The sequence below is a fragment of the Phyllobates terribilis genome, unplaced genomic scaffold, assembly GCF_046119375.1.
Source record: "Phyllobates terribilis strain yellow unplaced genomic scaffold, ASM4611937v1 Scaffold_11__3_contigs__length_659146591, whole genome shotgun sequence".
NCBI classification, from domain to species: domain Eukaryota; kingdom Metazoa; phylum Chordata; class Amphibia; order Anura; family Dendrobatidae; genus Phyllobates; species Phyllobates terribilis.
The window spans coordinates 535,884,585-536,128,377 of NW_027362771.1; the positions used below are offsets into that span (position 1 = coordinate 535,884,585).

Genomic DNA, 243,793 nt, shown 5'->3' on the forward strand with positions numbered 1-243,793 from the left:
TAAAACACTCAAACTGCACTCAAAATGCATGTTCCAAATTATTATGCACAGCAGAGTTTTCAACCTTTTCATTTGAATAAAGAACAAAAAAATGGTCATTTTTGAAATTATAAGCATTAGCAGGTTATTACAAACTGAAATCAAACAGTTTTCAACTCAAAACTTTATTCTAGGTGATGTTACATTTGCACATAGGACCCCTTGTTCGAAAGGAGCTTCTGAACTCTCTCGTCCATTGAATTTGTCAGGTTTTGGATGGTTTCTGCTTCAATTGTTTTGCATGAGGACAGAATACACTCCCAGAGCTGTTGCTTAGATGTGAACTGCCTCCCGCCATCATAGACACTCCTTTTGATGATGCTCCAGAGGTTCTCAATGGGGTTGAGGTCAGGGGAGGATGGCTGCCACACCATAAGTTTGTCCCCTTTTATGCCCATAGCAGCCAGAGATGCAGATGTGTTATGTGCAGCATGAGACGGTGCATTATCATGCATGAAAATGATCTTGCTGCGGAATGCACGGTTCTTCTTCTTGAACCATGGCAGGAAGTGCTGTTTGAGAAACTCAACATACATTATGGAGTTCATCTTTACCCCTTCAGGGATCCTAAAGGGGCCGACAATCTCTCTCCCCATGATTCCAGCCCAAAACATTACTCCACCTCCTCCTTGTTGGCGCCGCAGCTGTGTTTGCATGGGGTGTCCATCAACCAGCCATCCTCCACTCCATCCATCTGGACCATCGAGCATTTTGAAGTCAGTCTTCATGTATTGTTTGGCCCACTGGAGCCGTTTCTGCTTGTGTGCAGTGGATAGAGGAGGTCGACAGGATGGCTTACGCACAGCTGCAAACCTCTGAAGGACCCTGCATCTTGTTGTTCGGGGGACGTTGGAGGCACCAGCAGCTTCAAAAACTTGTCTGCTGCTATGACAAGGCTTTTTTGCCGCAGCTCTTTTAACCTGACGTAATTGCCTGTAGGAAAGAGTCCTCAATTTTCCCTTATCAGCACGCACACGTGTGTACTGTGAATCAGCTACATACTTCTAGATTGTGCGATGATCACGATGAAGTGTCTTGGCAATGTTGATTGTAGTCATGCCTTGATCTAAACACTCCACAATTTGTTGCTTCTCAGCAGCCGACACATCCTTTTTCTTTCCCATTTTGGCAGAAAATGTAGGCTGCTTAATAATGTGGGACAGCCTTCTTAAGTAGTCTTGCCTTTCATTGGACACACCTGCCAAACTATCTAGCACAGGTGTCTGCAATTGCTTACAGTGATATAAAGAGCCCTGACACACATCACCATCAATGAGTTTAACTGACAAACAAAAAAATTCTTACCTTATCACTCCTAAACACTTTTTGCATAATAATTTGGAACACAGTGTATATGGGGGCCAGTATTCTGCATGGAGCGTTATATGGGGGCCATTATTCCTCCATACAGAATAATAGGCCCAACATAGTCCTCCATACAGTATAATGGTCCTCACATAATCCTCTATACAGTATAATGGGCCCCACATAGTCCTCCATACAGAATAATAGGCCCCACATAGTCCTCCATACAGAATAATGGGCCCCACATATTCCTCCATACTGTATAATGGTCCCACATAGTCCTCCATACAGAATAATAGGCCCAACATAGTCCCCCATACAGAATAATAGGCCCTACATAGTCCTCCATACAGTGTAATGGGTACCACATAGTCCTCCATACAGAATAATGGGCCCACATAGTCCTCCATACAGAATAATGACCCCACATAGTCCTCCATACAGAATAATGGGCCCACATAGTCCTCCATACAGAATAATGACCCCACATAGTCCTCCATACAGAATAATGGGCCCCACATAGTCCTCCATACAGTATACTGGGCCACACATAGTCCTCCATATAGAATAATGGGCCCACATAGTCCTCCATACAGAGTAATGGGCCCACATAGTCCTCCATATAGAATAATGGGCCCACATACTCCTCCATACAGAATAATGGCCCCACATAGTCCTCCATACAGTATACTGGACCACACATAGTCCTCCATACAGAATAATGGGACCACATAGTCTTCCATACAGTATAATAGGCCCCACATAGTCCTCCATACAGAATAATGGGCCCACATAGTCCTCCATATAGAATAATGGGCCCCACATAGTTCTCCATACAGTATAATGGTCCTCACATAGTCCTCCATACAGTATAATGGGCCCCACATAGTTCTCCATGCAGTATTATGGGCACCACACAATCCTCCATACAGTATAATGGCCCCATATAGTCCTCCATACAGTATAATGGGCCCCACATAGTCCTCCATACAGTATTATGGGACCACACAGTCTTCCATATAGAATAATGGCCCTGACATAGTCCTCCATACAGAGTAATAGGCCCCACATAGTCCTCCATACAGTATAATGGTCCTCACATAGTCCTCCATAGAGTATAATGGGCCCCACATAGTCTTCCATACAGTATAATAGGCCCACATAGTCCTCCATACAGAATAATGGGCCCACATAGTCCTCCATACAGAATAATGGGCCCCACATAGTCCTCCATATAGAATAATGGGCCCCACATAGTTCTCCATAGAGTATAATGGTCCTCACATAGTCCTCCATACAGTATAATGGGCCCCACATAGTCCTCCATACAGTATTATGGGCACCACACAATCCTCCATACAGTATAATGGGCCCCACATAGTCCTCCATACAGTATTATGGGCACCACACAGTCTTCCATACAGAATAATGGCCCTGACATAGTCCTCCATACAGAATAATAGCCCCCGCATAGTCCTCCATACAGTATAATGGGCCCCACATAGTCCTCCATACAGTATAATCAGCCCCACATAGTCCTCCATACAGTATAATGGCCCCGCACAGTCCTCCATACAGAATAATGGGCCCCACATAGTCCTCCATACAGTATAATGGCCCCGCACAGTCCTCCATACAGTATAATGGGCCCCACATAGTCCTCCATACACTATAATGGCCCCGCACAGTCCTCCATACAGTATAATGGCCCCACATAGTACTCCATACAGTATAATGGGCCCCACATAGTCCTCCATACAGAAAAATGGGTCCCACATAGTCCTCCATACAGAAAAATGGCCCCACATAGTCCTCCATACAGTATGATGGCCCCACATAGTCTTCCATACAGTATAATGGGCCCCACATAGTCCTCCATACAGTATAATGGCCCCACATAGTCTTCCATACAGTATAATGGGCCCACATAGTCCTCCATACAGTATAATGGCTCCACATAGGGGTGGTGGCTCTGGTGTCTCAGGCCAAATATAACCCCCTTGCTGGCCAGATTTAACCCACGGGCCGGAGTTTGACACGTATGCAGTAGACTATTATATAGAAGCAGAGGTAAACTTGTGAATGCGAGTAATGTAATATTTGCATGTAGCTGAACAGTGGGCCCCCTGAGCCAATGTTACTGGTGGGCCACCTAAGCCAATGTTACTGGTGGACCCCCTGAGCCAATGTTACTGGTGGACCCCCTGAGTCAATGTTACTGGTGGGCCCCCTGAACCAATGTTACTGGTGGGCCCCCTGAGCCAATGTTACTGGTGGGCCCCCTGAGCCAATGTTACAGGTGGGCCCCCTGAGCCAATGTTACTGGTGGGGCCCCCTGAGCCAATGTTACTGGTGGGCCCCCTGAGCCAATGTTACTGGTGGGGCCCCCTGAGCCAATGTTACTGGTGGGCCCCCTGAGCCAATGTTACAGGTGGGCCCCCTGAGCCAATGTTACAGGTGGGCCCCCTGAGCCAATGTTACTGGTGGGCCCTTGGTACCCCAGCCTGACACTGGATGTGCTCCATATTAAACTAGGGACACTTGTAGGGTGTGATCACTAAATACTAAGAAGTATTTTTAATTCTCAAAAGTAGTAAAACATAATTAAAATAATAAAATTGATATCGTACTGATCTACAGAAAAGTTAGCATGTCATGTATTCCATAGTGTAAACGCCGGAATATTGCAAAACCCTAAAAAATATTGTGGAATTGCTGCTTATTTTTCTATTCCACCCCCCAAAAAATATTTAACACTTTTTTTCATACATTATATATACTCTAATATGGGGTTCTTAAAGTGTTATTCCCAAAATAGCAAGTAATCCCCTATCCATGATATAGGGGATAATTTGCTGATCACTGGGGGGTCTGACCATTGGGACCCTCGTGCTCTCAAGAACAGGCACTGCAGAGCACTTTCTTGAATAGAGAGGATTGTCTATCGCACTGACGGAAATAGCTCGAGCTCCAGAGCCCAGTTCTATTAATCACTAGGAGTCCTAGTGGTCGGACCCCCAGTGATCAGCTAGTTATCCCCATATCCTATGGGTAGGGGACAACTTGCTGTTTTTGGAATAACCCTTTCAGTCATCGCTCAAAAAACAAGCCCTTACAAAATAAAACACTTATAGCTCTCAAATTGCAGTGATGCGAATATCACTGTGTCTTCATTGTCCAAGTTAGCCAATTGCTCATTCAATTTTATTAAATGTTGATATTTTTTTACTGATTTTTTTTTATTTAATTTTTTTGGTATGCCCCCCAAAAATTCACTCTAAATCATAATTTTTATTTGTTATTTTTCCCTGTACTAAAAGTACCTAAATGTGCCCTATCAGGCACCCTGCCTACATGTGGTATGGACACTGACTATGTCACGTGTTTTGAGTGTGACATAATCAAGTGTAGATTAACCTATATGAAGCGATCGGCATTCATCATGACCCCAAATATCAGATCTCTGATCCCTTTTCTTATTCCTGATATTAAAGATAAGTATTTTGTGAGTCCAAGTTGAAAAAAATGAAGTAGCTCATGAGTTCAAGTGTATTCAATCTTTGCTCGCCCATTCTGACAGCTGCAGCTTGTACTGAGCAGTGTGAGATGTCAGCAGGAAGGAGGGACACTGAGGAGTTGTCAATCAGGCTACGTAGGTGAAATAGAGTTAAAGGGGTTGTCCACAACCCCTTCTCCACTGCTATATTCTCCTCCATGTAAAATAAAAACAGCCCATGCTGAACTCCAGCCACGTCGGGTCTCCCAGGACTCGCATGACATTGTTACGTTATGTGAGCCCTGCTGTCAATGAGCGTCTGTTTCACTCTCACATCCTTTGGACCAAGCTGACATTCAAAAGACGTGAGAACTGCTGCTGATCTTTTGATTTCCTCCGAATGTCCATCATGTCAGAAGTAATTGAGAGTGAAACCTCCTCTGATTGGCTGCTGGGCTCACATTGGCATAACATCGTCAAGCGAGCCCTGCTGGAATGGTGAGTACAGGCTGTTATTATTTTACACGGGGGGGGGGGGATTATAGCTAATGAGAAGGGGTTGTCTGAATAGTGGACAACCCCTTTAAACTTTCAGAAATGATTTTACAACCATTCTGACATGGATTTTAAAAGTAAGTACACCAGCATCACCAAGTCTAATAGATCTGTTTAGTAATGCATGCAGTTTGAAATCTGGCTACAGATCAGCTTTAAATTTTAAAGAGGACAGCAGCTTGAAAAGGTTTTCCTTGAAGGGCAAAACAAACCATGTGATGAGCAGGATACACGATTTCTATTAGGCTAATGCAGTCCCTAATCAGCAGCATTCATGTGAGCTAATTGTCACATTAATAAAAACACAAGCGATCTATTCTGGGTATCGAAAGGGCTGCCTCCAAGTGCCATTCAGTGACATGTGGAAGCGATACCCCGTGTTGGAACGGCATCAGGTGAATACTTTAAAGAGGTATTTGGCTGCAGGAGATGTACATAAGCAGAATTACTGAGGCACCGTGCCACACTCGACACGACATGACTGCTCAGCCTTTACAATATTCTCATCTATTCCATATTTTTCCTATGATTTATAGAAATACGCAGAATATTTTAATATAAAATGCATATTTATTCCTTTGGATGCTGGGAGACAACCTGTATGCCATTACTCCTCCCGCACTACATTGCCATCCAGCTTCCCGACGAATGCCAAATCTGCAACACTACTATGCCAAATTGCAATTCAGGACTGTGAGAAAGCTGGGTGACCATCTATGCATGAGTTGTGATGGTTGCCGGAAGTGTAAGTGTAAGATCCTAGGACCCTAGGCAAAGTCTTTTTGTCTCTTTTAGACACCAGGGACTCGATTCATCAAAGCGATTACTCCAGAATTTTGGCAAAAAATTGATGCGCAACACAAGGTTGTACAAAAAACGTTTGCGTTTTTGCACCAGTTTTACTCACCTATGCCAAAATGGGCAGAACTGGGGTGGGACGAGGTCTTGACGCCGCGGCTCATCAAATCCATAATGAGCTGTGATGTACCTTGCTCCAGAAATATTCCTCCAAGACATCCTCTCATCAAGACTGGAAAGAACATCGCCGGTCATGATGAATCGAGGGACCAGGGTCCCGGTGTAACTACTACCTCTGCACCCCTATTGATCATACTTTGCTTCTAACCTTGACATCCAGAAGGATTCCTAGAAAAAGACTGAGAGCGCTTGGAGTCCTAGAAGAGATGACCACTCTCCCAGGTGGCCTTCAAACCTCCTCAAAAGCAAATACTTCTGGAAGGTTTGATGGCAGGATGGTCTAGATTTGTTAAAAAGAATCAAGATAGATACATGCATACATGGAATCAAGAGATACGGATAAATGATAGATAGATAGATAGATAGATAGATAGATAGATAGATAGATAGATAGATAGATAGAGGGTTAAAAGGAAGTAGCTTCCACCATTGAGAAGTAGAGAAGACACCAGTGTTAAATAAGCCATTGATGGTAACTTTTGGAGTGCTGCCTCTTTTTGGAATTTATATAAGAAGATACAGGGGTAGGTCGAGGGCTTGACGCCACGGCTTGTCAAATTCATAATGAGCTGTGATGTACCTTGCACCAGAAATCTTACTCCAACTTGTCTCCTCATCAAGACCAGCAAGAACAACGCCGGTCTTGATGATTTGGGGGACCAGGGTCCCGGAGTAACTACTACCTCTGCACCCCGATTGATCATAATTTGCATCTAACCATGACATCCAGAAGGATTCCTAGACAAAGAGTGAAAGGCGAATGCTTGGAGTCCTATAAGAGATGTCCACTCTTCCACATGGCCTCCAGACCTCCAGAAAAGCAAACACTTCGGAAAGGTTTGATGGCAGGATGGTCTATCATAGATTTGTTAAAAAGAATCAAGATACGTAGACACATGCATATATGGAATCAAGACATATGCATAAATGATAGACAGATAGATAGATAGATAGATAGATAGATAGAGGGTTAAACGGAAGTAGCTTCCCACCATTGAGAAGTAGAGAAGACACCAGTGTTAAATAAACCATTGATGATAACTTTTGGAGTGCTGCCTCTTTTTGGAATTTATATAAGAAGATAATGGGGTGGCTACCTGGAGACTTGCACCCCTTATATTAGAAATCGGGAACGCTTTATTCTATTTTTTAGCAGATAGATAGTAATTGGTGGTAGAGAAGACAGGGGAGTAGTTGAAGATGTGATTTATGGCGGTGTTGTTGGTATAGGAACCGGAGAACCGATGGAGGGCGGGCGGTGTTGCTGAAGGTGTCGGTATGAGAATAAAATTACAAGCCTGGCAATCTTCTTAATATCATGGTTACTTGTGATATCCTACACAGCTCAGCAGTGTGCTAGTCCTCCAAGATCCCAATGACTCTCTTTGATCAATAGTCCCAAAAGTATTCAGGAATGGCTAGAAGTTAGGGAGAGATATGATACCTGTTTATAATAGTTAAATGGGTTGTCCTTTAAAAAAAAAAAGAAAATAAAATAAAAGCTATAATCCTCATTAGGAATCTCTGAATTACAGAAGAAGCCCTCTTTTTAGGTCATCTCTTGTCCCTAGTGGAGAGCGGATGTACAGAGCATCTCTTGCTTGGGAGGAATCGTCCTGTCCTCCTATACAGAAAATGCATGCATTTGAATAGATGAAGTGTAATGATTCTCTTCATTTGTGGTGGCGCTTTGGGAAACTGAATGCAGAAAGGCCCCGATTCATCAAGATTGGTGTTTTATACGTCAATCTTGGAGTTACAGTGCTTTGAACCTTGTGAGCTTTTCCACATTTCACCCACAAACTTAAATGTATTTTATTGGGATTTTATGTGATATACCAACACAAAATAGCAAGCATTTGTGAAGTGTAAAAGAAATGATACATGGGTTTTCTAAATACTTTAAAAATAAAATTGTGACATGCATTTGTATTCAGCCCCCCTGAGTCAGTACTTTGTAGGACCACCTTTCACTGTAATTACTGCTGTAGTCTTTTGGGGTCTGTCTCTACCATTTTTGCACATTAAGAGGCTGAAATTTTTGCGCATTCTTCTTTGCAGACTCGCTCTCGTTCACACACATGAATATGCTGTGATCTAAACCATCCATTATAGATCTAGCAGTATGTTGTAGTGTCGTTGTCCTGCTGGAAGGTGAACCTACACCACAGTCTCAAGTCTTTTACAGCCTCTAACAGGTTTTCCTCCAGGATTGCTGTGTATTTAGCTTCATCCATCTTCTCATCAACTCTGACCAGCTTCCCTGTCCCTGCTGATGAAAAGCCTCCCCACAGCATGATGCTGTCACCACCATGTTTCACGGTGGGCATAATGTTTTCAGGGTGATGTGCAGTGATAGTTTTTTGTCACGTAGCATTTTGCATTTAGCCCAAAAATTCTCCTTTGGACTCATCTGACCAGAGCACTTTCTTCTACATACTAGCTCTGTCCCCTACATGGCTTTCTGCAAACTGCAAACGGGACTTCTTATGGCTTGCTTTCAAAAATTGCCTTATTTCTTGCCAATAATTGTACTGTGGGCAGATTCTCCCACCTGAGCTGTGGATCTCTGCAGCTTCTCCAGAGTGACCATGGGCCTCTAGGCTGCTTCTATAAGTAGTGATATACTTGCTTGGGATGTCAATTTATTTGGATGCCATTTCTTGGTAGGTTTGTAGTTGTGCCATACGCCTTCCACTTTTGGATGATGGATTGAATAGTGCTCCGTGAGAAGTTCAGAGTTTGGGCTATTTTTTTATAACCTAACCCTGCTTCACTCTTTTCCACAACTTCATCCCTGACCTGTCTGGTGTGTTCATTGGTTTTCATGATGGTGTTTGATTCCTAATGTTTTTTAGGCTGCTTTTCAAATTACTGTTCTCCTTACTTGTGTCAGACTAGGTGGAGAGCCATGTCTTGGTAGGTTTGCAGTTGTGCTATACTCCTCCATTTTTGGATGATGGATTGAACAGTGCTTTGTGAGATGTTCAGAGCTTGAGCTATTTTTTATAACCTAACCCTGTTTTACTCTTCTCCACAACTTTATCCCTCACCTGTCTGGTGTGGTTCTTGGTTTTCATGATGTTGTTTGATCCCTAATATTCTCAAACAAACTTCTGAGGCCTCCACAGAACAGCTGTAGTTATACTGAGAATAAATTACACATAAGTGGACTCAATTTACTTATTATGTGTCTTCTGAAGGCAATTTTTCACTCAGGATTTTATTTAGGGGTGTCAAACTACAGGGGACTGAATTTTCGGATTTATATTTTAAAAATATTTAGAAAACCATGTATCATTTCCTTTACACTTCCCAAATACTTGCTACTTTGTGTTGGTATCACATAAAATCCCAATAAAATACATTTAAGTTTGTGGGTGTAACATGAAGAAATGTAGAAAAGTTTACAGGCTGTGAATACTTTTTCAAGGCACTGTACATGCCCCAAATTTAATGAACTAAGTGCATGTTTCAGCTACCGTGTTCCACAGCAAGAAATGTACATCATGTCAGAGCCTGGTGTACAATTCTGTCATAAAATATGACAATTCTGTGGCGTAAATTATGATTAATTTGATGCTCATGCATACATATGCCCTTCCCACCTGATCTTTGTCCAGTTTTGAAAAAAGTTAGCAAAGCCGGCATAAAACCGCCAAACGTCTCAAAATTTCAAGCAGTTTTACAGTAGAAATCTGATGCTGATGAATTGGCCCCAAAGTCCTTTCCAGTAAGATTCTCATTAGTGTTGAGCGAGCACTAAAATGCTCGGGTGCTTGAAGCTCAGACCGAGCTCATCGTGATACTCGGGTGCTCGACCCGAGCAACGAGCCCAATGTTAGTCTATGGGAGACCCGAGCATTTTTGCGGCGGCACCTGTAGAAAGCCTAAAAAGTGCCCAAAAGGATAGTGACAGTGCTCAAAAGACATGGGGGCAGCACGGGGATCGCCCCAGGAAGCATTTCTGACCCCCAGGTCACTGCTGTCAACAACGTGGTCAGAGGTATTAAGCCACTTTTACGAGCTCACAAGAAAAAGTTCAAAAACGAAACTGAAAGTGCTTTCCTGTGAAATATGTTAAGGAACTTCCTTTCCAGGGTAAAGACTTGTGTATAAGGTAAAATAAATAATCAAAAACAAAAATACTCCTCCACACCTTGGGCTATGTTCACAAGTAGGATTTTTCATGCGTTTTTGCACTTTTGTATTGCTTTCAACCATGACAAATGCATTCACCGGGAAATGTCATTTTAACATTTTACAATCTTATCTGGCCATGTGCTGTGTGACACATGCATACAGTGCTGAAAAGACATGGGAACAGCATGGGGAATACCCTGTAAGCATCTCTGACACCCAGGTCACTGCCTAAAAGTGTGCCCATCAGAAGTGATCCTTGCCGCATCAGAAGATGTAGACTTACAACTATCCCCGTGCAAGTCCTTGTCCCAGGGCAGTGTTCAATTGTACCTCCCCCATTCCTTGCAATGCAAGCGCAAATATGCAGCCAACCACCCACCCACCCGCAGGCTGCAATACCATACTGATAGCTTTCACATGAAAAGGGCCTTTTAGTTTGGAGGAGGCCGAAGCTGGCCACTACCTCATGGCTGTTTCGGCAGCGAGGTATCCATACTCAGTCCCCAGCCGTGCGGCGGCCGGGTGTCCACGCTCGGTCCCCAACCGCCTGGGGGCGGCCGGGTGTCCATAAACGGTCCCCAGCCGCCCCTATTTCTCCTGTCACCTTCCCACACACTTTTCTTAGCCTGGCCTGCTTTAGGGCAGCATTGGATGAGCCCACCAGAGAACCAGACTCCTCCGGTGGGCCCTGGCTTCTCCATCAGGGGAGTTGAGAGTGCCAAGGTGAGGAGCATGATGATGATGATAGAAGTTAGCATCTGCTTTGTTTTCTTGGAATGCAAGCGCATGTATGTAGTAGCGGCTAGGCCTGAGGTGGTCAACATTTTGGCGCATATCCTACCTCCTCCGAGGATTGCTGGATGTTTTCCTGCTACTATCCCAGTTCTATGACTCCCGTTAAAACAAAGCTTCAGGTGATAAATGATGGATGAGGTGGTGGCAAAGGAGAAAGAGCAGGAGGAACAGGGACCATTCACATCAATATCAGGCCAGTCAACCACACATGTCTTGTAGGATATGTTTCTGTACCAAAAGGAGCGGTTCGGCTACATAGTTATAGGGCATACAGTGAGTGCAATGACTACCAAAAATTTAGAGGCACTCCAATGCCTCTTGGAAGTGACATGGAGGTCAGAGGGCCTTAACTAAACCATTTTTTCCATTTATAGCAACTGGGTCTCCTGTGCACTGTTGGCCTAAGCAGTGAATGGAAGGCTTTCCAAAAATTATGAGGAACTGCAATGCCCCTTGAAACAGACGTGGATTACAGTGTACTAAAAACCTTCTACCCATTATTGGGGAGTGGGTCTCCCTTAGTGTTCGCCTATGCATTGAAAAGCAAAAGCTGACTAAAATTAGGAGGAAATGCAATGCCCGTTGGAAGAGTCGTGGAGGTCGCAGTAGCTTAACAAGACGGTTTGAACGCCCTTTGGAAAAGTGGTGGAGGTCACAGTAGCTTAACAAGACGGTTTTAATGCCTCTCGGAAGAGACGTGGAGGTCGCAGTAGCTTAACAAGACGGTTTTAATGCCCCTTGGAAAAGTGGTGGAGGTCGCAGTAGCTTAACAAGACGGTTTTAATGCCCCTCGGAAGAGACGTGGAGGTCGCAGTAGCTTAACAAGACAGTTTAATGCCCCTTGGAAAAGTGGTGGAGGTCCCAGTAGCTTAACAAGATGGTTTGAATGCCCCTTGGAAAAGTGGTGGAGGTCGCAGTAGCTTAACAAGACGGTTTTAATGCCCCTTACAAGAGCCATACAGTACAGCATCTTAAAAACATTATTCCCATTATTGGGGAGTGGGTCTCCCATAGTCTTTGTTTATGCCTTCCAAGCAAAAGCTGACAAAAATTAGGACGGAGAAACTTGCAATGCCCCTTACAAGAGCCATGCAGTACAGCATATTACAAACATTATTCCCATTATTGGGGAGTGGGTCTCCCATAGTCTTTGCTTATGCCTTCCAAGCAAAAGCTGCCAAAAATTAGGACGGAGGAACTTGCAATGCCCCTTACAAGAGCCAACGGTATGCACGTTGGGATGAGATGAGGCTGGGCTGTGAGTAATCGACCGCTATGGCTTCTTGATCCATCTCATCATACACTGGCTGCAATGCCTCCTCTTTAATTCTCTGCAGAGAGCGTTGCAAAAGACAGACAAGTGAAATGCTGACGCTAATGATGGCGTCATCGCCACTCACCATCTTGGTGGACTCCTCAAAGTTTATCAAGATGGTACATATGTCAGACATCCAGGTCCACTCCTGAGGTCTTATGTGTGGAGTCTGACCTGAATATCGACAGCCTTGTTGCAGCTGGTACTCCACAACTGCTCTCTTCTGCTCACAAATCCTTTGCAACATGTGGAGGGTAGAATTCCAATGTGTGGGGACATCACACACCAGTCGGTGTGACGGAAGCTGCAAACGCTGCTGCAACATAGCAAGGGCGGCGGAAGCTGTAGCCGACTTGCGAAAATGAGCTGACAGGCGGCGTACTTTGACGAGCAGATCTGGCAACTCGGGGTGCGATTTAAGAAACCGCTGAACCACGAGGTTAAGCACATGAGCCAGGCATGGTACGTGTTGTGATCTCGCCTCGCCTCAGAGCCGCCACCAGGTTACGGCCATTGTCACACACGACCATGCCTGGATGTAGGTTCAGCGGTCTCAGCCACAGATCTGCCTGCTCTTTCACAGCTGATCACAACTCACAAGCAGTGTTTCTCACCTAAGCTTATGAGTTTCAGCACAGCCTGTTGCCGCTTGGCGGAGGCAGTACTGCAGTGCTTCCAGCTTGTAACTGATGTGGTGATATCTGAGATGGAGGCTGAACATGAGGAGGAGGAGGAGGATGATGCACAGGAGCTGTACACTGTGGGGGCAACTCTGACTGACATAGGGCTCGCAATCCTCGGTGTGGGGAGGATGTGTTCCGTCCCAAGGTCCGACTGGGTCCCGGCTTCCACTATGTTTACCCAGTGTGCCGTCAGGGAGATGTACTGTCCCTGGCCACAAGCACTTGTCCACGTGTCCGTTGTCAGGTGGACTCTCCCAGTAACTGCATTGTTGAGGGCACGGCAGATGTTTTGGGACATGTGCTTGTGTAATGCGGGGATGGCACACCGGGCAAAATAGTGTCGGCTGGGGACCGAGTACCTAGGGACGGCCACCGCCATAAGGTTGCGGAAGGATTCCGTCTCCACCAGCCTAAAAGGCAGCATTTCCAACGCAAGCAGTCTTGAAATGTGCGAATTTAGGACTGTGGCCTGTGGGGCGCTGGCTGCGAATTTCCGCTTTCGTTCAAAAGTCTGGAATATGGACAATTGAACGCTGCGGTGGGACGTGGACGTGGACGTTGATGCTGTTTCTTGAGAAACTGCCATAACAAGTGAAGACTGAGAGGAGGGGGCATCTTTCCACGCAGTATGGACAGGGGATTGCCTTGCACACACAACAGGGGGTTCTATTGCACGCACAACAGTGGAAGAAGCAGTGGTGACACCCGCTGACACTGGTCGTGGACCCTGGGGTTCACCCCACAAAGTCGGGTGCTTTGCTGCCATGTGCCTGATCATGCTTGTGGTGGTCAGGCTGGTAGTTTTGTCACCCCTGCTGATGCTGGCATGGCAGGTGGTACAAATGGCCTTTTAAGGGTTATCAGCAGAGTCTTTAAAAAAATTCCAGACTCTGGAAGACCTACAGGTTGTACTGGCAACGTCCCTCGTGTTGGTGTTACGGAGAACTGTTGCCTGCCTTCTGTGTGCGGCCACCACACTGCTTCTTCCTGCCTGTTGGGGTACTCTGCCTCCCTCACCCTGTGTGCTGCTGGCCTCGCTCTGCATGTCCTCCTGCCACGTTGAGTCAGTTACTAGATCATCCACCTCCTCCTCTTCCACTTGCGCCCCACGATCCTCCTCCTCACTTCCTGGCAATTGTGTCTCGTCATCGTCCACCTCTTGTGACAAATTGCCAGCGTCGACTTCCTGTGGCCGTGGCTGTTCAAATATTTGGGCATCGCTACATGGGATCTCCTCTTCCACCACTTCAAGCGGAGCAGGCGAGGGGCACAAATCTGGAAATGGACCTGTGAACAGCTCTTCAGAGTGTCCAAGTGTGGGATCAGTTGCTGTCTGACGACACTCGGCATGGTGGGAGGAAGGAGCATCAGGGTGAGGAGGAGTATGCGGTCGAGACTCACGGCTACTAAGATTTGACCGTGTGGAAGACAGACCGGAGGTGGTGGTGCCCAGGTAACTGGAAGTATTATCTGCTATCCAATTAATAACCTGTTCACACTGATCAGTTCGCAATACTGGTGTTGTTCTGTGCTTCCCTAGTAATTCGGTCAAGAAGTGGGAGCGAGAAGATGTGGCTGTTGGTTGTGGCACATTTTCACCTTGGCCACGGCCCAGTCCTCGGCACGCACCATCACCAGAATGTCCAGTTCCACGTCCCTTGCCACGCGCCTTGCCCATTGTAAAGGAAGTAAAATAGCTTACACTAGCACTATCAATGGAAAAAGGGTAATAAAAAGTAGATTAGAACCGTGGAAGAGGAAAACCACAGTTCTATTTCTCTGGCCTACACCCGACTCTTTTAAACAATCTGAACAATCAGGGAGAAACTATTACTGTTTTTCTTTACGGAAAAAATACCAAAAGCTGACGGCGAGGAGAAAAGGAGAGTGGAACCAAGGGGGCAGAGGAGCATAGGAAGCTCACCCAGTTATATTACCTACAAGGACTTATTATACCCATTAGGAACAACCGGAATCCCAGGAGGACTACAAGTCCCTGGCAAACCTGAAGCTAGACACACAGGATCAGGAACCACAAAGGCCCCGACGTCCAGGGAAAGTGGTTACCAACCAGAGGTCCTACTTCAGAGCAACAGGTGAAGTAAAAGCAGGACACATAATCTAGGCTCAGTTCCAGGCTGGCCAGGAGCATACACAGAGACAGACACGGATCAGGAGGCCTTATACCCGCTCCCTAGGGAGAAGTCCAAAAGTGCGCCCTTCACCTGGGGTACCCTGGACCGTACTTAACAGCTGTACCAGTAAAGGTAACGAAGCAAAGTCCCTGTCTCTGTCCGTTACTCCTGTGGCGCCATCCTTCCTCCCCCGCACTACAACGCCCAGTGCACCATTTATCAATACTACACTGCCCTGAGGCCCGCTCCACCTGTGGGGAGCCGTACCATCCTTAGCTGCCCTGACATTTGCCTCAGAGGACTGTTGCAGCGCTGGTGATCCTCACCAGACACCACAGGTGGCGTCACAAACTCTTTGAACATTAGCTAATAATCGGTATCCCCTTTTGTGCACTGACCTCCCTGGGCCAGCCACCGTGATAACCCCAGTGATCTGCCACCGGCCCCTGGGGGCGAGTCAATGGCAAAACCACAGTTATTGTTTACTGGGGTATACCAGACAATTTTAAATAGATATATTTGCGGCAAAACAGTGAGCGACACACTCAAACTGTTTTTTTTAGGTAAAAATGACCCAAAAGTGGATAATACAGAGGTTTGAACCGTGGAACTGCAAAACCACACTTCTATTTCTCTGGCCTACACCAGACTATTTTCAACAAATATATTTGTGTCTGAACAATCAGGGAGACACTATTAATTTTTTTTTTTTACGGCAAAAAATGCCAAAAGCAGGATAATAGAGATTTTTTACCGTGGAACAGCAAAACCACAGTTATAATTTACTGGTCTATACCAGACTTTTTGAAATAGATATATTTGCGGCTGAACAGTGAGCGACACATTCAAACTGTTTTTTTTTTAGGTAAAAATGGCCCAAAAGTGGATAATACAGAGGTTTGAACCGTGGAACTGCAAAACCACACTTCTATTTCTCTGGCCTACACCAGACTATTTTCAACAAATATATTTGTGTCTGAACAATCAAGGAGACACTATTACAGTTTTTTTTTACGGCAAAAAAAGCCAAAAACAGGATAATAGAGATTTTTTACCGTGGAACGGCAAAACCACAGTTATAATTTACTGGTGTATACCAGACTTTTTTAAATAGATATATTTGCCGCTGAACAGTGAGCGACACACTGAAGCTGGGTTTTTTTAAGGTAAAAATGGCCCAAAAGTGGATAATACAGAGGTTTGAACCGTGGAACTGCAAAACCACACTTCTATTTCTCTGGCCTACACCAGACTCTTTTACAAAAATATATTTGTGTCTGAACTGTCACAGACACACTTTTTTTTTGTTTTGTTTTTTTTGGGGGGGGACGGGACACACCAAAAGGTTAATAAGATGGGTATTTGTACAGTGTGAAGGAGGAAAAAAAAGAAAAGAGGATTTAGATGAAAAAAAAAGGATTTTTCCTGGCCCCCGAGACCTGGAGCTAAGTCCAGCAATTTCAGCAACAGGAGCACACAGGACTGTACTGCAGTGTTTGCTGGTATAACCACTGTGTCTCCTATACAGCCTGCCTGCCTGCCTGGTATCTGGGATGGATATTAGTCCTGAAAAGGACTGTTTGTTTGTTCTGGCAGCCTTTACAGACCCTACACTAACTATTTCGCAGTATATATCTCTCCCTAAATCAGCAGCGCTGTCCCTACACTGTCTGATCCCAGCCGTCTGTGTCCAAGATGGTGGCGCCCGGTTTTAAATACTCGAGGTGACGCTGTGCGGCCAGCCAATCAATGTAATGCCCACAACCAACATGGCTGCAGCGTTACAGTGACTGGCTGGCAATCCTTGCATGTTCATTGGCTCTGTAAAGAGCGCCAAACATGCAGGGCGGAGACCCGAGCTCCCGCCCGAGTAACCCGGAAATGCTCGGTGCTCGCCGAACATCCCGAGTAGTGAGATGCTCGAGCGAGTACCGAGCAGTGTCGAGCATGCTCGCTCAACACTAATTCTCATCATTCATTGTAATATTATTACAGATTTTTCTATCCACACCAAAGGCATATAAGAATTGAATGGAAACTACGGCACCAACCTCTCCCCATGTGTCCCCCCTTATCTCGCCTAAAGAAAACTTGTAAAAAGTTACCAGAGTGTAAAAAGAATGATCACACTATTTGTTTCATCAAAATCAGTAATTACAAATAAACTATAAATAAATCAGGAAATCACTCAAATAACAATTCCCCAATATACTGATTTTCCCCAAACTGATTACTCATAATTGGGGACAGTAGTAAAGCAGGGACGCTATAAGGTGCAGGTTCTCGTGGCCCCCCGTCAGCTGATACTAGCGGACCTGCTTGTTTTATCGTCGCCTGTAGTCTGTGTTCTAGTGACATCCTATCTCGTGTCCGGTGCAGAGAACATGAAAGGATAGGATTTTTACTGTCCCTTTTTTTTATAGGAAATGGCAAATATTAGGGGGCAGCACTGTGGCTCAGTGGTTAGCACTGCAACCTTGCAGCGCTGGGGTCCTGGGTTCAAATCCCACCAAGGACAACATCTGCAAGGAGTTTGTATGTTCTCCCCGTGTTTGTGTGGGTTTCCTCAGGGTTCTCCAGTTTCCTCCCACACTCCAAAGACATACTGATAGGGAATCTAGATTGTGAGCCCCGATGGGGACAGTAATAATGACTATAAAGTTCTGTGGAATTAATGAAGCTATATAAGGGAGGAAAATAAATAAATTACACAATGGGGCTTGATGTTCAGATTAGGTTATGAAAACGGTGGTATAAGTGATAGCTTCTAGCAGTACTGCCCATATCACCACCTGTAGCTGCTATGCCCCCAGATCAGCTGTGCTATGTGTGAACAGGTGGTGTTATGGATCTGTAAGGTGGACGGTCTGGCATCTTCGTCGCCTGCAAGTTGATATGTTCCTGTCAGGGAGGCCCAGTTTGACTTGCGGCCGGTGCGGACTTAGCATAGCATTAGCAGAAACCGCCCTATAATGACTTTCATTAGCCACAGTTTACACTTTATACTGTTTTTTCCTAATGGTAGCATATGACTCCTGGCAGAGCCATATTTGAGGTTCATGCTGCCCCTACTGGTACATTGAGACTAAAAGTGCTCATACTCTTTAGATCAGGGATCTCCAACCTGTGGCTCGGTAGCCACTTGTGGATCGCGGGACCATGATGTGAAGCTCGCGGCTGTCTGCCAGCTTGATGCATTAGCACCAGATCTAGTAAACAGCTATGGAGATCAGGTCTCCAGATGGTGACTTTTGTGAGAAGAGCATATCTGGACACATACATACTGGCCATGGGGTTGGAGAGATAAATTAAGTAAGTGCTAAGCTGGTCCCAGGATGATACTGCCAGATAGGGGGTGCTTGACGCTGGCTGCGATAGTGTGGTGGGAGTGCTTGATGTAAGAATACCAAATGAAGGTAAGGTAGTAACCCCTAAATGCAAGTATACTACTTTGTTATTGACGCGCCCCCTGGGCCGTAGGGAACTCAGTAGACGGGCCGGTCGGTGCGGGGGATGTCACGGTGGCGGAGACCCGGTCCGTGACCTAGGGTGGTCAATTAAAGGGGAAAAGTAAAAGGGAATAAAGTTTTTATAGAGATAATGTTCGTGACGCTTAGCTCCAGGGCAGTAAGTGGTGATTTTATAAGGTAGATGTTGTTGGTGCGGTGTAATGCAGGTAATGGCGCAGATAATGACCAGTCCACAGTTTAATGGCGGTTTCCTCTTATCTTTACTTGCGGTTTGTTAAGCAGACCGGGGCACGGGTACTAGCTGGTAGTGGAGGTCCGGGCGGCCTGGGAGCAAGTTGGGGATCCACATCGCCAGGTGAAGTTGTAGGCCTTCCCTTTGTGCTAATCTCTTTGGCCCTGCTACTTGAAGCTATGCTGCGTCTCTCGTCCCTGAGTAAAACGTCTTTTTACTCACCCGAATGGCAGGCAGCTCGGGCCTTCCTAGAGAGTCGCTCCCACGTGGCGGTGCTGGGCCCCATGGTGCTGCTGTGTCGCCGGGCGTCTGGTGGGGCCGGGAGACCTGCAGTCTCCTGCCCTCCGGATTCTGTTGCTGGGCCTTCAGTGCCCCACAACCACGGACTCCGGTGTCCGGTTCACTTGCGCTCCCCTCTGGGGCGAGCTTGTACACAGCTCCCTTCCCCAGGTCCTTCCTCGTCATCCTCCTGTCTCCAACTCCTCTCAACTGACAACTCTAACTAACCCCGCCTCCAGATTCCAGTGTAAAGGGGAGAAGCTCCCCTTTCTGGTCTGGAGCCACGAAAGTGTTGTATGCTGGTAAACCTGACTAGGGGACCCCTCCTTGCTTCCAGGCATGACATCACCCCTTGTGAGGCAGGCAATGCCACTGTGGCAACCGGACCCCTGGGGTGCCACATTATGATATCTGGGGGTAAGCTTTGGCTGTCATTAAACTGATAATGGGATATTGGGTGTCAATAGTGTGGGGGGAAGAAGCTGGATGTCACTATTCGGAGTGTGGGGGCTCTGGTTGTGGCTTGTGACCCTCTCTCAGAGATGAATGTGGCTCTTGAGGTAAGAAAGATTGGGCATCACTGCCTTAGATAATGGTTAAGATCCCAATACACATCAATAACGACAGGTTTAGCAGACAGTCTATCATGTATGGGGACCCTGACAGATGATTATTGGGGGTGATAAGCATAACCAGGACTGCAGATCCTTTTATTCCTTAAGAGATAAGCAGCGTCTCTCTCATAGAGAACATAGGAGCACTCAGAAGAGCGAGAGCTCCTGTATATAGGATCATCGGACGAGATTGTCTTAGTCTAACGATCAGCTGAACCATCATTTGACTGACAGCTATATAAAGTGTATGAGAACCTTTAGTAAAAATACGTATTTTGTCTGACATGCATACTTTGCTCAGATGGCTCTATTTCCACTCACTGTTTTGTCCTTGTGTGCAGTGGATAGCACACTGACCCTATGATAATAATCATTGTCAGCTCTAACAAATTAGTGATTACTACATCTACACTACATAAACACAGGATCAGAACCACCATCAGTACACGAATACATGTACTACTGGAACGCTTGGTCCACTCCCTTCTGTTCCGCTATCTCTCACATAACTCTCTTCTTGACCCTTTGCAATCTTGTTTTCACTCTTTACACTCTACAAAAACTGCCCTTACTAGAGTCTCTAATGATATACTCAGGGGCAGACATACCATTGGTGCAACCTGTGCAATCGCATAGGGGTCCAAGGATTAAGGGGGCCCATTTTGACCTCCAAAGCATTTGGAAATGTGCATTTTAATGAGCTATTGGACTGCAAAGGGCCCATTCATTGTTCTTACACAGGGGCCCACTTCTGTCTGTGTCCGCCAGTGGATCTACTAACAGCTAAATCTAATGGTCACTACTCCCGATTCTCCTGGATCTCTCTGCAGCATTTGACACTGTGGATCACCAGCTCATCCTCACTATGCTCAGCTTTATCGGCCTCAGGGACCCCACACCCTCTTGGTTCTCCTCCTATCTCTCTCACTGCTCCATCACTGTATCAATTGTCAGCACTTCTTCCCCTCCCCTGCCCCTTACTGTTCGGTTTCTCTAGGCTCAGTCCTAGGCCCCCTCCTCTTCTCCCTATATACTGCCCCTATTAAACAAACCATCAGCAGATATGGTTTTTAGTTCCATCTCTATGCAGAGGACACCCAATTATAGATATCTTATCCTATCATCACCTTCGCATTGTGGCAAAATACCAGTGACTGTCTGCCCACTATCACTTTCATGATGTCCTCCCTCTGTCTGAAACTGAATCTTTCCAAAACTGAACTCCTTGTGTTTCCTTCTTCTACTGACCTACCTAAACCTGATATTACCATTTACATGTGTAGTTCTACCACAACTTACAAGCAGCACGGTCGCTGTCTTTGGGTTATATTTGACTCCGATCTTTCCTTCACTTCTTACATCCGATCACTCGCTCGCTCATGTCATCTGCACCCGAAATACATCTCCAAAATCTGACCTTTTCTTACCTTTGACTCTGCAAAAACTCTTAATGTTGCTTTGACTCAGTCTTGTCTGGTCTACTGCAACTCTCTGCTAAATGGTCTCCCTATTACGATACTCTCCCCTCTACAGTCTATCCTGATTGCTGCAGCCAAGGTCGCATTTCTGTCCAGCCATTACACCGATGCCTGCACCCTGTGCCAGTCATTGCACTGGTTTCCTTTCCACTACAGAGTACAATATAAACTTATCACTCTCACCTCCAAAGCTCTCCACAATTCTGCACTGCCCTACATCTAATCCCTTACTTCTCCATACCACCCTACCCATGCTCTCCATACCTACGGCCATGGCCCCACTATCAGTATTTGGTCAGTATTTGGTCAATATTTTTTCTCAGAAGTGGGAGCCAAAACCAGGAGTGGGTGATAAATGCAGAATTGGTGCACTTGTTTCTATTATACCTTTTCTCTGATTGTTCCTCACCTGGTTTAGGCTCCCACTCCTGAGAAAAATTACTGACCAAATACTGACCAAATACTGATAGTGGGGCCGTGGCCTAAGAATAGCATTCTCTATAATCTGAAGCTCCTACTCCCATCTCCAAGACTTCTTTCGAGCCATGCCAGTGCCCTGGAATGCATTAACCCAGACAATTCAGTTAATTCCCAGTCTCCACAGTTTTTAATGTGCTTTAAAACACATCACTTCAGACTAGCCTATCACCTCACCTAACTAATGTAACAGTTCCCCGTTCTTCCTTCCTAAATTTTCTTCAGCAAACCGGTTCATTGTATCACCAGTTTCTACACCCACCATGCATTCAATAGCACTTTGTATCTATACTTACACAGATACTGGCTGATGGCCAATTCATGCAGCATTATTTGAATTTTCCCTATTAATTTATTATACTGATGGCTGGACCATACACTTTTTACCTTTTGTGACTCCTATTTCCTGATAGATTGCTAGCTTGCGAGCAGGGTCTTAACCATGCTTGTTGATTGTCGAACTATGTGTTACTCGGTAATGCTTGATGCTGTTAGCACATGTCCCCTCTAAATTATATATATATATATATATATATATATATATATATTTTTTTTATATATATATATATATATATATAAATAAATATATATATATATATATATATATATATATATATATATATATATATATACACAGTACAGACAAAAAGTTTGGACACACCTTCTCATTTAAAGATTTTTCTGTATTTTCATGACTATCAAAATTGTACATTCACACTGAAGGCATCAAAACTATGAATTAACACATGTGGAATTATATACTTGACAAGAAAGTGTGAAACAACTGAAAATATGTCTTATATTCTAGATTCTTCAAAGTAGCCACCTTTTGCTTTGATGACTGCTTTGCACACTCTTAGCATTCTCTTGATGAGCTTCAAGAGGTAGTCACCAGAAATGGTTTTCACTTCACAGGTGTGCCCTGTCAGGTTAAATAAGTGGGATTTCTTGCCTTATAAATGGGGTTGGGACCATCAGTTGTGTTGTGCAGAAGTCTGGTGGATACACAGCTGATAGTCCTACTGAATAGACTATTAGAATTTGCATTATGGCAAGAAAAAAGCAGCTAAGTAAAGAAAAACGAGTGGCCATCATTACTTTAAGAAATGAAGGTCAGTCAGTCCGAAAAATTGGGAAAACTTTGAAAGTGTCCCCAAGTGCAGTTGCAAAAACCATCAAGCGCTACAAAGAAACTGGCTCACATGAGGACCGCCCCAGGAAAGGAAGACCAAGAGTCACCTCTGCTTCTGAGGATAAGTTTATCCGAGTCACCAGCTTCAGAAATCACAGGTTAACAGCAGCTCAGATTAGAGACCAGGTCAATGCCACACAGAGTTCTAGCAGCAGACACATCTCTTCAACAACTGTTAGGAGGAGACTTTGTGCAGCAGGCCTTCATGGTAAAATAGCTGCTAGGAAACCACTGCTAAGGACAGGCAACAAGCCGAAGAGACTTGTTTTGGCTAAAGAACACAAGGAATGGACATTAGACCAGTGGAAATCTGTGCTTTGGTCTGATGAGTCTAAATTTGAGATCTTTGGTTCCAACCACCGTGTCTTTGTGCAAAGCAGAAAAGGTGAACAGATGGACTCTACATGCCTGGTTCCCACCATGAAGCATGGAGGAGGAGGAGTGATGGTGTGGGGGTGCTTTGCTGGTGACACTGTTGGGGATTTATTCAAAATTGAAGGCATATTGAAAAAGCATGGCTACCATAGCATCTTGCAGCGGCATGCTGTTCCATCCGGTTTGCGTTTAGTTGGACCATCATTTATTTTTCAACAGGACAATGACCCCAAACACACCTCCAGGCTGTGTAAGGGCTATTTGACCAAGAAGGAGAGTGATGGGGTGCTACGCCAGATGACCTGGCCTCCACAGTCACCAGACCTGAACCCAATCGAGATGGTTTGGAGTGAGCTGGACCGCAGAGTGAAGGCAAAAGGGCCAACAAGTGCTAAGCACCTCTGGGAACTCCTTCAAGATTGTTGGAAGACCATTTCCCGTGACTACCTCTTGAAGCTCATCAAGAGAATGCCAAGAGTGTGCAAAGCAGTCATCAAAGCAAAAGGTGGCTACTTTGAAGAACCTAGAATATAAGACATATTTTCAGTTGTTTCACACTTTTTTGTTAAGTATATAATTCCACATGTGTTAATTCATAGTTTTGATGCCTTCAGTGTGAATGTACAATTTTCATAGTTCTGAAAATACAGAAAAATCTTTAAATGAGAAGGTGTGTCGAAACTTTTGGTCTGTACTGTATATATAAATATTATTATTATCCCATCACCAGAACTACCATCAGTACATGATTGCAGCACCAGAACCACCATGAGTATATGAATAGAGTATTAGAACCACCATCAGTACACGAAAAGAGCACAAATACAGCACCAGATCTGTCATCCATACATGAATACAACACCAAAACCACATCAGGACATGAAAACATCACCAAGCTTAGTACAGCAATCAATTACAATGTCAGGTCATCATTAGTACATGAATACATAACCAGAACCATCATCAGTACATGAATAGAGAACCAGAACCAACATGAGTACATGAATGCAAAATGAATATAGTAGAAGATCTATAATCAGTACATGAATACCATACCAGAAACACCATCAGTACATGCCTGCAGCACAATAACCATCATCAGTATATGAATGCAGCACCAGAACTGCCATCAGTATAGGAATACAGTACTGGAATCATCATTACATGGATACAATACTAGCAACATCGTCAGTACATAAATACATCACCAGACCCATTGTCAGTATACGAATCAGCACCATGCTTAGTATAGCGATCTTCTGCAGTATCACCTCAGACCTCCTACATATACAGCTGTATCACCTAAACCTGCAATTCCAGGTATGTCATTAACAATAGTAAACTACTATGCCCCTTTAAATACTGTCCCCCCTCTTCACAGTGCCCCATGCTGCCCACTCTCCATATTGTGCCCCCAATTCACACTTTCCTCAGCACACTACACACTCTCCATACTGTGCCCCCTTTTCACAGTCCCCTACATGCTGCCCGCTCTTTATACTATCCCCCCACACCATCTTCACCACACTGTCCCCCTCTCCATATTGCGCCCTCACAAGATCCCTCACTCTGTATACTGACCAACCCCACCACCTTCTATAGTAAAAGTTCCTTGTATCTTTAGCTCTGCGGAGTGCTTACCTTTCCTGGCTCCCTCTTCTTTGTCTTCTGTAGCGTTGCAGCAACACCAGTAGTATGATCAGTTGACCAAGGTCCGACCATCTATTTACTTAACTATAGTTAACGTAAGTCTAACAGACAGGGTGAACTTCCATAAAAAATGCAATTTCATATCTTATGCATTTTCTACTCTGCAAACAGATGACTGTGGATGTCTCATGTAACAAGACCTTCTGTTACAAGCTTCTGAAAATCTCTTTTAATTCTCTCTGCCGCCTCCTGTTTCGGCCAGACTGACACAGCCCCATTTTTTAAATTTGGCACATCACTTTGTGTGGTAAAAATTTTGGAATGCTTTTATCGATCTGGGAGATTCTACAGATTTTTCGCTAGACAATTTTTGCCTTTTTAACAAAATTTACAGAATCTTTTGAAAAATGTTGGATTTTTAAACCTTTATTTTTCTTTTTCCGTTAAAAGGTTATCTCAAAATGTATCATATATATTTTTTTTCAATCTCCCTGTACAGGGCCGGTGTTACCACCCTGCGAACTCGGTCAAGTGCTGGGACCCTGGACAAACAGGCGGTCTACTTGCCATCAGCAGGGGCGTAGCTACCGAATTTGCCACTGCGACCACACGGGCCTGGCAGGTGAGGGGCCCGCTGACGCCAGCAAATTTTTCAGCTGGATGCTGACGTCGGCGTGCACGTGTCCGGCGGCACATGGTGCTGAAGTCAGCTTCCAGCTTCAGAAGAGGAAGCGGTGGGGGAGTGGATGGAAGGTCACTAATTTTTTTAAATCAGGGAGTACACGGTGGCCATACTACTACATGGATGTCTATGGGCTGTGCATTATTTTACATGGATGACTATAGGCTGTGCATTATACTACATGGATGACTATGGGCTGTGCATTATACTATATGGATGACTATGGGCTGTGCATTATACTATATGGATGACTATGAGCTGTGCATTATACTATATGGATGACTATGGGCTGTGCATTATACTACATGGATGACTATGGGCTGTGCATTATACTACAAGGATGACTATGGGCTGTGCATTATACTACAAGGATGACTATGGGCTGTGCATTATACTACATGGATGACTATGGTCTGTGCATTATGCTACATTGATGACTATGGGCTGTGCATTATTCTACATGGATGACTATAGGCTGTGCATTATACTACATGGATGACTATGGGCTGTGCATTATACTATATGGATGACTATGGGCTGTGCATTATACTACATGGATGACTATGGTCTGTGCATTATACAACATGGATGACTATGGGCTGTGCATTATACTACATGGAAGACTATGGGCTGTGCATTATACAACATGGATGACTATGGGCTGTGCATTATACTACATGGATGACTATGGGCTGTTCATTATAGTACATGGATAACTATGGGCTGTGCATTATACTACTTAGATAACTATGGGTTGTGCAGTATACTACATGGATGACTATGGGCTGTGTATTATACTACATGGATGACTATGAGCTGTGTATTATACTACATGGATGACTATGGGCTGTGCATTATATTACATCGATGACTATGGGCTGTGCATTATGATACTTGGATAACTATGGGATATGCATTATACTACATAGATGACTATGGGCTGTGCATTATGATACTTGGATAACTATGGTCTGTGCATTATACTACATGGAAGACTATGGGCTGTGTATTATACTACATGGATAACTATGGGCTGTGTATTATGCTACATGGATGACTATAGGCTGTGCATTATACTACAAGGATGACTATGGGCTGTGCATTATACTACATGGATGACTATGAGCTGTGCATTATACTGTATGGATGACTATGGGCTGTGTATTATACTACATGGATGACTGTGGGCTGTGCATTATACTGTATGGATGACTATGGGCTGTGCATTATACTGTATGGATGACTATGGGCTGTGCATTATAATGTATGGATGACTATGGGCTGTGCATTATACTGTATGGAAGACTATGGGCTGTGCATTATACTACATGGATGACTATGGGCTGTGCGTTATACTACATGGATGATTGACATGTGAACAGCCCTAAAGACTATCATAGGTATGAGTGCTATCCGTGAAACATGGATAGCACTTCTATGAAAAAAACGGATGTCTGAATGAGCCATTACTCACAAAACCTTAGCCACTCCTCTAAAGGTATGTTCACACAGTGCGTTTTTTGTATCACTGCATGAAAAACCCAGCGTTAGCAGGAAAAACACTACGTATATTATGCACATTTTTTTTTTTACGCTTTTATTTGCATTCAATTGTATGGGTAAAAAAAATCATCAAAAGCCCCGAAAGAATTGACATGCAGCAATTTGAAAAAAGAAAAAACGCAACGCAGATACAGTGGTTTGCAAAAGTATTCACCCTGCTCCCTCCCCCTTGGCTTTTTACCTAGTTTGTTACATTGGTCTCCCGAGGTTAGCATGACCTTGTTAGGCTATGTGACCGCTGTAGCCAATCTGGGGCCACTAATGTGCTGCGTCTCTCACACTTCCATCGGACACAATCCAAGCAGGATATAGTATTTTGACCCCGCAGCCCTATCATAGCAATTTGTTACGCAATTTCTCCCTAGCGCAACAATACCCATATGTGGATGTGGTCAAAAACTACTGTTTGGTCACACAGTCGGGTTTGTAAGGAAAGAAGCATACGTACAGCGGAAATACCCCAGAAGTGACCCCGTTTCATAGAATTTATAACAATTTGCCTGTTCTTTTTGAACGCAAATTGGCTGGAATCAAGAGCGGACGCAATGTTGCGTTTGGGGAGCCCCTGATGTGGAAACCCCCCACAAGTGACACCATTTTGGAAAGGATTTTATCAAGGGGTATAGTGAACATTTTGAAGCCAGAAGCACGACACAGAATTTGATAACATTAGGTCATCATATTGAATAAGTCGTCATTAGCCTTGAGCGCAAGTGCTCGCTATTTGAGTTTGAGTATGCACCATGTATTGTGGGTGCTAGAGTGACATGCTCGAGTCCCCGCCCGCATGTTTCACAGTTGTTAGACACCCAAAAAAAACATGCGGGGATCGCTCGTGCATGGCAGGCAATCCCCATGAAAGAGTCACACGAGCAACCATCTCTCCTGTCACTGTGAATGTGACACTGGTGGAATGGAAAGACCTCCCTGTGGAGATGGGCACCTGTCCTAAGGATGGGACCTGCATCTATACGATATTTTTACCATATGTACAGTTAGGTCCAGGGCAAGCCATGTGTTCAGATAGGTCCAGAAATATTTGGATAGTGACCGAGTCTTCGAGATTTCAGCTCTGCAGTCCACTGTTTGTGAAGTGTAGAATTTCAGGTTTAATTAAAGTGGATGAACAAAAGTATCCCGTGAAACGTTTAGTAATTGCAACCATTTTTCTACAAAGCCTCCTCATTTCAGGGGCTCAAAAGTAATTGGACAATTTAACTTTAGCATAAATAAAATGTTATTTAATACTTTGTAGAGAATCCTTTGCAGACAATGACAGCCTAAAGTTAATTAGAAAAAAATGGATATATAGATCCATTAACAATACATAAGGAGTAACCCAATCAAGTCAGAAACATCAACAATTCCTCCCTTTGTTATAATATAGAAATCACATGAAATAGTCATATGGTAATTAATTATATTTGGTACTTTATTCAACACAGCAAGCAGAAAACTTTTTATTAAAAATACATTGTTCTGCCCCTAACCCCCCCCCCCACCCCCCGAGGAAGCAAACATGCGAAACGCGCGTAGGGGTGCTGGGCAGTGTGGGGCTACTACCATGGCAAATGGTTTGTACTTTGACGTTTAATTGTATACTATTCAAACTGATTCAGGCTACACCTGGGATATTTGGTTACTGTATGTATTTATGAACTGTCATACTGATATTAATTTATAACAATCTGTACTTATTATATGTACTTATGAAATGGCATACTGATATCTATTTTGCACGCAATAATGTGTATCTATACAATGGCATCTATAATTACCCATATGTCATAATGTCATATGTAGACCACGCTGCCCATGTTTTTAATTGGGTTTTTAGGGGCAGAACAATGAATTTTTTAAAAAAAAATTCTGCTTGCTGTGTTGAATAAAGTACCAAATATAATTAATTGCCATATGACTATTTCATGTGATTTCTATAATATAACAAAGGGAGGAATTGTTGATGTTAATGACAGCCTAAAGTCTGGAAGCCATGGACATCACCAAACGCTGGGTTTCCTCCTTGGATGCTTTAACAGGCCTTTACTGCAGCTGACTTCACTTGTTGCTTGCTCATGGGTCTTTCTGCATTAAGTTTAGTCTTAAAGAGGTTGTCCACTACTTTTACATTGATGATCTATCCTTAGAATAGGGCATCAATGTCTGATCAGCCGGGGTCCGATACCCGGCACCCCCGCCGATCAACTGTTATTGGAGTCGGCGGCCGCTGGCCCGAAGTGCTCACTTTCCGAGCTGCTCTGTCTACTTGTAGTGGCCGGGACTTGTTACTGCACTTGTTATGTGTATACCCCATGGCAGCCACTACAAGTGGACGGCCAAGCACTGCAAGTGAGCACTTCTGGCCAGCAGCAGCTGACACCAATAACAGCTGATCGATGGGGGTGCAGGGTGTCAGACGCCGGGTGTCGGACCCCGGCTGATCAGACATTGATGCCCTATCCACCGGTGGCGGTTTTAATTGCAGCAGGATCCTACCTACCCATAAATGCAGGCTTTAGCCTAGGAGAGGATTCACATTAGATAGGTTCCCAGCTACTGGACGTCGCCTTGTCGTTGGCTGCTGGGCATGCATGAATTGTACAAATTATGTGCTAAGCATCTCCATTTTTTCTTATTATCTAGAGCAGCAATGATATTTTAGTTTTATATATTTCATGTTTGCATGCAGAGTGCAACTTTACTTGTTTGTTGCGTATAGAGATGGCTACTCTTAGTTCGCACCTGTACACACCAGTTTTCTGATTTCGAAGTGACAGTCAGTCTTTTTGCTATCCTAAGGATAGGGCATCACTATAAAAGTAGTGGACAACCTCTTTAAGCCTGTGAAATGCAGCTCGATGGGGCTGAGATCTGGTGATTGACTCGGCCATTGCAGAATATTCCACTTCTCTGCCTTGTTTGCTTTCGCAGTATGTTTTGGGTCATTGATGTCCATTCTGTCACAAATATTTCTATTTATTGGACATTTTATTTTTAAGAGGGTGAAGCTATATCTACTATAATATTTATTCTCTGCATTTTTTAAAATTTATTCTTCATTTATTTTACACATTGTACAACCCAAAAAGGTCATAAAAAAAACATTTGTGGGAGCAATTCAATATTCAAATTTCATACATATTTTTCTCCTAGCCTCCTGGCTGCATGGCAGAGCGGCCTGGGTCTCCTATGACCCAGCAGCTGTTGCTCCCTTATATACAGTGATACTTGCTATATACAGTGATAAAATGATCGCTGTGTACGGAGGCGGAAACGGCGTTGGTGCTCCCTATTAGTGCGCACACTGCTTGTTTAACGCTATGGATACAGCAATGGAGAAGGCAAAGACGGTAATAAACCATCTCTGCCTTCTCTATGGGGGCTCCAGCTGTGTGACAGCCGAATCCCTGCTCCCGTAGCAAAAGCTGGATGTTTAACCCCTTTACTCCCGAAGGAGGTTTGCACATTAATGACCAGGACAATTTTTACAATTCTGACCAGTCACTTTATGAGGTAATAATTCTGGAACGCTTCAACAGATCCCCCTGATTCTGAGACTGTTTTTTCATGACATATTCTATTTCATGATAGTGGTAAAATTTCTTCGATATCATTTGCGTTTATTTGTGAAAAAATCGGAAATTTGGCAAAAATGTTGAAAATTTCGCAATTTTCAAACTTTGAATTTTCATGCCTTTAAATCAGAGAGATATATCACACAAAATAGTTAATAAATAACATTTCCCACATGTCTACTTTACATCAGCACAATTTTGGAACCAAAATTTTTTTTTTGTTAGAAAGTTATCAAGGTTAAAAGTTAACCATTTTTTTAGGGACCACATCACATTTGAAGTCACTTTGAGGGGCCTTTATAACAGAAAATACCCAAACGTGACACCATTCTAAAAACTTCACCCCTCAAGGTGCTCAAAACCACAGTCAAGAAGTGTATTAACCCTTCAGGTGCTTCACAGGAATTTTTGAAATATGGAAGAAAATAATGAACATTTAACATTTTTTCACAAAAATGTTACTTTAGACCCAATTTTTTTTATTTTTGCAAGGGTAACAGGAAAAAATGGACCCCAAAAGTTGTTGTGCTATTTCTCCTGAGTAAGCCGATACCCCATATGTGGGGCAAAGCCACTGTTTGGATGCACGGCAGGGTTCGGAAGGGAAGAAGCGCCATTTGACTTTTTGAATGTAAAATATGTAAAATATGCTTGAATAATTAGCGGACGCCATGACGCATTTGGGGAGCCCCTGATGTGCCTAAACAGTAGAAACCCCCTACAAGTGATACCATTTTGGAAACTAGACCCCTCAGGGAACTTATCTAGATGTGTGGTGAGCACCGTTAACCCCAAGGTGCTTCACAGAAGTTTATAACATTGAGCTGTAAAAATAAAATTTTCACATTTTTCCCACAAGAATGTTTTACAGCCTCCAATTTTGCATTTTCATAAGGCTATGTGCCCACGATGCAGAAATGAAGCAGAAAATTTCTGCAGCATTTCTGCATCTCCCTGGCAGAAAAAACGCATGCAGATTGTACATGCGTTTTTCCTGCCAAATACATGCGGATTTGAAGCATTATTCACATGCGTTTCTGCATGCGGATTGACAAGCGCTTTCCAGGCGATTTTAGCATCACTTGGAAAGTGCTTGTCAACTAGGTCACACTATATAAATCCATGCAACCGGCATGGATTTATGTACTGTGACCGAAAGAATGTTTAAAAATAAAAAAATAAACCTATACTTACCTTCCGATGGCCCGGCGTGTGTTGCTGCGCTCCTTCCTGGCTGCCAGCTGATCGCGGAACACTGCACTGAAGGGCCTGCGGTCACATGACTGTGACGTCACCACAGGTCCTTCAGTCCTGCCCGCACGCACAGGGAAGGAGACCGGGGGCCGTCGGAAGGTGAATATTATCTTTATTTTTTATTTTATTCTTTTTTTTACAGGTACAATGGTACCCAGGTCTGGATGAGAGTCTTCTCTCCTCCAGACTTGGGTACCATCCGTACATTGAAACACATATAATCCGTGAGTTCAAATGTTATGACACGGATTATGTGCGTCTCAATGCAAGTCAATGGCGGCGATTACGCCGCGCTTCCGCAAAATTAATGGACATGCTGCAGATTTTTGAGCGCAGCATAAACGCTGTGGAAAAATCCGCAGCATAGGCATAGAACTTGCGGAATCCCCTTGGGGACCATGGGGGGCGGATTACCTAGCGTTTAACAAGCGTTTACGCTGCGGAAATTCCGCAGCATATATGCTTGAAAAACGCTACGTGGGCACTTAGCCTTAGGGTAACAGGAGAAATTGCACCATGCAGTTTGTTGTGCAATTTCTTCTGAGTAAGTAGATACCCCATATGTGGGGGAAAAACATTGTTTGGGCGCACTGCAGGGTTCAGAAGGGAAGGAGCGCCATTTGACTTTTTGAATGCTAAATTGGCTGGAATCGAGAGCGGACGCCATGTCGCATTTGGGGAGCCCCTGACGTGGAAACCCCCCACAAGTGACACCATTTTGGAAACTACACCCCTCAAGGATTTTATCAAGGGGTATAGTGAACATTTTGAACTCAGAGGTACGACACAAAATTTGATAACATTATGTCATCATATTGAATAAGTTGTCAGTCTTGAGCGCAAGTGCTCGCTACTTGAGTTTGCATCGGGTACTCAGGTATGCACCAAGTATCGCCGGTGCTCGAGTGACATGCTTGAGTCCCCGCCCCGCATGTTTCACGGTTGTTAGACACCCAAAAAAAACATGCGGGGATTGCTCGTGCATGGCAGGCAATCCCCGCGTGTGTTTTTTTGGCTGTATAACAGCTGCAAAACATGCGGAGCTGGGACTCAAGAACCTGCGATACTCCGTGTATACCCGAGCACACGATGCAAACTCAAGTAGCGAGCACTTGAGCTCAATACTAGTCAGCATATCATAATTTTTTTTTTCTTTACTCTTGAAAAAATTCTAACCCAAACACAGCCCTAATCCTAACCGTAATCCTAACCTTAACACAGCCCTAACCCTATCCCAAGGCATCCATTCACTATAGTGAGGCAGCAGAGTTACTCTGGACTCCGTCTGGCCTCTGTTTGACGATGTCCTTTTTTTTTCAGAGGTTCACAAAACTGTGGCCGACGCCACTTTTATGCACACCTAATAAAAAGAAGGACACTGTGGGATCACAAACCAGATGGCGTCCACGGTGTCTCCATCTGCCTCATTACAGGGAATCTTCTGCTGGGGGTTCTATCTGAATCACGTATTTCAGAGATTTACACGGAAACCCCAGTGTAAGTGCTCAGCGCAGAGCGCAGGATAAATGTGAGCCGAACCATACTGCGATCTTTGGGAGGCAGAATGAACAAATCAGCAGCAGTTGAAGAATTGGTTTTATTTATTTTTTACGCTGTTCATCGTGCGGTATAAGTGATTAGACGACTTTATTCTTTGGGTCGGTGCGATTACAGCGATACCAGATTTATATCGGGTTTTTATGATTGACAGCTGTCACACACTAAAAGACCCTTTTTTTGCAAAGACTAGTGTAGTGCCGGCGTCCCTGCCCTCTGCTAGGCAGGGACGCTGTTCCCCTCACCGCTCTGCTCCGTGCCCGGCGTCCCTCTCCCGCTCTGCTGGCAGCGCGCGCTCCTTCCCAGCCACTGTGCTTAGGGCGCGCGCGCGCGCCCTCCCTCCCTCTTAAAGGGGCCGCGCGCGCCGTCCTAAGGAGTCCCCGGCCAATGGCCGGAGGACTTTACCATATATAAGGCACTCCTCCAAAATGGAGGTGCCCGAGCAATGTTGTTGCACCGTTCTACTCTGCTTCAGCCCTCAGGTCCCTTGCCAGTTACCTGCCAGTTACCTGCCAGATTCCTGCCAGCTTGCTGTCCTAATCCTGCCTGATTTCCTGTTACCTGCCTGCCTGCCTGCCTGAGGTCCGACGGTCTGCCTTACAACTCCGGTCAGTCTGTCTAAGGACCAACTTGCCCGCTCACCTGGGAGCGCACATCAGCTACCTGCCTGCTTGCCTGAGGTCCGACGGTCTGCCTTACAACTCCGGTCAGTCTGTCTATGGACCAGCTTGCCCGCTCACCTGGGAGCGCTTCTCCGCTACCTGCCTGCTTGCCTGCCCGGAGGCTCCGCTGTCACGTGCTGTGACCACCAGCTATTCCAGACTCTTGCCCGCTCACCTGGGAGCGCTTCTCCGCTACCTGCCTGCTTGCCAGCCCGGAGGCTCCGCTGTCACGTGCTGTGACCACCAGCTATTCCAGACTCTTGCCCGCTCACCTGGGAGCGCTTCTCCGCTACCTGCCTGCTTGCCAGCCCGGAGGCTCCGCTGTCACGTGCTGTGACCACCAGCTATTCCAGACTCTTGCCCGCTCACCTGGGAGCGCTTCTCCGCTACCTGCCTGCTTGCCTACCTGGAGGCTCCGCCGTCACGTGCTGTGACCACCTGCTATTCCAGAGACTCTCGCTTGCTCACCTGGGAGCACACATCCTCCATCTGCCTTGCTAGCCTACCTGGAGGTTCTGCCATCACAGGTCGTACCTACCCTTTACCTAGAGACTGCCCCGGTCACTTGCCGTGACCTCCAGCCCGTTCTTCCAGAGACTGCCCTGATCACTTGCCGTGACCTCCTGCCCGTACACCCAGAGACTGTCCCGGTCACCTGCTGTGACTGCCTGCCTGGTCGCCACCCGCTCCCTTACAAGGACCGCTCCCTTGTATAGTAGCCCAGAGGTTCCGCCTCCCAGACCCGTTACAGTTTGCTCGGGCCATGGAACCCGGTGGCACCCAAGCTCCCTCGCTCTCGGACCTGTGTCATGAACTGTCCCGTCAGAGGTCCCAACAGGAGTCCATCCTGGGTCACCTGCGGAATGTCAATACTCGCCTGGACACTCTGACTGCTCCACCAACAACCTCCGCCAGTGCCATGTCTCGCAATCCGGCAGCTCCGCTGTCCACTAACACCATGATATCCTACCCCGGACCTCGGCTTTCTGCACCTCCTCGCTTCGGAGGCGACTCAGCCCAGGCTCGGGGCTTCATAAATCAGTGCACCCTGCACTTTGAACTATTGTCCCACCAGTTTAACTCCGACCGAGCCAAAATTGCATTCATCATGTCCCATCTCACCGGGGAGGCCCTGGCCTGGCTAAATCCTCTATGGGAGAGAGGGGACCCCCTGGTGTCCAACTTGCCTGCTTTTCTCACAGCTTTCCGGAAAGTCTTCGACGAACCCGGACGGAAGACCTCATCCGCATCATCGTTGCTACGCCTCCGTCAGGAAAGTCTCACCGTGGGCCAATATGCCATACGGTTCCGTACCCTTGCCTCGGAGCTGGCCTGGGATAATGACGCTCTGGTTTCCGTCTTCTGGGAGGGTCTGTCCGGCCGTATTAAAGATAAACTTGCCGGTCGGGACATTCCTACCACTCTCGATGACTTAATAACTCTTGCCACCCGGATTGACCTACGGTTCCAGGAGCGTGCCAGAGAGGTCACCCGTAAGAGGAGGTTACCACGTCTAGCTCCTACTTTTCAGAAACCCGTCACTCCTTCTGTCTCTAACCAGGTACACCCTCCTGAGCCTATGCAGGTCGACCAGACCAAGATGGTCAAGACCCGTCAGGACTTACGCCGTGCCGAGGGGACCTGCTTCTACTGTGGCAGTAAGGAGCACCGGATCCGTGCCTGCCCGGAGAGGTCGGGAAACGCCTGTGTCTAGGTTCGCTCAGAGAGGTCCACCTAGACAAGAATAAATCCTCTCCATCCCTGCTGTTGTCAGTTTCAATCGTCTACGGGGAGAACCGTTATTTCGAACTAGCCCAACTGGACTCTGGAGCAGCCGGGAATCTTATTTCACAGTCCCTGGTAGAGAAATACCGCATCCCCACCAAACCTCTGGCTGTACCCTTGTCTGTTGCTGCCGTGGATGGGGGGCTCTTACCACGCCCCATCCAACTCATCACCGAATCCATTACTCTGCAGGTGGGAATGCTGCATTCTGAAAGTATCTCCTTCCATGTTCTGCCTGGACTCTCTCACGCCCTCTTGCTAGGCCTACCTTGGCTCCAGAAACATGCACCCGTTCTTGACTGGCAGACCGGAGAAGTCCTTCGCTGGGGACAGGGCTGCCATAAGACCTGTCTGGTTCCCGTTCATCCCGTCCGTCCTTCTCCTACCCCAGCTAATCTACCTGGACTTCCGATTCCTTATTGGTCTTATGCTGATGTCTTTAATAAAAAGGAGGCAGAGACACTACCCCCTCATAGACCATACGACTGCCCTATCGACCTGTTACCTGGTACTTCTCCCCGTGGGCGTATTTATCCATTATCCGCTGCTGAGACCCGGTCGATGTCCGAATATATTGAGGAGAATCTGGCCAGGGGATTCATCCGGAAATCTACCTCCCCGGTGGGAGCAGGCTTCTTTTTCGTCAAAAAGAAGGACGGCTCTCTCCGTCCCTGTATAGACTATAGAGGCCTTAACCAGATCACGGTGATGAATAAGTACCCCCTTCCGCTCATTCCGGAGTTATTTGATCGTCTGAGGGGGGCTAGAATCTTCACCAAACTGGACCTCCGTGGGGCGTACAACCTGGTTCGTATCCGTCAGGGGGATGAATGGAAGACGGCATTCAACACCCGGGACGGCCACTATGAATATCTGGTAATGCCCTTTGGCCTCTGTAACGCTCCTGCCGTCTTTCAAGAGTTGGTCAATGACATCTTCCGGGACCTTCTCTACTCCTGCGTAGTGGTGTACCTGGACGACATCTTGGTCTTCTCTCCGGATCTCCAGACTCACCGGAGGGATGTTCGTCAGGTCCTGCTCAGGCTCAGGCAGAACCATCTCTACGCTAAATATGAGAAGTGCCTCTTTGAGCAGACCTCGCTTCCGTTTCTGGGCTACATTATCTCTCAGACCGGCCTACAAATGGATCCTGAGAAACTGTCTGCCATCGAGAAATGGCCCCGACCAGAGGGGTTGAAGGCTATTCAACGGTTCCTGGGCTTCGCCAACTATTACCGCCTCTTCATCCCGCACTTCTCTTCCCGGACTGCCCCAATTTCCGCGCTCACCCGTAAGGGTACTAATCCCAAAGAGTGGCCGCCCGAAGCAGAGGAGGCCTTTCTTTCCCTAAAACAGGCCTTCTCTTCCGCCCCGGTGCTGCATCGCCCGGACGGCAACAAGCAGTTCTTCCTGGAAGTTGACGACTCCTCCTCTGGAGCCGGAGCGGTACTTACTCAAAAATCATCTTCCGGGAGAATGGTAACTTGTGGCTTCTTCTCCAAACTCTTCTCCTCTTCTGAGCGCAACTATTCCATAGGAGACCGAGAGTTATTGGCCATCAAGCTGGCGTTGGAGGAGTGGCGTTACCTACTCGAGGGGGCTCTTCATCCGGTAATAATTTACACTGACCACAAGAACTTGGCTTACCTCCAGCATGCCCAGAGACTTAACCCGCGCCAAGCCCGGTGGTCCTTGTTTTTTGCTCGCTTTGATTTTGTTCTTCATTTTCGCCCGGCTGACAAAAACGTCAAAGCAGACGCCTTGTCCCGATCCTTTCTGGTGTCCGATCTCGAGGAAGAACCTAAACATATCATCGATCCCGCCAGAGTAATGCAGGTGGCTCCCGTGAGTCTAAATCGTCTCCCTCCCGGTAAGACGTTTGTTTCAGTACCTGATCGGGAGAAGATCCTACACTGGGGCCATTCGTCTAAACTAGCTGGCCACGCCGGTCAGAAAAAGACCCTCCAGCTTATTGCCCGGCACTATTGGTGGCCTACCCTGCACAAGGACATAATAGACTTTGTTTCTGCCTGTGAGTCCTGCGCCCGCAACAAAGTCCCGAGACATCTGCCAGCCGGACGCCTCCTTCCGCTTCCTGTACCTGCTGCCCCCTGGCAGCATATAGCAATGGACTTTATAACTGATCTCCCCGTCTCTGCCGGTTGTACGGTCATTTGGGTGGTCGCTGACCGCTTTTCCAAGATGGCCACATCTTCCGTCTTCATGGCCTGCCCCTCCACATCGTGTCGGATCGTGGGGTACAGTTCACCTCACGTTTCTGGAGAGCCACTTGTAAACTACTAGACGTCACCCTGGACTTCTCTTCCGCTTACCACCCACAGTCCAATGGTCAAGTGGAGCGGATCAATCAGAACCTGACCAGTTACCTCCGGCACTTCGTTAATGCCCACCATTCTGACTGGGTGGATCTCCTACCATGGGCCGAGTTCTCTTATAATAATCACGAGAGCGAATCCTCCTCCAAATCCCCGTTTTTTGTAGTCTTTGGTCAGCATCCTCGGATTCCTTTTCCTGTCTCCACCTCTGTGGACAACCCGGCTGCGGAATCTCTCGTTAGCAAATTTTCCTCCATATGGGAGAGTACCCGGTCCGCACTCCTTCTGTCATCCGAGCGTATGAAAAGACACGCTGACAAAAAACGCCTGGATCCTCCAAAATTTCGTCCAGGAGATAAAGTCTGGCTCTCATCTAAATATGTTCGACTCAAGATACCTTCTTACAAGTTAGGACCTCGGTTCATCGGTCCTCTGGAGGTCATCAGTCAGATCAACCCGGTGGCCTATAAATTGAAACTCCCGGCCAACTTACGGATCCCTAACTCCTTCCATGTATCTCTCCTCAAACCCGTGGTGCTTAACTCTTTTTCCAAGTCTACAGGTACGCCTCCTGCTCCGGTTTCTGCTGAGGACGAGTTTGAGGTAGAGAACATTCTTGCCACCAAAAGGGTAAGAGGAAAGACCTTTTTTCTGGTAGATTGGAAGGGGTTTGGTCCTGAGGAGAGAACGTGGGAGCCCCGGGAGAACATCCATGCCCCTCTCATCCTAGCTAAATTTCTATCTGGCCTAAAAAAGGGGGGGCCTAAAGGGGGGGGTACTGTAGTGCCGGCGTCCCTGCCCTCTGCTAGGCAGGGACGCTGTTCCCCTCACCGCTCTGCTCCGTGCCCGGCGTCCCTCTCCCGCTCTGCTGGCAGCGCGCGCTCCTTCCCGGCCACTGTGCTTAGGGCGCGCGCGCGCGCCCTCCCTCCCTCTTAAAGGGGCCGCGCGCGCCGTCCTAAGGAGTCCCCGGCCAATGGCCGGAGGACTTTACCATATATAAGGCACCTCCTCCAAAATGGAGGTGCCCGAGCAATGTTGTTGCACCGTTCTACTCTGCTTCAGCCCTCAGGTCCCTTGCCAGTTACCTGCCAGTTACCTGCCAGATTCCTGCCAGCTTGCTGTCCTAATCCTGCCTGATTTCCTGTTACCTGCCTGCCTGCCTGCCTGAGGTCCGACGGTCTGCCTTACAACTCCGGTCAGTCTGTCTAAGGACCAACTTGCCCGCTCACCTGGGAGCGCACATCAGCTACCTGCCTGCTTGCCTGAGGTCCGACGGTCTGCCTTACAACTCCGGTCAGTCTGTCTATGGACCAGCTTGCCCGCTCACCTGGGAGCGCTTCTCCGCTACCTGCCTGCTTGCCTGCCCGGAGGCTCCGCTGTCACGTGCTGTGACCACCAGCTATTCCAGACTCTTGCCCGCTCACCTGGGAGCGCTTCTCCGCTACCTGCCTGCTTGCCTACCTGGAGGCTCCGCTGTCACGTGCTGTGACCACCTGCTATTCCAGAGACTCTCGCTTGCTCACCTGGGAGCACACATCCTCCATCTGCCTTGCTAGCCTACCTGGAGGTTCTGCCATCACAGGTCGTACCTACCCTTTACCTAGAGACTGCCCCGGTCACTTGCCGTGACCTCCAGCCCGTTCTTCCAGAGACTGCCCTGATCACTTGCCGTGACCTCCTGCCCGTACACCCAGAGACTGTCCCGGTCACCTGCTGTGACTGGCTGCCTGGTCGCCACCCGCTCCCTTACAAGGACCGCTCCCTTGTATAGTAGCCCAGAGGTTCCGCCTCCCAGACCCGTTACAACTAGTTTTTGCATCGCCAAATTTTGAGAGCTATAATCTTTCCATATTTCGGCCAACAAAGTCATTTAAGGGTTTGTTTTTTTGCGGGATGAGTTGGTACCATTTTTGGGCAGCTACCTTAGGGTTCACTATGGCATGTGTGGGACGTTTGAGTGGCAACTGAACTGTAATTCTAGACTGTTCATATTGGTAGTCAGCATGCTTTCCCAGAAGATGATATTATGCTATGGCCTTACAATTTACAGCCTTAGGCTGTGTGCCCACTATGCGTTTTTTAAGCGTTTCCGCAGCGCCAATTCCGCTGCAGAAACGCTTAAAAAACGCTTGGTAGAAGGTCTGCCATGTTCCCCAATGATAATCCGCATGTGCTGTGTGTAGCACCCCGAGGACTCGGCTGCTACAGGGGTATTGCACCTCGATCCAGAGGTGTGGTATTCCACTCCCGGGTAAGGATGGAGTGTGGAACTGAGCTCAGTTAGCTGCATGCACTACACTCACCCCATTTCCGGGGGACAGACCAACGGTACTCCCACCAGATAGATGTGCAGGTACGTCAGCTTCTGTCCCCGGCTGGAGTGGGGGGGGGGGGGACATCCCAGTGGTGTAGGAGCAGAGAGGGGAGGGACTCTGGGCATAGGTAGGAGCCCATTGGGTGCTAGTCACCTGGGCTCGGGTGTCAGAAGGGAGTATATAAGGGGGGCACCATCTTGGGTCAGAGAGTCAGTCTAGAGAGGAGCTCAGCCAGAGAGGGCTGACAGGGAGCGGTGGCTCAGTCTGGGCCCAGCTCCAGAGCCAGGCCTGGAGAGGAGGCCTGAGAGAGAGAGAGAGAGAGAGAGAAAGAAGAAGAAGGAGAAACAGGAACACCAAGAAAGGCCCAGAGACGCAAGAAGAGAGGGAACCCTGAGATCCCACGAGTTAACGGGTGAAGGGTTGGCAGAACAGGGTACCGGATCCCGAACTGGTGGAGGCCAATTATCCTTAGCCAGGAACCGGAGGTCGTGGTCAAGTTTTGGCGCGACCCCTCGCCACATCCACCAGGAAGGCAAACCACGTATAGGGTCAGGGAAGCCGGGAAAGGTTTCACCACCAGAAAGCCCGAGGGAGCCGGACAAAGGTGGATCCCTGGTGGGGACGGCCAGTAGGAAGGAGAAGAGGGGAGCTCAGGACCACGCTCTGGAACTGCCTGGGAGTTGGCCGAGTCCCGCACCTGGTGGACGCAGCACGGCTCGGGTGGTCACTCTTGGCCGAAGTGATCTGAACACAAACTGTGAGTAAAGCTTTAAACCTGCACTACAAGTCTCTGCGATTCCTTGTCACACCACCACTACCACTATCATCATTCCCTGCTTCACCAGCTGCCCTGAGGCTATACCCCTCCCGTTGGGGGTTATATCAACATTGCTGCACACCTATACCACCGGCCTCAGCGGTCTGCCCTGCAGCGGCGGTTTCATAACCGCATTCAACGGGTGGCGTAGTCGGACACTAATACCATCATACCAATAACTGCCACTTGGTTTGACCACCCTGGGCACGGACCGGGTCCCCGCCACTCGGAGACTACAACCCCCATCGGATCCAGCTCCGGGTATTCCCCCCCCCGCGCACACGTGCGCCGCACTGCAACATGGCCCAGGGGGCGCGTCACTGTGCACATGCTGTGGAAGTTTCCGCTGTGGATTATTATTGTGGGAAAAAACGCAGCACTACCAATTATTTTGCGGCAGCGCTGCATTTTCGCCGCGATTGACTTGCATTGGAACGCATGGAATCCGCATCACTGCATCTGTACATGCGGATAACATGCATTTCAGTGTGCGGATGGTACCTGGGTGTGGAGGACAGGAGACTCTCCTCCGGACCCGGGTACCATAGAAACTGTGAAAAAAAGAATAAAATAAAAAATAAATATATACTTACCTTCTGATGCCCCCGGTGTCCTTGTCCTGGCTTGCCGGCAGCTCGCGGTACACTGAAGGACATGCACTGACGTCATTTTGTCATGTGACGGGTCACGCGACCACTGACGTTGGCAGGTCCTTCAGTGTACCGCGAGCTGCCGGCAAGCCAGGACAAGGACACCGGGGGCATCAGAAGGTAAGTATATATTTATTTTTTTACCATTCTTTACGGTCACACTATATAAATCCTTGCCGTTTGCATGGATTTATATCGTGTGACCAAGTTGTCAAGCACTTTCCAAGTGATGCTAAAATCGCTTGGAAAGCGCTTGACAGCCTGCATGCGGAAATGCATGTGAAGAACGCTTCACATCCGCATGTCCCTGGCAGGAAAACGCATGTACAATCCGCATGTACAATCCGCATGTACAATCCACATGCGTTTTTTCTGCCAGGGAGATGCAGAAACGCTCAGGAAAAATCCAGAGCATTTCTGCATCATGGGCACATAGCAGTGGCCACTGTCAGTTGCTAGGAGACCACATCTCCCATCAAGGAAAGTCCACTCCACACTGCTTCAGTCTGCCCACACTGCCCAACTTCAAAATGGCGACAAAGCAGTTGCCAAACGTCTCCTCCATTTTCTCCTCTGATTGGTTTAATCTCTGTACGAAGCCTCCTGGACAACCAATCATCTGTGAGAGGCGTGTCACATCGATAGGTCACAATCTGAAGCGTACTCATTGGCTGCGGATAGTTACTTGCCAGGGATTGGTGGAACTTCCTAGTGCAAGCGCTGTGATTGGTCTAACGCTCGTGAAGTTTCTGGAGTGCGGAAGAAAGATCTGGAAGGTTCAGGAGGTGGAGCTGCGCGGGTACAAGAGCCTGGCTGACACGGAGACTGGGCAGAGGAGCCGTTACGGTCGCTCTGAGTCTGTGCAGGTACGTGGTGGTGCGGCGGCGGCTGAGCTGATGGAGAGGTTGTGCATGGGGCTGAGGAGATGTAAGAAGGGGGCTCTCAGGATTAATGGGGGTCTCACAGATCCGAAAATGACTAGCACTAATGGCTACACTGGGCAAACTGTAACGAATCCACCAGTCTCAGTGTCTGTCAGTGTAACACACTCCCTGACAGCGAGCAGAGGTAGTGACAATGGTGGAAGTGTAAGGGGTCACTTGGTGGTGTTTGCCTGGGCTCCGCATAGATGTAACGCGGAGCTGTGTACGGAGAACGGGGCGCAGGCAGCAGAGTGGTGACTGGTGTATGAGCCCCTGTCCGGTACATCGGCGCCTTACAAAGCTAAATGGCGTAATAAGGGTTAATACTCCGCCGCTGTCCCCGAGTGGGCGCCATGGATATTTTTGTTTGTATCTTTTCCCCTTTATAAAAATATATATATATTTACCCTTCCTGCCTTCAAAGATCCATAACTTTTTTTTTTTTTTTTTTTTTTTTTTTTCAGTTGAAAAATGACAGTTGATGTACATGACTGCTATATATATATTTTTATTTATTTTTACATTTTGTTAAATAAACCGTTTGTGTCGCCATTTTTTGAGACTCATTTTTGTTAAAAATAAATACATGTAATCACGAGCTGTGCAGGGGCTTGTGTATTTAGCTGATATTTTTATTGATTGCACCGTATTGATTTTTTTTTTTTTTTTTTTTTTTTGTCAGGGAGGTGCAACCACCAACAAAAACTGCATCCATATACACTGCTCAAAATAATAAAGGGAACACTTAAACAACAGAATATAACTCCAAGTAAATCAAACTTCTGTGAAATCAAACTGTCCACTTAGGAAGCAACACTGATTGACAATCAATTTCACATGCTGTTGTGCAAATGGAATAGACAATAGATGGAAATTATTGGCAATTATCAAGACACCCTCAATAAAGGAGTGGTTCTGCAGGTGGCGACCACAGACCACATCGCAGTACCAATGCTTTCTGGCTGATGTTTTGGTCACTTTTGAATGTTGGTTGTGCTTTCACACTTGTGGTAGCATGAGACGGACTCTACAACCCACAGAAGTTGCTCAGGTAGTGCAGCTCATCCAGGATGGCACATCAATGCGAGCTGTGGCAAGAAGGTTTGCTGTGTCTGTCAGCATAGTGTCCAGAGGCTGGAGGCGCTACCAGGAGACAGGCCAGTACACCAGGAGACTTGGAGGGGGCCGTAGGAGGGCAACAACCCAGCAGCAGGACCGCTACCTCCGCCGTTGTGCAAGGAGGAACAGGAGGATAACTGCCAGAGCCCTGCAAAATGACCTCCAGCAGGCCACAAATGTGCATGTGTCTGCACAAACTATTAGAAACCGACTCCATGATGGTGGTATGAGGGCCCGACGTCTACAAATGGGGGTTGTGCTCACAGCCCAACACCGTGTAGGACGCTTGGCATTTGCCACAGAGCATCAGGATTGGCAAAGTCACCACTGGCGCCCTGTGCTCTTCACAGATGCAAGCAGGTTCACACTGAGCACATGTGACAGAGTCTGGAGACGCCGTGGAGAGCGATCTGCTGCTTGCAACATCCTTCAGCATGACTGGCTTGGCAGTGGGTCTGTAATGGTGTGGGGTGGCATTTCTTTGGAGGGCCGCACAGCCCTCCATGTGCTCACCAGAGGTAGCCTGACTGCCATTAGGTACCGAGATGAGATCCTCAGACCCCTTGTGAGACCATATGCTGGTGTGATTGGCCCTGGGTTCCTCCTAATGCAGGACAATGCCAGACCTCATGTGGCTGGAGTGTGTCAGCAGTTCCTGCAAGATGAAGGCATTGAAGCTATGGACTGGCCCGCCCGTTCCCCAGACCTGAATCCGATTGAGCACATCTGGGACATCATGTCTCGCTCCATCCACCAACGTCACATTGCACCACAGACTGTCCAGGAGTTGGCGGATGCTTTAGTCCAGGTCTGGGAGGAGATCCCACAGGAGACCATCCGCAACCTCATCAGGAGCATGCCCAGGCGTTGTAGGGAGGTCATACAGGCACATGGAGGCCACACACAATACTGAGCCTCATTTTGACTTGTTTTAAGGACATTACATCAAAGGTGGATCAGCCTGTAGTGTGTTTTTCCACTTTAATTTTGGGGGTGACTCCAAATCCAGGCCTCCATTGGTTAATAAATTTGATTTCCATTGATGATTTTTGTGTGATTTTGTTGTCAGCAGATTCAACTTTGTACAGAACAAAGTATTCAATGAGAATATTTCATTCATTCAGATCTAGGATGTGTTATTTGAGTGCTCCCTTAATTTTTTTGAGCAGTGTATATATACATAAAGCAGACAACCCCTGTAATATAAAAAAGAATAATAAAAAGATATAGATATTTACCGTATATATAGATTTTTTTTTTTATTCTTAGTAATAAATATGTGTATCTAATTTTTATCATACTATTATCTAATTTTTATCATGTGTGTGTGTGTATATAATATTTATTTATTATTCAGGGGTTGTCTGCTAAATCAATTCAGGACCCTAATTAACATAAAAACGATATATTTCCCCCTCCCACAGTGGCGATGTTCCCAGTGACCTGACATTGCTGTGTCACATCACTTTCTGGAACGGTGTTGCTGCTGGAGAGGAGGATAGATTATTAATTTAGTTAAAGGGGTTGGCTAGTCTCTGGGCTCATGTCTGCAGTCACTGTATACCACAAGCCTGGACAACCCCTTTAAGGTCCTGAATCGATTAAGCTCGATTAACCCCTTTAAGACTAACTTCTCACGATGAGTATTTTGTGTGTTTTTAATGTAACAGATTTTCTGCACCAACTTGCTGCGTTTTTGCTGTATGTTTTTCAAAGGTTAAAAAAACACCGTATCTTACTGTACAAGCAAAGCGAATGAAACTTCTTGAAGCTCATGCACGCGCTGCTTATTTTTTCCTTGTGGATTTGAACCATCGAAGCGTTTTTTTTGCAAATCTGCTGGTGCGTTGCCTTATTTGAGAGCCCTGGTGCTTATATGAATAGTGTTTCTCCCAGACAGTCCTGTATCCTGCTTATGTCGCCGTATGCTCTGTCCCAGGTTTGGTTGCCCCCATCCTTTGCGCACCTCCTTTTCTGCATGGTATTGTGTGATACTAATGTGCGGTGCTTTCTCCAGGTGGCTGGCTACACCGCTAACTGGAAAGATACCCCAGAAGAATGGGGAAAGATTATTACAAGACCCTTGGGTTGTCCAAGGGGGCGTCGGAGGAAGACATCAAGAAGGCGTACAGGAAACAAGCCCTGAAATATCACCCTGATAAAAACAAGGATCCGGGGGCGGAGGAGCGCTTTAAAGAGATCGCCGAGGCCTACGACGTGCTGAGCGATCCCAAAAAGAGGGAGATATTCGACAAGTATGGAGAGGAGGGTACGTACAGGTCATGTGTAGAGACTAAAAGGTCCCATACAACTGGTGATCCTGACGCAGGGGGGGTGTGATAGGTGTCACGCAGAACTTATACTCCACCAGTCCTGTATAGACGGCGAGGGAGACTTGTGCACTCGGTGGCCTTGGCTTCGTGGTCACCACCTAGTTATGAGCAAGATGACTACATGTTCCTTCAGTCTCATGGAATTCCGAGATCACCTGGCAACTAGTATACGTTCACACCCCACAGGCTCCAAACAACCAGTGTGGGCATGTTGTATTAGCACGCTTACCACATGGCATGCAGTGCCCTTTTTCCTGGCAGATTGAGGGCAGGGCACTTTCTTATTGCTTCTTTATTGAGCTTGGCAGATCCTGTCTATAAAGTCTCAGCTTTTACTGTTTTGTGTCCCTCATGTTAATTTGTACACAATATTCTACCTAATCATCCGGATTTATTGTCACCTTAAAATCCATAGGGTTTGTCAGATGAGCCACCTTATCCCCCCTGCTGACAGCTCATGCTGCTTCTACTGATTATCTGTAGAATGTATGAGGAGCCATGACTGAGCAGATCCTGTCCTGCCAGAGCCTCGGGATTTCTGCAGATCAGGACATGTCTCCTGTTTCCCTTAATGTTATTTAATTTGCTGTGTTATCTGTTTTCTGCTACTTAAAGGGGTTTTCTCAAGATCACTGTTCATACTTGCCAGGGGCGATGCTCTCCTGATGATTGATAGTCTGGACCAACAGCCTAGTATAGCTGCTGTCCAGAACTTCACGCTCTCTGATGCTGCTAGTAGAAGCAGCTTTGCCTCTAGATCAGGGATGTCAAACACACAGAGGGCCAAAATGAAAAACTTGGACAAAGTTGCAGGCCAACCAGTATACAGAATAATGGGCCCCACCTTGCCCTCCATGCAGAATAATGGGCCCCACATAGGGGTGGTGGTTCTGGTGTCGCGGGCCAAATAAACCCACCCTGTGGGCCAGAGTTTGACCAGCAATCTGGCCTGCTTTTTACCTAGGAGACTGGCCACCTCCGATAGACTACAAAAGTGTCCAGTAACCTAGGCAGGGAGCAGTGAAATACAGAATTAAATATTCCACCGTTCTTAAGTATTTATTTTTTCTGAAAAGTTGCTAGTTTTTTTTACAAGCACTTTACAGTCCTAATCCTTTGTCATGTTGAGAAAACCCCTTTTTAAGTGCAATCATAGGCTTTAAATGTCTCCTAGGAGGCCTGGTAAGGTATCGTGCTGATGTATCTTTTTGCAGTAAGGCATCCCTATAAAAGCTTTGTATTGAACCAACGTAACAGCCACTTATAGTGCCAGTCAGAGGGAATAATGTGTCACGTCACGCCTGAGAGCTCACAGAAAGAAAGTACTTTGTTTTCAGTCCACTGTTTTGCATGTTATGAATGCTATTGTTCTTTCATGTGATTAGGACATTTGCTTCCCACCATAAATTAAGATCCTGGCAAGTAATTTCAGGACATTTCACTTTGTGATTGTAAACTAGTGACATTTATTTCTACTTTGTTTGAGCAGGTCTTAAAGGAACGCCAGGTGGAGGAAGCGGTGGTCCCAACGGTCCTTCCTTCAGCTACTCCTTCCATGGAGATCCTCACGCCATGTTTGCAGAGTTCTTTAGAGGTCGTAACCCATTTGATTCCTTTTTTGGAAGAGGAGATGAGGAGATGGAGACGGATGACCCATTCTCGGGGTTTGGCATGGGCGGCATGGGAGGCTTCGGCCATTTAGGCGGCTTCCCCAGGGCTGCCCCTGGACAGCGTGAGGTAATCCCCAAAAAGCAAGACCCACCAGTGATCAGGGAGCTACCAGTTTCTCTAGAAGAAATCAATACCGGCTGCACCAAGAAGATGAAGATTTCTCACAAGCGACTGGGCCCGGATGGAAGGAGCATACACACAGAGGACAAGATCCTCACCATCCAGGTGAAGAAGGGCTGGAAGGAGGGCACCAAGATCACTTTCCCCAAGGAAGGCGACGAGACTCCTAACAACATCCCGGCAGATATTGTGTTTGTGTTGAAGGACAAACCTCATTCAGTGTTCAAGAGAGATTCATCGAATTTGATCTACACATCGAAGATCAGCCTACGGGAGGTGAGGGATCATGTATGAGATCTGAGATCTTGTATATAATAACTACATTGTTGTAATACTAGTGACATCCGCACAGTGGCTGATTCTGTTTCAGTTGCCTGTTCCAGGTTTGTAGGACTGTTGAATAAAGTCCACTAGCCCAATAGCTGATTGCATAGTAAAAAAATAATGGTTGGGTTTAGTATCTCTATGCTTTCTCATATTATATACATTGACTTTTCTTCTCGCAGGCTCTGTGTGGCTACTCCATCACCGTCCCCACCCTCGATGGTCGCAACATTCCACTTGTCAGTAAAGACATAGTCAACCCAGGGACCAAGCGCAAGATTCACGGAGAAGGACTTCCACTTCCCAAAGCTCCTGAACAGCGGGGGGATCTCGTAGTAGAATTTGATATCCGCTTCCCCGAACGTCTGCCTGCATCTTCTCGGGAAACACTAGAACGGGTGCTGCCTGCCTAATGACTGTGCTGCCCCCACCTAAAATAATACCGACCAAAGTGGCACTGATAGGCCCTGCCCCACATACTGTCAGTGCCTAAGAAGCTGGAGAGACACCCGACGGGGAATTGTACTCATGAGCAAGGCGCACAATGAGTCGAAATATATCTATAAGTTGTTTTTGTTTTCATTTATCTCTGTTTGGCTGCACCTATATAACTCAAGAAGTCCTGAACCATTGAATGTCTTAAGGTGATGGCAATTTTTTTAAGTTTGTTACATGAAAATCCTCCATAGTCTCAGCATGGCGGTTGTATGTGCACTCATTACGGTTTTAGTGTTATGTTAGAAAATGAATCTGCTGTCTAGAGAATAAGCGGCCAAATCTCAAGAGTCAACAGATCCCATCATTTACCAATCATCTCATTCTTCTATCTCAGTATGATATCTGTGCTGACTGGTGCAGCACGTTAGCCCTTTACTAGCCTTGTTAACCCATCGCCTTGCCCCTTGTGGCATTGCACATGCCACAAAGTGCCCAGTACTCGGTACAGAGATGAACACGGTTAGCAGTGTCCTAGAAGTGGCCCTTAAGATAAATGGAGAAGACTACTTCAGATTTTTTTAATTTTTAGCTCTGTTTCGAATTTGACTAAAGTGGTGTTTTTGTTGTAAAGCCTTTTCTTTTTAATAGGAGGCCTTCTTTTTGTTTTTTAAAGCCCTTTTTCTTGTATAGTTGCAGGTTTGTTTGTTTTTTTTCTTTTTAACCTAACTGGTGCCATGGAGCTGCAACTTTCATATATTTCAAATGGACTGGCTTACTCAAGTGCTCCCACTATAAATACATTTGTATTTGTGCTGTAAATATTACTGTGTATATATAGCTTTTTATTTTAATCGGATTGTTCTGTGTCTGTGTTTCATACTATATAGACATGACCTGCAGGTGACTGGAGCTGTGTGAGTTTAGGCTGGTGAATGATCGGGGACATATGGTGTTTGGATAGAGATATTTTTGTTGTATTGTTTGTATAAACTGCTGATATTTCCTAGTACTGCCTATGTGTCCAGCGACCGGCCACGGGATGCGTTGTATGATTGGCATGGAGGTCCTGGACGAAGAAACATCTCCAACACTAAATAAAAGTATTTTCAATAAACCTGGTCTGCATTTTTTATTTTTTTGGGTTAATGTTGGAGGATAAACTCCTGTTCCTGAGTGCTCTGGACTTCACTCGTTGGATAAATCAAATTTCATTGGGTAGTCCCCCCTTTAAATTTAGCAAGTCCCTAGTTGATTGAAGGTGGATAGGACACTCTGTTATCCTCGCAGTGCCAATTGAATAAATGCTCCTCAATGTGGAAACTCTACTGGTAATGGAGAAATAACCTTCCCAGTTGGGGCTGGCAGGGGTGAGGAGGGAACTTATTTATTAGCACTCCCTCCCTCTAAAGTCAACCATACATGTAAAATTATTATGAAGTACATTTCTGTGTTTGGTTACGGCACTTCTATGGCCTAAATTATGGTGAATTTGTTAGGTTGCATTTGGCCATGGCTCCACCCACTTGTCATGAAGTGGGTGGAACAGTGGTTAATCCTATGATGATCATCACACATCCGTGTTTTCACCCAGACCTTGTGTCTGTGTCAACCACATGGAGACATGTCCGCTATCTTCCAGCCGCATGGATGACCAGGGCCAATAAAAGTCAATGGATTTGTGTAAATACGTACAGTACACGACATGGATGTCTTCTGTGTGACATGTACCGGAATAAAATGCATTTAAAGAAATTACTGTTTCTATATGTTAAAGATGTGCAAAGATGATAAATAGATATCCGTCAGACCTATAATTGGTGCCTGGCTTATGTTTGTTACTGTACACGTATTTTTAACCTAATGGAAAAAAAAAAAAAAAAAAAAGACGTGGGGTTCCCCCTTCATTTTTGATAACCAACAAAGGTAAAGCAAACAGCTGTGAGCGGATATCCTCAAGCTGGGAAGGTCCATGGTTATTGGGCCCTTCACAGCCTAACCATAACAGCCCACAGCTGCCCCAGAAATGAAGCATCACATGAGATGCTCTAATTCTGGTGCTTCGCCTTGGCTCTTCCCGATTGCCCTTGTGCGTTGGAAATCGGGGTAATGGGGCTTGGGGTTTGTCGGCTGTGAAGTGTCCAAAAACACAGCTGGTATCAAGCCCTGGTGTTAGTAATGGAGAGGATTCTATCATACACCCCCATTACTAACCCAGGAAAGAAAAGAATAACACTCACACACTCCAAAAAAAAAAAATAAAAAATAAAAAAAAAAAAAATACTTGATTGAAATAAACACTCTCTCCTTCACTGTCCCTACTTCACCACTTTATTAAAAAAGATCCCACGCATGTCCGACTTAGTGCAGCGAACCTGCCGTACAAAGCCTATGGGGCCTTGTTCTGGGTCACACCAGCACTGCACGAGACCCAGCGACTCTGTAGAGTGGTGACGTCAGTAATGTTACAGCTCTTAAGTCGCCTGGTCACCCACAGTGCAGTGTGGCCTGGAACGTGTGAACAGCTGTAACGTTATTGACGTCACAGCTCTTCAGAGTTGCCAGGTCTCGTGCAGCGCTACGTGACCTGGAAGTGGTTGTTTGCAAAGCCTATGGAGCTTCAGAACAAGGCAGGTTCGCTGGGCTAATTTGTACCTGTGAGGGATTTTTTTTTTTTTTTTTCTTTTTTTAATAAAGTGTTGAACCATGGAAAGTGTAGAGGAGTGTTTATTTCAATCAAGTATTTTTGTGTTTATTTAGTTTCCTGGTTTAGTAATGGGGTGTCTAATAGACATTGCTCCATTACTAAAACCAGAGTTTTGATGTCAGCTGTGTTTTTGAACAAGTAGCAGCTGATATCAGCACAATTCCCCCGATTGCCTTTGCTCTTCCCGATTGCCCTGGTACGGTGGCAAAATGCCATAATTGGGGCATCTAATGGGATGCTCCATTTCTGGGGTGGCTGCGGGCTTGTATTTTTAGGCTGTGAAGGGTCCAACAACCAGTCTAATAATATAAGCGCTCAGCTGTCTGCTTTACCTTTGCTTGTTACCAAAATGGGGAGGACCTCATGACGTTTTTTCCATTTATTAGGTTAATCCATATACAATAAGCTACACATGCAAGGCACAAAATCTATATCTGATGGATATCTATCTATAGACTATCTATTATCTTTGCACATCTTTAACACACACACAAATTTCTTGAATGCATTTTATTCCGGTACGTGTCACTGATGGTACACACGGATTGCCATCTGAAAGCCAGACTGATAGTAAAAATGGACCGTCTTACGTGTATGGTTTTTATTTTTTTTGTTTGTTTTTTTAATCGGATGTGTGAAGAGGTCCTTATCTGTAGTCACAGATCTCAGCTCTGTGATGATGGTACTGAACCAAAATATTGGTAAAATGTAGAAAATGGCTGGTAAACCTCCCATATATTTACTCATACAATATTTATTTATTTTTTTTTAAATTTATTATTTTTTTTTTAGTTCCTGACTTGAATGGTATAACACATTAAAGTGACAATTTTTGTAAATGGTAGACCTGTGATATCTTTACAAATCATAATACCTTTACCCCCCCCCCCCCCCCCCAATGCCTTTTTTTTCTAACTATATGTCACTTTTTTTTTTTTTTATTTTTTTTTTTTTACTTGATGGCTTGGTACAGTTAAGTTCTGTATATGTTGGTATGCTGGGATCTCTCTAGTTCGCTCCTAGTCTTGCATACCTTTCTACAACCATACTGATGTGTGTAGAATGGCTCCTGAGCCTGCACGGCAGACCAGGAGGAGTTGTATAGTGCTACTGTCCTCCTTCCTTCAAGGTGCTGTTGAGCACCTTCAGGTGAGTGTTGCAACCATGCTGCTGGGCTGAACATCTTAAGGCCACATTCACACATTCAGGATTTTACCTCAGTATTTGTCGGCTAAAACCAGGAGTAGAACAATCAGGAAAAGTATAATAGAAACACATCACCACTTCTGTATTTATCACCCACTCCTGGTTTTTGCTTACAAATACAGAGGGTAAACAACAGATCAAATACTGAATGTGTGAACGTGGCCTTAAGGAGTATTCTCATGTTATTAAATTTCTTTTGGTTAGGCAGTATGAAAAGAAGTTTGCAATTGACTTGCTTTTTCGATTTGCTGTCCTGCTTTTATCTTACACAGTGTACAGCTTGATGCCAATGAAAGAGACCACCAGCGCCTGGCTGAGTGCAGTAGCTGCATTCCAGGCGGAGGAGTTAGCTCCTGAGATCCCAGCCCATTGATTTCTATACAGCAGTTATCTGCACCTCTCCTTCACAGCTCTTCACCTTCAATCCTGCAAAATCACAAGCACCTATTTGTCACCGCAGCTTTCCTAATCACTACTCTCACTTTCCTGGGCCATTTGCTTGTTCAAAAACAATCATTATAAGAAAATGTAGCGATGACCGTATAGATTTCAGAACAAACACACTGATAGCTGAATGTGAACAATAAAACTCAAAACAAGTTTTGCTAATGAACCAGAACAGTCACTCAAGGAGAAGTGTCTCCCACTGTTACCAGCAACAAGGAGGTGAAAGAGACGGGAAAGCTGTGTGCTGCTGAACACACAATTTGATAATAGCCCTTAGTCCGCGGCCCCATTATCAGTATTTGGTCAGTATTTTTTCTCAGGAGTGGGAGCCAAACCCAGGAGTGGATGATAAATGCAGAATTGGTGACTTGTTTCTATTATACCTTTTCTATGATTGTTCCTCACCTGGTTTTGGCTCCCACTCCTGAGAAAAAATACTGACCGAATACTGATAGTGGGGCTGTGGCCTTAAAGTGAATCGCACATTTATTTGCTTTTATAGCGCCATTAATTTCCACATTATCGCTTGCCCTACTGGGGCTCTATCTAAATTCCCTACCCGTATGTCTTTGAAGTGTTGTTGTTGGTGGGATTTGAACCCAGAACTCTGGCGTTGCAAGATTACAGTGCTAACCACTGAGCCACTGTACTGTCGTTTTCATATGTTTATTTAATAAATATGATTATAAAAAACCCCCTCAAATTTCTATATCATATTGGGGTAAGACCTGATGATCCATGTCCAACATGTATATTGAATTCAGCGTTGCTCATTCACACAACGTGGTCCTGTCCGAACCTAGAGAGATTCTGCACACAAGCTGCAGACGTAATTTACAGGATTTAAGGTAGGGAGTTAAATATGTCACTATTAGGGCTCATGCACTGACCAATTTTGTCGTACGAATGTTAGCTGTTTTCACAGATAGCACCCGTACCTATGGGGCTATTCACATTTCTGAGTGATCCGCAGAAAAAAACGGAGACGGGTCCAATTTTGATCCGAATGTCAGATCAAAATTGGCAATGAAAGTCTATGGGTCCATAAAAAAGTCAGATTGTACTCGGATGACATCTGAGTGCAGTCCGATTTTCATAGATTGACAGAATGGAGAAGGTGGAGAAACTTTTTATTCTTTTTTCCTCAATGTCCGAGAAAAATTGATGCCACTCTGATCAAAGTCTGATCAGAATAATTGGACCGTTTTTTTCTCAGCTGTGGAGAAATCAGTCGTGTGAACCTACCCCTAATGTGTGTATTACGCTGTGCTGAACTGGAACGACTGAGCCGGAAAAGATAGCAACTGCTAGAATGCTGTATGTGGCAGTCATGTTGGTAGCGCAGCATTGGATTAATGAAAATACTCCCTTGTACTGGGAATTTGTGGATTAAGTAATTTGTTTGCTAAAACTCAAGAAAGGGGTTTATTAAAAAAAATGGGATAAATTTGATAAAAATTGTCTGGTTTCCTCCGGTTTAGTTTATGGGAAATTAGTGTGGTTCCTTTTATGCCTTTTATAGAAGTCAACACATTAATCATAGATGTCTGGACATCAGACTTCGGTGTCATGCTAGGTATGGAAAGGACCCAGTGTACGAAGAGGGGAAAGGGGGGGTAGCCCAGCAACTAGGGAAAGGGAGAGTGGAGACCCCTAGGTAGATCTTACAACACCCTGACTCCCCTATCGTCCCTAAATAGGTTCCTCACCTATCGCTGAGCAGGGTGCCTAATCTCTGGCTGACCCTAGAGCTAGGTCCTAGGTAGGGTGGGGACGGGGTGAACACTAGTCAGTCCCCACTGTAACTAAAGACAAACAAGGTAAACAGACAAGGGGATACACTTAGCTTTGAGAAGACACCAGAGCAATTACAACTACAATCCACAAAGGAACTCCAAGGAGAATCCAGCCGACTGCTAGAACTCCAGACCTGAACAGAGGAATATACAGGGTGGGCCATTTATATGGATACACCTAAATTAAATGGGAATGGTTGGTGATATCAACTTCCTGTTTGTGGCACATTAGTACATGGGAGGGGGAAAACTTTTCCAGATGGGTGGTGACCATGGTGGCCATTTTTAAGTCAGCCATTTTGGATCCAACTTTATTTTTTTCAATGGGATGAGGGTCATGTGACACATCAAACTTATTGAGAATTTCATAACAAAAACAATGGTGTGCTTGGTTTTAACGTTACTTTATTCTTTCATGAGTTTTTTTTACAAGTTTATGACCACTTATAAAATGTTTTCAAAGTGCTGCCCATTGTGTTGGATTGTTAATGCAACGCTCTTCTCCCACTCTTGATACACTGATAGCAACACCGCAGAAGAAATGCTAGCACAGGCTTCCAGAATCCATTGTTTCAGATGCTGCCCATCTCATATCTTCACAGCATAGACAATTGCCTTCAGATGACCCCAAAGATAAAAGTCTAAGGGGGTCAGATCGGGAGACCTTGGTGGCCATTCAACTGGCCCACGACGACCAATCCACTTTCCAGGAAACTTTATGTAGGAATGCTTGGACCTGACACCCATAATGTGGTGGTGCACCATCTTGTTGGAAAAACTCAGGGAACGTGCCATCTTCAGTGCATAAAGAGGGCAACACATCATCATGTAGCAATTTCAGATATCCAGTGGCATTGAGGTTTCCATTGATGAAGAATGGCCCCACTATCTTTGTACCCCATATACCACACCATACCATCAAGATACGAGATGTGCAGCATCTGAAACAACGGATAGTAGAAGCCTGTGCTAGCATTTCTTCTGCGGTGTTGCGATCAGTGTGTCAAGAGTGGGAGAAGAGGGTTGCATTGACAATCCAACACAATGGGCAGCACTTTGAACACATTTTATAAGTGGTCATAAACTTATAAAAAAACTCATGAAAGAATAAAGTTACATTAAAACCAAGCACACCATTGTTTTTCTTATGAAATTCTCAATAAGTTTGATGTGTCACATGACCCTCTTCCCATTGAAAAAAATAAAGTTGGATCCAAAATGGCCGCCATGGTCACCACCCATCTGGAAAAGTTTTCCCCCTCCCATATACTAATGTGCTACAAACAGGAAGTTGATATCACCAACCATTCCTATTTAATTTAGGTGTATCCATATAAACGGCCCACCCTGTACTTCTATCGCCAGCGATTCTCTGGAGAGACTGGGTGTTATTTAAAGGTCCAGCAAGGGTGTGTTAATTAGCAGCAGAAAGTGGAGCTCACCGCTGGGTCCTAGAGAGGGAGGGATGGTGAAAGGATCAAGAAGGTGTCTGCAAGACCAAGCGCAGCAACCTTCTACAGCCAGATACAGAATTACTGGCACACCCGTGACATTAGGATGGCAAATACTTTTCGTAGGACTCTGATCAATTGACCAGGTCAGTAGTCTATGACTGCTGGATGAGAGGTTTCCGAATTTGCATACCTCCCGGCATTGCCATCTCTTCTTTTGTTTAGCCGGGCTGGAGCGATGTTTTGTGTGTGTCACGCTGCAATGATGACGTCGCGCCAGACCTGCTAATAAAAAGAGAAGCCAGAAATGCTGGGAGGTAAGGAGATTTGCAGGCGTCCTGTTGAGCGGTCACAGGGAACTGACCTGGCTGATGGATTTCGAAAGCATCTCTAGTGCTAATAGCTTGGTGACTTATTGTAATTCCAGTTCTCTGCCCTTTCACCACCTTGAATTAGGGACAAAAAAATCTGCAATATGCTCTATTGTTGCTGAATAAGAAACTCGGTCTCCTGTTGTGTTCTTGGAGTGCTTGCAGTACGGTCAGGAAGCGTTGTCTCCTACACAGATGTGCATCCCATGGAGATGTCCGCTAGATGGTTACATCCATGTATCCTGTAACATGAAATCTGATAAGAGCCATTATATCAGCTCACATCCCATCAAACCTAAGGCCGGTCTACACGGCTACACTCCACAGGAAGGCTCCAGTCGGTGAACTCATTTCCTCCCATCTCCATGAACCAGCAAAACTACATGAAAATAAATTCCCTTCTATCGAGGGAGATGTTTCCATTTATGACGTCTGTGCTGATCTCCTGCCATATGTACATTTTCAAATCTGCTGTGTCTTCAATTGTGATACATGACACAACCCTAGTGTATATGTCAGTGCTACGTCGTTGTGTAAGGAGACAGATCTGTACAGATTACCCGGTGCCACAGTCGTCATGTTACCTTAGACCACTGTGCCTTCCTATTTATACCGTTAAAAAAATTGCAATATCAGGCATTTCTCCTTTAAAAGTATATATGGGCACTCCATTGATCTGGTGGGCCAAGAGCCAAATGGCGCCACCACCTTCTTCTCAGCATCCCAAATACAATTCTGATAGGGGGGGTGCACTAAACTGTGTGGTGGGGTATATGCTGGTAGGCATCATACAGTTACTGGGGGGGGGTACCATGGGGGAAAATTGTGAGAATGCACTGTGGTGCCATTATATTGTTTGTCGGGGGGCATTTTTGGGGCATCATACTGTGTGAGAGGGAATGCAGTGTGGGGCCATCGCACTGTGTTTTGGGGGGCACTTTTTAGGCATAATGTATGGGGGAATGCGCTGTGGGGGATTCATACTGTGTGTTCGGAGAATTTTTTGAACATCATACTGTGTGGAGAGGCTTAAAGGGATGGTCCACTACTAGGACAACCCCTTCTCATACCCCACGCTTGGCCCCGATAAAATAATAAAGCTTAGGCCACTGCCCAGCTATCAGTATTTGGTCAGTATTCGGTCAGTATTTTTTCTCAGGAGTGGTAGTCAAAACCAGGTGAGGAACAATCAGAGAAAAGGAATAATAGAAATAAGTCACCAATTCTATATTTATCACCCACTCCTGGTTTTGGCTCCCACTCCTGAGAAAAAATACTGACCAAACACTGATAGTGGGGCCGTGGCCTTATATTCACCTCCCGTGTTGGCGCCGTTCTCGCGGTGTCGGCACTCACTCTCCCCGGGGCTCTCGTGCGGTTGTTGTGACACGTGAGCCAGACGCCCAATCAGCGCTGGTGTCACTGTCCACGCCTCCTGTCGAATTGAACGTGAAGAGGACGTCCGGGCTGCAGCCGATCTCTGACTTCCTCTTCATGTTCAATTCTTATGAAGGCGAGGACAGTGACACCAGGCTCATTGTCCGCTGGCGTCATGTGTCACAACACCTCACAAGAGCCCCAGGAAGAGTGAGTGCTGATACCACGGGAACGGCGCCGGCACAGGAGGTGAGTATCCGCTTTTTTATACAGTTATATGAAAAAGTTTGGGCACCCCTATTAATCTTAAGCTTAATGTTTTCTTAAAATTGGTATTTTTGCAACAGCTATTTCAGTTTGATATATGTAATAACTGTTGGACACAGTAATGTTTTGTCGGGGTCGTAGCGACATTCCACTCGTCCTCCAGTCACTCCAAATTAAGGCTATGAGCATGGGTCAACCATTCAAAGAATGAGTCAGACAACAAGCTGTTTCAAACTCAGAGCATGCTCAGAAGGCTACTGGCAAGCCACAATCTCAGCAATGTTCTGTCTTTATTTCCGCATGCACAAACTTAAATACACTACGTAATGGGGAGGGGAAAGGGGTTGTTCGGGGCGGGGTAAGCCATAAATGTTGTAGTGCCGGCGTCCCTGCCCTCTGCTAGGCAGGGACGCTGTTCCCCTCACCGCTCTGCTCCGTGCCCGGCGTCCCTCTCCCGCTCTGCTGGCAGCGCGCGCTCCTTCCCGGCCACTGTGCTTAGGGCGCGCGCGCGCGCGCCCTCCCTCCCTCTTAAAGGGGCCGCGCGCGCCGTCCTAAGGAGTCCCCGGCCAATGGCCGGAGGACTTTACCATATATAAGGCACCTCCTCCAAAATGGAGGTGCCCGAGCAATGTTGTTGCACCGTTCTACTCTGCTTCAGCCCTCAGGTCCCGTTGCCAGTTACCTGCCAGTTACCTGCCAGATTCCTGCCAGCTTGCTGTCCTAATCCTGCCTGATTTCCAGCTACCTGCCTGCTTGCCTGAGGTCCGACGGTCTGCCTTACAACTCCGGTCAGTCTGTCTATGGACCAGCTTGCCTGCTCACCTGGGAGCGCTTCTCCGCTACCTGCCTGCTTGCCTGCCCGGAGGCTCCGCTGTCACGTGCTGTGACCACCAGCTATTCCAGACTCTTGCCCGCTCACCTGGGAGCGCTTCTCCGCTACCTGCCTGCTTGCCTGCCCGGAGGCTCCGCTGTCACGTGCTGTGACCACCAGCTATTCCAGACTCTTGCTCGCTCACCTGGGAGCGCTTCTCCGCTACCTGCCTGCTTGCCTGCCCGGGGGTTCCGCTGTCACGTGCTGGGACCACCAGCTATTCCAGAGACTCTTGCCCGCTCACCTGGGAGCGCTTCTCCGCTACCTGCCTGCTTGCCTACCTGGAGGCTCCGCCGTCACGTGCTGTGACCACCTGTTATTCCAGAGACTCTCGCTTGCTCACCTGGGAGCACACATCCTCCATCTGCCTTGCTAGCCTACCTGGAGGTTCAGCCATCACAGGTCGTACCTACCCTTTACCTAGAGACTGCCCCGGTCACTTGCCGTGACCTCCAGCCCGTTCTTCCAGAGACTGCCCCGGTCACTTGCCGTGACCTCCAGCCCGTTCTTCCAGAGACTGCCCTGATCACTTGCCGTGACCTCCTGCCCGTACACCCAGAGACTGTCCCGGTCACCTGCTGTGACTGCCTGCCTGGTCGCCACCCGCTCCCTTACAAGGACCGCTCCCTTGTATAGTAGCCCAGAGGTTCCGCCTCCCAGACCCGTTACAGTTTGCTCGGGCCATGGAACCCGGTGGCACCCAAGCTCCCTCGCTCTCGGACCTGTGTCATGAACTGTCCCGTCAAAGGTCCCAACAGGAGTCCATCCTGGGTCACCTGCGGAATGTCAATACTCGCCTGGACACTCTGACTGTTCCACCAACAACCTCCGCCAGTGCCATGTCTCGCAATCCGACAGCTCCGCTGTCCACTAACACCATGATATCCTACCCCGGACCTCGGCTTTCTGCACCTCCTCGCTTCGGAGGCGACTCAGCCCAGGCTCGGGGCTTCATAAATCAGTGCACCCTGCACTTTGAACTATTGTCCCACCAGTTTAACTCCGACCGAGCCAAAATTGCATTCATCATGTCCCATCTCACCGGGGAGGCCCTGGCCTGGCTAAATCCTCTATGGGAGAGAGGAGACCCCCTGGTGTCCAACTTGCCTGCTTTTCTCACGGCTTTCCGGAAAGTCTTCGACGAACCCGGACGGAAGACCTCATCCGCATCATCGTTGCTACGCCTCCGTCAGGAAAGTCTCACCGTGGGCCAATATGCCATACGGTTCCGTACCCTTGCCTCGGAGCTGGCCTGGGATAACGACGCTCTGGTTTCCGTCTTCTGGGAGGGTCTGTCCGGCCGTATTAAAGATGAACTTGCCGGTCGGGACATTCCTACCACTCTCGATGACTTAATAACTCTTGCCACCCGGATTGACCTACGGTTCCAGGAGCGTGCCAGAGAGGTCACCCGTGAGAGGAGGTTACCACGTCTAGCTCCTACTTTTCAGAAACCCGTCACTCCTTCTGTCTCTAACCAGGTACACCCTCCTGAGCCTATGCAGGTCGACCAGACCAAGATGGTCAAGACCCGTCAGGACTTACGCCGTGCCGAGGGGACCTGCTTCTACTGTGGCAGTAAGGAGCACCGGATCCGTGCCTGCCCGGAGAGGTCGGGAAACGCCTGTGTCTAGGTTCGCTCAGAGAGGTCCACCTAGACAAGAATAAATCCTCTCCATCCCTGCTGTTGTCAGTTTCAATCGTCTACGGGGAGAACCGTTATTTCGAACTAGCCCAACTGTACTCTGGAGCAGCCGGGAATCTTATTTCACAGTCCCTGGTAGAGAAATACCGCATCCCCACCAAACCTCTGGCTGTACCCTTGTCTGTTGCTGCCGTGGATGGGGGGCTCTTACCACGCCCCATCCAACTCATCACCGAATCCATTACTCTGCAGGTGGGAATGCTGCATTCTGAAAGTATCTCCTTCCATGTTCTGCCTGGACTCTCTCACGCCCTCTTGCTAGGCCTACCTTGGCTCCAGAAACATGCACCCGTTCTTGACTGGCAGACCGGAGAAGTCCTTCGCTGGGGACAGGGCTGCCATAAGACCTGTCTGGTTCCCGTTCATCCCGTCCGTCCTTCTCCTACCCCAGCTAATCTACCTGGACTTCCGATTCCTTATTGGTCTTATGCTGATGTCTTTAATAAAAAGGAGGCAGAGACACTACCCCCTCATAGACCATACGACTGCCCTATCGACCTGTTACCTGGTACTTCTCCTCCCCGTGGGCGTATTTATCCATTATCCGCTGCTGAGACCCGGTCGATGTCCGAATATATTGAGGAGAATCTGGCCAGGGGATTCATCCGGAAATCTACCTCCCCGGCGGGAGCAGGCTTCTTTTTCGTCAAAAAGAAGGACGGCTCTCTCCGTCCCTGTATAGACTATAGAGGCCTTAACCAGATCACGGTGAAGAATAAGTACCCCCTTCCGCTCATTCCGGAGTTATTTGATCATCTGAGGGGGGCTAGAATCTTCACCAAACTGGACCTCCGTGGGGCGTACAACCTGGTTCGTATCCGTCAGGGGGATGAATGGAAGACGGCATTCAACACCCGGGACGGCCACTATGAATATCTGGTAATGCCCTTTGGCCTCTGTAACGCTCCTGCCGTCTTTCAAGAGTTGGTCAATGACATCTTCCGGGACCTTCTCTACTCCTGCGTAGTGGTGTACCTGGACGACATCTTGGTCTTCTCTCCGGATCTCCAGACTCACCGGAGGGATGTTCGTCAGGTCCTGCTCAGGCTCAGGCAGAACCATCTCTACGCTAAATATGAGAAGTACCTCTTTGAGCAGACCTCGCTTCCGTTTCTGGGCTACATTATCTCTCAGACCGGCCTACAAATGGATCCTGAGAAACTGTCCGCCATCGAGAAATGGCCCCGACCAGAGGGGTTGAAGGCTATTCAACGGTTCCTGGGCTTCGCCAACTATTACCGCCTCTTCATCCCGCACTTCTCTTCCCGGACTGCCCCAATTTCCGCGCTCACCCGTAAGGGTACTAATCCCAAAGAGTGGCCGCCCGAATCAGAGGAGGCCTTTCTTTCCCTAAAACAGGCCTTCTCTTCCGCCCCGGTGCTGCATCGCCCGGACGGCAACAAGCAGTTCTTCCTGGAAGTTGACGCCTCCTCCTCTGGAGCCGGAGCGGTACTTACTCAAAAATCATCTTCCGGGAGAATGGTAACTTGTGGCTTCTTCTCCAAACTCTTCTCCTCTTCTGAGCGCAACTATTCCATAGGAGACCGAGAGTTATTGGCCATCAAGCTGGCGTTGGAGGAGTGGCGTTACCTACTCGAGGGGGCTCTTCATCCGGTAATAATTTACACTGACCACAAGAACTTGGCTTACCTCCAGCATGCCCAGAGACTTAACCCGCGCCAAGCCCGGTGGTTCTTGTTTTTTGCTCGCTTTGATTTTGTTCTTCATTTTCGCCCGGCTGACAAAAACGTCAAAGCAGACGCCTTGTCCCGATCCTTTCTGGTGTCCGATCTCGAGGAAGAACCTAAACATATCATCGATCCCGCCAGAGTAATGCAGGTGGCTCCCGTGAGTCTAAATCGTCTCCCTCCCGGTAAGACGTTTGTTTCAGTACCTGATCGGGAGAGGATCCTACACTGGGGCCATTCGTCTAAACTAGCTGGCCACGCCGGTCAGAAAAAGACCCTCCAGCTTATTGCCCGGCACTATTGGTGGCCTACCCTGCACAAGGACATAATAGACTTTGTTTCTGCCTGTGTGTCCTGCGCCCGCAACAAAGTCCCGAGACATCTGCCAGCCGGACGCCTCCTTCCGCTTCCTGTACCTGCTGCCCCCTGGCAGCATATAGCAATGGACTTTATAACTGATCTCCCCGTCTCTGCCGGTTGTACGGTCATTTGGGTGGTCGCTGACCGCTTTTCCAAGATGGCTCACTTTATTCCCCTGCCAGGCCTTCCGTCTGCACCCGAGCTGGCTAAAGACTTTATCCGCCACATCTTCCGTCTTCATGGCCTGCCCCTCCACATCGTGTCGGATCGTGGGGTACAGTTCACCTCACGTTTCTGGAGAGCCACTTGTAAACTACTAGACGTCACCCTGGACTTCTCTTCCGCTTACCACCCACAGTCCAATGGTCAAGTGGAGCGGATCAATCAGAACCTGACCAGTTACCTCCGGCACTTCGTTAATGCCCACCATTCTGACTGGGTGGATCTCCTACAATGGGCCGAGTTCTCTTATAATAATCACGAGAGCGAATCCTCCTCCAAATCCCCGTTTTTTGTAGTCTTTGGTCAGCATCCTCGGATTCCTTTTCCTGTCTCCACCTCTGTGGACAACCCGGCTGCGGAATCTCTCGTTAGCAAATTTTCCTCCATATGGGAGAGTACCCGGTCCGCACTCCTTCTGTCATTCGAGTGTATGAAAAGACACGCTGACAAAAAACGCCTGGATCCTCCACAATTTCGTCCAGGAGATAAAGTCTGGCTCTCATCTAAATATGTTCGACTCAAGATACCTTCTTACAAGTTAGGGCCTCGGTTCATCGGTCCTCTGGAGGTCATCAGTCAGATCAACCCGGTAGCCTATAAATTGAAACTCCCGGCCAACTTACGGATCCCTAACTCCTTCCATGTATCTCTCCTCAAACCCGTGGTGCTTAACTCTTTTTCCAAGTCTACAGGTACGCCTCCTGCTCCGGTTTCTGCTGAGGACGAGTTTGAGGTAGAGAACATTCTTGCCACCAAAAGGGTAAGAGGAAAGACCTTTTTTCTGGTAGATTGGAAGGGGTTTGGTCCTGAGGAGAGAACGTCGGAGCCACGGGAGAACATCCATGCCCCTCTCATCCTAGCTAAATTTCTATCTGGCCTAAAAAAGGGGGGGCCTAAAGGGGGGGGTACTGTAGTGCCGGCGTCCCTGCCCTCTGCTAGGCAGGGACGCTGTTCCCCTCACCGCTCTGCTCCGTGCCCGGCGTCCCTCTCCCGCTCTGCTGGCAGCGCGCGCTCCTTCCCGGCCACTGTGCTTAGGGCGCGCGCGCGCGCCCTCCCTCCCTCTTAAAGGGGCCGCGCGCGCCGTCCTAAGGAGTCCCCGGCCAATGGCCGGAGGACTTTACCATATATAAGGCACCTCCTCCAAAATGGAGGTGCCCGAGCAATGTTGTTGCACCGTTCAACTCTGCTTCAGCCCTCAGGTCCCGTTGCCAGTTACCTGCCAGATTCCTGCCAGCTTGCTGTCCTAATCCTGCCTGATTTCCAGCTACCTGCCTGCTTGCCTGAGGTCCGACGGTCTGCCTTACAACTCCGGTCAGTCTGTCTATGGACCAGCTTGCCCGCTCACCTGGGAGCGCTTCTCCGCTACCTGCCTGCTTGCCTGCCCGGAGGCTCCGCTGTCACGTGCTGTGACCACCAGCTATTCCAGACTCTTGCCCGCTCACCTGGGAGCGCTTCTCCGCTACCTGCCTGCTTGCCTGCCCGGAGGCTCCGCTGTCACGTGCTGTGACCACCAGCTATTCCAGACTCTTGCCCACTCACCTGGGAGCGCTTCTCCGCTACCTGCCTGCTTGCCTGCCCGGGGTTTCCGCTGTCACGTGCTGGGACCACCAGCTATTCCAGAGACTCTTGCCCGCTCATCTGGGAGCGCTTCTCCGCTACCTGCCTGCTTGCCTACCTGGAGGCTCCGCCGTCACGTGCTGTGACCACCTGCTATTCCAGAGACTCTCGCTTGCTCACCTGGGAGCACACATCCTCCATCTGCCTTGCTAGCCTACCTGGAGGTTCAGCCATCACAGGTCGTACCTACCCTTTACCTAGAGACTGCCCCGGTCACTTGCCGTGACCTCCAGCCCGTTCTTCCAGAGACTGCCCCGGTCACTTGCCGTGACCTCCAGCCCGTTCTTCCAGAGACTGCCCTGATCACTTGCCGTGACCTCCTGCCCGTACACCCAGAGACTGTCCCGGTCACCTGCTGTGACTGCCTGCCTGGTCGCCACCCGCTCCCTTACAAGGACCGCTACCTTGTATAGTAGCCCAGAGGTTCCGCCTCCCAGACCCGTTACAAATGTCTAGTATCCGGCCACTCCTGATTGGTCCACGTCTCCTTAACTCAGTCTCTGGGCAGACAACAGTCAGTTGATGTTTTGGTTTCATTTCTCTGAAACAGGTGCTTGGCTGATACCGGCGCCATCTTAGCATAAGTTTCGATCTGAGTAACACGTAGCAAGGAAAGCTTATTGTTATAAGACACAAAATGGTGGTTAGTACATAAGCAAAGCGTATAAAAGTGGAAAAATATATATATATATTCTTTTTTTTACCCTGACAGTTTCTGTCTTGAAATGAGGTTTATTGTACTAACAGAAAATGTGCAATCTGCATTCAAACAAAATTTGACAGGTGCATAAGTATGGGCACCCTTATCATTTTCTTGTTTTAAATACTCCTACCTACTTTTTACTGACTTACTAAAGCACTTTTTTTGGTTTTGTAACCTCATTGAGCTTTGAACTTCATAGCCAGGTGTATGCAATCATGAGAAAAGCTACTTAAAGTGGCCACTTGCAAGTTGTTCTCCTGTTTGAATCTCCTCTGAAGAGTGGCATCATGGGCTCCTCAAAACAACTGTCAAATGATCTGAAAACAAAGATTATTCAACATAGTTGTTCAGGGGAAGAATACAAAAAGCTGTCTCAGAGATTTAACCTGTCAGTTTCCACTGTGAGGAACATAGTAAGGAAATGGAAGAACACAGGGACAGTTCTTGTTAAGGCCAGAAGTGGCAGGCCAAGAAAAACATCAGAAAGGCAGAGAAGAATGGTGAGATCAGTCAAGGATAATCCTCAGACCACCTCCAGAGAGCTGCAGCATCAACTTGCTGCAGATGGTGTCACTGTGCATCGGTCAACTATACAACGCACTTTGCACAAGGAGAAGCTGTATTGGAGAGTGATGCGAAAGAAGCCGTTTCTGCAAGCTCGCCACAAACAGAGTCGACTGAGGTATGCAAAAGCACATTTGGAGAAGCCAATTTCTTTTTGGAAGAAGGTCCTGTGGACTGATGAAACCAAGATTGAGTTGTTTGGTCATACAAAAAGGCGTTATGCATGGCGGCAAAAAACACAGCATTCCAAGAAAAACACTTGCTACCCACAGTAAAATTTGGTGGAGGTTCCATCATGCTTTGGGGCTGTGAGGCCAATGCCAGCATCGGGAATCTTGTTAAAGTTGAGGGACGCATGGATTCCACTCAGTATCAGCAGATTCTTGACAATAATGTTCAAGAATCAGTGATAAAGTTGAAGTTACACAGGGGATGGATCTTTCAGCAAGACAATGATCCAAAACACCGCTCCAAATCTACTCAGGCATTCATGCAGAGGAACAATTACAATGTTCTGGAATGGCCATCCCAGTCCCCAGACCTGAATATCATTGAACATCTGTGGGATCATTTGAAGAGGGCTGTCCATGCTCGGCGACCATCAAACTTAACTGAACTGAAATTGTTTTGTAAAGAGGAATGGTCAAAAATACCTTCATCCAGGATCCAGGAACTCATTAAAAGCTACAGGAAGCGACTAGAGGCTGTTATTTTTGCAAAAGGAGGATCTACTAAATATTAATGTCACTTTTCTGGTGAGGTGCCCATACTTATGCACCTGTCAAATTTTTTTGAATGCAGATTGCACATTTTCTGTTAGTACAATAAACCTCATTTCAAGGCAGAAACATTACTGTGTCCAACAGTTATTACATATATCAAACTGAAATAGCTGTTGCAAAAACACCAATTTTTATAAAACATTAAGCTTAAGATTAATAGGGGTGCCCAAACTTTTTCATATAACTGTATTATTGGGGCCAATAATATGATGGCCCCAATAATATAAGAAGGGGATGGGGTTGTCCTAGTAGTGGACAACCCCTTTAAAAGGGATTTCGTAGTACACTAGCGGTAATAGGTCTGGATATGATTTGGTGTGTGACTTCGCATAAAGGAAAGTGCTCTTGTGCCTCAAAAGATGCCCCTCTTTCCTGTCGTTTTGGGCTCATTCAGACGAGCTTATTATATGGATGTGTGTTGTCCTAGTAAAATTCGGGCAGTACACTGACCAATGTAATTCCATAGGGCTGTTCACATGACAGTTTGTCACATAGACCGAGTGTCCCTGTGAAAAAAGTTGCACCATGCACTATTCTCCTTCATTAAAAAAGTCAGATCCCATAATGATTGACCGTGCAGCGTCCAATTTTTATGGATACATTGCCATTATTAATCTAGAAAAAAGTATTTGGTCTTGTACATTTCAAAATGTTCATATATAAATACGGATGTGACACGGATGTAAAATACGGACACATGGATGGCGGAATACGGATGACAGTACGTATGAACATCATCCGAGTCTTCTGGATGAAAATCGGACAATATTCCCTTCTTTGACCCCTGCCTAAAAGTTAGGAGGTACACTCTACTTTGAGGCTATGTGCCCACGCTGCGGAAATGAAGCAGAAATTTTCTGCTTCATTTCTGCATGTCCTCTCCCGGATAAACGCATGCGGAATTCCGCAGCATGGGCTTTGAACTTGCGTAATCACATTGGGGACCATGGGGGGCGGATAACATAGTGTTTCACAAGCGTTTAAGCTGCGGAAATTCCGCAGCATAAACGCTTGAAAAACGATACGTGGGCGCATACACCTTCCTAGGGTAAGTGGACAAGTAGGGCAGTCCTCAGTTCAGGAGCCACCTCTGCAGTTAGGTTCAGAAATATTAGGACAGTGACCAAGTCTTCGTGATTTCAGCTCTGCAGGCCACTATTTTGGATTTAAAATAAACAACTGAGATGCAAATGAAGTGCAGACTTTCAGGTTTAATTAAAGGGATTGAACAAAATTAATCCGTGAAACGTTTAGGAATTGCAATAATTTTTCTACAAAGCCTCCTCATTTCAAGGGCTCAAAAGTAATTGGACAAATTAACTTTACCATAAATAAAATGTTAATTTTTAATGCTTTGTAGAAAATCCTTTGCGGATAATGACTGCCTGAAGTCTGGAAGCCATGGACGTCACCAAACGCTGGATTTCCTCCTTTGTGATGCTTTTCCATACCTTTACTGCAGCTGACTTCAGTTGTTGCTTGTTTCTGGGTCTTTGTGACCTAAGTTTTGTCTTAAGCCTGTGAAATGCAGCTTGATGAGGCTGAGATCTATTGAGTGACTCAAACATTGCAGAATAATCTACTTCTTTTCCTTAAAAAAACTCCTGGGTTACTTTCGCAGTATGTTTTGGGTCAATGTCCATCTGTACTGTGAAGTGCCATCCAATGAACCTTGCTGCATTTGGTTGGGTCTGAGCAGAAAGTATCGCCCTGTAAACCTCAGAATTTATCCTGCTGCTTCTGTCTTCAGTCACGTCATCAATAAACACAAGTGACCCACCGCCATGGGAGGCCATGCTTGCCCGCGCCATCACACTGCCTCCAACATGTGTTACAGAGGATGTGGTGTGCTTTGGATCATGAGCCGTTCCAAGCCTTCTCCATACTTTTTTCTCCCCATCATTCTGGTACATTTAGATCTTAGTTCCATCTGTCCAGAGAATGCTTTTCCTGAACTGGGTGGCTTCAGTAGATGTTTTTTTTTTTTTGCAAAGTCCAATCTGGCCTTTCTATTTTTAAGGCTGATTAATGGTTTGCACCTTGTGGTGAACCCTCTATATTTGCTCTCATGAAGTCTTCTCTTTATGGTGGACTTAGATACTGAAACACCTACTTCCTGGAGAGTGTTCTTCACTGGGGTGTTTGTTATGAAGGGTTTTTCTTTACTATGGAAAGGATTGTGCGATCATCCACTACTGTTGTCTTCCGTGGATATCCTGGAGTTCCCAAGCTCACCGGTGCGCTCTTTTTTTGCAGAATGTACCAAACTGTTGAATTGGCCACTCCTAAACATTTATGCTAACTGTCTGATGGATTTCCTCTTTCTTTCAGCCTAATGATGGTCTGTTTCTCATCCTTTGGAAGCACCTTTGATCGCATGCTGTGGGTTCACAGCTACAGCTTCCAATTGCAAATGACACACCTGGAATCAGCTCCAGACCTTTTGTCACGATTCCTCCATTCAGTGTGGTGAGTGGCAGCTCAGCTGTCGAATCTGGGACAGGGGCCTGAGGCTTGGGCGTGCTGGGTTGTCAGTGTGGTGAGTGACAATCTAGTCGCCCAATCAGGGTTGAGGCATGCTGGGTTTCCCTCAGGAGTCTCCTGTTCAGATTGATTCCCAGGCTATTTAGCTGGCTGTCTGCCTCTGATCTCTGCCAGTTGTAGCTCTGCACAAGTGGTGTGTGTTACTCTGTGCTTTGAGTTCTGGTATTCTCATCTCCCCATAAAATGCAATAAAAAGTTATGCATCCCGAAATGATATCAATAAAAACGACCGCTCACCACGCGAAAAAAAAGCCCCCTCTCCTCAGCTCCATCAACAGAAAAAAATAAATTATTCGTCCGATTTATTTATTTATTTATTTTTATTACTAAAATATAGAAAAGCTATACAAGTTTGGTATCTCTATAATAGCTCATTTTTACCACACAAGGATTTCTGGAAAAATTTAAAAAAAATAAAAAAAAAACAATGTTGCAATTATATTTTTTTCACCTTTTCACTGTAGCTGAATTTTTTTCCCCTGTTTTTCAGACCATTATATGGTAGAACGAATAATGTCATTAAATACTACAACTCGCCCCGCAAAGAATAAGCCCGAATATTGAACGTGTCAAAAGATGGAAGAACGTGTTGATGGAAAAAAGTTATGTCTCTTGAAAGAAGAGGGGAAATAAAATCACAAAAAATGAAAAGCGACTGGAAAGGGGTTAAAGAGCAATTCCTCTTCTTGTAGAGGCGCTGGTAGTTCCCCATAGGGGGCAGTATTCTATATTTTACTGCTATGAGTCACATCTTCAGAAGAGCCTTTGTTAGCCCCCACAGCGCTATTCCTCCATGCAAAACCCATGGACATCTCAGCGGAACCTGACAGACCCTGTTATGAGTCAATGGGGTCTGGAGTAAATCATGCCTCAGGAGGCCACGTTCACATATTCAGTATTTGGTCAGTTTTTTACCTCAGTATTTGTAGCCAAAACCAGAAGTGGGTGATAAATACAGAAGTGGTGACGTGTTTCTATTATACTTTTCCTCTGATTGTTCCACTCCTGGTTTTGGCTTACAAATGCTGAGGTAAAAAACTGACCGAATACTGATGGTGTGAACATGGCCTTAGATTGGTAACACCATTGTGGCGTCCTGTCAGGTCAGTGTATTAACCATGCATAGACGTAGTGGTTCCCATATCATTAATATGTCTTTAGTACATAAGTCATTGACATTTACTGAATCATTAATATCAGCTGTGACTGATTTCACTCCCAGATGCCATTTCTGCCTTATACATTAACCAAACACTAAAATGGCGGCAGCCTCTTATCTCGTTCACAATAACCATGGTAACCAGCTAAAACCACCGTAGTCTAGCCAATGTCTCCTAAACAAGCTTTATTGACAGCCGCCTGTATTACACAGAACGCCTTCGAGCGGTCACGCCCACCTCGGGCTAGTCAGCTTCTGTGATTGGTCGCAGTATTACACCGTTTTCCCATGTAACCACGCCCACTCTGACTAATGTGGGGAGAGTCACCGAAACCGGAAGCGGCACCGGGAAGCGAGAAAGAGAGAGAGAGAGGCGGAAGCGCCGGGGTATCTGCCCGTGATAGGAGGACGGGGGAGAAGAGAGGTATGGAGGGCGCCGCTGTGTGAGCATGTCATGTACGGGACCTGGTGAGGGCGCACATCCTTCTAGAGAGTGGGCTCTATCATAGGCACAGTGGGTGCACAGTGAGCTATGTTAGTGTACGCTGTGTGTATATGCACATATATACATACACATAAATACACAAACATATTATATATGCACACATTCATGTATATTCACGCATATATATATATACACACATACATATATACTTTCGCATATATACACATATTTACATGCACATATATACACGCACACACGGATATATACATATATACACACACACGGATATATACACCTGTATGTGTATATATATATATATATATGTGTGTTTGTGTGTGCATATGTATCTATCTCTCACACTAAAAACCCAACTGTGAACATATCTTCATAGCCTACACACAAACAACCCCACTGTGAACGTATCTTACACACACTATCTATGGATATGTTCACATGGAGATTTTTGCACTGATCGTGCATTATTTAATACATCTTTAAAAAAAAAAAAAAAAAAAAACAGGCGCCTTGTGTCCAACCTCGCCCCCTGATCAAGACAAGCGTGAAGATCACCGGCCTTGATGAATCGTGGCCCAAATGTCTAAGGCTGTGTGCCCACTATGCGTTTTTAAACGTTTCCGCAGAGGCAGAAACGCTTAAAAAACGCTTGGTAGAAGGTCTGCCATGTTCCCCAATGATAATCCGGATATGCTGTGCACATGCTGCGGAAATTTCCGCTGCGGATTATCATTGCGGAAAAAAACGCAGCACTACCAATTATTTTGCGGAAGCGCTGCGTTTTCACCGCCATTGACTTGCATTGGAACACATGGGATCAGCATCACTGGATCTCTACATGCGGAAACCAAGCTTTTCAATGTGCGGATGGTACCCAGGTCTGGAGAAGAGGAGACTCTCCCTTGAACCCGGGTACCATAGAACCTGTAAAAAAAAGAATAAAATAAAAAATAAATATTATATTTACCTTCTGTTGGCCCCCAGTACGCTTGTCTTCGCTTGCCGGCAGCTTGCGGTGGACTGAAGGACCTGCGCTGATGTCATTTAGTCATGTGACAGCATGTCCTTCAGTGTACCGCGAGCTGCCGGCAAGCCAGGACGGATCGAATAAAGACCACGGGGGCCATCAGAAGGTAAGTATAGATTTATTTTTTACCATTCTTTCGGTCACACTATATAAATCCATGCTGGTTGCATGGATTTATATAGTGTGACCAAGTTGTCAAGCACTTTCCAAGTGATGCTAAAATCGCTTGGAAAGTTCTTGTCAACCCGCATGTGGAAATGCATGTGACGAACGCTTCACTTCTGCATGTCCCTGACAGGAAAAACGCATGTACAATCCGCATGCGTTTTTTTCTGCCAGGGAGATCCGGAGCATTTCTGCATTGTGGGCACATAGCCTAAAAGTAGTAACGTGCCCATTCTTCAGGTGTTCTCTCCTAGGATGATGCTCAATACTTACAATACAAGTCAATAAGATTTCCACTGCAAATAAAGCTAGCAGTTTTCTTCATTGCTTAATGGAGTAAAAGAATACTTGTGTAAACGTGCAAAAGCACTCAGTCCTTGGAGCATAATTGGTAGAACAAAATGCCCCATTTGCAAACAAAATTAGTGAACACCCACTGGGACCTACATAGATCGGATTTGCTGTGTAAAATTTCTGCAGGGAAATTGGCACAAGCTCCGATTACCTGCAGATCCACAGCAGTAGGGTGGCAATGTCTGTAGAGCGCTGCAGAATATGTTGGCGTTGTATAGGAAAGCGTAATAAATTGTCAGGAAATTTACTGATCTACAATAAAGTTCATTGTTTTTTCCATATAAAAGCATCAATTGGTCGTGCTGTGGTATCAAGCTATATAATATTTAATTTTTGCCACTGATGGCTTCCAGCCAGTGTGGAAATCCATAATCACAGATCTGACAGGCTGGATGGAGACCACTAAGGTCACCCAGTCTACCCGCACGTCAGAAGTTACGGACCATCATCTTCTGTAATGGGACGGGACCCCAACTATTGTGTCCTGGTGGGCCCCAGCGGCGACGGGAGCCCCTGCGCAACTTCTATATCTGCACTTGCCCCTTGGTGTTTATTCCCCAGCTGTGCCAATCTCTGTTTCTAGTTAAGCAATGTTGCCCACTTTTGCCATTCAAGATTCTAGGACGGTTGAGAGCTGCATGCTGCAGTTTGGAAAAAATTGTATACTTTCCCCCTCTGGTCCTCCTACTACTGCGGATACATTTGCGAAAATGGTGCTGTTAAAGTGGTTGTCCAGTAATTTAATATTGATGGCCTATTCTATATAATTAATACCAGATCGGTGGGGGGGGGGTGAAACCTAATATGCCCGCAGCCCACCAATCAGCTGTTCCCAATGCGATAGGACGTGCTTGGTGGCACAGCACAACTCCAACTGTGTAGTGGCTGCAACGGGGTACTGCAGATCACCCCTATTTATTTGGGAAGAACTGACTGGCAGAGGTGTCCCACCACACAGATCCGGTATTTAGGACCTATCCTAAGGATGGCCATTGATAATAAAGGACTGGACAACCCCTTTAAGCCTGCGTTTATTACCCTTCGCGTTGCAGTTGGTTTATCCGCAGCATAAATTCACATGTTTTGCCTACACATAGGATTTCTAAAAATCTCATGTAGAACGCTGGTGCTATAAAATACTGCAGATATTCTGTAGAGAACATCCATTGCCTTTCCACCCAATGGGAACATACTTTTAAAAAGTCGCACCTTGAGTTAATTTCTGCTCAGATTTTTTCCACCTCATCCTCATTGCTGCTTCTGTATTCTGCCGTGGACTTTATATATGGAGCAGTCCTTAGTTGTGCTGCCAACGAGACTTCTCAAGTAAAGGCCCCCATACACATTAGATATGTGCTGGCTAAACCCAAGTGTTTGGAGGAACACTGACGTGATGTGTGGACGGGATCCCTACTTTTCACCCAACATGAGATGTCAGGGTAAAAAAGGATCAAGCCTTAGGGTTTCGACATCCTCAAACCTTTTTCTTTTTTTTTTCTTGTGTCAGAAGTTTTTGGTAGTGGCTTATTCCCCTCACGTGGCTGCTTGGCTGGTCGAGGGTCATGGGAATTGCTTTCTTCAGACGGCTTTCTAAGACATAGGGTACAATATGATGGTAGTCTGTGATTGGCATTTTGTGGTAACATTTAGGTCGACCCATGAAATGTCCCTAGTAATCAGCGGGTAGGTGTTCAAAGTTTCAGGTGAAGTACAGACACGTGATTGGACTGAGCAACCTCCTCAATCGGCCATCTATTAACATCGTCTTCCACTCTCCTCCCTGCAGCTTATTCCTACGGATTGTGTACAACAGACAAGACTCAATGCCGCTGGGTCTCGGCCGAAGAAAGAAGGCTTCTCCGCTGATGGAGGAAGACGATGTGGGCGAGCGCACCGCTTTGGGAATATCCCATGCTGGCAGTGTCTCTGGCACCTCCATTTCACCGCAGATACCAGGCCTTCCACCCCCTGCCCCTGCACTGAGACCTCGCCTAGTTTTCCATGCCCAGCTGGCTCATGGCAGTCCTACTGGGAGAATCGAGGGGTTCAGCAATGTGAAGGAGTTATACGCTAAGATAGCAGAGGCATTCAATATAACTACAAGTGAGGTGAGTACATGTCAGGTGATATCTAGAGCTGTGTCACTTACAGTGTGGGAAAGAGTAAGTGCAACACAGAGGGTAGCCCAAATGCTAAGGAAAGGGGATGTGTAGACCCCTAGGCTGATCTAATATCACCCTACCTGTCCTACTCTCCCTATATAGGTTCCGCACTTATGGCCGAACAGGAAACCTAATCCCTGTTTATTCCTAGAGCTAGGCCCTAGATAGGGAGGGGTGGGGTGAGCACTAGTCAGTCTCCACTATAAACTAAAGACAACAGGGGGGGGACTTAGCTTGAGCAGACACTAGAGAGATAACACCAAACGTCCTCCAAGGGCACCAGAGAGGAAGGTAGCCGACTGCAGTTGCTCCAAGCCTACACAAGGGAAAATGAGAAGAACACCGGCGACTCCCTGAAGCAGGCTGACAGTTTATAAACACCCAGACCAGGGTTTGTCAATCAGCAGGAGGGAGGTTGCCGCTGGGTCCAAAAGTATGAAAGATTAAGAAGGCGTCTGCAATACCTTCTGCAGCCAGATCCAGAGCGACTGCCTGTTACATCTGGCACACCCGTGACAAGCTGTCAAATAAAGATGAGATGTTACTCATGGTACAAGAGACTCTCCATGACAAACCATCAAGTCATGGAGCAGGTACGGGTGCATGGAGGGGGCTCAGGAGCTGCGCCCACTCCATACAGGGTGAACACCTGCTTCTAGCAGGAGCGATCTGAGCTGGAGGGGCATCTGTTTGAGTGCCCATCAGCCCCTACGTGTCACTTCCATCTTGGTGCTCTTCTGAAGCCTAACCCTAGGTTTGATTTGTACTATGTACTGCAATACTTAGTATTGTAGTATTATAGAACAAGTGATCAATCGATTTCATATCCCCTGGATAGGCTAAAAATAGTGAAAAAAGAGGAAAAATTGTTTTTTGGGTTTCATTTATTTGCTGTTTAGTGTGTGTAAAAAGTGACCCTATGAGCTAAATAATGTGATCTTTTAAAAAATTGGATTTTTAGGGGGGCTGCGAAACACAACATGGTTATTTTTATTTATTTTGTGGATGAGAAAAGGGCAGCTGATTTTAAAATAAAAAGTTGAATCAGCCGCCTAAAAAAATCCAATCTTTTAAAAGATAACACTATCGAACCCATAAGGTCACTTTTTACACACTAAACCCCCATATAAATGAAACAAAAAACAATTTTTCCTCTTTTTTTTTTTTTTTGTCCTCAGTTTCATTTTGCTTGATTTTTTTTTCCTGTATTTCTATCATAAACACAGTAAGTATGTAGGTATGTTTGTATGTATACACAATTAAATGATAGGAAAAAAAATTAAAGATTTTTGGTATCTTTGCATCCATTAGTCTGATTTATTAAAATAGAAAATGTTTTAAAAAGTACCTCAAATGCTGTAAAGAAAATAATGAAAAAAGTAATGAAACACCAAAATTTCCATTTGTTTGGATCCCCACACATAAAAAAATGCATAAAAAAGTAAACAAAACACTTTATGTTCCCCAAAATTGTACCAATAACAAGCTCAGCTCAATACACAAAAAAAACAAGCCCTCACACAGTAAACTAAGTTATGGTACTCATATTATATATATATATATATATATTATAATTTATTTTTTAAAGTTCAGATTTTTTTTTAACCACTGAAAAATTACAATTAATACAAAAATCTGTGTAGTTTTTTTTTTATCGCCATAATCGTACAGCTATTGCCAAGTCGCATGGAATGGCGTGAAAGCGAAAACACAAGAAACAATGGTTAAACTGAAGTTTTTTTTCCTCCATTTTTCAGTACACGATATGATAAAATAAATGGCGTCATTCAACGCTGCAGCTCTGTCCTGCCTCATATATGGCTTTCTGGACGCACAAGTTAAAAAAAAATAAAAAAATAAATTATGACTCTTGGGAAAAAGGAGAAAGAAAACAGAAAACATAAATGAAAAAATTGAATTACTAAGTGGTTAATAGTGGTGGTAGGCGGTTTATCAGGCAGGTTTTATTTTCTACTCCACCTGCTTTGTTACTGCCGCTGTTTGTGCAATAACTTGTGTTTATGGTATAAGCAATCATTCGGCTTTCCTCCAGTATCAGTGCAGCGCCGGGAGTCACACGCTGAGTGCGGTCTATAATTATGGCTTCTCTTTGCTTGTTATAGTCACCAAAAAACATTGCGTTTGTGTAGATGGACATGCTGGTGTAGAGGAGGTGCAGCCGGTGCCTTCCCTGCATTCTCCTATGGCTGATACCATGTTTCTTCCTCTGGTACTTCCAGGTGATGTTCTGCACACTGAACACCCACCGTCTGGACATGGACAAGCTCCTGGGGGGTCAGATAGGCCTGGAGGACTTCATCTTTGCTCACATACGAGGCCAGAAAAAGGAGCTTGAGGTGTATAAATCTGAAGACTCGCTGGGCCTGACCATCACTGATAACGGCTCCGGTTACGCCTTCATCAAGGTAGTATGAAAAGATCCAAGTTGTTTTTATTGTATGATTTAAGGCCCCACATACACAACACAACAGTTTCGGATGGCGGTCTGCGCGTGGAGGCCTGCCGGCGGTCTGCGCGAAGAGAGAGAGACAGCAGCTCTTTCATAGAGATCACTGGATCGCTTGGCAGAATGAGCGCTCTTCTGTGTGAAGGAATCTGAACTGAGTTCTTCCGGCCGAAGGATCATCAGACCCATCATTTCGCCACCAGCTGTCTTTAGTATATTGCGGGCTTAACCTTGGACTTTCTAACCTCTGACCTCTACTGTATCTCCAGCGTATTAAGGAAGGCAGCATCATCCACAGGATGCAACTCATCAGCGTCGGGGACATGATAGAATCCATTAACGGGAAGAATCTGATTGGAAGCCGGCACTTTGAGGTGGCCCGAACTCTGAAGGAACTGCCCCGAGGAAGAGCCTTCACCGTGAAGCTGTGTGAACCCAGAAAAGCTTTTGGTAAACTAATAAGAACATCCCCATCCTTCTCTGTACTCTGCAATCTTCAGCGGTTCTATAGCAGTCGCCGATCCTCTCCGAGAAGCCGTTTCAGGGCCATTTTTTAATACTTTTTGTACGTAATATGGAGTTATTGCATGTACTTTGTTTTACTTGTAAAGCTTATTTTACTCCAGTCACACCCAAAGCTCTATTTTGAGACATATCTCCACATTGCCTCATGCTGGTCTGGTCTCTGCCCTGATTTGATGCTTTATGGCTCACAAGTATTTTCTCCTGGCTTTGTGCAATGTTTGCTGATGTACAGATCTCACCGGGTAATGCACCATTGTGCTGGAGAGCTCAGTGCAGATACTACAGGGTGTGACTATTTGCTCAGTTCTGACTAAGGTTTCACTCAGAATACTGCATTTGGCTCGGGTTACTGGTATTGTGGACATAGCAAGATTTCTGACCTTTCTAGCAATTTTGCCACCGGGCGGTAGGCCTTATGCTAGATTCATACATTCTGTTCTGTACAGATGACTATTCAACAGTCTCATTATCATCCAAGCCAGACAACACCTTTTATATGAGGGTGGGTAAGACAGGATCCACCATTCATAATAGGTGATGTCACAGCTCACCTCCTTCCCCTCCCTTCTATTGCTGCTAATATCCATGTTCCAAACAGAACGTAGGAACATAATATTTTAGGTCTTGTCCACTACCTGGACAACCTCCTTTTTTTGTAATGCTTTGCCCCTTGTAAAATAAAAATACCTTCTACTCTCCTCCTGCACCAGTGCTGTTCCAGTGCTGTTGGCTGCAGGGCTCGCGTGACACTGGCTGGAGGGCTCGCGTAGCATAACAATGTCTCTCTGCCTCACTGGAACTTATTTTACTAGGGGCAATACTTTATTTAAATAGGGGTTGTCCAGGTAGTGGACAACTCCTTTAACCCCTTTCCGACGTGGTCACTGATAGTACGCACCAAGTCGGAAAGGCCGGTTCAGCGGGGGCTTCGGTGCTGAGGGGGAAGAAAAAAAAAAAAAAACGTTTTTAAAAATATAAAAAATATCTAAAAGTTTAAATCACCCCTTTTTTCCCCATTTAAAATAATTAAAAAAATAAACCCCACATACACATATTTGGTATCGCCACGTTGAGAATCTCCCGATCTATCAATATAAAAAAATAATTAATCCGATCAGTAAACTGCGTAACGAGAAAAAAATTCCAAACGCCAGTATTACGTTTTTTTAGTCGATGCAACATTGCAATAACGGGCGATCAAAAAATCGGATTTATCCCCAAATGGTATCAATAAAAACGTCAGCTCGGCACGCAAAAAATAAGCCATCAACCAGCCCCAGATCCCGAAAAAATGGAGACGCTACAGGTCTCGGAAAATGGCGCCTTTTTTTTTTTTTAAAGCAAACTTTGGATTTTTTTTCACCACTTAAATAAAAAAGAACCTGCATTCAGTGAACATGGTAAAAACAACTGCGTAATTGCATTTTTTTGCAATTTCACCGCACTTGGAATTTTTTTTGCCGTTTTCCAGTACAGGATATGGTAAAACCAGTGATGGTGTTTAAAAGTACAACTCGTCCCACAAACGATAAGCCCTCACACGGCCATATTGACCAAAAAATAAGAAAGTTCTGGCTCTGGGAAGAAGGGGAGCTAAAAATGCAAAGACTGAAAATGCGTCGGTCATTCAGGGGTTAAGCGTAGTTGCAAGTGTGAAATTTGCACTTTTTTTGTGAAAAATTGGCCAAATTTTGAAAAACCTCATTTAACATAACCTTATTTACATACTAGATAATTTTCTGATGACATCTTGCATCTAAATGTTGATCATGTGATGTGTATTGAGGCTGGTAGGTAGTGGGTCCATTTGTTGGTGTATTGCAGGGACATGCCAGTGCGTGTCCACAACCCCCATCTCGCTGCTTGATCCTGTTCTAGTAAGGGCGTGTTTACACTTATAAATCCGGTACAAGCATTCCTAGGAAAGCTCTTTTCCCAAGCATTTGCTTTGTCTAAACAGCAGACAATCACCTGGTAAATCAGAAAAATGTGTAAGCAGGAGAGAGACTAGCCCTTGTTAGCCACCTACAGTAAGTGATGCGGGTTTGCTGAGAAGAGGTGTCCAATTTCTCTGTGTAAGCGCCAATATATGTTCATTACTTGTTTCTTCTCAGATATGATTGGTCAGCGCTCCAACTCATCCGCAAACAGTGCTGGGATATCCTCAGGTAGAGGAACGTTACGCCTCCGAGCAAAGGGACCACCGACCGTGGAGGAGCTGGTGAGAGAGGTGGGAATTGTGCACTGAAGTACTTGGTGGAGGGTCTGCTGTTGTGTGGACAGAAACGCTGGAGACAATAGGGATGAGTGTATTACGTTTCTAGTACATGGGGCGACATTTTGGGGGGTGATACTAATTGATCACTCTACCGACTCCAGGTCTCTGTCATTGAGGAGAAAGCTATACAGAAAGTGGACGACCTCCTGGAAAGCTACATGGGCATCCGAGACAGCGATCTGGGTGAGCTCACTAGAAATTGTTGATTTCAGGAGTTTTATGGTCTGTTGTATTTTGTATTGCTAAATTAATAAATTGATGAAGTGACTGCAGAACGTTGGATCTGGAGAAAATTTGAGGTCAACCTTGACACAGCATTTCACGCAAAGGGCTGTCAAAATCAAGTCATTGGCTTACAAATCTATTGAGTGGTGCCAAAATATTACTGGTCTCCTTCAGGCGGAACATTACTTCTGGTCTCCCTTCTTCAGGCGGAGCATTACTACTGGTCTCCTTCTTCAGGCTAAGGCCTTGGCCCCACTATCAGTATTCAGTCAGTATTTTTTCTCAGGAGTGAGAGCCAAAACCAGGTGAAAAACAATCAGAGAAAATATATAATAGAAACAAGTCACCAATTCTGCATGTATCACCCACTCCTGGTCTTGTCTCCCACTACTGAGAAAAAATACTGACCAAATACTGATAGTGGGGCTGTGGCTTTAGTATTACCACTGGCCTCCTTTTTCAGGCTTGACATTACTACTGGCCTCCTTTTTCAGGCTTGGCATTACTACTGGCCTCCTTTTTCAGGCTTGGCATTACTACTGGCCTCCTTTTTCAGGCTTGGCATTACTACTGGCCTCCTTTTTCAGGCTTGGCATTACTACTGGCCTCCTTTTTCAGGCTTGGCATTACTATTGGCCTCCTTTTTCAGGCTTGGCATTACTATTGGCCTCCTTTTTCAGGCTTGGCATTACTATTGGCCTCCTTTTTCAGGCTTGGCATTACTATTGGCCTCCTTTTTCAGGCTTGGCATTACTATTGGCCTCCTTTTTCAGGCTTGGCATTACTATTGGCCTCCTTTTACAGGCTTGCCATTACTATTGGCCTCCTTTTACAGGCTTGCCATTACTATTGGCCTCCTTTTACAGGCTTGCCATTTCTATTGGCCTCCTTGGTCCAGGCTTGCCATTTCTATTGGCCTCCTTGGTCCAGGCTTGGCACTACTACTGGCCTCCTTGGTCCAGGCTTGGCACTACTACTGGCCTCCTTGGTCCAGGCTTGGCACTACTACTGGCCTCCTTGGTCCAGGCTTGGCACTACTACTGGCCTCCTTGGTCCAGGCAGCGCAGTGGGGGAGAGGCTCCTGCTGCAGACATTTCTCTTACAGCCAGAGATGAGGTCAGATCTGAAGTTTGTCAGAAGGAAGAGGGGCAGGAAAATAGCCAATCTCTTAGTTGGGATTTTAGAGAGGGAGAGAGAAAGGGAGAGATATATTTATTTTTTCATTTAGTAAACTTATAAAATCCTACGGTTTACCATTATTTTTGCACAGTTATAGCCTGTGATGTCGCTATATTGGTTTCTAGTAAACCTGAGTAAAAGAAGCTAGATACTTCCTTACTTCTTGTCACCCCCTGGCCTTATTTATAAGTGATTTTTCTCACATGTAAAAAAAAAAAACAGACTTATTTCCATCAGTGTGCTGGATGAGATTTCTTCAGCGACTGGTCAGTTTTTACCATTGATTGCAGTTTCCATTCTGTCCTTTCTACAGAAGTGGGAAATGAAAATGTTTATCTAGATTCTGCTCCAAACTTTGTTGGCCATCATTACCTGATGTATTGAATAGGTCTAACCATACACATCACTTGATACAAGGGGTATGGCTGTATAGGTCCTGCTACAACTATAGAAATTACTCCTATTTTGCAGTAATCAACTTTGCTGGTGCTGAGAAATAAAGCTTTAAAGGAGGCGTCCACTACTCGGACCACCCCTTCTGAATTCCTATGTTTCCCCCAGTAAAAAAAATAACCCTAAACTTCCCTCTGGTGCTGGCGCTGTTCCAGTGGTGCTGCCGCTGTTCCAGTGGTGCTGGCGCTGTTCCAGTGGTGCTGGCGCTGTTCCAGTGGTGCCGGCGCTGTTCCAGTGGTGCCGGCGCTGTTCCAGTGGTGCCGGCGCTGTTCCAGTGGTGCCGGCGCTGTTCCAGTGGTGCCGTTGCTTGCTTACCCGAGGGACTTTATGTCACAATTACTGTCAATCAGCTCCGGCTTCACGCTCCTCTACAGACAAATCAAGACACCCAGAAGAAGTGGGCTCTGCGGCTGCCCTCAGTTACAGCTGTAGAAGAATAAAGCCAGCACTGATTAGCCGCAGGGATCACGTGACATAACAATGTCTCCCAGGAGAGACTGTGCCAACACCACGGGAACGGCACTGATAAGTATAAGTGTTATTATTTTACTAGGGGAAAAGAGATGGGTTCAGAAGGGTTTTTCCGAGTAGTGAACAACCCCTTTAAAGCCATATGCAAATTAGCCTTGAGGTGCATGAATACATTCCCCGTGCATGGACACACCCTTGCTGCACATCCCGGTTATTTTGCATATAGCGTCATAACTTTACTTCAGTAATGGCGTGTCAGATTGCCAGGTATCACTAGTTTCAGCAGTAAAATTGTCTGCACCCGGTAGTCAGTGAGCTGGATGATGAGAGTAGTGATCTAGCAGGGGGAGCGCCATCATGCAGTGATAGTAAGTGCTCCCTGATGGTTAAACTGTCGGCTGCCCAGATCGTCTTGATATCATTACTGCTTCGTGTTTCTTTATTTTTGTTCTCTCTGGTCTATAATTTATTTAATTTTGCTTAATTGGATGAGTGAATGTGAAATCCGCGCCAGATATTCTGCATTCTGACCTTTCCTTGCCCTCGCTTACAGCTGGCACCATGGTGGAGCTCGGCATGGATAAACAGAACCCTGACGACTTCTCCCAGGCCTTGGACCGCACGCTAGGGGACTTCGCTTTCCCAGACGAGTTTGTCTTTGACGTCTGGGGCGCAATAGGCGATGCCAAGGCCGGACGCTACTAAGTTATCTTAGACCCCTGCACCGTGCCCTTGGTCTTTTTTATATAGGGGGTTGGATCCGCTGCTTCCCGTCCACATCTTCTCTCATCCAGCCCCAGGAGGACTGACACACTGGTGACAGGGGATCTGATGAGGGCTAAACCACTGCTGTCAGGACCCTGGTCATTATGGACGGATCCTGGCACTGATTAACCCCCGGGTGACTGATACAAACGGGCATGAACATTGAGAATGCAAACCCAACGCAGGACAGAAGATGGCGGGGACCGTACTGCACACTACAACCTCCACAATAACGCTCCACTACATTCCTCGGAGTGATATCTAGAAAAATGAGATTTAAATAAGCTAATGGAATAGGCGGACCCCTCTTACCCCCCACTAAAGGAGGACATCTCACGCCGGTGACGTGCCCGCCCGTACAGGACACTTTTTTTTTTTTTTTTCTAACGTTAAAGTCTATATCTGCTAAAAGAGTCGTATGTTACAGACCCCTCCGTCTTCAGAAGATGCTGGTTACTTAGCGCCACCCGGTGTCCGGGAGGCAGAATTGCAATAATGTTTATAGTGCTTACTGATCCGGAGGAATCATTGACCTTAGATAATTTATGTCGTCAACTCACAAGTCTATTTTCTGTGTCCCCCATTATGACTGTAAGAGAAACGAAGAACAAGATTTATTAAAAATTTTTATACATGGGCGTTTTCAGTTTCTTCTTGGGAGGGATACAACAGTCGTGGTGTGCAAAAATTAGGATGATATTAAAGGGGTTTTCCAAGGCTAACATATTGATGAGCGTTGGTGGGCTCCAATACCTGGCACCCCTACACCCATCAGGTCCTACCTGAGGGATAGACTGCAGTACTTCGCTGTACCCAATAAATGTCACGCTCCTTATATTGCATACGTCTGGCCGATGCTGGAACAGATATCAGCTGGGCGCCAGACCATCCAATGATCTCATACGGATAACCTTTCCATCAAAATGTTTGTCCTGGACAACCCCTTTAAGACGTCATCCACTGATCCTTATCTGGTCTGGCATTGCCACCTGTAATTGGAGAGACCTCTTCCTGAGTGCTTTCTTGTATATAGCCAGCTCCGTTCCTCCCGTTTCTGGCCTTGTACCCTGAGCGCACGGTTCTTGCATGCCATGTCACCTCCTTAGTGCATAGAAATGGCAGGGCTTGTGAGAACAGACTGGGCATGTATAGGACACACCATTCCCTGTGTGACACTGGTATCATGAATACGATGTCTACGATGAGATGCACCTGAGTTTAGGAAGCGGAAAACCATATTTTCAGCCTACACTGCTACAGAAAGTTTCTGCAACTTGTCTTAATGTGACAATTTTATAGCAAATTTATCCAAAAAAAAAAGCGAACTAAATCAGACGGCTTCCATTGAGTCTTTAAGCGCAAAGTCGGCTGGGATCTGCAGCCAGAAATCCAGCAGGGTTGAATTTTTTTTTTAACTATCACAACATGACCCCAATGACTATCATTAATCGCTTCATATGTATGATACAACCATCATTTAGAGTGGTGGAGGAGACTGCGAGACTGCGGCAGAAGTAGGTGTTGTATGAGAAAAACATGGCTGCCATAATGGTCTATGGGTTGTGTCTTTGAAAGCACCACTCCAGCGTTTTTTCTTTTTTATTGCAGCGCTGGAGTGGTGCTTCTAATCTAAGTCCCCTGCCCCTAGTCTTATTCTTATCAGCTGCCGTCTTTATCTTTTATCGGCCCCGCTCCGGTCATCCTCTGCGGGTTGTGACCTGCCGGATGGCTCCAGTGTTTGCTGGAGCGATCCAGAAGTCACAACTTAATGCAAGTATATGAGAAGCAGAATGAGGATCTCATAGACTTACATTGTTACCTCTGATTTCTGGTCTGTGAGGAAAGGCGGGATAAGATGGTGCAGGACTGGCGCGGCGCTGGGAACAGCTGAAGACAAGCTTAGTTAAGTATAATGCTAGGGTCAGGGAACTTGGATTAGTAGCACCACTTCAGAATGGAAATAAAAAAACAAAACTCTGGAGTGGTGCTTTAATATAACTAATTTTGCTAGACCAGGAGTAAAAAAAAATTGGAAATCTAGACCCCCATCGGGCAACTTTAAGAGTTTGTCGTAGGTTTCTCAGTGCGAAATCTAAAACAAATTAGAAGTGGTTGACAAAATCCACACAGAATTCTGAGCGTGGTGTAAAAAAACTGCAATAAATGCACTTTCATGGCCTTTGGCCCAATTCATCAAGACTGGTGTTTTGTACGTACACTAGAAAGTGAGCGCTGGGAGTAAGATGCGCCATATTCATTGAGGTGTGCGCGTCTTACTGAAACTGGTGCATCTTTCAGCTGCCGTACAACACCCCAAGAAATTTGAAATGTGACATTTTTTTTTTAATGAATTTGCTGGTCATGTCCTATTCCACCTGAGCTCTGTCCATTTAAAAAAAGAAAAACTAAAGTGATGAACTGGAATATAAGTTGTTGTGCATGCAACATGTAGGCGCATGTTCACACTGGCCACTAAACAGACAAAACGTAAGATGGAAACAAAATGAGTAAGTACCCTGCAGTAAATAAATAGCAATAATGCATGAAATTAACACAGTACTTAGTTAACATAATTTTGATTAAAAAAAAATGTGATAGGTGACCCTATTTGGGATAGTCCTCTCTCAACCTCTAATATCGAAACCTTACCATTGTTAAATGATGTGAATAAGGGCCAAGCTGAAGTAAAGTGACAAAATTTTAAGCAGTTTTACACCAGAAAACAGGCAAAAATTGCAAACCATGCACTGACTGGCCGGCGGCTCTCCCGATCCGAATGTGACCACTTCATACACTGCTCAAAAAAATAAAGGGAGCACTCAAATAACACATCCGAGATCTAAATGAATGAAATATTCTCATTGAATACTTTGTTCTGTACAAAGATGAATGTGCTGACAACAAAATCACACAAAAATCATCAATGGGAATCAAATTTATTAACCAATGAAGGCCTGGATTTGGAGTCACCCCCAAAATTAAAGTGGAAAAACACACTACAGGCTGATCCAACTTTGATGTAATGTCCTTAAAACAAGTCAAAATGAGGCACAGTATTGTGTGTGGCCTCCACGTGCCTGTATGACCTCCCTACAACGCCTGGGCATGCTCCTGATGAGGTTGCGGATGGTCTCCTGTGGGATCTCCTCCCAGACCTGGACTAAAGCATCCGCCAACTCCTGGACAGTCTGTGGTGCAACGTGACGTTGGTGGATGGAGCGAGACATGATGTCCCAGATGTGCTCAATCGGATTCAGGTCTGGGGAACGGGCGGGCCAGTCCATAGCTTCAATGCCTTCGTCTTGCAGGAACTGCTGACACACTCCAGCCACATGAGGTCTGGCATTGTCCTGCATTAGGAGGAACCCAGGGCCAACCGCACCAGCATATGGTCTCACAAGGGGTCTGAGGATCTCATCTCGGTACCTAATGGCAGTCAGGCTACCTCTGGCGAGCACATGGAGAGCTGTGCGGCCCTCCAAAGAAATGCCATCCACACCATTACTGACCCACTGCCAAACTGGTCATGCTGAAGGATGTTGCAGGCAGCAAATCACTCTCCACGGCGTCTCCAGACTTTCTAACTGTTTGTGCAGACACATGCACATTTGTGGCCAGCTGGAGGTCATTTTGCAGGGCTCTGGGAGTGCCCCTCCTGTTCCTCCTTGCACAAAGGCGGAGGTAGTGGTCCTGCTGCTGGGTTGTTGCCCTCCTACGGCCCCCTCCACGTCTCCTGGTGTACTGCCTGTCTCCTGGTAGCGCCTCCAGCCTCTGGACACTACACTGACAGACGCAGCAAACCTTGTTGCCACAGCTCGCATTGATGTGCCATCCTGGATGAGCTGCACTACCTGAGCAACTTCTGTGGGTTGTAGAGTCCATCTCATGCTACCACGAGTGTGAAAGCACAACCAACATTCAGTGACCAAAACATCAGCCAGAAAGCATTGGTACTGAGATGTGGTCTGTGGTCCCCACCTGCAGAACCACTCCTTTATTGAGGGTGTCTTGATAATTGGCAATAATTTCCATCTATTGTCTATTCCATTTGCACAACAGCATGTGAAATTGATTGTCAATCAGTGTTGCTTCGTAAGTGGACAGTTTGATTTCACAGAAGTTTGATTTACTTGGAGTTATATTCTGTTGTTTAAGTGTTCCCTTTATTTTTTTGAGCAGTGTATATTTCTATGCAGCTGTCGCGCTCGGGTCGGCAGAGCCACCGGCCAGTCTGAGCATTGCCGTCTGATCTTGCTCAGATTTGTATGGCCGCCTGACTCTGCCCTTATTGTGCACAATGTCAGACTAGACACACCCTATTGACAATCAGTACTTATAGCATCAATTCTATAGATCTAATAGCCATTAACTAACTTAACTTGCTGCTAACTTATTCATACATTTCCAGAGCAGGATAATAGAGGAACAACACCATTCTCAGAAAAGATGCTCCAGAATTGTTTTTTGTAAGTAGAGCGGACAGATTAAGCCTTAGTGTCCCCCTCCTCTTTCATATAGGGAGCACAGTCTGTTTGCAGATCCCTCGCCTTCATTATTAATTCATGTCCCTCCGGAGCAGTAATCACCACAGAGCTATTATCACCCCTGTTTACAGGAAGGAGACGGCCGTGTGATGTACGTTGATGTATGGCCGCCCACACCGCGGTGACTGTAATAGTGTGCTCACTGATGGGTCCGGGCTGCTCTGTGGGGTGATATATATGGAGTATATATAGTAGAGGATGCCAGGATTGATGTGACCTCCGCGTGGATCGGGCCTGGGTTCTGGCTTATGTCTGCGTGTTTCTATATGTATGTGGTGTACGTGTTGTGTTTGGTGTGTGGGAATTTGTCAGCCGCCTCTGTGAGAAGATTAGCAGTTCCCTAAACACTGAGAGCCCTTAATACCCCAGAGACCAGCAGAACCATCGCTCCATTAACCCTTCCCCAGCTGGCGGGCCGGCATTTGCTTTTTAGGAAGGGAAGTAACTTGTAAAGACTTGGGTCACTTCGTGTGTCATTGACATACCGCTCCTGTCAGACGCACAGCGCGTCATAAAGTGAGAGGCCTTGAATCATCAAAGGCTGTTATTGTAACTCCTAATGCTCCCAGCTGCCTTGGCTGTTCCCGCAGTCAACACACATTCATCATGGCCCGACCATTGCTCTATTGTGCCGCGCTGTCCGCCCCGAGGCTGTGTAACGTGTGGAAAAAATGCATTACGAGTCATTCTGTTCTGTCGAGTTGTGGAATGTTCTCTTCTTGGGTCGATTTGACACGTCCGACATTCACAGTACGAGTACAGACTGCGATATCCGGACTGACCCGAGCTCAACAGCCTCATGTATGCCTGTGCCCGGTCTAGGCATCGCAGTCCGTTCTCAGTCCATGAATGCCTGACGCGTGAAACTGGCCTTCGGATGAGTTCAGACATCAATATCACTGTCTGAATTTCCAGACAGACCGCCAGTCTCCTAAACCAAACTCAACTGCCTCATAGGCATACAGTGGGTACGGAAAGTATTCGGACCCCTTTACATTTTTTCACTTTTTGTTTCATTGCAGCCATTTGGTAAATTCTAAAAAGTTCATTTTTTTTCTCATTAAAGTACACTCTGTACCCCATCTTCACTGAAAAAAAACAGAAATGTAGAAACAGAAACAAAGAGTGAAAATGTAAAGGGGTCTGATTACTTTCTGTACCCACTGTATATAAGGCTGTTCAGATCAGTGATCTGAGAGCAGCATGATGTAGGGGCTGAGACCCTGATTCCAGCGATGTATCACTTACTAGGTTGCGTTTTGCTGTTTAAATAAAATCAATGTTTTATCAGCAGGAAATTATTACTACAGGACTAGTTGTCTTGTGCATCCTAGTCTACTGCTCTCTGCAACCCCACCCCCACCAATGATTGGCGGCTTTCTGCTTATGCACAGTAAGCTGAAAATAAGTGGAGTGGGCGAGGTTATTCAGGGCTTCGCATTTAGAGAACGGCAGCAGATAAAATGGGGATTTTATCAAAATGATATCAAGCAGCCCAGTGAGTGATACATCGCTGGAATCAGTGTCTCTGCACCTACCATATTTTTCAGACCATAAGACGCACTTTTTTTTCCCCAAATTTGGACGGAAAATGGGGGGTGCGTCTTATGGTCCAAACCTTACTTTACCGGTGGTGGTGGAGCGGGGATTGCAGGGTCCTCCTGAGGCCATGATCTACAGGAAAATGGCCGCTGGAGCCGGCGCATGCGCTGACCGGGAGCTTCGGCAGCCATTTTCCTGTAGTACATGGTCTCAGGAAGATGGCCGCGGCCACCGGGAGCCGCACACGCTCCTCTGCCTCACCGCCGGACGCCGCTCACAGCCCGGCACAGGCCCAGGCTCCTCTGCTTCACTGCCGAACGCTGCTCACAGCCCGGCACAGGCCCCGGCTCCTCTGTCTCACTGCCAGACACTGCTTACAGCCAGGTGACAGGGCCCCAGCAGATGATAGACCCCAGCAGGAGACAAGGCCCCAGCAGGTGACAGGGCCCCATACTTCTGACAGGCCCCAGCAGGTGATAGACCCCAGCAGGAAACAACGCCCCAGCAGGAGACGGGGCCCCAGACTTCGGACAGGCCCCAGCAGGAGACAGGGCCCAGCTGGAGAGAGGGCCCCAGCAGGTGACAGGGCCCAGCAGGAGACAGGGCCCCAGACTTCTGACAGGCCCCAGCAGGAGACAGGGCCCCAGACTTCTGACAGGCCCCAGCAGGTGACATACCCCAACAGGAGATAGGGCCCCAGACTTCTGACAGGTCCCAGCAGGTGACATACCCCAGCAGGAGACAGGGCCCCAACAGGAGACATGGCCACAGACTTCTGACAGGCCCCAGCAGGAGACAGGGCCCCAACAGGAGACATGGCCACAGACTTCTGACAGGCCCCAGCAGGAGACATTGCCCCAGCAGGAGACATTGCCCCAGCAGGAGACATTGCCCCAGCAGGAGACATTGCCCCAGCAGGAGACAGGGCCCCAGCAGGAGACAGGGCCCCAGCAGGTGACAGTGCCCAGACAGGCCCCAGTCAGACACCGACCCCGCAGCATTTCACCTCTTCTGCTGCCGCCACCGGGTTCTTGAGGTAGGGAATAGAGGGACCTGCGATCCTGCTGCACTACCACCGCAACTCACAGCTGCTGGAGCACCGGCTTCATGTATCCAGGGTCCGCAGCATTCCTCCACTTCCGCCGGGCCGGTTTCCTGAAGGACCCTGCCTCCTGTGACCACGGCTCCACCACCCCCCAGGTAAGATACCGTACCTATTCAGACTATAAGACGGACCCCATCTTATAAAAAATATTTTTTTTCCTATTTTCCACCCCAAAATTTGGGGTGCGTCTTATAGTCTGAAAAATACGGTATATGTTGCTCTCAGATCACATAGCAAAAACCTGCTGACAGATTCCCTTTAAATGTTATTATCTGAAGTGCCTCATCAGGAGGTGGTTACGCAATGCGCATTATGGGACTGCTAGAGATTAAAGAGTATGGCGCAGTCCCATAAAGAAAAAATGAAGCAGGGGTCACCATAGGACACTTCAGAACCATGTAAAAAAAAAAACAGATCCGCAAGATTTCACCTATCTAGGATGTGATAGGACTAACCCTTAAAAGTCTACAATAATTAATAACTATCAACTGGAGGTGATAATTTTTAGATTGTTTGGCGTACAACTTCGAAATCATGGTGGCAGAGCACAACTGCCTTCATCAGTGCCATAGACTTTAAATGGAATGGCAGAGTGTATGTGCGGCTGGCTGCTATATTCAGATAAATACAAGTCCCCTGTTCTGGCAAGAGATACCACACCAACTAAAGAATTATCCCCTATCCAGTGGGTTGGTGACATTATTTTTGGACTGGGAAAACACTTTGAAGAGGACCAGTCGGCTGTTCTGACACGCTTGATTTAAAAAAATAAAATAAATAATAATAATATATTTTTTTGCCTTCATGAAAAACAATCTTGGGCATTTTTTTCTTTGATTTCTCCATTGTGATATTTCTTTTTTAATCCTACTTGAAATTCATAAATAAATTGACAACTGGACCTTATTATTCTCTTTGTCAATATGGTGTTGCCTCCCACACTCTGATGATGCCAAATCAGTACTAACAGAAAAAAAAAAGCTAAAAATCACCTTGTCATATGAATAATGAAGTACATTTCCTATAGAATTTAATAGTAGGAGTTTTCCATAAGTTTTTAAGTGTTTTTTTTTCTCCAAAAATCAACCTCTAAAACTTCATGATAGCATAGTCTTAAAGGGAATCTGTGAGCACGATCAACACCCCCCTCTAAATTGTTTATATGACCATTTTGCTCTCTGACATATGTCATCCACACCTTTACTTATGCAGTCTGTTGCTCCCTAACTGGAAAAATGCTGTTTTCATTAATATGTTAATGAGGCTCTGGGTGTGGTCAAAGCACTTCCTGAAGTCCGCCTCCCCGGCTCTATTCTCCGCCCAGCACCACATTTCTCTGCTTGATTGACAGCTCACAGGCTTGATTACACAGGAAGTGAGCTGTCAGTCAAGTAGAGGAAGGTGGGACTAGGGGGGAATAGAGCCAGGGAGGCAGAGGCTTGGGAAGTGCTTTGAGACTAGCCGAGCACTTAAGTCTCATTTGCATATGAAGTAAAACTGTTTTTTTTCAGTCAGGGAGAAACACATTGCATAAATCAAGATTAGGATGGTATAATCTATCAGAGAGCAGCTAGACAATATAAATAGTTATTTTGTCGTGTTGATAGATTCCCTTTAAAGATCTTTTTCAGGACTATAAGGCTATGTTCACACAGGGAGTTTTTGGTGCGTTTTTTGGTGCAAATTTTCAGCAGCGTTTTACAGTGCCAGCAAAGCCTGTGAGATTTCAGCAATCCCATGCACACAGCTTGTTTTCTCTCCTGTTTTGTCAAAGAGCTGCGTTTTTGCGCAATAGAGCATGTCACTTCTTTCAGCGTTTTTCACCCATTAAAAGCAATGGATAGTTGAAAATACGCTGCAAAAACGCAGGTATCAGATTTTGCTGCTTTTTTTTGTGCCAAAACCTGATGAAGTTGAATTAGGCAATTTTTTTTTTTACTAAACTTTATCAGCCTGCATAAGAGTCAAATGGATAATGACAAAAATGCTGCAAAAATGCAGCAAAAACGCAACAAAAACCAAGCAAATCCTGCTTTTTTGAGGCAGACACTTTGCTGCCAAGAGATCAGGTTTTACTGCAGAAAAAAAAAGCACCAAAAACGCCCTGTGTGAACATTCCCTTAGGTATCTTCGCACAAAGATTTTTTTAATATGGATTTTTGAACAAATCCGCTTGAAAATCAACGCAAAATAAGTTTGTGTGACCTTAGCATAATATTTATGACCTATCTTTATCCTTCATAGTATAGAGGAAAAGAAGCTGCTGCAAGAACGCTGGCGTCTTCCTGAAGCAGCTTCGCGTGGGAAAACTCAGCAGCTGCGTCGGCATCTAAAAGACCCCATGTGCTTATAGCCTAATTTTTCCTTTTCTCTGAATGGTGTAGTAACACAGGCAGGTAGTGTGGAGCACAATCAAAACCTTCGCACGTCGTAATTTAGCTTTCCAATGCAGTTTTCTCCTCAGTTTGTACAAATAAAATGCGTGTTTGTTCAACGCATTTCACCTTTACCAAGCATATACCTGCTTGTATGAATAAACTTTAAGGGCTCGCTCACACTGGCGTATAACACGGCCAAGTGCTATGTGATGTTTTATCGGATTGCACTCGGCCCAATATGTATACCATGGGGCAGCGCAGATCTGCGATTATTTTCTCATGCCGATTCAGCATCAGACTGCACTCCGATATACGCTCACAGAGACAATGGAGAAGATGGAGAAATTAAGTTCTCCATCTTCTCCACACCTGTGATACCATTCTCTCGAGTGTTATTAGTATAATCGGCCCGATTCTCTCGCATGAGAAAATATATGGCAATGTGAGTGAACCCTAGGAATGAAAGGATTTGCTGAAAACTATCAAATGCCACTGGGAATGCAAATTAAAAGGATTAGAAAATGGATCTGCTTTTTTTTTTCTTCAGAAACAGCACCACTCTTGGCGATGACTGTGTCTGGTATTGCCGATAAGTCCCATTCACTTGAATATCCAGTTATCAAATGTATTAGTATTGGATCTTTTCCTTTTTGGTATTTCTAGTGTTTGCCATGTAATATTCCCTTAATTGATAGGACCGAATAGAAGTAGATAAGTATGAGGAGCCATTTTATACCTTCATGGCGCCATCTTTTTGTCACAGGAACACAAAGGCTTCATAGAAATACATGACCTCATCCTTTCCTATTTTTTATATCTTATACGTATAGGGGAATGTCACAGGAACACACATTGGCAGCTCGTTTTTAGTGGTGTGCAGTAATGTGTCTCTAGGGGGGCACAAACGAAAGAACCCAGTAGGCCTCATGTATCAAAACAGTAATACTAGCTCTGTTCTCATAGCAACCAATAAGAGCTTAGCTTTCTTTTTCTCAGAGCAGTTTCACAAATGAAAGCCGGCCTCTGATTGGTTGCTATGGACAGTATAGCCAATCTTAGTGTTAGACAGGTTTGATAAATGAAGGCCATTCAAGGGACTGCGTCCCCCCTTTGTTTTGTTGAACAGTGGGATTCCTGGTGTTGTAAGGCTTAAAGGGATTGTCTCACAAAAGACATTTATGGCATATATTTAGGATATGCCATAAATGCCTGATAGATGCTAGTCCCACTCAGCCGGCGTCCACCAGTGAGTGAGGCAATGGTGGTGCATGCACCAACTCTCTCCATTCATTGCTGTAGGAATTCTGAACTGAACTGTGCCTTCAGAGAGGAAGAGAACTAGAACTCTAGCGCCACCTATAGGAAGCAGCAATTCTAAAAGTCAATATTGAACCTTTACCGAGCCTTGTACATGACTTAGGATAATAGCCAAAACCAAAATCTCAGTTTGCAGACACTGCATTTTGGGGTACTGCCCCCTCGTCAGTGCAAAGTGTGGGATATGTTTTGGCTGGGTGAGAGGCGTCTGACCGGTATCCAAGACGTGTCAACATGACAAGTGACAGCTGTGGACAATCACTGGCTGCAGTGGTCACGTTTCATGTCAGCGTGTCACTGCTGGAAAACAGACCTGAGGGGGACCAGGAGGGGGCTCAGGAGCGGCAAGGAATTGGCATGGTGAGTGTTATTCAGCTGGAAAATCTTAATACAATACTCTGAGGACTCATCTTCTTAGTGTTTCATGTAATATCTATTTTCCTGTAATAGGCCTTTAATGTATATTCCTATTTGTTTATTAGTAAAATCCTCCAGACATCTGTATTCCAGTGATGCTCCTCGCCATAAACAAATAGTTTCCATTAAAGGGGTTGTCTACCTTTGCAGACATTTTTTATTTCTTAAATGCATGTAATTGGCACTGAATATCATTTTTGTAATTGGGTTTCAGTAGAAATGTTGCACCATTTTCCTCCTATAGCTTCTGTGTTGCACTGTATATTGCTGGTTGCATAATGAGTCAACTGAGAACCCATCATCCAACCTGCCTTGATGGTCTGACAGGGAGGTTAGAATTCTTTTATCTGTGGTTTTTTTTTTAGCTCTTGTCAGCTGATTTATGATCACGTGCAACATCAAAACTGAATGTACAGCAAATGAAAAAGCCCGTAAAAGTCAAATGGTGCAAAAATTTTTTATAAAATCCAACTGCAAAAAAGGATTTTTAGCCCCAAATACAAGCATTAAAATAAAAAAAAAGAACAAAAAATTGACAACCCCTTCAAGGCCTCAACAGTTCTCCAGATCTCATGCAAAACCCTCTCCTTTCTATTATATTTTCTGCTTTGTGCTGTCCTATTGTAGGTCGTATCCTAATGACGCAGTCAGACGGCCGTGTAACACGAACGACGATCGCAATGCTTGGACTGGCCGTCGGCTATCCTGACCCGAGCGTGACAGCTGCATAGAAATACAGGCTGTCACGTTCGGGTTAGGAGAACCACCTGCCAGTCCTAGCATTGCGATGTGATCGTCACCCATGTTACACGGCCGTCTGACTGCGACCTAATATTCACACCTCTGTCACTGCCACGGCTTCAGTACGGCTAGGCGTGCAAAGAATGAAGTTTTCCAGGGTCCCGGAATTGGGGAATCTCCAAGGATTTGCTGCCTTATTAGGAGCGGCACCCTCTCCGCAGAACAGAGTGTGTCTGAGGGGTGGGGGTTATATTTGATATCATACAAAGGCCAGAAGTCTTGATAAACATGAATATGTGCCAAGAGAAGACAGAAGCGAGAACTAAGCAGATAGAGACGGAAAACTAAGAGATGAGACTCTGTGATAGACTTATTTACTAGCCACTGGCCATAGGCCGAATACTATGGGCAAGCGGCTGTGGAGAAGCTGGGGAGATACCAGCAGTAGGACCTCAGGTGAACACATAGGATCTTCGTCTCTAAACGACATATAATAATTATGAAGAAGATGACTTTAACCCTTTTATTTCACAGTCAATGCTCATGGAGAAGAGTAGAAGATGTTGGTCTCCACCCCATATGTAGACCTTAACTAAGTTTTGGGTCTCTCATATTTCTCAAGTCTCATAACTTTTTCTGTTTTGCCTTTCTTTGTTCTTCTTGCTGATTTCTGAGCCTTTATTCTCTTCTGGTCCTTTCGGAAAGAGGAGGAGGCACCATCCAGGGGAGGATGAGGGAAGCATTAGACACAGTGCATGTGAGATAGGGAGGTTGAAGTACAGACCGCAGAAGACTGAGCTCTGAGACATCACAGACAGATCAAGTTCATGAAGACACAATAAGAAAAGATGTGTTGATATTAAGAAGACATTGAGCAGAAAGAGACACGACTACAGTCCAGGAGGACATTTCATTACATTATTATATAACTAGACAGTGTGAAGTGAGATAACCAGACATCATGGACTGTGGGCAAACCAGAGACACACCCCGGGATTGTCACACAAGGGACTTCAAGATACCTCGCACAGGGGTGAGTATCAAAGTGCTGAGATTGGGTACACCTGTTGTAAAATTAGAGTAATTGTTCTTTGGAAATGAAGCAGAGCTAATTGTAATTTTCTGTAATTTATTTTGATTACCGGTAGTATCTGCTACATCCGTACATTGTAGGGGTAGAATTTAACTATCAATACTGATACTAACTTTGGTTTTCCTTTTTGTTTTCCTATCCCACCTTCCTTCCCTTATCCACCATCTTTTTCTCATTGTCACACAATTACTACCAACTCTATCATCTTCTTCTACAGTCTCTCAATTATTTATAACATTTTCCATCATCCTAACTAAACCTGTCTTCTCCACCGATGTATCCACCATTACACCCTAACTCTTCCATTTCCACTGTGCTCCCTTCCTTTCCCCCAACTTCTCCCTTCTACTCTACTCCACCATCATCCCGTCCACCTACAGCTACCCCTCTTCTTCCATCCCTCTCCATGGCCATTGGGGCACTATCAAATGCCCTGGGCCTCTGGATCCTGGCACGAGCCTACTCCCACTCCCGAAGACTTCGAAGATCAAGGGCACAGTTTCTACTTTTGGCTTCAGGGCTCCTTTTGACAGACTTGGCTGGACATCTCATAACTGGATCCTTTGTCCTATGGCTCTATTCTAATGGAAAATTACCAATGGCTGGATGTCAATTTCTTGGGGGTTGCATGGTATTTTTTGGACTTTCTCCTCTACTGCTTGGGCTTCTTATGGCATGTGAGCGTTGCATTGGCCTTACAAGACCACTGTGGCATTCAGCTGTTGTAACCCAAACCCGTGCTCGGATTGGCCTTGGTTTAGCTTGGGCTATAGCTCTCCTGGTGTCTACTCTACCGCTGCTTGGTTATGGTACATATGGACTGCAACCTTCAGGGACCTGGTGTTTTCTACAGGATCCTCCTGGATTTTGCCTACTATTCTCTGGTCTTGGTCTTGGATCACTGGTGGCTGCATTAGTGTGCAATTTGATAGTTGGAGTTACCTTGCTTCGGGCTCGAATCTTACGTGCTTTGGGGGAAGATCGCAAAAGGAGGCGTCGAAGTGCCCGTTCCCATGACTTGGAGATGATGGTGCAGCTGTTGGCCATTACCATTGTTTCTTGCGTTTGCTGGAGCCCAATACTGGTGAGGACCTTTATGTTCCTATTCTCTCTGCATGACTATAGTATTTTTGATGTATTATGAATCCTTCTCACATCCCTGACATTATGAATCTCCACTTTAAATTAAGAAAAAGACTTTATAGCGCTGAAAAAGTAATGACCAAATCCGTGTCGGTTTGGGGCTTGACAAATCTTTCTAAGATACCTTCTCCCAGTTCAATTTGGAACCAATTTGGAGCCTCCTTTACGAGAGCAACACCAAACCAAGATCTTAACCCCCAATAGACTTTCAATCACCTCAATGAATTTGATCCATGATCCCCTCTCGTTAGGCTGCCGAGACAGATGAATAACACCACAAACCCTCATCCCACCATCCAGAACTTATTTTATAGGCAGAAGTTTTGGCTGACAGATGGTCCTGGTACCCAGTCTGAATGGCTAGCTACACCTATTAGTCCTACCAGGTGCCAAATATGAGTCCCCATTCCTGATCCCCTTGGCCCAAGATCGATTGTCTGCAGATCATGCTATACCTACTAAAAATATGAACAGGAAAGTTCAGTTGCCAGGATGATTTAGCCCAATAGTTGGAAGATTAGGCACGACCACCACAAGATATATCTAAATGTAGCAGAGCTGAGATCTTCACTTCTTTACAGGTAAGCCTATTACATCAGGGTAACTGGAGTGAGTTACTATAATACACAAAGTTAACAGTTTCCTGACAAACTCAACTCTGCTACATCAGTGTATACACTGCCGGAATGAATTGAGCAATATTCTAAGTGCGACACTTCAGTGCCTTGCCGTAATACCGCAGGACGTCAGTCAAATTTAGATATTATGAGGTCAATAGGTTAATATCTTTGTAGGGGAAAATGGGCATGGGTGATATGGACATTATATTACATAATAACACGAGACAGGCATGGAAATCACAGAGTAGTTTAAAGAGGTTTTATTAACAGGATAAAATATTTATGTCTGATAGAGGTCCCATTTATGCTGCCCCCACAAATGAGGAAAACGCGGTTATTTAGTTTAAGGCAGCTGGTCGATGTATACAGATTGAGATCATATGGAGCACAGCTCTAGTGTGGTCCTGCAAATATTAAAAAGACTGAACGGCACCTCCAAACAGAGCAAGTGTGAACAGGTGCAAGCTGAGACGACCAAGTCGATACAGTCTGGTCATGCAGTCATACTCCTCACCATAAGGCTACATGAGTTTTTGCTGCGTATTTTCGGGGGAAAAAAATGCAAGTAACCTATATTACTTAATGGGTGCAGAAATGGTGCAGAAAATCTGTGACATCAAAAATGTAGACTCCTTATTCCTAACATACCAAATGTGCAATACTGTGCAAAAGTTTTATTCAGGTGTCGAAAAAATGCTGTCAAGTAAGAATGTTTTCAAAAACAGAAGTCTTAATAGTTTATGTTTATCCATTAACAAACTGCAAAGTGAATGAGCAAAAGAGAAATCTAAATGACATCAATATTAGGTGTAATCGCCATTTGCCTTTAAAATGGCATCCATACTTCTAGACAAAGTCAGGGATTTTGTAGGATTATAGTCTGGTGTATGAGTAACCAATTACACAGAACAGGTGATAATGATTGTCATTTTCATATGTAGCTTGGTATTTACTGAAACAGAAACAGCTGGGTAGGAGGCTGTACCTAATTCAATCAGCAAGTTTTGCTATGTAACCTGAGAGCAGCATGATGTAGGGGCAGAGAGACTGATTCCTGCAATGTGTCACTTACAGGGCTGATTTGCGCAGTTTTGATTGATAGAATCACTTTTTTCTCTGCTGTAGATGTAGCAGTGCTCAGAATGCTGAGCTGTGTATAACCCTGCACACACCATTGAGTGGCAGCTTCCCGTATACACTCTACAACTGTACATTGTCGGCAAACTGCCAATCAATGGTGAGGACTTAGCGACATCTAGCACTGCAGTGATAATCTTTTGCTGATATATCACTGATTGTATTGAAACTACAGCAAGCTGCTGAGCAAGTGACTCTCTGTCCCTACATTGCTTCTCTCAAATTAAATAGAAAAACACTGCTGACAGATTCCCCTTAAAGTAGGCTAGTAAACAGAAAAAAAAATTGCTACAAAGGTGAGGTTTCATGTCACAGGTCATACACCATGGCAAGACTAAGGGCAACAACAAGACACAAGGTAATTATACTGCATCAGCAAGGTCTCTCCCAGGCAAGGATTTCACCAAGAAGGGTTATCAAGAAGTGCTGTGCACGCTCTTTTGAAGAAGCACCAAGAAATGGGCAACATTTAGGATCATGGAAGCTGTGGTTGACCAAGGAAATTTAGTGCAGAAGATGAAAGACACATCATGCTTATTTCCCTTCGAAATTTGAAAAGTCCAGCAGTGCCATCAGCTCAGAACGCACAGCAACCAGTGGGATCTGTTACACCAGTCTGAAGAATTCTGGCCAGAAGTGTTCATCATTCAAAAACTGTGGCTAAAAAACACATCTTTAACATGAAAACAAAGCCAAGCGATTCACCTATGCACAAAAACATAGGAACAGAACTGCAGAAAAATGGCAGCAGGTGCTCTCGACTGATGAGTCAAACTGTGAAATATTTGGCTGTAACAGAAGGCAGTTTGTTCAATGAAGTACTGGAGAACGGTACAATAATGAGTATCTAAAGGCAACTGTGAAGCATGGGGGAGGGTCCTTATCCATCTTACAAAACATCAGAGAGGCGTCTAAATGGTCCAAAATTATTCTTCAACAGGACAACAACTCCAAACATACAGCCAGTGTCAAAACTACAGTATCTTCAGAGTAAAGAAGAACACGGAGTCCTGGAAGTGATGTTTTGGCCCTAGAAAGCCCTGATCTCAAAATCTTTGCGTCTGTCTGAGATTACATGAAGAGACAGAAGGTTTTGTGTGGCATGAAGAAGTAGTGCTGTTGCAGAGTGTGACATGCAGAAGTAGTGCTGTTGCAGAGTGTGACATGCAGAAGTAGTGCTGTTGCTTTAAAAGCATTCAGAAACTTTTAGAAGTAACACAAGCACATGAGACAGGAAATGTTGTGCTCCAGAAGCATCCAGCAACTAGAGGGGTTAACACAATCACAGGAGAAGGGGAGTGTTTTAGCAGAGCCCCAGGGGGATTGTGGGGAAGTTGTTTACTGTCTGGCTGGAGCTGAAGAGAAAGGTAGTGTGTGTGTTCTGTATCTCACAGAAGCGCCCCTGCAAGTGAAAAGGATTCAAGTCAGGAGTGAAGCTAAGCACATGTCAGGTAGAGTTCATGAACTAACAGTGCAGAGTATTGTCAGGCAGAAAGATAAGTACTGGAAGAAATGGTGTCACATGGATCATCTCCCTCAGCAACCCCCCCTCCTCCATCTCACTGTGCTGTAAAGAATGATGTGTTCATTAATGTGCCTTTGCATTAGAACTGTACTGTCCTGTACTACTGGGAAGACTGTGAACTGCTGTGCTACTAAGGAAGCTGTACTGTTTGTCACTGGTGCCTGTTGCTCATAAGACTTAACTTGCACTGGCTGTGCAGCTTCTTATTAAATGTTACTGTTCTACCCTTTATGAGGACTCTTGTCAATTGTGTCTGGTCACCAAGTGAAACAACTTATGTGTCCGTGCCTGAGGGTCAATACCCCTATGTGCCTGAGAGAAGCTGCAGCACATGTTCTATGGTCGCCCTGAGTAACAGTTCCCTCAGGATTCCAAAGAATTCATGTAACCTGTCTCGCCCCTATCTGAACCTAGCGGCATGCGTGTAAAATTTGTACAAGCGGCATTCACAGAAGATCTGTGGTTAGTTCTCCAAGATGTTTGGAACAAACTCCCTGCCACTTTCTTTCAAAAACTGTGTACATATGACAAGTGTACCTAGAAGTTAGGTTGTTTTAAAGGCAAAGGGCAGCCACCAAATACTGATATGATTTAGATTTATCTTTTGTTTATTCACTTTGCATTTTGATACTTAATAAAACAAACTATTAACTATTACATTATTAACTATTAATTTCTATATTTAAGCACATTCTTACTTTACAGCATTTTCCCACACCTGACTAAAAGTTTACCCAGTTCATGTGTTAGAGCAAGAAAAGTGGGCAAGATTTGAGCCACTTTGACAAGGTCCAAATTGTGATGGCTACATGGCTAGGTCAGCGAAACTTTAAAATGGCAAGTTTTGTTGGCTGTTCCTGGTATGCATTGGTAAGTACCGACCAAACGTGGCCCAATAAAGTACAACCGATGATAGTTCATTAATGTGTGTGGCCCTAAAGCGATGACTAGTGCCCATTTGGTCCAGTCCCATGAAACTGTACCTGTTGCCCAAATTGTTGAGAAGGTTGAGAAAAATACTATGTATGATAGAAAAGTGTCAGGACATGAAAAATATTGCAGATTTATGCATATGGGGCTGTGTAGCCCTGGGTGATTCATAGTGTCCATGATGACACCTGTCCACTTTTGAAAGCGCCTACTATTGTCACGCACTGTGTAGGAAAGACTAAGTGCAACACATAGGGAAGAGGGGAAGGGAGCCCAGACTCTAGGGAAAGGGGGGAGTGGAGACCTCCTAGGCTGATCTGATATTACCCTGTCTCCCCTACCATCCCTATATTGATTCTTCACCAATTGCCACACAGGAACCTACCCCTGTATTTTCCTAGCGCTTGGCCCTGGATAGGGAAGGGGGGATAAGCACTAGTCGATCCCCACTAACAACTAAAGACCACAAAGGAGACAAACACGGGGAAAAGTAGCTTAGCTTGAGCCATCTTTAGAGAGATAACTCTAAACGTCCTCCTAGCACCAGAGAAGTAGAAAGCATCTGAAATAGATCCAAGCGTTCACAAGGAAGCATGTGAATATCACCGGCACCTTCCTGCTGCAAAGTGAAACTATTTAAACACCCAGGCTAGGGTGTCAATTAGAGCAGGAGGGAGGTAGCCGCTGGGTCCTAGAGTGAAACAGCTAAGAAGGTGTCTGTAATGCCAAACGAAGAGATCTTCTGCAACCAACTGCAGGGCGACTGTTTGTCGCATCTGACACACCCGTGACAACTATTAGCCTGTGAGCATAAAAACAGGACCATGTATCAATTTTTGGAAGATGGTGGCCCTGCCTGATGAATGTTAGTGCCCTCTTTCAGCCGGATAGCCCCCCCCCACCAGCCAAACTGCAAAAATTGTTTAGTAATGAAGGGTACAAAAATGTACAAATTATGGTGCATCACTTGTTTTCACAATATTTTGCTTCTTTTTCTCTTATTTGGGTAGAGCTTAGTAGTAGGAGCTGCAGAGTCACAATTACTTAAAAATCCAGGGTCAACTAGGACTCTGATTAAAATCCTTAGCAAATGAATCTAGAAAGAAGGGGGATATATACACATACTTGGAATTTACATCGTTGGTATCTGGGCAGTTTGGGGATTTAGCAAGCTCTTTGTTATTGTCATGCCCTTTTGTGCCCATTTCCCTTTCATTTTCTGCTAGTTATAAATTCCTGTTCCCCGTCTCCTCAAATGCTGGGGCACGTGAAACCTTTCAGATTCTTTAGATTCCGGGAAGTTCCAGAGAGACCCTTGAGATTTGACTTCTCTTTTGAGAGTCTTGAGGTCTTGCTTTTTTTATTTTGGAAGCCTCACAGAAGTTCAAAGAGACTGGCAATGTTGATGGACTGGAGTATATATAAAGAGACAGGTAATGTTGATAGACTCAGGTATATATAAAGAGACTGCCACCGCTGATGGACTAAGATATGTATATATATATATATATATATATATATATATATACAGTACAGACCAAAAGTTTGAACACACCTCATTTAAAGATTTTTCTTGACTACGAAAATTGTACATTCACACTGAAGGCATCAAAACTATGAATTAACACGAGGAATTATGTACTTAACAAAAACGTGTGAAACAACTGAAAATATGTCTTATATTCTAGGTTCTTCAAAGTAGCCACCTTTTGCTTTGATGACTGCTTTGCACACTCTTGGCATTCTCTTGATGAGCTTCAAGAGGAAGTCACCGAAAATGGTCTTCCAACAATCTTGAAGGAGTTCCCAGAGATCGCTTGAGGACCTGCGGTGACGTCACAGTCATGTGACCGCAGGCCCTTCACCGCTCTGTCTCGCGATATGCCGGCAGCCGGGAACCTGACAGGAACGAGCGCTGCAGCACACACCGGGGCCTCGGGGGTAAGTATAGCTTTATTTGTTTTAATTTTTACTGTTCACACTGTATAAATCCATGCTGTTTGCATGGATTTATACAGTGTGACCTAGTTGTCAAGCACTTTCCAAGTGATGCTATCGCCTGGAAAGCGCTTGTCAATCTGCATGCGGAAACGCATGTATTCTGCAGGAAAAACGCATGCACAATCTGCATGCGTTTTTTCTGCCAGGGAGATGCAGAAATGCTGCAGAAATTTTCTGCTTCATTTCTGCATCGTGGGCACATAGCCTTTCAGGACTTTTCCTCAAGCCTCTGCCTTCCAAGGCCACTAGCATCCACACAGGATCCAGTCTCGACCTTTCAGGTTGCCAGGCTTCACTCGGCCTCACTAGGCCTCACACGGTCGGTGTCCCACACACACGGGAACAGGCCTTACGCCTCTCTCACAGAACACACCTGTCTCCCATCAAGCAGGGTTTATATATGCATCCCGTGCACACACACACACACTGACAGGATCTTGCTGATGTCACAGTCATGTGATCAGACAGACATTCTGTGCGCGCAGGACCTGTGCTATGTCACAGTCATGTGACCAGTCACCTGAGGGGGAAGGTACATGGTCAGGTAAAACACATCCTGGACCATTACCGTAATGCCAGCAAGTCGCTGCATTACAATATATATATATAAAAACTTTACTGGTCTCGGAAAATGGAGACAAAAATTTTTGTCAAAATTCTGAATTTTTTTCATTACTTAAAGTAATTTTTACTGCACAATGAATGCCATAGAAACAAAACCTAAAAAAAAATTTTGAAAGTGCATTTTTTTTCATCATTTTGACACACTTTTTTTTCCCGTTTTTTAGTACATTATATTGTACAATGGATTGCATCACTCAAAACTACAACTCGTCCCGAAAAAAAAACTTGCATACATCTATTTTGAGAAAACAATAAAAAAGTTGTCACTCTTGGAATAAGAGGGAAAAAAAATTGAAAGTGCGAAAAAAAAAAAAATCTCTGGTCATTAAAGGGTTAATACTATAGGGGTGTTGGGTCTTGTCTGTTGTCGGGTGACCTGATGCCACCTTCAATACTTGTTGCCTATTGTTTCGTCTTTTATGTTGTTTCTTTGTCTCTTCATTCTTCCCTCGGAGCTGTGACAGCGTCGCCACCTTCACTCTTCTGGTTTTCTTCACCTTTTTTTCTTACCCCCCATATATGTTCCCCTCTCTCCTGTCTCTGTGCTTTTTCCTACTGAGTTTTCTCATTCCTGCACGAACACATAGTGGAAGAGGTGATAGAGGTTCAAGTTCAGTCATTTATTCTAATAATCCACGTTCTATGTCAATAGGAATGTGGAAGAGGAAAAATCCAATGCTTTACATATTTCCCTCATTAACCCTATATATTGCTTTATTTCCATGCTGGACTAATGCCCTGTTTGGGTAATATTACTATTATTGTAACTATTTATATTTAGGGCAAGGGTGGACATACCATGGGTGCAACCTGGGCAGCCCCACAGGGGCGAGGTAAGGGAGCCACATCCACCTTCAAAACATGTGGAATTGTGCATTATGACGAATTATTGGGCTGTAAAGGGCCCTTATCTTCTTGCATAGGGGCCCTCATCTGTCTGTATCTGCTCCTGGTTTAGGACTTACTCCGCCAATATGCAGGTGCTAATGCAAAAAACATGTCCATCAAACAGGTCCCATCTACTTGTCAGCCATATACTATGGTGCGTAATCTACCTCCAGGTGTAGGTCAATGGTCTTCTAGAATTGAGAAAATTCTGGAAATTGTCACAAAGAACTTCCATCTAATCTGTTCTGGTGCAGACTGGTTGACTGCTTTGCCTGTCGATATGCCAATCATCTGGTAGTGTAAGTATATATGGCTCTTGCCAATATGGTCTTCCAAGGAGCCCAGAGTAAGTAACACTTCCGTGGGTATCGTCTTTGGAGCCATAAGATGCATTTCATCCAAGAACCATAATATGTTGTGTTATTTTCCTATATGAAAATGGTGCAAATTTACACATAGCAGACATAAGTTCTAATTCCTTACTGTTCGACAGGCGAAAATGTGCAAAATTTATTAAAGGTGTGGTCCAATAAGAGTAATAGAAAGAAGGGAGCCAGAAGTTGTAGCTCATGGGTCGCAATGAATCTCCAACAGGGCCTTGAAAACAATCATGGGTCTTTAGTAGTATTTGTCTTCTCCTACAGAAGAAAGTGACCTTTTGGACCCCTCCAAGCTCCAGGACCCCGATGCAACTGCAACCCCTGTGCCACTGTAGTAACCCCTAGGAGCTGCAATGACTACTGGGGCATATGGACAGGGGTTGTTTTTATGAGATCAATCATTCAAGAGGGATGTGCCTGTAAATAAATTTGGTGGAAGTCACGCCAACTACCTCCTTCCTCTGTGGATGACCATACCCAACTTTCGCCACTACCTTTTCACAGTCTTCATACCGACTCTTCCTGATCTCCATTTTTTATCCATTCTGTATAAAATATATTTTGCAGCACTGTTTGCTTTATAAATTTTTCAGCAGTCAGAACCGGGGATCTAAGCTCGTACATGGAGATCCGACAGGACATTACTGTAGTTGACTGTATTTTTTTTATTAATTCTGATCTGAGTCTCTAGTGACCATGAATTGCTGATGGGTTTTAAATGTAAAATACACAAAGAAAAGCCGTAACAGATGGTCTTGTTTGAGTCTCAGAAATTAGGGACAGCCAGGGACAAGAAGACTATAGACTGGTGATGTATGGCGCCATTTTTCTGCCATCTGTGCTTCTTTGGACTCTCATTGTTAGCATAATTTTTCCCATTATTTTCAATCTGGACAAGTAATTTCTTTTTTTTTTTTTTTTCGCTTTTGTAATTTCTGTTTTTTATTCTGTCTGCCAGTATTCGTGAGGGCCTAACAACACTTTATTGCTGTTAATTGAGATATGCGTCTTTTGTACTTTTAGTCATACTCGAGGGAAGGAATGAACACATTCGTAAGTAATCTCCTTCTCCGAGAAACATCACTCCAGAAAATTCAGAAAATATACAACAGAATGTCCCCTACCCATTTATCCTACACATACCCTACATGAACATCATGGAACCATAATCAGTTGTAACCAATCACCATTATTAAACACCTTAGGCGCTGCAGTTGTTTCTGATGAGAGTATCTAAAGGGGTTAAACAACAGGCATCAAAGTTTCCCAGGGAACATAAAGAAAAGCAAAGCTAACAAAAGAGAAAGATCTTGTATAAAATCAATCGTTTATTGGGTATCCATTAAAAACATTGGACTAGATAAAACGTAAATAAGACAAAAACAACCCCACCACTCTTTGAGATGCATATAATGTAAGTATTTAGATCAGGGGTCCTCAAACTACGGCCCGCGGGCCACATGCGGCCCGCGGAGGACTTTTATCCGGCCCGCCGGGCTATGGGCGGAGGAGAGGAGAGCGGTGTCAGCGCCCGCCCTTCTCCCCTGCTTGCTCAGGGCCCCGGCAGGCGGATACTTACCTCTCCCCGTGCCTCTGCAGATCCGCTGTCTTCCTGCTCTGCGCTTCCTGTAATGTCTCAGGTCAGAGGGTGCGGTGACGTCTTTACACCGCGCCCTCCCGAGTGCCGTCACAGGCAGCGCAGAGCGGGACGACGCCGCCGCGACGCTGGAGTCCAGACCAGAGTAGAGCAGCGGCAGCAAGTGAGAAGTGAGGTGAGTATTGGATTTTTTTTTTTTTTTTAATGTATGGAGGCATAGGTCATTATATGAGGGGGGGGGGGGTGTGACATCCTGCAAGGGGTATAATATGGGGGGTGACATCCTGCATGGGGCATGATATGGGGGGTGACATCCTGCATGGGGCATTATATGGAGGGAGTGACATGCTGCATGGGGCATTATATGGGGGGGTGACATGCTGCATGGGGCATTATATGGGGGGGTGACATGCATGGGGCATTATATGGGGGGGTGACATGCTGCATGGGGCATTATATGGGGGGAAAGGGACATCCTGCATGGGGCATAATATGGGGGGGTGACATGCTGCATGGGGCATAATATGGGGGGGTGACATGCTGCATGGGGCATTATATGGGGGGGTGACATGCTGCATGGGGCATTATATGGGGGGTGGCATCCAGCATGGGGCATTATAAGGGGGGAACAGCCTGCATGGGGCATTATAAGGGGTGGAACAGCCTGCATATGGCATTATAAGGGGGAAACAGCCTGCCTATTGGGAACATTTACCTGCCCATTGAGGACCTATGCTGCCTATTGGGGATATTTACCTGCCTATTGGGGATATTTACCTGCCTATTGGGGACATTTACCTGCCTATTGGGGATATTTACCTGCCTATTGGGGACATTTACTTGCCTATTGGGGATATTTACCTGCCTATTGGGGACATTTACCTGCCTATTGGGGATATTTACCTGCCTATTGGGGACATTTACCTGCCTATTGGGGATATTTACCTGCCTATTGGGGACATTTACCTGCCTATTGGGGACCTATGCTGCCTATTGGAAACATTTATCTGCCTATTGGGGACCTATGCTGCCTATTGGAATCATTTACCTGCCTATTTGGGACCTATGCTGCCTATTGGGGACCTATGCTAGCTATTGGGGACATTTACCTGCCTATTGAGGACCTATGCTGCCTATTGGGGACATTTACCTGCCTATTGAGGACCGATGCTGCCTATTGGGGATATTTACCTGCCTATTGAGGACCGATGCTGCCTATTGGAGACCTATGCTGCCTATTGGGTACAGTTACCTACCTATTGAAATACCGGTTGATTTAACTTTACTTGTTCTTCATTTTAAATATTGTATTTGTTCCTGTATTGTTTTTTTTTACTACAAAATAAGATATGTGCAGTGTGCATAGGAATTTGTTCATAGTTTTTTTTTAAAAACTATATTCCGGCCCTCCAATGGTCTGAGGGACCGTGAACTGGCCCCCTGTTTAAAAAGTTTGAGGACCCCTGATTTAGATTAATAAAAATCTATGAAAGAGCTAGGCAAACAAAAATGGCATTAGATTGCTCTAGCTTTTGTCCCTAATGCGTAGCCATGGCACCCTAGTTTCAATCGATAGTGGTGGCCCCACTCCTTGACGGCTGTTCCTATAATGCTCTAAATAACCCTAACAACTTATATAAGTAGATATAGATAGAACTGTCCTCCCACCTCTCCTCCTGCTCCCTCTTTGACCGCTGACAATCTGGCTTCTGACTGCCCCATTCCACTGAAACTGCCCTGACTAAAGTCACCTCTAACCTACTAACTGCCAAATCCAAGCGACACTACTCTGTCCTCCTCCTGGACCTGTCATCTGCCTTTGACACAGTAGACCAGGGGTCCTCAAACTTTTTAAACAGGGGGCCTCCCGCCTCGACTACTTTGCTTTGTGGTCCACCCTCTAACACTTTCGCACCCCTCCAATCTATCCTAAACTTTGCTGCCCGACTAATCCACCTGTCACCCCGCGATTCCACGGCCTCTCCTCTCTCTTAATCCCTTCACTGGCTCCCCATTGCCCAGAGACTCTGGTTCAAGACCCTATCTATGGCATACAAAGCCATCCACAACCTGTCTCCTCCATACATCTGTGACCTAGTCTCCCAGTACTTGCGTACCTGCACGCAACCTCCGATCCTCACAAGATCTCCTTCTCTACTTCCCTCTTATCTCCTCTTCCCACAATCGCATACAAGATTTCTCCCGTGCTTCCCCCCTACTCTGGAACTCTCTACCCCAACACATCAGACTCTCGCCTACCGTGGAAACCTTCAAAAGGAAACTGAAGACCCACCTTTTCCGACAAGTGTACAACCTACAGTAACCCTCGCTTCACCATACTGCTACATGACCAGCTCTGCCCTCACCTACTGTATCCTCACCCATCCCTCGTAGACTGTGAGCTTTCGCAGGCAGGGTCCTCTCTCCTCCTGTACCAGTCGCTGACTTGTATTGTTAAAGACTATTGTAATTGTTTATGCTATGTATACCCCTATCACATGTAATGTGCTGTGGAATAAATGGCACAATAATAATAATAACAGATACCACTATGTGAACTATGGTTCCAAGTGAATCAGGACCAGATAATACAGGTAAAGGGAAGATGAGGGTATAAAAGTAAAGATTAATACTTATCAGTAGATATCCTCAGTATTAATTAATACTTATCAGTACATATCATCAATAGCTGCCTCGATGCGTTTCCCCAAAAGATTCATCAGGAAGCCGATATAGAGCTATGGTAGCAGGATAGTATGCCCAACAGGGTGTGTCTGGCTAAGTGTCCAAGTTAAATAGCCCGCTTTTGATTAGTAAACACTGTGCACATGACCGGAAGATACTGAGTGCGCTTCACCGTTGGAGCACACCACTGATGGGCTGCAGCATGCACTTCATATGATATGCGCATGCCCAGAAGTACTCCGGTGCATTCTACAACGCACAGCCAAATCACGGCGAAACTGTGCGCCTGCCCCGGAAGGAAGATGTGCGTTCCAACATTGGAACGCACCACCACACATCAAGAAAGGGGTCTCACAATTGATAAGAAAATAGGGGTCTTATAATTGGTAAGAGAATAAATCTATATTCATAAAAGCGCTTCATTAATGATAAAGAGGAATTATTGATAAAAAATACCTAAAACGGGAGGCCTGGTAAGGGGTGGAAAATAGGCGTATGGTGGGCAAAGCAAATCACAGGCTGGTGTACAAAATATACAAAATAATGACCAGAATAACAAAGATATGTATATATGATACAGGATCCCTATGTTCAGGGAACCTAGCAGCAACGCGAGTATAAATAAGGATAACATAATCCAGAACTGGGCCAGGAATGTCATAGAAAACACGCAAAAGAACATACCATAGTTGTCATTAACAGCTTTGCTCCCATGCTTAAGTCTTTAGGTTGCTCAGCATGTCTAACTTGTAATTTCACGTACTTCTATGTCTGAATGTACCAAGGGAATTATGCCACCAAGAAAAGATGAAAAATATAGAAGTTTAAAATAGGTTCAGACAGAGGCATAACTTGAAGCTTCGAGGTTCCTCTCCAGAACCGATAACAAGGTCCCAACAAGGGCCTGTCGAATCCAGGAAAGTGCAGGGGCCCACTGTGTCCAAGAGAGCTCTCTAGACCCTGTGCACACTGCATGTATGGAGTGGACTCAGGAGCTGGGCCCATTCCATACAGCAACGGTGCCAGCTGTGCTGTACAGCTCTCACTTGAGTTGAACGGCTGCGAGCGCAGCAGTTTAACCCCTTAGATGCCACTGTCATTTGTGACAGTGGCATTTAAGAAGTTCAAATGGGGTGCTAATGATGTTTCCTGGCTGCCATGATAATGTTGATGGCAGCCAGGAAACTACTGAAGACCCCCGAGTCTGCCATGCTTGTGTAAACAGGTCCTTGGAATGCAACAGCGCAGAAGATGAGGACACAGCGGTAACTTAACCAACGATTATTTATTACACAGTCATTTGAATGATTAGGATACAAAATTACACAAGGTTAGCAGATTATTAGAGAACAATAAAATATTCTGCAATTTAAACATAAGTTACTTCTTCAGAGAGAAGCAGCGTTAACAGTTATTACAATTAAACCCTATTATACAAAGCACTGAACATTTACAATAGATACAAGAGTCTGTATTCTTTCACTCAGTTCTATGGTGCGTCTCAGTCAGCTCTTTATCCGTCACCATTATTACCCAGTCACTCTGGTGGTAGTGACACACGCTGTCCAGGCTCTATCGGAAGTCTATGCTAATATACCGTTAGGCCACAAGTCCCTTCTTGGTGGGTCTCTTCTAGTTCACGTTGCGCTGGCCGCCTCCGTACTCTGAAACACGGCCCCGGTCCCCTGTGCACAGTACTTTTGCCCCTCATGTCTTGGATCTCACGAATGTTCCGCTAACATGATCTGCTCACTTCTCTTCTCCCACTCACTCAGTTCTGGCCCCGACCACTTAGCTCTGTTCTCGGTCACTCGGACCTTCTCTCAGTTCCTGTTGAAGTTTCCTCACATCCCACATTCCCACATTTCCAAGTTTCACTTGGATCTGGTCACTCGGATCCTGATTCGGGTTTGGTCACTCAATTTGTTACTGAGGTCTGGTCACTCTATTCTTTAATCAGGTCTAGTCACTCGGGACTGTTCACTCAATTCTTTACTCAGGTCTGTTCACTCAGATCCACACTCGGGTCTGGTCACGCAATTTTTTACTGGTAAGATCCACACTCAGGTCTGGTCAGTCGATTCTTTACTCTGGTCTGGTTACTCGATTCTTCACTTGGGTCCGGTCACTCGGATCCTCACTCTGGTCTGGTCACTTGATTCTTTACTCGGTTCTGGTCACTCGTATCCTCACTTGGGTCTGGTCATTTTATTCTTTACTCGGGTCTGGTCACTCGGATCCTCACTCGGGTCACTTGATTCTTTACTCAGGTCTGGTCACTCAATTGTTAACTCAGGTCTGGTCACTCAGATCCTCACTCAGGTCTGGTCACTCACATCCTCACTCGGGTCTGATCACTTGATTCTTTACTAGGGTTTGGTCACTCAATTTTTTACTTGGGTCTGGTCACTCGGATCCTCACTCGTGTCTGGTCACTTGATTCTTTACTCGGGTCTGGTCATTCGATTCTTCACTCAGGTCTGGTCACTCAGATCCTCACACAGGTCTGGTCACTCAGATCCTCACTTGGGTCCGGTCACTTGATTCTTTACTCGGGTCCGGTCACTCAATTCTTCACTCAGCTCTGGTCACTCAGATCCTCACTCAGGTCTGGTCACTCAGATCCTCACTTGGATCTGGTCACTCGATTCTTTACTCAGGTCTGGTCACCCGATTTTTTTAGTCAGGTCTGGTCACTCGATTCTTTACAAGGGTCTGGTCACTTGGATCCTTACTCAGGTCTGGTCACTGGTAATGGTGGCTATAAGCTAACCTCACTGCCTCACTCATCCGTCCTGCTACAGGTTCAGGCACAGACTCCTCCCCTTCACTGCCCTCTTCAGTTCCTGCTGATTTAACTCTCTTGTCTTTCCCTTTTCCTATCATCTTTGACCAGCAGATGGAGGTGTTCGCTTGTAGACACTCGGTTAAGCATTAACTGTTTGAGTCTTCTCATCTGTCCATCTCCTTACACTTGTACACCTGTGGCAGGTCTTTATAACAAACCAGTGCAATACACTGCAATATTACAGCATTGCTGTGTACTGTACAAGCGATAACAGGTGCAAGTACTCTTTTGGAGACTGATAAAAATGGAAAATAATCAAAGATACATAAATAAATTTAAAAAAAATTGCCAACACAGTGAGCATTATTGTCCAAACTAAGAAAATATTATAATATTTATCCCAAACGATGAACACCAAACCAAAGAAAATATATAAAAATGGCAGAATTGGTATTTTATGGTCACTTTGTGTACCAAAAAATTGAATAAAAAGAGACCAAAAAGTCGTAGGGACCCCAAATTTTACCAATAATAGTACATCAACCCAAAAATAAACGATTATAGCACTTGGAAGGTGATGAGAAAAAATGAAAAGCAAAGAGGGGGCCACTTAACATGTATAATTTATATTACAGATTGTGCTTTGGTCCAATTCTGATGCATGGATTTGGGAACATCTGCTTCACGTAAAGCTATGCCTTTGGGTTCAGGAAGGGATAATCAAGCCTAACCCAAGTGAAAAATATTATACATATATATATATATATTTTTTAATGTAATTCCAGATATCTATATCTATATTGATAATTGGGCATTACAGTTCCCCTTATCAATGGGGGCTTCTCTATACAGTCTGGTACTGTCCAATCAGTACTGACAGTGTCAGACTCTATAGGGACACGCCCCTTTGACAAGGTAAATGGTTACACACAGTTGTCAATTTATTCATACAGTTCCAGGAAGAATAAACAGATTAACGCTAAAAAGTAAATTTCTACAAAAATATGTGATTTCATGGGTAATGCGTGAATTTACTAAAACTGATGTCAGGACACAATTCTAAATTCTTTCCCCTTCCTCTTCTCCTCAGGTCTCTGTGGTGATGCTACAGGCCGGCACACCCCTGCCTCGCCCAGATTGGCTGCTGTTCACGGTACGCTTGGCTTCATGTAACCAGATTTTGGACCCTTGGGTTTACATCCTCCTCAGACGTTCTGTCCTACGTCGCCTCTGCAGCATCTTTGTGAGAGTTTCACGTGTTCGCGGTGGGAAACCAATTCGTTGGGATCCGAGGGACTTTCAGAGCTCGGGACACAGTGAAATCAGCCACTTATAGGCTCTATGCATGAAGAGAGTGTACAGACATAATTCAGGGAGCTCCCTGCATATATGAACGGGCCTTGTATTCGCAGATGAATCCAGATGTCTTGTACATATACACTGATAGAAAATGACCGAAGACTCACTCAACAAGTATGATAGTCTTATTACCTTCTGGCTGAGCTTGGGTAATATTGGGAAGACCACTGTAGTAACTACACTCCCGTACACACAGATGCTGGCAGGTATCAGCTCTGCACGATTCCTTCATACAGATTGAGCCTCAGCTATTGGTAACTCACAAAAGAGAAATCACAGGAACTGTTTAATCTTACCTTCTTCTTTTCTAGTACTAATAAAAAAAATAGAGGTTCAATTTCCTTTTATTTGGCTGATTTGCGATGCATTTCGACAGGTATCTTCGCCATTGTCTCTGACGCGACGTATCCTCAAGGAGAATGATAATGACTAGTTGTCAATTTAGTGATTAATTTCCAGGATGGATAACAGAAGAACTGCACAGAGTAGAGTTTTAAGAAAAAAAAAATGCTCCAGAATTGTCATTTTATGGCAGGTACAAATGTTAACTAAAACAGACATCACAGGGCAGCGGACTGGTCATCTTTAGATATATAAATGAATTGCAGAAGGTTCAGAAAGACCGACAGCATCTGTCAGCTTCAAATTCTTTAGGATAATCTCAAGAGGACGGAACAAGAAAAGAGGAATCCTATCTTATCAGTCATCTAGGATCCCAGGTTATTGAATCTTTCAAAAGGTGGGAGACTCATTTAAAGGGCATGTGTCAGTAGGATCAACCCTCCTAATCCGTCTGTATTGGCAAGTACTGTAGGTCATAGGAAGCTTAATAAAAAGATATCTTGATATATGCAATCCAATGTCTTATTCCAGAGAAATCAATGTTTTCTTAATATATAAATGAGCTGTTAAGATCTATGGGATGCACATACAGTCATGGCCAAAAGTATTGAGAATGAGACAAATAGTAATTTTTCAAAAGTTTACTGCTTCATTTTTTTGTAATGGCAATTTGCATATACTCCTGAATGTCAAAGAGTGATCAGCTTAACAGCAATTACTGTACTTCCAAGGTCAATATTTGCCCAGAAAATTAACTTTAACCCCCAAAACACATTTCAACATCATTGCAGTCCTGCCTTAAAAGGAGCAGCTAACATCGTTTTAGTGATTGATCCATTAACACAGGTGTGGGTGTTGATGAGGACAGGGCTGGCGATCAATCAGTCATGATTAAGTAAGAATGACATCACTGGACACTTTAAAAGGAGGCTGGTTCTTGGTATCATTGTTTCTCTTCAGTTAACCATGGTTATCTCTAAAGAAACACGTGCAGCCATCATTGCACTGCACAAAAATGGCCTAACAGGGAAGAGTATCGCAGCTACAAAGATTGCACCTCTGTCAACAATCTATCGCATCATCAAGAACTTCAAGGAGAGAGCTTCCATTGTTGTCAAAAAGGCTCCAGGGCGCCCAAGAAAGACCAGCAAGCGCCAGGACCGTATCTTAAAACTGTTTCAGCTGCGGGATCGGACTACCAGCAGTGCCGAGCTTGCTCATGAATGGCAGCAGGCTGGTGTGAGTGCTTCTGCACGCACTGTGAGGCGGAGACTCTTTGAGCAAGGGCTGGATTCAAGGAGGGCAGCAAAGAAGCCACTTCTCTCCAGAAAAAACATCAGGGACCGACTGATATTCTGCAAAAGGTACAGGGAGTGGACTGCTGAGGACTGGGGCAAAGTCATTTTCTCTGATGAATCCCCTTTTCGATTGTTTGGGACATCTGGAAAACAGCTTATTCGGAGAAGAAGAGGTGAGCGCTACCACCAGTCTAGTCTCATGCCAACTGTAAAGCATCCTGAAACCATTCATGTGTGGGGTTGCTTCTCAGCCAAGGGAATCGGCTCACTCACAGTCTTGCCTAAAAACACAGCCATGAATGAAGAATGGTACCAGAATGTCCTCCAAGAGCAACTTCTCCCAACCGTCCAAGAGCAGTTTGGCGCCCAACAATGCCTTTTCCAGCATGATGGAGCACCTTGCCATAAAGCAAAGGTGATAACTAAATGGCTCATGGAACAAAACATAGAGATTTTGGGTCCATGGCCTGGAAACTCCCCAGATCTTAATCCCATTGAGAGCTTGTGGTCAATCATCAAGAGATGGGTGGACAAACAAAAACCAACAAATTCTGGCAAAATGCAAGCATTGATTATGCAAGAATGGACTGCTATCAGTCAGGATTTGGTCCAAAAGTTGATTGAGAGCATGCCAGGGAGAATTACAGAGGTCTTGAAGAAGAAGGGGCAACACTGCAAATATTGACTTGCTGCATTAACTCATTCTAACTGTCAATATAACCTATTGGTACTCATAATATGATTGCAATTATATTTCTGTATGTGATATAAACATCAGACAAACACTAATAAAAACCAGAGGCCAGCAGATCATGTGAAAATATAATTTTGGTGTCATTCTCAATACTTTTGGCCATGACTGTAGATCTCCCTGAGAATCTGTCTCCAAAACTTTTTTTTAAATGAAAGGGACATGAAAATGTGAGATATGTAGATGAGCAGAGCAGACTGTCAGTCATTACATGTCTGATACCGGTAACACCCCCTTTCATTTATAATAAGCTCCGGAGGCAGATTCTCAGGGAGATCTATGTCCCGCCTATAGATCTTAACAGCTCATTTACATATTAAGAAAAACGTGGATTCCTGTGGAATAAGGCATCAGATTGCAGATATCAAGGTATCATTTTATTCAATTTTCTATGACCTGCGTGTCCTTTTAGACGGCTTAGGAGGTTTGATCCTGTTGACAGATTTTCTTTAAGACAAACCACACTTAGACAAAACACTTGCAATCTTACTCACTCGCTTTTTCAGATACTTTCTTGTCCTTAGCTGCAGTACAGACTACAGCTCACTGCACTGTATTTAACTTCATTTTCAATTTCAGTTACTGTGGCCTCCTCCTAACTTTTTAGGGTTGATCCTACTAACGGATTCCCATTAAAGCGGGGATGTCAAACTCAAACACACAGAGGGCTAAAATTAAAAACTTGGACAAAGTCGCGCGCCAACCAGTATACAGTATAATGGGCCTCACATAGTCCTCCATACAGAATAATAGCCCCACATAGTCCTCCATACAGAATAATGGGCCTCACATAGTCCTCCATACAGAATAATGGCCCCACATAGTCCTCCATACAGAATAATGGGCCTCACATAGTCCTCCATACAGAATAATGGGCCCTACATAGTCCTCCATACAGTATAATGGCCCCACATAGTCCCCCATACAGAATAATGGCTCCACATAGTCCTCCATACAGAATAATGGGCCTCACATAGTCCTCCATACAGAATAATGGGCCCCACATAGTCCTCCATACAGTATAATGGCCCCACATAGTCCCTCATGCAGAATAATGGCTCCACATAGTCCTCCATACAGAATAATGACCCCACATAGTCCTCCATACAGTATAATGGGCCCCACATAGTCCTCCATACAGTATAATGGGCCCCACATAGTCCTCCATACAGAATAATGGCTCCACATAGGAGTGGTAGTTCTGGTGTCGCTGGACAAATAAAACCAACCTGCATGGGCCAGACTTTTACATGTGTGCTTTCAAGGATAGCTCTCTTGACAGGTCTGTTTTAGTAAATACTTTCAATCCCTATAATATAATAATTCTGAAATATACTTTTTTTTATTTCCCTTTGTTGTACAGTTCCTGTTATTCCAAATGTAATAAGTAATTGTACAACTGGATGTTATCAGTTGGGGGAGGGAGGGTGTCCTTGCTTCCTTCCTCTCAGTACAGTTACTGCTGACTGTGTCATACTGTAGAGAGAAACTCCCCATTTAGGCAGTTAAATGGTAACACCCAGTTGTCAATTTTTTCATGCATTTCTAGGAGGAATAACAGAGAAACAGCACAACGCAAAGCGCTAAGAAAAGAGGCTCCGGCACTTGTATTATATTGGAAATACAAGTATTTACTGGAACAGATGTGTCAGGGGCGGTAATAGCTCCCCTTTAATTTAGTCTCTTAAGACCCATGTAACCATCCCATTGCAGTTGGCCAAATCCTCAGTGTGACCAACCATCTAATATGTATGACTCCAGGTTCTCTGTGGCCTTCCATGGCTTCTACCGGTCGGTATTGAGTCAGCAGGAGGCAAATTAAGACGCCATGTATGTTAGTTATACACAAAAAATACATAGCAACTTTTCAGTCTCAGGGTAAAGGGTCACTTTAAGGCCACGACCCCACTCTCAGTATTTGGTCAGTATCTTTTCTCAGAAAGTGGGAGCCAAAACCAGGTGAGGAACAATCAGAGAAAAGGAATAATAGAAACAAGTCACCAATTCTGCATTTATCACCCAATCCTGGTTTTGGCTCCCACTCCTGAGAAAAAATACTGACCGAATACTGATAGTGGGGCCGTGGCCTAAGAACAAAAATAGCCAAAATTTTTGGTTTTCACAAAGTTTGCTGCTTCAGTATTTTTAGATCTTTTAGGCTATGTGCCCACGTTGCAGAAATGAAGCAGAAAATTTCTGCTTCATTTCTGCAAGTCCTCTCCCGGAAAAACGCATGCGGAATTCCGCACGCGTTTATCGCGCGTTTTCCACATGCAGAATTGCCTTGCGTTTTTTATGCATTGGACAAAGGCAATTCTGCTTGCGGAAACGCAAAATTAATTGACATGCTGCGGATTTTTGAACGCAGCATAAACGCTGCGGAAAAATCCGCAGCATGTGCATAGAACTTGCGGAATCCCATTGGGGACCATGGGGTGCGGATTACCTAGCGTTTTACAAGCGTTTCCGCTGCGGAAATTCCGCATCAAAAACGCTTGAAAAACGCTACGTGGGCACCCAGCCTTAGCCTTCCTTCCTACAAGGAGAATTTGGTGAGTTTTTGATCTTGCAGATTTTCTGCACTTCACTTACTTGAATTTGTTTCATTTGGTTTCTATCACATTCGACGCTGCGGTTTTAGTCTATTTTTGGTATGTCATGTTTTAAATCAAGCGGCTTTGTTTTTGATACTTCCTGGTATTTGGCTTTGACAAAACTTTATTGATACAGTCATGTCCGGTTTACATGCATTTTTTAACTTGCTGATTTTCTGGCCAAATCCTGACTGATAAACCCATTCTTGTCTAATCAGGGCTTGGGGTTTATCACAATTTCTGTGTTTTTATTTGTCAACTCGCTTTTTAAGTATTGACTACAGGTTCTCAATGGGACTGAGATCTGGGGAATTTCCTGGCCAGGGACCCAAAATTTCAATGTTTTGTTCATCGGTCCACTTAGTTATCACTTCGTCCATGTGACACGGTCTCCATCGTGTTAGAGAAAGCATTGTTCATCACCATATTGGTCCTTGATGATTGGGAGAAGTTTCTCTTGGAGGATGTTTAGATCCCATTCTTTATTCATGGCACTGTTCTTAGGTTATATTGTGAGTGAGCCCCCTCCATGGATGAAAGCCCCAACACATGAATGGTCTCATGATGCTTTACTGCTAGCATGACACAGGACTCATAGTGGTGCTCACCTTGTCTCCTCTGGACAATCATTCCTCCAGGTGTCCCAAACAGTCTGAAGGAGGCTTCATCAGGGAACATTTACCCCAGTCCTCTCAGTCCAATCCATGTACTCCCTGCAATGTTATTTTCTCCGATGAAGCTCCCTTCAGACTGTTTGTGACATCAGGAGGAATGATTGTTCGAAGAAGAAAAGGTGAACACTACTACTTGAAAACTGTTGCAAAAGCCTTCATAAATCAATTCCTTAAGATCCCCCATAAACATTAGACTAACGTTTGTCAAAACTACCGATTTCGGCCAACAGTCTAATATGTATGAAGGCCTCCCAACTCCTCTCTGGCAAATGATGTTGGAAGATAAGAATCTGGCACATTACATTTCCAAAAGCTGATATTTTTGTCATGTTTGGCAGTGGCTCTGTCACAGGCTGTTCTTGTATATGGAGGAGTCGAGAGAGATCGTTCAGCCAACGGCTATCTATCGTATATAGGGACTTTATGGCACAATGCATATTTTTATGACATTGTGTGCTGGGACTTTGTCCTGCAACTTTATACAGTTGAACTGCCATTTGATTTTTCTACAGGGATAGTTCTCTTAAGGACAAGGCCAAAATACAGAATACCTGGAAATCCTATAAGGAATGAAAAATCCATAGCTAAAAATGTGGTCTTTTGGGGAGGTTTCAGTGTACGCACCAGGTTTTTTTCATAGTGTCCCTCAACACAAACATCTCAGTAGACTGGTGAACATTGCATAGTTAATAAAGATCTTTATTTACAAGAACAACCTGAGGTCGGAAGAAAAAGGCAATGGACATATGGTGGCAGAAATGTATTTTTAGGAACTGAAAACCAAAACAATACTGTGAAGATAAAAGAAATAAAGAATGTCTCCAGATGTTCTCTTCTCATGCACCATCCCTCACATAGTCAAAGCCCTGAAACAGGCTCTGTTCTTGGGGATTCAATATTCGGGGCTCCCTTGGAGGAGTCAGCTCTGGTCCTTCACATGTGAATTCAGGGTCAAAGTTACTGATGTCATGAGGTCCTTTCAAAGATGGAGTGAATGGAGGGAGCAATCGACGAGCGAGGAGAGCCTCAAAATCCAACTCCTGAGATGGAAAGTAAAAGTTCTATTGGATTGGTGTCTAAACATTGGTCAAGAAGTCATATCTGGTCCATAAGTGGAGGGACAGTAACGGGGGGGGGCAGGGTGGTAGCCATGGGCGACACTAGCCCATGACTACCACCCTGCCCCCCGTTACAGGCCTTAGTAAAATTACACACCCATTATGTGAACCGCAGACACTAACATGCCAAATTTAACAGCAAAGAGACCATACACTATACTATAGCTACATTGGGGGTAGTTTTTCTGCCTCAGATTGCACCAAAAAACATACTGTTATCTAAATTTTAACTTGGATTTGGTGTGGATAAGAGGATTTGTAAAATGTGACAGTCGGATCTATTTTTACCCCGTCTCATTTAAATAGTCACTGTTTCAACAAACCCTGCATAATCCAAAGGGATCATCCACTACAATTTTTATAGTTCCAATCCACTGCACTGCCGTAAGTTTCCCCCACCTACTTTCCCCCTTTACTCTTCTGGCACAAGACATCACTTTACCGCTCCAGCCAACCAGTGTTCATTGATCGGCTGCAGCCTTCACATTCCACCCAAAAAGATTGTTTTGCAGGCAGCAAAAGGCAGGGATCCAGTATGTAGGTTGTTCTAATACCCCCCAATGGCCCATTTTTAATATGAAATAAATATTGGACAACCCCTGTAATATTCCTAGGCAATATAATGTATCTTATCAGAGAAAATCTGCTTCTTTATCCACTTATGAGCCACCTTTTTTCTTTCCCACCTGCCTTTTAAACTCAACAATCACTATGAAAAACTGCAAAAAGTCATCTTAGTCGAAACAAACTGCCAACGCACTGATGGATCAGATTACAGCTACCTACTGTAGTCTTTACAGAGGAGAGGAGGAGCAATAAGGAACGCAGAGTGAAAAAGAGAGGCAGAGACACACACAGATTGTGTTGCTGCTTTCTAGTAAGCTATTACACCCTGGGGCTTAAATCACAGCTACACTGCTCAGTACTGCTGTATAAGGTCCTCCATGCTGTCTCTTTTGAACATGTGCTACACAGAGTCAGGAGAGCAGGAATCCCTCATGTCTGTGCTGTATATGGGACACATCATAGCAGCTAATCTCCACCCTCTAGCACAGAGACAACTGACAATTAGCGAAAGAGCCTGCAATGGGGGAAAAGACAGTTATGCTAGAGAATTATTAAATCCCCTATAGTACATATACTAATATTTCATGACTTACTTTAAAGAATGGTTGTTTTTTTACATCTTCTGCATCGCGCTCTCCCGAGCCCAGACGCCTCTCAGGGTTTCTGCGCAGCAGCTGTGCACAGACGCATGAAAAAAAAGGAAATATCACAAGGTTAGTAGCTACTCACAGCCCAAGCAATAGCATGCTTTCACATCTGCTTATTCTGGCCAAACACAGCCCTAATTTTGCACAATAAGACAACCTGATATAGACAGAAGACGGTTACTCCTGCATGTGGTATTTGTGCAGACATTGCTCTTACCCTCCTCATGATTGCGATGGCTTCAGCTGATAGGAATCGAGGATACCGGACTTCATCATTAACAATACTGTCAAATACCTCCTCCTCCTCATCTCCTGGGAATGGAGACTGAGACAGAAAAGGCGCCGGTTAATAGTGATGATATACTGCACACACCGATGCTGCGGAAAGTCTCTGTGCAGTTTTATCTTAATTCATCCAACATAAAGTAAAAATGCACTTCTAACAATGGGGGTTTGATCATTCATTTACGTTTTTATTCACTTTTCATTTTTGGTTTTGTGGTATTCGTTGACGTTTTTGTGCCAAATTCTCCGAAATGGTGCAAGCCGTTCACAGATTTTGAGCAAAGTTAAAAATGGTCTTCATTTATTTTTGTGCCATCTCAGAGCAAAATAGTCTCATGTTCTCCCAAAATATTTAAAAATATGTCAAAAAAATATCAGACATACATAAAATTATTTCGGAGGTGGGCTGGACTGGAGAACATTTGTGCAAAAATTTTGTGAGTTTTCAACAAGTCACAATTAGTGAATGAATCATCCAAAGACATCTGGAAACCCCATTGCTCATCCACAATGGCAAATATATACACTGCTCAAAAAAATAGAGGGAGCACTCAAATAACACATCCTAGATCTGAATGAATGAAATATTCTCATTGAATACTTTGTTCTGTACAAAGTTGAATGTGCTGACAACAAAAATCACACAAAAATCATCAATGGAAATCAAATTTATTAACCAATGGAGGCCTGGATTTGGAGTCACCCCCAAAATTAAAGTGGAAAAACACACTACAGGCTGATCCAACTTTGATGTAATGTCCTTAAAACGAGTCAAAATGAGGCTCAGTATTGTGTGTGGCCTCCACGTGCCTGTATGACCTCCCTACAACGCCTGGGCATGCTCCTGATGAGGTTGCGGATGGTCTCCTGTGGGATCTCCTCCCAGACCTGGACTAAAGCATCCGCCAACTCCTGGACAGTCTGTGGTGCAACGTGACGTTGGTGGATGGAGCAAGACATGATGTCCCAGATGTGCTCAATCGGATTCAGGTCTGGGGAACGGGCGGGTCAGTCCATAGCTTCAATGCCTTCATCTTGCAGGAACTGCTGACACACTCCAGCCACATGAGGTCTGGCATTGTCCTGCATTAGGAGGAACCCAGGGCCAACCGCACCAGCGTATGGTCTCACAAGGGGTCTGAGGATCTCATCTCGGTACCTATTGGCAGTTAGGCTACCTCTGGCGAGCACATGGAGGGCTGTGCGGCCCTCCAAAGAAATGCCACCCCACACCATTACTGACCTACTGCCAAACCGGTCATACTGAAGGATGTTGCAGGCAGCAGATTGCTCTCCACGGCGTCTCCAGACTCTGTCACGTCTGTCACATGTGCTCAGTGTGAACCTGCTTTCATCTGTGAAGAGCACAGGGCGCCAGTGGCGACTTTGCCAATCCTGGTGTTCTGTGGCAAATGCCAAGCGTCCTGCACGGTGTGGGGTTGTGAGCACAACCCCCATCTGTGGACATCGGGCCCTCATACCACCCTCATGGAGTCGGTTTCTAACCGTTTGTGCAGACACATGCACATTTGTGGCCTGCTGAAGGTCATTTTGCAGGGCTCTGGCAGTGCTCCTCCTGTTCCTCCTTGCACAAAGGCAGAGGTAGCGATCCTGCTGCTGGGTTGTTGCCCTCCTACAGCCCCCTCCACGTCTCCTAGTGTACTGGCCTGTCTCCTGGTAGCGCCTCCAGCCTCTGGACACTACGCTGACAGACACAGCAAACCTTCTTGCCACAGCTCGCATTGATGTGCCATCCTGGATGAGCTGCACTACCTGAGCAACTTCTGTGGGTTGTAGAGTCCGTCTCATTTTACCACGAGTGTGAAAGCACAACCAACATTCAAAAGTGACCAAAACATCAGCCAGAAAGCATTGGTACTGAGATGTGGTCTGTGGTCCCCACCAGCAGAACCACTCCTTTATTGAGGGTGTCTTGATAATTGCCAATAATTTCCATCTATTGTCTATTCCATTTGCACAACAGCATGTGAAATTGATCGTCAATCAGTGTTGCTTCCTAAGTGGACAGTTTGATTTCACAGAAGTTTGATTTACTTGGAGTTATATTCTGTTGTTTAAGTGTTCCCTTTATTTTTTTGAGCAGTGTATATTTATATATACTCAATGGCAAATAGATAGATAAATATATAGATAGATAGATATGTAAATATAAAAAAAAGAAAGCAACAACAGGCGAGCACATAAAAAACAGACTTCAATAAAAGGTGCACATTAAAAAGAGGAAATGAAAAACAGATGAAAAACACCAAAAACTAGAGAAAAAAAAGCACAGATGCAATAATGGATCAGTCCCTTGGTGTTTGGAATACGACCTCTCGCAAGTTGTGAGGTGCAACAGTGGCAACACAGTCTTGCCGTGAGAGTGACCATGTTCTTTCCCTTTACCATTTTTTTTTTTTTTTAATTTTTATGTTTTGAAAAAAAAATATAAAAGAAATGCCTGATGTTTTCCACCCTCTCTCACTCCGGATCTTGTGAACTTGAAGTCACTCTAGTCGCCTAGTCACACAACTTACTAATTTTTCTCCACCAAACCTATTGTCCTAAAAATTGTCCATAAATTATACTCTTTTTTTATTGCACTGACTTTTCTTACATTAGTTTGAGGGGAGAACAACAGACATAAAACCTAAAAACAATATAAATATATATATAAATTTAGAGCACAACTCACTGGTAACAACACAGACCTCATGTTGGTGCTTCTATTTTTTTATGTTCTTCTGTTCTATGTTTTTTTTCCTTATGTTTTTGTCTGCATTCACCTATTTTTTCTTCTATATTCTATTTTTACTTTGTTCTCTGAATTTTTTATGTTTTAAGTTTTTTTCATATGTTCGGTTTTTTCTATGTTTTTCAATTTTCTTTTTCTGCTCTGTTTTTTTTCTATGTTCTGTATATGTTATCTATGTTTTCTGTCTAGTTTTTCTATGTTCTGTTTTATCTACTGTATGCTCTTTTGCTTTTTTCCGTTTTTTTTAAATCTTTATCTTTTTTTCTCTTTTCTATATTCACTGCATTATATTGTTATAAGGTCTGTATGAGCCGTTAGTGAAAATTCTTAAAGGTTATTCGTCATCCCGGTTATCCTACACTGATGGCCTCTGTTTTATAAATTTGCTTCTAGACCCACAGTCTGCAGATGTACAGTAAGTATAATGCTTCACATCGTCGAATATGAGAGCGCTGGATCTTCATCTCTTCAATTACCGTCCTTACGAGAGCCGTATCCATGGTATTTGTTGGATCTAAGTATTTTTTTCTAAAAATGGATATGATGTCCACTCACGTTTTTGGCAAAACCTCTTCACCCATGAACTCATGGACCAGAATTATTAACCAATTCTTCATCGTGACATATATGACAGAAGTCAGTCTTACCTCTCCAACCATCATCTCGTATATAAGAACTCCAAAGCCCCACCAGTCCACTGCTCGAGTGTAGGAGGCATCTGTCAGGACTTCAGGGGCCAAAAACTCTGGTGTTCCACAGAAGGTGGAGGTGCGATCTGAGGGACCCATTCCTAATATATACATATATATATATAAACAGAGGTTAGATGTTACACATAAATCTGATTTTTTTTTATTCTGTAGGCCATGCTTATGAAAAATTCTTAAGAAGATCTATCCGTCGTAAGTCAGAGGACATCGGCCTGATTTGCCATCATTACTCTCTTCCCAAGCCTTCCAAACATGTTCACACAATGTGGTCAATCATATGTAAACTAAACAAATGTATTAAATAAGAAGGGCCACATTTGACCAATTAATTGTATATATAAGATAATTACAGGCAAGCAACTGTGATCTTAATGAATCCAGTATTTTGGGAGGACATGAGTCGTGGCTATACCGAACACCAACCAGAACTTGGAAACAACAAATAAGTATTGCCACTTTTACAGTTTCAGTGAAGGAGTAGTACACGTTTGTTAGGACAAGAAACATTTTGGAGGGGTTAATTATTGTGCTTTATGGTCATTCTTGAATGTAGCATTATATAGGGATCTAGAAAGCTTGGATACTTTTGAACTTATTTTCTTGAATAATAGATGGTGATCACCTTAAGGCCAAAAAGTAAAAAGAAAGTCTCTCACTGTGGAGGATCCAGCACAAGTGTCACATTCCAGCTCAGCTGCCCTATAGGATCAGGGGCGTGCTGAGCTGTCAGTATTGAGAGTTATAGCACAATCCGCAAATCTGAGGCAGGGGCGTGCTGGGCTGATGGTATTGTGATTAACAGCCCAGCTGCTCACTCTGTCCAGGCCTGGTGGGTTCTCCAGGTGCAACCCATTCTGGGTGATTACCTGACTGTTTAGTTGGCTGGCTATTATCAGACCTTGCCAGTTATCGCTTAAGCTCAGTTGTATGTTTGCTCTACGTTCTGTGTTCTGATATACTGCTCTTTGCTGTTGGATCTTGGATTTTCGTTTTTGACTACCCATTTGTATTACCCCTTTTTGCCTTGATGTACTTTGATCTTGATTTCCTGACCCTGGACTTTGCTTTTGACTATCTGTTTGTCTTTTCCCTTTGTCTATCATGTACACTCCTGGCATTTGACCTCGGACTCCCTGACTTCCCCGCCTCTCGGCTTGTCAATGAGAAGTGACTCAGCGTGACAACAAGTGTGCAGGGCACATAGGGCTGGTTTTGGACCAAGTGGGGCCCTGGGCAAAGGTTTAAAATGGGGCCCCAAATGCTCACATATTGCACTATCACAAAGATACATTTAAGTTGCATTTACATGCATTAAGTTCAGCCCTTAAACGAGTGCGATGGACAATATTGAAGTCATTCGGTGCTTGTATACTGGCCTCTTTACACAGGATGACAAATGATGGGAAGAGAATAATCACTAGGAGATCAACCTGTCCTCGTACTGCATCATATTATCAGCAGCACATCTTCACTTTAAACCAGATGATGTGCTGCTGAGAACAATGATTTTTGTTCCAGCATAAACAATCCAATCACTCGATGAATAGGCAGCATTTTGCTCATTTGTTGGGCGATGTTTACACCTATCAAATCTCGTCTGCAGTGGCGGGATCTATGAGTGCGGATGCTACACACACAGTATGTGACACAAACATTGTATGTTCCAAACACATATGTATATACATATAGCACACACATATATACAGCAAGCACATACACATACAGATGCATACATGGAGCACATACATACAGATGCATGCATACACAGAGCACATACATACAGATACATACATACACAGGAAGATACATACAGAGACATACATGCACATACATACAGAGGAGTGCATGTATATACATACAGAGACATGCATGCACATACATACTGACACATGCATGCACATACAGTACAGACCAAAAGTTTGGACACACCTTCTCATTTAAAGAATTTTCTGTATTTTCATGACTTTGAAAATTGTACATTCACAGTGAAGGCATCAAAACTATGAATTAGCACATGTGGAATTATATACTTAACAAAAAAGTGTGAAACAACTGAAAATATGTCTTATATTCTAGGTTCTTCAAAGTAGCCACCTTTTGCTTTGATGACTGCTTTGCACACTCTTGGCATTCTCTTGATCAGCTTCAAGAGGTAGTCACCGGAAATGGTTTTCACTTCACAGGTGTGCCCTGTCAGGTTTAATACGTGGGATTTCTTGCCTTATAAATGGGGTTGGGACCATCAGTTGTGTTGTGCAGAAGTCAGGTGGATACACAGCTGATAGTCCTACTGAATAGACTGTTAGAATTTGTATTATGGCAAGAAAAAAGCAGCTAAGTAAAGAAAAATGAGTGGCCATCATTACTTTAAGAAATGAAGGTCAGTCAGTCCAAAAAATTGAGTAAACTTTGAAAGTGTCTCCAAGTGCAGTTGCAAAAACCATCAAGCGCTACAAAGAAACTGGCTCACATGAGGACCGCCCCAGGAAAGGAAGACCAAGAGTCACCTCTTCTTCTGAGGATAAGTTTATCCGAGTCACCAGCCTCAGAAATCGCAGGTTAACAGCAGCTCAGATTAGAGACCAGGTCAATGCCACGCAGAGTTCTAGCAGCAGACACATCTCTACAACAACTGACTCTACATGCCTGGTTCCCACCGTGAAGCATGGAGGAGGAGGTGTGATGGCGTGGGGGTGCTTTGCTGGTGACACTGTTGGGGATTTATTCAAAATTGAAGGCATACTGAACTAGCATGGCTACCACAGCATCTTGCAGCGGCATGCTATTCCATCCGGTTTGCGTTTAGTTGGACCATCCTTTATTTTTCAACAAGACAATGACCCCAAACACACCTCCAGGCTGTGTACGGGCTATTTGACCAAGGAGGAGAGTGATGGGGTGCTACGCCAGATGACCTGGCCTCCATAGTCACCAGACCTGAACCCAATCAAGATGATTTGGGGTGAGCTGGACCGCAGAGTGAAGGCAAAAGGGCCAACAAGTGCTAAGCATCTCTGGGAACTCCTTCAAGATTGTTGGAAGACCATTTCTTACCTCTTGAAGCTCATCAAGAGAATGCCAAGAGTGTGCAAAGCAGTCATCAAAGCAAAAGGTGGCTACTTTGAAGAACCTAGAATATAAGACATATTTTCAGCTGTTCACACTTTTTTGTTAAGTATATAATTCCGCATGTGTTAATTCATAGTTTTGATGCCTTCAGTGTGAATGTACAATTTTCAAAGTCATGAAAATACAGAAAAATCTTTAAATGAGAAGGTGTGTCCAAACTTTTGGTCTGTACTGTACATACAGACACATGGATGCACATACTGTAGTGCGGCGTTGTTCACACTCTGCAGTAAATGAGGCAGTGACCCAAGGAAAGTGCAACTTAAACGGCTTTACTTGCCAAAAACTCACAACCCATATGCAAAAGCTGTCCTCCAGATCGCAGCCGGGATATCCACACAGTCTGTGTAATCCTGTCGCCGTGGGAGACGGCCGCGCCGTGTCATTTTAGGGTGCATCAGGGTTGCCTTCACAGTCCTGTGTTCAGCATCACACAAGCTTGCAGAGCTTCCTGGTCTGCTGCCAGCAATCTCAACACTGACACACCTAAACCTTTGCTGCAGGTTTTTAAAAAGGGATCTGTGGCTATGAGCCACTTGTAAGACCCATGCTGGAGAGAGTGGACCGCCCCACTGCCATCCTGTAGTCCACTCCAAGAATAAAAGCCCATGCCGGGCTTTCTTAAATCCAACTTGGCTAAATAGCTTGACCAAGTTCAACCTTTACTTCTATTCTGCACTGCAATCACAGCTGTGTCTGTGACTGCAATGCACTCCAGCGGGTTTAATATGCCTCTATGAACATTCTAGGAGAAACATACCATCCCTCGCACCTGACCCCTCTCACTGCCTCACATATCCCCCCCCCCCTTCTGTTCAAACTTGTGGGTTTAAACACTTGTCACCGTACAGGGTGCCCGTAACAGAGTTTCCGTATTTCCCTATGACTTCCCAGCCCGATGTTCCACCGAAAAACTAAAATTTTGCAGGGACAGGAATCATTTGGTGACCCGAGCATTCCTCTCCTTTGCATTTCTCATCCAGAGCAAATAATAGCATAGGGACTCCAAGGTCCACTTAATAGCAAAGCACTCCTTCTCCACTACGCTATAATTTTTCTCTGCCAGGGTAAGTTTCCTGTTCAAGTAGGTAACCAGATGTTCATATCTGTTCACCTCTTGCGACAGTAAGGCACCTAAGCCTACCTCTGAGGCATCCATTTGTATGACAAAGTTTTTATTGAAGTTGGGGCTGATGAGGACCAGCTGTCCACACAACGCCGACTTCATGGACTGGAACGCTTCCTCCGTTTGACGGTTCCACCGTACCATAACCGACTTCTTACCCTTTAACAGATCGGTTAGGGTAAGGGCCGATCTCTCAGCAAAATTAAGTATGAACCGGCTGTAGTACCCAATGATGCCGAGAGACGCTCTCATCTGTTTTGTACTCAAAGGCCTGGGCCAGTTTTAAATGGCCTTAATCTTATTTATTTGGGGTTTGATAACCCCATGGCCAATCATGTACCCTAAGTACCGGGCTTTCTTGAGACCTATCACACATTTTTTTGGGTTCGCTGTTAACCCCGCGATTCTGAGTGAATCCAGCACCGCTTGTACCTGGGACAGGTAGGTATGCCAGTCGGTACTAAAGATGATGATATCGTCTAAATATGCTGACGCGTACTTCTGGTGAGGCTCTAACACTATGTCCATCAACCTCTGGAAGGTGGCCGGAGCCCCATGTAATCCAAAAGGCCAGACAACATAGTGATAGAAACCCTCTGGAGTTATAAAGGCGGTCTTTTCTTTTGTCGACTCTGTAAGTGGCACCTGCCAGTAACCCTTGGTCAGATCGAACGTGGTGAAGTACTGGGCCTGCCCCAGTCTCTTAATTAGCTCATCTACCTGGGGCATTGGATAAAGGTCAAACTTTGACACCTCATTCAATTTTCGAAAGTCATTACAGAATTGTAATGACCCTTCTGGCTTAGGAATCAGCACAATGGGGCTAGCCCACACACTCCTGGATTCCTCGATGACTCCTAACTGGAGCATTTGCTTTACTTCAGCCGCGATGGCTTGCCTCCGAGCTGATGGCACACGGTACAGTTTCATTCGTACCGTTGCCCGAGGCTTGGTGACAATGTCATGTCGGATCACTGAGGTCCAGCCAGGCAGTTCTGAGAATACGTCGGTATTCTGATGCACCAGACTCCGAGCTTTCCATCGCTGCTGTTTAGTGAGAGTGTCACTTATCTTAACTTCACCCTCAGCCACGTCCCTGGCCAGAGACAGAGGGTTCCCCAACAGTACGACCGGAGTGGCATCCGTAACCAAATATTCCCGGTCTTTCCAGGCTTTTAGCAGGTTCAAAAAATGCATTTGTTCAGGTTTTCTCTTTCCGGGCTGGTACACTCTGTAATTCACCTCCCCCACCTTTTCCTGTACTTTATATGGCCCTTGCCACTTGGCCATGAGTTTACTCTCTGCTGTGGACACTAGCACTAACACCCGATCCCCTTCTTTAAAGGACCTGACCATGGCTCTTTTATTATATGTATGACTATGCGCTGCCTGGGCATCCAATAGATGCTCTTTTACTATCGGCATGACCGCCGTGATCCGATCCTGCATGCTTGCCACGTGTTCAATTACACTCCTTTACGGAGATGGCTCCTGTTCTCAGGTCTCCTTGGCAATGTCCAGCAACCCCCTAGGATGCCTGCCATACAATAGCTGAAAGGGTGAGAAGCCCGTGGAAGACTGTGGCACCTCGCGGACAGCGAACTTCAAATAGGGCAGTAACATGTCCCAATCCCTCCCGTCCTTGGAGACCACTTTTTTTAGCATAGATTTAAGAGTCTTATTAAATCTCTACACCAACCCATCAGTCTGTGGGTGGTACACCGATGTGCGCAACTGTTTAATTCGGAGCAGCTTACATAGCTCCCTTGTCCCCTTGGCCATAAAAAGAGTCCCCTGATCTGTAAGGATCTCCTTTGGTAGCCCAAGGCGGCAGAACATTGCAAACAGCTCGAGGGTGATAAGTTTTGCCTCTGGGTAACGAGTGGCATAATCTACTGACGCGCCCCCTGGGCCATATTCTTTAGGGGGAATATCCGGAGCCGGATCAGATGGGAGTTGTAGTCTTCCGAGTGGCTGTGACCCGGTCCGTGCCCAGGGTGTCAAACTCAGTTGTATGTGGCAGTCCTACAGATGTTATTAAGTTCTTTATTGTCGACTACGCCACCCGTTGTATTGCGGTCACTATGGCCGCCGCTGCAGCAGGGTCCGCTGAGGCTGATGGTGTAGGTGCAGCTTTTGATGGTATAACCCCCAACGGGTGGGGTATAGCCTCAGGGGGTCAGGTGCAGAGGATGGGGGTTGTGGTGGTGCAGCATAGATGTTAAAGGAAGACAGAGTCGGGTTGTGCAATTTAGGGTATTTACTCACTGCTGATGTTCCGGTCACTCCAGCTTCAAGTGACCTCCCGAGCCGTGCTGCGTCCACCAGGTCCTGGATCCAGCCAACCCCCAAGCGAGTCCGGAGCGTGACCCTGAGCTCTCCTTCTGTCCTTTCTCTGGCCGTCCCCACTATTGATCCACCCAGGTCCAGCTCCCTCGGGCCTTCTGTTGGGAGACCCTTGGCCTTGGGTTCCCTGACCCTCCACGTGGTATGCCTTCGTGGTGGATGTGGTGGGTGGCCGTGGCAGACGCTGCCCACGGCCTCCGGTCTCTGGCTGGGGTGTGTTTTTGCCCCCCACCAGCTTGGGTTCCGGTACCCTGATGCCGACTCTTCACCCGTAGCTTGAATTTGGGTTCTCAGAGTCCTCTCTTAGTCCCCTCTCTGGGTCTTTCCTTCTTTCTCCTCTCTCTCTCTGGGGCTTCTCTGCTCTCTGCTCTCCTCCTCTGCAAAGACTGACTGACCCTGTTCTCTGATGGTGCCCACCTTATATACACCCTCTATGTGTGAGCTCAGGTGACCAGCACCCAATGAGCTCCTATCTTTACCCAGGCTGCTCCCCCTATCTGCCCCTACACTACTTGGGATGTACCACCCCCCTCCCACTCCAGCCAGGAACAGACTCGGTCGTACCTGCACATTTCTAAGTGGGAGTACCGTCGGTCTGCTCCTCGGAAATGGGATGTGTGTAGTGCATGCAGCCTACCGAGCTCAGTTCCACACTCCATCCTTACCCGGGAGTGGAATATCACACCTCTGGATTGAGGTGCAATACCCCTGTAGCAGCCGAATCCTCAGGGTGCTACACTACTACCACCAAAATTTGTTGGTGGCCACAGGTGGATTTTACTATGGGCCCCACCAGATCCATAGCAATCCGCTCAAATGGTACCTCTGTAATGGGCAGAGGTACCAATGGACTCCAGAAATTTGGAGTGGGTGTGGTAAGTTGACACTCGGGACATGACTCATAATACCTCTGCACCTCGACATAAATCCCGGGCCAAAAGAACCGCTGCAGAATAAGTTCTTGTGTTTTCTTGACGCCCAAGAGACCACCCAGCAGATGTGTGTGGGCCATCTCTAGCACCGCCCGATGGTATGACTGGGGCACTACCAGCTGTTCCACTACTTCACCCCGGATTTTATCAACCCTATATAATAACTCCTGGTTGACATGCGGGGAAAAAACGCCTCTGCACTCTGTTGCTGAGGCACCCCATTTATTTCTACCACCCTTTCTCGTGCCCGGACTTGAGTGGGATCCTGGAGCTGAGCTGTCCCAAATGTATCAGGGGACACCTCCAGCTCTGGAATCGATGAGGTCTCCTCGACCTCTCCTGCCAACACATCTGGGGAAACCTATCGGGGTTACACTCTGTCCCTAGATTGGCGACCCCTTTGGCAGGTATCCCTGACTCCGGATCTTCAGGTTCCGCGCCTGGAATGACATTTACCCTGGGAGGGTTCATTTTGTTCTCCCACAGGGACCAGAACAGGGGCAAGTCTCTTCCCAACACAGTCCCATAGGGAAGGGTCTACACCACTCCCACCACATGTTTCATCTCTCCACACGGGGTGAAAAAATTAACCTTCACTGTCGGGTACTCTCGGAAGTCCCCATGTATGCAAACAACCCCGACTTTCCGACCATTGGGGCTGTCCTCGGCAACCAACGACGCATGGACAAGTGTCACCAGGCTCCCTAAGTCCAAGAGGGCCTCCGTCGGGTACCTGTTGACGTGTACCTGGCACAGTTGGGGTTCACTGCGCGTTGTGTCTGCATTCGCGGTGCAGACTGTCTGGGCATACATGGACACCTGGCAAGTAAACTCGCAGTCCATGGGTTCTACAGTCAGGGGGCAGTTAGCAGCCACATGTCCGGGCCCTTGGCATCTCCAGCATCTAATAGTGGAGGCGCTGTTAGTCCTTGAGCCCGTTTTAGGGGAAACAGATCTCCTGCCACCCTCACTCCGGGGTACCCGCTCTGTATGGGCTCGATGCTGACTGGGCTTGCAGGGTCCGGCGTGACACCATACTGTAGTGCGGTGGTGTTCACACTGTGCAGTAAATGAGGCAGTGACCCAAGGAAAGTCCAACTTAAACTGCTTTATTTGCTAAAAACTCACAACTCATATGCAAAAGCTGTCCTCCGGATCGCAGCCGGGTTATTCACACAGTCTGTGTAATCCTGTTGCCGTGGGAGACACCGTGCCACTTTAGGGTGCATCAGATACGTTGCCTTCACAGTCCTGTGTTCAACATCACACAAGCTTGCAGAGCTTCCTGGTCTGCTGCCAGCAATCCCAACACTGACACACCCAAACCTTTGCTGCAAGTTTTTAAAAAGGGATCTGTGGCCATGAGCCACTTGTAAGACCCGGGCTGGAGGGAGTGGACAGCCCCACTGTCATCCTGTAGTCCACTCCAAGAATAAAAGCCCATGCGGGGTTTTCTTAAATCTAACTTGGCCAAATAGCTTGACCAAGTTCAACCTTTACTTCTATTCTGCACTGCAATCACAACTGTGTCTGTGATAGCAATGCACTCCAGCGGGTTTAATATGCCTCTATGCACATCCTAGGAGACACATACTGTCCCTCACATATGACCCCTCTCACTGCCTTACAATATACACAGAGACATGCATTTACATACAGACACATGCATGTACATACAGAGACATGCATGCACATACGTACAGAAACATTCATGCACATATATACACTAGCTATTGAACCCATTCTACGCTCGGGTGGCGAGCATTTTTATTAGTACATTTTTAATTTTATTAATGGCGCCGAAGTCAGCATGTGCGCATAGCGCGCTATCATGCGCCATTTTTTTTAAAGACATTGTCTGCAAATTCAAATATACAGTGTCTTCAATAAAATGGCACCGTAGTGTGGTATGCACATGTGCTGACTCCAGTGCCTCACTGCGCAGCCGCCACCCATCCCATTTCAGACAGAAGGACGCGTCCAGCATTTATAAGATGTACTGAGAATACAGGGGGGTGTACTCATTTATGCTGAGCGCTGTATATATAACGTACTAAGAATACAGGGGGTGTACTCACTTATGCTGAGTGCTGTATATGTAATGTACTGAGAATACAGGGGGGTGTACTCACTTACGCTGAGCGCTGTATATATAACGTACTGAGAATACAGGGGGGTGTACTCACTTACGCTGAGCGCTGTATATATAACGTACTGAGAATACAGGGGGGTGTACTCACTTACGCTGAGCGCTGTATATATAACGTACTGAGAATACAGGGGGGTGTACTCACTTACGCTGAGCGCCATGGCCGGCGTCAGCACCCGGCGTACCCGGGCAAGTGCCGGGGCCCTGGAAAATCAGAGGGGCCCAGCCGCCCACTCACTGTCGGGGCCGGGCCCACACACCCACCCGCCCACTCACTGTCGGGGCCGGGCCCACACACCCACCCGCCCACTCACTGTCGGGGCCGGGCCCACACACCCACCCGCCCACTCACTGTCGGGGCCGGGCCCACACACCCACCCGCCCACTCACTGTCGGGGCCCTGGCCGCTTCCTCGGCACCTGTTCAGGGACGCAGGCGCTGCTTGATTGCCGGCACTTCCCCCAGACATGGCCGCGCGCTGTCCGTCTGTGTCTGCTAGTAATGACACGGCAGGGTCGACGGCACTGCACCTTTAATTGTGCTTGTGTGTCGCTCCTGCCGCGTCATTACTAGCAGACACAGCCGCAATCAAACACCGTCGGAGCGGAGGTCCTGCACAGATGGGCGGGAGGGGCCCGGACCCGACCGCAAGTGGGCCCCTCTGATGTTCCAGGGCCATGAAGTCTGTGACACGCCGGGGGCCCTGCACTGCCCCATACCCGAGGAGCTGTTGGACAGGACACTGGACCGGGGACAGGTGAGTGAGGCTTCCCCAATCCCCATATTAAAAATATTAGTAATGGGTCTGTGTGAGTGCATGTATGTGAATGTCAGTGTATATGACTGTGTATATATATTTGTCTGTTTTATCTATGTGTATGTCTGTATGTGTACATATGTCTGCGTACCGTGTGTGCGCGCGCATATGTCTGCATACCGTGTGTGCGCGCGCATATGTCTGCGTACCGTGTGTGCGCGCGCATATGTCTGCGTACCGTGTGTGCGCGCGCATATGTCTGCGTACCGTGTGTGCGCGCGCATATGTCTGCGTACCGTGTGTGCGCGCGCATATGTCTGCGTACCGTGTGTGCGTGCATATGTCTGCGTACCGTGTGTGCGCACGCATATGTCTGCGTACCGTGTGTGCGCGCGCATATGTCTGCGTACCGTGTGTGCGCACGCATATGTCTGCGTACCGTGTGTGCGCACGCATATGTCTGCGTACCGTGTGTGCGCACGCATATGTCTGCGTACCGTGTGTGCGTGCATATGTCTGCGTACCGTGTGTGCGCACGCATATGTCTGCGTACCGTGTGTGCGCACGCATATGTCTGCGTACCGTGTGTGCGCGCGCATATGTCTGCGTACCGTGTGTGCACGCGCATATGTCTGCGTACCGTGTGTGCGCACGCATATGTCTGCATACCGTGTGTGCGCACGCATATGTCTGCGTACCGTGTGTGCGCACGCATATGTCTGCGTACCGTGTGTGCGTGCATATGTCTGCGTACCGTGTGTGCGTGCATATGTCTACGTACCGTGTGTGCGCACGCATATGTCTGCGTACCGTGTGTGCGTGCATATGTCTGCGTACCGTGTGTGCGCACGCATATGTCTGCGTACCGTGTGTGCGTGCATATGTCTGCGTACCGTGTGTGCGCACGCATATGTCTGCGTACCGTGTGTGCGCACGCATATGTCTGCGTACCGTGTGTGCGCACGCATATGTCTGCGTACCGTGTGTGCGTGCATATGTCTGCGTACCGTGTGTGTGCACGCATATGTCTGCGTACCGTGTGTGCGCACGCATATGTCTGCGTACCGTGTGTGCGCACGCATATGTCTGCGTACCGTGTGTGCGCACGCATATGTCTGCGTACCGTGTGTGCGCACGCATATGTCTGCGTACCGTGTGTGCGCACGCATATGTCTGCGTACCGTGTGTGCGCACGCATATGTCTGCGTACCGTGTGTGCGCACGCATATGTCTGCGTACCGTGTGTGCGCACGCATATGTCTGCGTACCGTGTGTGCGTGTGCATATGTCTGCGTACCGTGTGTGCGCGCGCATATGTCTGCGTATGTGAAGGATGAGGGGGCAGGCTGGGCCATGTGTAATAAAAAAATAAATATATATATATATATATATATATATATATTTATTTATTTCTCCGCCGTATCTGTGCGTCATGAATCGTGTATGTGTTAAAAGGGCCCACTGAGACTCTTTCGCCCGGGGCCCAGAAAAACCTGGAGCCGGCCCTGCTGAGCGCTGTATATATAACGTACTGAGAATACAGGGGGGTGTATTCTCTTACATTGAGCGCTGCATGTATAGCGTACTGAGAATACAGGGGGGTGTACTCACTTACGCTGAGCACTGTATGTATAACGTACTGAGAATACAAGGGGGTGTACTCACTTACGCTGAGCGCTGTGTGTATAACATACTGAGAATACAGGGGGGTGTACTCACGCTGAGCGCTATATGTATAACGTACTGAGAATACAGGGGGGTGTACTCACTTATGCTGAGTGCTGTATGTATAACGTACTGAGAATACAGGGGTGTACTCACTTATGCTGAGAGCTGTAGATGTAACGTACTGAGAATACAGGGGGGTGTACTCACGTTGAGCGCTATATGTATAACGTGTTAAGAATACAGGGGGTGTACTCACTTATGCTGAGTGTTGTATATATAATGTACTGATAATACAGGGGTGTACTCACTTATGCTGAGAGCTGTAGATGTAATGTACTGAGAATACAGGGGGTGTATTCACGCTAAGCGCTGTAGATGTAACGTACTGAGAATACAGGGGGTGTACTCATTTACGCTGAGCGCTTTATGTATAACGTACTGAGAATACAGGGGGTGTACTCACTTATGCTGAGCGCTGTAGAAGTAACATACTGAGAATACAGGGGGTGTACTCACTTATGCTGAGAGCTGTAAATGTAACGTACTGAGAATACAGGGGGTGTACTCATTTACGCTGAGCGCTTTATGTATAACGTACTGAGAATACAGGGGGGTGTACTCACTTATGCTGAGCGCTATATGTATAACGTACTGAGAATACAGGGGGGTGTACTCACTTATGCTGAGCGCTATATGTATAACGTACTGAGAATACAGAGGGGTGTACTCACTTACGCTGAGCGCTATATGTATAACGTACTGAGAATACAGGGGGGTGTACTCACTTATGCTGAGCGCTGTAGATGTAACATACTGAGAATACAGAGGGGTGTACTCACTTACGCTGAGTGCTTTATGTATAACGTACTGAGAATACAGGGGTGTACTCACTTATGCTGAGCGCTGTAGATGTAACGTACTGAGAATACAGGGGTGTACTCACTTATGCTGAGCGCTGTAGATGTAACGTACTGAGAATACAGGGGGTGTACTCATGCTGAGCGCTGTAGATGTAACGTACTGAGAATACATGGGGGTGTACTCATTTACACTGAGCGCTTTATGTATAACGTACTGAGAATACAGGGGGGTGTACTCACATTGAGCGCTGTATGTATAACGTGTTAAGAATACAGGGGGTGTACTCACTTATGCTGAGTGTTGTACAGTACAGACCAAAAGTTTGGACACACCTTCTCATTTAAAGATTTTTCTGTATTTTCATGACTTTGAAAATTGTACATTCACACTGAAGGCATCAAAACTATGAATTAACACATGTGGAATTATATACTTAACAAAAAAGTGTGAAACAACTGAAAATATGTCTTATATTCTAGGTTCTTCAAAGTAGCCACCTTTTGCTTTGATGACTGCTTTGCACACTCTTGGCATTCTCTTGATGAGCTTCAAGAGGTAGTCACCGGAAATGGTTTTCACTTCACAGGTGTGCCCTGTCAGGTTTAATAAGTGGGATTTCTTGCCTTATAAATGGGGTTGGGACCATCAGTTGTGTTGTGCAGAAGTCAGGTGGATACACAGCTGATAGTCCTACTGAATAAACTGTTAGAATTTGTATTATGGCAGGAAAAAAGCAGCTAAGAAAAACGAGTGGCCATCATTACTTTAAGAAATGAAGGTCAGTCAGTCCGAAAAATTGGGCAAACTTTGAAAGTGTCCCCAAGTGCAGTTGCAAAAACCATCAAGAGCCACAAAGAAACTGGCTCACATGAGGACCACCCCAGGAAAGGAAGACCAAGAGTCACCTCTGCTTCTGAGGATAAGTTTATCCGAGTCACCAGCTTCAGAAATCGCAGGTCAACAGCAGCTCAGATTAGAGACCAGGTCAATGCCACACAGAGTTCTAGCAGCAGACACATCTCTACAACAACTGTTAAGAGGAGACTTTGTGCAGAAGGCCTTCATGGTAAAATAGCTGCTAGGAAACCACTGCTAAGGACAGGCAACAAGCAGAAGAGACTTGTTTGGGCTAAAGAACACAAGGAGTGGACATTAGACCAGTGGAAATCTGTGCTTTGGTCTGATTAGTCCAAATTTGAGATCTTTGGTTCCAACCACCGTGTCTTTGTGCGACGCAGAAAATGTGAACGGATGGACTCTACATGCCTGGTTCCCACCGTGAAGCATGGAGGAGGAGGTGTGATGGTGTGGGGGTGCTTTGCTTGTGACACTGTTGGGGATTTATTCAAAATTGAAGGCATACTGAACAAGCATGGCTACCACAGCATCTTGCAGCGGCATGCTATTCCATCCGGTTTGCGTTTAGTTGGACCATCATTTATTTTTCAACAGGACAATGACCCCAAACACACCTCCAGGCTGTGTAAGGGCTATTTGACCAAGAAGGAGAGTGATGGGGTGCTACGCCAGATGACCTGGCCTCCACAGTCACCAGACCTGAACCCAATCGAGATGGTTTGGGGTGAGCTGGACCACAGAGTGAAGGCAAAAGGGCCAACAAGTGCTAAGCATCTCTGGGAACTCCTTCAAGATTGTTGGAAGACCATTTCCGGTGACTACCTCTTGAAACTCATCAAGAGAATGCCAAGAGTGTGCAAAGCAGTCATCAAAGCAAAAGGTGGCTACTTTGAAGAACCTAGAATATAAGACATATTTTCAGTTGTTTCACACTTTTTTGTTAAGTATATAATTCCACATGTGTTAATTCATAGTTTTGATGCCTTCAGTGTGAATGTACAATTTTCATAGAAATGAAAATACAGAAAAATCTTTAAATGAGAAGGTGTGTCCAAACTTTTGGTCTGTACTGTATATATAATGTACTGATAATACAGGGGTGTACTCACTTATGCTGAGCGCTGTAGATGTAACGTACTGAGAATACAGGGGGTGTACTCACTTATGCTGAGAGCTTTATGTATAACGTACTGAGAATACAGGGGGGTGTACTCACGTTGAGCGCTGTATGTATAACGTGCTAAGAATACAGGGGGTGTACTCACTTATGCTGAGTGTTGTATATATAATGTATTGATAATACAGGGGTGTACTCACTTATGCTGAGCACTGTGTATATAACATACTGAGAATACGGGGGGTGTACTCACTTATGCTGAGCACTGTGCATATAATGTACTGAGAATACAGGGGGGTGTACTCACTTATGCTGAGCACTGTGTATATAATGTACTGAGAATACAGGGGGGTGTACTCACTTATGCTGAGCGCTGTGTATATAATGTACTGAGAATACGGGGGGTGTACTCACTTACGCTGAGTGCTGTATATATAACGTACTGAGAATATAGAGGGGTGTACTCACTTATGCTGAGTGCTGTATGTATAACGTACTGAGAATACAGGGGGTGTACTCACTTATGCTGAGCGCTGTATGTATAACGTCCTGAGAATACAGGGGGTGTACTCACTTATGTTGACTGCGGTATATATAATGTACTGATAATATGGGGGTGTACTCATAAATTTGTCTCTCTCTTCCTCTCTCTCTTGTCCTGGACATATTGTCATCATGGCACTATTCTGAGCATGCTCAGTCTATAGAGGCTTCAGACAGAAGGACACATCCCTGGTTATAGTATAGATACAGACACATGCATGCACAGGCCCATACATATACACACACATACACAATAGAATACTTCCCGGTCCCCTCTTCTTCAGTTCTCCTAAACTCCTGCACAGTACAGGACCTGTGGTGACATCACAGTCAAATGACAGGTCACATGATCGTGATGACACCAAAGGTCCTGAAGTCCCGCAGACATGTGGTAACATCATGGTCACATGACTATGATGTCACCAAAGGTCCTTAAGCAGTCTCAGCATTGGAAATTTGATTGATAATGTAGAGCTATTATCAATCTAATTAGTACAGTAGATGCTTGGGGCCCCTGAGGGAGTGAGGGCCCTGTGCAATTGCCCATTTAACCGCTAACGCCGGCCCTGAGGACCCAGACAGCTCATATATTTAAACAAGATTGGTGTAATGTCTAATTTCCTCTGTGGTGGATCTGAAGGGTTAATTGAACACTTAACAGATTACTGCAGAATGCTGGGGATCCCAGAATGAGGGGACCTTTTTTTTAGAAGGACATTCTTCAAACAAAAAGGCATTGTTCAATTGCTTTGTACAATAATAAAGTCAACACATAAGAGCCGGGTATCAAAAAAGCCCAATCTATTTAATAACTGTTGTAAAGCAGGGGTGTCCAACCAGCTGGCAGCATGTGACCCGAAGCGACTATGAATGTGGACTAACACAGATTCATGGTGGGCTGCAATGCTTTAACAGCATGGAAGGCAACTGGTCCAAATTTTCAGGCTCCAAATCCTTTAATTTTGGTGCATGTGCGCGCTGTGTTTATTACTGAGTGCCGTTCCGGGGTACACAAGGCTGGACCTGACAGCGTCAGGATGTTCTTTGTGGGCAGAGTTAGACAGGTTGTCCTTCTGTTCTGCTCCCACCATTGGAGATCTGCAGCCTGTAATTTCCTATTATTGTCAAGGTCTAGGTGAGTGTATATACAGCAGTCTCAGTGTTTCCTATGTGATGTAGATGTATACACAGCAGTCTAAATGTCTCCTATGTGATGTTTACAGCAATCTCAGTGTATTTCATGTGATATACACTGCAGTCTCAATGTATCCTATGTGATGTACATACAGCAGTTTCAGTGTATCCAATGTGATGAATATACTGCAGCCTCAGTGTCTGCTATGTGATGAATATAAGGCAGTCTCAATGTATCCTATGTGATGTATGTACAGCAGTCTCAGTGTATCTCATGCGATGTATTCTGGAGTATCAATGTATCCTATGTTATGTATTTACAGCAGTCTCAAAGTATCCTATGTGATGTGTACAGTAGTCTCAGTGTATCATCCTTTGTGATGTGTATCACAGTCTCAGAGTATCCTATGTGGTGTGAACATCAGCCTCAATGTATGCTATGTCATGTACACAGCAGCCTCAGCGTATCCTATGTGATGTCTACAGCACACTTGGTGTATCCTATGTGATATATACAACAGTCTCCGTTTATCCTATGTGATGTAACAGCAGTCTCGGTGTATTCTATGTGATGTGTACAGCAGTCTCAGTGTATCCTATGTGACGTGTATCGCAGTCTCAGAGTATCCTATGTAATGTGAACACATAGGATACTATGTATACTCAATGTATGCTGTGTGATACTCAATGTATGCTACATGGTGTACACAGCAGCCTCAGAGTATCCTATGTGAGGCATACAGCATGCTTGATGTATCCTATGTGATGTATACAGCAGTCTCAGTGTATACAATGTGATGAATACAACAGTCTCAGTGTATCCTATGTGATGTATACAGCAGTCTCAGTGTATGCTATGTGATGTGTACAGCAGTCTCAATGTATCCTATGAGATGATTATACAGCAATCTCAGTGTATCCTATGTGATGTGCATACGGCAGTCTCAGTGTATCCTATTTGATTTGTAAATGGAAGTCTCAGTGTATCCTATGTGATGTATACACAGCATTCTCAGTTTCTCTTATGTGATGTATAGAGAGTAGTCTCAGTGTCTCCTATGTGGTGTATACTCAGCAGTCTCAGTGTCTCCTATGTGATGTATATACAGCAATCTCAGTGTCTCCTATGTGGTGTATACACAGCAGTCTCAGCGTCTCCTATGTGATGTATAGCTCGGCCTTAGTGTAGCATTTTCTATATTAGTGACCACAAACTTGGAATCTGCTTGATGATTTTAAAAGACTCTCTGAATGGATGGCTGCATAATTAGGATTTTCATGTGAGGAATGTGTCCTCGTTTTGCATGCGTCCGAAAATTCCCCGCAAAACGGGGTCCGGATGCATGCACCTACAGGAGGCGGACACTCAGACGTAGCGTCTGAGTGTCCGCCTTCTGTAGGCGTAAATTCCCGAAAATGTGCACGGCAGAGCTCACGTTTGCTTTGCTGTCACCATTACAGTATATGGCGCATGTGTCTGGACCCTGTTTTACGAGGGATTTTGGACGTATGTCCCGACGTTGACACAGAACGCAGTGTGAAAGTACCTTAAGAGTCTTATAATTCTTGCATGATGGTCACCATGAGGCCATTTACATTCTCATTTTGTTCAGCCCGGCCCAATATTGACTACTGTACCCTAACATGAGGGTCCGGATATATAAAGACTGTGTGTAAAAGCTTTGTGGCTCATTACTTATTTAAGCCATTGAGAACAAGTAGTATTTTGGGAGACAAATGAAAAATTGAAGTCCATTAAGAAGGTGATTTATCATTCTCTAGGATTTTGTGTTTACATCATTGATTTATTTCTTTATGTTAGACTCAATTCTGCAAATTGTTAAGTAGGAAATGTAGAGGTTCCAGACAGATTAATGTGAAGCACAGGCAGCTATGGAAAGTACAGCTTCCTAGTACAGACTGGACCCAGGGTCTGGGAACACAATTATTCTCAATATACAGTACAGACCAGACCAAAAGTTTGGACACACCTTCTCATTTAAAGAAATTTCTGTATTTTCATGACTTTGAAAATTGTACATTCACACTGAAGGCATCAAAACTATGAATTAACACATGTGGAATTATATACTTAACAAAAAAGTGTGAAACAACTGAAAATATGTCTTATATTCTAGGTTCTTCAAAGTAGCCACCTTTTTCTTTGATGACTGCTTTGCACACTCTTGGCATTCTCTTGATGAGCTTCAAGGGGTAGTCACCGGAAATGGTTTTCACTTCACCGGTGTGCCCTGTCAGGTTTAATAAGCGGGATTTCTTGCCTTATAAATGGGGTTGGGACCATCAGTTGTGTTGTGCAGAAGTCAGGTGGATACACAGCTGATAGTCCTACTGAATAGACTGTTAGCTGCTTTTTTCTTGCCATAATACAAATTCTAAGTAAAGAAAAACGAGTGGCCATCATTACTTTAAGAAATGAAGGTCAGTCAGTCCGAAAAATTGGAAAAACTTTGAAAGTGTCCCCAAATGCAGTTGCAAAAACCAACATGAGGACCGCCCCAGGAAAGGAAGACCAAGAGTCACCTCTGCTTCTGAGGATAAGTTTATCCGAGTCACCAGCCTCAGAAATCACAGGTTAACAGCAGCTCAGATTAGAGACCAGGTCAATGCCACACAGAGGTCTAGCAGCAGACACATCTCTACAACAACTATTAAGAGGAGACTTTGTGCAGCAGGCCTTCATGGTAAAATAGCTGCTAGGTAACCACTGCTAAGGACAGGCAACAAGCAGAAGAGACTTCTTTGGGGTAAAGAACACAAGAAATGGACATTAGACCAGTGGAAATCTGTGCTTTGGTCTGATGAGTCCAAATTTGAGATCTTAGGTTCCAACAACCGTGTCTTTCTGCGACGCACAAAAGGTGAACGGATGGACTCTACATGCCTGGTTCCCACCGTGAAACATGGAGGAGGTGTGATGGTGTGGGGGTGCTTTGCTGGTGACACTGTTGGGGATTTATTCAAAATTGAAGGCATACTGCACCAGCATGGCTACCACAGCATCTTGCAGCGGAATGTTATTCCATCCAGTTTGCGTTTAGTTGGACCATCATTTATTTTTCAACAGGACAATGACCCCGAACACACCTCCAGGCTGTGTAAGGGCTATTTGACCAAGAGGGAGAGTGATGGGGTGCTACGCCAGATGACCTGGCCTCCACAGTCACCAGACCTGAACCCAATCGAGATGGTTTGGGGTGAGCTGGACCGCAGAGTGAAGGCAAAAGAGCCAACAAGTGCTAAGCATCTCTGGGAACTCCTTCAAGATTGTTGGAAGACCATTTCCGGTGACTACCTCTTGAAGCTCATCAAGAGAATGCCAAGAGTGTGCAAAGCAGTCATCAAAGCAAAAGGTGGCTACTCTGAAGAACCTAGAATATAAGACATATTTTCAGTTGTTTCACACTTTTTTGTTAAGTATATAATTCCACATGTGTTAATTCATAGTTTTGTTGCCTTCAGTGTGAATGTACAATTTTCATAGTCATGAAAATACAGAAAAATCTTTAAATGAGAAGGTGTGTCCAAACTTTTGGTCTGTAGTGTATATAGTAAATAAGTACAAATGTACAGTATATATCATATATTATTTATGTACTATTGCTATTCGCTTATTTACTTCCTGTAGGGTAGTAACGCATTTTGTTTTTATTCTAGGTTATGTTTGTTAATGGCCACAGTGTGAATGTGCACCTACACACTGCACTTATACCAACATGTGCTCCAGCTCATTTCTATGTTTTGCTTTAGATTTTTTGTATACATACAGGATTGTGGCCAGCCCTTTTTGGGTTGTGCTTTTAGTCTATATAGCATTCCATGGGCAGGTGTTTAAACAGTCAGGCCTGAATCCACCTCTGCCCTCATCTATTTTGAGGCCGGCTGGGACGTAGCAAGGAGAACTACAAGAGTTAGGGACCATCCTGACTGGGTCACCTTGTCGAGGTGTGATGACTTTTACGCCTTTTTGATCAAAATAGTGTCAACTAAGTACCCTATGTTATTTACATGTACTATTACTATTTATATACTTACTACAGGGTATTTGTCAATTTGTTTATATCCTAAGTCATATAGTAATACATAGTATACAGTGGGGAAAAAAAGTATTTAGTCAGCCACCAATTGTACAAGTTCTCCCACTTAAAAAGATGAGAGAGGCCTGTAATTGACATCATAGGTAGACCTCAACTATGAGAGCCAAAATGAGAACACAAATCCTGAAAATCACATTGTCTGATTTGGAAAGAAATTTTTTTCAAATTTTGGTGGAAAATAAGTATTTGGTCAATTTCAAAAGTTCATCTCAATACTTTGTTATATATCCTTTGCTGGCAATGACAGAGGTCAAACGTTTTCTGTAAGTCTTCACAAGGTTGGCACACACTGTTGCTGGTATGTTGGCCCATTCCTCCATGCAGATCTCCTCTAGGGCAGTGATGTTTTGGGGTTGTCGCTGGGCAACACAGACATTCAACTCCCTCCAAAGGTTTTCTATAGGGTTTTCTATAGGGTTTAGATCTGGAGACTGGCTAGGCCACTATAGGACCTTGAAATGCTTCTTACGAAGCCACTCCTTCGCTGCCTTGGCGGTGTGCTTGGGATCATTGTCATGCTGAAAGACCCAGCCATGCTTCATCTTCAATGCCCTTGCTGATGGAAGGAGGTTTGCACTCAAAATCTCATGATATATGGCCCCATTCATTCTTTCATGTACACAGATCAGTCGTCCTGGTCCCTTGGCAGAGAAACAGTCCCTGGCGGCGTAGTGTGTTACTGATGGTAGCCTGTGTAACGTTGGTCCCAGCTCTCTGCAGGTCATTCACTAGGTCCCCCCGTGTTGTTCTGGGATTTTTGCTCACTGTTCTTGAGATCATTTTGACCCCACGGGGTGAGATCTTGTGTGGAGCCCCAGATCGAGGGAGATTATCAGTGGTCTTGTATGTCTTCCATTTTCTAATTATTGCTCCCACAGTTGATTTCTTCACACCAAGCTGCTTGCCTATTGCAGATTCAGTCTTCTTAGCCTGGTGCAGGGCTACAATTTTGTTTCTGGTGTCCTTCGACAGTTCTTTGTTCTTCGCCATAGTAGAGTTTGGAGTGTGACTGTTTGAGGTTGCGGACAGGTGTCTTTTATACTGATAACAAGTTAAAACAGGTGCCAGTACTACAGGTAATGAGTGGAGGACAGAGGAGCCTCTTAAAGAAGAAGTTACAGGTCTGTGAGAGACAGAAATTTTGTTGTTTGTAATTGGCCAAATACTTATTTTCCACCAAAATTTGAAAAAAATTTCTTTCCAAATCAGACAATGTGATTTTCAGGATTTGTTTTCTCATTTTGTCTCTCATAGTTGAGGTCTACCTATGATGTCAATTACAGGCCTCTCTCATCTTTTTGGCTATGTGCCCACGATGCAGAAATGCTCCGGATTTTTCCTGAGCGTTTCTGCATCTCCCTGGCAGAAAAAAACGCATGCGGACTGTACATGCGGATTGTACATGCGGATTGTACATGCGGATTGTACATGCGTTTTTCCTGCCAGGTACATGCGGATGTGAAGCGTTCTTCACATGCATTTCCACATGCGGGTTGACAAGCGCTTAACAAGCGATTTTAGCATCACTTGGAAAGTGCTTGACAACTTGGTCACACTATATAAATCCATGCAACCGGATTTATATAGTGTGACCGTAAAGAATGTTAAAAAATAAAAAAATAAATCTATACTTACCTTCAGATGGCCGCCGCAGTCTTGCTTCGCTCCGTCCTGGCTGCCGGCAGATCGCGGTACACTACGCTGAAGGATCTGCCGTCACATGACTATGAGAGCAGGTCCTTCAGTCCACCGCGATCTGCCGGCAAGGGAGGACGAACGCACCGGGGGCCATCAGAAGGTAAATATAACATTTATTTTTTATTTTATTCTTTTTTTCACAGGTTCTATGGTACCCGGGTCCGGAGGAGAGTCTCCTGTCCTCTAGACCTGGGTACCATCCGCACATTGAAACGTGGGGAATGCACATCTACATATGCAGTGATGTGTAATCCATGCGTTCCAATGCAAGTCAATGGCGGCGAAAACGCAGCACTTCCACAAAATAATTGGTAGTGCTGCGTTTTTTTCCGCAATGATAATCCGCAGCGGAAATTTCCGCAGCATGTGCACAGCACATGCGGATTATCATTGGGGAACATGGCAGACCTTCTACCAAGTGTTTTTTAAGCATCTCTGCAGCGTTTTTGCCACTGCGGAAACGCTTAAAAAACGCATCGTGGGCACACAGCCTTTAAGTGGGAGAACTTGCACAATTGGTGGCTGACTAAATCCTGCCTTTCCCTACTGTATACACTCCTCAACATTGAAATTGCAACACCAAAAAGGAAAAGTCATGGAATTATAGAAATCACAGGATGGATAGACATAATACTGATTTGCAACTCATGAATAAGGGAAACAACATTTTGAAAACATTTCGATTTATTCAGTATTGAGTATAAGCTCCACTTACAGAAATTCCAGCACTTACAGCCTCGGCTGCTATCAGTGAGGTTATTAATAGTTGTCTGAGGAATGTTTTGCCGCGCTGAATGCATCTGAAGAAGTCATCAAGATCTGTTGCTGGCAGCTCCTTTTATAACTGTCGACCAATGACCAGATGTGCTCGATGGGAGACAAGTCCGGAGACGCTGCAGGCCATGGTAGCAAATTAAGGCCATGCAGGCTTCTCACTGTAATTCATGCTACATGCAACTGGGTGTTATCATGTCGACACCCTACAGGTCTATCCACCCTGTGATTCTCATAATTTCACCACTTTTCCTTTTTAGTGTTCCAATTTCAATGTTGAGGAGTTTATACATAGTGAGTGACTCAAGGATGACGTCACTCCTGATGGAGTCGATCACTTTTCCATCTGCCATCCATCATGATGAACTTTTCTAATAATCTAGTACTGTATATATATGTATCTCGCGCACAAACCATGTACTAACCCTCTTTGCAGAGGCCATAATCCGCCAACTTCACATATCCTTCTGAGTCCAGAAGCAGATTATCCAGTTTTAAATCTCTGCAAAAGGATCAAGGGGATCAATAGATGAATAATCTGGCAACCTCTAATTATTCCCTGACTCATAGTTACTCTTATTCTTTTCAGATGATCACATGAACCCACACATTCGCGCTGTGAAAACAGCAGAATCGTGACAGTGTGTACATTAGACACTGTCACGATTCCGCAGTCTGCTGCCATATAGAGTGATTGTAGACTTTTCATTTAAGCCAGGAGAACCCCTGTGACTATATATATATACATATATATATATATATATATATATATATATATACATACACAGTACAGACCAAAAGTTTGGACACACCTTCTCATTTAAAGATTTTTCTGTATTTTCATGACTATGAAAATTGTACATTCACACTGAAGGCATCAAAACTATGAATTAACACATGTGGAATTATATACTTAACAAAATTGTGAAACAACTGAAAATATGTCTTATATTCTAGGTTCTTCAAAGTAGCCACCTTTTGCTTTGATGACTGCTTTGCACACTCTCTGCATTCTCTTGATGAGCTTCAAGAGGTAGTCACCGGAAATGGTCTTCCAACAATCTTGAAGGAGTTCCCAGAGATGCTTAGCACTTGTTGGCCCTTTTGCCTTCACTATGCGGTCCAGCTCACCCCAAACCATCTCGATTGGGGTCAGGTCTGGTGACTGTGGAGGCCAGGTCATCTGGCGTAGCACCCCATCACTCTCCTTCTTGGTCAAATAGCCCTTACACTGCCTGGAGGTGTGTTTGGGGTCATTGTCCTGTTGAAAAATAAATGATGGTCCAACTAAACGCAAACCGGATGGAATAGCATGCCGCTGCAAGATGCTGTGGTAGCCATGCTGGTTCAGTATGCCTTCAATTTTGAATAAATCCCCAACAGTGTCACCAGCAAAGCACCCCCACACCATCACACCTCCTCCTCCATGCTTCACGGTGGGAACCAGGCATGTAGAGTCCATCCGTTCACCTTTTCTGCGTCGCACAAAGACACGGTGGTTGGAACCAAAGATCTCAGATTTGGACTCATCAGACCAAAGCACAGATTTCCACTGGTCTAATGTCCATTTCTTGTGTTCTTTAGCCCAAACAAGTCTCTTCTGCTTGTTGCCTGTCCTTAGCAGTGGTTTCCTAGCAGCTATTTTACCATGAAGGCCTGCTGCACAAAGTCTCCTCTTAACAGTTGTTGAAGAGATGTGTCTGCTGCTAGAACTCTGTTTGGCATTGACCTGGTCTCTAATCTGAGCTGCTGTTAACCTGTGATTTCTGAAGCTGGTGACTCGGATAAACTTATTCTCAGAAGCAGAGGTGACTCTTGGTCTTCCTTTCCTGGGGCGGTCCTCATGTGAGCCAGTTTCTTTGTAGCGCTTGATGGTTTTTGCAACTGCACTTGGGGGCACTTTCAAAGTTTTCCCAATTTTTCGGACTGACTGACCTTCATTTCTTAAAGTAATGATGGCCACTCGTTTTTCTTTACTTAGAATTTGTATTATGGCAAGAAAAAAGCAGCTAACAGTCTATTCAGTAGGACTATCAGCTGTGTATCCACCAGACTACTGCACAACACAACTGATGGTCCCAACCCCATTTATAAGGCAAGAAATCCCACTTATTAAACCTGACAGGGCACACCTGTGAAGTGAAAACCATTTCCGGTGACTACCTCTTGAAGCTCATCAAGAGAATGCCAAGAGTGTGCAAAGCAGTCATCAAAGCAAAAGGTGGCTACTTTGAAGAACCTAGAATATAAGACATATTTTCAGTTGTTTCACACTTTTTTGTTAAGTATATAATTCCACATGTGTTAATTCATAGTTTTGATGCCTTCAGTGTGAATGTACAATTTTCATAGTCATGAAAATACAGAAAAATCTTTAAATGAGAAGGTGTGTCCAAACTTTTGGTCTGTACTGTATATATATATATATATACATATATATATATATATATATATATATAAAAAACCATATGTATAATTTGGTTTGAGAGGCCCGCTTTTGACACATCCTCTGACACATTGGCTTTTGGAAACTCTACCAGCACATTTATCTGCTTTATTCATCCTCGTATGCCATGACACCATCCATTCCCTCACAGTGTCAACACCAAATACACATCCCTGGCACCACCCACAATGCTTCCTTTGCATATAATAATTGATAATGTCTCCTCACCTATATACAATGTTCTTACTGTGCAGAAATTGGAGCCCGAGTAGTACACACGCTGCATAAAACCTGAGATGGAAAATAGTGCATGGATTAATAGGTTAATGGGGTCTTCTCAAAGGTGACCTGTCCACAGGTTTTTACTGTGTAGAGCAACATAATGTAGGAGCAGAGACCTTGATTCCAGTTTCCTGGGTGCAGCAGTTGTGATAAAATCACAGTTTTCTCTGCTGCAGATCTAGCAAAGTTCAGAATGTTGTGCCCTGTGTAACCCCGCCCACATCACTGATTGGCTGCTTTCTGTGTACAATGTATAGTGACTGAAAGCTTCCAATCAGTGGTGGGGGCGGGGTTGGACCAGGAGGCACAAACCAACTAGTCCTGTAGTGATAATCTCCTGCTGATAAAACACTGATTTTATTGAAACAGCAACACTTAAGCTAGTATGTGACACATTGCTGGAACCAGGGCCTTAGACCCTACATCATGCTGCTGTCAGATTACAGAGCAAAAACATGCTGACATATTCCCTTTAATATACAGTTTTACTCAGTTCTGTAGATGTGAGACAAACATTTAGGAATTAATTTTTATTTCCGTTTATGTTCACAATGGCTAATGAAGTCACCTTCATTTCCTATCCTGTTATAGACATGGGATATCTGCTCTGGATGGGTGACGCCAGCACTTTTTGATGAGCACACCCATTGATCACACATATACTCACATTGCTCGCTGCTGGCTGAACACCTCCGTGTGTATATGAGTCATCAGGTCTCCTCCAGCCATAAAGTCCATGACAAAGCAGACATGCTGCGGAGTCTGGAAACATCCCAGAAGACTAAGCAGGAACGGGTGCGAGGCTCCACTCACTGCTACAAACACCCGCTTTTCACACATAAGGCTGGAGAAAATAAGGAGAGGTGAAATCTCAGGAAGTTAGAAAAAATAAGTGACCCCTTTAAATAATCTATAACGTAGATGTAATGTACATACAAACCTCTCAACCTCGTCCCTGGCAATGATATCTCCTTTTTTTAAAGCTTTGATTCCATATAATTCTCCAGTTTCCTTGTACTCAGACAGCAGAACCTGAATAAAAGACAGGTAATAAAAAAAACCAAAAGGGATTTATATGTCCAAAAAAGACAACCAAGATGTCGTCATTCAAGTCTTTAGATTCAGCACAACCTAAGGCCTCTTTCACACGTCCTGATAATTCCGGTACTGGAAAAAACAGTACTGGAGATATCCATGTCCGTGTGTCCATGTGTACCTGTGTGACATACATGTGGCTACCGTGTGCCGCTTGTGCACTGCATCAGTATCACACGTACCGGCGCCTGCGAATTAGCGGTACAGTTAGCACTGTTCCCAGGCTCCGGGTGCTGAAGTCATCTGTCATCATTGTCCCCTGCCGGCGCTGAGATCAGCGTGAGCAAGGGACAATGTTGAGAGTAGTATTCTGCCCCCGCTGTCTCCAACAAGTGTAAAAAAAGAGTAAAATTGCCGTTTTTTGCACGCCGCACGGGCCGCAAAACGTCCCACACTCATACACACTGATGACACACGGAATGCATCTGTGCGCCATCAGTGTGACACATACTGGAGCCTGAGAATCAGCGGTACAGTTAGTGATGTTCCCAAACGTCGCGTGCTGGAGGCAAATCTCATCCTTGCCCCCTGCTGGCGCTGAGATCAGCGCCAGCAGGGGACAATGTTGAGAGTTGTATTAAGCCCCTGCCGTCATCAACAAGTGTAAAAATAAGACTAAAATAAAAAACACAATATACTCACCTTTTACACCTAATTCCCTGAAGCCATTGTCCCCTGTAAACAAACCAAAAATAAAAAAAGAACAATATTCCTCACCTGTCCGAAGATTAAATAATCCAGTGTCCCACTCCGTAATCCATCTGTCCGACATTTCTTCATCAGCGTTAGCGGTAATTTGAGACGACCGCACACACTGAGCAGCAGAGGACAATGACTCGCTCCAGCAAGCGGGCCCCTGACAGGTGTCCTGTCACTCAGTGAGCTCAGTGTCAGCGAGTCATTCTCCTCAGCGTGTGCAGTCGCCTCAAGCCACAGCTCACTCTGATGATGAAATATCGGTCAGATGGATTACGGCGTGGGACACTGGATTATTTAAACTTCGGACAAGTGGGGGATATTGCTCTTTTTTTGGTTTGTTTACAGGGGACAATGGCTTCAGGGAATTAGGTGTAAAGGTGAGTATAATGTGTTTTTTATTTTAGTCTTATTTTTACACTTGTTGATGACAGCAGGGGCTTAATACAACTCTCAACATTGTCCCCGGCTGGCGCTGATCTCAGCGCCAGTAGGGGGCAAGGATGAGACTTGCCTCCAGCACGCGACGTTTGGGAACAGCACTAACTGTACCGCTGATTCCCAGGCGCCGGTATGTGTCACACTGATGACGCACAGTTGCATTCCGTGTGTGATCAGTGTGTATGAGTGTGGGATGGTTTGGGGCCCGTGCGGCGTGCAAAAAACGGACATGTAAACACACTGACATGTGCACAGACCCATTCATTTGTATGGGTCTATGTGTGTATGTGTATCCAGTACGTGTGAAAACTGACACCACACATACTGGAGACACTGATGTGTGAAAGAGGCCTAAAGGAGTTGCCCAGGCTTTGGAATCAGTGTAACTGCAGACTTGTGAATCCTCACAGTGCGCACAGTGCACATTGTCAGGATTCTCAGTTGTATGTAGGATTCTCCGGTGCCGGCGCTGGAAGAGGGCGGGAGCGTGACCGCAAGTAAGTGATTTGCATACATGGCAACTAAATGTGCACAGCCTCGCTCAATACAAGTGAATTGAGTGAGGCTGGACATGTCTAGTCGGAATGTGGCCAGATGTATGCTCCCAGCACTGGCATAGGAGCATTCTGACAGCGCACACTGTTCGCACTTTGAGGATTCACAAGTCTGCAGTCACACTAAGCCAAAGCCTGGACAACCGCTTTATAGGGAATCTGTCACCAGGTTTTTGCTATGTAACCTGAGAGCAGCGTGATTTAAGTGCTGAGATCCTGATTCCAGCGATGTATCACTGGCTGCTCTGCATGCTGTCATTTTCATACAAACACTGTTTTCTCTGCTGCAGATCTAAGCAGAGCTCAGAATGCTGACACAGCTCAACATTCTGAGCTCTGCTAGATCTGCAGCAGTGAAAACAGTGATTGTATTAAAATGACAGCATACAGAGCAGCAACTGACACATCGCTGGAATCAGGGTCTCAGCCCCTTCATCACGCTATCCTTATATAACATAACAAAAACCTGCTGTCCTATTCCCTTAAAATTCCCAACTAATATATTCCACTCACCTTTCCAAAGTGCCCTCTTCCCAGGACGGCCAACAGTCTGAAGTCCTCTAAGCACAGATGTGACACGCTTTGCGTTCTGTAAAAGGAAGACATACTATAGTATCTAAAAAAAAATACTATCCCCCTCCTCTTAAAGGGAACCTGTCACCAGAAAAAACGCTATTAACTTGCAGATATGGAGTTAATCTGAAGGTTATTGGTATTACTAACCTGCCCGGCGCCTGCACTTAGCCGAACGCTGCCGGGAGAAAATTAACTTTACTCCTCCAGCATCATTCCAGAATTCAGTCACGGGGGCGGCATCGGCACGGGTTCAGTCATTGCTCTAAGTATACAGAGCGGCCGCTGTAACCGGGCCCACGGCCCTGACTTGACAGCCGGCCTCAATGCTGAGCTGATGTTAGTCAGGGCCGGGGATGCAGTTACAGCCGCCGCTCTGTATACTCATAATCGTGCTTCAACCCACGCCGATGCCATCATCAAACCGGAACGCTGCCGGGAGGAATAAAAAGTTCATATGGGCGGCACGGTGGGGCTGTGGTGCTGGGTTCAAATCCCACCAAGGACAACATCTGCAAGGAGTTTGTATGTTCTCCCCGTGTTTGCGTGGGTTTCCTCCGGGTTCTCCAGTTTCCTCCCACACTCCAAAGAGTGAGCCCCGATGGGGACAGCGACGATAATGTATGTAAAGTGCTGCGGAATATGTTAGCGCTATATAAAAATAAAGATTATTATTATTATTTTCTCCCTGCAGCGTTCGGCTAAGTGCAGGCATCGGGCAGGTTAATAACACAATTAACCTGCAGATTAACTCCATATCTGAAGGTTAATAGCGTTTTTTCTGTTGACAGGTTCCCTTTAACTTTTTTTAACACATGTGACATGAAAAAGTATAGGGTACTAATACTTTTTATAGACATTTAAACAGTATTTAAGGCAGGATCTGCAATGGCAGAGGATAATGACATCTGATGAATAAATCAGGTACGGAATGCCTACTTGATAGCATACAATACAGATATCACGGTATTAGGGGTCTCATGACTTCACGCCTCACGATCTACAATGATGGGGCGGTGAAGGTTTATCACTGAGCATTGTTAGCTCTTTTGTTTTTATCTCTATACAAGATGAAGTTGTTAAGAACCCAAGTATCAGGTTTCTACAAGTGGAAATATCAGCCCCCTGGGGACGTCTTCTCTAGCAGACTGTCAGGCAGTGTTCTTACTGGAATGGCTGGTAATTAGATGTTATTAATTAGTAATGACAGTCAGTGATAAGTTATATGACTCCAAGAATCGGTTTGATTGGATGGGTCAGAGATGAAGTGATAGATTTCATCATCTTTATGATAAATGCCTCTGAGTATATGCTATCGAGGCAGCTCCAGGGGCAGCTAGAGGGCCCATATTGGTTAATCTAATTTTGTAATTATAGTACATGACTTATTTTATACTGATCAGAGGTTATAGTTTGTATTTTACTACAAAGCTGCATTCATAATTCAGCTGGATTCAGAACTAAGCTCTCTCTCTATTAATTGATTGATAAAGTGAAACAAAAAAAAAACAGATGAAGGGTGTTCCCGTCAAAATGGAATGGGGCAAATGGCTCAGGGAAAAACAAAAGCTATATAAAAATCTATAAACCTTTATTTAAAAGATACTACGAGTTTTAGCTGCATCCAGCCTTCTCAGGTGCCCCGAGGAAGGCTGGATGCAGCCTTAGATATCCCGAGGAAGGCTGGATCCAGCCTTAGGTGTCCTGAGGAAGGCTGGTTGCAGCCTTAGGTGTCCTGAGGAAGGCTGGATGCAGTCTTAGGTGTCCTGAGGAAGGCTGGATGCAGCCTTAGGTGTCCTGAGGAAGACTGGATGAAGCCTTAGGTGTTCTGAGGAAGGCTGGATCCAGCCTTAGGTGTCCTGAGGAAGGCTGGATGCAGCCTTAGGTGTCCTGAGGAAGGCTGGATGCAGTCTTAGGTGTCCTGGGGAAGGCTGGATGCAGCCTTAGGTGTCCTGAGGAAGACTGGATGAAGCCTTAGGTGTTCTGAGGAAGGCTGGATGCAGCCTTAGGTGTCCTAAGGAAGGCTGGATGCAGCCTTAGGTGTCCTGAGGAAGGCTGGATGCAGCCTTAGGTGTCCTGAGGAAGACTGGATGAAGCCTTAGGTGTTCTGAGGAAGGCTGGATGCAGCCTTAGGTGTCCTGAGGAAGGCTGGATGCAGCCTTAGGTGTCCTGAGGAAGACTGAATGAAGCCATAGGTGTCCTGAGGAAGGCTGGATGCAGCCTTAGGTGTTCTGAGGAAGGCTGGATGCAGCCTTAGGTGTCCTAAGGAAGGCTGGATGCAGCCTTAGGTGTCCTGAGGAAGACTGGATGAAGCCTTAGGTGCCCTGAGGAAGGCTGGATGCAGCCTTAGATGTCCCGAGGAAGGCTGGATCCAGCCTTAGGTGTCCTGAGGAAGGCTGGATCCAGTCTTAGGTGTCCTGAGGAAGGCTGGATGCAGCCTTAGGTGTCCTGAGGAAGGCTGGATGCAGCCTTAGGTGTCCTGAGGAAGGCTGGATGCAGCCTTAGGTGTCCTGAGGAAGGCTGGATGCAGCCTTAGGTGTTCTGAGGAAGGCTGGATGCAGCCTTAGGTGTTCTGAGGAAGGCTGGATGCAGCCTTAGGTGTCCTGAGGAAGGCTGGATGCAGCCTTAGGTGTCATGAGGAAGGCTGGATGCAGCCTTAGGTGTCCTAAGGAAGGTTGGATGCAGCCTTAGGTGTCCTGAGGAAGGCTGTATGCAGCCTTAGGTGTCCTGAGGAAGGCTGGATGCAGCCTTAGGTGTCCTGAGGAAGACTGGATGAAGCCTTAGGTGTTCTGAGGAAGGCTGGATGCAGCCTTAGGTGTCCTAAGGAAGGCTGGATGCAGCCTTAGGTGTCCTGAGGAAGGCTGGATGCAGCCATAGGTGTCCTGGGGAAGACTGGATGAAGCCATAGGTGTTCTGAGGAAGGCTGGATGCAGCCTTAGGTGTTCTGAGGAAGGCTGGGTGCAGCCTTAGGTGTCCTGAGGAAGGCTGGATGCAGCCTTAGGTGTTCTGAGGAAGGCTGGATGCAGCCATAGGTGTCCTGAGGAAGGTTGGATGCAGCCTTAGGTGTCCTGAGGAAGGCTGTATGCAGCCTTAGGTGTCCTGAGGAAGGCTGGATGCAGCCTTAGGTGTCCTGAGGAAGACTGGATGAAGCCTTAAGTGTTCTGAGGAAGGCTGGATGCAGCCTTAGGTGTCCTAAGGAAGGCTGGATGCAGCCTTAGGTGTCCTGAGGAAGGCTGGATGCAGCCTTAGGTGTCCTGAGGAAGACTGGATGAAGCCTTAGGTGTTCTGAGGAAGGCTGGATGCAGCCTTAGGTGTCCTGAGGAAGGCTGGATGCAGCCTTAGGTGTTCTGAGGAAGGCTGGATGCAGCCTTAGGTGTCCTGAGGAAGACTGGATGAAGCCTTAGGTGTTCTGAGGAAGGTTGGATGCAGCCTTAGGTGTTCTGAGGAAGGCTGGATGCAGCCTTCGGTGTTCTGAGGAAGGCTGGATGCAGCCTTAGGTGTCCTGAGGAAGGCTGGATGCAGCCTTAGGTGTTCTGAGGAAGGCTGGATGCAGCCTTAGGTGTTCTGAGGAAGGCTGGATACAGCCTTAGGTGTTCTGAGGAAGGCTGGATGCAGCCTTAGGTGTTCTGAGGAAGGCTGGATGCAGCATTAGGTGTCCTGAGGAAGGCTGGATGCAGCATTAGGTGTCCTGAGGAAGGCTGGATGCAGCCTTAGATATCCCGAGGAAGGCTGGATCCAGCCTTAGGTGTCCTGAGGAAGATTGGATGCAGCCTTAGGTGTTCTGAGGAAGGCTGGATGCAGCCTTAGGTGTCCTGAGGAAGACTGGATGCAGCCTTAGGTGTTCTGAGGAAGGCTGGATGCAGCCTTAGGTGTCCTGAGGAAGGCTGGATGCAGCCTTAGGTGTTCTGAGGAAGACTGGATGCAGCCTTAGGTGTCCTGAGGAAGGCTGGATGCAGCCTTAGGTGTCCTGAGGAAGACTGGATGAAGCCTTAGGTGTTCTGAGGAAGGCTGGATGCAGCCTTAGGTGTCCTAAGGAAGGCTGGATGCAGCCTTAGGTGTCCTGAGGAAGGCTGGATGCAGCCTTAGGTGTCCTGAGGAAGACTGGATGCAGCCTTAGGTGTCCTGAGGAAGGCTGGATGCAGCCTTAGGTGTCCTGAGGAAGACTGGATGAAGCCTTAGGTGTTCTGAGGAAGGCTGGATGCAGCCTTAGGTGTCCTAAGGAAGGCTGGATGCAGCCTTAGGTGTCCTGAGGAAGACTGGATGCAGCCTTAGGTGTTCTGAGGAAGGCTGGATGCAGCCTTAGGTGTCCTGAGGAAGGCTGGATGCAGCCTTAGGTGTCCTGAGGAAGACTGGATGCAGCCTTAGGTGTTCTGAGGAAGGCTGGATGCAGCCTTAGGTGTCCTGAGGAAGGCTGGATGCAGCCTTAGGTGTCCTGAGGAAGACTGGATGCAGCCTTAGGTGTCCTGAGGAAGGCTGGATGCAGCCTTAGGTGTCCTGAGGAAGACTGGATGAAGCCTTAGGTGTTCTGAGGAAGGCTGGATGCAGCCTTAGGTGTCCTAAGGAAGGCTGGATGCAGCCTTAGGTGTCCTGAGGAAGGCTGGATGCAGCCTTAGGTGTCCTGAGGAAGACTGGATGCAGCCTTAGGTGTCCTGAAGAAGGCTGGATGCAGCCTTAGGTGTCCTGAGGAAGACTGGATGAAGCCTTAGGTGTTCTGAGGAAGGCTGGATGCAGCCTTAGGTGTCCTAAGGAAGGCTGGATGCAGCCTTAGGTGTCCTGAGGAAGGCTGGATGCAGCCTTAGGTGTCCTGAGGAAGACTGGATGAAGCCTTAGGTGTTCTGAGGAAGGCTGGATGCAGCCTTAGGTGTCCTGAGGAAGGCTGGATGCAGCCTTAGGTGTCCTGAGGAAGACTGAATGAAGCCTTAGGTGTTCTGAGGAAGGCTGGATGCAGCCTTAGGTGTCCTAAGGAAGGCTGGATGCAGCCTTAGGTGTCCTGAGGAAGACTGGATGAAGCCTTAGGTGTTCTGAGGAAGGCTGGATGCAGACTTAGGTGCCCTGAGGAAGGCTGGATGCAGCCTTAGATGTCCCGAGGAAGGCTGGATCCAGCCTTAGGTGTCCTGAGGAAGGCTGGATCCAGTCTTAGGTGTCCTGAGGAAGGCTGGATGCAGCCTTAGGTGTCCTGAGCAAGGCTGGATGCAGCCTTAGGTGTCCTGAGGAAGGCTGGATGCAGCCTTAGGTGTCCTGAGGAAGGCTGGATGCAGCCTTAGGTGTTCTGAGGAAGGCTGGATGCAGCCTTAGGTGTCCTGAGGAAGGCTGGATGCAGCCTTAGGTGTCATGAGGAAGGCTGGATGCAGCCTTAGGTGTCCTAAGGAAGGTTGGATGCAGCCTTAGGTGTCCTGAGGAAGGCTGTATGCAGCCTTAGGTGTCCTGAGGAAGGCTGGATGCAGCCTTAGGTGTCCTGAGGAAGACTGGATGAAGCCTTAGGTGTTCTGAGGAAGGCTGGATGCAGCCTTAGGTGTCCTGAGGAAGGCTGGATGCAGCCTTAGGTGTCCTGAGGAAGACTGAATGAAGCCTTAGGTGTCCTGAGGAAGGCTGGATGCAGCCTTAGGTGTTCTGAGGAAGGCTGGATGCAGCCTTAGGTGTCCTAAGGAAGGCTGGATGCAGCCTTAGGTGTCCTGAGGAAGACTGGATGAAGCCTTAGGTGTTCTGAGGAAGGCTGGATGCAGCCTTAGGTGCCCTGATGAAGGCTGGATGCAGCCTTAGATGTCCCGAGGAAGGCTGGATCCAGCCTTAGGTGTCCTGAGGAAGGCTGGATCCAGTCTTAGGTGTCCTGAGGAAGGCTGGATGCAGCCTTAGGTGTCCTGAGCAAGGCTGGATGCAGCCTTAGGTGTCCTGAGGAAGGCTGGATGCAGCCTTAGGTGTCCTGAGGAAGGCTGGATGCAGCCTTAGGTGTTCTGAGGAAGGCTGGATGCAGCCTTAGGTGTTCTGAGGAAGGCTGGATGCAGCCTTAGGTGTCCTGAGGAAGGCTGGATGCAGCCTTAGGTGTCATGAGGAAGGCTGGATGCAGCCTTAGGTGTCCTAAGGAAGGTTGGATGCAGCCTTAGGTGTCCTGAGGAAGGCTGTATGCAGCCTTAGGTGTCCTGAGGAAGGCTGGATGCAGCCTTAGGTGTCCTGAGGAAGGCTGGATGCAGCCTTAGGTGTCCTGAGGAAGGCTGGATGCAGCCTTAGGTGTTCTGAGGAAGGCTGGATGCAGCCTTAGGTGTTCTGAGGAAGGCTGGATGCAGCCTTAGGTGTCCTGAGGAAGGCTGGATGCAGCCTTAGGTGTCATGAGGAAGGCTGGATGCAGCCTTAGGTGTCCTAAGGAAGGTTGGATGCAGCCTTAGGTGTCCTGAGGAAGGCTGTATGCAGCCTTAGGTGTCCTGAGGAAGGCTGGATGCAGCCTTAGGTGTCCTGAGGAAGACTGGATGAAGCCTTAGGTGTTCTGAGGAAGGCTGGATGCAGCCTTAGGTGTCCTAAGGAAGGCTGGATGCAGCCTTAGGTGTCCTGAGGAAGGCTGGATGCAGCCTTAGGTGTCCTGGGGAAGACTGGATGAAGCCATAGGTGTTCTGAGGAAGGCTGGATGCAGCCTTAGGTGTTCTGAGGAAGGCTGGGTGCAGCCTTAGGTGTCCTGAGGAAGGCTGGATGCAGCCTTAGGTGTTCTGAGGAAGGCTGGATGCAGCCTTAGGTGTTCTGAGGAAGGCTGGATGCAGCCATAGGTGTCCTGAGGAAGGTTGGATGCAGCCTTAGGTGTCCTGAGGAAGGCTGTATGCAGCCTTAGGTGTCCTGAGGAAGGCTGGATGCAGCCTTAGGTGTCCTGAGGAAGACTGGATGAAGCCTTAAGTGTTCTGAGGAAGGCTGGATGCAGCCTTAGGTGTCCTAAGGAAGGCTGGATGCAGCCTTAGGTGTCCTGAGGAAGGCTGGATGCAGCCTTAGGTGTCCTGAGGAAGACTGGATGAAGCCTTAGGTGTTCTGAGGAAGGCTGGATGCAGCCTTAGGTGTCCTGAGGAAGGCTGGATGCAGCCTTAGGTGTTCTGAGGAAGGCTGGATGCAGCCTTAGGTGTCCTGAGGAAGACTGGATGAAGCCTTAGGTGTTCTGAGGAAGGTTGGATGCAGCCTTAGGTGTTCTGAGGAAGGCTGGATGCAGCCTTCGGTGTTCTGAGGAAGGCTGGATGCAGCCTTAGGTGTCCTGAGGAAGGCTGGATGCAGCCTTAGGTGTTCTGAGGAAGGCTGGATGCAGCCTTAGGTGTTCTGAGGAAGGCTGGATACAGCCTTAGGTGTTCTGAGGAAGGCTGGATGCAGCCTTAGGTGTTCTGAGGAAGGCTGGATGCAGCATTAGGTGTCCTGAGGAAGGCTGGATGCAGCATTAGGTGTCCTGAGGAAGGCTGGATGCAGCCTTAGATATCCCGAGGAAGGCTGGATCCAGCCTTAGGTGTCCTGAGGAAGACTGGATGCAGCCTTAGGTGTTCTGAGGAAGGCTGGATGCAGCCTTAGGTGTCCTGAGGAAGACTGGATGCAGCCTTAGGTGTTCTGAGGAAGGCTGGATGCAGCCTTAGGTGTCCTGAGGAAGGCTGGATGCAGCCTTAGGTGTTCTGAGGAAGACTGGATGCAGCCTTAGGTGTCCTGAGGAAGGCTGGATGCAGCCTTAGGTGTCCTGAGGAAGACTGGATGCAGCCTTAGGTGTCCTGAGGAAGGCTGTATGCAGCCTTAGGTGTCCTGAGGAAGACTGGATGAAGCCTTAGGTGTTCTGAGGAAGGCTGGATGCAGCCTTAGGTGTCCTAAGGAAGGCTGGATGCAGCCTTAGGTGTCCTGAGGAAGGCTGGATGCAGCCTTAGGTGTTCTGAGGAAGGCTGGATGCAGCCTTAGGTGTCCTGAGGAAGGCTGGATGCAGCCTTAGGTGTCCTGAGGAAGACTGGATGCAGCCTTAGGTGTTCTGAGGAAGGCTGGATGCAGCCTTAGGTGTCCTGAGGAAGGCTGGATGCAGCCTTAGGTGTCCTGAGGAAGACTGGATGCAGCCTTAGGTGTCCTGAGGAAGGCTGGATGCAGCCTTAGGTGTCCTGAGGAAGACTGGATGAAGCCTTAGGTGTTCTGAGGAAGGCTGGATGCAGCCTTAGGTGTCCTAAGGAAGGCTGGATGCAGCCTTAGGTGTCCTGAGGAAGGCTGGATGCAGCCTTAGGTGTCCTGAGGAAGACTGGATGCAGCCTTAGGTGTCCTGAAGAAGGCTGGATGCAGCCTTAGGTGTCCTGAGGAAGACTGGATGAAGCCTTAGGTGTTCTGAGGAAGGCTGGATGCAGCCTTAGGTGTCCTAAGGAAGGCTGGATGCAGCCTTAGGTGTCCTGAGGAAGGCTGGATGCAGCCTTAGGTGTCCTGAGGAAGACTGGATGAAGCCTTAGGTGTTCTGAGGAAGGCTGGATGCAGCCTTAGGTGTCCTGAGGAAGGCTGGATGCAGCCTTAGGTGTCCTGAGGAAGACTGAATGAAGCCTTAGGTGTTCTGAGGAAGGCTGGATGCAGCCTTAGGTGTCCTAAGGAAGGCTGGATGCAGCCTTAGGTGTCCTGAGGAAGACTGGATGAAGCCTTAGGTGTTCTGAGGAAGGCTGGATGCAGCCTTAGGTGCCCTGAGGAAGGCTGGATGCAGCCTTAGATGTCCCGAGGAAGGCTGGATCCAGCTTTAGGTGTCCTGAGGAAGGCTGGATCCAGTCTTAGGTGTCCTGAGGAAGGCTGGATGCAGCCTTAGGTGTCCTGAGCAAGGCTGGATGCAGCCTTAGGTGTCCTGAGCAAGGCTGGATGCAGCCTTAGGTGTCCTGAGGAAGGCTGGATGCAGCCTTAGGTGTCCTGAGGAAGGCTGGATGCAGCCTTAGGTGTTCTGAGGAAGGCTGGATGCAGCCTTAGGTGTTCTGAGGAAGGCTGGATGCAGCCTTAGGTGTCCTGAGGAAGGCTGGATGCAGCCTTAGGTGTCATGAGGAAGGCTGGATGCAGCCTTAGGTGTCCTAAGGAAGGTTGGATGCAGCCTTAGGTGTCCTGAGGAAGGCTGTATGCAGCCTTAGGTGTCCTGAGGAAGGCTGGATGCAGCCTTAGGTGTCCTGAGGAAGACTGGATGAAGCCTTAGGTGTTCTGAGGAAGGCTGGATGCAGCCTTAGGTGTCCTGAGGAAGGCTGGATGCAGCCTTAGGTGTCCTGAGGAAGACTGAATGAAGCCTTAGGTGTCCTGAGGAAGGCTGGATGCAGCCTTAGGTGTTCTGAGGAAGGCTGGATGCAGCCTTAGGTGTCCTAAGGAAGGCTGGATGCAGCCTTAGGTGTCCTGAGGAAGACTGGATGAAGCCTTAGGTGTTCTGAGGAAGGCTGGATGCAGCCTTAGGTGCCCTGATGAAGGCTGGATGCAGCCTTAGATGTCCCGAGGAAGGCTGGATCCAGCCTTAGGTGTCCTGAGGAAGGCTGGATCCAGTCTTAGGTGTCCTGAGGAAGGCTGGATGCAGCCTTAGGTGTCCTGAGCAAGGCTGGATGCAGCCTTAGGTGTCCTGAGGAAGGCTGGATGCAGCCTTAGGTGTCCTGAGGAAGGCTGGATGCAGCCTTAGGTGTTCTGAGGAAGGCTGGATGCAGCCTTAGGTGTTCTGAGGAAGGCTGGATGCAGCCTTAGGTGTTCTGAGGAAGGCTGGATGCAGCCTTAGGTGTCCTGAGGAAGGCTGGATGCAGCCTTAGGTGTCATGAGGAAGGCTGGATGCAGCCTTAGGTGTCCTAAGGAAGGTTGGATGCAGCCTTAGGTGTCCTGAGGAAGGCTGTATGCAGCCTTAGGTGTCCTGAGGAAGGCTGGATGCAGCCTTAGGTGTCCTGAGGAAGACTGGATGAAGCCATAGGTGTTCTGAGGAAGGCTGGATGCAGCTTTAGGTGTTCTGAGGAAGGCTGGGTGCAGCCTTAGGTGTCCTGAGGAAGGCTGGATGCAGCCTTAGGTGTCCTGAGGAAGGCTGGATGCAGCCTTAGGTGTCCTGAGGAAGGCTGGATGCAGCCTTAGGTGTCCTGAGGAAGACTGGATGAAGCCTTAGGTGTCCTGAGGAAGGCTGGATGCAGCCTTAGGTGTCCTGAGGAAGACTGGATGAAGCCTTAGGTGTTCTGAGGAAGGCTGGATGCAGCCTTAGGTGTCCTAAGGAAGGCTGGATGCAGCCTTAGGTGTCCTGAGGAAGACTGGATGCAGCCTTAGGTGTTCTGAGGAAGGCTGGATGCAGCCTTAGGTGTCCTGAGGAAGGCTGGATGCAGCCTTAGGTGTCCTGAGGAAGACTGGATGCAGCCTTAGGTGTTCTGAGGAAGGCTGGATGCAGCCTTAGGTGTCCTGAGGAAGGCTGGATGCAGCCTTAGGTGTCCTGAGGAAGACTGGATGCAGCCTTAGGTGTCCTGAGGAAGGCTGGATGCAGCCTTAGGTGTCCTGAGGAAGACTGGATGAAGCCTTAGGTGTTCTGAGGAAGGCTGGATGCAGCCTTAGGTGTCCTAAGGAAGGCTGGATGCAGCCTTAGGTGTCCTGAGGAAGGCTGGATGCAGCCTTAGGTGTCCTGAGGAAGACTGGATGCAGCCTTAGGTGTCCTGAAGAAGGCTGGATGCAGCCTTAGGTGTCCTGAGGAAGACTGGATGAAGCCTTAGGTGTTCTGAGGAAGGCTGGATGCAGCCTTAGGTGTCCTAAGGAAGGCTGGATGCAGCCTTAGGTGTCCTGAGGAAGGCTGGATGCAGCCTTAGGTGTCCTGAGGAAGACTGGATGAAGCCTTAGGTGTTCTGAGGAAGGCTGGATGCAGCCTTAGGTGTCCTGAGGAAGGCTGGATGCAGCCTTAGGTGTCCTGAGGAAGACTGAATGAAGCCTTAGGTGTTCTGAGGAAGGCTGGATGCAGCCTTAGGTGTCCTAAGGAAGGCTGGATGCAGCCTTAGGTGTCCTGAGGAAGACTGGATGAAGCCTTAGGTGTTCTGAGGAAGGCTGGATGCAGCCTTAGGTGCCCTGAGGAAGGCTGGATGCAGCCTTAGATGTCCCGAGGAAGGCTGGATCCAGCCTTAGGTGTCCTGAGGAAGGCTGGATCCAGTCTTAGGTGTCCTGAGGAAGGCTGGATGCAGCCTTAGGTGTCCTGAGCAAGGCTGGATGCAGCCTTAGGTGTCCTGAGGAAGGCTGGATGCAGCCTTAGGTGTCCTGAGGAAGGCTGGATGCAGCCTTAGGTTTTCTGAGGAAGGCTGGATGCAGCCTTAGGTGTTCTGAGGAAGGCTGGATGCAGCCTTAGGTGTCCTGAGGAAGGCTGGATGCAGCCTTAGGTGTCATGAGGAAGGCTGGATGCAGCCTTAGGTGTCCTAAGGAAGGTTGGATGCAGCCTTAGGTGTCCTGAGGAAGGCTGTATGCAGCCTTAGGTGTCCTGAGGAAGGCTGGATGCAGCCTTAGGTGTCCTGAGGAAGACTGGATGAAGCCTTAGGTGTTCTGAGGAAGGCTGGATGTAGCCTTAGGTGTCCTGAGGAAGGTTGGATGCAGCCTTAGGTGTCCTGAGGAAGACTGAATGAAGCCTTAGGTGTCCTGAGGAAGGCTGGATGCAGCCTTAGGTGTTCTGAGGAAGGCTGGATGCAGCCTTAGGTGTCCTAAGGAAGGCTGGATGCAGCCTTAGGTGTCCTGAGGAAGACTGGATGAAGCCTTAGGTGTTCTGAGGAAGGCTGGATGCAGCCTTAGGTGCCCTGAGGAAGGCTGGATGCAGCCTTAGATGTCCCGAGGAAGGCTGGATCCAGCCTTAGGTGTCCTGAGGAAGGCTGGATCCAGTCTTAGGTGTCCTGAGGAAGGCTGGATGCAGCCTTAGGTGTCCTGAGCAAGGCTGGATGCAGCCTTAGGTGTCCTGAGGAAGGCTGGATGCAGCCTTAGGTGTCCTGAGGAAGGCTGGATGCAGCCTTAGGTGTTCTGAGGAAGGCTGGATGCAGCCTTAGGTGTTCTGAGGAAGGCTGGATGCAGCCTTAGGTGTCCTGAGGAAGGCTGGATGCAGCCTTAGGTGTCATGAGGAAGGCTGGATGCAGCCTTAGGTGTCCTAAGGAAGGTTGGATGCAGCCTTAGGTGTCCTGAGGAAGGCTGTATGCAGCCTTAGGTGTCCTGAGGAAGGCTGGATGCAGCCTTAGGTGTCCTGAGGAAGACTGGATGAAGCCATAGGTGTTCTGAGGAAGGCTGGATGCAGCTTTAGGTGTTCTGAGGAAGGCTGGGTGCAGCCTTAGGTGTCCTGAGGAAGGCTGGATGCAGCCTTAGGTGTTCTGAGGAAGGCTGGATGCAGCCTTAGGTGTTCTGAGGAAGGCTGGATGCAGCCATAGGTGTCCTGAGGAAGGTTGGATGCAGCCTTAGGTGTCCTGAGGAAGGCTGTATGCAGCCTTAGGTGTCCTGAGGAAGGCTGGATGCAGCCTTAGGTGTCCTGAGGAAGACTGGATGAAGCCTTAAGTGTTCTGAGGAAGGCTGGATGCAGCCTTAGGTGTCCTAAGGAAGGCTGGATGCAGCCTTAGGTGTCCTGAGGAAGGCTGGATGCAGCCTTAGGTGTCCTGAGGAAGACTGGATGAAGCCTTAGGTGTTCTGAGGAAGGCTGGATGCAGCCTTAGGTGTCCTGAGGAAGGCTGGATGCAGCCTTAGGTGTTCTGAGGAAGGCTGTATGCAGCCTTAGGTGTCCTAAGGAAGGCTGGATGCAGCCTTAGGTGTCCTGAGGAAGACTGGATGAAGCCTTAGGTGTTCTGAGGAAGGTTGGATGCAGCCTTAGGTGTTCTGAGGAAGGCTGGATGCAGCCTTAGGTGTTCTGAGGAAGGCTGGATGCAGCCTTAGGTGTCCTGAGGAAGGCTGGATGCAGCCTTAGGTGTTCTGAGGAAGGCTGGATGCAGCCTTAGGTGTTCTGAGGAAGGCTGGATACAGCCTTAGGTGTTCTGAGGAAGGCTGGATGCAGCCTTAGGTGTTCTGAGGAAGGCTGGATGCAGCATTAGGTGTCCTGAGGAAGGCTGGATGCAGCCTTAGGTTTTCTGAGGAAGGTTGGATGCAGCCTTAGGTGTTCTGATGAAGGCTGGATGCAGCCTTAGGTATCCTGAGGAAGGCTGGATGAAGCCTCAGGTGTCCTGAGGAAGGCTGGATGCAGCTGAAACGCATAGTGTCTTTTAAATAAAGGTTTATATATTTTTATATGGCTTATATTTTATCCTGAGGACACCCATCATCTGTTTTTTTCACTTTATCAAGCTCTGCCGGAACTCCCTATAGAGGAAAATCCCATAATATACCAGGTCGGCTGCACCCACTGGAATCTATTATAGTGCAAATAACTTTGCCAGGTGAGAACATTTCTTTAGTTGGTTTTATATTGTTAACCTCAGAAAGCACTCTTTTCCATCCTTCTTTCCACTAAGGAAATTCCATATATTGCTATGCTATTAATTGCTTGTTCAGTGTCTGCACAGAGCTTATTCAGATTTGCGTTCTGACAAGTGTCAACTTTACACTACTCGCTATATAGTAGTCTGTCCAAGTGCATTATAGCTGCATATACTGTACAATCTATGGATACCACTGACATGACAAAAATATCTTTACATATGTTTATAACAACTTTAGATAATAAAATAGTATTAAATTCAATCCTTCATTCATTTTCAGATGCCCTCTGATAAGCAGTTTGCAGATTAATCGAAGTTTCAGATTTTTCTGTTGTGAGAGTGTCTCTTTCAGTAATATAGGCCGGATGTGAGGTGTGTGGTCCAGTGTGCTACTGTTTTCCCTTCTCATATCTCAGCACAGCTTCTATCCTGCCCTTATTTTCTCCTTATCTACATCCAGTTCCTCTGCACTCCCTGAGACCGTACGTTCTTTCTCCCTCCCTCTGTGTCATGGAGATCTGTATACAACTCCTTCCCTGCTGCTATCTCTAACACTGAAAGAAAGGAGAGAAGAGCAGGGTCCGGAGTTCTGACAATCTTATTTTTGCAGCAAATAGTAGTAAATGTTTAATGAAGACTCTCTAGAAAATTGCTCATCTTTAGGGCTTATAATAACGTGCATAGATGATGACTGTGTGTACTGACCGTCTCTGGCTCTCCCGCCTTGTCGCTGGGCTCTTTAGTACAACTGGGGCTTCCACCTGTGAAGAAAACACTATAAATATATGCCAGCTCACGTGGTGTAATTTATAAAAGGTTATGCAAATTAGCTCTCATCCAGAAAGTAGATACCGTTCCTTTAGTGCAACCCTATAGGCAAACTGTACAGGTAAAAGAGGAAAAAGACAACCCAAAAAAACAAGTTCGGGGAGGCAATCACAAAAAATTATAACAGTATGGGTATATGCAGAAATTGAGTATTTGCATCAATTTTTTTTTTTGCCAGGAAAATTGCTGCGTAAAAAAAAAAAAGCTCATCACTCACTCGTTTTGGATGCGTTTTTGATACGTTTTTACATTCGTTTTTTCCCCATTCATTTGAATTGGTGAAAATGCTGCAAAAAATCTGAAAGAATTGACGCGCCGCAGATTTGAAAAGAAACAAAAAACGCTTTGATGGTTCAATTCTGCAAGGAAAAAAATAAGCAGCGTATGCGCGAGATTCTCCGAAATCTCGTTCACTTTCCTGGTACCGTAAAACGCAGTGTGTGAACAAGTCCTATACATCGCGTCAGATTTATTGATGAAATTTCACCACCTCTCCTGTTCCTTTGAATGGACGTGCTTTTCTCCAAAACAATCTCTAAAATTTTAACTGTTATTTAAATGTATGTTTTATCGCAGAATATCATTACATGAAGCTACAACCACTACGGCGCCGCCTGGTGGTAACTGGATATATTGCTGTTTTATCTAAGAAACATAAAACCAGCCCCTGTATCCTGAGACATACACGTCACTTATCGTTATGATCCAATGATGACTCAATTTTTGTAAAAAATCAGGTTGGCAATAAATGCGGCTCCTGAGCGGCTACATACGATACTACTCTTCCCAGTATGCTGTGACAGGCATCCTAGGGGTGATAGTTATGTAACAGGTTACTATAGAATATTTGTGTTAAATGATTTTTAATTTTGCTCTTTTAAAAGATGTGAATGGTAGTGATCACCTGGATAAATGTGACATTTCTCACCTCGTCCTTTGTTTCCTGCCCCGGTCGCAGGGTTAGAGAATCCAGATTTAGCTCTCTATTAATAAAAAGTCACAATAAATAAGACCAGTGATGTACATATAAAAAAGGTAGGAGAAATGGGATGGGGCAAACAATGGTCATTGCCGCTTCACATAAAGTGACAAAATGATTGAGAAGTAAAATGACTCACTCTCCGTGCTCCGCAGGACTGTACCCTCCAGTACTGGCAGGGATCGCCCTTCGCAGGAGACGGAGCCAGGTGGAAGGATCGATGTTCATCTGTCTAGCGCGAAGAAAGGCCTTTCCTGTGTAAGACAATTCAAACAATATATGATTTATTTTAAGAATTAGATATACCTTCTACCTAGAATGGCAGTCAGGGAGAGTAAAGGTAAATGAAGAGAAATCCAGACTGTAGAGGCAGCATAAGAGAAGTCCGATAGCTGTAGATATGAAATTAAGAGAGGAGAACATTAGAGGGTCAGCACAGGACCACGGAGGTTACGTAAAGGGAATCTCTCACCACCTAATCTGAGAGCAACATAATGTAGGGACAGAGACTCTGCTTTCAGATATATGTCACTTACTTGGCTGCTTTCTGTAGTAATTTGATTAAATCAGTTTTATCAGCAGCAGATTATCACTAGAGGACAAGTGACCTTATTGTCATGTAGTCCTCCATATCCATGAGGTCTGTATAACCCAGTCCCCCACCACTGATTGGATGGTTTCTGGCTATGCACAGTGTACACAGAAAGCTGCCAATCAGAGGTATACACAGCTCAGCATTCAGAGAGCTGCTAGATCTGCAGCAGAGAAAATTGTGATATTATCAAACTGACAGCGAGCAGCTCAGTAAGTGATACATCCCCAGAATCAGGGTCTCTGCCCCTATATCATGCTGCTGTCAGATAGGGTAGCAAAAACCTGGTGACAGATTCCCTTTAAGGAAGTATGAAGATGTAAATTGTAATAATTGTAGAAGCTGAAAGTATTGTTATTTGAGATAGAGACTACATTTACTAAAACCTTGTTCTTTGGAGAAAATCTTCTTCTGTCGACGTAGTTTGGAGAACCTTTCAATCACAGGATTATAAAATGTCACCTGAAATACAGCACATATATATTTCTGTATAGATCATGTCCATATGGAGACATCATCAATCTCTATTTTAAAGGGGGCTGCGTGCTGTCATGTAGCCCCTTTCCATGTATATTGGGTTAAGCTAGTATAATGGAAAGCTGAGGATTTCTAGAGTACAAAGGAGAGGTGTAGATGCTTCAGATGGAGGGCCTGTTGGAGTATAAAGCAGCTGCAGGCTTATGCTGGGTGACGGTGTAGACCAAATAGCAGTGATGGTATCTAAACTGTTAGCTTATGTTAATACTGTACTGTGTGACTTCTCTGACTTTTTTCCATACGTTCTTTCCTGATGCCCTTCATGATGTGACATTACAGATAACAGCTACTGTGTGACCCAAGGCAAAGAGTTTATTCTCCCATAATGTGAGAGACTTAGGATAAAAGCCAAATCAGAATCTCAATTTGTAGACATGATCTTTCGTGGTGTTACCCCTCATCAGTACAAAGTATAAGATTTGATTTGACTGGGTGATTTTATCCTAAGTCATATTTTAAGGTTCATTTAAGGGGTCTATAATGACTATTGCTACTTCCAATAGGCTGCACTTCAAGTCCTCTTCCTCTCTGAAGAGATAATTTGCATATTTAATTTCCCAGAGGAGCATGCAAGGCGTTTAAGTCTCCTCATACTGGCGTGCCAGACCTGGCATGTCACTCTACACAAGGAGAAACCTTACCCCTTAGATCTCAGTCTTAGCCTCTCACCTAGCCATATCAGATCTCATACTTTGCACTGATGAGGGGCAGTACCCCGAAACACCGTGTCTACAACTTGAGATTCTGATTTGGCTTTTATCCTAAGTAATATTTCAAGGCTCGCTTAAAGGGTCGATAATGACTTGTAGGATTGCTCCTTCTAATAGGTGGCACTAAAGTTCAAGCCCTCTTCCTCTCTGAAAAGACAATTTGCATATTACATTTCCCGGAGGAGCATGTGTGGGGCCCCTGCGGGTTCAGTCGCCACAGAGGTACTGCATCTCACCCAGAGGTGTGGTGTCCCACTCTCAGGTAAGGAAGGAGTACTGCCCAGGACCCACCCACCTGCATCCAACACTACACCATTCCAGACCATCAGGAGGGATAAGATGCACTGGCTTAATGCTGAAACCTGTCCCTGGTTGGAAGTGGGAGGAACAGAGTGAGGGAGGAACGATGCAGTGGGTGTGGGTGGAGGAAGTAGGAGCACCTTCAGTAGGAGTATAAGAAGGGAACCATCTTGAGGGAGACAGTTGAGTCTGAGGAGAGAGTTCAGAGGAGAGAGAGCTGGGAGCAGGAGCTCAGAAGGAGCTCGGCTGAGGAGGAGAGGAGGAAGGAGCAGGGCCCAGATTGAGAGGCCCAGGAGGACAGACTGAGAGAGGACGGGAGCAGAGGGAAGGCTCCAGAGAGACAGAGGGGATCCCAGGGGCACGGGAAGTGCAGGAAGCCACCCGTGCGCCTGAATCTACACGGACGTGGAGGGATCAGACCGCAGAGGGGCCCGGCCCCTAACTAGTGGAGAACAACAAGGCTCAGATAGAAAACCGGAGGCTACTATACTTTCAGGGTGCAGCTGCCCACTACCACAATTATATCGCCGAAAAGGTGGCCGCATAGGATTCAGGGGACTGCACGTTGCCCGACATGACCCGAGGCTACCGGCTTGGGACACTGGTTGCGAGGCGCAGGGCAGGAGGGTGAGAGTCAGCGCAGGAAGACAACCGAGGAAGGCACATAGAACGGGGTCCTGTTTAAGTGCTCCTGAAATACCTGAGGGATTGCTGAACCCCTTCCTTGGTGAAAACAGGACGGCGTGGGAGGTTACACACTGGCGCTGGTAACCTGGAGTAAACCTTGAAGACTTCAGCCCACTGTGTCCTTGAATCATTGCTGCGCCATCACCAGCCCTGCACTACACAGCACCAGCAACATCTACCTCATAACATCACTATTTCCTGCCCTGGAGCTAAGCTCTGCCTGTGGAGAGCTGAACCAACTCTGCTGCATCATCATCAGCTCCAGAGGATCTGCACTGCAGGGACGGCCCCATATAGCCGCATACCACAGGTGGCGTCACTAACATTAACTCTAAAAACTTTATTCCCCTTTTCTTAATTCCCCCTTTAATTAACCACCCTGGGTCACGGACCGGGTCACCGCCACCGTGACATCCCCAGCACCGACCGGCCCGGCTACCGAGTACCCCACTGCCCAGCGGGCGCGTCATACATGCAAGGCATTTAAGTCTCCTCAAACTGGCGTGTCAGGCCTGGCATGTCACTCTTCACAAGGAAAAATCTTACCCCTTAGATAAAACCCTCAGTCAAATCCCAAAACCCAATAACACAGACCACAGCCTATCTAAATCTAGACATTCGGAAAATTTGCTGCCCCACTCGTCCCTGACACCAATACGCTGGCCTGGGTCTTGGGCTCGGCTCTTTTAAGCAAAGCTTAAGAGGATGCAACCCCAGAGTGAAAAGGGTGAGTAAATGAAGGATTTACTAAGGTAACTAGAGCTGGGTAGTTTCACCTAAGGGGAATTAAGAGCCCCAATTGCTAACTTCACTGACAGATGAGGCACAAGGTGGGTCTGTGACTGCCGTGACCCCTATAGCTACGCAACTGCTTAGCACCATCAACCTTAGTCATGGGTGGTCACATAGTCCAGAGCTGCATTCATAATTATGCTGATCAGTAAATGCAGTCAGCAAGCATGTCTTCAGTAGAGATGAGCGAACCCAAACTTAAACGTTCGGGGTTCGTACCGGACAGTTAGGGTCCAGTGCTAAATGCCGAACATGGACTTCTCCCGGAAGTCCATTGCAATGTTCGGAGTTCCGGGGAAAATCCTGGAGGAGAGAGAGAATTTTCTAGCTCAATGGTTCGGGTCCCCATTGTTTTCAATGGGGTTCGGGTTCTGGTTCAAGTTCAGGAATCAGATCCTAAACTTCCACGGGTCCGCTAATCCTTAGTGTTCAGATATGTACCGAACAGCTTACATGAGCTCATGTAGCATAGTAGGACAATTTGTTTCAGATTTGGATGTAAGGACCACACTTTCCAGATATAATCTTTGAGCCGACACTGAGTCGGGAACAGTCAGGATCAGTATATACTTGTAGGTTACCTCACATAGGAGGGTTCCTTGGGGTTCCAGCTCCAGATACGTTTCTTTCCTTTGGTCGTCCAGAAATTCTTCTAGTTTCACATATTTGATGGCACAAAGTGAACGGAAATCTCTACGGTACACAGAGACCTGCAGCTCTCGGGACTGTGAACACAAAGAGGATATATATATATACACATGCGATAATCAGTACAGTACTGTGTACACTGTTAGTTAAGGTTCACTGTTGGACCCCTGATACTGGGGTCTTCAGACCAGGTGATATCTGTGGATTTAGAAGTTTTGGTGAGACCATACTCTGACATTACTGGTTGACCATACAGTGTCCTTACAGTCTCTCCTCGTTGCCCCACACTATGTATGAGGGTGGGGTGTACATAAAGACGAGTAGGATCCATAAAATAAAACGTACTACCCTCTGGCTCATGTCATCAACTTATCCCTTTAAAATCCTGTATCGGCCACTGCATAGTGTTTTTATGGCGGTCCCTAAGGGGACTGTCTTTAGAGCAAGATCACAACCTTGTGCATTAGGCATTGATCAGAGACCACTAAAGTTGGTCTTCGATTGCTTAACACTTCAGATGCCCTTTTACTCTTTTCTCCCTTCAAAAGAAGATAACAAACCTGAGTTGCCAGTGAATCCTTCCGAGAGCTCGTCTAATGGCTCATCTGTAACCCTTATTTCTCTTCTCCAGGACCATCTTCTAAGCTGATTTAGGACCAGTTGTAAGTTGAACTTTGATTTAATCAGAAATCAGCTCAGATGATGGGTCAAAATAAGAGAGTTCTTGTTAAAAGTGCTCACTGATGGATTTACTGTGAACTCATTCTGCAGCCTGACATGTACTGTGATACATAGAGGCTGCAGAATCCAAATGTACTGTGATGCAAAGAGGCTGTAGAAGACAAATGCACTGTGATACAAAGAGGCTGTAGAAGATAAATGTACTGTGATATATACAGGCTGTAGGAGCCAAATATACTGTGATACATACTGTAGAAGCTATAGAAGACAAATGTACTGTTATACGTACAGACTGTAGAAGCCAAATGCACTGTGATACATAGAGGCTGTAGAAGTCAAATGTACTGCAATACTTAGAGGCTGTAGAAGTCAAATGTACTATGATGCGTAGAGGCTGTAGAAGCCAAATGTACTGTGATACTTAGAGGCTGTAGAAGCCAAATGTACTGTGATGAATAAAGGCTGTAGAAGCCAAATGCACTGTGATACATAGAGGCTGTAGAAGCCAAATGTACTGTGATACTTAGAGGCTGTAGAAGACAAATGTACCATGATGCATAGAGGCTGTAGAAGCCAAATGTACTGTTATACAAAGAGGCTGTAGAAGCCAAATGTACTGTGCTGCATAGAGGCTGTAGAAGCCAAATGTACCATGCTGCATAGAGGCTGTAGAAGCCAAATGTACAGTGATGCATAGAGGCTGTAGAAGCCAAATGAACTGTGATACATATAGGCTGTAGAAGCCAAATGCACTGTGATGCATAGGGCTGTAGAAGCTAAATGTACTGTGATATTTAGAGGCTGTAGAAGTTAAATTATACACATTTTTTAATGAAACCTTATTGCTAAAATGTTTTTTTTTTTAACCAAAAATGCATGCCTATAACTAAAAAAATGTCCTCAGTGGTTTTTATACCCATTAAGGTCCATAAGAAGTAGGATAAAAGGAGATAAAGGCCAGAAGGTGTGTGTCCTTGTTTACACCATCTTGCCCATTCTGTGTGGAAGGTAAATGGTGTGACCTTCTTGTCACAAATGGGGAAGAGATGTAAAGCTTACCTGTTTTAAGCCCCTTCACCACACACTATATAGCAGCCACAATGTCTACATCTATGATACAAGCACTTTTGTTTTGGATTAAGAAGTATCTGACTGATCCAATGACTATAATACTTTGGATCCACATGTCTGTAAGGTCCCTACTTCCATAATATAATGGTGTAAGGTCCCTACTGCCATAATATAATGGTGTAAGGTCCCTACTGCCATAATATATTGGTTATGCTCACCCTCTCCAGTTGTAGCTTGAACACTTGATCCCACGTGTCTCGTCCTTCTGTCTTCCAAGAAGTCTGCCCGACCACCACATTATCCAGACGTAAGACAACGCTGATCTCATCTAAGGGGCACAATCAATGCAGGACAGTGTTAACAACTGTATAGAGGTATGCCGAATGGATACAATCTATAAATGCTGTATGCATCTGTGAATACTACAATGAAGAGAGCAAATAATAAAATAATACCCCCACCATAATATCTTCATCCCATATCAGGTGACCTTCAATACAGAACATGTCAGACATTTTTAGAGGAAACCTTTTAAATTGTCGAGTATCCTAAACAATGGCCAAAAGTAAGACTATATAGGTGTGAAGACCTAGACTAGCAGTATGGGGGGCTTCAGCTATTCCCGTAATCAAATGCTTATGACACTGACAATAGATAGAGCAGGGGACAATAATGTAAATCCAGTACATTCACAGTTATTTCTTCCCAGTTTTTGCTATGTTCTCTTTTTATACTCCCCATCCTTCCAAAAGTAACCACTTTTTTTCTATTCCGCCAACATAGCCATATGAAATTGTTTTTTTTTGCTGCACGAGTTGTAGTTTGCAATGAGCCCTTTCACTTTACCATATAATGTACTTAACATTGGGGAAACAATTTTTTATGTCAAATTAAATGGTTAAAAAATATCTCCCAGTTTCACAATTGTTGTTCGGGCTTAGTTTTTCACCGCACGGAAAATATTATTTTACATTTCGAAAAATTGGACTTGGATGCAGCGATACCAAATATTCTTCCTTTTTTAATTAATTAATTAATTTATTTATTTTCAGAATGAGATAGGGATGTGACTTTAACTTTTAGGGACTTTTTTTATATAAAAAAAAAACCTTTTGAACTATATTTACATATTTTTTTTATTAGTCCCCCTTGGGGACTTGAACCTGTAATTACTTAATCACTTGTACAATACACATTGATATTTCTGTATTGCAGTATATTGTAAAATTATCAATCTTGTATGAAGTCCTGCCACAGGTTGGCAGTGTCTTGTGGGAAGACCACCATGGCAGATACTGCGGACTTCAGTATGTACATCATGAGAACACCATTATTTCGATTGGGGGGCCATTGGGTGATAAAAGAGACCTATGAGTTTCCTCTAACCACTTGAACCCTTAAAGCACCCATTGAATGATAACTGTGTAATCTAAACAGGCTGCCGATCACACAGCGAACATGCAACACACTCACGTATACATATGTAAAATATGTAAAAATAATCAAAGTGCTTGATACTTACTGGAGAAATCCTCACTACGGCTCAGGCTGGTTGATCGTGAGTACATGCTCCGTGATGTTCTCGCTTTCAGTGTCCTACCTTCTAGGGGATTATTTCCAGGTAACCAGACAGGAGAACTTTTTGTACGTCCTGGGACTGTCTCTAAAAGGTCTGTGCACCCCAAGAGCCGGACCTGTAGTACCCCTGAGAAAAAATGTAAAGACATACATAGTGACATAGCCATTTTTTATTCTGTCACTTAGACTGAAGCATTGCATCAAATGTTCTTGTTTTTTGCTCATGTTGTAAATAATAGTTATTTTCCTGTTGGATAAAAGTAGAAAAACACGGCTGAAATCCGCATTCAACTGCTATCTGTGTACGATAGTAATACAGCATGACCAGTGTAATATCTCCCATAGTATAGATTACCTTTGACTTCTGGGAAACTGTGCAGTTCGCCTAAAATCTTTTAAATCTATATACAACCCCTTTAAACAGGACCTGTCATTTGCCATAAATATGTCATTTATTTTTGCAAACCTTTTTGTAAACCCTGTTGTTCTCCTTAATCTGTTGTTTTTCTTGTGTTCCTACGCCTCTCTGATCCTGAGATACAGTATAACCTCCTCTTCTCAGTACATAAATCAAAATTTTCTAGCTAAGTGGGCGTGGTCCTCAGATTATCTATGGGAGTCATCCTGACGCCCAGTTGGCAAACAAAACTAGATTTGCATATAGGGAAGAGGAGAGAAGGCCCTATCTCAGGAATGGAGAGGTGCAGGAACAAAAGAAAAACAATGCCGGATTCAGGAGAACAGCAGCATTTACACCAGGTAAAAAAATTACATATTTATAACAGGTCCCCTTTAATATTAGTCCCTCGATTTCTGGTTCTCTGAGTATACTACTGTCACAGGTGTGTCAGATGTAACAGACAGTCACTCTACATCTAGCTGCAGAAGGGCACTGCATTTGGCATTGCAGATGCCTTCTTAATCCTTCTGACTTTTGGACCCAGCGGCAACCTCCCTCCTGCTCTGATTGACACTCCCTGGTCAGGGTGTTTATAAGCTCTCAGTCTGCTTCAGGGAGACGCCGGTGATAGTCACATTTTCCCTTGTGAAGGCTTGGAGCTATAGCAGTCGGCTAGCTTCCTCTCTGGTGCCCTTGGAGGATGTTTGGTGTTATCTCTCTAGTGTCTGTTCAAGCAAAGTTTCCCCCTTTGTTTGTCTCCATTGTGGTCTTTAGATTATAGTGGGGACTGACCAGTGCTCACTCCCCCTCCCTATCAAAGGCCTAGCTCTAGGGATATACAGGGCTTAGGTTTCCTGCTCGGCGATTGGTGTGGAACCAATATAGGGAAGGTAGGGTAGGCAGGTTTCCTGCTCGGCGATTGGTGTGGAACCAATATAGGGACGGTAGGGTAGATCTGCTTAGGGGTCTCCACTCCCCCTTTCCCTAGTGTCTGGGCTTCCTTCCCCTCATCCCTTCGTGTTGCACTTAGTTTTTCCCACACTGTGCGTGACAACTACTCCACAACAAATCTCATATTTGGTTTATTGTAAAATATTCTTATGAAACCATCACTGTACAAATAGGAAGTCCTCCAGTTACCTGTGAGAGGTGCAGATTTAGAGAGGGTGCTGTATGGAGAGGCCGGTGATGGAGCACCCAGTCTTGTTGGAGAAACACACATGGCCATCTCTTCTCGCAGGAGACATCTCTTAGGGTGGTCATGAGGTAGGTCCTCAAGACACCTCTGTAGCGACTGTGTCAAGAGATCCAGTCTTTGCCGAGACTCCACAAGGCGAGCCTGCACCTAGTGACCAGAGAAGATATTAGTGTGGTTTAACCACAGTAAAGACATGGGTGAAATATGGCCCCATATCCAATCAGCAGGGTTGTATTCCCGGCCATTTGTTAGAATGTTGAGGCATCGGCACTAGAAAAGAAATGCGTGACTTTATAATGGGCAACATGATCGGCCCACCATAGTCAATGGTCAACCATGAAGATACTTAGAAAAAAAAAGGAAGAAGGCAGCTGAGAGTTACAGAAGTTAGACTATTGGTCTAGCACTCCTGGCATATCCTTATTGGTTGCCATTTCTCATTGAGTGTTGCATTTACAATTCTCTTGGTAGCTGAGCTTGCAACTCCCAGCAACCTTTACATGTTCAGTGTCTTCACAAAGCTTTTTTTGTTGTTTAGTAATTTTGGAGCTTTGCCCAAACACTGTACAATTATCTGATGTTAAAAAAAGCTAATTCTCCGGGAATGCATCGCATGACATTGTACAAGCTCAGCTAAGCTCCTAGGCACGTGTGTGTCTAAATACAATTGGTTCCAGTTGTAAGCAGAAGGATTGTGAGTGCAGCTCTGGATTATAAGGCCGGCTGTAACTCAGGATCAGTTCAGCGTAAGTAAAGCAATGATTTACAAAGTTACTTTACAATCTATTTAGCCCTAAATATAAGACCCTATATATCAAAAGGATCTTGAGTTATGCATGATGAAGTCGTATAAAAAGTGCATTCATATTCTCCTGGCTGCCTTGTAGAATAGCAGAGCTGTCCTGAAGCGCTTTGTTGAAGAGCTTGGTAGAAATATTGTTTTTCTACATCAGACTACACTACAGTGACGGGAGTACACATACACCCCATTGGTAAAGACCATACAAATTAGCAGTAAATAAAATGCCCCATGGTGGATATTAAAAAAAGAACAACAACAACAAAAAACGGCATACTAGGTGAGCAAAATAAAACCAAAAACGCAAACTTTGGACCTGGCGACCGGTCTTCTTTAAGTACTGTCAAGATTAAATTGACATTTTCCATAATTACAGCCTCATACAGGGTGATCCACTTGCTACTTTATCCGGAAAAATTGCTGTAACGTCTAAAAGACGGTCGACCGTACATACTTTGGTTCCTGAGAAATGAGAGGGCAATGAACCTCAGCGACAGCGATGAGAAGCATCCTCGCGCTGAGTGGTCCCTCTGACTTGTCGCCCAGCCGGTCGCCTCCACTATGAGATAGACGTGCTGCACGCCTTTCTGCGCGATGGTAGTTTATGTGTGGTGCTTGCAGCTCACTCCTGCCAAATTCCTTCTTCATTTCTTAAAAATGTATTGATACACTTTGGACGAGCTTGTTTTCAATGTGAAAACTTATTGGAAAACTGAGTCCTTAACGAAGTGCATTTCTAATGAAGTTTGGAGGTCGAAATCTGCTGTCCAAACTGTGAAATTCTGTCATAGGTGAATAAGCTGGAACAATCAGGAACATTACTGGATAGGCGTGATGGAGGATGTCTGGAAATATCTGGGGAAGCAATTCAAGATGTGAAACAGCAACTTCTGGCATCTCCACGTAAATCGTTGCACAGGCTTTCCCAGAAGACAGGCATGTCGTATTCTACATGTCAACGAGCGGCCAAGAAAGGTCGTGTTCACCCATACAGAGTCACCGCCAGATATTCTCCTTTGGGGCCATTTGAAGGGTCAGGTATACAGTAACAGGCCTCGAACATTATAGGCACTCCAGGAGAACATACAGCGAGAAATTCAGGCTATGACCCCAGACTTCCTATGGAATACATTCAACAATTTGGAAAGGCATGTGCAGGCGTGCTTGGATGCGAACGGTGGACATTTTCAACACCTGCTTTAAAACATCAGTTTCTCATGAAACAAGGTATGTACAGTCCAAACTTCAGTATGATAGATCGTCTCTTTTAGACGTTACAGCAATTTTTCCGAGTAAAGTAGCAAGTGAATTACCCTGTACAATATATATGGGGTCTGGGTTCTACTTCAAGGACTATGAATGATATCATCATAGGAATGAACTACGTGCCATATCTAAATATGACTTATGAGGTTGAGCTTACCCTTTTTCTCTCTTATGTGTGGTTTTTAGTCTGGCGATGTAATATTTTCTCAGCGACACTATATAGTAGCAGCAAAAGGCATGTACAACCGAAAATATATGGGAGGAGAGACCACATGAAAAGTAATTGCTCCAGTATGGCTCATTAAACTCAGGCCCACTGCAGTCGAGTTGGTGGTTCTGAACTTAATGGAAGCTACTTTTGTGGTCAACCATTTAATTGTTTGCAGGAACTATTTCAATAAAATGTCTTTTATTCATACCTCATTGACCGCACTCTTGTCCTGAGCCTTGACACCTCCCAGCATCCTCAGGGCATTCTCTGCTCCTTCCGACACGGCCCGCTCTATCCGATAGTGGTGTCTCAGCTCCTCGATTCGCATTTCAGTGTGTGATAATTCAGACGTGCCTAGGCAGAAGAGCATAATACAATTACAATAAAGGCTCCCGTACACTTTAGATTAAAGGGGTTGTACCAAGATGGAAAGTTATTCCCTATTCGTAGGGGGTCCAACTGATTGGATAGCCACCAAACCTGAGAATGGGTCTCTGAAGAGTTCTGTGAGAATAGAGCATACTGTAGGTCAGGCATGCATCCACCTCTGCTCTATTCAGTGTCTATGGGACTGCCGGGGATAGGTAAGTACATAGTGGTCCCATAGAGAATGAATAAAGTGTCCTGTTCTGTGATCGGTGGGCATCCCGGTGGTCGAACTCCAGTGATTGAAAAGTTATAACTTTTCAAGTTGGTGCAACCCCTTTACAGTTGGCCAATTCTGGTGATTTTGGTGTGACTAGTGAACCACCTATTGTGTATGGGAACCTTCCTACAGATTATGTAAGGGGAGAATAGGATCTGGCAATGTGAACTCAACTACTGATCCTATTATTTCCAAGGTAGATACAATGTCACCAGAGTATGCTGGCAGTGGCTTACTTCACTCTCCCCATAGAGATCACAAGAACGCTCTACTGAGCTAAGTGTTGTGTTCATGTGTATGGGACAGCCATGAGAGATAGCTATCGGCCGAGCGCTTATTCATCTGACAGCCATCTCAGGTTTATGGAGGCTTTTAGGAAGGGGGTGTCTCGAGGCCAAAACTGTAAGAAAATCCCAATATAATCACAGACTGTAGGCAAATATGGCATCAAAAGGCATCGAGCTGATGGTCTCCGTCTTGCTTTGTTTAACAGAAATTAAGCAGAAACCATCCATTCCTGTTAGTTCAAGATGTTTCAATACGACGTATAATTATGTATAGGTTGTCTAATCAAACATTCTCCTTTAGGCCTTGTGGTCCTTGATAACGACATACTGAAATAGCCACATTATTCTAGTATGTCATGTTCTTTTGATAACTGATTCAGGTCAATATGGTGGGATATTCCATGCTTGGGATATATCTGGAGACGGATATACCACATGTGATGTGGAACTTGTGCAGATGCACAGGAGCCCAGTAGATATGGTGACCCCTGCCCCCTTTATAGCAGTTTCCAGTTAATTACTAGGTTGCACATATGTAATGCAGGTGCCGGAATGCAACGCACAGAGACACAAGGCAAGGGCAGTCGGAGATGATTATAAACAATTTATATATATAACAGGTATTCTGAACAAGGGGACAACAACAAGGGTATTGAACGGTAATTTGAAATATTAGCAAAATACGAAGTCTCTCAAAGTAATGTGGTGCACCCAGCCAGGGAGTCACCACGTCAGTTCTTTATCTCTGTATATGGCCCTAGCGGGGGTCACCGGTTATTCCCGCTAGGCCGAAAGTCTTTTCCGGACAAAATCAATTAAAGCAAGTTTAGCTTCTTCCACCCCAACTGTTCCCCTCCCAACCTGAGTACCTAAACCCAACTGGCCCCGGTACCGTGAGTGAACAGTAGAAGTGACGGCCCTGTTCACGTATGCGGCTCTTCTGCTTTCACTGGCATGACTTTCCTGGCTCAGCAGTCTCCCAACTCCTCTCTTCCTGGCCGTTGGAGGCAGTCTCTCAACCGGCAGGCGACATCGGGTTCCGCAAACTCACTCGGCACCGCAAGCAGGTTCCGACTCTCCTCCGTAGGCACAGCATTCGGGTCACATCTGTGAGGGATCCGGAGCTCATCCACCGGCGCCCGGCTGTGGCACCTCGCAGGCCTCCGGCTTAGGCCTGCCACGTGGGGCTTCTCAACACGCAGGGAGCACGTCTGCTCCTCTCTGTTGATTGGCGCCAAAAACCCCTCAGGCTTGACGCGCTGGCCTCTTGTACCTTGGAACTCCTTCCTGGAAGTCACCTGACTGGGTCCAGCGTCTAAATCTGCTTCCCCTTCAACTTCTCTTGTACATCTCGGTTCCGCATGACTGTGCCTGACCAGCAGATGGCAATCTTTCTCTATCTTTGAAGCATCCTGTAATAATCCTCTTAGGCTTTGTGCCCACGATGCAGAAATGAAGCAGAAAATTTCTGCAGCATTTCTGCATCTCCCTGGCAGAAAAAACGCATGCAGATTGTGCATGCGTTTTTCCTGCAGAATACATGCGGAATACATGCGGATTCACATGCGTATCCACATGCGTTAACGCATGTGTTTCCGCATGCGGACTGACAAGCACTTTCCAGGCGATAGCATCACTTGGAAAGTGCTTGACAACTAGGTCACACTGTATAAATCCATGCAAATGGCATGGATTTATACAGTGTGACCTTAAAAATAAAAAAAATAAAGCTATACTTACCCCCGATCCCCCGCCGCGTGTGCTGTCGCGCTCGTCCTGGCTTCTTCCTGGTTGCCGGCACATCGCGAGACAGCCTGCGGTCACATGACCGCGATGTCATCTCAGGTCCTGGAAGGAGAAGCGCTGCAGGGGCTGCCGGACAGGTGAATATAAACTTTATTTTTTATTTTATTCTTTTTTTTACAGGTACAATGGTACCCAGGTCTGGATGAGAGTCTTCTCTCCTCCAGAACTGGGTACCATCCGCACATAGAGACGCATAAAATCCACTTGTACAAATGTACAGACGCGGATATTATGCGTCTCAATGCAAGTCAATGACGGCGCTTCCGCAAAATTAATGAACATGCTGCGGATTTATTTGCGCTGCAGAAACGCTGCGGAAAAATCCGCAGTATGTGCATTGACATTGCGGAATGCCATTGGGGACAATGGGGTGCGGATTACCATGCGTTTTTGATGCGTTTCCGCTGCGGAAATTCTGCAGCATAAACGCATGAAAAACGCATCGTGTGCACGCAGCCTTAGAGGCTCTTTTGTCTCTATCACACATACATGACTAGTCTAACACATTTCATTGCACACAATTACTGATGAGTTGTCAAAAGTAGTCGGCAAGATCAGACAGATACCAATATGGACACTCAAAGCAGTACTATAGTTTCCAGTCAACAAATATGTATCGTTCTTATTGGGTTCAGTGATGTCCAATGTGCTTGATGGTGAAAAAATGCTGTTAACAGATTGGGTTGAATATCTACAAAGTGTGGTCCGGGTGTGTCAGGCCCCAGAGGCCTGTAACTGAAGATCTGGTCTTGATCTTTTCTGGAAGGGGAAACTTGACAAACAGATAGCGTGGAGCCAGCAAAGTAACGGTCAGCTTAAGGAACCTTTATACAGGGATTAGATATCTTATATGGGGACTCTGGTTATACACTAATGGAGTTCATGGGGTCCAAATACTGTTCTCTCTGTGCTGTGTCCATCCCTGGGCTATGTTTCATGTTAAGGACTGACTTCTCAGTGACATAACTCAAGCTCGGACTGCCCACAGGAGAACAGGAGAATCCTTAGGTGGGCCACCACCCTCTTATATGAGCAGTACCTGGCACAGTACACTTAATTCACCATATACAGACAAAGGCAGCATCTTATTTCTTTAGCAATCGACCCAGTTTATTGCTATAGAAATTTGTGAATGAGGATAAAGTCATATTTGCATATAGCTGAAAAGTGGGGGCCTTGAATTGATGTCACTGGTGGGTCCTTGGCACCCCAGTCCGACACTGGCATAAGTATACGATGTGCAGATGTAGAAGTCTCAACCAAGCTCATAGAAAGACCGAAAGTCTTATATTCTACATAAAACAACTACAAAATGCAAAAACATTGTTTTCCTGGCATGGTGTGTATTTCATGAATATATTTAATAGTGTTGAGCATTCCGATACTGAAATATCGGGTATCGGCCGATATTCGCAGTATCAGAATTCCGATACTTAATTCCGATACTTTTACAATATCGAATACCGGAATCGGAAGTTCCCATAATGCCTGCGCTCTGCAGTGTCTCTGAAGTATGACAAGCTGGATGGCAGCGCTCAGCTGAGATCCAGCCTGTCATCAGAATGCCATCCCAGCGTGGGAGAATTCTCCTGATCGTTTAAAAGCCGGCGGGCGGTAAAAAGCTGCCGACTTTTAAACAATCACACAGCCCCATACTGCTTCCCCGCAGCCTCCCACCCCAATCCTCCGCTCCCCTCGCCACCTCCCATCCCGATCGTAAGTTAGGACCGGGCGGGGAGCGCAGCACCAAGGAGCGGGGAGCGAAGGACCCGGGCGGGGAAGCCGGCAGTGAAAAGACTTCACCGCCGGCTTTCCCGTTCTGTGCTGCGCTTTCCCGCCGGTTATTTCAAATGAACAGCTGAGGTATCAGGTGATGCTGATCAGCTGTTCATTTGAAGTAGCCGCGGTGCCCTCAGAGGGTTCACGTGAGTTCATGCTTGACTGCATTGCATGAACTCACATGAACTTTCCCACGGCCGCACAGGTCAGCCTCACCTCCCAGACGATCAGCCCGTCATGATTGGTGTGTGTGGGTGTCTGTGCGTGTGTCTGCGAGTGTGTGCGGGGTGTCTGTGCGTGTGTCTGCGAGTGTGCGGGGTGTCTGTGCGATGTGTGCGGGTGTGCGCGGTGTCTGTGCGATGTCTGCGAGTGTGTGCGGTGTCTGTGCGATGTCTGCGAGTGTGTGCGGTGTCTGTGCGATGTCTGCGAGTGTGTGCGGTGTCTGTGCTATGTCTGCGGGTGTGTGCGGTGTCTGTGCGATGTCTGGGGGTGTGTGCGTGCAGGCAGACATAGGCCGATGTGACACTACTACTCCCATCGGCCTATGTCTGTCCCCCGTCCACTCGTGCCAGCAGGATCAGCTCGATGGGAGCAGTAGTTCCCTTCAGCCTGATCCTGCTATTTAAATTGCCCTACTGTGTCCCCAATAAATTTTAAATACATGTCATTGGTGGCCAGTGGTTGCCTACAATAAATTAGTTCATACATTACCTGTCCCCGCCGATCGCCACCTAAAATAAAGTAAAAAATAAAAAACTACACCTATACTCACCTAGACACCTAATTCCCCGAAGCCATCGATCTCCTGTAATAAAATATAAAATAATAAACCACAACCTTATCCTTACCCTTCCGTAGTAGTCCACGAGTGTCCCACGATGATCTCCAGTTCAGAGCAGCCACATAGAATGTGACCGCTCTGAACCGCTGCCGCCGCTAGAATGATGGGGCCGTAAAGCAGCCCCGTCATTGCATAAGCGGGTTCGCCGGAGTTCAGGCAGCGCTGCTCCGGTTAGCTCCTTTACGGCCCTGCTGTATCGTGAGAAATTCCCACGGTACAGCAGTGCCGTAAAGGAGGTCTCCGGAGCTGCGCTGCCTGAATGCACTCCGGTGACCTCAGTCAGTGGCTCCCGCTGCCGGGAGCGGACGTGTTCCCGGCAGCGTGAGCTTACAGCAGCCATGCACAGCTGTCACCATCTCCAGATGTGACAGCTGTGCATGGGAGATCAGCGCAGGAACGTGGACAGGTAACTATTTTTTTTTAGTAAACTAAGAATTAAATAAAATTGTGTGTTTTATTTCAAATAAATTATTTTTTTCTGGGTGTAGTGTGTTTTTTCTTTTTAACACTTTGTAGGTTAGTAATGGGGGTGTCTTATAGACGCCCATCATTACTAACCTGGGCTTCATGGCAGCTGGCGCTGACATGAACCCCAACCCTATTACCCCCTGCCACCACACCAGGGCAGCGTGGAAGAGCGAGGCTAAGTGCCAGAATTGGCGCATCCTATGGATGCGCCATTTCTGGGGCGGCTTACGGCTGGTGTTTCTAGCCTGGGAGGGGGCCAATATTCATGGCACCCTTCCTGGGCTATTAATATCAGCCCCCAGCTGTCTGCCTAGCCTTTGCTAGCTATTAAATAGGGGGTACCCCACGTCATTTTTTTTGGGGGGGTCCCCCATTTTAATAGCTAGTAAAGGCTAGGTATTCAGCTGGGGGCTGATATTAGTAGCCTGGGAAGCTCCGTGGGTATTACCCACTTCCCAGGCTTCAAACATCTGCCCCAGCCGTCTGCTTAACCTCCGCTAGAGCCTAAAATTATGGGGGATCCCACGCCAATTTTTTTTTAAATAAATCCTTTATTTTAACACTAAATGACATTTGAGGAGTTAATAAAGATGCAGTCCCTAAATTATTATTTATTTTTTAATTAATTTTTCCCAAAAATGTTGACGTGGGCTTTGACATATTTTTGTATGCCAGCCAGGTACAGCATCCAGCTTCTATGAACGCGCCATTTTCCGGGGTGGCTGCGGACTGCAATTTGCAGCGGGGGGGGGGGGGGGGCAGAAAGCTTGGGCCTCCCTGCGCTGCAGATTCCAGCCCCCAGCTGCCTAGTTGTACCTGGCTGGACACAAAAATAGGGAGCAGCCCCACGTATTTTTTTTAAAAATTATTTCATGAAATTCATGAAATAATAAAGAAAAAAAGGGCTTCCCTATATTGTTGTGTCCGGCCAGGTACAAATAGGCAGCTGGTGGTTGGGGGCAGCCCGTTCCTGCCTGCTGTACCTGGCTGGACCCAAATATAGTGCGAAGCCCCACGTCAATTTTTTTTTAATTATTTCAGGAAATTCATGAAATAATTAAAAAAAATTGATGTGGGGCTTCGCCCTATATTTATGTCCAGCCAAGTACAGCAGGCAGGAACGGGCTGCGCCCAACCACCAGCTGCCTATTTGTACCTAGCCGGACACAACAATATAGGGAAGCCCTTTTTTTCTTTATTATTTCATGAATTTCATGAAATAATTTTAAAAAAATTGACGTGGGGCTTCGCCCTATATTTGTGTCCAGTCAGGTACAACTAGGCAGGAACGGGCTGCCCCCAACCACCAGCTGCCTATTTGTACCTGGCCGGACACAACAATATAGGGAAGCCCTTTTTTTCTTTATTATTTCATGAATTTCATGAAATAATTTTAAAAAAATTGACGTGGGGCTTCTCCCTATTTTTGTGTCCAGCCAGGTACAACTAGGCAGCTGGGGGCTGAAATCCGCATCGCAGGGAGGCCCAAGCTTTCTGGGCCCCACCCCCTGCAAATTGCAGTCCGCAGCCACCCCGGAAAATGGCGCGTTCATAGAAGCGCCATCTTCTGGCGCTGTACCCAACTCATCCAGGGCCCTGGTGCGGTGGCTCACTGGGTAATAAAGGGGTTAAGGCCAGCTTGGCATTATCAGCTGGCCCTAAGCCCGAAATTCATGGGGTCACGCCAATATTAGACATGACCACCATGAATTTCTAGTAAAGTATTTTAAAAAAACACAACACCCAGAAAAAAGTCCTTTAATTTAAATAAACTAACAATTCTTTATTGTTCTAAATTAAACTATACTTACCATCACGCCCATTCCAGCTGAAGCCAACGATCTCCTGCAATAAAAGTAAAATAATAAAGCAACCTCATCCTTACCTTTCCATGGTTCCCACGACAGCTTCAGCTCTGCTACATCGAGATGACAGGCTGGACCGCAGCAGAACGCTGCCATCCAGCCTGTCATCCCGCAGACACTGAGAAGCGCAGGCTTGCTTGCGCTCCTCAGTGTCTCTCTGTGACGGCATAAAGATGAGCCGAGGTCATGTCCAATGAACTCGGCTCACCTCATGCACGTCACTGACAGCGTGGGAAAATTCTCCTGCACTCAGTGCTTCAGCGTGAGAATTTTCCCACGCTGTCAGTGACGTGAATGAGGTGAGGTCATGTCCAATGAACTCAGCTCACCTCATTCACGTCACTGACAGCGTGGGAAAATTCTCACGCTGAAGCGCTGAGTGCAGGAGAATTCTCCCACGCTGTCAGTGACGTGCATGAGGTGAGCTGAGTTCATTGGACATGAACTCGGCTCATCTGGATGCCGTCACAGAGAGACACTGAGGAGCGCAAGCATGCCTGCGCTTCTCAGTGTCTGCGGGATGACAGGCTGGATGGCAGCGTTCTGCTGCGGTCCAGCCTGTCATCTCGATGTAGCAGAGCTGAAGCTGTCCTGGGAACCATGGAAAGGTAAGGATGAGGTTGCTTTATTATTTTTCTTTTATTGCAGGAGATCGTTGGCTTCAGCTGGAATGGGCGTGATGGTAAGTAGAGTTTAATTTAGAACAATAAAGAATTGTGTGTTTATTTCAATTAAAGGACTTTATTCTGGGTGTTTGTGTTTTTTTTTTTAACTTTGACTATGGGGTTAGTAATGGGGGTGTCTTATAGACGCCTCTCCATTACTAACCTGGGCTTGATGTCAGCTGGCATTATAAGCTGACATCGACCCCAACCCTATTACCCCACTGCCACCGCTACAGGGCAGTGGGAAGAGCGAGGCTAAGTGCCAGAATTGGCGCATCCTATGGATGCGCCATTTCTAGGGCGGCTGACGGCTGGTGTTTCTAGCCTGGGAGGGGGCCAATATTCATGGCACCCTTCCTGGGCTATTAATATCAGCCCCCAGCTGTCTGCCTAGCCTTTGCTAGCCATTAAATTAGGGGGGACCCCACGTCATTTTTTTGAGGGGGTCCCCCATTTTAATAGCTAGTAAAGGCTAGGTATTCAGCTGGGGGCTCATATTAGTAGCCTGGGAAGCTCCGTGGGTATTACCCCCTTCCCAGGCTTCAAACATCTGCCCCAGCCGTCTGCTTAACCTCCGCTAGAGACTAAAATTACGGGGAACCCCACGCCAATTTTTTTTTAAACAAATCCTTTATTTTAACACTAAATGACAAGTACAGTAATCAACACTGTCACTGTACTTCATATATATGTGACTGACATGTTTCTATCTATCTAATCTATGTATGATTCTCTATTCCTTCTATTCTAAATTGTCGAGTACAGATGCTGAATTGCCGGCCGGCTTTTTTAAAGAGACAGTGCATGAAAACACTATTATATTTTTAAATAAATCCTTTACACTAAATGACAAGTACAGTAAGCAACATTGTCACTGTACTTCATATATATGTGACTGACATGTTTCTATCTATCTAATCTATGTGTGAAGCTCTATTCTTTCTGTTGTAAATTGTCGGGTACCGGTGTATGCCGCTGATGAATTGCCGGCTTTTCGCGTAATACAGTCTACATTATTCTTAGTTGTTTTACTTCATGTAGAATTAACCTACAAGGAAAGAAAGGGTTTATTTTCATTCCGATATTTGTGTCCCATTGACTTGCATTGGTTTCCGGTATCGGAATCGGCGATATCCGATACTTTTTGGGTATCGGTCCGATCCAATCCGATACGATATTTCCTGATATCGGAAGGTATCGCTCAACACTAATATTTAACAATTTGTGATTCGATCTGCGCAAATCGCACATCAATATTTTCCACAAAGCAGAAGACTGCAACAGCCAGAAAAAAATGGCCTCAGATGCTTTCCCATAATTCATTGCAGTTATCACTTTACATTAAGGCTTCTGCACATGGTTATATTTTCGGTCTCAGTACGATCCGACAAAACATCAGATCGCACTCAGATCAATGTTAGTCAATGTAGCCGTGCACATGTCAGATCTTTTCCACAGACCGAGCCGGTCGGAGTAAAAAAAATAAAAAATAGCTGTATGCTCGAGTTTGATCCGATATTCGGATCACACTCGGCCATGCTAGTCAATGAGTCCATGGAAACCTTTGGACTGCACTCAGATGACATCTGAGTGTAGTCTGATATCCTTGAACTGACAGAATGGAGAAGATGGAGAATCGGATCACACTATGATCACACTAATCAAACTCTGATCAGAGTGTGATTTGCATAATCGACCCTAGTCTCTCGGATGAGAGAATATAAGGTCATCTGCACCTGCCCTTATAGAGCAGTCAATCAGGAGGAGCTTGTATAAAAGCAGAGGCAAGAAATGTAGCTGCTAGTGATGAGCGAACGTGCTCGCCACTACTCGGTACTCGCCTGAGCCTCATGGTGCTCAACAAGCTCGGCGAGTATTTCCCGGTTGCTCAGGCGGGAGCTCGGGTCCCTGCCCTGCATGTTTGGTGCTCTTTAGAGAGCTAATGAACATTTAGGGATTGCTTGCCACGTACTGTAATGCCGCAGCCATGTTGGTTGTGGCATTACAGTGACTGGCTGCCCGCATAGGGTCCTCGGGTCTATTTAAGACCTGGTGATGCTATCCTTGTCACAGTCTACCCCGGAAACAAGCAGAGTAGGGAGAGATGCTGCTGAGTCAGGGAGAGATTTGCTTGTTTATAGTTAGTATATTCCACAGCATACAGTATATATATATATATACATATATATATATATATATATATATATATATATATACAGTTATATGAAAAAGTTTGGGCACCCCTATTAATCTTAAGCTTAATGTTTTATAAAAACTGGTGTTTTTGCAACAGCTATTTCAGTTTGATATATGTAATAACTGTTGGACACAGTAATGTTTCTGCCTTGAAATGAGGTTTATTGTACTAACAGAAAATGTGCAATCTGCATTCAAACAAAATTTGACAGGTGCATAAGTATGGGCACCTCACCAGAAAAGTGACATTAATATTTAGTAGATCCTCCTTTTGCAAAAATAACAGCCTCTAGTCGCTTCCTGTAGCTTTTAATGATTTCCTGGATCCTGGATGAAGGTATTTTTGACCATTCCTCTTTACAAAACAATTCCAGTTCAGTTAAGTTTGATGGTCGCCGAGCATGGACAGCCCTCTTCAAATGATCCCACAGATGTTCAATGATATTCAGGTCTGGGGACTGGGATGGCCATTCCAGAACATTGTAATTGTTCCTCTGCATGAATTCCTGAGTAGATTTGGAGCGGTGTTTTGGATCATTGTCTTGCTGAAAGATCCATCCCCTGCGTAACTTCAACTTTATCACTGATTCTTGAACATTATTGTCAAGAATCTGCTGATACTGAGTGGAATCCATGCTTCCCTCAACTTTAACAAGATTCCCGATGCCGGCATTGGCCACACAGCCCCAAAGCATGATGGAACCTCCACCAAATTTTACTGTGGGTAGCAAGTGTTTTTCTTGGAATGCTGTGTTTTTTTGCCGCCATGCATAACGCCTTTTTGTATGACCAAACAACTCAATCTTGGTTTCATCAGTCCACAGGACCTTCTTCCAAAGAGAAATTGGCTTCTCCAAATGTGCTTTTGCATACCTCAGCCGACTCTGTTTGTGGCGTGCTTGCAGCAACGGCTTCTTTCGCATCACTCTCCCATACAGCTTCTCCTTGTGCAAAGTGCGTTGTATAGTTGACCGATGCACAGTGACACCATCTGCAGCAAGTTGATGCTGCAGCTCTCTGGAGGTGGTCTGAGGATTGTCCTTGACTGATCTCACCATTCTTCTTCTCTGCCTTTCTGATGTTTTTCTTGGCCTGCCACTTCTGGCCTTAACAATAACTGTCCCTGTGTTCTTCCATTTCCTTACTATGTTCCTCACAGTGGAAACTGACAGGTTAAATCTCTGAGACAGCTTTTTGTATCCTTCCCCTGAACAACTATGTTGAATAATCTTTGTTTTCAGATCATTTGACAGTTGTTTTGAGAAGCCCATGATGCCACTCTTCAGAGGAGATTCAAACAGGAGAACAACTTGCAAGTGGCCACTTTAAGTAGCTTTTCTCATGATTGCATACACCTGGCTATGAAGTTCAAAGCTCAATGAGGTTACAAAACCAAAAAAAGTGCTTTAGTAAGTCAGTAAAAAGTAGGTAGGAGTATTTAAAACAAGAAAATGATAAGGGTGCCCATACTTATGCACCTGTCAAATTTTGTTTGAATGCAGATTGCACATTTTCTGTTAGTACAATAAACCTCATTTCAAGGCAGAAACATTACTGTGTCCAACAGTTATTACATATATCAAACTGCTGTTGCAAAAACACCAATTTTTATAAAACATTAAGCTTAAGATTAATAGGGGTGTCCAAACTTTTTCATATGACTGTATATATAGTACAGACCAAAAGTTTGGACACAGCTTCTCATTTAAAGATTTTTCTGTATTTTCATGACTTTGAAAATTGTACATTCACACTGAAGGCATCAAAACTATGAATTAACACATGTGGAATTATATACTTAACAAAAAAGTGTGAAACAACTGAAAATATGTCTTATATTCTAGGTTCTTCAAAGTAGCCACCTTTTGCTTTGATGACTGCTTTGCACACTCTTTGCATTCTCTTGATGAGCTTCAAGAGGTAGTGCCCGGAGACAACTGATCACACACTTGGACACTCAGAAGAGCTATTCACTTTTCCATTTATAGATTCGGGCCTTTCGCCCGGCCAGCTTCAAGGATGTCAAGAGGAGAACGCGTGTAGCGATGCCCAAATATTTGAGCAGCCACGGTCACATGAAGGCAACGGTGGGAAAGTGCGATTACTGTCGCAAGAGGTGGATGATGATGAGACACAATTGCCAGAAAGTCAGGAGGAGGACCAGGGTGTGGAAGTGGAAGACGAGGTGGTGGATGATATAGTAACTGACCCAACCTGGCAGGGGAACATGCAGAGCGAGGACAGCAGCACACAGGGGGAGGGAGGCGTAGCACCACAACAGGCAGGAAGAAGCAGTGTGGTGGCCGCAGACAGAAGGCAGGAAAGCGTTCCACGTAAGGCTATGTGCCCACGATGCAGAAATGCTCAGGATTTTTTCCTGAGCGTTTCTGCATCTCCCTGGCAGAAAAAAACGCATGCGGATTGTACATGCGGATTGTACATGCGTTTTTCCTGCCAGGGACATGCGGAAGTGAAGCGTTCTTCACATGCATTTCCGCATGCGGGTTGTCAAGCGCTTTCCAAGCGATTTTAGCATCACTTGGAAAATGCCTGTCAACTTGGTTACACTATATAAATCCATGCAAATGGCATGGATTTATATACTGTGACCCGAGAGAATGTCAAAAAATAAAAAAATAAATATATACTTACCCTCCGATGGCCCGCGCTGACGTGCTTCACCGTCCCGGCTGCCGGCAGCGGTACACTGAAGGACCTGCCAATGTCAGCGTCGCGTGACCCGTCACATGACTCTGATGTCAGCGGAGGTCCTTCATTCCATCGCGAACTGCTGCCAAGCAAGGAGGAGCGCAGCGCGGGCCACCAGAAGGTAAGTATATATATATTTTTTATTTTATTCTTTTTTTCACAGTTTTCAATGGTACCCAGGTCCGGAGGAGAGTCTCCTCTCCTCTAGACCTGAGTACCATCCGCACATTACAACGCATGGAATGCGCATCTACATATACAGTGATGCGTAATCCATGCGGTCTAATGCAAGTCAATGGCGGCGAAAACACAGCACTTCCGCAAAATAATTGGTAGTGCTGCGTTTTTTTCCGAAATGATAATCCGCAGCGGAAATTTCCGCAGCATGTGCACAGCACATGCGGATTATCATTGGAGAACATGGCAGGCCTTCTACCATGCGTTTTTTAAGCGTTTCTGCAGCGTTTTTGCCGCTGCGGAAAGGCTTAAAAAAACGCATCGTAGGCACACAGTTTTACACCAACATGATGGAAGTTGCCAGTACAACTGTTAGGTCTTCCTGAGTCTGGCCATTTGCACCACCTGCTAGGCCAGGATCAGCAGAGGTAGCAAAACTAGCAGCCTGACCAACAACAGCATGATCAGGCACATGGCAGCAAAGCACCCCACTAAGTGGGCTGAACCCCAGGGTCTAGAAACAGTGTCTGCGGGTGACACCACTGCTTCTTCCGCTTTTGTGAGTTTACGCCAAATCCATGTCCATGATGCATGCGAAGATGCCTCCCGCCTTGCACCTGTCGTTGCACACTCTCAACTAGCACCATCAGCAAGCATGTCCACGTCCTTGTCCCAATGCAGCGTTCAGTTGTCCCTACCCCAGTCCTTGGAAAGCAAGCGCAAATATGCAGCCAACGCCCCACAGGCCACAATACTAAATTCACACATTTCGCGTATGCTTGCTCTTGAAATGTTGCCTTTTAGGCTCGTGGAGATGGAAGCTTTCTGCAACCTGATGGCGGCGGCCGTCCCTTGGTACTCAGTCCCCAGCCGCCACTATTTCTCCCGGTGTGCTGTCCCCGCATTACACCATACCTGGCCCATGTGCTTAACCTCGTGGTTCAGCGGTTTCTCAAAACCTACCCAGATCTGCTTGTCAAAGTACGCCACATTTAAACTTTGTGTTTGTGTTCGGGGTTCCAGCTTGTTCGCACCAAAAAATCGGCTGCGCAGATAACAGCTGCGTGACAGCATGGCAAATCAGGGATGTTCATGGGCGGAGCCAATTTTTTTGCGCAAACAAGCCGGAATCCCGAACACGAATTTGAAATGCCGAACAAATTCGCTCAACACTATTCTCAACACCACCGAATGATAGCAGCGTAACAAACTCAAATACAGTGTCTTTTTTTTGGGAGGTCTAACTCTATTCCCATGTACCTCTGTCTTCACGCTTCCTGATTTTGTCTATTTGCTCTTGTCCTCCTCCATCTCCTCATCCTCCACCACCATATCACCACCATATCACCATATCTACGTCTCTTGCAAGGGGCATTGCAGTGCCTCTAATTTTTTGTCAGCCATGGCATTAACTGCATAGGCAAACAGTATGGGAGACCCACTTCCTAATAATGGGAACATTTTTTCTAGGAGGCCCTCCGACCTCTACATCTCTTGCAAGGGGCATTGGAGTGCCTACAAATTTTTGGCAGCCATTGCAGTCACTGCATACGCAAGAACAGTATGGGAGACCCGCTCCTTTCTAATGGGAACATGTCGTTACTGAGGCCCACCTGTCTGTGTCATTAAATTGCTATTGGGGTTTTTCCTAAATTTTGGCAGCCGTTGTACTCACTGCATACCCTATAACTGTATAGCAGACCCGCTCCTTTCTAATGGGAACATGTCATTACTGAGGCCCACCTTTATGTGTCTTCAAATTGTTATTGAGGTTTTTCTAAATGTTGGCAGCCATTGTACTCACTGCATACCCTATAACTGTATAGCAGACACGCTCCTTTCTAATAGGAACATGCCGTACTCATTACTGAGGACCACCTCTATGTTTCTTTAAATTGTTATTGGGGTTTTTCCTAAATTTTGTCAGCCGTTGTACTCACTGCATACATAGGCGGATTATAATGAGGCCGATCTGGGCTACCGCCCGGGGCCCCCAACCTCCAGGGGGCCCGGGGCTCCGGGGTGTCTATGGCCAGATTGTCCTCATTATATGTGTGGCGCCGCGGCACATACCGGCAGACAGTGGCGGGGGGGGGCCCCCGGACCGCTCCCCAGCAGCGGCGCACGGCTGCTTCTTCTTCTTCGGCCGGGCCAACACTGCGGCAGTTAACTTCCCTGTGCTGGCCCGGCCGCGTCACTGCTAGGAGACACGGCCCTGTGCGCGGCCGTGTCTCCTAGCTGTGACGTCACGCAGTGCGCACTCGGCCTGCAGTGCTGCACCGGAAAAGAGCAAGGAGGACTGGAGCCGAGCCGGGGGAAGGTGAGTGTGTCTGTGTGTGTGTGTGTGAGTAGGCAGATATCATTGTGTGATGTCTGTTTATATGTATTTTTGTGTTTCAAATGTGTTTATGTGTGTATGTATATGTCTGTATATGTTTGTGTGCGTGCATGACTGTGTGCGGCCTCCTGCTGAGTATAGATGGCGCCGTGCGGCCTCCTGCTGTCTCTGGGGGGGGCGCCGTGCGGCCTCACGCTGTATATAGATGGCGCCGTGCAGCCTCCCGCTGTGTATAGATGGCGCCGTGCGGCCCCCTGCTGTGTATAGATGGCGCCGTGCGGCCTCACGCTGTGTATAGATGGCACCGTGTGGCCCCCTGCTGTGTATAGATGGCGCCGTGCGGCCTCCCGCTGTGTATAGATGGCATCGTGCGGCCTCCCGCTGTGTATAGATGGCATCGTGCGGCCTCCCGCTGTGTATAGGTGGCGCCGTGCGGCCTCCTGCTGTGTACAGATGGCGCCGGGCGGCCTCCCGCTGTGTATAGATGGCGCCGTGCGGCCTCCTGCTGTGTATAGATGGGATCGTGCGGCCTCCTGCTGTGTATAGATGGCGCCGTGCGGCCTCCCGCTGTGTATCGATGGCTACGTGCGGCCTCCCGCTGTGTATAGATGGCTACGTGCGGCCTCCCGCTGTGTATAGATGGTTACGTGCGGCCTCCCGCTGTGTATAGATAGCTACGTGCGGCCTCCTGCTGTGTATAGATGGCTACGTGCGGCCTCCTGATGTGTATAGATGGCTATGTGCGGCCTCCTGCTACGTGTGCACAATATTGAGTCATACAATTAATGTAAGGCTATGTGCCCACGATGCAGAAATGCTCTGGATTTTTTTTGAGCGTTTCTGCATCTCCCTGGCAGAAAAAACGCATGTGGATTGTACATGTGGATTGTACATGCGGATTGTACATGCGTTTTACTGCCAGGGACTTGCTGATGTGAAGTGTTCTTCACATGCATTTCCGCATGCAGGTTGACAAGCGCTTTCCAAGCGACTTTAGCATCACTTGGAAAGTGCTTGACAACTTGGTCACACTATATAAATCCATGCAACCGACATGGATTTATATAGTGTGACCGTAAAAGAATGGTAAAAAATAAATATATAATTACCTTCTGATGGCCTGCCGACGTCAGCGGTCGCGTGACCCGTCACATGACTAAATGACGTCATGGCAGGTCCTTTTCAGACCATCGCGAGCAGCCGGCAAGCCAGGACGCATCGGATAAAGACAACGGGGGCCATCAGAAGGTAAGTATAATATTTATTTTTTATTTCATTCTTTTTTTACAGGTTCTATGGTACCCGGGTCCGGAGGAGAGTCTCCTCTTCTCCAAACCCGGCTACCATCCGCACATTGAAACTCATGGATTCTGCATGTACAGATGCAGTGATGCGGATTCCATGTGTTCCAATGCAAGTCAATGGCGGCGAAAGCGCTGCGCTTCCGCAAAATAATTGGTAGTGCTGCGGATTTTTCCGCAATGATAATCCGCAGCGGAAATTTCCACAGCATGTGCACAGCACATGCGGATTATCATTGGGGAACATGGCAGACCTTCTACCAAGCGTTTTTAAGCATTTCTGCAGTGGAATTGCCGCTGCGGAAACGCTTAAAAACGCATAGTGGGCACACAGCCTGAAAAAAAATATTATAATTAATATTGTGCCAAATTAATTTCACGTGAACTATCACATGATCTATCACAGGGGATCATGTGACATGTCACGTGATACATCAGGTGTGTGTGGGGGGAGGGGGGGCGGGGCGCGCCTTCTAAACTGCCCGGGGCCCTTGCTACTCTTAATCCACCCCTGACTGCATACCCTATAACTGTATAGCAGACCCACTCCTTTCTAATGGAAACATGCCGTATTTGTTATTGAGGCTCACCTCTATATGTCTTTAAATTGTTATTTGGGTTTTTCCTAAATTTTGGCAGCCATTTTACTCATTGCATACCCTATAACTGTATAGCAGACCCGCTCTTTTCTAATGGGAACATGTTGTACTCATTACTAAGGCCCACCTTTATGTGTCTTTAAATTGTTATTGAGGTTATTCTAAATTTTGGCAGCCGTTGTACTCACTGCATACCCTATAACTGTATAGCAGACCCAATCCTTTCTAATAGGAACATGCCGTACTCATTACTGAGGCCCACCTCTATGTTTCTTTAAATTGCTATTGGGGTTTTTCCGAAATTTTGGCAGCCGTTGTACTCACTGCATACCCTATAACTGTATAGCATACCCGCTCCTTTCTAATGGGAACATGTAGTACTCGTCACTGAGGCCCACCTCTATGTGTCTTTAAATTGTTATTGGGGTTATTCCCAAATTTTGGCAGCCCTTGCAGTCACTACATGGGCATTACCACTATAGGAGACCCGCTCCTTTATAATGGGAAAAAAATGTTACTGAGGCTCTCCTATGTCTTTTTACAGGGGTATTGCGGCGCATCCAAATTTTTGGCAGCCCTTGCAGTCACTGCATATGCAATAACAGTATAGGAGACCCACTTGTTAATAATGGGAACAACAAAGCATAGCCGGCTGATGGCTCTCTAACAATGGTGAGAGCTGACTGCTGGCCCTTTAAGAATAGTAAGGGCCGCCTGATGGCCCTATAAAAATAGGCTTTGTGACTTTCAGAGTCCCTCCTTCATAAATGAAACAGGATGTGTCTGATCATGTCTCACACACCACATGGCCAGATAAGGTTGTAAAATGTTAAAATGACATTTACCGGTGAATGTATTTTTCACCGTTGAAAGCAATGCAAAAGTGCAAAAATGCTTCAAAAATGCTATGTGTGAACATAGCCCAAAGTGTGGAGGAGCATTTTTGTTTTTGTATATTTATTTTGCCTTACATACAAGTTATTACCCTGGAAAGGATGTTCCTTAACATTTTTCCCAGGAAAATCCATTTTGGTTTAGTTCTTGTATGTTTTATTGTGAGTCCGTAAAAGTGGGAAAAATGTTCGAGTTTCCCATAGACTTACATTGGGCTCGTTACTCAGTCTGAACACTCGAGCATTCCAATTTGCTCGACTCCAGCAATGAGTACCCGAGCATTTTAGTGCTTGCTCATCACTTGTAGCTGCTATTTTATAGTGAATTTGGATACTGTGAGGATGTCAATAGTCACGGAATCAGAAATAAAATAAGGAGTGTGGCTCAATGGGATCAAATATTGCTAAAAGGAACCATAAAAAAACGCTCTCCTTGACAAGTTGAGTGACAGCAGGCACAACTCTGTTTAGCAGAAATAGTTTGAACACTCAATGAACCTGGCTACACCTCCACCAGCTAGACCCAGCACCTTCAGGCTCCAAGGTAAACTACAGTGGTGCTTAAAAGTCTGTAAAAATATTTGACTTTGTAATTTTTTAAATGAGGAAAATGATCCAATATCTCATGTCCATGAGTGGGAAAAGTATGTGAACTTTTAGGATTAGCAGATAATTTGAAGGCAAAATTAAAACAATTTGGTGTTTTCAAACAATTTGATGATAATCAGGTGTGAGTAGACAACCTGTTTATTTAAAGAGCCAGTATCAAAATCTGATCTTCCCAATACATGTTTGTAGAAGTGTACCATGAACCATGGAGATTTCCGAGGACCCGAGAAGATGTTCATCAGACTGGAAAAGGTTACAAAACCATCTCGAAGAGTTTGCACTCCACAAATACACGGTCATATAGACTGTACAAATGGAGAAAATTAAAGATCATTATTACTATCCCCAGGAGTGGTCAACCAACAAAGATAATATCAAGACCAAGGCGTATAATAGTCTACCAGGTCACACTTAGGGTAAGTGCCCACGTAGCGTTTTTCAAGCGTATATGCTGCGGAATTTCCGCAGCGTAAACGCTTGTTAAACGCTAGGTAATCCGCCCCCCATGGTCCCCAAGGGGATTCCGCAAGTTCTATGCCCATGCTGCGGATTTTTCCGCAGCGTTTATGCTGCGCTGAAAAAAAACGGAGCATGTCTATTAATTTTGCGGAAGCGCGACGTAATCGCCGCCATTGACTTGCATTGAGACGCACATAATCCGTGTCAGTACATTTGTACTCACGGATTATATGCGCTTCAATGTGCGGATGGTACCCAAGTCTGGAGGAGAGGAGACTCTCCTCCAGACCTGGGTACCATATAAAGCTGTAAAAAAAGAATTTAAAATAAAAAAAAAAGTTTATACTCACCTACCGATGTCTTCCCGGTGTTTTGTCTGTTCCGTCCGGTGTCTTGCAATGTTCGCATTGATGTGAAGGACCTCCCATGACATCACTGAGTCATGTGACCCATCACATGGCTCAATGACGTCACCGCAGGCCCTTCACACTACCGCAAGCAGTGCAAGACACCGGACGGAGCAGACAAAACACCGGGAAGACATCGGAAGGTGAGTATAAACTTTTTATTTTTTTATTTTTCACCATTCTTATTCTTTTTATTAACTAACTTGGTCACACTACTATAAATCCATGCCGGTTGCATGGATTTATATAGTGTGAACAAGTTGTCAAGCACTTTCCAAGCGATGCTAAAATTGCTTGGAAAAGCGCTTGATAACCCGCATGCAGAAATGCATGTGAAGAACGCTTCACAAACGCTTCTACCTGGTGGGAAAACCGCATGTAAAATCCGCATGCGTTTTTCCTGCCAGGGAGAAGCGTAAAAAATATGCTTCATTTCCGCAACGTGGGCACTTAGCCTTAAGGTAACCTCTAAGTAACTGAAGCCCTCTCTCATATTAGCTAATAATACTGTTTTTCCCCATCAGGAGCACACTTAGCAACAATGCTGTACATTGCAAGATTGTGTGGCACCCTGCTGCGCACAGGTACCACAGGACCCAGGGTGCATGGACGGACTTCTCCACAAGAGGCCCTCATTTCATACAAACACCTCCACCCTTCAACCTCACACCACCAGAGGGAGCCCGTTAGGGATATATATATGGAGGGTGGAGCCAGGCAGTTCAGATTAGTCTCTCAGTCAGAGAGAGAGCGTGCTGACGCTGAGAGCAGCGAAGACGCAGCGCGTCTGCTGCTGAGTTCTGAGGGCCCCGAGTGTGGCCGAAGGCAAGAGGAGAAAGGAGAGAGGAGTTAAGGGGGCAGAGGAGCATCATAGGCTCACCCCGCTATACAAACTGGACACCGGGTCCGTGCCTACAGGGTCCTTTATACCCAGTAGGGATCACCGGCATTCCAGGAGGACTACAAGTCCCTGGCAGACCTGAAGCTAGACCCATTACAGGACCAGGAACCACGAAGGCCCCAGCGTTACCAGGGATAGTGGTTGCCAGCAGAAGGTCCTACTACCGAGCGACAGGTGAAGGAACAGCACGACACATAAGCTAGGCCCAGTTGCAGGCTGGCCAGGAGCATACAGAGAGGCAGACATGGACCAGGAGGCCTTATACCCGCTCACTGGGGAGAAGTCCTGAAGTGCACCCATCCTACCAAGTACCCTGGACCGTACCTGACATCCGCACCAGTAAAGGTATTGAAGCGAATCCCCTGTCTCTGTCAATTACTCCTGCTGCGCCATCCCACCTGCACTACAACGCCCAGCATCACCATTTGCACCTACACTGCCCCGGGGGCCCGCTCCACCTGTGGGGAGCAGAAACACCTCAGCTGCCATCCCATCACCCCCGAAGGTCTGCAGCAGCGCTGGTAAACCTTACCAGGTACCACAGGTGGGGTCACGAACTATTTACTTTATTTTTATTTTCTATCCAAGTTACAATCCCCTTTTTTTGGTTGACTGCCCTGGGCCACGGACCGGGCCAGCCACTGTGACATACCCCCCCCCCAGCATCCATAGGCCCGGCTGCCGAGTACCCCATTGCCCCGGGGGCGCGTCAATTGCAAGGAAAAAGACACTGCCTTCCAAAAAGAATATTGGTGCCCATCTGCAGTTTGCTAAAGATCACCTGGACCAGCCAGAAAGCTATTGGACAATGTTTTTTGGTCTAACAGCCAGGAGACATGCAGCCGCGGCAACGAGAACATATTTTACGAGCATGCCGAAGATACTCTCTCAGCGTGCTCGGTTAACCCCTTATCCAAGCACGTTAGCGCATCACTATTAAAGAATAATAAACTTAAAATTTTGGGATGGCCGAGCCACAGTCTTGACCTTAATCCTATAGAAATATTGTGGGAAGATCTGAAGAGAGCAGTTCATGGGAGAAAACCCACCAACATAACAGAATTGAAGCTGTTCTATAGGGAGGAACGGAGGAAAAGTTCTCCAAGGCGATGTGCAGGACTAATCAACAATTTCTGGAAACATGTAGATGCAGTTATTACTGGGGTCTATGTACATGATGTACTATATACACTGCTCAAAAAAATAAAGGGAACACTTAAACAACAGAATATAACTCCAAGTAAATCAAACTTCTGTGAAATCAAACTGTCCACTTAGGAAGCAACACTGATTGACAATCAATTTCACATGCTGTTGTGCAAATGGAACAGACAATAGATGGAAATTATTGGCAATTATCAAGACACCCTCAATAAAGGAGTGGTTCTGCCGGTGGAGACCACAGACCACATCTTAGTATCAATGCTTTCTGGCTGATGTTTTGGTCACTTTTGAATGTTGGTTGTGCTTTCACACTCGTGGTAGAATGAGACGGACTTTACAACCCACAGAAGTTGCTCAGGTAGTGCAGCTTATCCAGGATGGCACATCAATGCGAGCTGTGGCAAGAGGGTTTACTGTGTCTGTCAGCGTAGTGTCCAGAGGCTGGAGGCGCTACCAGGAGACAGGCCAGTACACCAGGAGACGTGGAGGGCGCCGTAGGAGGGCAACAACCCAGCAGCAGGACCGCTACCTCCGCCTTTGTGTAAGGACGAACAGGAGGAAAACTGCCAGAGCCCAGCAAAATGACCTCCAGCAGGCCACAAATGTGCATGTATCTGCACAAACAGTTAGAAACCGACTCCATGAGGGTGGTATGAGGGCCCGATGTCCACAGATGGGGGTTGTGCTCACAGCCCCACTCCGTGCAGGACGCTTGCCATTTTCCACAGAACACCAGGATTGGCAAAGTCGCCACTGGCGCCCTGTGCTCTTCACAGATGAAAGCAGGTTCACACTGAGCACATGTGACAGACATGACAGAGTCGGGAGACGCCGTGGAGAGCGATCTGCGCCTGCAACATCCTTCAGCATAACCGGTTTGGCAGTGGGTCAGTAATGGTGTGGGGTGGCATTTCTTTGAAGGGCCGCACAGCCCTCAATGTGCTCGCCAGAGGTAGCCTGACTGCCATTAGGTACCGAGGTGAGATCCTCAGACCCCTTGTGAGACCATATGCTGGTGCGGTTGGCCCTGGGTTCCTCCTAACGCAGGACAATGCCAGACCTCATGTGGCTGGAGTGTGTCAGCAGTTCCTGCAAGATGAAGGCATTGAAGCTATGGACTGGCCCGCCCGTTCCCCAGACCTGAATCCGATTGAGCACATCTGGGACATCATGTCTCACGCCATCCAACGTCACGTTGCACCACAGACTGTCCAGGAGTTGGCGGATGCTTTAGTCCAGGTCTGGGAGGAGATCCCACAGGAGACCATCCGCAACCTCATCAGGAGCATGCCCAGGTGTTGTAGGGAGGTCATACAGGCACATGGAGGCCACACACAATACTGAGCCTCATTTTGACTTGTTTTAAGGACATTACATTAAAGTTGGATCAGCCTGTAGTGTGTTTTTCCACTTTAATTTTGGGGGTGACTCCACATCCAGGCCTCCATTAGTTAATACATTTGATTTCCATTGATGATTTTTGTGTGATTTTGTTGTCAGCACATTCAACTTTGTTCAGAACAAAGTATTCAATGAGAATATTTCATTCATTCAGATCTAGGATGTGTTGTTTGAGTGTTCCCTTTATTTTTTTCAGCAGTGTATATACATATACAGTACAGACCAAAAGTTTGGACACAAGAGAATGCCAAGAGTGTGCAAAGCAGTCATCAAAGCAAAAGGTGGCTACTTTGAAGATCCTAGAATATAAGACATATTTTCAGTTGTTTCACACTTTTTTGTTAAGTATGTAATTCCACATGTGTTAATTCATAGTTTTGATGCCTTCAGTGTGAATGTACAATTTTCATAGTCATGAAAATACAGAAAAATCTTTAAATGAGAAGGTGTGTCCAAACTTTTGGTCTGTACTGTATATATGAAAGAGTTCTTACTGTTACCGTAGTTAAGCTATATAAAATCCCAGTGTAGAAAGTATTGTTGGCAGATACAATGACAGCATTAAACAAAGGGTGGCATTCTTATCTAATATTGCTCACCTGCTCCTCCCATGGATGTCTCCTGGGTTGCCCTTCGGATCTGAGTACGCAGGATATGGATCTTTGTGTCACTGTCGGACAACATCTGTTGAGCAGCTGAAAGCAGCTTCTTATCCTGTAATACAATGAGATTAAATCTGAGGGTAAAGCAAAAATCAAAGTTTGGTCATTATGATGGGTTTACTCAGATATAGGGCAGCACAGTGGCTCAGTGGTTAGCATTGCAGCGCTGGGGTCCTGGGTTCAAATCCCACCAAGGACAACATCAGCAAGGAGTTTGTATCTTCTCCTCGTGTTTGTGTGGGTTTCCCCCAGGTTCTCCGGTTTCCTCCCACACCCCAAAGACATACTGATAGGGAATGTAGATTGTGAGCCCCAATGGGGACAGTGCCCATAATGTCTGTAAATTGTCTGAATTGTAAAGCGCTGCGGAATATGTTGGCGCTATATAAATAAAAAGATTATTATTATATTGCCAATTGTTTTTATTGAGTTGACTTGTGACATTGACTTTTGCAAAAAGTACAGCACAGAATTAGATTCGTGGAGGGGTAGTGGTCCATGCATTGATCGATAGCTCCCCGTCCCCCACTAACAACCATTCTTTCTGCAGCGATTTGGCCTTTTGTGCAGTTGTGCCTACCAACACAAATGATGCCGGTGAAAGATCATTTTTCCAATGACAATATGAAATATTACACAGTAACTTCCTTTTTAATATGCATCTACACTCCCTGACAGAAGTTATGTCGCTTATCCATGTTATGTAAATAAAAGCTTATAACCGGATGTTAAATTCATCCATTGGTTTTATAAATTACTCTTTTGAAAGCTGAAACCCTCCCAAATTTGGTTTAGGTAAAGAAAATAAATTGGCATCAATGCTGAAATATTGATCATTTAATGAACGCAGAATGGTCAGATTTTGCCAAGACAAAAGTTTTGTCACCTGGTCATATAATGCACCCAATCCTAGTTTACATCCTCACCATTGCTCAGTAAATGATTGGTTAATTAGTGGGTGTGTATAAAAAGAAACGCAGCACCCCAGACCTTCACTTGAACTGCAACTTGAGCTCTGACAACATGCCAAAAATCCACCCTGCGACCAAAGCCTTGATTATCAAGAGGCTGAAGAGCAGATCCACTGCAGAGGTGGCTGGCACCTTTAATGTGTCTCAGCGCCAAGTACAAAGAATTAAAAAAAGATTTGAAGAGAGTGGAGATGTGTTTGACAAGCCCAGGTCCAGCAGACCCCGCAAGACAACTGCTCAGGGGGAACGTTTGTTGGTTAGAAAATCCAAAGCAAGCCCCTCTTCCACTGCAGCAGAGCTCCAACAGGCCTGGTCACCTCAAGTCCCTGTGTCAACTAGAACAGTTTGTAGAATTCTGTCTCGAAATGGCCTCCATGGTCGAATCAGTGCCCAGAAGCCAGCACTAAACAAAAGGCAAATAAAAAAACGTGTGGCATTTGCAAAGTCCCACAGCCTGCTAAAGAGATGGATGCTGGAAAAGTGCCAGAAGGTGGATTTCTCTGATGAATCTTCAGTAGAATTACACCACAGCCGCCGCAAATACTGCAGGAGATCTACTGGAGCCCGTATGGATCCAAAATACACCCAGAAAACAGTTAAATTTGGTGGTGGAAAGATCATGGTCGGGGGTTACATTCAGTATGGGGGTGTGCGAAACACTTGCAAGGTGAAAGGCAATATCAATAGCCTAAAATATCAAGAAGTATTAGCTACCTCTTACATTCCAAATCATAAAAGGGGTCAAATTCTGCAGCAGGATGGTGCTCCATCTCATACATCCATCTCTACAACAAAGTTCCTCCAGGCAGAAAAGATCAAGGTGCTCAAGGACTGGCCAGCCCAGTCACCAGACATGAACATCATTGAGCAGGTTTGGGGTAGGATGAAAGAGGAAGCTTGGAAGACAAAACCAAAGAATCTAGATGAACTCTGGGAGGCATCCAGAGTTGCCTTCATTAATAAATTGTATGAATCATTGTTGAACCGCATGGATGCAGTCCTTCAAGCTCATGGAAGTCACACACAATATTAAATATGACTCTAATAGCACCACAGCTTCATTCACCAATGTTATGCCACATATATTTGTATTTTAAGATAATTATTTGTTTGAATATCACATTACTTTCTGTGGGCGACAAAACTTTTGTCTTGCCAAAATCGGACCATTCTGTGTTCATTAAATGATCAATATTTCAGCATTGATGCCAATTTATTTTCTTAACCTAAACCAAAATTGGGAGGGTTTCAGCTTTCAAAAGAGTAATTTATAAATCCAATGGATGAATTTAACGTCAGGTTATAAGCTTTTATTTACATAACATGGATAAGCGACATAACTTCTGTCAGGGAGTGTATATTGATATATAGGTGTGGGAAAGTCTCCCGACTCTCACCCAACAGAGATTGGAGGAAATAAAAGCCAGACATTTTTCAGCTCCTGATGCTTTTATTCTTCCGTCAGATAAGACACCGTTGGCAGCTGCTTATTCTTCTCTTCTAATTGAGAGCACAAGCATGCTCTGCCAATAGTAGTGTACATGTGTATACGGAAGTTGGGACAAACAGAGCAGCTATGCAAATGACAGATATTAAATATGTATGTTTAGCCAGCACCATCTTGTGTAGCGTAGTTCTATTTAATAATTGGCTATAAGGATTATATCTGAGATAAAATGTTAGGATAAATTCACAGAGTTAAAGAGATACATCATGAGATTAAAACAATGGTGCGCAGTAATCCATTCTTTTTTGTAAGTGAAATTGGACATCAAATACCAAACCAAGGCCGTCAGGGTCTACACAAACCATCAGACGACGTTTGAGTGACATTAGGCTACGAGCCAGACGTCCAGCTACAGGTGTCCATTGACCTCACACCACCGCTCTCAAAGGCCATCATGGTGCAGAGCAAGATGGCAATGGAGGCTGGAATGTAGGTCTGTCCTCTTCAGAGATGAGTCCCGCTTCTCTTTTGAACATAATGATAGATGGAAATTGGTCTTGAGACCATGTGGGCAACACCATGAAGAGATATTCACGAGGGAACGCCACACTGGTCTTACTCCCAGGAATATGATGTAGGGTGGCATAATGTACGGTAGCCGGACCCCTCTTGTTTTCATTCCAGGTACACTAACAGCTCGGCGTTACATTGATTTGGTTGTGGAACCAGTGGTGCGGCCATCTCTCCAAAGTGTCCCGGGAACCATTTTTCAACACAACAACCTCAGTTAGTATGTTGCTGGTGCTACTGTGAGTAGCCTGTGTGGCCTAAACGGGCTACCATGGCCTACAGCATCGCTGGAAATGTCTCACATTAATAATAATAATAATTTTTATTTCTATAGCGCCAACATATTCCGCAGCACTTTACAATACAGAGGGGACTTGTACAGACAATAAAGACATTACAGAATAACAAATAATTCAACAGATACCAAACACGAAAGGTGAATGGTAAAAAGTGCTTGTATTACATGGTCCAGCCATGAATATGATAAATAGGGTATTCACATAACGGTGCATGAACCGGTTTGTAAACAGATGCTATGAGGGATCAGATTTGGAAGAAATTTTTGTATGGCCAGAACTGGAGTAGTTAGATAAGTGAGGTGAGGCATTAGGCCAGTGCAAAGAAGTGCATTTTTAGGCCAAGCTTAAAACTGTGGGTATTGGGGATTAATCGAATTGTCCTGGGTAGTGCATTCCAGAGAATTGGTGCAGCACACGAGAAGTCTTGGAGACGGGAGTGGGAGGTTTGGATTATTGAGGATCTTAGTCTTAGGTCATTAGCAGAATGGAGGGCACGGGTAGGGTGGTCGACTGAGGCAAAGAAGATGTGGGGTGGTGTTGAACTTTGGAGAGCATTGTGGATGAGAGAGATAAGCTTATATTTGACTCTGTAGCGGATGGGCAACCAGTGCAATGACTGGTGCAGAGTAGAGGCATCAGTGTAGCGATTGGAGAGGAAAATGATCCAGGCTGCTGCATTCCAAAAGACTTGGAGAGGGAAGAGTTTAGTAATAGCGAGACTGATGAGTAAACAGTTGCAGTAGTCCAGATGAGAATGAATAAGGACGACAGTAACAGTTTTTGCAGAGTCAAATGTAAGAAAAGGTTGAATTCTAGAGATGTTTTTGAGATGTAGATGACATGAGCGGGTGAGTGATTGGATGTAGGAAGTGAAGGAAAGATCTGAGTCAAATATAACCTCAAGACAGTGGGCGTGCTGCAGGGGAGAAATGGTCATACACGGAGATGGCAATATTGGATTTGGGAAGGTTAGTAGAGGGAGGAAACACAAGGAGTTCAGTTTTTGACAGATTCAATTGTAGATAGATGGACGACATAACGTTAGAGACAGCAGAAAGACAATCACTGGTATTTTGTAGTAATGCAGGGGTGATGTCAGGAGACAATGTGTATAATTGCTACATTCATGACCTCTTCATCACTAACAAGCTTTCCTTCCTCGGCATCACTGAAACCTGGCTCACCCCCTCCGACACGGCCTCTCCTGCTGCACTTTCGTATGGCGGATTCCACCTCTCCCATACCCCCCGCCCCACCGGCAAGCACGGTGGAGGAATAGGTTTCCTCCTCTCAGATAACTGCTCCTTCACCCATATCCCACTGCCGCCCTCAATTACTCTCCCCTCTTTTGAAGTGCACTGCGTGCGCATATACTCCCCCTCCAACCTCCAACTGGCTGTCATCTACCGCCCTCCAGGATCAACCACCACTTTCTTTGACCACTTCACCACTTGGCTACTTAATTTCCTCTCCGTTGACATCCCCACTATCCTCATGGGTGACTTTAACATCCCCATTGACACTTCCCTCTCAGCTGCCTCTAAGCTTCTATCCCTCACTTCATCCTTTGGTCTTACCCAGTGGTCTTCCACACCCACCCACAAAGACGGCCACACGCTGGACCTCATATTCACCCGCCTCTGTTCCTTATCTAACCTCTCTAACTCACCTCTCCCTCTCTCTGACCACAACCTACTTACGTTCTCTACCCTCTCCTCTCCAGGGCAACAATCCCCACTCCACAAACTTGCATACCCTCGCTGAAATCTCAAACACCTTGACCTACACTCACTCTCTGAATCCCTCCTCCCTCTTACAGACATTAGTTCCTTACACGATGCAGATGTTGCTGCCACTTTATACAACACCACAACAGCTGCAGCTCTCGATTCGGTCGCCCCCCTCACACATTCCAAGGCTCGCACAATCAACAGACAACCCTGGCACACCAGCCTAACTAAAGAACTGCGACGGGCCTCCAGGGTTGCTGAGCGTAGATGGAAAAGGTCCCACTCCAATGAGCACTTCGTCGCATTCAAACAGTCCCTCACTACCTTCAAGTCCACACTCACTGCAGCAAAACAAACATCCTTTGCATCTCTCATATCTTCCCTGTCTCACAACCCCAAACAACTATTCAACACCTTCAATTCTCTCCTCCGTCCCCCAGTGCCTCCTCCCTCTCCTCTTATTTCAGCCGAAGACTTTGCCTCATTCTTCAAGCAGAAGATTGACACCATCAGACAAAGCTTTTGCCTAAAGCCCCCACAGCCCCTCCCCACACCTACTCAACCCTCTTCCTTCAAAACCACCTTCTCCACCATTACAGAAGATCAACTTTCCTCTTTACTCTCCAAATCACACCTCACCATCTGTAAACTTGACCCAATCCCGTCCCACCTCATCCCAAACCTTACCACTATCTTCATCCCACCCCTAGCCCACCTCTTCAACCTGTCACTAACAACTGGTGTCTTCCCCTCATGCTTCAAACACGCCTCAATCACACCCATCCTCAAAAAGCCCTCCCTTGATCCATCCTCTCTGTCTAGCTATCGCCCCATATCACTTCTCCCCTATGCCTCAAAACTACTGGAACAACACATCCATTCTGAGTTGTCCTCCCACCTCTCCTCCTGCTCCCTCTTCGACCGCCTACAATCTGGTTTCCGACCGCACCATTCTGCTGAAACTGCACTGACTAAAGTCACCAACGACCTACTAACCGCCAAATCTAAGCGACACTACTCTGTCCTGCTCCTCCTAGACCTGTCATCTGCCTTCGACACAGTGGACCATTCCCTCTTACTACAAACTCTCTCATCTCTCGGCATCACAGACTTGGCCCTATCCTGGATCTCCTCATACCTAACAGACAGGACATTCAGTGTCTCCCATTCACACACCACCTCCTCATCTCGCCCCCTTTTTGTCGGTGTCCCCCAAGGTTCAGTTCTAGGACCCCTGCTCTTCTCCATCTACACCTTAGGCCTGGGACAGCTCATAGAGTCTTATGGCTTTCATTATCACCTCTATGCTGATGACACACAGATCTACCTCTCTGGACCCGATATCACCTCCTTACTAACCAAAATCCCACAATGTCTGTCTGCTATTTCATCCTTCTTCTCTGCTAGATTTCTAAAACTTAACATGGACAAAACAGAATTCATCATCTTTCCGCCATCTCATTCAACCCCCCCAACTGACCTATCTATCAATGTCAATGGCTGCCCACTCTCCCCAGTCAAGCTCGCTGCCTTGGGGTAACCCTGAACTCTGAACTCTCCTTCAAACCACATATCCAAGCCCTTTCCACTTCCTGCCGACTCCAACTCAAAAATATCTCCCGGATCCGCACATTCCTCAACCATGAATCTGCAAAAACACTAGTACACGCCCTCATCATCTCCCGCCTTGACTACTGCAACCTCCTGCTCTGTGGCCTCCCTTCCAACACTCTTGCACCCCTCCAATCCATCCTAAACTCTGCTGCCCGACTAATCCACCTGTCCCCCCGCTATTCCCCGGCCTCTCCTCTCTGTCAATCTCTTCACTGGCTCCCCATCGCTCAGAGACTCCAGTTCAAAACCCTAACCATGACATACAAAGCCATTCACAACCTATCTCCTCCATATATCTCTGACCTGGTCTCCCGTTACATACCCGCACGCAACCTCCGATCCTAACAAGATCTCCTTCTCTACTCCCCTCTTATCTGCTCTTCCCACAATCGCATACAAGATTTCTCCCGTGCTTCCCCCCTACTCTGGAAATCTCTACCCCAACACGTCAGACTCTCGCCTAACGTGGAAACCTTCAAAAGGAGCCTGAAGACCCACCTCTTCCGACAAGCCTACAACCTACAGTAACCACCACTCCACCAATACCGCTGCACGACCAGCTCTACCCTCACCTACTGTATCCTCACCCATCCCTTGTAGATTGTGAGCCCTCGCGGGCAGGGTCCTCTCTCCTCCTGTACCAGTCGCTGTCACACTGTGTTCAAGATTATTGTAATTGTTCTTGTATGTATATCCCTTTTTCACATGTAAAGTGCCATGGAATAAATGGCGCTATAATAATAATAAATAATAATCATAATAATAATTGGGTGTCATCAGCATAGAGATGGTACTGAAAACAGAATCTGGTGATGGTTTGTCCTATAGTGGCAGTGTATAGAGAGAAGAGGTGGGGACTTAGAACTGAACCCTGAAGAACCCCGACAGTAAGGGGAAGAGGAGCCAGCAAAAGATACAATGAAGAAGTGGTCAGAGAGGTAGGAGGAGAACCAGGAGAGATCAGAATCCTTGAGCCCAATAGAGCAGAACGTAGTGAGGAGGAGCTGGTTATCCACAGTGTCGAATGCTGAAGAGAAATCCAGGAGAATCAGCAGGGAGCAGTGACCATTAGATTTAGCTGTTAATAGATCATTAGAGACTTTAGTGAGGGCAGTTTCAGTAGAGTGTAAAGAGCGTAAACCAGATTGTAGAGGGTCAAGAAGAGAGTTATCTGAGAGATAGCAGATTAGACAGGAGCGGACCAAGCGTTCCAGGAGTTTAAAAATTAAAGGAAGATTAGAGATACTGTAGGTCTGTAGTTAGCAGCACAGTTCTGGTCGAGAGATGTTTTTTTAAGTAATGGGTGTATGCTGGCGGGTTTAAATGAGGAGGGAAAGATACCAAATGAGAGAGAGGTTAAATATTTTAGGTGAGTGGTGACAGCAGGGGAAAGGGATTGGAGGAGATGTGAGGAAAAAGGGTCACTGGTGCAGGTAGTAGGGCAAGAAGATGCAAGGAGCCTGTTAACTTCTTGTTCTGTGACCGGTTCAAAGACAGAAAGTGAGTTAGATGCAGTGCGGAGGGAGGACAATGCATTATGTTAGGGGATTGGGAGAAAATTTCCTGTCGGATATGGTCAATTCTTTTTTTTAAATAATTGGCCAGATCTGCAGCACTGAGGTTGGTTGTTGGGGCCAGAACTCTTGGACTGAAAAGGGAATGAAAAGTGTCAAAGAGTCGCTTAGGATTGTTGGATAGTGAGGTGATGAGGGTGTTGAAGTAAGCCTGTTTGGAGAGGTGAAGGGCAAAGTTGTATGTTTTAAGCATAAGCTTATAATGGAATACATCTGGGACGTCATAAGTCGGCAATTACAAAGAGAGCTGCCAGCAGCGGATCTTGATGATTTGCTTAAGTGCATTCAGAACAGCAGAACATTCCTCAGACGATCATTAATAACCTCATTGATAGCAGCCAATGAGTGTAAGTGCGGGGACTTCTGTGTGTGTGGCTATTTCATAATCGAAACTGAATGAATTTAAAAGTTTTGAAAATTTTGTTTCCATTTTTTCATCATTTGCAAATCATTACCATGTCTATCCATCCTGTGGTTACTATAATTCCACGACTTTTCCTCTATCTATCTATCTATCTATCTATCTATCTATCTATCTATCTATCTATCTATCTTTCTTAGTGCATGGAGTATACCTATCTAGAGTATACTTTCTCTTCATTTCTTTCTGCGTCACTTTTATTATGTTCACATTTTCCAGCCTACTAACATTAACATCTGATCTATACGAGAATGCCACAACTTCCTCCATCTGTATTACTGCAATGTGCGCTGCACCCCCACCCTCCGTCTTTCTGTGCAGAACAGCGAATCATGAAGCAGCCCAATCACAGGCATTTCCCGTCTGTTTCCTCATGTCACATTTATAACCTTCCCTTTTATGCTGCCTAAAATTGAAAGCTCAGTGTGGGGTGAATTGAGCTATTCTTCTTGTAGTCTACACATAGGTCACCATTCTGTACTGTGCATCCGTCCCTTCAAATCCCTCTCCGGCACTGCAGCCATTTCTGAAGCTCCAGAAAGAGGCAATCATGCCGTAAAACCTATGACATTAACTACTATCCAGTATAAACTAGACCAAAAAAGGGGGAGACAAAGTCCTCTGATCTAAAGTATATAATCAAATAGTGGAACCCTGAAAAAATAAAATAGTGAAGTTTAACTAAAGGTTCAGATAAATATCGACATTAAATATAGAAGATCAGAGGGCTCTTGTCAGAAAAAAATGCGGGATCGGTTTAGCACAAAATAAATTTTATTAAAGATGTATATTCATATAAATAGAAAATCCATATAAGATGAGACAGAACAAGTTGCTAAAATATATTTAGAGCAATAATATGCAGTAAGAACCCATGGGAACACAATGGATTCCCAGCCCTTCTGACGATATGGCAACTAGTGTTGAACGCAAGTGCTCGCTACTTGAGTTTGCATCGGGTGCTCGGGTATGCACTGAGTATCGCGGGTGCTCGAGTGACATGCTCGAGTCTCCGCCCCATATGCTTCACGGCCAAAAAAACCTCGTGGGGATTGCCTGCCATGCACGAGCGATCCCCGCATGTTTTTTTTGGGGTGTCTAATAACCGTGAAACATGCGGGAGGGGACTCGAGCATTTCACTTGAGCACCCGTGATACATGGTGCATACCTGAGTACCCGATGCAAACTCAAGTAGCGAGCACTTGCGCTCAAGACTAATGACAACTTATTCAATATGATGACCCAATGTCATCAAATTCTTTGTCGTACCCCTGGGTTCAAAATGTTCACTATACCCCTTGATAAAATCCTTGAGGGATGTAGTTTTCAAAACGGGGTCACTTGTGGGGGGCTTCAACTATTTAGGCACATCAGGGGCTCTCCAAACGCGACATGGTGTCCGCTCTCGATTCCAGACGATTTTGCATTCAAAAAGTCACACAGTGCTCCTTCCCTTCTGAACTCTGCCGTACACCCAAACACTGTATTTTCCCCACATATGGGGTATTGGCGTACTCAGTAAAAATTGCACAAAAGTTTTTGGGGTCCATTTTCTCCTCTTACCCTTGTGAAAATAAAAAAATTGGGGCTAAAACATCATTTTTGTGGAAAAAGTTTGATTTTTTTATTTTCACGGCTCCATGTTATAAACTTCTGTAAAGGACTTGGGGGTTCAAGGTGCTCACCACACATCTAGATAAGTTCATTGAGGGGTCTAGTTTCCAAAATGGTGTCACTTGTGGGGGGTTTCCACTGTTTAGGCACATCAGGGGCACATCCGCTAATTATTCAAGCAAATTTTACAATCAAAAAGTCAAATGGCGCTCCTTCCCTTCCGAACCCTGCCGCGCGCCCAAACAGTGGTTTTCCCCCACATATGGGGTATCTGCTTACTCAGGAGAAATTGCACAACAAACTGCATAGTGCAATTTCTCCTGTTACCCTTATGAAAATGCAAAAGTGGGGGCTAAAAAACATTTTTGTGGGAAAAATGTGAACTTTTTATTTTTACGGCTCAATGTTCTAAACTTCTGTGAAGCACCTGGGGGTTCAAGGTGCTCACCACACATCTAAATAAGTTCCCTGAGGGGTCTAGTTTCCAAAATGGTGTCACTTGTGGGGGGTTTCCACTGTTTAGGCACATCAGGGGCTCCCCAAATGCAACATGGTGTCCGCTAATTATTCAAGCAAATTTTACATTCAAAAAGTCAAATGGCGCTCCTTCCCTTCCGAACCCTGCCGTGCGCCGAAACAGTGGTTTTCCCCCACATATGGGGTATCTGCTTACTCAGGAGAAATTGAACAACAAACTGCATAGTGCAATTTCTCCTGTTACCCTTATAAAAATGCAAAAGTGGGGGCTGAAAAACATTTTTGTTGGAAAAATGTGAAAATTTTATTTTTACGGCTCAATGTTATAAACTTCTGTGAAGCAGAAATTGCACAACAAATTTTGGGGTCCAATTTTTCCTATTACCCCTGCGAAAATAAAAAAAAATTGGGTCTAAAGTAACATTTTTGTGAAAAAAGTTAAATGTTATTTTTTTTCTTCCACATTCCAAAAATTCCTGTGAAGTACCTGAAGGGTTAATAAAGTTCTTGAATGTGGTTTTGAGCACCTTGAGGGGTGCAGTTTTTAGAATGGTGTCACTTTTGGGTATTTTCTGTCATAAAGACCCCTCAAAGTAACTTTAAATATGATGTGGTCCCTAAAAAAATGGTTTTGTAAATTTTGTTGGAAAAATGAGAAATCGCTGGTCAACTTTTAACCCTCATAGCTCCCCAATAAAAAAAAAATTTGGTTCCAAAATTGTGCTGATGTAAAGTAGACATGTGGGAAATGTTATTTATTAACTATTTTGTATGACATATCTCTCGATTTAAGGGCATAAAAATTCAAATTTTGAAAATTGCTAAATTTTCTAAATTTTTGCCAAATTTCCATTTTTTTCACAAATAAACGCAAGTGATATCGAAGAAATGCTACCACTATCATGAAGTACAATATGTCACGAAAAAACAATCTCAGAATCAGGGGGATCCGTCAAAGCGTTCCAGAGTAATTACCTCATAAAGTGACAGTGGTCAGAATTGTAAAAATTGGCCCGGTCATTAACGTGCAAACCACCTTGGGTTGTAAAGGGGTTAACACCTAAACATCTGTAATTTTTATTCTGTATTCTGTTCCAGTATGTATCCCACGGACGGCACACGGATGACACACAAGTACACACAGACACGCATAGCAACAGTAATGTTTTTTCTCCAGTACATGAAATATCAGGACGAGTGAAAGAGGCCTTACAATGATTGTGGCGTAAAAATGGCCTGGCATCATTATTCTCCAGGTAAGTGCTATTCCAGTGATACCAACCTTGCATGATTTTTTTTTTATGTGGTGCCCAAAAAAATTGTTGGTTTGTAGAAAAAAAAATCCCCCAAATTTGAGTCGCCATTTTCTGAGACCCGTAATGTTTACATTTTTCTATCGATGAAGCTATATGGGGGCTTGATTTTTGCAACGTAAGCTTTTCGATGACACTATTTTGTGACATGTTGAATGTTTTGATCACTTTTTATTACATTTTTTTAGGGAAGTGCGGCCACTGAAATAAGGGCAAATCTCGTGCTTTGATTTTGTTTCTCTACATTGTGTATGATAAGGGTTTATATCTATTGTGATAAATCGGACCCTGGTGATACCAAATATGTTTCTTTTTTTATTTCTTTATTTTTAAAGGAGCAAAAGAGGGTGATTTAAAGGATGTTCACATGTTGAGTATTTGCAGATTTTTCTGCAGCAAAAACAAATTAGTTGGACTCAAAAATGCATAAAAGAAGCACTTTTGTGATTTGATGAGTAAAAAAACATGCGTGTTTTTTTTACCATTCATTTGTATGGGTGAAAAACAGCAAATTTGATAAAACAGGTCAAATCTACAAGGAGAATATAAACAGTAAGTGCGTGAGATTTCAGAAATCTCATGCACTTTGCAGGAACTGTGAAATCTCCTCCCCCCCACCGGAAAAAGCGAGCAGCAAAAACACAAAAAAAATGCAACATGTGAATATCTCATGAACTTTTCTATTTTTTTTTCCTCTATTTTTAACCCCTTCGTGACCGGACCAATTTTTTTAAAATCTGACCAGTGTCACTTCATGTAGTAATAACTCTGGAATGCTTCAACATATCCCATTGATTTTGAGATTGTTTTTTTTTGTGACACGTGATATTTTAGAATAATGGTACATTTAGGTTGATATGTTTTGCATTTATTTATAAAAATATCAGAAATTTGACAAAAATGTTTTAAAAATTGCAATTGGATGACGCAGTCCAATGTTTTACACGCACCCGTAGACATGTATGGGTGCGCGTGATCTGATTATTGGATGCACTCACAGCATGCCGAATTGGCATGAGAAAAAAAATCTCAGATCAGCACTGCTCCATAGTATAACATTGGGCCGAGTGCGATAAAACATCAAAGAGCACTCAGATGTGTTATACGCCAGTGTGAGTGTACCCTTAGGCTGGCCATACAGGGACTACATGTTGTGTTTGATGCCTTGAAGTACAGATTTGTAGATGAATCTAGGAAATCAGACTCTGTAAAGACCAAGAGACAACTGGGTATGACCCTCTCCGGTCAATGTTCTCTAAAATCTCACTTTTCACTCCACCAACGGTCCATTCTTGCACCAACTTCAGCAAAACATAGTACCAATCCAATAAGGTAAAACCTCTCCAGAAGACCACCTATTTGAAAAGACCACCCATTTATCCAGATTTCCTGCAAAAGAGTTTTAGTTCCACCATATACTATACTACAGATGCAGGTCATCTTTTTTGAGAAGACCACCACAGATGACCATTGTTGACTGCAATTTTGAGTGGTCATCTCAAAGAGGTTTCATTATAGCTTTGGCTTCAGACACATGCGTGATGCTTTCTTACCTTAACTGAACCATTATTGTACATTTGGATCATATTTTCTGCTCCTTGTCGCACTCGCATCTCAATACCCAACTGGCGTTCTAATCGGGACACACGAATGTGCTGGGCCTGGCACAGGACACCCGAGGAAAGTGGGTTACCTAAAAAAAGAGGAAGAAGAAAAATATAGATGTTTTTTCTTAGAAGACAGATTAAGGGTATGTGCACACGCTGCAGAAATGAAGCAGAAAATTTCTGCATCATTTCTGCATCTCTCTGGCAGAAAAAACGCATGCAGATTGTGCATGCGTTTTTCCTGCAGAATACATGCGGATCCACATGCGGATTCACATGCGGATTCACATGCGTTTCCGCATGCAGATTGATAAGCGCTTTCCAGGCGATTTTAGCATCACCTGGAAAGTGCTTGACAACTAGGTCACACTATATAAATCCATGCAAACAGCATGGATTTATATAGTGTGACCCGAGAGAGTGTATATACTTACCTCCGATGGCCCGCGCTGTCCTGCTCACGCCGTTCTCCCGGCTGCCGGCAACTTTGAATTGAAAGACCTGCCGACGTCAGCGTCACGTGACCCGTCACATGACTCTGACGTCAGCGCAGGTCCTTCAACTCACTGCAAGTGCCGGGAACCAAGCAGGAGCGCTGCGCGGGCCGACAGATGGTAAGTATATATATATTTTTTATTTTATTCTTGTTTTACAGCTTTTTTAATGGTACCTGGGTGTGGATGAGACTCTCCTCTCCTCCACACCCGGGTACCATCCGCACATTAGAACGCGCCAATAACGCAAGTACAGACGCAGTCTTGCGGAATTGGCGCGTTCTAATGCAAGTCAATGGCGGCGAAAACGCCGCGTTTACGCAAAATTAATTGACATGCTGCGGATTTTTGAGCGCAGCGTTTACGCTGCGGAAAAATCCGCATCATGGGCACAGCACATGCGGATTTCAATTGGGGAACATTGCTGCCCTTCTACCATGCGTTTTTCATGCGTTTCCGCGGCGTTTCCGCAACTGCAAAAACGCCGCGAAAATGCATTAAATACGCATCGTGTGAACTCAGCCTAAGTTTTAGCTAGAGATGAGCGAATCAATTTGAATTCCTGTTGAATTTAGGAAATTTGCTGGAATTTGCGAATTCAAGCAATTGGTAACTTAATTTGACCATATTGCCAAAAAAATGCCTGCACCACTTCACACAAAAAAGAAGATTGTCTCAGTCAGAGAAGGTTCACATAACCTCAGGTGTGGCCGCATGGGCTTCCCCATAACGCCTTGCAGCAATCACATCACATGGTATAGGACAGCCAACCAGGAGGGACTGTTATAGCTTGTGTAAAAGCAGAGGCAGGAAATGCAGCAGACATTTCTGGTGAATCTGGATAGTGGGAGGATGTTATAGCTCACAGCATAGCAATAGAGATAAGAAGTGAAAGCCCTTAAGCATTGGACAAGTACTTCAGACACAAATGTGTTGTACTATTGTAACAGTGAAGAAGATGAGTGTAGTAATCTGTAAATAATAGAGCAACTCAATTGATAGTATGAGAAAGATATAGGAGACGTGCCTTAAAACACCGAATAAACATTACATATAGTGTATGACAGGACAGCAGTGAAAAACAGCTACTATCCATTTACCCATATATGTTGAGGTCTTTTTGACATTACTAAGACTATGTAGAGCTTGAAAGGTGTTTAATGCTTTCTTACGAGACCTCAGACTGTTACACACATGTTTTCAGGGCAATAGGAGGCTTTGCAGTACTTGCAATTCATGGTGAATCCTTTTTCATTGAGTTTTTGGGAACAATTTGTCGAAGCTGGTGAATTTGAAATTCAAAAGAATTGCCCAAGTCTAGTTTTAACCCGTCTGTTCATTTATACAGTATGTCTTGGAGATAAGATTCAGCAGACGTGTCTGCCAGCCACTTATCCCCCTTCTGAAATAACATGCTCTCCGAAAACATTGTATCTAAGCTCAGTTTAAAGAATGGCATTACCTGACTTTGGGTTTGGTGATGTAGGAGAGACCTCAAGGTCTTCCAGTTCCTGTTTCAAGCTATCCAGTCTTCTCTCACACGTCCTAAGCATGGTCTCTACATGTCCCAGGTTCTTGCGTTCTGTGGTTGCTCTCAGGAGCCGCTCTGCTCCTTCCTTAATCCTCAGCTCCCTGCAGATTTCCCTGCGCAGGCGTTCTCTCTCATGTTCTACTGCCTGTTGATCCCCCTTGTCACACTCCATGCCTGGCAGGTCTCCTCCATCTATTCCCTGGAGCTCCTCACTCTGATCTCCAACACTGGACCGTTCCTCTCTCGCTGCTTGCATCCCACCTCTTTCTTTGGGCCCCTGCTCCATATTGTCACCACATGGAGCACAGACATTAACCTGTAAAAAGAAACAACAGTACAAGGTGAATAGGAATACAGTATCACAGACAGTGGGAATACACTATGAGTTGGAAATGGCACATAGGACACAAAAACCTCAAGATAACCTTGAGATGGAGCTGAACTACTTTATCAGGTAGCTCCAGTGCTGGACTGGGGTGCCAAGGGCCCACCAGTAACATTAACGGCCTTCCCTAGTGGAGTCTCATTAAAAACCAGGAGGGACCTCACTGGTGAGGCCCTCTTCAAAGTTGGAGAAACATTGGACTAAAGCAATAGTGCTCAACCAATGGACAGTTTCCAAATCAGGACCAAAGAGGCCACCACTGTGGACATCACAGAGTTGATCATAGATGTACCCGAGGATAGCAGTGTCTCCACCAATGCATCTATGATGGCAGGCCTGCCTTAAGGAGCGGAACTAATCCTGGCATATAAGGACTTGGGAATTAAAATGACTAAGGAATGGTTAATTATATAGAATTTTATTGTCTGATTTGGGGTCTCAGTAAGGATCTGTAATGGGTAATGTTTTGGTCTGAATGAGTCTAAGAGTCTAATCTGGAGTCTCAATGCGTTTAGTGGTCTCGGATCTCAATGATTTAAGAAGTCTGCAAGGAGTTTGTATCTTCTTCCCATGTTTGCGTCACGGGTTTCCTCCGGGTTCTCCAGTTTCCTTCCACAATCCAAAGACATACTGATAGGGAATCTGAATTGTGAACCCAAAAGGAGACAGTGATGATGATTAATGGTGTTATATAACGAAGTGAATATAAAAAGATAAGTCTCATGAGTCTGGTCTGGGGTCTAAAATTAGTCTTAATTAATCTGGTGTCTGGTCTGGTTTTCCAATTAACAAATAATAATAAATGTGGATGTACGGTAAATAATTCTACAATTTTTTCAAAATGTTAACAAGGCGACACTTTACTTCTGGTTTTCAGCTTGGCAAGCACATCTATACTAAAGTGCCCATGGTCTAAATGTCTGTATATCTGTAGATTTTGTATAAAGAAAATCTAAATCTGCTGATGTCAAAATAGAAAAAGGTTTATTATGTATTTTACCACTTCTCTGAACTATAGAAGTAATTACGCCTCCACATGTCCTTTTTTTAACAAAAAAAAAATGTGCAAATGTCAAGTCACTGCAGTGATGAGGAACAAGGCCTCAAGATGAGGCGGCTAACTGATGGTCTCTTGTGGTGAGCTTGTGGTGCTTTTTGATCCCATCAAGCGAGGAGAATATAAATGAAAGCACCAAATAAACTGATTCATCACAGCTTATTACCATCACTCCCACAATTTCTGACTTCATAATTGAGAGAACTCTCAAGTTTGTGGTGACTCAAGTTTCCAAACTTTGTACTTACTAATGAACTAAACTATTTGGCTAGTGGAAACTTCTATATACTGTATATGACTTCTTGGATTGTAGCTCACTTGTTGGAAGACCACACCTAGTGATACACATGAACAAAGACGATACAAGAGCAGCAATAACTAATTATGCTAATGGTGGCCTGTATGGAACTTACGAGTCCTATACACAGTAGATAGCTGTCAGCTGAACCGAACGATGATTCGGCCCATTGATCATCCGGCAGCTACCTTTGCCAACTCCTCCAGACACAAGAGCGCTGCTATGGTCTCTATGAGAAAGCCACTGTCAGACTTCCCTGGCAGTGGATTATGTTGCCGACAACAAAAGGATTGGCCATCCGAAAGCAGACATGCCAGATGCTTATCTCCCACCCACATCATCTATCGGGACATCATATATCGAGAGAGTCTTGAGGCCCTATACACATTAGGGTTGTTAGCCAAGCCTGCCGATCTTGGCGTTTTCTGCCGGGGTTAGTTTAATGTGCATGGGGACCTTAACTCATGAGCTCTCTACTCTACCATGCAACAGGGTGTGGTCGCCCCTGAAGAAATACTGCAAAGACATTTTATAAACTCAAACAAAATTTACTGTTTCTTTGCGAAGAGGCAAATAGGCATAATAGTACAACTTCAATGAGGCAGATATGGTGATTTTCTTATCTTGCCGCAGTGCTGGATTCATAGCTACACTGCTCAGTACTGTTCTATATTGTCCTCCATGTTGCTATAGCTTCTAAATATACGGTACAAAGACAAAAGAGAGCAGGAATTTCTAATATCTGTGTGTGCTGCGTATGAGAAACATCAAAGCAGTTCGTCTCCACCCAGTAGCTCAGTGACAACTGAAAATTAAAGATAAAGGAAAACTGGTGAAAAATGTAGGATATAAGTAATATAATGGCCACAAATGGTGTTATTCCTCATGTGCATACATTACATCTGATTCTGGAGCTGGTTAACATATGATACCTTCATTTCTTATTGAATTGAACTGCAGATGAAGGAGACAAAAACTAGAATATCCTGATATTTTCAAGAAAGACTCCCTTCTTCCATTGAGCAATGACTATGGAGAGCCACAGATAATTGCTATTAAGCAAAGAACTAACTAGCCATAAAGAGGCAGCACAGAATGCAGCATGGTTGGACTTCTCCACTGGTTGTTTGTAGAATCGCAACTCAATCCCAATACTTTAGTGGAGCTGAGTTGCAATACTAGTCACAACCCATGGATAGATGTGGCGCTCTTATTCAAAGAAAGCTGCTGTAATTTTGTATTCTTGAAAAATCATTCAGTTTTATATGGAAATGAGCACAAAAATTGTGGTGTAAGAATTCTAAAACCCATTTTAGTTGATCTGCATGGTTTGTCCTGATGAAGATGTTTGAAGCTTGGAAAGTATTGATTACTAAACCACATACTTTGGATTCCTGTCTCCTCATCGTCCTTCTGATGGCAGCATAAAATTAACCCATTTGTTTCCAGCTCTCTGTTTCCTTCTCCGTGGGTCTGCAGCAGTCTAAGCTTTTTCAGTGGTTGTGAGCACACAACCTGTCCAGGTGAGCACAATTGTCTATTATTCCTATCTTATATCTGGATAAGACCCTATTGTGCTTTTTCTCCTTCCAGTTTTTTTTACCTTACTACCTAGAACTGGTCATTATTGCCATTGGCACCCCAATCCAACACGGCCTAAAACTGATCGTTAATGTAATTTGCACACCAGTGCGACACTGCCTAGAACTGTTCAATAATGTCATTGGCACCCCAGTCTGACCCTGCCTAGAACTGGTCATTAATGTCACTGGCACCCCAGTCTGACCCTGCCTAGAACTGGTCATTAATGTCAATGGCACCCCAGTCTGACCCTGCCTAGAACTGGTCATTAATGTCATTGGCACCTTAGTCTGACCCTGCCTAGAACTGGTCATTAATGTCAATGGCACCCCAGTCTGACCCTGCCTAGAACTGGTCATTAATGTCACTGGCACCCCAGTCTGACCCTGCCTAGAACTGGTCATTAATGTCAATGGCACCCCAGTCTGACCCTGCCTAGAACTGGTCATTAATGTCATTGGCACCCCAGTCTGACCCTGCCTAGAACTGGTCATTAATGTCATTGGCACCCCAGTCTGACCCTGCCTAGAACTGGTCATTAATGTCACTGGCACCCCAGTCTGACCCTGCCTAGAACTGGTCATTAATGTCAATGGCACCCCAGTCTGACACTGCCTAGAACTGGTCATTAATGTCATTGGCACCTCAGTCTGACCCTGCCTAGAACTGGTCATTAATGTCAATGGCACCCCAGTCTGACCCTGCCTAGAACTGGTCATCAATGTCACTGGCACCCCAGTCTGACACTGACTATAGCTGGTTATTAATATCATTAGCACCCCAGGGTGACCCTGCCTAGAACTGGTCAATAATGTCATTAGCACCCCAGTCTGACACAGCCTGGAACTGGTTATTAATATCATTGGCATCCAAGTCCAACATTGCCTATACCTGGTCATCAATGTCATTGGCACCCCAGTCTGACACTGACTATAACAGGTCATCAATGTCATTGGCACTCCAGTCTGACACTGACTATAACTGGCATTAATATCATTGGCAACCCAGGCTGACACTGTCTAGAACTGGTCATTAATGTCATTGGCACCCCAGTCTGACACTGACTATAACTGGCATTAATATCATTGGCACCTCAGTCTGACAATGCCTATAAATGATCATTAAACAATTTCATCTTTGGATTTCACTGCTTGGGTGGGTTTATAATAGTTCCATACATTAAGACTTCCTTTTTTACCGGAGACAAAATCTCAGCTGCCCAGACTATTGTTACCCTACACTATAAATGTTATTTCAGTAACTGTATGATCTAACGAAAATAATGTCACATAATTGTATCTCACATTAACAGCTTCCTATGGGAATAGGAAGAATGTAGAAGATGAGAGGAGGAAACACCCCTGATATCAGAGATCATATTAGTTAATAGTTGTTCGTATGACCAAACTAATAGAGTTAAAGAAGATCCAGAGTAACTTATAAGAAGCTTCATTGACATACACTATCTGGACACAAGTATAGGATCACCTATCAGAGTAACTTATAAGAAGCTTCATTGACATACACTATCTGGACACAAGTATTGGATCACCTATCAGAGTAATTTATAAGAAGCTTCTTTGACATACACTATCTGGACACAAGTATCGGGTCACCTATTAGAGTATAATAAGACTCTGAATAAAAGCACCATAAAATCTGATTATAATTATAATTCTGGGCAAAATAGGGAATGGCATGACTGCTCTCAATTTGTTTTCTCTCTCTGTGCTGGCAGCACTGTGCCAATCCAGCTTTGATTGACCACATTAGTCATTGGAGACAATAGGGGGTGGGATTATTAAGACTAGCATCTCATACACCAGTCTTAAAACATAACTTTCTTGTGCTATTCGTTTAGATTATTTTGAGATCTAGTTTGGGTCTGAAATGGGTGTGCTCATCTTCTGTTTCAGGAGTCCATTGTTCATCTGTCTCCCGGGATCTTGTTTGCCTGGGGGGGCCGTGCGCTTCTGAACATGGACAGCTCACACCAGCTGCATGGTTGTACCACTGGTCTGAAATGTGCAATTTCCGATGCAGCTAGCAGCTTTGTCTCTGAAATATCCGAAAAGCACAGGGGCACTGAAGCTCTGTGGATCCAGCAATCTGGCCAACCTCTTTAATACGTCTGTGGTATGATCTGGTTTCTCAACAGGAGAAGCCATCATGATGGTCTGGGTTAGATGGAGAAGAAAAGGAAAGAAAATGTCTGCAATCAGAGAAGATGTTACCTTTAATACTTTAGATTGTAATTGTTAGGTATTCTACCTGTAATTGCGTTTGATCAGTGCAGAATTTTCTTGTACAGTCTGCAGCATGATAATAATCTGTAAAAAAAACATGAGGCAGATGCTAATTGCCCAAAATTAGGAGACAAATAATTTTCCAAATCGAGGGACTCCATTCCCGATGTGACAATTAGGCTAGTTCCCTGGATCAACATCTCATCACAGAATCTAGTACCCATAACGTGTAATATTATATTTTTCAAAAAAGGCATTCAGGCCACTTTTGTAGTGAATCAACCATTACAAAATCATATGGCAAAGAGTCCCATAGTCTCTCTACTGTAACAGTAAAGAATTGCCGTCTATGATGATTAAACATTCTTTCCTATAGACATAGATGATGCCCCCTTGTCATCATTGGGGGCCTATGTGTAAAAGATCATTATATCTCTGTACTGTCCCCTCTGTAGGGATTTGTACTCACTGGGCCATGTTGGAGGTAGGCACAGGTTCACACAGTGATGCAGTCCGCCAGTTCAAACAAACTGGTGGTTTTAGTGTCCATACACCAGTGAGGAAACAAAAGTAACAGCCTTTTCCTGGCACAAAAGGGAATAACAGAACAAAGCTCAAAATAACAAGTCCATACAGCACGGCCTCAGCCATTTAAAAAAGTGCCTTCCTCTGTCTCCAGCAGAGTGTGAGCAGCACATGCAAGGTCTGCTCACCTTGCCCAACACACACAGACAGACTGAGACAGGCGCAGCTGTCTCAAATCAGCTTTCCAAGACCTGGACTGGAGGTAAGTGAGCAGCTGTTTTCCCCAAGTTCTTTCAGCTGCTCGTAAAACCCGGCCCTGTAATCCGAGCCCATTAAATTCCTCTCAGCACTATGTGTGCTGGAGCCTGCTTCTCCGGGTCCTACATCACCGAAGCTTGGCACTTCGGGGACACATACCTCCCATCCACGACCTCTCCGGAAGCCACCTTACATACCCCCCCTCTGCCCAAAGCCAGGGGGCTTGGCACCTTCTCTCACCATACAATAAACCCTTGACAAGGCATCAGCATTTTCATGTTGCTTCCCAGGCCTATGCTCTACCCAGAAACTAAAATGTTGTAGAGCCAGGAACCACCTAGTCACTCTGGCATTGTTCCCCTTTTTTTCTCACATCCACCTCAGTGGGGCATGGTCTGACACTAACCTGAACCTTCTACCTAACAGGTAATACCTCAGAGTATCTAACGCCCACTTAATGGCCAAACATTCTTTATCTACAATGGAGTAGTTCTTCTCACAAGTGGAGAGATTCCGACTGAGGTATATTACAGGGTGTTCTTCTCCGTTAATCTCCTGGGACAAGACTGCTCCCAGCCTGACATCCGATGCATCAGTCTGGACCACAAACTCTTTGGAGAAGTTGGGCGCCACCAAGACTGGCTTTTTACAGAGGACCAGTTTCAATTTCTGATAGGCCGCTTCTGCTTCCGGGGACCACTTGGCCATAGCCGACTTCGTCCCTTTCAGAAGATCCGTCAGCGGGGCTGCTATCTGGGCAAAGTTAGGGACAAATCTTCGATAGTACCCCACAATGCCTAGAAATGCCCTGACCTGCTTCTTCATCAGGGGCTGTGGCCAATTCAAGATCGCCTCGACCTTATTTATTTGTGGTTTTATTTCCCCTCTACCAACCACGTACCCTAGGTACTTGGCTTCCTCCATCCCCATGGCACATTTACTTGGGTTGATAGTAAAGCCCGCCTTCCTTAGGGCATCAAGTATGGCTTGAACTTTGTCCAGATGACTTTCCCAGTCTTGGCTGAATATGACAATGTCATCTAGGTAGGCCGCTGCATACTTTTTGTGGGGTGCTAAGGTCCGGTCCTCTGGAAGGTGGCCGGAGCTCCCTGCAACCCAAACGGCATCCTGACGTATTGATAACATCCGTCTGGCGTCGAGAAGGCTGTCTTCTCCTTGGCCTCTTTGGACAGGGGAATTTGCCAATATCCTTTGGTGAGGTCCAGAGTGGTGATGTACTGAGTGGGTCCTAGCCTTTCGATAAGCTCATCTACCCTAGGCATTGGGTAGGCGTCGAACTTCGAGACCTCGTTCAGCTTACTATAGTCGTTGCAAAACCGCCATTCCCCATCTGGTTTCGGTACTAAGACTATAGGACTGGACCATCCACTTTTGGGCTCTTCAATGACTCCCAGGTTAAGCATCCGCCTCACTTCTTTTGACATCACCTCTCTGCGGGCCTCGGGGATCCGGTATGGTTTTAGATTGACACGAACATGAGGCTCTGTGAGAACCTCATGCTCTATGACCTGAGTGAGTCCTGGCAACTCCGAAAACAGGTCTTTATTTCGCTGTAGCAACTCTTTGCACTGTTGCTTTTGGGGACGTGAGGGTGACTCTTCCACCTTGACCTCTTTCACATCGGCGTCAGCCTCAGCCACTAAACAGGGAGCTTCCACGGGCTCTCTATCTTGCCATGGCTTAATCAAGTAAACATGGTAAATTTGATAGGGCTTCCTCTTCTCCGGTTGGTGGATTTTATAGTTGACTTCCCCCACTTTCTCTACCACCTCATAGGGGCTCTGCCACTTGGCCATGAACTTGCTCTCCACAGTGGGCACTAGCACAAGCACTCGATCTCCTGGGTTGAACGGTCTCACCCTGGCCAACCTATTATACACCTTGGACTGTGCCTCTTATGCCTTGAGGACGTGCTCCCTCACAATGGGCATCACGTGGGCAACCCTCTCTTGCATCTGGGCAATGTGCTCCACCACACTCCTATAGGGAGTGGTCTCAGCTTTCCAGGACTCTTTCGCCACATCCAGGAGTCCTTGAGGGTGTCGTTTATAGAGTAGTTCAAATGGGGAGAAACCTGTGGAAGCTTGGGGAACTTCCCTGATGGCAAACAACAGATAGGGAAGCAGACAGTCCCAGTCTTGGCCATCCTTTTCCACTGCTTTCCTCAATATTGCTTTCAAGGTTTTGTTAAACCTCTCGACCAGTCCATCCATCTGGAGATGGTACATGGAGGTTCTCAGTTGTGCAATCTGCAATGTCTTGCACAATTCCCTCATGACTTTCGACATAAATGGAGTTCCTTGGTCTGTTAGGATCTCCTTAGGCAACCCTGTCCTTGAAAACATGTGGACTAACTCCCGGGCTATAAACCTGGCGGAGGAGTTTCGTAGTGGTACGGCCTCCAGACACCGTGTAGCATAATCTAATACCACCAGGATATACTGATGCCCTCGGGCCGACTTGACTAGAGGCCCCACTAGATCCATTGCTATGCGTTCAAATGGAACCTCGATGACGGGTAGGGGCACTAGGGGACTGCGGAAGTGGGCCACTGGGGAGGTTATTTGGCATGTGGGGCAGGAACGACAATAACTCTTTATTTCTCTATAGCAATCTGGCCAGTAGAATCTCTGGAAGATTCGTTCCTGAGTCTTGTCTGCACCCAGGTGACCACCCAACACATGAGAATGAGCCATGTCTAACACCCTGCGTCTATAGGGCCCTGGCAACAGCAACTGTTCTATTACCTCACCCTTTGGCTTGGTTACTTTGTACAGCAAATCCCCATTCACAGCAAAATGAGGGAACCGAGTGTCAGCCCCCGATTCCTGAGGCACCCTATTTAACACAGTAACATTTTCAAAGGCCCCTTTCAGGGTTAAAACCCTGAGTTGGGCAGTTCCAAAGTTTCCCTCGGAGACCTCCAGCTCAGGGATATTGGCCTCAGGGGATGTTGCCTCATCCTCATCGCCCACAAACACACACATGGGAAACTCATCTACCATGTTCTGCGGGTAAGTTTCCGTAGGGGCGATCTGGCTGTCGTCCAAGCAACCAGGTGTCCCCGCTTTCCCCCACATTTCCCAGAATAATGCAAAGTCACGTCCAATTATTATGGGATGCAATAGGTCCTTAGCGACCGCCACTTCATGAGATGTGGTGCCACAGTCCGTGTTTACATCCACCTGGGCCACAGGATAGTTCTTAGCGTCCCCATTGATACACCGGACACCCACCACCTTCCCAGGAACCAGTTGATGAGGAAGTGTGTCCAGAGACTTGTACCCCGTTTACTAACACTGAGCAAGCCGGAGGGCCCTCGCCATGTTGAGGAAACGCGCTGCAGGTGGGGTAGGCAAAATAGGAGCAACGCCGGCCCATGTTGCAGTCCATTGGCTCAGAGTTTATGGGACACTGGGCGGCAATGTGGCCAGGGGTATGACATCTCCAACACACTATATTATGGAGTGGGACCTTGGGCAGCAACTCAGACTCCTCCTGAACTCTAGGACGCCCCCCAGGTGTGGCTCTAGCTCCCTTCTTTTGGGTGTTCGCCACCTTTTGGCAAACCCAGTATTGAGAGGCTACGACCCCTTGTTTTCCCAACAAACTCTCAACTGCCTGGTATGCGTCCACCAAGTCATCGGCATTATGGGGATCTCCCTGGGCAACCCAGGATTGCACCGACTTTGGAAGAGAGTGTATAAACCGGTCTATAACGACCTTCTCCACCATCTGTGCTGGGGAGGAAGATTCAGGTTGCAACCATTTTTGGACCAGGTGTAGGAGGTCGAACATCTGGGACCGGGGAGGTTTTATCACTGCAATAGGCCCAGTGGTGCACTCGTTGCGCCCTGACAGTCAGAGTCACTCCCAAGCGTGCCAAAATCTCAGTTTTCAACTTAGCGTACTCTTTCGCGTACTGCAAGGCCAAGTCATAATAGGCCTTCTGCGGCTCGCCTGTCAAATATGGCGCCAGTACCTCCGCCCACTGCTCTGGAGGCAATTTCTCCCGCTCTGCCACCCTCTCAAAGACCGTCAGGAACGCTTCAACGTCATCACCCGGGGTCATCTTTTGTAATGCTCTTCTTACCGTCTTCCTGACGTGTGAGTCATCACCTGGATCTGAGGATGCGGCGGTTGTCCTGCCACGGATCTGCTCTGCCAGGATTTCCATTTGTCTTTGCTGCTGTTGGATCTGCTGCATCAAAAGTTTGTTTCCTGCTGCTGCTCCCGTTGCTGCTGCAGCTGCTCCCCATGCTGCTGCATGCTCTGCTGCATGCTCTGCTGGCTCTGCTGCATGATCTGCTGGTACTGATGCTAGAACTGCGCCTGCTGTAGCTGAAGTTGCTGCTGGTGCTGCGCTTGTTGCGCCTACTGTGCCTGCAACAGGTGTTTAATCAGGTCCTCCATTTTGTCCCGTGACACTTGCTGGCTTATGGCCGACTTCACCCAGGACATATACGTCTTCTTGTAGCAGTCACACTGTCGCTTGGGATCTGTGCCCGTGCTTATAGCACCATTTGTAGGGATTTGTACTCACTGGGCCACGTTGGAGGTAGGCACAGGTTCACACAGTGATGCAGTCCGCGGGTTCAAACAAACTGGTGGTTTATTTAGTGTCCATACACCAGTAAGGAAACAAAAGTAACAGCCTTTTACTAGCACAAAAAGAAATAACAGAACAAAGCTCAAAATAACAAGTCCATGCAGCACGGCCTCAGCCGTTTAAACAAAGTGTCTTCCTCTGCCTCCAGCAGAGTCTGAGAAGCACATGCAAGGTCTGCTCACCTTGCCCAACACACACAGACAGACTGAGACAGGCGCAATTGTCTTAAATCAGCCTTCCAAGACCTGGACTGGAGGTAAGTGAGCAGCTGTTTTCCCCCAGCTCTTTTAGCTGCTCGTAAAACCCGGCCCTGTAATCCGGGCCCATTAAATTCCTCTCTGCACTATGTGTGCTGGAGCCTGCTTCTCCGAGTCCTACATCACCGAAGCCTGGCACTTCGGGGACACATACCTCCCGTCCACGACCTGTCTGGCAGCCACCTTACACCTCATATATTTCTACATTGTAATAAGATCGCCTTGGTTTTTCCAAACTGAATAACCCCAAGTTTGATAACCTGTCTTGGTGCCTGTTGTTCATCCATTCCCTTAATAACCTCGGTTGCTCTTCTCTGCACCCGTTCTAGTTCAGATCCCAAAATTTTACACAGTATTCTAAGTTTGGCTGCACTAGTGACTTGTATATCACAAAACTATGCTCTTGTTATAAGCATCTATGCCTCTTTTATTGCATCCCATGATTTTATTTGCCCAGCCAGCAGCTGCAGAAAGCGATGTGACCCGGAGAGTCTGAAGAGGAGCAGAATGGTGCAAGATCAAGGAGAACGTGGCTTCAGCACATTTACACAGATTTAGTAAAATTAAATAATAATAATAATCTTTATTTATATAGCGCCAACATATTCCGCAGCACTTTACTATTCAGATGTTCATATACAACAGTCATAAGTAACATAGCTAAATATAATACAATAATTAAAGCAAAAATAATGACGACCCTGCTCGTAAGAGCTTACAATCTACAATATAAATGTATAAAAAATGTAAAATTTTACCTTCGCCTTCTCTGTGATCTAGTGCCATTGAGCTCTTCTTCTCCTTAACATCACCATCACTATTCAGACTATCCGTCTCACTCGGAAATCTGTTTTACAGTGAGAGCCTATGCAGCCTTGTTCTGACGCTCCATAGAATTACACTGTAAAAGTCACTTGCCGGTCACACAGAGTGCAGTGTCACCCAGAGAGTCTGCAGAGGAGCAGAACGGCACTGGATCACGACGAGAATATCAACACACTCACACTACACTACATGCACATATACACAGATTTAGTAAAAAAAAATCTCAAAGGAGTACTTCTTTAAACTTCTATTGCCATTTCACAGTCAAAGCCTCCAGCTTACATAAATCCTTTTGTAATATTAAATTATCATCCTTTGTATTGATTATCTTGCAGAATTTAGTATCATCTACAAATACTGAAATTCTGCTCTGTATGTCCATTAAAAAAAAAAAAAAAGTTAAAAAGAAGAGGGCCCAATACTGAGCCCTGTGGTACTCCACTGTTTACTGTGCCCAAATCACAGTATGTTCTATTAATAACCACCCTCTGTTTTTTTTATCCCTGAGCCAGTTGTTATCTGAGCTACACATATTTTCCCCTAGTCCTGTTTCTCTCCTTTTATGTATCAAACATTTATGTGGCACTGTATCTAACACCTTTGAAAAATCTAGATAGACAACATCCACGGTGTTACCCTGGTCCAGTTTGGAACTTACCTCCTCAAAGAAGCTGATCGATTTAGTCTGACGGGATCGATCCCTCATAAACTGAATTCTTATTCTTATTGAGCTACTCCAGGATAGCATCTCTTTGAAAACTCTCAAAGATTTTGCCCACAGTAGAGGTTAAACTTACCAGTCTATAATTTCCAGGCTCAGATTTTGTCCCCTTTTTGAATCTTGGCACCACATTTGCTATGCGCCAGTCCTGTGGCACAGACCAAGTTATTAATGGTGTACTGCCAATGGCGGCAGGCCACATGGCTGATATTGGGCCCGTGAGCCAGGGGGCCCGGTGCCAGCATCCTAGATTGTCGATACAGTTGAAAGCAATGATGAAAGAGGGAGTGTCAGCTGATGCTTCCTCCTCCATCATTCTTCCTTGGCATCTGACGTCTCTACATGGCTCCCGCTGCCCTGAGATGTGTGGGAGCTTCAGAATGCTCTCTGCAGAGACCAGAGCAATGGGGGAACGAGGAAGAGAGGTATTATTATTATTTTTTTAATCAGATAGTACATTGTGGTGGCCATAATACAGTATAGAGGACTATGGGAAATGCATTATACTGTATGGAGGACTATGGGTTGCAGTATACTGTATGGAGGATTATGGGATGCAGTGTACGATATGGAGGACTATGGGGAGTGCATTATACTATTTGGAGGATTATGGGATGCCAGGGAGTGCATTATACTATATAGAGTACTATGGGTTGCAGTATACTGTATGGAGGATTATGGGATGCAGTGTACGATATGGAGGATTATGGGGAGTGCATTATACTATTTGGAGGATTATAGGATGCCGTATACTATATGGAGGACTATGGGGCCAATTATACTATAAGGAGAGCTCTGTAGAGGCTATTATAATATATGGAGGTCTATGTGGGGGCCATTTTAATATTGGGAAGGCTATGTGGGGGGCATTATATAATTTGGAGGGGTTTTTGAGAGCCATTATAATATTTGGAGGGCTACGTAGGAGCTTATATATTTTATGGAGGGCTATGTGGGGGCCATTATTCTGTATGAAAGAAATTATACAGTGTGAAGGTTTGTGTGGGGCCCATTATACTGCTTGGAGGGCTAGTGCGGGCCATTGCTCAGTGTGGAGAGATGTGGGCCATTATACTGCATGGAGGCCCATTATACTCCATGGAGGGCTGTGTGGGGGTCACAGTTGGGGGACCAAACTGTGTTGGGGGTCACCATACTTTGCTGGGGAAGTTGAGGGGGGTACAGTAGGGTCATCATACTGTGCGTGTGGATGGTACTATGGAGGAATTCACTATGGGGGTATCATACAGTATTTGGGCGGCACTTTTCTTAGCATTATACTTTATGGGTGCAATGAAAGGAGAATCTAGGGCTTCAATAGGAGGAAAATTACTTTGTAAAGGCTATAAAGTTGTGAGATATGCTCTTCTGCGACCCTGCCGAATTTTACAGGGTGGTCCAAAAGTTGGTGGACAGAAAATAATAACATTTATTTTGATTTATATATAAAATTATATTTACTAACACAAGCATAACATTGACAATTAAATTTTATTCTGAACAATAATACAAAAGCCCTTAAATTTTATCAACGCAGGTGCTCAAACTGTTTTCCATTACAATTTGCACAGCTTTGAAGTCTGCCTCTTAAGCTTCGACAAACTTTTTTGCACAAGTCTCTTTGGGTAATAATTTCTTGAAATGCATCTCTTATGTAATTTTTCAAATCACTGACACTTTTTGGTTTTCGACTATAAACTTTGTCCTTGAGTACTCCCCAAAAGAAAAAATCCATTGGGGTCAAGTCTGGTGAACGTGCCGGCCAATCAAGTTGGCCTCTTCGGCCAATCCATTTATTAGGAAATGTTTCATCAAGACACTCGCGGACTACTCTTGAATTATGTGGAGGGGCCCCATCTTGTTGGAAATAAAGGTCATTTGAATTAGGCTGTTGCTGTAACTGGGGAACAACTTGATTCATTGGAATTTTGAGATACTTATCTCCTGTGACTGTTCCATCAAAAAATATTGGTCCTAAAACACCAAAACTTGAAATACCACCCCAAACATTGACACCAGGCTCATTTAGTTGTTGCTCTAATGTTAAATGCATGTTCTCATTATATCAGTAAATACAATTATGTCTGTTAATATGGCCGGATAATTTGAAAGAAGCTTCATCACTCCACATAATGTTATCTAAAATTACTGGATTTTGTTTGATAAATCTCCCCCTTCATAACCTTATTACACTTTCTGTCCACCTACTTTTGGACCACCCTGTATATATATATTTTTTTTTTGGGGGGAGGGGCAAATTAGAACTTCTGCTATGGTGCCCCATGATTTCAATGCACATTATTATGGAAGTAGTATGTTATTATGGAATCTGTGAATATAATAAATAATGGTCTGTCTATCACAGTACTAAATTAAGTGTTTTTGAGGTAATCAGGTGACATTTAATTGAGAATTGATGGTATCCCTGATCATGTCATCTGTCATGGGATTGTATTATGTAAACACTATAGAGAAAAAAAGTGTTTAGCAGATTGGTCTTTCCCTCATACTCTTCCACCATTTCTCTTTGATTATGTTTGGTGTATACCTGTCCCTGTTAGTGTGATTCATTTTAAGGTATGGCAAATTTAGGGAAGGACTTTGGTAAGGGAATCAAAATACCGATCCTGCGTCACAGCTCCAATCTGCAATATGTGGTTGTCAGGCAGCACATCCATAGCAACCAGTCTGTCTTAAGTTATTTAGATCACGAGTAAAGGCAAAGTGCCATCTGCGGCTAATAAAAGACTGAAGCCAGTCGATTGGTGGTCAGACAGGCACTCCATAATTCGATGAGCTGTGAACCATCGTTAATATGGTCGTTCTTTGAGCATAGAACACCATTTTATTGGCATCTTGAGTGTTCCTAGGAATGCTTGTTCCCCCATTATCTGCCTGTCTAAATGGGTCTTGAAAATAAAGCACAGTCCTTAGAGGATGTGCAGGAAGATATGGCTGAAAATAGCTGATTACAGAGACAATAGATTCCTTTCAGCAGCACAGCAAATCTAGTAAGATGGCTTTAGGTTTATTGTCCCTTTAAGAAACTGAGTACAATGATGGGTTCATTAGATTACTGGCAGGAAGTCTGTTGTCTGTAGGCCTCTCTCAACTCCAGTTACGTCATATGTTGGGTCCCTGCCTTTGACGTAGGCCGGCAAGCAAAGCCGTATCTTTCCAGGCAGATGATGGCTGATTCATTCAGCCATCATCTGCCTCTAACAGCTGCAGGTGGAGAGGAGCTTCACCCACGGCTGTTAACATGAAGAAGGGTACGTCATTCCAGGCGACCATGCGTGCACGGGTGATGTGATCGAGGGGAGCCAATGGGTTGCCTTGACAGCCAAGGGTCTTATGAAGACCCCCTTGCCTGTCATTACGATCCCCCTGTGAAAAGCAAGCCCGTGGCTGGGGTTCATAGGAGATCATGATTTTAGCTACACATAGTATAGCACAAGCAATCAGATGATTGCAGCTTAAAGTCCCCCAAGGGGACTAAGAAGTACAGTAAAAAGTGAGAAAAAAATGTTTGTAAAGATATGAAAAAAGTAAAAAAAATTCAAATCACCCCCTTTTGCCCCATTAAAAATAAACAATTAAAAAAAATACACATAATTGATATTGCCAGGCTTAGAAAAGTCTGATCTATCAAAAGTTCAATCAAATAAAAAAAATCAAATCACTGCACTGCTCAGAAATTAAACACTGTGTGCCATGTTTCCTAACAGATTAAACCTGATCTCTGGGGATCCCAGTAGGGGCCACTTTGTGATGTTTGTTATCATGGGACTGTTCTTACGAGTATGACTTTTCGAACGCAGTGCCCCTTTAGCCCCTTCCGAATGTGTGCAATTGTATGGAGTGGACTTGGGAGCTAAGCCCATTCCATATCCGGAAGATGTCAGCTGTGTTATACAGCTGGTATCTGTCTGTAATAGCAGCAATTAGAGCCAAGTTCTGATCGCTGCTGCTCTCAACCCTACTACTAACCCTAGTACTGGTAACTAGTGGTCACAAGGAAGAGAGGGACCTTTGGTCCTGTTAACTCCAGGGCCCTGTGTAGTTGCTGTGCCTCTGGTCCCATTAGAATCTTTGAGGTCGATTTAGAAAGTTGAAGTTAAAGGTGGTGTCCATTACTCGGACCACTCCTTCTCAATCCCTTTGTTTCTCCCTCCCAAATAATAAAACCTATACTCACCTCTGGTGCCAGCGCGAGGCCAGCGCTGTTCCAGTGGTGTTGACACTGGCTCTGAGCTGCTGATTGTCCGCAGGAATCGTGTGACATAACAATGTCACACGAGCCCCGGGAGAGCCAGTGCGAAACTACAGGAACAGCACCGGCATAGGAGGTGAGTATAGGTGTCATTACTTTACAAGGATTGAAAAGGGGTTCCCGAGTAGTGTATAACCCCTTTAATAGAAAAACACTCAGATTATCTAAAATCAATTTTTTTATACTACTTATAGCATGGTACCCAAAGCTATGGCTTCATCCAAAATGGAAGCACTGAAAATGTCGAAATGGCAGTAGCTTAGAACATCAGCATCGTCATATTCACATCACTTTACAGACATTATGGGCACTGTTCCCACTGGGGCTCACAATCTACATTCCCTATCAGTATGTCTTTGGAGTGTGGAAGGAAACTGGAGAACCCAGAGGAAACCCACACAAACACGGGAAGACCATATAGACTCCTTGCAGATGTTGTCCTTGGTGGGATTTGAACCCAGGACCCCAGTGCCGCAAACATGCTAACCACTGTCTGCACCACCAGGCTGACTGATGTAAATTGGGGGTTCATACAGTCTCACTTACATTTTGTAGGTTTTCAGTTGATGAACAAAATACAAGACAAAATTAAATGTATATATGTGTGGCGCCCCTGCGGGTTCAGTCGCCACAGAGGTACTGCATCTCACCCAGAGGTGTGGTATCCCACTCTCAGGTAAGGATGGAGTACTGCCCGGGACCCACACATTTGCATCAATTACACTCCACTTCAGAGGGAAGGGCGAGATTGCTCCTAAGGGAGAGCTGAGTCCCTGGTCCCTAGCTGGAGGGTGGAACCATGTAGTGGGTGTGGGTGGAGGAAGTAGTTTAGGGGAGCACTTCAGTAGGAGTATAAGAAAGCAAGGAACCATCTAGAAGCCGGACAGTTGAGACCAGTCAGACAGAGAAGGAGTGGGAGCTCTGTAGGAGCTCTGCTCAGAAGAGCGGGCCTAGAGTGAGAGACCCAGGAGGACTGACAGGAAGAGGAAGGGAGCAGAGGAAGGCTCCAGAAGTGAGGGGATCCCAGGGGCACGGGAAGTGCAGGAAGCCACCAATGCACCCGAATCTGCAGGAACGTGGAGGGATCAGGCCACAAAGGGGACCGGCCCCTAACTAGTGGAGAACTACAAGGCTCAGCTAGAAACCGGAGGCTTCTGTACTTTCAGGGTGCAGCTGCTCACAACCGCAACTACATCGCTAAAAAGGTAGCCACATAGGATTCAGGGGACTTCAGGTTGCCCACCAAAATTCGAGGTTACCGGCTTGGGACACTTGTTGCGAGGCGCAGGGCAGGAGGGTGAGAGCCAGCACAGGAAGACGACCGAGGAAGGCACACAGAATGGGATCCCATTATGTACTCCTGAAACACCTGGGAGTTTGCTGAGTCACGGACCGGGTCACCGCCACTGTGACATCCCCTGCAACGACCGGCCCGGCACCAAGTACCCCACGGCCCAGGAGGCGCGTCATACTCAGTGGTCATCATTATTGAAAAAAGCTCAATAAAGTCTGGACATTTGGGATTATAGTGAGTTTTCCTTCAATTTCATTGTACAACAGAGAAATATGTCTTAAAAAGGCCAAAAGTGTGAAGCTTTTGCTCATATTTTATTCCCACCGATCTCAAGTATTCTTTTTAATTCACTACACAATACCAGAGATATGGGCCTTTTTATTTAGCACTACATTTTATGGTCTTTACTAAGGGGGCGTGGCTCACAGGGTAATAATGCAGAGCAGCCTAAAGCCACGCCCCCAGATAATCCTAAGAGCCACGCCCCTTTGGTAAAGGCCTTAAAAATCAGCCTTAAATAAAAAGGCCCCATATATCTGAATCCATATGGTGGATTTAAAAAATAAAAATAAAGAATAAAACGGATTACTCAGGGGAGCATCAGAAATAAAATAAGTGTAAAAACTGCCCACTTTTGACCTGGTGACGGTTCCTTTATAAGGAGAACATAATGTGCTACATATGGAAGATATGATCAGTATACTCTTCCTTGATAGTTGTATGGCCACAGCCTATAAGTCACATAGGCGAGTTAAGTAGTCCAAACTAAGGACTGAATTACTTATGCTTTCAGTGGTCGCTCAAATCAAGCCAAAACCATTTAGTTGTGATCATTTTGGGTGTAATTACTTAAGGGACTATTGGACAGCCCATAAATCCCATAGGTCATAGTCCCACTCACATAAACTGTTGATGCATTTGGTCTAGCACCTCCTGACTTCCGCAATGGCTGACTTCCTGACCCTCACCCGCTGTGCGCTATCATTAACCCCTTCTTTGGAAACTTCTTCTTGATCCTGCCTAAGATGTATCATCTTAGAGAAGTCCCCCCCAAATTCCTTCCGTCCACCTGCCTAAGAAAATACAACCACAGGCCTCGCAACCATAGAATACACCTACCCCGTCCAAGCAGGCACAGCGCATTTCACAAGTAGCCGACGGCACACACCTCCTATGTGGCACAACGACCCCTCCCTTGGCACCTGTCTGGTTTCCGGTAATCACTACAAGTGCCAAAATATGAACACTAACTGACCAAAAAACACAAATGTTCTCGGAGGATAGACATACCGAAGACTGATGTTGACCTAGTGGTCTATGTCTCTGTCGTACAACACATCTGTATCTATCTCCAACATGGTTTTTCATTCACTTATTGATGATTTTTCCTCTACGTCACCCTACACTACTACAACTATTACTATTGGCTATGATCCCACCCAGTAACTGCGAGTGGAGAATATGGCCCCCCGAAGACCGAAGCATATCATATGGCCGCCTACAGCCAAATGTGACTTAGTATCATTAAAAAAGACACCATCATTAATATACGGGAAAACGTTTAGATTTTTTTTCTTAAAGCTCACGACGAGACCTCGGTGGCGGAGCGGAACTGGTTAATTATTTCTTCACGACTCGAGCATTCGTGAATCATAAGACAACTGCAGTCCTATGTAAAAAACACAGATGACCCAAGCAAAGGAAACAAAACTGAGCTAAGAGCTGGAAAGAAAACGTGCGAGAAAACAATAATCAAATGCACATGATCACAGCTACAATCGAAAGACCAGACACACAACAGTGCCGGCTCCACATACACATCAGTAGTACCTCTGCATCCTGCTCCTCCGTCGGGGTGTGGGGCATTATGTTACCCAGTAAGTGACACTCGCTCACACAGTGTCACCAATGCCGCCCTTTAGCCACACACAGGATGACATGGTGTGTCACACACACACTGAGTGACGGTCTCTTTCTGCCGGTCCCTCCCTGCATTTCCTGTGGATGTTCAGTGCAGCAGATACAGCTGTGAGCCTGCAGTTTGTGCACTCAGATCTGATATTTCTGGGTGGAATAATAGTATCAATACTACCCTTATATAGTGGCGTAGGAATCAATATTGGGGGGGGACAACTAAACGTCAAGTCCCCAAAGCTTCTTATTAACATTTTTTTTGAACATCGTCTAGCTATTTTTGCTTTACATATTTTATACTTGTCTGACACCGCATTTTTGTTGTGTACTTGTTGTATCTGTTTGAACCGTAAAAAAAAAAACGTATTTAATCTGATACGTTTGCATTGATGTCAAATAGGTTTCCCTTTCTTTAAAGGATCCAAAAAATGCACTTTATGGCGCTTTTTCATCCTTTTAAAAAAATGGATGAAAAGCAGATTGTCATACGCTTGCATGAATTTTTACATATTTTTTATTTTCCCATAAAACGAGTCACATATTCTCCTGACATACTCTCCATGTCGTTTAAAACCTAAACAACAAGAAACAAATGCGTTAAAAACAGATATGCGTGCTTTTAAATGAATCCATTTTACAACAGTTCATTTTTTCTTTTTTTTGCTTACAATATTATTATCCTTATTTATAGCATCATCATCATCGCTGTCCCCATTGGGGCTCACAATCTATATTCCCTATCAGTATGTCTTTGGAGTGTGGAAGAAAACTGGAGAACCCGGAGGAAACCCAAGCAAACACGGGGAGAACATACAAACTGCTTGCAGATGTTTTTCTTTGGTGGGATTTGAACTCAGGACTACACTGCACGGCTACAGCGATAACCCCCCGAGCCACTGCGCTGCCCCTACAATATAAAAATGTGTCACTATTAAAGGGAATCTGTCAGCAGGTTTTGGCTACCTAATCTGACAGCAGCATGATATAGGGGCAGAGACGCTGATTCCAGCAATATGTCACGCATTGGGCTGCTTGCTGTCGTTTTAATAAAATATTTGTCTTACAGGCAAGAGGTTAGCACTAGAGGACTAGTAAACCTGCTGCCATGTAGTCTTCCATATTCATGAGCTCTGTATAACCCAATCCCACAACTTATTGCCTATGCACAGTGTACACAGAAAGCAGCCAATCAGGGGTGTGGGTGGGGTTATACAAGGCTCAGCATTCAGAGACTGGTAGATCTGCAGCAGAGAAAACAGAGATTTTATCAAAATTACAATAAGCAGCCCAGTAAGTGACACATCACTGGAATCAGGGTCTTTGCCCCTACATCATGCTGCTCTCAGATGGGGTAGCAAAAACATGGTGACAGATTCCCTTTAAAGTTGGCAAAAAAGTGGCGTGAAACAGATTTAATTTTGGTGGTACTGGACATTTTTGCAATAAATATGGGGGTGTCCTGAAAGGGAAAAGATTGGGATAAAAGGATTGGTCTTA

General features: G+C 45.6%; 4 protein-coding genes across 8 annotated transcripts in view; 3 read left to right on the top strand and 1 right to left on the bottom strand.

The window, feature by feature from the left end:
• Positions 1-50,449, top strand: part of DNAJB1 (DnaJ heat shock protein family (Hsp40) member B1) — a 74,080-nt gene extending 23,631 nt beyond the window's left edge. The window contains exons 1-4 of one of the 2 annotated variants that reach the window (XM_073653840.1): positions 43,122-43,273; positions 46,467-46,718; positions 48,272-48,849; positions 49,080-50,449. In XM_073653840.1, the coding sequence (XP_073509941.1) occupies positions 46,508-46,718; positions 48,272-48,849; positions 49,080-49,310 (1,020 nt within the window). In that variant the 5' untranslated portion in view covers positions 43,122-43,273; positions 46,467-46,507 and the 3' untranslated portion in view covers positions 49,311-50,449. Of the gene's footprint in view, positions 1-43,121; positions 43,274-46,466; positions 46,719-48,271; positions 48,850-49,079 lie in introns of those variants that run through there. The other variant, XM_073653841.1, reaches the window with a different exon arrangement.
• Positions 50,450-71,438: 20,989 nt separating this feature from the next.
• On the top strand, positions 71,439-84,334 carry GIPC1 (GIPC PDZ domain containing family member 1). 2 transcript variants are annotated; one of them, XM_073653842.1, is made up of 7 exons: positions 71,439-71,593; positions 74,962-75,283; positions 77,578-77,763; positions 78,074-78,254; positions 80,444-80,559; positions 80,709-80,790; positions 83,489-84,334. In XM_073653842.1, the coding sequence occupies exons 2-7, from the start codon at positions 74,999-75,001 to the stop codon at positions 83,638-83,640; spliced, it is 1,002 nt and encodes a 333-aa protein (XP_073509943.1). In that variant the 5' UTR covers positions 71,439-71,593; positions 74,962-74,998; the 3' UTR covers positions 83,641-84,334. The 2 variants fall into 2 exon arrangements, with proteins under 2 accessions (XP_073509943.1, XP_073509944.1); XM_073653843.1 differs by having other exon boundaries at positions 80,444-80,550.
• An 11,549-nt stretch (positions 84,335-95,883) lies between these two features.
• Positions 95,884-114,813, top strand: PTGER1 (prostaglandin E receptor 1). 2 transcript variants are annotated; one of them, XM_073650892.1, is made up of 3 exons: positions 95,884-96,200; positions 97,055-97,921; positions 114,246-114,813. In XM_073650892.1, exons 2-3 carry the CDS (start codon positions 97,112-97,114, stop codon positions 114,489-114,491), a joined length of 1,056 nt encoding a protein of 351 aa, XP_073506993.1. In that variant the 5' UTR covers positions 95,884-96,200; positions 97,055-97,111; the 3' UTR covers positions 114,492-114,813. The 2 variants fall into 2 exon arrangements, with proteins under 2 accessions (XP_073506993.1, XP_073506992.1); XM_073650891.1 differs by having other exon boundaries at positions 95,884-96,777; positions 114,246-114,812.
• A 6,034-nt stretch (positions 114,814-120,847) lies between these two features.
• LOC141166801 (serine/threonine-protein kinase N1-like) lies at positions 120,848-242,402 on the bottom strand. 2 transcript variants are annotated; one of them, XM_073653844.1, is made up of 22 exons: positions 242,213-242,402; positions 221,964-222,348; positions 219,954-220,093; positions 206,307-206,421; positions 182,405-182,550; positions 179,863-180,067; positions 178,267-178,449; positions 176,963-177,072; positions 174,926-175,069; positions 171,705-171,780; positions 170,866-170,980; positions 170,676-170,730; positions 169,625-169,680; positions 155,493-155,568; positions 153,134-153,225; positions 152,861-153,037; positions 152,140-152,202; positions 149,891-149,967; positions 126,193-126,335; positions 122,723-122,830; positions 122,452-122,532; positions 120,848-121,213 (listed from the first exon to the last, which is right to left on the bottom strand). In XM_073653844.1, exons 1-22 carry the CDS (start codon positions 242,246-242,248, stop codon positions 121,010-121,012), a joined length of 2,787 nt encoding a protein of 928 aa, XP_073509945.1. In that variant the 5' UTR covers positions 242,249-242,402; the 3' UTR covers positions 120,848-121,009. The 2 variants fall into 2 exon arrangements, with proteins under 2 accessions (XP_073509945.1, XP_073509946.1); XM_073653845.1 differs by lacking the exon at positions 242,213-242,402 and adding an exon at positions 227,625-227,679.
• Positions 242,403-243,793: the final 1,391 nt, after the last annotated feature.

Coding starts and splice junctions, on each gene's coding strand:
- GIPC1 (XM_073653842.1), top strand. CDS start 74,999: ATGCCGCTGGGTCTCGGCCGAAGAAAGAAGGCTTCTCCGCTGATGGAG. Junction 75,284..77,577: donor TCAATATAACTACAAGTGAG/GTGAGTACATGT, acceptor TGGTACTTCCAG/GTGATGTTCTGCACACTGAA. Junction 78,255..80,443: donor TGAACCCAGAAAAGCTTTTG/GTAAACTAATAA, acceptor GTTTCTTCTCAG/ATATGATTGGTCAGCGCTCC.
- PTGER1 (XM_073650892.1), top strand. CDS start 97,112: ATGTATCCACCATTACACCCTAACTCTTCCATTTCCACTGTGCTCCCT. Junction 97,922..114,245: donor TTTGCTGGAGCCCAATACTG/GTGAGGACCTTT, acceptor TCTTCTCCTCAG/GTCTCTGTGGTGATGCTACA.
- LOC141166801 (XM_073653844.1), bottom strand. CDS start 242,248: ATGCCCCACACCCCGACGGAGGAGCAGGATGCAGAG. Junction 222,349..242,212: donor CGGAGGAGCAGGATGCAGAG/GTACTACTGATG, acceptor TTCTTTTTACAG/GTTAATGTCTGTGCTCCATG. Junction 149,968..152,139: donor AGTAAGAACATTGTATATAG/GTGAGGAGACAT, acceptor ATCCTTTTGCAG/AGATTTAAAACTGGATAATC.